We start from the raw sequence: 272,967 nt of genomic DNA, 5'->3' as shown, positions 1-272,967 counted from the left end.
TCTTATTAAAATATTATTTAAACTTTAAATTTGATGCAGTGACACCTTAACTCTGCCTAATTATTTCTTCCTACATTAAACAGTGAAGCTTTTACTGTAAAAGCATCCAGCCAAATCTTGCTCTTTCCAATCACTGGAACAATACAGGAGCTTTCTTGGCAGAAACTCCCCACAGTAATTTAGAAGTGAGCTACAAAGAGATGGGAAAAGTGGTTTTTATCTCACCAGCTGCATCTGCTGACCCGGGACAAGCAGACAGAGCTGGCTGAGCTGAAGAGAAGCTCTGTTTTCCTGTTCTGAGTTCAGACTGAACTCCCTGGGAAGCCAGGCTGCCTCTTCCCTCGCTGTTGGGGCTTCCTCTGTTCATCAGAGGAGGGAGATCTGCAGGATTCCTGCGTGCTCTGCTGCCAGGACCTCCTGGCTGCCCAGGATCCTGGGCACAGGGCAGTTCTGGGGTCAGCACTGAGGGGACAGGCAGGAGGCTGGAGCCCTTGGAGGGCAGCTGGAAGCAGAGCCCACAGCAGCACAGGTCTGAAAGGGAGCCTGAAACCCTGCAGCAGTCCATTGCTGTCAGGCCTAAATCCATGCAGAAAGTCAGGAGAATTTGGGTTGCATTTCCCTGTAGCCCTCGCTCCCACCGTTGACAGCCGTGGCCTAAAAATACACACCCTGGGCTAAAATCAGAGGATTACCGGGCTTTGGAATGCAGTCACGGAGCCAAGGCAGGGCAGCAGCCGGGCCAGACACCTTGGAATGGCAACAGCAGTGGGAAGCAGCTGTGCAGGACACAGGGAGCAGGTTAAACCTTGCTGCTGGAGCAGCCAGGAGCAGCTTTAGGAGTCTCAATGCTCAGCCGAGCCCTGTAAGTGGTACAAGCTCGGTGTCCACACAGCTCCCACACCGCAGCCTGGCGCTCTGTGGGTCCAGGGCTTTGGAAGAGGAGGAAGAAGACTTTGCAGGATGGGCTCTGACAATCCCCAAGCTCTCCAGGCAGCAGGGACACGCCCTGGGTGGTTCCCAGGAAAGCCACCACAGCTGAGAGGTCACCTCAGCCCTTAGCAGGGGAAAGGAGACAAAAGAGAGCTGAGACCAGGGAACCAGTGTGCACAGGGAAGGTTTATTCTCATCAGTAACACCTGGGAAGTGGTTTGGAGGAACAAAGTAATTGTCAGACTGGGAGGAAAAGCAGGTTTTTTTACCTCCCATAAACAAGATGATAGCTGTAAAGGAAACTAAACCACAACAGCTGCTCACAGAGAAGTCCACAGGGTTCCTCCAGCTCCACCCGCGTGCAAAACCAGCTCTTCCCATTAAATATAAGAATAAATTCCTTTTCTCTGGGACTAGAGCCAGACCAAACCCTACTAGCAGCCACTCAAAGGAAAACGAAAAAAAAAAAAAACAAACACAACGAAATACCCAAACAAAATACATCTCAATAAAAAGCATAAACCACTTCAGTTCTTGCAAGCATCTGCTCACAACATCATTCCTGCCCTGCTTCCCCACCCCATACCATGGGGCTCCAGGGAAAAAAAGGACCTCAAGACAGCAGCAATACATGTGTGAAAAGGTGACCAGACAGACTGGGAGGGACCTGCAGACAGACACTGGCAGCCACCCACCCACCAGGGAGGGGAAACGGCCCTGCTGCAGCCTCCAGATGAAACCAGGAGCTTCCCCAAAGCCAGCAGCTCTTTTTCAGGACATCTTCCAGCAAAACGCTGCATGGGACAAGGGCCCCTTCTTCGAGGCAGCATCAACACTGTCAGAACAAAGAGGTAGGGCTGAGCTCAGCCTTTCTGGCAGCTGGAAGGGTTTCCAAGGAATAAACCCCCAGCCCCCATTTGCTATGGCTGCACCATCCAGCACCCAGACAATCACCCAGATCATCCACAGGGATTATTTTGGATTGGCAAAATCCTGCAGGCGGGTGAAGCTCCCCCTCCTGCCCCGAGTGCTGGCACAGTGAGACCACGTGGGGTGCTGGTGACAGGACCAAGCCAGGATACAGCAGCAGGAAGGGGCTGCTCCCCTCCAGCTCCAGCTGGTCTCAGAGCGTGAGGGGAACCTGACAGCTGGGACAGGCAGAGGACACTGGGAGCCAGAGACCAAACATGCTGCACTGGGCTCCCAGCAGACAGAGCTCAACGTGTGGTGTGGCCTCACCCCGGGTTCAGCAGAGCCTCTGAGGCAAAGGCTCCTTCTGCCAATACCCACCTCTGCTCAGGCACGTTTTAATCACACAGGAAACTTTTCTTTTTTCTCTCTCATAAAGTGCAAGAACTTTGCCTCTTACTGACTAGTCAACTAGAAGCATCACAGCCCTCAGAGCAGGGAGCAGCAGGCAGGGGAGCAACACCCCACGTTCAGGAGCTCCCGACACACCGCTCACTTCAGCAGGAGCTCCGGCTCAGATATGGCCCTGTAGAGCACAAAGCCCATCTCATCAATTTCCTCCTCCAACAGCCTGGAGAACAGGTTGATTTTGGGGTTGAAATAGGAAAGCAGGACTCCTTTCTCCAGGGAAGCCACCAGCTCCTCAAGCACCTGCTGGAACCTGTCTGCAAGGCTTTCCTCTGCCCAGTCCGAGGCAGCGTCACTGAGGTGCAGGATGACGTTGGTCACGGGGCTGCCACCCAGTTTGTGCAGGCTGGGCTGGCTCCTGCAGACGCCGTTCAGGATGCGGAGGCAGAGCTGCCGAGCCCCGGAGTCGCCGGCATCCAGCTCCTTCACCCTCGAGACCTCCGCCTTGTAAAAGCTCTCCAGCCAGAGGTTCTCCACCAGTCCTTCAGGAGGAACAGCCAGAAGAACCTTGTCCTCCATCTCCACCACCGGGAAGAGGGTGATGCTCAGCTCAACCTGATCGTGTTTGACTTCCAGCTTCAGCTCCCGGGAGGCCACGACGGGGTGGATGGCACACCCCAGCAGGCCGCCGATGGCAGGCCAGTTGATGGAGGCCACCAGCAGCTTGTGGAGGGTCTCGTTGAGCACGCTGGAGGAGAGGTACCGGCCCACAATGAACCTGTCCCAAGGGCTGCACCCACGAGGGAAATACCCCAGATCGATCCTCTTGATCATCCAGTACTGGGGGTTCCTCACCACGGTGTCCTCTCCCGAGATGAGGCTCCAGAGCCCGGCGTCAAGGACCACCGGGAGCATGAGGTGGATGTGGTCAGCTGCCAGGACCTCGAGGCCATCCAGCAGGGCTCCGCGGAGGAAGAAGCGGCCGAAGGGCAGCTCCGGGCACTTGCTGCGCAGGAAGTTCTGCAGCTGGGTGCAGATGCTCCTGGCCAGCTGTGGGATGAGGGACGCCTGGATCTCGGGCACGGCCAGCTGGCTGCTGTGTGAGAGGAGCTTCTCCTGCAGCGTGAGGCAGCGCAGGGGGCTGGACTGGACCTGAGGAGCCCCCAGAGGGGCAGAGCAGCCCCTGGGATCTGTGAGAAGGGAAAGGAAAAGTCACAGCTCTGAGCACATCATCTGAAACCCTCAACAGCAGAGGGGAAGGCGTGAGTTGGGTGCCCAGGTCTCAGCCCACCCCTCACCAAGGGGCCCTATTGATGTTAACAGCACTTCTCAGGCATGCAGAGCCCAAACCAACCCCAAAACGCGACTGCTCCCAGCCTCACTCCTCAGCCAGAGATGGGAACCAGGCAAGGGACTGGCTGCTAGGGTCAGAGAATCACAGAATATGCTGAGTTGGAAAGGATTCATGAAAATCATCCAGTCCAACTCCTGGCCCTGCACAGACACCCCAACAATCCCATTGTGTCCCTGAGGATGTTGTCCAAATGCCCCTGTAGCTCTGGAAGCCATGGGGCCATGACCGTTCCCTGGGGAAGAACCTTTTCCTAACATCCAGCCCAAACATCCCCTGACACAGCTCCTGCTGTTCCCTCGTGTCCTGTCACTGGTCATCAGAGAGATCAGTGCCTGCCCCTCCACCTCCTCACACGAGGATCCTACAAACAACCCTGCTCTGGGTCCAGTATCTCAGGACATGCCCTGGACCGAGCTGGGCCGGTTTCCCACTTGGACAAACTCCATCTCCATGGGCAGCCGGACAAGGCAGCCTTTGTCTGCAGCACCTTCCTACAGGCAGAGCTGACCCAGAAAACGAGCGCAGCCGACGCCGCTCCAGAGGAAACAAACCCTCGCCCCGCAGCGCTGCCCGGGATACCCCGGCTGTCATCAGAGGCGCTGCTTCCACAGGCATTGCCTAAAAAGGGGCCATGCTCAGGAGCCTCCCAGGAGGGCAGGCTCAGTCGGGTCGGCTTTCTGGACACCGAGCTAAAAATAACACGGAGCTGCTGGGAGCAGCGGCACAGCCAGCCAGAGCAGAGCAAGGTGATCCTCCTGGGCACTGGGAGCCTCACCTGGCACCAGAGGCTGAGCTGGAGAGAGCAGAGGCTGGCTGAGGTCTTCTCTTCTCTGCTTCTTGGGGGGTTTTGGTGTTGTCTTGATCAGTGCCAAGTCCTGCCAGCTCTCCTCCAGGGACTTCTGCTCAGCTTTGGGATCGCCCTCATCCCGAGGGCTGGTGGCTCGGTCGATCAGCTGGAGGGAAGGAAAACCCAAGAGGACAAGTTGTTATCTTTGTTTTCCATGAATTATGGGTGACAGCAGCCCCTCTGGAGCACACACACAGGGGAACAGCCCCACTCAAAGCTTCTGCTCAAAAAACCACCCAGTTTGGGGGGACCACAAATGTGCACATCATCTTCCCGTAGGCTTTACACGGAAAGCAGATACCCAAATACAACTTAAGTCCCAGGTATTTTGGGATGGGATACCGTATCCCAAATGCTCCAGGCAAACTGGAACATGGATACACGGTCCCAAGGGTGGCAGCAGGCAGCTCCTGTGGCATTTGGCATTCGTGCTGTATGCAAGGAACCAGCTCAGGAGCAGACATGGAGGTTTGGGCCCCACCACACTGGGTCCAATCCAGCTCTCCAGGGCATCTTCCCGTGCTCTGATCCCCGCCCCAGCCTTACCCTCTTGACAGCCAGCGTGGCGATGGCCAGCACGGCCGCGCCGCTGACGCCCAGCACCAGCCTGGCGTTGGCCAAGAGCACATCGAACACGCTGCCCAGCCCGTCGATGACACTGCCCAGCCCGCCGTTCTCCTGCCGCCTGCCCCGCTGCTGCCAAAACACCGCCATGGTCGCCCTGCGGAGAACAGGAGCGTCACCCCGGGCTGGGGGATCCGCCACGCCGGGACAGGCGCAGCCGCAGGGCGGGGAGGGTTTGGGGAACAAGGGGCTCCGCTGGCCCGTTCTCCTCCGGGACGAAAGCTGCCGCCGCCGGCGGGACGCCTGGGTGCGGCCAGGGAGCAAGGGTCACCCGGGGAAGCGACGCAGCAGGGAAAGGACACCGCAGGGAAGGGACAGGCATTCCAGGGAAGGAAGGGACACCCCAGGAAAGGACGGGGCATCCCGGAAAAGGAACGGACACGCCGGGGAAGGGTCACCCGCTCCTCAGCCGGCCCTACCGCAAAGCCTCGCGGGGCACCGGCGGCGCTGGGGCGGGACCGCGGCCCGCGGCAAGAGGAACTCCCCGGACCCCACTGACCGAGGGGAGGCGGCACCAGAACCGGGACCGGCACCGGGACCAGCCCGGGCCCGGCGCTGCCCCCGCGCGGCCCCGCCCCGCCCACCCGCGCGCGGAAGTAGCGCCCGGCCCCGCCCCATCCCCGTGCGTCACGGCCGGGGCCCGCAGGGGGCGGGGCCTGGCGGGGGCGGGGCCTGGCGGGGCGCGGCGCCGCCGCAGGGTCCCCCCGCCCTTCCGCCATGGCGGCCACCGGCGTCCTGCCCTTCGTCCGCGGCGTCGATCTCAGCGGCAACGACTTCAAGGTGCGCGGGAGCGGGAGCGGGGGACGGCCCGGCCCGCGGGGCCCCACAGGGCTTGGGCGCCGCGGGGTTGTCAGGCCCGGCTCGGCCCTCGGGGCGGGGGAATCCCGGCCACGCCCGGGGTGGGTGACCCGGGGCAGTCCCGGTCCCGATCCCTGACCCCCATCGAGCCGCTAGCGTTGAGCAAGCCGACCCCCAGCCCACGGGGTCCCAGGGAGATGATTGCCGAGCCTCCAGCTCCCACTCCCATAGGACTGGGCGATCCCGGTTCCCAATCCCATGGGACCGAGTCTCCATGGTCCCCAGCTCCCAGTCCCCTGGGAATGATCGATCCCCGTCTGCCCTCTGCCAGCCCCCTAGGACTGGGTGATCCCAGCCCCCTAGTTCCCGATTGTGTGGGACCGGTTGATCCCAATCCCCACAGCTCCCAGTCCCTTAGGACTGGGCCATCGTGACCCCACAGTTCCCAGTCCCATAGGACTGCTCGACCCCAAACCTCCCATGACTACAGAGCATCAATCAGACTGAGGTCCCCAGATCCTCAGGTGGTTTCCTCACCCTCCTCCTCTCCAGGGCGGATACTTCCCCGAGCATGTGAAGGCGATGACGAGCCTGCGCTGGCTGAAGCTGAACCGCACGGGGCTCTGTTACCTGCCCGAGGAGCTCGCTGCCCTCCAGAAGCTGGTGAGCCCCATGTTTTGGGATGGAATGGGGCTCCCCTGTGCCGCTGGGGCTCTGGGATCCGACAGGAGCCTGTTCCCTGCCAGACTCGTGGCTCAGCAGCAGATGCTCCCATGTCTAATAATAGCACTGAGCTACAATGTGTGGTTGAAATGGGACGCAGGAGCTGTCAGGAGTGGGGCTGGGATGGACTTGCACTCGGTTTCACCTTGTTACCCTAGAAAACCACATTACAAACCATGCTTAGATCCCCTGCCCTTTAGCAGAGGGGAAGGGTGATGGTAACAATGGAGAGGATCAAAGTTTTTGGGGCTTTTTTTCCTTCTCTGTTGCTAAAGTATATAAAGAACAGCAGCTGGCAGCTGCCTGGCTTTGTTTTTCGGGCGACTCAGCCAGGCCCTTGGTGGAGTCGTGGCTCAGCTTGGCTTTGGTGGTGTCCACAGCACATCAGGGACCTCACCGTGTTGGTGTCAGACAAACTCAGTGCTTCAAACGCTGCCAGAAGTCCCTGTCCCTGTGCCAGGTGCAGGGAATCCCTCCGTGCCGCTCGGAGCCGCGCTCCCGCCAGCCCTGCCAGGTGCTCGGGGGCCACAGCAAGACTGAAATCCTGGCACCCCTCCCACAGCCTGGCAGTTCCTTGTGTTCCTGAGCAGGCAACAGCCAGGGCTGGCGATGCTCAGAGGAAAACATTTCCCTGGGGAAATTCCTCCTACCCCAGCAGTGCCCACGTCTGCCGGATCCCAGATCGCCCAGCGAGAGGCGTTTCCAAGGACTGGGGTCTGTTTGCGCGGGGGCCCAGAGCACCCCAAATCCTGCAGCAGGGCTGAGGTGTCCAGCCAGGGCTGCCCCAGGGAATGAGGGATGTGGAGGCAGCGCAGGCACGCTGGGCCAAACGACCAGTTTGGGACTGGGAGTGTCCCAGCAGCCCTGTGTGTGATGGTGCTTCGCAAAGTCCCCGACTCTCCTGGGACGGAGGAGCCTCCACATCAATGTGGGGGCCCAAGCCTTGCTCTGCACAGCCCCAGCTCCTGTGTCTGCTCACCGGGGCTTGTCTGGGGCTTCCCTGCAGGAACACCTCTCCGTGAGTCACAACAGCCTCACCACGCTGCATGGAGAGCTCTCCGGCCTGCCCTGCCTCCGGGTGAGTGTCCCTCTCCTGCCCCAGGGATCCCCAGGCACCCCTGGGATCATCCCTGGGGGCTCAGCAGGGCGGCTGCATTCCCACCTCTCTCGCCTTTGCAGGCAATTGTGGCTCGTGCCAACAGCCTGAAGAACTCCGGAGTCCCCGATGACATCTTCCAGCTGGATGACCTCTCAGTGCTGGTGGGTGCAGAGACTCCTCAGCTGATGCAGGAGCCAGCTCAGACTCCTGGATCCCATTCCTGCGCCTTGGTGGCTCCTTGTGCTCCTTGTGAGCAGCAGTCCCAAGCCCATGGCTGAGCTCCAGGGAAGCTGGCTGTTGGCAGGATGACCCTCTGGCAATGCCTCCTTTAAAGGCTGGCACCATGGATGGGTTCCCTGGGTTCCCTGTGTGCTGCTCCTGCTCCTGCCGTGCCCCTGTGCTCAGGTTCAGGTGGTGGTGGCTGGGTGTGGGGCAGAGGGTGGCAGCTGCTTTGTGCTCCCCTTTTCCCAGGACCTGAGCTACAACCAGCTCACAGAGTGCCCCAGGGAGCTGGAGAATGCCAAGAACATGCTGGTCCTTAACCTTGGCCACAACAGGTGGGTCCAGGCTATGGTGAGCACCTCCCTCTCCAGGTCACACTGTGCTCTGCGTCCTGCTCGCTGCCCCTCCTTGAGGGGGACCCGGGGCTGGTGCAGCTCCTAGGCAATCCTGAATTTCCCCAACTCCCTGCAGCATCGACACCATCCCCAACCAGCTCTTCATCAACCTGACGGACCTGCTCTACCTGGACCTGAGCGACAACAAGCTGGAGAGTCTCCCACCACAGATGAGGCGCCTGGTGCACCTGCAGACCCTCATCCTCAACAACAACCCCCTCCTGCACGCGCAGCTCCGGTACGGCCCCGCTTCCCAGCCCGGCTCCCGGTCTGGCAGGGCTGGGGCTGAGGTTCCTGCTCCACCCTGACGCTCTCTCTGCCCCGTGGCTCTCTCTGGACCGCAGGCAGCTCCCGGCCATGACGGCCCTGCAGACCCTGCACCTCCGCAACACCCAGCGCACGCAGAGCAACCTGCCCACCAGCCTGGAGGGCCTGGTGAACCTGGCGGGTAGGGCCGGGCCATGCAGCCCCACAGAGCCCTCCAGGGACTCTCCCAGCCCCGGTGTTGGTCTGGCTGGTGGTCTCACCCCGTTGTTTCTTTCCTCAGACGTGGACCTGTCCTGCAACGACCTCAGCCGTGTCCCCGAGTGTCTGTACACGCTGGGCAGCCTGCGGCGCCTCAACCTCAGCAGCAACCAGATCACAGAGCTGTCCCTCTGCATCGACCAGTGGACCCAGCTGGAGACCCTCAACCTGTCCCGCAACCAGCTCACCTCCTTACCTGTGCGTCCCTGCCCGTACGCGCCGTCCCCGCCCGCATTTCCGTGGTTCTCCCTCACCCCACCGTCTCCCCCTTCCCCAGTCGGCCATCTGCAAGCTGACCAAGCTGAAGAAGATGTACCTGAACTCCAACAAGCTGGACTTTGACGGGATCCCCTCGGGCATTGGCAAGCTCACCAACCTCGAGGAGTTCATGGCGGCCAACAACAACCTGGAGCTCATCCCTGAGAGCCTGTGCAGGTGAGGAACACACAGCTGGATCTGCCGTGTCACCGGTGGTCACAGGCCACCCCGGGCTGGCCTGTCACCACCATCACTGTCCCACAGGTGCTCCAAGCTGAGGAAGTTGGTGCTGAACAAGAACCGCCTGGTGACGCTGCCGGAGGCCATCCACTTCCTGACGGATGTGGAGGTGGGCGCCCAGTACCTCTCTGCCCTGGGTGGCTCCACCACAGCCCCAGCACCTCCCTGGCATCCCAGGGCTGTGGGGTGGGCTGGATGAGGTGAGGGCAGGCGAGCTCAGGGCCGATACCTGCGATCTGCCGCACGGTTCAGCCCGGGCAGGCTGCGAATTCAGGGCTCCTTCCTCATCCCCTCATCTCACTGAATCCTGGAGCGCTCCAGAGGCCTCTGTCGCCAGACGCATACAAAAAGAACGACACTCACACAGTCAGGTTGTTGGAGTAAAAAGAGTAAAAGAAGGGGTGTTTATTTCTTGACCTCAATTTATATAGATTCTGGACAATGACCAGAGATTGGAGAATGAGGTTGCCACCTCTCCGACCCCACTGGTCAAGCTAGAAGTCCATCAATTGTCCCTCCTCCAAAGAGGAAGCGAAACCGATCGCTTTGTTTATGTTACAATCTGTGGGAAGCTCTACTACAAAAATGCAAAAACATTACAAGGCTAAAAAGAATTGAACAACGGATCTCCATCCCGCGCCACGCTCTCTCAAACGTCCCTGTCAGCACGTGCTTCACCGAGGTCCCCGTGCCCTCCTTGGCAGGTCCTGGACGTGCGCGAGAACCCCAACCTGGTGATGCCCCCGAAGCCGGCGGATCGCTCCTCGGAGTGGTACAACATCGACTTCTCCCTGCAGAACCAGCTCCGCCTGGCCGGAGCCTCCCCCGCCACCGTGGCAGCCGCCGCGGCGGGTACGTCCATGGGGCTGGGGGCACACGGCCCCTGCCTTGGCACGGGCTGGGCGATGAGCCGGGCTCCAGGCTGCCCCGGCTGCCTTCACCCCGTCCCCGTGTCCCCAGGGAGCGGCACCAAGGACCCGCTGGCACGCAAGATGCGGCTCCGGCGGCGCAAGGACTCTGCCCAGGATGACCAGGCCAAGCAGGTGCTGAAGGGGATGTCGGACGTGGCCCAGGAGAAGAATAAGAAGATAGAGGTAGGGTCTGGGGTGGGAGAAGGGCCCTGAGGGCAATGTCCTTGGCTTACCTTGGGTGCCAGCAGGGTCGTGGTTGTCCCTAATTTGACCTGTTCCCATCCCGCAGGAGAGTGGGGAGCTGAAGGCGCCGGACCTGAAGACCCGGCGCTGGGACCAGGGCCTGGAGAAGCCACAGCTGGACTACTCGGAGTTCTTCAGCGAGGACGTGGGGCAGCTGCCCGGCCTCTGCGTCTGGCAGATCGAGAACTTTGTGCCCACGCTGGTGGACGAGGCTTTCCACGGCAAGTTCTACGAAGCCGACTGCTACATCGTGCTCAAGGTACCCAGGGAGGACGGAGGGTCCCCCACATCCCCGTCCCGGAGCTGCAGCCATCCCGTCTCACTCCTTGTCCTTCCTAGACCTTCCTGGATGAGAACGGTTCCCTGAACTGGGAGATCTACTACTGGATCGGGCAGGAGGCCACGCTGGACAAGAAGGCCTGCTCCGCCATCCACGCCGTCAACCTCCGCAACTACCTGGGGGCTGAGTGCCGCAGCATCCGGGAGGAGATGGGGGACGAAAGTGAGGAGTTCCTTCAGGTGAGGCCGAGCCCCAGCTCCCCTGTAGCCCCCGACCCGTCCTGCCCCACCCTCACCCCCTCCCTGCCCCCAGGTCTTCGACAATGACATCTCCTACATCGAGGGTGGCACGGCCAGCGGTTTCTTCACCGTTGAGGACACGCAGTACGTCACCAGGTACAGCTGGGGACAGGGGCTGGGGGGGTGTGTGGGGCAGGCAGCGCCCCGTGTCCCACCACGCCCGTCCCTTCCCCAGGCTCTACCGCGTCTATGGGAAGAAGAACGTCAAGCTGGAGCCGGTGGCACTGAAAGGGACATCGCTGGACCCCCGGTGAGTGGCCGGGGGACAAGAGGGTCCTTGCAGAAGGTTCAGCAGGGTCCATTTGAGGTGTTATAGCTGCAGTTCTGTGGTGCAGATGGGCTGTGCCAGCACCTTTCTATGAGAATTCAAACCCGCCGTGGTGCCCTGCAGGAACCCCCAGGAGGGGGAGGATGCTCAGCACACCCCATTCTCTCCTGACTCCTCTCACCTCTCTCCACCAGGTTTGTTTTCCTCCTGGACCACGGCCTCGAGCTCCTGGTGTGGCGCGGGAGCCAGGCCACGCTGAGCAGCACCACCAAGGCCAGGTAGGGCTGGAGGGGGCCCCGGGGGTGCAGGGAGCCCCAGCTGCCACCTCACCCGCTCCCACTGCAGGCTCTTCGCCGAGAAGATCAACAAGAACGAGCGGAAGGGCAAGGCTGAGATCACGCTGCTCACCCAGGGCCAGGAGACCCCCGAATTCTGGGAGGTGCTGGGGGGGCAGCCCGAGGAGATCCGACCCTGCGTCCCTGATGACTTCCAGCCCCACAAGCCCAAGCTGTACAAGGTGGGGAGCTGCATCCATGGGGCCACCAGCCCTGCTGGGGTCCTGCAGCCTCCGCTTACCTCTGTCCCCATCCCCTCTGCAGGTCGGCCTCGGTCTGGGCTACCTGGAGCTTCCCCAGATCAACTACAAGCTCTCCGTGGAGCACAAGAAGAGGCTGAAGGCTGACCTGATGCCAGAGATGCGCCTGGTAGGGTTGGGGCGGGGAGGATCTCCCAGTCTGACCAGTGAGACTGGTTTCGTGCCCCTTCTGCCTCCAGCTGTGCCCTGGGAGAGGGAGGTTCAGCCAGCAGCGCCTGGCTGGGGAATGCTCCGCCGTGCTGGGAGCAGGCGGGGTGTTTTCCAGCTGGGAACGCCTGCAAGGTGCCTGACCCCCTCTTCTTCAGCTGCAGAGCCTGCTGGACACCAAGAGCGTGTACATCCTGGACTGCTGGTCCGACGTCTTCATCTGGATCGGGAGGAAGTCGTCGCGGCTGGTGCGGGCGGCGGCGCTGAAGCTGAGCCAGGAGCTGTGCACGATGCTGCACCGGCCCAAGCACGCCATGGTCACCAGGAACCTGGAGGGCACCGAGTGCCAGGTAGGGCCTGGACCCCTCAGATGGGTGCTGGGTGCCTGGGAGGGGGCTGTGGCCGAGGGTTTGTCACCGACTCCCGTTCTACACGCCTGGACGTGGCAGCCGGCGCTCTGGTCTGGCTGACGAGGTGGGGATCGGCCACAGGTTGAACTCGATGATCTTGGAGGTGTTTTCAGCCTCAATAATTCTGTGGTGTAGGTGTTCAAGTCCAAGTTCAAGAACTGGGATGACGTCCTGCGCGTGGATTACACGCGGAACGCCGAGACGGTGCTGCAGGACGGCGGCCTGGCCGGCAAGGTCCGCAAGGACGCCGAGAAGAAGGACCAGATGAAGGCCGACCTCACTGCGCTCTTCCTGCCCCGCCAGCCCCCCATGCCCCTCAGCGAGGTAGGGCTTGGGGCCCCCTGAATCCCCCCTGGGGCCGGGGGCTGAGGGAGGAGCTGGGGGCTGACGGAGCTCACGGGGCCGCAGGCGGAGCAGCTGATGGAGGAGTGGAACGAGGACCTGGATGGCATGGAGGGCTTTGTGCTGGAGGGCAAGAAATTCACTCGCCTGCCTGAGGAGGAGTTTGGCCACTTCCACACCCACGACTGCTACGTCTTCCTGTGCAGGTGAGGCCTGGCTTGTCCCCCGCTGGACCACCTTTTCCCAAGCCCCTGCCCAGCCCTCCCATCCCTCACATCACCCCCTGTTCCTGCCCTCAGGTACTGGGTGCCAGTGGAGTACGAGGAGGATGAGGAGAAAAAGAAGAAGGGTGAAGGCAAGGGGGAAGAGGAGGGTGAGGAAGAGGAGGAGGAGAAGCAGCCCGAGGAAGACTCCCAGTGCATCGTCTACTTCTGGCAGGGCCGGGAGGCCTCCAACATGGGTTGGCTCACCTTCACCTTCAGTCTCCAGAAGAAGTTTGAGAGTCACTTCCGCGGCAAGCTGGAGGTGACACGGTCTGGGGGTGACACGGGGGTGCCCCAGCTTCGCCTCTCTTCTTCCCCGCCCCCTCTCTGCCCCTCAGGCTGAGGCAGGGCGCAGCAGCACAGACGGGAGCTGGCAGGGGGGGCTTGGAGCTGTGTTTGTCCCCGTTCCCCTCGTGACACCCAGCCCTGTCCAGGTGGTGCGCATGACCCAGCAGCAGGAGAACCCCAAGTTCCTCTCGCACTTCAAGAGGAGGTTTGTGATCCACCGGGGCAAGCGGAAGGACCGGGTCAGCGCTCCGCAGCCCAGCCTGTACCACATCCGCACCAACGGCGGGGCCCTCTGCACCAGGTCAGCGCCCCGGGGCTGCTCCGTGCCAGGCGGCACCCACGGGTGCCAGATCCAGCTGGGATACCTGCTGGTGGCCACGGCTGCTGGGTCTCCCGCTGATTTGCGCCTCGGGGGGGGCTCCGTCTTCCAGGTGCATCCAGATCAACACGGACGCTGCTCTGCTCAACTCCGAGTTCTGCTTCATCCTCAAGGTACTGCTGGTGGCTGAGCGTCCTCAGGGCTGCCTGGGTGCCCGCCCTGGGCAGCCCTGACTCCAGTGTCCCCCAGGTGCCCTTTGAGAGCACGGACAACCAGGGCATCGTCTACACCTGGGTGGGCCGGGCGGCTGACCCTGACGAGGCCAAGCTGGCCGAGGACATCATGAACCACATGTTTGATGACTCCTACAGCAAACAGGTGAGCGGGGCTCAGTGCCACCTTACCTGGGTGACAGCGACCGCCCAGGCCACGCTCAGCCCTGTTCCTGCCCTTCCAAGGTCATCAACGAGGGAGAAGAACCCGAAAACTTCTTCTGGGTGGGCATTGGGGGCCAGAAGCCCTACGATGAAGATGCCGACTACATGAAGCACTCACGGCTCTTCAGGTGGACGCTTGGCCTGGAGGGGGATGCTCCAGTCTGTGCTGCTTCCCTTCCCCCTTGGGAACCAAGCAGCCAAAACAGCTGCTCCATCCCATCCCAATCCCATCCCAATCCCATCCCATCCCTCTATACGAGCCAAGTCCTAACAGCCTGGTGCTGTCCCTGTCCATCTCCCTGCAGATGCTCCAACGAGAAAGGTTATTTCTCCGTGTCAGAAAAGTGCTCAGATTTCTGCCAGGATGACCTGGCTGATGATGACATCATGCTGCTGGACAACGGGCGGGAGGTGAGCTGGGGGCACGAGGCTGTGCTGGGCCCCCATCTGCCGCTGGCTCTGGGGGCTGAGCCCGCCTGCCGATCTTCTGCAGGTCTACATGTGGGTGGGCACCCAGACCAGCCAGGTGGAGATCAAGCTGAGCCTCAAGGCGTGCCAGGTAAGACCTCCCTCCGTCCTGGGACTGCGCTGGGGAGGATTTGGGCACTTCCATCTCCCTTCGAGGCCCTGATGTGGGTGGTGCAGAGCTCTGGGCTGGAGAACACCATCCCTGGAGGTGGGTGAGGGCCAGGCTCCCCACAGCAGCGCTCCTCCCCAGGTCTACATCCAGCACATGCGCTCCAAGGACCCCACGCATCCCCGCAAGCTCCGGCTGGTGCGGAAAGGCAACGAGCCCTGGCCCTTCACGCGCTGCTTCCACGCCTGGAGCGTGTTCCGCAAGCCGCCCACCTAAGGGCCGGGGGCAGCCGGTGCTCCGGCCACGGCACGGCCGCACCCCGGCGCCCCGCGCTGCCGCCAGCCAACACCGGGCTCGGCCCGGAGCCGCTTCCCCCCGAGCCGGGGCCAGTGGGGATCACTGGGGCCGTCCCTCTGTCCCTCCTCATCCCAGCTCAGCCCCTTCCCCTCCTGCGGGGCACACGGGGTGCTGTGGGCCGCTGTCGCACCCTGCTCGGGGATGCTGCCGCCCCAAACCAGTGCCGAGCTCCCCCCCGGGACTGGGGGACGGGAGTGACTCCCGGTTTGGGTGGGAGGGTGCTTCGCTAAGGAGAGCTGGGGGGAGTGAGGGGCTCTCAGCCCTGGGGCCTTACAGGTGGTCCCTGCTGTCCTGGGGGATGGACCCTCAGCAGGGATCAGCCAGTCTGGATCATATCAATAAAAGCTGTACTTCTCACCTCGACACTGTCCCAGGCTCTGAGTCACTCCCAAGTGGGGTCACCCCCAACCCTGATGGTGCCCCACTGCAGCTCAGGGGAACCCCAGCACTCACCTTGGCTCCAAGACTCAGCAAACACCTGCAGCCCAGGCAGCTGATATTAAATGCTTTATTTTCAATATTAAAAACCAGTATTTTTAATTACTAAACATTGCTAAATTCATCTTACCAAAAAAAAAAAAAAAAAAAAAAAAAAAGAAAAAAGGAAAAAAAAAAAAAAAATGAGGTGGGACTGGGGGACGTTCTACCAGGGACACTACAGCCCCGGCCTCGGCCGGCAGCAACAGAGCCCGAACCCCCCCAGCCACACACGTACCGCAGGAGAGCCCGGGGGGGCCACAGCGCCCCAAAAAGAGAGGGGCAGGGCCAGCTGAGCCCTGTGGTGACAGCCACCGCAGCCCAGGGGACAGAGCTGGCGTCACCACAGCCCCCCGGGAGGACGAGGCCAGGCTCGGAGCCCAGGGGGATTTGGCACAGTGAGACCCCCAGGGTGGGGCAGCCCAGCCTGGGGCGGGGGGGGGCTGGGGCAGCTCCATCTGCCCCCTCCCAGCACCAACGTGGACCAGGACCGGGAGGCGGTGTGTAATTCCACAGCGTGATCCCATCCCAAACCCACCCCGCGGCAGGAATGAAGTGTCAGAAAGGAGCAGCAGGCACAGAGCCCGACCTGGAGAATAGCCCTTGGAGAAGCCACTAAGAGAAAAAGGCCACCTGTGACCCCCCACCGTGCCCCTCCTCGGGCTGCCCAAGGCCTCTGCTGCCCACCTGGGAGCCAGGGCTGGGCTCCCCTGGGGACAGTCCCTGTGTGGCAGCCAGAGCCTCCCGGCAGGCAGGGAACAGGGCTGTAAACTGCAGGGAGCCGGGCATGTAAACACAGACCGGGGTATGGGGGAGCCGTGCCCGGGGGCTTCCTGCCCCCCAACTGCCCCGAGGGACCAAAACCGGGGGACAAGGGAAGGGGGTCCACAAGCCCCAGCCCTCCCCGTGGAGCCGGGGAAGCAGCAGCATCCCCCAGGAAGGGGGCTCTGGAGCAGGGGACAGTGACACTCGACCGTGTATAAAAAAAGGAACTTATCTTCCCCGGGAAGAGTTTGTGCCCCGCGGCCCCGGCTCTTTGGGGGGAGCGGGGCCGGCGGCCGGGCAGGGAGGTGTGCGGGGAGCGCCGGAGCCGGGGCGCGGCTGTTAGAGAGGAGGCGAGTCTACGTTACATGGGGAGGGGGCGCGGGGATCCAGTCGAGTCGCGCATCCCGGGAATCCGAGCGCTGAGATGGGTCAGGGAGGCCGGCGGTGCCTGCGGGTGAGGCGGCTCCTCAGGAGGAGATCCGGTGGGGCTCGGGACAGGCATTGCCCGTGCTCCCCCTCCTCTACAAGCCATCCATCACAGCCCCATCCTCCCATGATGGCACTGCGCTGGGCTCCCAGCTCCAAATCCCACCCCAGGGACCACCAGCCCCTCACAGACCTCACTTGATGAGGATCCCCGTGGGCCGGGCCTCGTCCTCGCTGGCGTTCCTCAGGTTCTGCTCCGCTTCCTCCGAGGACCTGGGGCAGAGCAGGGTGAGAGGCACCGCCACGGCCCCTCGGCACCTCTCACCCCATTCCCAGCCCACTCACGCCAGGAAATCCTTCACTTCCTCCACGGTGATGTCCCCAGTGGTGTCCAGCGGGTTCTCCAGGCTGCTGTTGGGGGAGTCGATGGGGCCGGGCGAGACGGCGGCCTCGGGGGACCCTGGGGAGTGAAGGGACGGGAGGGATTGGGGACAGCCAGGACACGGAGCCAGGCCGGCAGCAGGGCGCTGGGACACGGTGTGCATGCAGGGACGGGGCGGTCACTCACGGTCGCTGTCCGAGGGGGAGTGCTGGCCCTCGGAGCCGCGCGGGACGTGGGTGCCGTTCGCCTGCGGCAGCTTCGGTGTCACCGTCGAGCTGTTGCTGCAAGGAAACAGGGAGGAGTTACGGCCAGAAGCGGCGTCACGGGGTGGGTGCACAGGGGTTCCACCACAGCAAAGCCCCCTCACGCCCCCAAGACAGCCCACCTGAGGCAGGAGGTGTCCTGGAGCCGGGCGACCTCCAGCCGGCACAGCGGCTCCGTGACGTTCCTGGCGCTCAGCGAGAAGCGCTCGAACTCGGACGGTGAAATTAGGTAGAAACCTACAGAGGGGGGGACAACAGCGAGCCTCAGGGATCCCCCAAAGGGGCTGCAGGCGAGGCCATCATCCCACGGACGCAGATGTCACCCGGTGTCCTCACCTTGGCCGTGCTTGGTGAAGACACAGGAGGCAATGCCACTGATGTCCTCCTTACGGATGCAGCTGTAGTGGACCTGGGGCCGCAGGCTGGGCACGGTGAAGATGTGGATGTCCCCCAGGTTGGTGAGACAGGCCAGGCAGTTTTCCAGCCGCTCCTCGGAGCCAACGCTGGCCAGGCTCACCAGGGCCACCTTCCGCACCCGGCAGCCCTCGTGCGCTGTCAGCTTGAACTTGGTCTTGGCACTCACTTTGGGCAGCGTGAACACCTGGAGGGGCGAGAGGAGCCGGGCTCAGGGGAGAACAGGAACCTGCAGGGTTTAGGGGGCACCTTCCCCTCGGATTCAGCGTCCTAAAACAGGCAGAGGAGGAGGAGTGCCCCCAACACGTGACTGGTCACCTCCAGTCCCTGCGTGATGAGGACATGGGACATTTTGTGTCCCATCTCTGCCACAGTGGGACGCTGAGCCCCGCGCTCACCTTGAACTGTTCCTCGGAGGAGATGAGCATGGAGTGGCTGCCCTGCATGTCGGGGGCCTTGGCCAGGTCCCGGGACACCTCGTAGGGCTCGGGCAGGGGGTTCCCCCGCCCGTCCAGCACCGCAATGGCCACCACCGGAGCCCGGTGCATCAGCTGGATCTCCTTCCCCAGCACGGCTTCCACCGCCCGCTCCGAGAACTTCTCCTGCGACGGCACCTCCAGGGCGTAGGCGAACACCGACCCCGAGTTGGTCCCTGCCCACATCGTGGGGCCGTGGTGGGCGGCTGCGGGAGCAGAGCAGCGTCAGAGCCCCCTCCCCATAAATCCAGCCTGGGGGCTTTTCCCGGGGAGGGAGGCGAGGGACGGGGGTCTCACCGTCACGGAGGAAGGTGTCGGCGAAGTAGAGGCACCGCACGACCCCCGAAAGCGAATCATCGGCCGAGCGGGGCTCGATCCGCCGCTGCACCGGCGTCATCTCCACCTCGGGGGGCCCCGCCTGCTCGGCCAGCTGCGCGTTGGCCTCCTGCACCTGCGGAGGGGACACGGCGTCAGGCCCTGCTCGGCGGGGACGGGGAGCCGCCGCGCTGGCCCCCGCTCCCTGCCCACCTTGCTGGAGGGGCTGCTGGCGTTGAGCCTCTTCTTGCCCGACACGCGGCTCTTGCGGATGCGGCGGAAGGACTGACGCAGCGACTTCTTGAGGGACTTCACGCGGGACAGGGGCCCCTCCATGGCCAGCGAGTCGTTGGGGTGCAGCGTACACCTGCGGGCACCGACGCTGCTCAGCGCCCGCCAACGTCGCTCCAGGGAACCCCCGGCAGCGAGGTGCCCCCATACCTGGCCAGCACGGGGTTGCGCCGGTAGTAGTCGAAGAGTCCAAAGCCGTGGCTGGTGCCGAAGGCCACGAGGTTCCACTCGGAGTGGAGGGTGACGGCGGTGACGGCGGCGGGGGGCACGCACTGCACCAGCACGCTGGGCTGGAAGCCGGCGGGGAAGTGCAGGGGCCCGTTCCGGGGGGCCAGCCGGTCGTGGCCCTTCCAGGTGAAGCCCTCACGGTCCTGCAGCAGGTCCACGGTGGCCACGCTGACCGCGTGCTCCGACTTCTCGTCGCTCAGCTCCATCACCAGCACCTGCAGGGACAAGCACAGACGGGGCGACACATTGGAACCCGCACCCCAGACAGCCAGCCTGCTGCACACCGGGGGCTAAACCCAGGACAACCATGGGCGTCTGCAGGGTCCTGAGCCCCCCTCGTGCTGTGGGGGAGCCGAGGGGTGCTCGGCAGCCCCTGCTCTGTCCTCGCCACCCTCACCTGCCCCGCCGTGCCAGCCACCACCATCTTGGCCGTGTACTTGCAGAGCGCGATCTTCTGCACGCCCAGGCGCGGGTCATCGCTGTAGGGATCAAAGCAGCCCACCTGCGGGAGGGGACAGCTGAAGGGACACCCCGCGCACAGCTGTGGGGCGGCCCCCCCTTGCACCCCCACATCCCTCCACCAGCTGCGGCACGTGGCATCACGCCCAGATCAAAAGCCCGTCCCCATGCAGCCCCTGGCTGTTTCCCCCGTGCTGGGGCAGACCCGCGGGACGGGGCGCACGGAACAAGCGTCCCTTGTTGTCCCCGCAGCGCGTCACACGGCAGCTGTGCCCTGAGCCGGGGGACACGTCCCCGGGGCGCAGCCGGGATGGCTCCGGCAGGTGCGTCCCCCGTGCCCGGCTCCGGGTTTGCCCCCTCCAGCGCCGGCAGAGCCCCGAGGCCCGTGGCAGTGCCACCCCGCCCAGGGGAACCTCACCTTGCGGAACGGAGGCCACTCCTCCTCGCCCGCCTGGTTGAGGCTGTCGTTGTGCTCGCAGTCTGTCTGGAAGATGTTGGCGGTGCCCAGCTTGTAGAGGGGCTTCAGGGAGACCCCCGAGGCGTCCCAGAACCGCACGGTGCCGTCCTCGTGCCTGGGCGGGGGGGGTCCTGTCAGCGCGGGGCGCCGACATCTGCCCGGCTAACAAGAGCTGCCTGTGTGCTGGCAGCCGCCGTGCCAGAGCGGGGGACAATGGGGGACAGCGCGGCGGGTGACACGCTCGTGCCTGGCCAGCACGAGAAGGGGCAGCCCACCCGCAAAGAGGGAGTGGATGCCACCACCATCCCGTCCCACTCCCCCACAGCAGGAACGGGTGTGGATGTGGATGTGTCCCCCTCCTCTGCATTTTGGGTTTCCCAGGCTCCCTCCCTGCTGCCAGCACACTCACCCCGTGAGGAGAAGCCCCCTCTGCGTGGGCTCCTGGGCCAGGTTCTTTCCCCCATCAATGGGCCAAGCCTGGAGGGAGGGATGGAGAGGGGATGAGGAAGGGATGAAGGCTGCTGGGCCATGCTGGCAAGGGGTTCAGGAGGACCCCTGCCCACCACCCCCATCACTGACCGCAGAGGACTGCCGGGGGCTCTGCTGCTCGCCCACACTGACGATCCTCTCCCAGAGCTTGAGGGGCACGTTGGAGACATGGCAGGAGCAGGTGATGGCAGAGGAGTGGAGAGGTGCCAGGTACGGGGCAGGGATGGTGGGCCAGCCTGGCGTCTGCAGGTCGATGGCCACCAGCTCCTCCTCCACCAGCACCACGAGGGCTCGGGGGTTCTCAAAGCCTGGGGAGGGGGGAGATGGCTGCTGTGGTCATGTGGAGACCCCCACACCATCACCCGCTCCCCAGGGTAGCCCTGGCAGGACGTACCTCCCTCGGGCACCTCCGCGCTCTGCACGGTGAAGAAGTCAATGACACGGGAGGTGAAGTCCAGCGTGGCCAGGGTCTGGCCCTGCAGCACGCTGACACAGTGCCTGTCACCGTAGCTGGCCCGTGGCATTCCCCCACTGAAGATGATGAAGGCGTTCCTGGGTGGGATGAAGCAGCTGCCATCAGACTCTGGACCCCTCAAATGCCCCCTGTGCCCATGTCCAGCCCACCCCACCTACCCTGACTCGCAGGTTCGCCAGAGGATTTTGCTGATGGCTTTGCAAGGGAACGGCCCTGAAACGAAGACAGCGACAGTGGGGTTGCAGCACTGGGATGGAAGGCATCAGCCCCCAACCCCAGAGCCCCCCCAGACGCCCACCCCGTACCGTAGGGGATCGTGGACATGACGGGCTGCTGGCTCCTCTGGCCGGTGCCGCCCACTGCCCACACCATGTACCCGCCGTCGCTGTGGGAGCTGACGATGCTCTTCCCGCTCTGCTCCCAGGCCAGGCTCTCCAGCTGCTGCACGGGGGGCACACGGGGGGCTCAGCGCTTGCATGGACACACACACACACACACAGAGCCAGCCCCACACCAGCCCCGGTACCTGGTTCCCCAGGAAGAGATGCTGGACAACACGAGTGCTCTGCTCCCACAGGACCACCAGCCCCCGGCTGTAGCCGATGAGGAGCCGGCTGCCGTTGCCTGGCTGCTCCTGGATGGATTCCACGGGCCCCAGCGCCTTCCCGCAGCGGTAATCATCGGGGACGCTGCGGGGGGACGTGCACAGCGGGGTCAGAGGCAGGCTGGGGGTGCTGGGGACGGGGCACGGGGCCTGCGGGGCTCTCACCTCTGCAAGATCTCATCTGGGAAGAGGGTTTTGTCCTCCAGCAGCGTCAGGGTGGGCAGGGTGACAAAGTAGACGGCGCCGCCCTCGGTGCCCAGGCAGACCATGGCAGCAGCAGCCATGGGCAGGACCACCGTCACCCGTGTGATGCCAGGGGAGCAGCTGCGGGGGGAACAGGGGCTGCCTCAGCACCGTGTTGGGTCTGGGGGGGTGTCAAAGAGACCCCAGACCTCCCCTGCTCCAACCCTACATTCCCATCTCCCTGAGTGCAGGAGGACAAGGACACAGGGCTCGGTGCAGACAGCAATTAGAGCCATTAATCACCCTCGGGCCCTGCCAGCACCACGAGAAGTCCAGAGCTGTTCCCTGCACTCAGCATCTCAGCTGGGATCAGAGGAGCATCCCAGTGGGGAAAACACCATCACGGGGAGGACCTTGGCCGCCATCCCACCCGAGCGGGCCGGCGGCTCCCACGCGCCGTTCCCAGCCGGCAGCGGCACCGCTGCGGCCGCAGCCCCGCGGGGGACGCGGCTCCGACCCCCCCAGGAAAGTACTCAGCGCTGCCGGACCCTGGGCGTCCTGGGAGGCCGAAGCTGCGGGTCTCTTCCAGGTGGGAGCAGCCCTCCTTCTGGCACACCTCCCACAGGTGCAGCGTGTTGTCGTCCAGCAGCGAGAGGAGCCAGCCCTGCGGAAGCGGGGATGACAGCGGGGTGTTGTGTGAGGCGCTGGGGGGATGCTGCTGGGTTATCCCACCCCTCCCAGGGACACCCCCGTACCTGGCCGGGAAGGAAGTGCAGCTGGGTGACAGTGGCCGTCTCCTTGTGCAGGCCTGTCAGCTCCACACCTGGTGCGCCATATCTGGGGGGGCCGTCAAAGAAACAACGAGGGTAGAGCCCCCCGCCCCTTCCCTAGCAAACCTCGGGACACTCCGAATTCCCTCAGGTCACAGTTCTGCCTGCAAACACCAGTTCAGCCCCATGACTCCGGGAAAGCCAGGGCACAGCATCCCTGGCTGCACCCCATGCCAGAGCTGGCCTTGGCACCACCATCCCCATCCGGGATCCACCAAGCACCTCCAATTCCAAGCAGGACACTCTGAGCCAGCCTGGGATCTACCAAGCACCTCCAGCTGGAACACCCACGTCAGGCTGGGATCTACCTCTCACCAGGATGTCCCAGGTCAGGCTGGGATCCACCTCTCACCAGGATGTCCCAGGTCAGGCTGGGATCCACCTCTCACCAGGATGTCCCAGGTCAGGCTGGGATCCACCTCTCACCAGGATGTCCCAGGTCAGGCTGGGATCCACCTCCCACCGGGATGTCCCAGGTCAGGCTGCGGCCAACGCTCACAGCCAGGGTGGGTGTGCGGGAGGCGCCGGGAGCCCCGGCAGCAGCGGCAGCGGGGTGGGGTTCGGCATGCGCCGGCACAGCCTCACTCACCCGACTGGTCCCGGCTCCTTCGGCGACGCCGCTCGGCAGGAACCGCGGCAGGACCCCGGCCCGGCATCCCCAGCACCCCCAGACCCCCAGCTGCGCCCCCCAGTCCGGTGTGACCCGTGCAGCCACATCTGGGCACGCCGAGTGCCAGGGGTCCTTGCCCCTGGCCGCCTCCTGGCACCCTCTGGGCACAGGGAAGCAGCCCGGCGGCTCTGCCCAGCCGGACAGGCAGGAGCTGTCTGGCAGTGCTGGGCACAGCCGAGCCGGCAGAGCCGGGTGACAGCCGCGGAGTTTTGGGGAGGGCAGGCCTGGGAATGCAGCAGGGAGCACGCAGAGCGCCCTCGGTGCTACATGGATGAGGGCTGGCACCCATCCTTGCTCATTCTCGGGTCTTCCCCCATCAAAAACAGCACCACAAGCTGAGAGCCCTCAGGGCGAGCGGCTGGGTCACACCAGTGTCACCAGCATGTGGGATGGGGCTCCAGGGACCCCCAGCTGCCCCAGGTGACCCCCCAGGTGCTGGCTGCCCACAAGTGGATCCTCCCAGCCCGGCCGGGGAGCACCCGGGGGTGTCCCCCGCTAACCAGTAACGCCAGTCAGGCCAGCTCCGGCTGCTGCCTCGCCCGGCCCCGGCTTCCCCGGCACCGCCAACCTCCAGAAGCATCTTTTTGGAGGCGGCCGGAGCGGGGCCCTATAGGCACGGGGTACCACGCTGGGTACCGCCCCACAACCATCCCGGCAGAGGATGCTCAGGGCACCGCAGCCCCCCGCAATCCGCATCCCCGCGGTGCCGGGGGAGGGGGGGCTCAGCTGGGACCGGCACCGCGGGCCAGGCGGGCGAGCCGGCGACGTCGCGGCCGGGCTGGCACCCGTGCGGCCCCGGCAGAACAAAACACGCCATCTTTGTGCTCGGGAGGCAGCGAGCCGCCGGCCTGGGGGATGGGGAACGCGGCCGCCCCCCCACACCCCGACCCCGACCCCGCTGCGGGCGCGGCCGCCCCCGCGCCCCCACCCCGCATTCCTGCGGCGCGGGGCCCCCCGAGCACGGGCCGCATCCAGCCCTGGCCGCTCGCCAGCAGCCCTCTGAAGTCTCCCTTGCACGCTTGCCGGCAACAAAGCCCGGCCCGGCCCCGCTCGGCGTCCCCCCGCTTCGGCCCCCCACCCGGGACCGGGCTCCGCGCCCGGCGCAGCCCCTCGCCCCGGCGCTGGGCCGGCAGAGCCCCCGCTGCCCTCCCCGAGGCAAGGACGGACAGGAGCCCCCCCGGGATAAGCGGGGCGACAGCAGGAAGGAGCCCCACTTTGGGATGCCCCGAGCCCCTTTTCCTCCCCCCGGCGTTTTGGGCGAGGTGGGGGTTTCCTCCAGCCGCCCCCTCGCCGCCCGGCCCAGCTGCAGCACAGCTGGACGGACGGAGGGATGGACGGCAGCCGAGTGGGGGCCGCCGGATGGGCCAGAAGCAGCACGGCCACGTCTCCAAGCATTCTCCGGGATGGGGAGAGGCAGAGGAGCGAGCGCAGGAAGGTCCGGGAGGTCCTTACCTCCTGCTCATGTGGGAGGAAAAGGATACAGCTTGACGGCTCCCGCCTTGGTGCCGATGGCCATCACACGCAGGACGGGGTCGTAGGCCAGGGCGCTGGGCTGGCTGGGGAAGCCGTGCTCCACCGTCTGCCGTGGGGACAGGCAGGTCAGAGCGGGACCCCCACACCCCTGACACCCCCCAAACCTCCCACAGCCCCCCCTCACCCCCACAGCTCCGATCCCGCACCAGCCTGAGCATCACTCCTGCGACGGGGCATCGCGAAGATGCCGCTCTGTCCCCCAGTGCCACCAAGGAGGGCCTTGGGGACGGGGGACATCACTCCTCACCCAATTGCCACCCAGCAGCCCAACATCCACGCCACGGGCCGGGGAAGGTCTGACCTTGAACAAGCTGTCCCACCACCCGCCAGCACTTTGGGGATGGGACCCCGCTGCTCTGAACCCCCGAGGTGAGGACACCCCAGCAGAGGGGAGCGGGACCCCCAGTGCGACATCACCGGCCGTCCCCGATGCCGGCCCGGCAGAACCAGGCGAGCGGGACCCGCCAGCGCCAGGGACGTCCCCGCCGGAGCCGCGTGTCGCCCGCGGGCACCTTCCCAAGGAAGTCCCGGCCGTCCGGCGTGCCCGGGCTCGCCGGCTGGGGAGGGGCAGCGGGGGGAAGCGGGGGGCGCCCAGCGCCCCGGCCCGCGGTGAGGGGACCGCAGAGCTCCCGAGGGCGGCTCGGCTGAGCAGCGACGGCGCGATCAAACGATACGGAGGCCGCCGGAGCCAGACTGGCCGGATCCTGACCTGCTCCCTTTGTCTGGGGCATCCGAGAGGCGCAGCGGGGCGGCTTTCCGCACCCGCCGGCGGCAGCCGCCGTCACCCCAGCTCCTGCTCCCCTCCCAAGGGACACCTTCAGCAGCGTGAAAACCTCCCCAGCCCATCCAAGTGGGTCCCAACACGTCCAAGGGGTGAGGAAGTTGGATGCTTGTGGGTGCCGAGCCACGCAGAGTCACGCTGAATCCCCCCGGGATGCACGCTGAGCTGGAGGAGCTGGGACAGCAGCAGCGCAGGGACACCACAGCGATGCTTTAGGCCAGAAACCGACACCACGACACCGGCAGAGGTTCCCCAAAAAGCGCTGTCCCAATTTCCCAGCACTCCCAGCCCCAAAGGGGGACCTGGCTCAGCCCCCACGGGCGCAGCCCCCGCTCCAGCCCGCAGCGGGGCCGCATCCGGCAGGCTGTGCCGGCCGGCCAAGGAGCGCTCCCGGCCAAATTACAGCAAATCCCAGGCAGATCTGGAGCTCGGCAGGAAAAACAACCGTTAATGGGAGGCAGGTGGGCAGCCGGCGGCCCCAGAGCTGGGACGGCTGCAGAGGGGCTCTCCTCAGTCTCCCCCCAGGACATCCCACCGGCACACACCCACCCTGGGCACTCGTTCAGGCAGGATCCGGCCGTGCCCCCCAAAAACAAGAGAGCTCGGGCTGGGCTGAGCCTTGCACCCCGGCCAGACCCTCATCCGTGGCAGTGAGTTGGGGGGCCGGGGCTGTGCTGGGCAGCTGGCTCTGAGCCCTCAGCACTGCACACCCCGACACTGCACAGCCCGGTGCCGCCGTGGGACAGCCCGGGGGTCCCTCCGGTGCACGGCATCGTCCCAGCCATGAGTTGTACCAGCAGTGCCAGGATGCTGCCGAATGCTGGACTGATGGTTTGGGCTCTTCCAAGGGCCACTGCCGGTGGTCTCCTGCCCCGCAGCCAGGGCAGGAGGGTGGTCCCGATGCCAGGGACAAGGTGAACCAAGTACCAGGTGGGCACTCGCTGGCCCAGCGTGATATCCCGAGCGATGGGTCGGGCACCCAGGGCTTGTGGTCACTCCAGAGTTGTTTCATGAGCTTGAGGGTCTCTCCCATCCCAAATGAGGAAAGTGGGAAAACTCGGAGGGAGGAGGGGAGCAAGCACTGATCTCTCACGTCCCCCCAGAGACACATTTTTGGGGTGCCAGGGAACCCCAAGCCCAGGGGTTCATCGCCACAGCCCTTCCTGCTGACACCGGGGGTCCAGCTCCCCAGTACCCCACTCCCGGGGAGACTGGGGTGAGGGGCTGAGCCCCACATGGGGAAACAGCCAGGGATGCTCCAAGGCCAGACAGGGTGCGGGACCACGGGTCACCCCAAAACGCCCGTGAGCGAGGCCTCGGGGAATCCATGGGACACGGGGAGTGCGGGAACTGAGGCGCTCCAGGGAACCCCTCCCAAGAGGGGCTGGGGACAGGGATGTCGCGCTGGTGAGGGGGCCGCATCCTCTCCCGGAGTGCCCCCCGGCCCCCGGTCCGCACCCCGGGGCGCATCCCGCATCCGGGGCTGCCGGTACCCACCCCCGGGGGTGCATCCTCCCGGGGCGGCCCAGCAGCCTGTCCCGGGGGTCCCCCGGCCACGCAGCCCTGCCCTTTCTGCGTGCCCCTTCCCCGGGAGGCGGGGAGGTCCCGGTGCGCGGCTCCCCCGGGGGTTCAGCCGCTCCCGGGGGGCGGTGCCCCGCACGCCGCTCGCCTCGCCGCCGGCAGCATCCCGCCGGGGTACCGGAGCCCCGCGCCACCGGGGAGCTGCCCGCACGCCGCACCCTGCCCGGCACCCCCGGTGCCTCCCGGTGGTCGCCGCGCCCCCCTCGGGATCCACCGCCGCGCCCCCCGTTCGCCCCAGACGCACCTTGCTGAAGGCGAAGAGGTCGTGGCGGAGGCGGTCGCGGTGCGGGTCGGCACCCTGCCGCCGGAACCGAAACTTCATCATGGTTGGGCCGGCGGCGGCGGTGGCGGCGGCGGCGGCGCGGTACCGGGCGGGGCGGGCGCGGCCGGCGGTGCCGGGGCCGGTCCCGGGGCGGCGGCGGCGGTGGCGGGGCCGGGGCGCGGCGCGGGGCGGGGCCGGCAGGGGGCGCGGTGCCGGTGCGGGGTCCCCGGTGCCGGTGCGGGGTCCCGGTGCGCGCGCCCGCCGAGCCCGGGCAGGCACCGCCGCGGCGGGGGCGGGGCGGAACCCTGACGGACAGCTCCGCCCGCCAATCAGCGCGCGGCAACGCGCGCCGCGCGCCGCGGCCCCGCCCACCCGCGCTGCGCCTGCGCCGCCGCCGCCGCGGTCGCCGATGGGACGTGTAGTCGTGCAACTCAACGCCCTCTGCGCTGGATTTATTTGTGTTAATTTTTAAACCCTCTTCTTTCGGTGTTTTTCCTCCCCGTGGGCATGGTGAGGGACAGCGAGGACACCCCAAGCCTGGTCGTCGTGGCCTCAAAGCCCCCCAAAACATGGGGTGTCGTGGATTTAGGGTCTCATCGTGTGCCCCACAGCCATGGGGTGCATCAACATGGCGGCGCCCCGGCTGCTAGGCCGGGAGCATCCTGCCGGCTCCCAGAATTAGCATTCGAGCCTCATTCCCGGCTGGCGACTCATTATTCCCGCCAGGGCACCGGGAATGTTGTTCCCCACTCCCCCCCACGGCATCATGGCAAGGTGGGACAGGGAGCAACCTGCCCTGCACCCAGTTTTGGGGTGAGTCACCCCGGGCAGGGCATGGCTTCCCCTCCCTGCTGACTAACCCCGGCCCCGGGGAGATGCGGCACTGGGGTGACGCAGGGTTTTGGGGCGGAAAACAGCCCGGGGGCGAGCGGGGAGCGATGCCCCGGTGATGAGCTGTGGGCTCATGGATGGATGGAGGGGCCTGAGCCGCAGGCACAGCCCCGGGGACTGAGGGTGGAGAGGCTGGAGCCAGGTGTGGGTCTGCTCTGAGGAGGGAGAAAAGGAGGAAGGAGGAGAACAAAGGGGAGAAAGAAAGGGGTAGCAAAAAGGGGAGAAGAGAGAGAGAGAGAGAGAGAGAGAGACGAGAGGCAGAGAGAGATGTGAAGAAGAGAGGAAAGGAAGAGAGGGAGGAGAGGAAGAGGAGAAACAGGAGGAAGAGGAGAGTAGATGGAGAGAAAAGGGAGGAGAGAAGCAAAGAAAGAAAGAAGAGAGGAGGAAGAAGCGAGGCCACACACGAGACCAGCAGACTCCATCCATCCCCTCTCTGGCACCTCACAGCCACCCCACCATCTCTCTAGAGGGTGAGAGGCCAAAGCACAGGGTGCTGGCAGGAGGAGGAGCAGGAGGAAGGCAGGGATCCCTGTCCCTGCTTTCTAGGACATCACAGGAAGCACAGCCACCACATTTGGCCACCCTGTCCCCAGGGAGCCGGTGACTCCCTTTATTTAGAACCAGTTCCCTGCTCCCAACCACCTCGTTCCTGCCAGGGGGAATCGAGGCACGTCTTGGCCCCCAGTATTACCACACAGTCAGGCCGAGTGATGCTTTCTGCTTTTATTCAATTAATGCAGCAATCTATACAAGAAAAAAAAAAAAAAAAAATGAAACCATGAAATTCCAAACCCTGACAGTGAAGAACCAAATTCTTCCTAAGAATCAACTGGAATTAAAAGATTCCCCCACGTCAGACTGTACATAAAATAATCTCTGCCCCATTTACAGCGTTTCACACAGTACTTCTCGTATCTCAAACTTCAGAACTGTACAACTTTGTTACAAACCATGCTTTTTCCTAGGAAAAGCTTACAGAAAAAAATATTGCCACTTTCTTTTTATTTTTTTTTTTAATTTTTATTTTTATTGGTAACAAAAAAATTAGACTCTTTTAAAAGAACAAAAATTAAAGTCGGCCAGAACTTCTAAGTGTAGGCAGGGGAAGGAGCAGAGGCATTTCTCAGCCGAATGTTTCTCCTCCCAACAGGGAAAGGGAACAATTTTGGCAGGTAAAAGACTCTTTGCTGCTGGTGGGGGTCTAGACCCCAGCTCCCCCAAGCCCTCCTCAAAGCCTGGCAGCTTTTTTAATCCATGGGCTTGGATAATTCCACCACTGGCCCTTCTGGAGATACGGCAACAGTAACAAACCCCAATTCCTCCTGTTCTTTGCAAAAAAAAAAAAAGCAGGGATGAACCCCACCAAAGCAGGGATGAACCCCACCTTCCTCCCCCTTCCTTAGGAAAGACAGTTCTCCTGGTCTGGGCTGTGGGTCTGGGCACGTGGATTGTCACACTGGATGTAGCTCCCGGTTTGGGGCTGAGCACGGACACGCTGTGGGTGGATGGAGAGGTCGGACCAACACACACAGAGCCAGGTCAGACACACCACAAAGCCAACGGGGTCGGGGCTGTGCATGAGCCCAGCCTGGAGGGAAGATGGGAGAAGTTTTGCCTCCAAACTGGAGCTCGCCCCACTCCCTGCTCAGCACCAGCCCCGCGCCACCAGCCTGACCTGATGCCTGTGTGCAGCCCAGCAGAGAAAACCAGGAATTCCGAGCCACAGTTTCAACCAGACAGGTTACAGGAAGGATCCAGACCTCTGGATCCGTGTGAAAAATGTCTTCTAGTTTCGAATCCAGGTTTCACTCCCATGTTGTTCAGTGCAAAAGAGTTAAAAAACCACGTTATCTACACATATACATCCGTGTCTATAGAAAATGTCTGTACAAGTGGGAAGATGGCCCTGCGTGCACGCTGGGGACTCCTCTCCTGAGGGATGCTGCGGGTTCTGCCCGCTTGCATCCTGCTCCCTTCTCTCGCCAAGGTGTCAAGCCCCAACCAGTCGGGTTAAAAACCAAGAGCAGATCGTGGCTGGAGAGGAGCTCCTCGTGTCCCCTCAGCCACAGCTGCCTGCTCTGACCCCTCTGCATGGATGGGAAGAGGGAAGGAGGGAAAAGCTCCCGAGCAGGACATGCAGGAATATCGAAACAAGCTGGGAAAGGAAACCTGCACACACACAGACTGCACAAGGACCGGGATGAGGTGAGGGCTGGGACCAGGCTAGAGGTAAGACCTCAGCATGTCCAGAGACAGAGCCAGCTCCTCATCCCATGGAAGTCCTGCTCTGGGAAGCAGCTGTGGAAAGGCCGGCTGCTCCAGCTTCATTTTGAGTTGACACCAGGGTAGAGTATCCATACTGGAGAGGTAGGGATAGAATTGGGAGCCAGGAGGGGAGAGGGGAGAGCCAAAACCTCTGGGAGTGACCTCTGTCACCGTCTGCACCCACAGCAGAGCCCGGCACCGCAATGGGCACAGGGCATGGCCAGGATGGATCCAGAAAGACAAAGCCATCAGGAGGAGAAAGGATCTCTGCTCCCTGCGTGCGTTTTTGCCATCAGGGGAATGCCAAGCTTTCCAAAACAAGGGCTTTGTAGCCAAGAGCTGGCCTGGATTCGCAGCAGAGAGCTGGGAGGGCGAGGAACATTGCTTCAAATGCTTCGTGTGGTCTGATAACGGCATTTTCAAGGTTTCACAAGCAGCAGAAGCACAAACCTTTGGATCGCTGGACTGACAAGCCACGTTCCTTCAGAGGCTGTGCCTCAGCACGGAGCCAGTGGGGGCTCTCACCAGGGAAACCACTGGATAATCAGAGACAGGCACTGGGGACCTCACCAACACCCCCAGAGACCAGCACTGTGCTGAAGGAGATGGCAGCATCCTCCGGGCTCACGTGACAAGATCCAGCCTGAGCAGAACCCCAACACCGGGTGAAAATCAGACAGTGGCACCCAGATGTCAGCAAATGTCCTCCATCAGCACTGCAGGGAACAACACCTGCGTGGTTGTTTTAGACCAGGAGCCCCTTGAGACAGCAGCAAACGGGTTTCAAAATATATTACATCTTTTTATTGCCAAGCGTGCAGACCATGAAGTGTGTGGGGGACACGACACTAAGAAAAACTACAATTGGAGGGGAGGGCAAAGCAGTAAAAATTTAAAAATAAGACTACTCCTTACAACGGCCAACACTTGGGTTCAAAGAATCAACTGGAGGAAGATTTCCTTAAAAGTACAGCTCTAAATATGGCATTGGGCCCCAAACTTTGCAAACACCAAGGCTTTGGTCTGGGCTAACGCAAACCAGGTGGGAGAAGAGGATGATGATGGCAGATGCTCTAACACAACTCCACAGGGCTGAACTTCTGATTCTTCTCAGCATTTCCTGTAGCAACCAGAAAACTCCCTAGCCCAGGAACAAAGGGCAGGAACAAGCCAGGAGCAAGCAGGCAACTTCAGCGCTGGATGCACTGAACTGGGGCCAAACTCGACCCCTGCAGTGTCCCTGCTCCCAGAGCCAGCCTCGGAGGGGACAGAGCTGCTCAGCTCCCCCAAGGCCACAGCAGCTCCTGCTCCTGCTCTGTGAGAGTGCAGCCAGTCCCTTGGGATGGGACACTGTGCTGGGAATGCTGCACCAGCTCAGCTCTCTCCACCTGGAAGAGGCAGAGAAGGGCTCTTCTCAGGAGTCCCAAGGCACAAGCCCTCACAAGCACAGCGTCTCCTACTCCTCTCTGCTATCCCCAGCTCTGGGAAGCAGCACGTGCTCAGTGTGATCCCTCCACTTGGCAGCCCTGAGATTCCAATATGGATCTCAGGACAACGCTGGGCCACGTTTCCTTCCTCCTCAACCACAGCACGCCCCGTGTCAGACCAGCACTGAGAAACCAGAGCTCTAGTACATTCTTCTCGGAGAGGGCAGCGCAGGGACACGGCGCTGCGAGCCCACGCCGGCTTGGGAAAAGGGTCTGGAAAGGAAACCTACGGCATTTAAAACACTAAAGTGCAACAAAAATGTCCTAAACCCTTTGAAATCGATCGCAGCAAGAGGGGTCTGCAAAGCTTCAAACTTCCAGTTACTGCAGGGCACCCTTAAAACAGACCTGAAAACCACCATGTAAGGAAAGACCAAGGAGCCCTTTGGTGAAACAAGGAATACAAGCCCACCATGGAAATTTCAGCTCCTGGGGTCAAACATCATATTTAGAACATTTGGAAAAGAAAAGGGTTAAAGAAAAAAAAAAAAAAAAAAAAGAAAAAAAAAAAGAAAAAAAAAAAGAAGAAAGAAAAACCAACCGAAAACCAAAACAAAAATACAATTCTTGAATCTCGCGCAATGAAACAGTTAAACTTTTTGGTGTTTTCAAAAGAAATCCCAACAGACAACCTGGCATAACTTTATCTGCTTCCTAAGGGAGAGATGCCCGCTTGACCCGTGACTCAGGACACCACGTGCACTGGACACGTTCCATCCTCACGTATGTTTCAGCATTCCTCCATTCATAAAACCAAATCCTTCCTGTTTACTCTTCAGCCTGAAAGGAAAAACCAAAACTGAAGCTAGATGGAAGATAGCCAGAGGGAGGAGAAAGTTTCCACAGACTGGAGGCCAATCTCATCAGCTCCACGAGCCCGGGAAGTGCAATCCTCAGTGTCGCCTCATTTTAACTTTCCTGGCGGGGCTGCCGTCCTCCTCTTCCTCGTCACAGTCCTCTGTGTACTCGTAGCTCCTTCGCCAATAGTTCTCGGAGCTGAAGTGGCTCCGTCTCCTATGTTTTGGTAAGAGGACCGAGCGCCTGTTCTCCTCCTTATCCATCTCTAGAATCCGTGGCCTGTGGAGAGGGAGGAAACAGAAGTGAGAGCGCAGCAGGACGGGATCCAGGCCCTCCTCCCGGACGCTGCCTGTGGGTTACTTGCCGGGATAGCTCTGCCCGTTTTCCCACTGCTTTACCAGCACCGGGTACTTGGCAGAGCAGGAACAACGTCACCAAGCTGCACCTCCCAAGGGGAGCTGAGAACTTTGCTGTGATGGGACAGTTCTTCCCCTTCCCGAGGCAAGCTCTGGCCTTTACCTCCACCAGAACACTTCCAGTCACCTCTTTTTTTGACCTGCAGCTCGTGGCCCCAAGAAGAATCCCTTGGGCAGAGGGGTCTGTCTCTACTGCAGCAGAATTTAGAGCACAGAGCTGAGCTCCTTATGGTGCAGGATCACAGCGCAGCTCCAAAATCCTTTGTCCTCTCAAATATTAGCACAGTGCCATTGTTATTGCTAGCAGGATCACTTTCTAGCAGGACTGGGTTGGTGGGCTGCACGCACCACTTTATCCAAACGGCTCCTGAGAGATCCCACTATGATAGCCATGAAAACTACCTGTTATGCTCGAGTCTCTGAGGCCACAGAAAGAGAAAAACATGTTTTTCACACCCATCTGCTGCAGGAGGCTATGCAAGCCATCCCCCACAGCCCGATAAGGTCACACCAGGCTGACAAACAGCTCTGACGGATGCGCACATTTGTCCTGCATGATCGCTCCTCTAATCGGACACCGGCCCTCTGCCTGCTCCCAGGGAAGCTGCATCTGCAGCCCGGCTTCAGATCTTCCTCCACCTTCCCGGCCTGCGTCCAGGTGAATGAACACTGCTCACAAACAATCCCTCCCCAGCCTCCTCCCTCCAGGACAGGTTCAAACAGGGCTGGGACCGCACGGCAGCCAAGCCCTGCCACCAAGTCAACTTTTGGGTTGTACCCATTGTGCAGGGAATGCCATCAGGATCCTCAGGGAGCTCTGGAATTGGAATATGCAGGACCCCTGGCAGACTGGCTATCGCTCACAGCCATCAGTGTGCTCACACCAAGGTGTTTAGGGGATGCCTTGCTTGTCTGAAACCTCAGCAAGGAGCTTCCCTGAAGGTCAGGCTTAAGCATCCACACAGTCTGGTTTCTCACACAAAAATACACACAGACAGCTCTGGAATCAAAACAGGCCTGAGAAGCTTTGCAAAAAGTCCTTAACCTTTTCCAGATAGCAAACACTCACGTTCCCTCCCTGGACTGCTTTCATAATATAGTTTAATGCAGCTGCACAGGTTGCTTGGCAATAGAGGTCAGAAATGATTAGCTGCAGGGAAACTATTGTTCTGAATGACTGCATTATCAAAAGCCAGCCAAATCTATTGCTTCTTCATTATGCCACTCACAGGATAAACAATGTAAGCTGCTTACAGCCAGAGCTCAGCCTCCACAAGTCTGGGAGGAACATATAAAGTGCTCATTCTGATAAAACAGATCTGGGCATTGCAGAAAGCACCTGGCAGGTGCAAATCGGAATGGTTTTAAATATGTTCTGAGGGCCAGGAACCTCAGCTATGCACTGATTCAGAAACACCATCCCAAACACTGCTCTGAGGAGAGATGATCCTACCTGTGGGCAGCATCAGGATCCGCTTTGCGATGGGACCGCTTTGGTTTCAGGATCTGGTCCCGGTTGCCTCCCGGCAGGCGGTCAGAGTTATAACCTGGTGGCAACACAGAGCTACTCAGGGATTTTGTTTCCAATCGAGGTGCATCTAGTCTTGTTCTGAAAATATTTAAAAGAGAAGAGAATTTGCAAGGAGTTTCTACAGAATCACTGGCGTCGCAGCAGAACCCTCCACCCCAACCACACGGCTTGGCAGGAGGGGCAGGAATACCACACTCCACAGCACAACAAGCTGCAGTTTTGTGGTGCTAGAAGCTTCACAGAATCACAGAATGGTTTGAGTTGGAAGGGATCTCGAAGATCATCGCATTTCCAACCCCCACCTTCCACAAGACCAGACTGCTCCAAGCCCTGTCCACCCCGGCCTTGGACACTTTCAAGGATGGGGCAGCCACAACTTCTCTGGGCAACCTGTGCTAGGGCCTCAGCAAGCTCACAGGAAAGGATTTCTTTCCTTATATCTAATTTAAACATACCCTCTGTCAGTTTGAAGCCATTCCCCTTTATCTTGCCTTGGCTTAGGGACACACAGTCACGAGGTGAATGCAAAAGGTGCCAGGCTCACTGCAACCCCAGCTCTGGGATAAGGAGCAGCTGTGAAATCCCATGAAATCACTTGGCAATAACTCACAGCTCCAGTTAAGCTACCTGGGTGGGAGATGCCCTGCAAAAGTATCATCACCTGCAAGAGCAATAACTGCTTCCACCTGGAAACTCCCTCCTGCCCACGGATCTCCCGGGGTCAGGCGTTCCTCAGCTTGACTAAGAGGTGCAAAGAGTTGAAGTACGAGTCAGGAGAAGGTGTAGCAAACAGAAGCTGCACCACACATCCCTGCCAGCAGCTCTGCACATGTTCCAGCTATGCTGGAGAGCAAGCACAGCTCACCCCAAAGGAGAACTGTCACAGGACTGCAGTCGTGCACAGGTGGAGGAGGCAGCAAAAATGAAGGGGGAGAACAACTACTTGCTCTCTAGTGCTGAACTTTAGCTCCTGAGGGAGGTTTCCACAGGAGAATCCCAATCTAAACTTCCATTAGGAAGCACATATCCAGTTGCCAAGCTTCTCTCTGCCATCAGGGAGAGCCTCTTCAGCTAATCAGGGTGATGCCAGTCTGGCACAGGCAGAGCTGGGCATGGCAGCCTGAGTTTGCCCAGAGCACGCCAGAAACAAGGAACACTTCCACAGGCAGCTGCCAGGCTGGAGCCTCTGCTAGTCCACGCTGTCACCCTGAGTTGTTCTCAGCTCCAAGGCTGGACCCAGTCCAGCCTGTACATCAAAGGCCTTGCAGATCCTGCCCGTGACAAGCGAGGTGGTTTAAATACCTCTCAAATACAACAGCAAGTGCACGGCTGCCATTCAAACTAACCAACCCCCAACACACTGCGAGGGCAAGGGAACAGCAGCCACGCTCCCTCTGGCCAGGTACAAGGAGAGGTGACACTAAAATGGAGAATAATGTACCAACCTAACTTAAACAGAGAAACTCTATTTATGAGAGTGAAAGCAGAATGGCAGCAAAAACCTCTAAAATTACTTTCAAGACCCGGTTCAATAGGTCACATTTCTATATCCACCTCCCACGTTACCTCTCCCAGCATCTCATAAACTGAGAGCACCATTACTCCTGAGGCTCAAAGCACTCCCAAACCCCGCTGGCTCCCAGCAGCCCTGTGATCCAACACACAGGAAACACCGAGTACTGAAGTGTTTATGACCCGCTTGGTAACGACACCGCTCTGGAGAATCCTGCAAAACCCCACTGCTCCTCCAGCTCCTGCTGCTGGCAGCGAAAACACGCTCAGAGCAGAGGCAAGAGCAGAGCCAGGCTCAAACCTCTGGGACCCAGCGGGCTCTGGCAGAATTCAGAGCCAAATACCCCAGCTCCAGCTGGGATGATCCAACTGATCTGCTCGGGAAAGCTCAGGGCCGATCCTCGCCACGAAAAAGAGGAGTTTTTACGAGGCCGCCGGCTGCTCCCGAGCCTCTGGTGCTCACGGGCCACCGGCGGAAGTTGCTGCTTTCCCGGTTGCATAACAGCCTGTTCCAGGCAAAGTCTCGTGATGCCGGGCCCGGGGAATGGCGCTTGTGCGGCCATCCACGGCGCGGGGACGCGGCGCAGCCGAAGGGGACGCGCAGGGGACGCGGCCGCCCTCGCCGGGGATAAGCAGCAATGAATAAGCTCTGTTTGTTTGGCAGCAATCACAGCGCAGCCCCTGGCAAACGTTGCCACGGATTCGCCGCGGCTGCGGAGGTTACGCAGGAATAATTACCAGGGGGTTTATGCTTTGCTCAAGAGGAAAAATCCCGGGGTGGTTTTCGTCTGGCCTGTCTGTCGGGTCAGCCCCCTCAAAGACAATTCTGCTCTGACACGAAGCAAATCAGGCCCCAAAAATCAGGGTGGATGAGCAAACAAAGCCAGCAGAGCTACAAGCTCTGTTCCTTCAGCAGGAATGCACCAGGTCAGCTGGGCACAACCAACCAGGGGTACAACCTCACTGCTCCTCCCAGGACTTAAAGGGGGCTCATAAAAAACACAAGAGAGCAACTTTTTCCACGGGGAGATGGTCATAAGACAAGAGGGAACAGTTTTAAATGAAAAGAGGGAAGATTTAGATTAGCTATTTATTAGAAATCCTTTACTCAGGGAGCAGTGAAGCACTGGCACAGGTTGCCCAGAGAAGCACAGGCTAGATGGGGCTCTGAGCAACCTGCGCTAGTGGAAGGTGTCCTTGCCCATGGCAGGGGTGAGAACAAGGTGAGGTTTAAGATCCCTTCTTGCCCAGATGCATTTTGAGGGCAGCCAGGCTTGACTGAAACAATCCAACACCCTTGGCTTACCAAGGCTGGAGAAAGCAAGAGGCAGAGCCAGTTTAAACAGGCACATTCAATATCTGCACCAGTTTGGGCAGCTTTAGCTTACTTATCTGAGTCTGTCTTTTCCAGGGAACTGCTCCACAACCTAGGACAGGCAGCTTCTTTTTTCCCCAAAGTCCAAGAAAAGCAGCAACAAAACTTGGAGATGCCTCCTTGTGCTGCTTTTCCCTGGCTGCTCCAACGCCATGAGCACAACAGCTGTAAGTTCCTGTCACAGCCTCAAACCTCACGTGGCCATGCCCAGCTGTGGGGTGGTTTGGCTACAGCCTGCCTTTCATCCCACTCTATCTCCTGCCACATCTCATCCTGCCTCCCTGGGTCTGGGCTGATTTTGCCTGGCTAATGCCTCAGGGCTGCTGTTTTTGCTGCCTTCATTCCATGGGTTTCTCCAACCAGATGTCCAACTCCACTCCACTGGCTTTGTGCCACATCCTCATAATGTTGCCAGACTTGTTTTGAAACCGACTAAGCCATCCAAAAACTCATCCAGTCTGAATCCAGACCGCTTGCCCGCGAGCCTTATGCCAGCCTGGGCCACAACCACAGCCCTGCCACCAATGCCCACGGTTTTGGCGGGGTTTACAGGACTCAAAGTTGCCTGTTTTCATTTACAAAGATCCTTCTTGACAGCAGAATTACTGCTAAGACCTTCCAAGGCACAGTCAGCAGGGGTCAATGTGCGGCAGTCACATTTTTCAGTCTCCTAGTAGAAGGAACTGAGGAGAGGGGACATTTCTAGGCAGAAAAGAAGGTTTTACCGAGGGACTTAGGGGTGGGGTTAGTTTACTTTGTCTCCATTCTCTTAAGAGCTTTAGGAACAAGCACTGATTGATGAAATGCCATCAAGAGTGCTCTTCTAGAACAGGAAGCCCCTTTCTCAAACAGTTTATGGAGCTTGGCTACCAAACAGACTCGAAGGACAAGCTCTGTAATGAGCATTGAACTCTCTACGTGTCTCCCTCCAAAGCCAGTGTCTTCCTCTCCCCACAGCAAACAAAAGCCATCACACCAAGAAAACTTCCTCTGCTACATAGGACATTCTTCATCACAAGCACCAGCCTCAAAAAACCGTCCAGGTAACTCACACATGTGGATATCACACAACCAGACGCCTGAACACACAGCCCAAAACAAGAGAGTTTGATATCCTAAGTGTTGGGAGCTGGGCAGCCAAGGGAAGCCAGTCTGGGCACCAGCAGGGTTTGCAACCCCACACTGCAATGAAGTGCTGCTGCACAGAGCCAAGAAGAGATTAACCCTGCAGGAACAGGTTCCAGCCACTTCCACTTCCAACCCCGAGCGAGCGTCAGAGTGACACCTAATCAAGGTGCGAGATCAAGCCAGCAAATTAACAAGCCAGGCAGTTTTCAAGTGTTTAAGCATCATGACACCACATCCCCGTTTATCTCGCTGTCTGGAGGGCTTCAACACTTACTTTCGGAGGATGATGACAGCTCTCCTCTCCTTGATGTCCTGTGGTCGAATGCAGTGTGTGATTTCGTCGGCCGCATACCCACTGACAACAGAAACAAAAAGCCACCGTCAGGGAGATGCCAGGCAGAAGCAGAAAGTGGTTTCCAGCCTCAACAGCTCAGTTTGGTCAGTATTTCCTAACTTCCACCAGGAATTCCTCCTGCAAACACCACCACCCCAGAGGAGCTAGACTTACAGGAAGGAAAAAAATATCGGGAAAGAATGAGGACGGTCAGGGGGTTTTGGAGGGTTTCATGACTCAATTTTTCAGCATACCCCAGAGGAAACTGCCACCTGCTCCAGCACTGTGAAATAAAACACGTAGCAATGCAGAACTGTAGATTCAGACAATTAATTTACGAAGAAATTAGAAAGCAACAGGGGAAAAAATGAGCACGTTCCTCCAAAGCATCATTGAAAACATGAGAAATGCCTGCCTATGAGAAAAGCCATCTCTCACAGCTCAGATGTGCAGCACACCCAGATTTAAACACGTAACAGACCAAGGAGGTTTTTTAGTCACAGAGGGGTGCAGCTGTGGTAACAGCTGAGCCTCTCAGCCCCTTTCCCTAGGCACAGACATCTCATCACCCTTCCCATCATACGGTACATCCTCAGCCACCATAGGATCATCACCAGCCCTAACCCAATACACATGGGGTAACCTAAATTCAGACCTGCAAACCAAGCTGCACTCCTCTAAAACCTCCCTGTAACAGGGTGGAACAGCTCCCTGGGCTGAGGAAAAGCCCAGGCCCAAGCAGTAGCTGTTGTCAGCAGGAGTGTTTCACTGTGTGACCTGACTCCAGACACTCCACGTTTTCAGCAGGCTGGAGAAAAAGCACGGCCAAGGACAGCCCCAGCTTCCCACAACACGCTGGAACATTTCCTCATGGCTGCTTCTGTTTTCAGCTGGACTCCTGTGCCCAGCACAGCACAGGTGAAATCACGGTGGGTCCGTGCAGAGCGGCCACCACACCTGCTCTGACACACAAACCGTGCTGGGAGCACATCCCATCACTCCAAGGGTGTGAGCCAGCACGTCCCAGCGGTGGGGCCTGCCCTCTACCTGCAGTTTGGAGTGTGTCAGCTCACTGAGAACCTCCTGGAGTCCAGTACAGGGGAAAAAAAGAGAGGCTAAACATCCTCAGAGCTTCCTGAAACACCCAACAAGGGCAGGAACACCTTGGAAAGCACTTGGGTGAAGGCTGCTCAAGCCTGCACACCCAGCCTGAAGCAGAAATCACCAGGCCCAGCATCCCCACAAGGTTTTTCCGTGCCACTGCTGGCACAGCAGGGTCAGGGGCTGGCAGTTTATTCAGGACAACCCAAGCAGAGAACAGAGATCGCACACGCAAGTCTTCTCCAGGGACAGCACCAGGTTTCCTTGATCTGGTTAGATAACCCACCCACTCACCCAGAAACACCTCCTCACACACAGATTTACTGCTAAAGGAGAGCTAAAAATCCAAGCCCTGACCAGTTAAAGCAGGGGTGGTGTCCATCCTCACCGTGCTCCAGGCACTGCAGAACGCGACAGCGCTACGCCAAGGGGCTTCTGATGATGCTCTATTATGTTCCTGGAATCTCTGCGTCAAGCTCCAGTGAATTCATGAATATCACCCACGTTAACATTCAACTCAGCATCCCGAGCACCAGGGAAAGGTCTGCTTCCAGACCCACACTGTCCATCACGAGGTATCAGCCTGGACACTCCTTTCCCAGGCAAAAACGTTCTTTCCAGATCACTTCCAGAGTGGCACCAGGAAGTTTGTGGTCCCAGATACCCAGAGACAGCATCACACAGCCCCACCACTCCGGTGTGAGGCCCTAAGGGGGACACACCACTCTGCCCCAGTGCCAAACCGGTGTGGGAAAACATTATACATATCATATATAATGATGGTGTGCCCTGCACAGGCAGAGAAATGAAAGAAAAGCATTATTTGGTTGTGTCATGCTTGTGCTGCCTTGTGCCAGCATGAACTCCTCACCCACTGCCCAGCCTTGCACGCCCTGAGGATGGGTGAAGGGGCACACCCTGAAGAAAAACACCCATAATGCTATCAAGGGTCTACCCACAGATTTCTTGCCCAGAGAAGGAATCTGAAGTAACCTGGAAAGGAAAATCATACCACAAGAACACTCGAGTGTGACATCTCTATCCCAGAGTGTTTTCCAGAAGAACACGGGGAATTGCTGATGTTTTCCATACACTACCCCAAAACCAAACCCCCAACCCCAACCTAACCTGCCAAACCTTACACCCCCAACGCTTCCCTGACTCTCTTTTTCCATGCAGAAGAGCCTCTGCCGAGCCAGAATTGATTCACACAAGATAAAAGTGGATATTTTTGTGCAAATGTCACCAGAAAGGAAGCCTTGAAGTTCTACAGACTCTAACAAGAAAAGCTCGAACAAATCTCTGCCTCATCACCACCGGCACACGTGGAACTTCCTCTGCACCAACAGCCTGTTCTGAGGGATCAGGCTATTTTGGAGCAGACAGCTGCAGAGATTCCTCCAGCTGGGAAGGAAGGAGGTTCATCCTCCAGCCACTCCGACCTGCTCTGATTATGCTTCCACCAGGCACGCCTCGAGACAACAGCAGGGACACGCATCACAGCGCTCCCCTGCCACGACAAACAGCCAGGAGACGACCTGGAGCACTCTCCAGCTGCAGGAGGGAAGCTTGTACGGCACAGGCTCCCAGAACTCGGGAAATGTTACCTGTGCCTTTCGTTCCTGCAGCTGCACTCTTTCCAACGCTCACACAACATACCTGGCAGTTTCAGCGCTGGGATTTGCTTCCTACGACGGCAGCTGCAGGGCAGGGATCCACCTGGAACCCCCCATCCCAGCTGGCTCCACACATCCCCTGCTCCCTCCCTTTTTCCCAGCCCAAGCATTCTCAAGGCACACGTTCCCCCAATGAAAAGGCAAATTCCTCCATTCCATCCACTGCTTCTATCGATTCGCGCTCACCAAATTATTGTTAAAACAAGAAAAAAGCCACCAGCGTGGTGAGGTCAGCAGCCCCTCCCCAGGGAGCTGATGGGTGACAGGACTGGGATCCAGCAGCACACACTGAGCTGCTGCCTCCTCCTGGCCTGGCTGCCACTGGGACAAACCTGCAGGAGCACCTGCCTCCCAGGGCTGCGGGAAACGAGGGGACTGGAGGAGGCCATCTTCTAGATCCCATAACCTACAAGAGCAAATCTTCTCCGCAGATGTGAAAGAGCCTTGCTGGAGGTGGGAGGGGCTCTTCAGCAGGTCATGGGTGGTTCAGCCTTTGCCTTCTGGCAGAGGGGCACAGCCCAGCCACGTGAGTCTTGTTCCACCTCACCTGTCATTTGAGGTCTGAACACTTTCCAAGGACTCTGAGGCAGGTTCAGTGCTGGCAAACACCACATCCTGCTTCGGGGCAGGCAAACAAAGTCAAGGGAGGGAAACGGGGAAAGCCCCTGTGCAAAATCCCTACTGGGTCGGCAGCTGTGAAATCAGGAGCAGGGACAGGGACAATCTGGGGCCAGCCTCAGAGAGCTGTGGGGTCAAAGAGAGGGATCCAACAGCTTCCTTCAGATCCTCGTGACTTCCACAGCCCCCAAACACACGCGGCTTTCCCGGAAAGGCTGCACGCCAGGAGCAGCCACTGACCCAGCAGGATTTGAATCCCAGACATTACAGGCATGCCACCTCTATCTGTGCCCATTCCCCATCTCCAGGGCAACTGCTTCCAGCAGCTGTTTACCCAGAGGAGAAAACGCCAAGTTTGGGGAGTTGACTTAGTCATGACCAAGGGCTGGATTTGGTGACACACCCCTGAGCACGGCCTGCACCTCTCCTGCTCTTCCTGATTGCTGGGGTTAGACAGGAGACAAAGGAGATCTGCTGTGAGGCAAGGAATTGATTCCAGCCAGGATCCTATCAACACAGAACTTTGGCAGAATCTCTCTTAAGTGAGTGTAAAGTACATGCTAACTGCTGTACCAAATTTGAAATAATCCCTGCTTTAAAGTCTTATTACTTGCTGGAAGGCAGAACATCTGACTGTGATCAAGCTGCAGCGGGTGGGTAGGAAAGCAGCCCTTGGATTTGGAGGGAAAAGCTATCTAAGATATCTTCATTTGGTTTGTAGGATTCAGCCACATTAACAAATTGATTACAGCACCTGAGTGACACTGGCCAACAACCCAAACACCCCTGACAGACACCTGACTCCAATTCCATGAGCCCTGAGATAGCAGCCTCTTCCCAGCAGTTCTGAAGGAAGAGCGAGGGTCTGGAATAAGAAAACATCATTCTTTGGTCCTGGAGCAGAGAAAGCATCTCTCCTTCCTCCCACCATCCTCCACTGCACATCCTCCTCCAGAGTTTCTCAAGAGGCTTTGACTGCAAGACTTGAGGCTGACCCTGCACCAGCAGCTCTACCAGAATGCTTCCAAGCACGACAAAACTTTCACCGTCCTTAAAAAAGGTGGCCTCTGGCTCTAAAAGGAAGGACAACTATTTATCCAGACCTGACGAGGAAAGACAGCAGAGGGGTTTGCATCACCGGCAGGAAAATTAGGGTAGAAAGTTTCCCTCCTGGTATCTCAGAGAAGTCAGGGAACAGAGCAGCTGCCTCACACCCGGCAGACTCCATCCCCAGGGATGGAGTTTGTTCTGCAGTAAAAAGATACAGGGCAGGATGGGCCCCCTTGGGTCCCATTTCACAAAATCACCCTGACCTCTGCCCCCTGAGCCCTGTCAAACCACCAGAGAATGAGAAAATATCCTCAGTGCCGTTCCCAACTCCCTGTGCAGCCTCCCTCTCCCCTGGCTAATCCACACAAGTTACCTAACGCCGGGGTACGGCGAGGATTAGTTAATGTTTGTGCAGCTTTTCCTAGATAAAAGCTACGCGAGATCTCAGCATTTATTATTGATGCACCAGTCAAGGAGGCCGTGTGTTTGCGGGGGGAAAAAAATTCCTTCCCGAACCCTGCGGCGATCAATTTACAAGCCAAAGCGAGGGATTGTGTTACGGCCTGGGAGCCCAGAAAACCGGCCTGGACCTTCACCAGTCCAAAAAAACCACTTCCCAAACGAGGATAGAGCTGGTAGCGCTGCTGGCAGAGTCCCGGTGCTCCCTGCTCCTGGCAGGGAGCACTCTGACCTTCAGGGACACACGGGACTGGCAGTCCTGGGACGCCAGCAGGATCCCTAGGCTCCAGCCCTTCCTGTCCCCTCACCTGTCTGCTCCCTCACCCAGCCCGTACCGGGAGGCAGCGGCATTCGGAAGCAGACGTTTCCCGGGGGCCAGTCCCAGCTTTACTGCCGACCAACTGCGTGACCTTGGGCAGGTCATTCCACCTTCCGCGGCTCTTCCTCAACACACGCCAAGTCCTTTCCTGCGCCTGTGACCCGCTGCACTTCCGAGTGACGATCACGCGGGGCTCTGCGCTCCGGGCTCCCCATCCTCACCGGGCAGGGGAGGCTTCAGCATTCCCGGTTTGCAGATCGGGAAGACGAGGCCACGCACACCTCTTCTCCACGATTAAGGTCAGGTCAGAGAGGCACCGGCCGAGCTAAGAATAGACCCAGGAGCCCCGTTCCTACCAGCTGCTCCGCTCTGACCACTCTTGGGCAAAGGATCCATTTTGTGCCTCAAACGAGTTATTTTAACCGTTTACGGCGACTCAACGGCTTGCTCAGCATTCGCCTCGAGCCCCACGGAGAGGGCACCCACACAAACCCTCCATGGCAGGGACCACCCCCCAAAATCCCCGCTTCACCCCTTCCAGCACAGCGAACCCCTACAGGCGAGGGAGATGGAGCCCGAGGCGCCTCGTGATCCGTGTTACACAACCGGGCCCCGGCTCCTCAGCGGAGCCTCGGCAACGCGGGCGAGTTACCTGAGCACCGTGACGCTGCCCCTCTTCACGGGCAGGAAGAGAACGGGCTCCGAGACCCTGATGGGTTTGAACTGGAATTTACAGCCGAAGCAGAGCGCCGAGTCGCTGAAGAAGGACACGGAGACGATGGGCCTCTCAAAGATGTGGATGGGGTCCACGTGGGAGACAATGCAGCCTCCCGGCTGGTAGTCGTTGATGACGGCACTGTTCACAAAGCCCTCGGGGATCACCCGGTGCTCCACCAGCTTCCTGATCACCAGGTCGTGCACCCACTCGGGGATGGTGTCCACCTCCCCCCGCGGGTACAGGCGCTCCTGGCCGGGTCCCCGGCGCTGCAGCTGAGACCCGTAGGTGTAGCCTTCCCCGAAAAAATACTTGTTCCGCAGCGGCGCCCGATCCACCGTGTGCTCCTTGTAGAGCCCCTTCTCCGCCCGGGACACCACGTCCTCGATGCGCGCCTCGATCTTGGCGCACTCCTCGGCGCTGAAGAGGCGAAGCTGGCGGATGCCGCTCTTGACTTTCCGAGCTTCCTCCTCCTCCTTCTGCTCCTCGTAGTCGCTGGGCTCGGAGCCGGAGTCCTCCTGGTGCCGCCGCTTGCGGTCGTACGGAGGCTCGGGGGGCTCCCGCGGGAGGCCGCCGCCGCCTTTGTGGCCGTCCCGGTAGGGCATCATGGACTTGAGCTTCTCCCGCAGGTCCGTGTAGCCGCTGCCGGCCATGGCGCGTCCGCAGCCCCCGCCTCTATCGATCCCGGCGCTGCAGGCGGCGGCGGGCGGCGGCGGGGGACGCGCAGCTGCTGCTCATGGCACCCGCCGCCCTACCGGGAGAGAGAACCCCGCGGGACGGGGAGGTGAGGACGGCATCCCGGTACCACGGCCAGACCCTCTCCCGCCCCACTTCCACGGGAGATGGGTTCCCCCCCCTCCCGGCGGGCAGAGCTCCCACCCTCTCCCTCCCGGGGCAGGGGCGGCCCGGCGGACGCCACACTCACGGCTCGGCCCGGGGCGGGCGCGGACAACGCTGCCGGTGCCGGTGCTCACGCGGCGGCAGGGCCTGGCACATTCCCAGTGGCGGCCCCGGACGCTCTGCCCGTTCCCACCGCCGCGGCTCTGCTCATGGCGGGGGGCAACCGGAGGAGGTGCTGGGGGTCCCGTGCCGAGCCGGGGGACGGCGGCGGGCGGGGGGGGTCTGGCGCGGCCCTTCCCGCTACGTCACCAGGAGCCGGCCCGACATCCCGGATCGCCGCGGGGCCGCCCCGCGCCCCGCCCCGCCGCGCACGCGCCGCCACCGCCCCCGGCCCCGCCCCTCTCGCGCACGTACGGGCAGAGCGCGCGGCCCGGCCCCGCCCCCTCCCCCCCTCCCTCCCCAGCGCGCGCGCGCGCGCACCCACCGGCGCCGTTAACCGGGAGCCGCGGCCCCGCCCCTCCCCTCCCCGCGCGGCGCTGATTGGCCGGGGGGCGGCCGCGAGCGCGGCGGGCCGGCGGCTGATTGGGCGGTTGGAGCGCGCGCGCGCGCGCGGCGGCGGGAGGGAGGGAGGGGCGCGGAGGCGGCGGAGGGCGCGCGGCACCCGCGCCCCCTGGCGGACGCGGCGAGCGCGACAGAGCGGGCGGGAGGGACCGAGAGGGAGCGCGGGGAAACTGAGGCACGGGCGGGGTAGAGGGGAAACTGAGGCACCGGGATGGGGAAACAGCCACGGAGATCGGCGTGGGGGAAACTGAGGCACTGGGATGGGGAAAAGAGGCACCGGGATGGATGGGGGAAACTGAGGCACGGGAATGAGAAACACACGGTGAGTGATGGGGAATCAGACACGGGGGGCAGCACCCCCCCTGCAGCAGCGAGCGCAACACAAAACCACGGACACCGAGTCATGCCGGGCTCCCGGGCGTGTATAAAGCCCCAAGAACAACAGTGGGTTGGTGACAGGGGGACAGCGGCCACTGGCCAAGCTGGGGACACCCCGGGGTCACTGCACCCTCTGTCCCCTATGCCGGGGTGCCGGGGTGCCCGAGGCCGTGGCGGGCTCAGAGCAGGGTGATCTCGCTGGGCGGCAGCGTCAGCCTCTTCTCCCGGGCGCCCAGCAGCCTCTCCATGTGCGCGGCCACCACGCGGCACAGCTCCAGGCCCTGCAGAGGGACGCACCGGTGGTCGGTGGCCGTGCCACCACTGTGAGAGCCCCAGCAGGGCCCCCCCGATGTCCCCAAGCGTCCCCGACCTGCTCCAGCTGCAGCTGGGTGATGCCCTGAGCCAGGAGGTCTCCCAGTGTGATCTCCACATAGGGATAGCTGGATCCGGCCGTCGGCCGCTGCGTCCGCGTGGACTGGATCTCGTTCAGCGAGAACTTGGCGATGGGTTCCTGGCAGGGGGACAGGGGGGTGGCCAGCGCGCCCTGGGAACCCCTCCAAGGGGAACCCCGGCTTGGACAGGGCTTGGAGCAAACTGGTCTAGTGGAAGGTGTCCCTGCCCATGGCGAGGGGGTGGAACTGGATGAGCTTTAAGGTTTGTTCCAGCCCAAGCCGTTCCGTGATTCCACGTGTCCCACACGGCCCCACACCTACGTGGGTCTCCTTGCTGAGGAAGTTGAGGCCGTTCTGGTTGACGGCCAGGATACAGGGTGAGACGATGGCGTTGTTGCTGCAGCTCTGGATGTAGAAGAAGGACGAGCCGAACATGGGGTAGGCGCTCAGCAGCCCTGCAGGGCACAGGACGGGGTCTCAGCGCCCACTGCCACCCCCATCTGCCCAGTCCCCAGGGTGGCCCACACCCAGGAGCAGCCAAGGGAAATGGGTGTCCCAGGTGGGGCCTGGAAGCAGCCTGTGCTGTCCTGCCCTCCATGTGCAGCACCCCAGGCTCTGTGCAGGGACGAGGGCTGCATCCCATCATCATCATCACCCTCCAGGCAGCATCGCATCCCCAGCAGGGCTGCATCTCCAGCAGCATTACATCCTCATTAGCACTATGTCCTCATTAGCGTGGCATCCTCTCCCTGTGAATGTCTCCTCCCCGTGCCCATCTGCCCATCGCTGTCCCCTCACCCAGGAACTGTGCCCTGGCCTGGTGGGCGCTGAGTGCCTGGGCTTGCTGCACGTGCTGTGTCACCATCTGCAGCCAGGACTGCGGCTTCAGCAGGCGGAAGAGCTGCGGAGGGACGTAGTCCTGCATCTCCCGCCTGTGGGGAGCCCGAGGTCAGGGCCAGCTCTGGCCAGCGGGTCCCAAATCCCAGGGGACACGTGTTTCCCCCCCTCCAGGTGCCCTGTCCCCTGCCGTACGCGGTGGGGAGGTGGTGGCGGTCCTTGGCTCGGTGCTGGAGGGCGGCCAGCTTGGCCACGTGCGGGAAGTGCTGCTCTCCCGGCCTCGCCGGCGGCAGGACGGTGAACAGCCCCTTGAGGTAGTCAGGGAGCACCTGGAGGGGGGACAGAGCACAGGGACACGGCTTGGGGACAGGGCACGCTCTGAGGGAGGCAGGGAGGTGGCCCTGGAGGAGGTTGATGGGGTGGCCCGACCTGGTTGTAGTGGACGGTGACGTAGAGCTCGTTGTCGAACTTGAGGGGCTGGCTCCAGACCACGCGGCGGCACCAGAAGGTGTAGCTGGCGTCCCGGAGCTCCGTCTCGGCAGCCACGTCCAGGACGTATTCCCGGCGGGTCAGTGGCCGCACGCTCTGCCCTGTGCCACCCAGGAGTCAGTGTGCCACCACACCGCCTGCATGGCTGTCCCATCCTGTGCCGTCTGTCCCATCCCTGCCAGCTGCTCACCTCTGTCGGTCACCACGAAGAGGATGTATTCCTCCAAAGCCTCTGGGTTCTGCAGCCCCATCTCACAGCACAGCTCCTCGATCACATCCAGAGCCACCTGGGCACAGGGACAGATGGCTGGGACACTGCCACATCCCCCCTTCGTGCTCTGGGCCACCAACTTGTCCTGCACGGAGGCTCATCCCAGTGATGATCCGCTTTTCCCAGAGGATGAAGTCCCACAGCAGGGACAGCCAAAGGGTGCAGCCCTCCCACATCAGCACCCTCTGGGTGCCCACAACTGAGGTGTCACCATAACCTTGGGGTGCACTGAGCCTCCCGTCCCCTCTGGCTCACCGAGCACGTCTTGATCTTGAGGTGCCTCTCGATGCCGCCGGGCAGGAGGAAGAGCTGGCGCTTGGCGCTGCGTCCGGCCTGCACGGGGGGATACATTGGGGTGCAGGGGGGCCCTTCACGCAGCAAGAACCCACGGGACACCCCAAATCCTGCAGCTATCCCTAAGGAACCATCCCATTGGGATCATCCTGTCTCTTGCCCATCCTATGCAGCTGAACCATCGTGCCCCCATTCCATGTCCAGAGCTCCATCCCCACTGGAGGCTCAGGGTGCCCCCAAAGTGGTGAAGAGCAGACCCTGAGAAGGGCTGTGCTCTCTTGGGAAGATCCTCAGAAAAGATCAGCTGAGTTCCAGGGTGGTGTCTCAGGGAGATCCCAAGCCCATGGGGTGAACCTGATCCCATGTGAGGGGTACCCAGAACTTCTGGGGGTGATCCCAAACTGACACCAGCCCTGTTCCACCCCATGGGCACCCACGAGCCCCTGGCCTCACCACCATGGCCTTGAGCTCCATGCTGCTGGGGAAGAGGCTGCGGCCGCCGAACTGCAGGGTTTTCCTCAGGTTCTGCTCGCAGGCTTTGGCGATGCCTGGCAGGGACATGGACTGGGATGAAGGACGGGGCTGAGCTGCCACGCTGGCTCTGTTAGAGCTGCTCCTGAGCTCTGTGACACCTGGGGTGTCCTTTCCCACCACCCTGGGGTGTGCACGGCCCCTACCGTGGAAAGGCAGCTCCGGGTGCCTGCTGGCATCCTGCAGGAAGGCCAGGAGGAAGGGCTGGAGCACCTCGGAGCACTTGTAGTAGGCAGCGAGGATGTAGAGCAGCCTCCAGCCCCTCTGGCAGCTGTCCCTGTGGGAACAGCCAGGGCTGATCCCCTGAGCAGGGTGCCTGTGGTGGCACCAATCACCCTGGGGAGCAGCACAGCCCTCTGCAAAGATGAGGTCACCCCCCAGGGATGGAGCAGCTCAGCCTGGCCAGGGGTACAAGGGTCCCCGTGCCAGCCTCTGCTGTCCCACATGGGCGTAGGGACTCACGGCTTGGAGCTGGTGTTGTTGGTGATCTGCTTGATGATCTGGCAGTACACTTCATCCCGCAGGACCTCGTGCTCTGCACACAGCTGGGGGACAGGCACAGCTGCCACCTCTCTGCCACCCCCTGCCCCGGCCACCCCCAGGACTCACAGCCGCAGTGATGGATTTACCTTGAGGATGGTGCAGACGACGTCCAGCTCTGTCTGCCCCCGCAGGGGGTGGTCACCCATGAACTTCATCACGGCTGGGGACAACAAAGGCACTCGGTGACACAGCTGAGCATGTCCCTTCCCCAGGGTGGAGACATCCCGGGCACATGGAGCAGTGGGACCAGAACTAAACTCCCCTAGGACACCCCCTCTGCCCATCCCACCCTCCTGCAAGGACAGGCTGGGGACAGGGGCTCGTGCCCCTGCCTACCTTGGAAAGCCTCAGCAGCCAGTTTGTTGAGGCCACCATCCACAAATTCAATGAGTGACTCCTGGATAGGAATCTGGAGCGGGGGGAGAGGGCCAGCTCTGGGACCCTGCTGGGACCTCAAAGGGACCTGCAGGTGACAGCAGGACAAGGGCACCCCAGGACTCCACTTCCCCACACCTTGGTGAACGTCAGCATCTCCAGCACGCTTGGCACCTTCATCCCACGGGAGTCCCTGGCAGAGGGACAAGGGAGCAGGTGGGCACAGGTGTCCCCACTGTGACATGTCCCTGTCCCACCACTGGACACTCACATGGTCCCACGTCGTGCTGCACGGAAATGCCGCTGGGCAAAGACCAGCATGGGACAGGCCCCGGTGACATCCCTGAGCTGCTCGACACCTTCTCCCTCTGGACCCTCCACAAAGGTGGCACTGGCTGGGGACACCTGCAGAGCAGGGCAGTGGGCACCGGGCACAGCCAGCACCAGGGGACAGCCAGAACAGGTCACAGCCAGCACCAGGGGACAGCCAGCACCGGGCACTGCCAGCACCGGGCACAGCCCCAGGCCAGGACCCACCTCGGTTTTCCTGTCCAGCTCCTGGGCAGCCGCAGTGGAGGCCACAGCCACGGCCACGGCCGCCGAAGCCGCCACTCTGCCCTGCTTGTCCCTGGGCTCCTCTCTCCTCTCGGCAGGCAAATGGACGAAGTCGGGCGCCGCGACGGGCTGGACGTACTCGGCAGGGAAGAGCCCTGACCTGCCATGGATGGCCCCAAACTTCCACCCTGCGCCAGACAGATGGTGGGGGTGGCCCCGGGCTGGCAGCCATGGGGTCACCCCTAAAATTCTCTGCCTGCTCCCTCCTGCCTCTGCACCCCCAGCCCTTTTCAGGGATCTGGCCGTGGGAGCAGCTGCAGTTTGGCATCACTCGGAAAAGTACAGACCAGGGGCCACAAAGCCTGTCACCTGAGGGACATGGGTGGCACCAGGGTGGGACCTTCAGGGGAGCATCTCCCTGCATCAGGTCAGTGCCAAAAAGACCCCAAAACATCCTGCTGAGGGGTGACAGAGGCAGGACCCTGCCCCGTGCCCCAGACCCAGGAGGGGACACAGCTCGGGGCACAGCAGGGACACACACACAGGGACAATGTGGCACCCACCAAAATCCTGGGTGCCTGTCTTCAGCTCCTCCAGGTACATCACCTTCTTGCGGACCACGCAGCCATAGTAATGGTCTGCAAGGACACCATGGGGACATGGGGTGTCACAGGATGCAAGGCAAGTGCACAGCCACCTCCAGGGCAGGGCAAGCCGTCAGTCTGCTGCCCCTGTGTCCCCCATCAAAGGCATTTTGGCATGGGGGGTTTTGGGGGTGCCTCACCTCTCTCAGCGTGCTCCAGGGACTGCAGGTGGATGATGTCCCCTTTGTGGAAGCTGAGCTGGCCCCTGTCCTCTGGGCTGTAGTTCCTCACGGCCACCACATACTGGGAGTCCTGGGTACAGGGGGTCTGGCACAGCCCACGCACGTAGGGACACCCACACCCCACCCAGCACAGGGACTTCAAGCACCCACAGCCTCAGGAGCATTCCCCCAAATCCAGCCACGGTCCCATCCGCAGGTTGCCCTCCTCTGCCCACCCCAGCCCCCAAACGCAGGCACACGGGCAGGGTCTGACCCCCGGGACAAACCCACCCTGGCCCCAGGGCACCCCCCCACCTTCCTGAGCTCTGTGATGAAGAGATCGACCATGACCTTGACCTGGGGGGCTTTGGGGGAGAAGAGGATGAGCTTCTCGCTGCGCAGGTTGAACTCCAGCATGTTCCTGGACGGCGTGGTCACAAACAGCACGTCGGGGTAGCTGAGGCAGGGCGAGGGGAGGCTGAAACACGCGACATCTGTGGCACCCACAGTGGCCACCCCACCCTGGCCACCCCTACCTGTATGCCCGCAGCACCCGCAGCTGCTCCCCGGAGACATTGGTGCCCTTCACCACCCGCAGCAGCTTGATGCCAGTGTGGGACACGGCCAGGATCTGCACACCCGTCCCCACGCTGCCCTGTGGGCCAGGACAGCGCCTCAGGCACGGCGGCACGGTGACACGGTGCCCCCCATGACCTGCCCCACAGCTGGAGCCTCACCGTGGCAGGGAAGAGGCGAGAGAAATAAACCTCGCAGCCATCGCGGGCCGCGGCAACGATCTCCCTCTTGACATTCTCGGTGGCCACGGGGCTGAAGGAGTCCAGCTTGTTTTCCGCTGCGGGGAAGGGGAAATACCTCCTGTGAGCAAGCCCTGCCTGGAGAGGATGTGGACAGAATTCCCAGCGAAAGCGGGGATGCTCGTGCCCCTCCCGTGCCTGGCAGGACTGCGCTGCAGAGACAGATGTGCGTCCCCAGGCAGCTGCCTGAGACCTGACAGAGCTTGTGGTGTTGTGGGGCACTAAATTACAGGCAAAACTGCTCAGAGCTTGGAGATACCCAGGAGATGAGGACAGGCACAACTGGAGGGGTGTGAGCCCCCAGGCAGCGAGCAGCGGGACGCAGGGTTACCAAAGAGGGATTTCAAGCGGAGCCGCTCCTCCTGGCTGATCCGGATGCAGGTGTCGGACAGCACATCGTTGAAGATCTGGGGAAGGGGGTGAGGAGCAGTGGGGTTGTGTGGGGAGGAGCGAAAAGCACCCCCAGCCTCTGTTTGCAACAGCCACACGGCAGGGGAAGGCAGGATGGCCGCGGTGGATGAGTAAATCACCACCCCACTGGGGAATACCCCACCTCCCAGGGGATCCCGGGGGCTGCGGGGCCGCCTCGGTGCCTCACCTGCCGGAAGATGAGGTCGAGCAGCAGTGGGTTGTTGATGCTGTCCTTGGGGTAGAAAACCTGCCGGGGGAGAGACCAGGGCTTGGTGTAAACCCTTTTATCCCGGTAGGAGCTTGGCACTAACCTGTCCCCAAGTGTCCCCACATTCTGCACCTCCTTCCGGATGAATATTTTCCAGGGCACGTTGTGGTAGGTGTAGAAGTCCTCGCTGCAGCTGCGGTGCAGCTGGGTCTGGACCTGCTGCGCCTCGGACGGGAGCTCCCGTGAGACAAAGACTGCAAAGGGACAGAAAGCCTTGCAGTCCCCGGGGGGAACCACCAACAAACAGCTGCCTCCACCTGGGGAAACTGAGGCACGGGGAGCAGCTCTCTGGCTGAGCCGGACACAGCAGTTATCCCGCCGGGCATCAGCCGTGCCACTGGGAGGGCAAAGAGCCTCGCTCCACCGTGGTGCCCGCAGTGACAGAGCTCTGCCCGGCAATACCTGGTGGCCGTGTGGCTGCAGGACGTCCTGGGGGTGCCCGCAGCTGGTACCTGGCACTTGGCACCGGCTTCACGGCGGCCACCACCTCCTTGGGCCCCTGCGAGGCGCGGAGGGGCTGTGGTCAGTGCCAGTGACACCCCCAGCCTGGCCGGGGGGACACGGGGGGAGGACACATCCCTACCACAGCTGATGGCACCCGGGCTGCTGAGAGCTGCTCCTTCAGGATCTGCATGGCTTCCTCGTGGGGGTCCAGCTTCTTCCCAAAGAGCTTGCTGCCGAGACAGCATCCCACATCACCTGGACCCCAGCATCAGCTGCACCCCAGCATTCCCTACACCCCGTCATTCCCTGCACCCCATCATTCCCTGCACCCCAGCACATGCAGCCCCAGGCGGGAGAAGCCCGGGGCTCGGCGGGGGCCCCAGCTGTGTACCTGTGGGGCTGGGAGCTGCGCGGGGCTGGCTGGCACTGCCGGATGATGTTGCGGATGTCGTGCGTGGGCCGCGGGAAGTGCTCCGAGTTGAGCCGGGAATGCCGCACCGGCTCTGCCGGCCACCGCCGGCCCACGGCTGCTGCGGAGCCAAGGGCACGGCTCAGGGGCCCTGGCTCAGAGCCACGAGCCCCTGTGGCCACCCCTTTGCACCGGGGGCCACCCCTTACCGGCTTTCTGTGAGTAGGGCCGGGGCTGGGGGACGTGGGCTGGGGTCCCCTCTGCCGCTCTGCCCTGCGAGGGACACGGTGCTGTCAACACCTGGCACCTCCAGCTGCTCCCACCCCCAGGAGCCGCCCCGGAGAGGAACCCTGAAGCACAGAAGGGGCTCGACCCCTCCCCGGCCCCCTGGCACTGACCGAGGGTCCGGGTGGCTGGGTGACATCTGCCCGGCGCTGTGGGGACGGGTCTGGCTCTGTGCCTGCGGCAGCACAGAGGAGAGCTCAGTCAGAGCTGCGGGGCTCTGGGTGCAGGGACGTTGCCCACACCAAGGGAACAGACAGGGAAACTGAGGCAGGGAGCCGGGTGGGGATGTGGCAGTGCTCCAGGCGCTCACCCCTTGGCTCTGCAGCCGCGGGAGGTTTGCTCCGGTTGGCATCAGTGCCACTGTTCCCCCCGCCCACGCCACCTCCTCCCTTCAGCCTCTGCGAGAGGATGGACGGCTTCTCCAGCTCCTGGGGGACAGGTGTCAGGGCACAGCGGCCAGGCCACCTGCGCCCCAAAACGCCTCGGGCAGGGGGACACCCCTCTCACCCCATTGCCGTAGGAGAGCACGGGGTCAAAGAGACTGTCCAGGTAGCGGTCCAGACCCTTCTGGCTGCGTGGCTCCCCAAATTCCCCGTCTGTGAGGGGACAAGGCATGAGGCACTGGCATGGTTCACAACCCTGGGGCACAAGAGTTGGGGGGAACGATGCCCTACCGTGGGGGTGATACGCCTCTAAGGAGGGCAGGGTGGGGGCTTTCACAGCCGGGGGAGGAGGCACTTCGTCCAAATCAAACCCGTGTCCCAGCACCCTGCAGAGAGGGAGGATGGCACTCACCGAGCACCCACTGCGTGCCAGGTTTCTCCTCAGGAGCCCACCCGTCCCTCCCAGCACCCATCCAGCCCGGTGCCGGGGTTCCCCCACCAGCCCCACCGTGGGGCACCCATCCCTGCCCGGGTACCTACGGCCGGCTGTCCCTGCTGTGGCTCTCGGCGCCATCCCATGCGATGAGGAAGCAGGATTTCTGTCTGGGGAAGCCCCGCAGCAGCTCGAGGTCAGAGACAAGGTCCAGGACATAATCGTGTCCAGCCAGCTCAGCCCACTGGGCACCCGCCTTCATAGCCACGGACCAGCCACGCCAGCCCTCCGCCAGCCCTCTGCCAACAGCCAGACACGGCATGGGCACGGGCTCCACAGGGACACCCCGCCCATGAGCTGGGCACTGGGGCTCCCAGATCCTGGGGACACCGAACACCAGGTGACACCGCGACCCGCTGGGTGCCGAGCCAGCACCTACCTGTGCTTCAGGACATCCCCTGCCAGATCCTCGCCCGTGCTCCAGGAGTGGATGGGGCAGGAGAATTGGTCACCTGGGGAGGAACGGGCGGTGAGCGGGTGCCGCCGGTCCCTCCTGCCCTCGAGGGTGGTCACCCGGGGCGCCAGCGCCACGCCGCCCGCACCGTTGAAGCAGTGCAGGTCGAGGGCCATGCTGGCCTGCTGCCGGTTCGCCGTCCACTCCAGCAGCGAGGGGGGGAAGGTGCGGGCGGCGGCGGCGCCCAGCTGCGAGTGCGCCATGGCGTGCATCAGCTTGCGCTGGCACACCGGCTTGTAGCCGGCGAAGGCGTAGTCGGACACGAACCTGTGGGGAAGGGAGGAGAGGAGGCATGGGCAGCATCATGTGTGCCAGGGGGTTAAGAGCATCCCTGCAGGGATCTCGGCAGCGTCCTGGGCACACGTGCCAGGCTGGCCCAGGGCATCTTGGAGGGATCTCAGAGCATCCGCAGTGGGATTTGGCCAGAATCCCTGGGCACACGTGCCAGGTTGGCCCTGGGGAATCTAGAGGGACATGGGCACGTACGGCAGCTTGGCCAGAGGGATCCTGAAGGGATCTCAGGGCATTCTCAACAGAACCTGGCCATGTGTGCCAGGCTGGCCCAAGCAACCATGGAGGAACCAGTTGGGGCAGCAGCCTCAGCCGTAGGCACCAGGAGAGCCCTGAAAAGCCCCAGCTGTGTTCCCAGGCATGAGCACCATCTTCCCAGCCATCCCCATTGCCCACCCCAGAGCCCACCCCCAGCTCACTTGAGCAGGTACTTGTCGAAGGCGGCGGACGGGGGGAAGGCGCTGAGGCAGGTGGCCAGCAGCAGCCAGCCCCGCTCCTCGTTGTTGACGTTGGTGTTCCTCCAGACCTGGTTGGCAGCTTGTGCCAGGAGCTCGTCCCGCAGCCCCGGCACCGAGAGCCCCTTCTGCACGATGTAGTTGCCGAAGAGCGTCTCCTGCGGGCCGCCCAGCCCCGGGTCCCCCATGAACCGCAGGATCTGCCACAGGGACAGCCAGGTCCTCCCTCTGACCGCGGGCACGGAGCGGGCAGGGCTGATGGATCCTGTGCCGTCCCACCTACCAGCTGGAAGAGGCTGAGAGCCTCGGGGCACAGCTCCTCATCCAGCCGGGTGAGGGGGGCTTTCAGCGGGGCTGTCAGCATCCCAAACGCCGGTTCCTGCGGTGACACCCGCACCCATGGCTACCTGGGGACAGCTTCAGGCCGCGAGGGGCTGGCCCCAGGGTGCAGAGCACGGTGTCGATGCTGGCTGGAGCCTGTGGGGCTGCCAAAGGGCTGGGGTGAAGGATGGGGCCAGCAGCCCCACAGGACTGGGGCAGGGAGGAGCTCAGGCTGGGCTGGCAGCGCTGGCACACGTTGCCCAGAAAAGCTGTGGCTGCCCCATCCTTAAAAAACGTTCAAGGCCAGGCTGGACGGGGCTTGGAGCAACCTGGGCTAATGGAAAACGTCCCTGCCCATGGCAGGGGGTGGAGCTGGGTGGTCTGCAGGTCCCTCCCAACCCAAACCATCCTGTGGTTCTACGCCAACACCTCGGCAAGGCTGAGAGCCTTATCCAGCCCCGGTGCTGCAGTTCAGGATGCCGGGGGCTGGGAAACGCGGGGCAAAAATAGGGCTGAGGAAGAGGAATGGGGCGAAGTGGCCGTGGGTGGGGCCGGGGTCCCGGGAGCAAAGCGACCTGGTCTCCCGCCCCAGCGTTCCGGATCCGCCCCGCGTCGGGCGTCCAGGAGGGCTCAGCGGGTCTCTCTCCGATAACCTCAGCGGGGTCCCCCCGGCCTCTGGAGACGACAGGAACCCACGGGGAGGGAGGGAGGTGGCAGCCGGCTCCCCACAGCGCCACAGCCACCCCGGATCCAGCCTCTCTTGCTACCCGCGGTGTCCCCAGGGTGGGAGCCCGGCGGGACAGAGCCCGGGGAGCCACCGCGGGGACCCTGAACCTCACTGCTCCACCGGGACCGGGGTGCCAGGGACTCCCCGGGAGCTGTGTGCCCGTCGGGAAAAGCTCCCCGCTGCCGGGCCGCGGCGCCCACCTTACCTGGAAGTGGCCCCGCACGTACTTGGCCATGGAGTAGTCGTTGATGTCGAGCGGGAGGGTGAGCTGGGGCTCGGGCTGCAGCGCCGGCGGCGGCACCAGCACCACGCAGCCGGCATTCACCTCCCGAGCGGCTGCGGCACAGCGGGAAGATGCGGCACGGCCGTCGGGGGGGGGAACCAGGGGATGGGAGCGGTGGCGGTGCGGGACTCGCTCACCTGCAGCGGCCTCCAGCAGCCCCATCAGCTCGGCCGGGATCTCCAGGTGGGTGACATCCACCACCTCCCTCCGCGTCAGCTCCTGCCGCCGCAGCACACGGATGGATAACCCGGCCTGCCGGTCCCTGCCCCGGCACGCACGGGTGCCGCGGCCAGGAGCGCGGGGATGGCCCGGGATACATCACACGGGTGCTACCTGCTTCATCCTCTCCTTCTCCTCCTCGGCCCGCCGGCGAGCATCCTCCTTCCTCTGCAAAGCAGAGCAACCGTGCTGAGTCCCCCCGGAGGAAGGGAGACCCTGAGGCACCCCGGCACCCTGGGTTGCCATTGACTCCTCCTCAATATCAGCAGGGGTTTCGCCCCGAAAAGGCACTGCCCATACCCAAAGGGACACGGAGGAGGTGGCGGGGTGGCATGTGGCGGGGGGCTCGCAGTCTGGGGGTGCCGCTGTGCCCTCTCCAGAGCCACCACTGAACACGCAGCAGGTGCCCTGCACCCCCCGGGATGTGACAGACCCCGCCTCACCTTGAGGTACCTCCGGCGGTTCACGTAGATGTGCACCAGCGACCTGAACTTGATGAGCGTGTGCCTCATGCGCCGGTACCGCTGCCTGCAGGAGGGCACTGTCACCCTCTGCCACCCAGCAGCGCCCACCCGCCACCCCCAGCGAGCCCCACCTGGCCAGGTATCCCCGCGCCCGGCTCTGCAGGAGGACGATCTTGCGGCGCAGGGAGCGGAAGCGCCGCTTGATGAAGAAGGTGCGAGCGTAGCGCTGGAGCGTGAGCGCGGCCAGGTGATGGGCACGGGCTCGCTTGCTCTCCAGCGCCTGGTACAGCTGCTCCTTCAGGAAGAGCTGGGAGCAGGGGTGAGGCCATGAGCTCCCCGCCTTCCCCGGGGTGTCACGGGAACCGTGCCCCCATCCCGGGACGGTACCTTGGTGACACCGACGTAGTACATGCTGGGGTTAACGGGGCAGAGGCTCCTCAGCATCTCCACGCAGTTGGCTCCGTTGGGAATGACGTTGGACCACATATCAACGAGGCAGCGGTACCTGGGTGAGCCCGTGACACCGTCACCACACAGGACACCAGCCATGGTGTCCCACCACCTGGGACACAGGCACAGACCCTCCCTGTGGTGACCTGGAGATGCAGCTTCTCCCAGAGCTGTGTGTTAACATGAGGGCTTCCACTCTGGGGGAGCCCCAGCCCAAATGCTGCCCCCAAAACCAGCCATGAACTCCGTGGCTGCCGTGGCCTCCCCTCGCCTGCAGCCCCCAGGCACCTGTCGATGAAGACGAGGAAGGGGATGCGAATGGGGAAGCCCTCCTTGCGGATGCGGATGGTCTCCAGGATCCCCGAGTACCGCAGCTGGGTCCGGACAACGTCGGCCTCGAAGAGCCCCGGCTCCTGGGGCGGGGATGGGGAGAAGCATCAGCGGCTGCACGGGCAAACCCCCACCTACCTGTGCCCACGACACTCCCAGTGCCGGCGGGGCAGGCGGCACCGGCACCAGCACAGGCAGGGGAGCCCCAGCTCTCACCTTCTTGTTGTTGGGTTTGATGCAGCGCACAAAGAAGGGGTTGCACCTGTGAAAGAGAGACCCTGTCAGCCACAGGGAACAGGGGACAAAGCCAGCGCAGCCGCCTCGGGTCAGCTCCAGCTCCCAACAGCCCCGTGGATGGCCTGGCTGCCCACCCTGCCCACACTGCCCACCCTGCCCACGCTGACCTCTCCATCTTCTCCACCAGCTCCAGGAGCGACTGCTGGAACCGTGCGGCCACGGTGGGAGCCTTGTACCGCCGTGTCCTGGTGCTGCTCCTCCTGATGAGGCTCCTCTGCCGGGCCAACACCTGGGCGTGGCCGAAGAAGAGGTTGGCCACCACCTTGAGGAGACAGGAAGGGTCAGAGAGGAGGAAGATGGCCGGGAGGGTGCAGCTGTCCCACGTCCTCTTCACAGTCGTTTTTTGCCCAGCCCTGAGCAAGTTGCAACCCCTAATTGTGGCTGGATTGCCTGGATAGGGGTGGGGATGAGGATACGGATAATGCAAAGCACAGGAGCAGCCCATGTGCCTGTTTGTGCCAAATGCTTGAGGGGTCAAAGCCCAGAGGATCCCACCCTCATGGGTGGAGCCAGAGGCATCCTCTGTTTCTGGTCCTCCTGGGCTTCGCCATCCTTGGGGACACGCTTGGGGACATGGAAAGGGATGTATGGAAGGGGGGTATTGCTGCCCAGTGTCACTGCAGAGCCAGCGCCAGGCAGGGCCCTACCTTGGTCCTGCTGCTGAGGAACAGGTCCAGCACATCCTGACGGACCTGGTCATAGTTTTTATCCAAAAACTTGTGAACCTGGCAAATAGCAAAACCTCACAGTGAGGAGCCTGGCAGGATGACAGGGCGAGGCAAGGAGCCCCAGGACCCCAGCCAGACCCCCAGAGATGCCATTTCTCTCCTTGGTGCAGGATCAACCTCCTCTTTAACCTGCCTTAGCATCCCTGCTGGACATCCCAATGTCACACACCTGGTAGGTGACCTTCCCTGCGTAGTGCTTGATGGTGAACTCGGGCAGCGGCATCTTCGGCTTCGTGTACAGCGGGTTTGTCCCGTGGTGGTAGTGACACTTCTGGAGGAACGTGTGGTCAGTGGCCTGGGAAGGGACACAGGAGCGACACAGGAGTGACACACGGCATTTGGCAGCAGGTTGGAACTGGGTGATCTCCAAGGTCCTTTCCAACCCAAACCGTTCTGTGATTCCGTGACGTTTCGATGATTCTTTGGGTTTATCCAGCCTGGAGGATCCCAGAGGATCTCCCAGGTTGTCCAAACCAGGAGAAGAGCAGCCCTGGGCCATGGTGATTCCCCAGCCACAGTGACCCCCCAGCGCTGGCTGCACCTCATCCCCAGGCAGCTCCTCACCTGCGGGAAGCAGCTCTGGTCATCCAGGATCCGGAGGATGCCGTAGGGTTTTTGGGAGATGAGGTCAATGCAGGGCTGGTTGTCGCTGAAGGGGATCTCCTTCCACTCGATCTGCTCCCGGAGATATTCCTCCTGCAGGGTGGGCACCATGTCAGCCCTGTGCCCCCGGCCCCACAGCACCGGGGCAGAGCCCAGCACTGCCCACCTGCTCCTCCTGGAACACAATCCTGTTGAAGAAGAACTGCAGATACTCGTTGGCGTAGTTGATGCACAGCTGCTCAAAGCTGTTGAAGTTGAGGTCCTGCGAGAAGGAAGATCCATGAAGCCTGGGAGGACGGAGCTGGGATTGAGCCAGGATGGAGCTGGGATGAATCCTGCTCACCTCGAAGCCGTAGATGTCCAGGATGGCGATGGAGAGGGCGTCCTGCCGAGGGTACACCAGCTTGTTGATGCGGTCCGTGAGCCAGCCGAAGAGCAGGGAGTAGAGGGTCTTGGCAATGGCATCCCTGGGGAGGGGAGAGACGAGCAGAGTGCTGGAGCTCTGGAACAGCACCGGTGTACCCCACTGCCACAGCCAGCACCCACCACAGCACCAGTGTGAACCACCACACAGTCTAATCCACACTGGGGGACCCGTTCACCCCCTTTCCCAGCTGGCATTTCACTTCCCACGCCATCCCTGGGGGTCAGACCCCCCCTTCCTTCTACCTGGCATCCACGGCACTTTCAACAGTCAGAGGGGTAAAAATCTTCTCCCGCTGCGTTTCCTGGTCGGGAAATGGCATGATGGGGTTTCAGCAACATCAGCCGTGGTCCCCAGAGGCCAGAGACCCCCTCCCAGCCTGTGCCCCCCCTGCACTCACCGTCACCTTGAAGGTGATGGCTTTCTGCAGGCCCTCAGGGGACACCTGCAGCAGCTCAGCCACCGTCCGGATCTCGGTGGCGCTCACCACCGTGGCGACCTCCTGGCAGTCGGTCTGTGGGACACAGCGATGCCACAGGGTGTGGTGACCCCCGTTTGCCACGTCCCAAATGGAGCTCGAGGAGCCCAGCTTGGCTCCCCGTATTTGGGTACCTCGTATTTCTCGAAGTAGACGTTGCCCAGGTGGAGGACGGAGGAGAGGATGCGGAAGATGCTGTTCTGCTCGTCCACGCTGAAGTTCAGCACCTCCATGGTGTTGAGCAGCCGGCGGAAATCCTCAGCGTCGTCCTTGCCAGGAATCTCGCAGTTCCCACCCTGGCACAACCCCCTCAGTGCCTCAGTGGGGTCAGCACCCAGCATGGGGGGCTCACCCTGACCTGAGCATCCTCCTCATCCACACACTGAGGATTCAGGAGCCCCCCAGCACCCTGAGGTCGGGCAGCCCCCCAAAAATCAGGCCTTGAGGGGGGCTGGGGAGGGGACACAGTACCTGGTTCAGGTAGTAGTAGGTCTCGGCGTCCTGCAGGCAGTAGCGCTGCCGCTGCTGGGACGGCAGCCCTGCCAGCATCTCGTAGAAGATGTGGTAGTTGCGCTCGGTCTTGGCCTGGAGAGCAGAGGACAGAGCTGGGGAGGGGGTGGCAGAGGGGGCAGAGCGGGGGGCAGAGCCCGGGACCCCCTCACCACACACCTGGAAGACCACTCGGGACTTCTCCAGCAGGTACTGCGAGGTTATGGCACCGCAGATCAAGCCGCTGCAGGGGCGACAGTGGGCACCTGGCTGGCAACCTCGGCGTGGGCAGGGGCTGTGGTCCCCCCAAGGCACCCACCCACGCCCCAATGCCCCCCCAACAAAATGCTGCTCCCCAGATGCCCCCCACCAGGGATGGGTGTCTGCACCTGGCTCAAGTGCTGCGCCCCAGGGTGATATCGGGCACCCCCCTGTCGGGATCAGTGGGGCCAAGAGAGGATGGGATGGGATACGAGGACAGGGATGGGCACTGGGAATGGTCAAGGTGCCAGTCAGGTCACAGCATCCCTGCCCCTACCCCAGGGACAGCCACCTGTCCTCAGGGGCCATCGCCTTTCCAACGCCAGGTTTGTCCCAAAAACGTCCCCACGTGTCCTCCCAGAGCCAAGGGACAAGGGGCTGGGTGGGGCTGGAGACCCCTGGGGCAGCAGGGGACACAGGGTGGGAGCAGCCACACGCACAGGTGTTACTCAGCATTACTTACTCCTCCAGAAAGATTTCCACAAATTTCCCAAACCTGCTGGAATTGTCATTCCTCACGGTTTTGGCGTTGCCGAAGGATTCCAGCAAAGGGGTCGCCTCCAGGATCTGTTGTGGTGATGGGGAGAGCTGGGGGGGTCAGCCTGGGCACCCAACACATCACAGGACATCTCCAAGGCTAGGACACCCCCTCTGTCACCCTGTCACCCTCCCTGCCACCCCGTGCTCCATGCAGACACCTGCAGGTGCCCAAATTTGAGGTGTGCACCACAGCCAGATGAAATGAGGACGTGAGAGAGCACGAAGGCTCCGTCCGTGCGCCTGCACTGATTTCCTGCTGTCCCTCCTGCCCTTCCCCTGCAGCCGGGGTGCCATGGCCAAGACCCCACCACAATTCTCTGTCCCCCTGAACCATCCCAGCCCTGGTGTCCCCTCGGTACCTCCATCTGCCGTGGTCCAGGTGGAAGCATTGGGACAAGGAGAGAGCAGCAGAGCCATGAGGAGGGATGGAAGAGAGCACTGGGAGGTGAGAGAAGAGGATGGGGACACGGGGATGCAGAGGTGTCCCCAGGGCAGTGCCCTACCTGTGGGGCAACGCTGCGTTTCTGGCTGACGGCTGCCAGGTAGCTCAGGATCAGCTTGGTGGCTTCGGTCTTCCCCGAGCCGCTCTCCCCACTGGAACACAGTGTGGGGCATGGCTGGGTTTGTCACCAGTCAAGCAAGGGGTGCCCACCCCAAAGCTCCCCAAACCAGCACCCCATCCACCGGGGCCAAGCCAGGCTGGTGGCAGAGACCCAGCAATTAGGAGGGTGTTAATTAGGGGCCACCCCAGGGGGAGGTGTGTGGGGACAGCCTGGTACATCACCTGATGATGATACACTGGTTGTGTTTGGCATCCATCACTTTGGAGTAGGCGACGTTCGCGATGGCAAAGAGGTGCCTGGGGCGGGGACAAGCAGGGGGCTGCGGTGCCACAGGGACCCCCGAAGTGCCCCCAGCACCCCCCTGCCCAGACACAGCTGCTCCAGCACTCAGGGGTTCCCCGGGCTCTGCTATGGCACTCTAGGGTGGGGTGACCCCATCCCCTGGGGCACTTGGGGACAGCCTGGTACTCACGGCGGGTTTTCGCCCAGGGCTCTGCCTTCGTACTGCAGCACCTGCTCCTTCCCGTAGATGTTGTAGAGCCGGTACGGGTTCACCGACACCAGGATGCTGCCGATGTAGGTCTGCCAGAGACAGAGGTGTGGGGCTGCGAGCTCCTGGAGGGCGGTGACTCCCCAGAGACCCCACAACTACAGCTTTTGGGGGCTGCTGTGTCCCCCTAAGCTTACGTAGATGAGCTGGCGCTCGAACCGCGTCCGGATGTTGCTCAGCACTGCAGCCTCCTGCAGGTCCCTGGCGTGGGGCAGAGGCTGAATTAGGGGGTGACAGAGGGACAAGGGAGCGCCTGCTGTCCCCAGAGCGTCCTCAGCCTCTCCAGGCCCGGGAGGCTGAAGCAGAGCCCATGTTGAGATGAGATGGGGTGGGACAGCAGAGTCAGGGGTATGAGGTTGGGGGCTGCAGCCCCATTGTCCCCTACAGCCCTGAGTCGTGGCGTAGGGGACAGGGACACTCACTCCAGCTGGGTCATGTCCTCCAGCCCGTCCTCCTCCTGCGGCTCCTGGTACCGCACGATGGGCAGGCTGCACAGCGACTGCATCTGCATGGAGCAACCACATGTGCCAACACCCTCAGATGTCCCACCCAGTCACCACCCCCACCTCAGAACATTGTCTGTGACCCCAGACCAGGGGACACACACTCAGCGATGGCAGGAACCCCAGGAAAACACCCCACAGCCCCAAAACCAGTCCCCCAGCGAGAGCGCTGTGTGTCAGGTGAGAGCAACAGTGCTAGAACGCAGAAACATGAGGCCACCAAGGCCACCTTGGGGCTGGTCCCAGGACAACGTGGTCCTGAAAATCCCGGTCCCGCTCACCGTGGGCATCACCCTGAGTGGAGGTGACGGAAGGGGGCTGAGGCTGCTCCCCCCGGCCACGCGCAGGGGTGACACAGGACAGGCGTCACACGGGAGCGGGCGCTGGCGCCGGGCCAGGCGGTGGGCAGGAAAGCGGACACCCCTCCGTGTCACCGTGCCACCCGCTCCTGTCCCCGCCGGATCGGGTCTCTGCATTTCCATACTCCAGAGTCAAGTGTCCCCAGAAGGGGCCGCTCGTGGGGGGACGCACAACAGCTGATGACCCCCCCCCCCTTTCCATCCCGCTCCCCGCCAGCACCCAGACCCCCCCACAGCCATTTACCCCCCACCCTCTGCGCCGATGCCCGGGAGAGCCGTCAGGCACCTTTAACTCGCCACCCTTCCGCGGGTCCCTCCGGCTGCCAGCCCACCCTGCTCCATCCCCCCGAGGGGGCTCCCCGCGGGCGTTACCTTGCTGCGCCAGGGCTGCTTGGTGCCCAGGTACCCGTCCGCCCAGGGGTGCCTGTCCCGCCAGCCGCCCGCCGGCGAGCGCTGGCACAGGTACCGGGCGATGTCGGCTCCCCACTGGCCCGCCCAGCGCCGGCCGCGCTGGGTGGGCTGCTGGGGCCGGCCCTGCTCGGTCGTCCAAGCGTCGGGCATCTCCCGCACCCTCACGACGTGCTGCGTGGACCAGTGCTGCTTGTACATGCGGGACGCGCGGCGGAAGGAGCCCAGCCTCTGCACCTGCGGCGTCACCACGGCGTAGCGCCCCGCGCCCTCCTCCCCGGCCGCCCCGTCAGCCTCGATGGGCTCCGCCGGCCCCGGGGGACGAGCGCCGTGACGGGGGACGGCCGGAGAGCCGGGGGCTCGCCCGTGGGGTGGAGGGAAAGCGGCGCGACGAGGCGGAGAAGGGCTCCGGTTACCGCGTGGGTTGGAGGGGAGGATGGAGCGCCCGGCGTCCGCCCAGCCCCGGCGGCCCGAGGGTGGGCTCGGGGACCTGCGGGTGCTCCCGTCGCGCCGGGATGGGCGCCGGGGCAAGGAGGGCGAGCGAGCGGAGGGATGGCGGGTGGGGGGCGAGGATGAGGAGGCTTTGGTGGGGGCTATGCTCCTCACGAGCAGCGAAGCCAGGGACTGCGCCACGGAGCGCCCCTTGGAGAGGCTGCGGCCCCCCAGTTCAGCAGGCTGCCTCGGCGGTGGGGAGCGCGGGGCCATCCCGGCGAGGGGCTGCCCGATGCGCTGGATGAAACTTTTGGGCGTGCTGGGAGCGGGGCTGGGCGGGGGGGGCACCCCGGCGGGACCCCGCGGGGCGCCCTGCCAGGGGGGCAGCTCCTCATCCCAGGAGGGGCCGGGGGCGCCGAGGCGGCGGCTGCCGGGGCGGGACGATGGTGGCAGGAAGGGGCTCCTCTGCAGCGGCTTCACCGCCTTGGTGGGGGGCTCGGGGAGCCGCGGCCAGGCCTGGGGGAGCGGCAGCCCGGGGGGGCTGCTCCGGCGCGGTGACAGAGGTCTCCCCGCCGCGGGCCCCCCCAGCCGCCTCCCCCCCGGTCCCGGTGAGCGTGGCGCGGCCGGTGGAGGGGCGGGGGGCTCGGGGCCGAAGCGCCGGAGGCTGGCACCGAGGGAGGGGGATCGCCGGAGCCCCTCGCCCCGAGTGCTGCCGGGGCGCGGACGGACGGGCGGCGGCGACGGGGAGCGGCCGGGGTTGGCGAAGGGGTTACGGAGCGACGGGCGACGCGCAGCCCCCGGCTCCCGGGGAGAGGGCTGCCCCCAGGGCCCCGCCGCTGGGGAAGGGTCCCGGCCCCCCAAACCGGCGCTCTCCATCCCCGCCGACATGCGGCTGGAGCGCCTGTAGGAGGGCTGGGGAGTGCGGGACCCCCGAAATGCCCCGGCACCTCGCGGCGAGCGGCTGGAAGGGATCGAGAGGGATCGCTGGAGGAACTGCCCCAGAGGGCTCCCGCACGCCCGCGCTGGGGAAAGCCGGCGTCCCGGGGATGCCGCGGGACCGGGGGCTGCCGGAGGCGGCGGCGGCTCGTACTCGTCGTAGTCGTCCTCGTCGCGGGCGGCGGGCAGGTGAGGGGACGGCGGGAGGGGCACGTCCAGGCGGTCCCTGCCGAAAAGCTTGACCTGGGGTCGGGGGAAGAGCCTGAATTTCCTGTTGAGGGAGAGCTTGGAGGAGAGCGTCTGCCGCATGCCCCGGAGCGAGGAGGCGCTCAGGATGGAAAAGGGATACTCCTTCTCCTCTTCCTCCTCTTCTTCCCACTCCTCGGGCTCCTCGCCCTCAGCGATCTCCTCCAGGCCCAGGGCGTAGGGGTTGCAGGAGGATTGGGCGTGCGGCGCCCACCCGCCCTCGCTGTACTGGATGCGATGCTCGGGGTACTCGCCCCCAGGGTACCCCCCGGCAAAGGGCTCCCCAAAGTCCTCGTAGGGATCCCCGCTGTAGCCGAAGGGCCCCGCTGCCTCCTCACCGTACTCCGGGTCGCTGCTGTACGGGTCGTAGAGGCCGAGGGGAGACCCACCATCAAAGGGTTCCTCATCCTCGAGTTCTGAGTAGCCGTAGGGATGCCCTGGCTGGTCACCGTCCTCCCAAAAGCTCCCGTGGTAGTCGTACTCCTCCTCCGTCTCATAGTCAGGGTAGTCAGAGTAGGAGGTCGGCCCCGCATCCTCGAAGCCGTACCCCGCTGGGTAGGCTGGGCTCTGCACGTAACCTTCCTCCTCCTCGGAGTAGTTGTGCCGGGGGCTGTAGGCACCATCCTCCTCCTCGCTGTAGCCATGCCACGGGCCATAGGCTCCATCCTCCTCGGCGTAGCCATGGCGGGGGCCGTAAGCTCCATCCTCCTCCTTGGGGTGCCTGCTCCAGGGCCTGTAAGCTCCATCCTCCTTCCTGCCATAGCCCCGGCGGGAGCCGTAGGCTCCATCCTCCTTGCCGTAGCCTCTCTGGCGGCTGTAGGCTCCGTTCTCCTCCTGGGCCCAGCCGTAGCGCGGTGCCGGCGGCTCGGCGGCGGCGCGCCGGGAGCCGCGCCGGGACGGCCTCCTCGCCATGCTGCCTTGCCGCGAAGAGCCGGGCGCCGACAGCCCGACACCGCCAGGGATCCGCTTCATGTTGGCCCGGTGCCTGAGGATCTCGTCTTCCGCGGGGAACGGCAGCTTCTTGGCACCGATTCGGGACAGCCAGGCCGTGTCAGTGGCCCGGCTGCCTCCCACCAGCCGCCCGCGCCGGGAGAGCACCTTCCTGGCCAGCCAGCCCGTGGCGGAGGCCGCCTTGCTCAGCACCTGTGCCCGGGGCTTGAATTTCCTTTCCGGGCGCCGGCGGAAGAGCGAAGCGCCGTCCTCGGGGTCCTGCCCGCCGCGCCGCAGCAGCAGGAAGGATGGCTTCGATGGGGCCTCCTTCTTGGCCTCCTCCTTCCTCTTCTTGCTCACCTGCTTGAAGCGCATCATCAGGTTGGAGGTGGACTTGAGCACCGCTTTGTTCTTCTTCTTCTTCCTCTTCTTGGTGCTGTGCTTGTGCAGCCCCCAGAAGAAGCGGGATGTGTTCTTGAACTGCCCCTTCTTGGGCCGACGCAGCCCCAGGTTCTTGAAGCCCAGGAAGAGTTTTGAGGTGCTGCGGAGGCTCCGCTTTGCCCGGGCCTTCGGAGGTGCTGCCGCCTCCTCCTCGGCTGGGCTGGCTTCCACGGATTCTTTGGGCTGGCCCTTGGCCTCTGCACCCTTGGCCCCTTTCTTCTTCTTGTCTGTTGCCAGCCCCATCACCAGCTTGGAGGTGCCCTTCATGTTCTTCTTGGCTGTTGCAGCACTGCTCTCGCCCTCCTCTCCCTCCGTCTCCTGCTGCGCCTTCTTCCCACGGCCCAGTTTCTTTGCCACTCCTGCCTTGGGCAACCCCTTCTTCTCCTTCCCTTTTCCCTTCTTGGGCTCCTCTGCAGCCACGTCCTCCTCATCTTTCTCCTTTTCCTCCTTTTCTTCCTTTTCCTCCTTTTCCTCCTCCTTTTCTTCCTTTTCTTCCTCCACCACCTCCGTCCCCTCACTCTCCTCTGCCTTCAGCAGCTCTGCATCCGAGGCATCCTCTGACTCGTTGGGATCCTCTTTCTTGCCCTTCTTGCCATCCTTCCCTTTCCCTTTGCCCGCCTTCCCTTTGGGCTCCCCCTTCTTGCCGACCATCCCGGCAGCGGCGGGCGCTCATGCTCCGGCCCCAGCGGGGCTCTGAGAGAGGATGCCCTGCGCGGGCAGGCGCCTGCTCCCGGCACAGCGGCCGCCTCCGGACCCCGCCTGCCCCGGCTGGCTATTTACCTGCGCCCGGGTTTGGCGAGGCACATGCCCGTGCGTGGCTCCCTCGGGCGCCGGTGGCCGCCCGCTCGGCATGGCGCTGGGGCGCTGGGAGCCGGCCCCGGGGCAGCCCGGCCGAGCCGCTCCTGCCTCCCGCGCACCCCGCGAGTCGGCAGCGCCGTGCCGGCGGCTGGGATGCGGCTGTAACCCAACCGCCGGGCTCTCGGCGGCATGAATAATGTAAGGGATGCACCACGCCGGCCCCCGAGACTTTTCCGAAGGAGCAGGGAAGGGATCCTGCTGCTGGGAGCGTCCCTCCGGGGGGACGCTGCGATGGCAGCGCCGTTACCCCCAAAAGGGACCCTGCCACCTCCCCATGCTTCGGGGCTTCCTCTGGCCCAGCCTGAGGAATCAGCCTCTTCCTGCAGTCAGCACGGAGAAGAACACAGCCCAGGGGTCCGTGAAACCAAACGGCGGCACTGAGAGAGAGGTGACAACTCTGCAGAGCCCAAGGCAGCAGTAGGAACACGCCCAAGAGGAGCTATGCAAGGAGGGACCCAACACCAGACCAAATTCCACAGCCCTGCTGGGAAGCTCTGGGGAGCCCAGGGCTCGCAGGGGCACTCCTCATGCCATGCCAGGTGGCAGGTACGTGCAGGGTGCCACACGTGCCCACGCACGGCTGGCAAGAGGGGTTGGTGTGCCACACGTGTGAACTGCGGCAGTGCCAGCAGCGTGTGTGCGCACACACGTGCCCAGGCGCGGGGTGACCGCATCAAATGTTAATGCCAGGCCTGGATTCCTGCGGCTGCAGCTCATCAAAGTTTAAGCAGCAGCGGTGGGAAGTCGCTGTCCCACATGGATCACCTGGTGCAGCACATGGATCACTGCAGGCAGCAGTGGGGCTGGTGTGGGCAGGGGCTGCACCCCCTTACAGGGGATGAGTTTGGGGAGACAGAACATCCACCTGTGCAACAGCTGGCAGAACCACATCAGCTGCTGGACTGTACCCACTGGACTCCACAGGATCAGGAGAGCCCAAGGCTGGCACCTGTATTGTCCCTAGCCTTGTCCCTCCCCGCCACATCTACTGCAGAGGGGCATCTGCCATGATCCCATGGCTTTGCCGAATCCCTGCATTCATTTCTGGGACAGACACATCCTGGTGTGCATGGATGGAGGCAGCTCTGGAGAGCAGGGTGGGCAGAGGGACAGAGTGGGATGAGGGGCACCTGGCAGGCATCAGGAGAGGGCCTGTGACAGAAACACGGGATCGGCAGGAGCCCTGCTCGGCACTGTCACTGTCACAGTCCATGCACAGCTCCGCCATGGCCCACGAGCCATACAGGCCTGCCAGAGCCTGCCCTGCCAGGGGCACAGGTCCTGCCACACTCCACAACCCACTACTCCTCCTGGGCAGAGAGCCTGGGCACCACGATGTGGCAGGGAACCACCCTGAACATGGACACAGCCCTTGTCTCTCTGCTGGCAGACAGCAAAGGGCACCAGCCTGGTGAAAAGCTGGTGCAGGTCACTCCCTGCACCCCACCACTTGTGCACTCCTTGCCACCACCTCGCTGCCCTCCGGGGTCCCTGCCTCTGTCCCTCCCCCAGGCAGAGCTCTCGGTGCCCTGGGCACTGGCACAGCTCCCGTGCTGTTGCCATGGTTGTGCCCGTGGTGCCTCCTTGCCTGTGACAAGGGCTCTCCGAGAGGGGGAATAAAGGGAGAGAGAGGGGGCTTCACCCCACACAGATGCTGCCTCCCACGGTCCCAGCCTCCAGAGCAGACCCCAAGAGCAGCCCCCCATGTTCTACATCCTGGGCACAGCGTTCACCTGCCTTGGCAGAGCTGGACGAGAGGATTCTGTGCCCAGTTGCAGCGGGATGGAAGCGAATGCAGGGAGTCAGAGGGGCACCCACACTTGGTGGCTGTTTCCAGGGTGTCTGGGCACGGCTGCATCCAGCAGCAGGGCACAGGAGGGACCCTGGGTGCAAAATCTGGCAGTGAGGGGTCTCTGCGGTGGCAATGGGCACCGAGGCTCTGGTAGAAGGTACCCAGAGCATCCTTTGGTCAGGTCAGTCCTGAGCGTCTCCAGCCACGTGGGTGAGGCGGGGAAAGCCACCTCACCCCAGGGACACGGCCCGGGGCAGCGCCGGTGCTACCGCCGCAGCCTGCGGCTGTGCCGTGGCTGGATGCAGGGAGGGGATGGAGACTTTGGCCTCGGGGGTTCACCCGCCCCAGCCCGGCAGGACGCGCGGCTGCCCAGGACTGTACCTTTGGAGTGCCGGCATCGGCGGGCAGAGCTCCAGAGGCAGCAGCTCCACGTCTCCAGGCAGGTCTGCGGTCACCAGCCGGCCCCGGGTCCGCTTACAGCCCGTTTCCAGTTACAGCCGGAGCAGGGCTCCGTGCCACCACACCACACCACGCCACGCCGGCCCCGGCGCTGCCGTGCCTCCCGGGAGCTCCGTGCTCCGGCACCACGGAGCCAGCCCAGGAACCTCCTGGCTGCGGCAGCACCTCTCACCACATCCCCTTCCCCGTCTTCAGTTCTGCATCATTGCACGTCCACTTTCAAACACCTGTGAGCAGGTGAGGAAGCCCAGCCGCAGCTCTTGTCACTCCAGTCACAGCTCCAGGGATGCTGGGAGCACGGGGATAAACCGGACCCTTCCAGCAGCGTGACAATGGCACAGCCCTCCAAGCCCCTGAGGCACCGTGGGGTCTTTCCTTTCTCCCCCAAGCAACCCTCACCGCCCCCGACCTGGCTAATTTCCACCTCCTCCAGCTCCTGACTCCAAAATGAGGATGGGGACCCAGCACACGAGCAATGCACGGCAATCCCTGCCTGCCAGCTGCTGCCTGCTCCCCACGAGGGAGGCGTTATGGGAGGAGATGGGCCAGAGCAGATGCTGGAAGCACAGACCAGCTGGGCACGCTGCTGGCGTGCACCCAGGAATACGCTGGCTGGCAGCCCTGGAGCCAGGTCACAGCCCTGTGCCATCACCTCAGTCCCAAACCAAGCCCAGGAGCTTTCCTGGGGCAAAACAACCCCGAGGTAAAAGGAATGTGGGGAAGGGGTGGTAGGAAACACGGGGTAGAGGGTTCCAGGAAAGGAGGGAGTGTTCGGGAGAGGGCAAAGTGGGGCTTTGGAGAAGGTGGGGAGGCAGAAGGCAAGATGAGAGAGGATAAGGACAGCAAGCAGACAGGCAGGGACGGGCAGAGGTGAGGGGACAAGGGGACAACCGCACACCTTGACTGGGAGAACCCGAACAGCAGCAGCTTAGAAACCACCGTCGCACGCCAAGGTCCCTTCCCAGCAAAGCCGCTGCAGCACCTGTGAGCCCAAGGGAGGTGCCACCCCGCTGGGGCACCCACAGACACTCACCTGGGCCCTGCACGGCGTGGGGCTGGCTCGGGGCTCTGCCAGCGCTGTGCTCCAGCCCCGCTCCCCGCCGGGACCATCGCTGCTGCGCCCAGGGACCCGATGCATATTTGATGACTGCTATTATTGTCATCTCCGCTCAGGAGCAGAGGGATGGGAGCTGATCTTCCCTCACACAGCTGGGGAGCAGCAGGGAGGGAGGGGTTGGAGGGGTGAGGGACCCTTCTCTCGTGGTCCCTGTCCCGTGCAGCCCTGGTGACACGGCTGGGCTGTCCCACATCCCTCCCAGGATGCAGGTGAGTCTCAGTGTAGCTCGGATGTGAACAGACGGAAAATGGCCCTGACCCATTCTGCCCCCCAAACCAATGGAAGTTTAGAAGAAATCACAGAACATGGGAGCGAGGAACAAACGCTCACATCCCTCTCCAAAGGTGGGCTGGGACCAACCAGCTGCAGAGGTTGTGGCAGGGATCTAGACACCCATTATCCCAAAAATACCGGAGCAACCTCTCCTCCCTGGACGAGCAGAACGCTCCACCTGCCTTCACAACACTCCATCCTCCCCATTCCAGCATCGGGCTCCCGCATCCCACCGAACTGGGAACCATTTTCCTGCAGCGATGGAGCCTGTGGCTCTGCCAAACGCAGAAGCACAGAGAGCATCCTGCTGCAGCACCCAAGCCGGGAAAACCTCCGCTTCCTTCTCCTCCAGGCAGGCACGTCCCAGCCGTAATGCGGTGGGTATTTATTATGCTGATTCCTCAGAACGCGAGGGCTTAACTGCAAATTACAATCAATAGCCCAAATCCCCTCGGGGCAGGTTCATCATTTAGCAGGCGCAACCAGAGGAATTCAAAACTATTTGCCAGCCATAAATCCTCCTCTCCGCAGCCTCCCCAGTCGGCTCCGCGCCGCTCGCGATGCCTGGTCGGGGTGACCCTTGTCAGCATTTGAGACAATTAAGCTGTCACTGCGGATCGTGACTCTTATCTACGGCCCTGAGCAGCACTTGGAGATGTCACCGTGATGGGGCGAGGGGAGCTGGGTGAGGGGAGATGGCTGAGGCGAGCCCGCCGCAGCAACCATCCCTCATTGAATTAAATGAATATATTTGGAGGCAGAGTCACTCTTTATTACCTTGCAAACGATTCCTGACTAAATTAAATTATAAGGGGAGTGCTCAGCCAATCAAAGCTGCTTGATTGCCTGGAACAGGCATTTTAAGCAGAGCACGCCTCGAGCCCTCGCTGGTTGCGGCGTTAGATGGCTGATGGGCTCTGCGGAAGCTGATCCACCCCGCTCCACACCTGGAGTGCTCAGGCAGGGGAACGACCCCAGGGACGAGGCAGGATGAGCACAGACCCCCGGGAACAGCATGAATGAGAGCCTGGAGGCAGCTGGAAGAGCAAGGGAATGGCGGCACAGAGCAGCAGCAGGGCTGCTGAGGGCTGCTTTCTCTGAGCATCACCCAGACAAGGCTTTCCTCCTACAGCAGAAATGCAGCGTGCTGCTCTTTTGGGGGCAAATCCCCAGCTCCTGCCTGCACCCACCCTCCTGGAGAGCCCTTCTCCCAACACACAAGGAGTTTCTGATGACACTTCCCGCCAGCAGCTTCCCAGTGAGGGGCTCTGGTCAATGCAGAAAATTCCAGGATGGTTTGGGTTGGGAGGGAGCTCAAAGCTCATCTTGTTCCACACCCTTCCACACCTTCCACTATCCCAGGTTGCTCCAAGCCTTGCCCTGGGATACTTCCAGGGATGAGGCAGCCTCAGCTTCTCTGAGCAGCCTGTGCCAGAGTCTCACCACCCTCACGGGGAAGAATTTCCGCCTAACACCCCATCTCTATCTCCCCTTTCAGTTTAAAACCATTCCCACTTTTCCTGTCACCGCGTGCCCTTGTGAAAAGTCCCTCTCCACCGTTTTCATAAGCCCCTTTAAATACTGAAGTGCTGCAAACTCCATAAACCCCAGGAGGCTCCAGGACAACCCTAATGCTGCAGATTTCCCTCTTGCCCTTCGGATCTTTCAGGACTTGGAGATCTCTTGGAGGCAAACTCACTCCAGCACGAACTGCAACGTTTGCTGCTTTTAACATAAGAGCAGAACAATTAGGGAAGCTCCTGGAAGAAGGAATATTGCAATTAAATGGTGCATTTTCAAATGCAGCTATAAACCTGCTGCCAAAAAAGCTACTCTCCCTGAAAAAAGGAAGTTGGCTCCTTCTAGCTTTAACTATTTTTACTTCATCCCCATTCCAATTTTAATCATGTATCTGTTCATTTTGAACAGGCTGAAATGCCCATTTTCCTAAATGAAGCTAATTAGGCAGAGGGGGTTTTAACAACGATGTGCCAGAATCAATTTGAAACCCACGCTGAGGTAGCACCAGCTATTCAAGGACAGGTTTTAGCAGGTAACACTGTGCATTTCAGCCTCACAGCAAGCACCCCCCTGGCTCCCAGCACTACCTGGATGAGGATGAAGCCCTGTCAGCAGTTCTGGCTGCCCAGCTCCGTGCCAAGGCTTGGCAGGCTGCAGGATTTGGACGGAAAAGTCAGAAGCTCAGGGACAAAACGAAACCAAAATTAGTCTTTGTGAGGGCAGCTCTGCCTGTGTGACCTTCATGGGAAATGAGAAGGGTGAGTTAATGTGCTGGAACAGCATCCCACCCAGCTCACACCAGGAAGGGCCAGCTTTCCACTGCCAGACAGGGATAATGTGGATAATTTGGAGCTTGTTCTCCACTCGCTGCCTCCGTGGTCAGGATTTCCTCTGCACTCCAGCTGTGAACAAAGCCAGGAACAGGGAAGGGAACTTACAGAGTTCAAAGTCACCTTCTTAGCTTGGGCATTGTGTATAGTACCTATTTATCTCCCATCACCAGTCTCTTGCAGCCACTTCACCTTCTGTTGCCCCCTACATCTCCTGCGACAGCATCCAGGATTCCTCAGGTGGTAAAAAAGAGTGTTAGGAAACACACCAAGCCACCTACCCACCATTCACATGAAATAACAACTTTTTATTTTCTCAAATAAAATAATCCATCCATTTCTGCTCGATCAGGCTGTGAGGGGTGGGGAGGAGCAGGGAGGAAGGGAGGAACCCGGCTCAGACAGGTGTCACACCTGTCCTCACAGTTCCGCATCCACGTCAGACCGAACCATTTTCCAATGAAAGAAAATAAAAGCTATCGGCAGCTCTTGATCCCAGAAGGCAAGAGCTGTCCTCTGTCAGGCACTCTGAATTGTTTAGCAACAGTATTCAATGGAAAAGCATGATTACAAAAATCCCAGTTTTCTGATGAACAACATCCAGACAAGCAATGTTTAACAGGGCTGGGGTAAAACTCACGGCATGGGGTGGTACCTTGAGCTCCCAAGAGCTGTGACTGGAATTTAGGGGCATGCTTGATGAGACCTCCACCTTTGGGACTAAAGGGCAGGACAACTCCTGCCCAACAAAGGAGGAAGCTCCCAAGGCAGCTCCTCAATGAGTGAGGTGCCAGAAGTGAATCCTCAGCCCAGACTACGGCTCTTGGATCAGACTGGCCAGGCTAATTAACCATTACCAGTTTAACTTCTCATCTCTCAGTACCAGTTGGACCAGGATGTCTTACAAACCCCACTGCAAGGCTATGGAGAGGCACAGAGTGCCAGGTTTTAATGTTAATTGAGGTGGGACCATTAAAAACTGGGGTTGTCTCAGCTGCAGAGACACGTCCAGAGAGCAGGGGAGGGAGAACCCTGATTCCGTTTCAGATCAATGCTTAAATTAAATTAATGGATAAGCAGCAAAGCATCAGCAATGTTCCCTCAGCCCAAAGCACGGGGCCAGATTTTTTTCACACAAACTCAAACAATTCCCACTGGGAATGCACACGGATTCATGTGCAAACCCCACAAGGGGCAGGACACTGCAGGCTGTGGAACTGTGTCCTAGAAAAACTGGCTCCTTTCAAAGTTTTAAGGAACATCCCTTGGCCTGAAATGCTGCATCTTCCCCATCCCCATCAACAAGCACAGTAGCCTCATTTTCTGCCTTTCTCCAAGAGAAGGAGCTTCACAGAAGCTTTCTTGGCTCTGGAACACATCTCCCCTTTTCTTTCTTTCTTTTTTGTTTTTTCTTTTTTTTCTCCTTTTTTTGGTGTGTTTTGTTTTGTTTTGACGTGGTCAGTTCCAATTGCAGTGATTAAAGACAAGGCCAGGCACCAGCAGTTACTTCTTTACGATCTGAATGACATCTTCGTGCTCCATCATATGGGTTAAGCCCACTCTTTGAGGGCTGTACTTTGTGCTTGTCCCCTTTGAAGCAAAAAATGGGGAGAAGGGTTAGAAAACCAGTCAGAGTTACCTGAGGACAGGGATTCCAGTTGCTGCCTAACACTTACCCACACCAAGGCATATTTGAACTGGCTGGCTAATGATCTGTGAATCCGATGGCACTGCAAGACAGACAGGCAGAAGTTGAAGTATTTTCGTGACACCACTTTGCAAACAGCTTTTTCAATACCCAGGAATTAAAAGAAACTCAAGTCTATGCCAGAATTTAAAAGAAAGACTTCAGTAGCCAGTTAACAGCACCTGAAACCACACAGAACAGACAAAGGAGTCACCAGCTCACACAGAGCCCCATTCCATTGCTTCCATGTGCTTTTTCACTGGGCTGCATTAAATAATTACTGCTTAAAGCTTTTATAGCCGCTGTGAAAGAAACCTGGGGCAGATAAAACCGGTAAAGGCAACAAAAGGAGCAGCCCAACCAAACACTGACACGTCCTGAGCTTTACGAAGCACAAATCACAGCAGGTCCAGGAGGAACTGCCTTCTGCACACAGGGAAATGTAAAAGATGAGAAAAATTACCACATGTTCCACAGAGGCCCCTTTCCGTAGAATAATGGCATCTGTAAAGTCTGGTCTCTCTGTGGAGAAGCAGAAGGGGGGGAAAAAGCATTGGATTTCTATCAAGTGTGTTCTAAAATGCTGACACCATCTCACATCACCTTGTGCTTACTACTCCCAAATTCCTCCTTCCTGCTCCCAGACAGAACAGGGATCCAGTACCTAAAAGCATCAAATCAGTTCTCCACTACCCACAAGTGCAATTACCCACTCCACACATCAGCAGCTTCCTCACAACCCACCTGATCTAACCCCATCCCAAACCCTTGACTTAAGAGAGACAAAACCACCCAAGTCAAAACACACCTGCTCAAGGAAGACCAAAATCCCCAAGATTTCAGAGCTTAAAAAGCTCAGAAAATTCCTTGATCTCCTCACACCTACCCAAGTTCAGCTGCTCACAACCAAACAGGGCAAGTTACAGATGTGCCTCCATCATTGGATTATAAAGCAAAAGGAGGATCAAAGGCATGGGAATCACCAGATTTCTTGCAGCAGAAACAGGAAACTTCTTCTGGGTTGTGATGGGCTGAGCAGTTCATCACAGCGTGCATAACAAGGGAAAAAAAGCTGTGAACTTGCAGACTTTATTCCCTTATATCACGCAAAGACTTATGAAAATTCAGCTCTTGTAAAATACAACAGGAAGGCCACGGTGGGATCCACACATGGCAGGATCAGACAAGAGCAGGAAGCATTTCCCAAGAGCTGAAAGATGATTAGGGAGGGTGTAATTCCAGCATTTCCAAGGCACCAGCCCTGCTGGCAGCCTGTTTGCCTTGCATGAGCAGCAGCAGCAGCATTTGTGCCTCTCAAACCTTCTGTTCAGCTCGTGGTCACTTACGTCCCCGTTTCTTGGTGTAGATGCAGGTGAGTGCCAGGTATTCCCAGAGCTTTTCCAGCAAATAATCCAGGTTCAGCTTCATGCCACAGCTGCAAAACACCAGGATTCTCTGTTTAGTGCTGTTTTGATTTAGGGGTCCAGAAGAACAAAGTGATCTAGTGGAGTCCCATGGCAGGGGGTGGAATGAGAAGAGCTTTAGGATCCCTTCCAACCCAAACCATTCCATGATTCCAGAAGGGTGAACAGCTCTGAAGCAGCAAAGCCCCGGCAGATCTATCAGCAATTCTAAGGAAACAAGCCAGACTGACTCTGTCCTGCAGACAGCACGGAGAAGCCAAGCTGCCTCCCTCTCCAGAGGAGGGAAATGAGGGAAATCTGGGAAAAGCCGCACAGCAGCTCTGCTTCTCACCCCAGCGGCCCCGGGAGAAGCTGGAGAAAGGGGTGTGAAATGAACCCCACACCAGGCAGAGCAGCAGGAAAGGGAAAGTGACAGCTCCTACCTGATGACAACACTGTGGGGCCTCCGAGCAAGACGATCCACCTCCTCCATGGATATCTGGTCAATCTTGTTATAAACCTAAACCAAAGGGAAAACAACACAGCCCTTAGAAAGGCAACCCAGCAACGTGCAGAAACAACAAGCACTGAACAGAAACGTGGATCCTCTCAGAAGATAAGCCAAGACTCTCAGTAAAACAAACTATTAAAATTCAGAAGCCTGAATATAAATTCTGGCCTTTTAAAATTCTCCCTTTGGGATGACTTGGAACACGTTCTCCGGTGTCTTTGATTTCATACAGACCCAGTGGCTACAAACAGAGCCCTAAAGGGACCTCTGGCACACAGGGGACCAGATGAGACAAGTTAAGCACGGAGCTGGCAGCAGGGGAGTGGGAGGCTCTGCACGTGGGAGCAAAGCCCCAGCACCAGGATGGGGAAGCTCTGCTGCTTCAGGGCAGCACCAGCCACAAGAGGGCCCAGGGAACACACACAGCACGGCTGCACATCCAAAACCTATAAAAAACTCCCTGTCGAGACGTTTTCCACCTCCTAAACTCCAAATCATTACAGTTTTAGGAGCCAGGAACAAGAACGTGGAGTAACAGGATGAGGGGGAATGGCTTTAAATTGAGAGGGCAGGGTTAGGTGGGAGCCTGGGAAGGAACTCTTCCCTGTGAGGGCAGGGAGGCCCTGGCACAGAGTGCCCAGAGAAGCTGTGGCTGCTCCTGGACCCCTGGAAGTGTCCAAGGCCAGGCTGGACAGGGTTTAGAGCAACCTGGGATAGTGGAAGGTGTCCCTGCCATGGCAGGGGATGGAACTGGATGGGCTTTAAGGTCCCTTCACAACCAAACCATTCCATGATTCTGTGAAGTTCCAACATTTCCTTTGGCACAGAAAAGAGATGCCGGATGTGACAGAAGCCAGGCTGCCCAGGATACTCACATAGAGGCACGGCATGTAGACCCTGTTTCCTACAATCACATCAATGAACTCGTCAGGGGAACAATCCTCTCTGAACAGGACCTCAGCGTTGAAGATTTCTGAGGAGGACACTGTCAAGGCCCAAACGCCAACACACCACACGGGCTGAGCTCCCTGGTGACAGCCCTGTCGCCAACCTGCCAGCACCAAAGTGACACCAAGGCTGTCCCACGGCAGGGAGCACTCGAACCATGAGCTGCTGATGGCTTAAGGCTCGCCCATTTTAGGAAAGGATACTGTATTCGTGGAGGATGAGCTGAACCAGCTTCTCAGAGCACTGAGTCAACGTGACAGTGGAGTTGAAGGAGATGCCTCCACCTTTCTTGGGCTGCAGGAGGCAAAAAAGCAACGTAAGAACATTCTGCAAAACCCAGAGCCCCCTCAGCTGTCCAACACGAGGGACAGCACAGTGAGCTCAGCTTTGAGCAGGCAGGCAGACAGGCTGTGCCTCCAGGAGCTCAGGAAGCCTCACCTTGAAGTAGATATTTGGTTTGCTTTTGTTCAGCCGGATTCCTACAGACTCCAGTTCTTTCTCCAGCAAGGCCCTGCGGGGACACAGCACCTGTGAGACTCAGCACGGCCAGGTGACACCCAGACCTTTCCCTTTTCCACTCTTGTGTTGATACAGCCCTGCCACAAGCTTTCATTACAGCCTAAAACCCTCCTAATGCAGGTCAGAGTCTGTGGTGGAAATCCAGGTTGACATTCACATCTCTGACAGCCGTGCTGAGCGGAGCACCCACTGCAGTCTGCTTCTCATGGAACACAACCCCCATCTCATACTCAGTGATTCAATTCCCCCTTCTCCAGGTGCTCTCCACAACTCCTCAGGGAGCTGGCACGTTTTCTGGGCACAGGGGAAGCCCAGAGCCCAGCCCACCCCTGGTGCCCAGCTCACCCTCACCTCTGCACCTCGCCCTTGGTGGCATCCAGCATCATGATAACGACGTCTGCTGTCCTGGCCACGGCGATCACCTGCCGGCCTCTGCCCTTCCCTGGGGAGACACGAGGTGGATGCACATCAGCAAGAGGAACCAGCTGAGTTCTGTTGCCAGATGGGGACTCCTGCCCCGTGCAGCAGCTTGAGAGCAAGGAAAAAGATCCTGCAGTGCTCTTGTGGCTGCTGGGAGCACAGAGAGCTCAGGGCCAGGAGGTGCCTTAGGAAACACAGGCAGTGTTCTGGTGATCCAAGGGAATGGCTGGAGCTGTGCCAGGGGAGGTTATGTTGGATTTTAGGAAAAGGCTCTTCCCCCAGAGGGTGGATGAGCACTGATCAGGCTCTCCAGGGAATGGGCATGGCCCAGAGGCTGCCAGAGCTCCAGGAGTGTTTGGATAACACCAGGCACAGGCTGAGATTGTTGGGGTGTCCTGTGCAGGGCCAGGAGCTGGACTGGATGATCCCTGTGGGTCCCTTCCCAGATGTTCCATGACTCCCTGATTCCCTAAGCTATTTTCTGACACAACCAGCCAATGAGGACAATGACAACATAGACAGACAAAGCCAACATCTCCTCCCAGAGTCAGGAGTCACGGGAGGACTGGCAGGAACTCAGGGAATTACTCAAACAAGGTTAGTGTTTAGCTGTAATTCCCTCTCCAGCATCTTTCTATAGATTTCCTCAGTACCAGAGAACAGATGAGCCACTTAACACCCAGGCAAGGAGGTGAGAAGTGACGGGCTTGCTTTGGCTCCCACCTCCAGAAAACCATCTCTGTGCTACATATAGAGCCTTCCGTGGGCTCAGGGATAGGAATCGTGCCTCACATAGCATCAAGGACTCAAAAATTTGGGAAGACAATGTAGGAACTCTTGGCCCAGGAAACCTGCGAATACCTGAGACACTCAGGGACACTACTGAGGGCAAATCCCTCCTGCACATGAACACAGACATGAGCCAACCTTGAGCTGCTCCTTCGATGATTCCAGGCAGATCCAGCAGCTGAATATTGGCTCCCTTGTACTGAAATGGAAGGACAGAAAGTTGAAAGCTTTTTGCAGGGCACCTGAGCTGCCCCAAAAGCCCCAAACACGTGCTGGGGGGCCACATCCTGTGGAGAGTGGAACTGGATGGAACTGGCAGGCCAGGGGACTCTGCACAAAGCTCATGGCTCTGTCCTGAGGAAAATTCCAGAGCTATGGGCTGTGTTCAGCAGCACACAGAGCTGTACATTAAATCCTGACTCCCCAAAGCATCCCGTGACTGCAGCTGGACAAAGCACCACAGAATCAGCACAGCAGTATTCCCAGGTTGGGAGAACAAAAAGGAAAAACAACCCTTCTTCTCTTGGTCTAACGAGAAAACTCAGCAATGAACAGATGCCACGTCTCTTACCGTGACATCAAACGATTCAGGTGTGCTGCAGGACTTACAGCACAAGGGAAACCCAGGAGACTCTCATTCCCAGGATTTGCAGGGCACTGGCTCTCTAGCTGCTGTTGCAGCTCACAGCTGTGCTTGAATGTGTCACATTAAAGTCCTTTTCCCATCAATACAGTTACTTCCATTATTTAACTCCCCTTTCCATCCTGACCCAGATTTCCTCATTACTCTTGGACACTTTTCAGTCTGATGCCCTTTATCATTTGTTTTACTGATGGATGCTGAGGTCACCACTAATAAAATCCCTCAAGGACAGGAGTAGCTGCATTTTGTTTTAAAAGTTATCAGAGGCACAGACTGCCTCTACAGAGCTTCATTAAAAACAAATCTGTCAAAATTTGCAGCCAGCTGGTCACTGGCAACGACAATGATTGTACAAAATTCAGTTGAGAATTGCTGTATTGCTCTGGTCAGCCCAAGAGCAGCACAAAAATCCTGGTCAGGAAGCCAAACCCTAAGAGTTCAGGGAAGTGCTACATCAGCACTCAAGAATTTAAAGCAAAAATCAGTTTGGGAGACCTTTGGCTGTCTCTGCTCCTTAGTGGCAGCACAAGTGGTGTTTAGTGGCTGGTGCAAACACACATTTACACAGCTGGAGGAGAATTTCTTACTTCTATGACTCCTGGGATGCAGGTCAGTGTGGTGAACTCGTAGGACGCGGCTTCGCTGGCGGTCGAGGTCATTAAACTCAGGAACGTGGACTGAAAAGGAAGAGATCAGCATCAGCAGGCAGGAAAATGAAAAGGGTCGGCAAAAGAAGCAACACCAAAGCGCTCCTCAGCTGTGGGAGTTGTGTTGTTGCTGTTCCAGGCACAGGGACTGAGGCGGTGACACTGTCAGGGAGCTGAAATAAATCCTGCACTCCTCCCTCTCCTCAGCAGTGCTGGGGCTGGGCAAGAACAAATTTCAGGCTGCTCCCACAGGGCAGAGCAAACAAAATGAAGGAGTGTTTCCCCATCTCCAACCCTCAGCTAGATCACAGAATCATGGGATGGTTTGGGTTGGAAGTGACCTCAAAGCTCATCTCATTCCAGCCCCCTGCCATGGGCAGGGACACGGCCCACCATCCCAGGTTGCTCCAAGCCCTGTCCAGCCTGACCTTGGCGCTTCCAGGGATGGGGCAGCCACAGCTTCTCTGGGCACTCTGTGCCAGGGCCTCCCCACCCTCACAGGGAAGAATTCCTTCCATATCTCTCCCCTAAATTTCCCCTAATTCAGTGTGACCCCACTCCCCCTTTTCCTGCCACTTCAGTTCCTGACAAAGAATCCCTTCCCAGCTTCCCTGTAGCCTTTTCAGGCACCAGAAGGTCTGTGAGGTCTGCACACAAGCTTCTCTTTCCCCAGCCTGTCTCCAGTCCTCCTGCTCCAACAGTTCCATGCCCTCCTCACCTGGAGACACCAGAACTGCGTGCAGGACTCCAGCTGGGACGAGCCTTAAGGTGCCTCCAAACCATCCCACGGCTCTGTGACCCCAAAGCTGCTCTGCAAACCCCACTGTGACCCCACTGCAAAGCACAGAGACACGGCGAGCACAGCCCCTCACTGACCTTCCCCACGGAAGGAAAACCGATCAGTGCCACCCGGGCATCTCCTGATTTCATCACATCGAAGCCCTCGCCCTTGGCAGCCGGGGATTTGGAGGGTTCCAGCAGCTGAGCTCTGTACTTCGCAAGCTTTGCCTTCAGCAGGCCCAGGTGGTACTCGGTGGCTGCAAGGACACAAACCCAAAGGCTGGTTGGCAGAAAGCTGCTGGTGAGTTCCCTTCTGGGAATGAGAATCGTCCTGAAATGAAATGCTTATGGATCTTGGTCAGCGTCTGCCCCCCAGCTGTTCCATCACCTTTTGGAGCCCTGGGCATTGGGTACAAACCTTCCAGGGAGCTGCACAAAGTCAGAGTGGAGGGAAACAGCCAAAAAAACCCCAGGTTAAAGGAGTAAGACAGAGGGAGAGCAGGTGCAGAGACAGAGCACAGGGGGAGCAGCTCCTCTTGGGAACACTCCCTCCTGACACCTGCTCTCATTCAGCACTCCAAAACGACCAGATTTTCCCCTCCTCTTGTCAACTTCTAAAGATACATTTAACCCAGAGCTCACATGTGTGAAAGTCCTTTACTGCCTTGTTCTTAGCAAAACACTTGAATTTACTCCTGAACCAGAATAAAAGTCATATAGTTGTCTCCCATTGTAACAGGTAAGGGCATGAAGCCAGCAGCTTACGTGTTTATTTATGTTATTTACCAGAGCCCCAGCAGCAGCTCTGGCAGAGCCCACGGGGAGCTCCCAGACCACTCCAACACCGGGAGCCTCCTGTGCCAGGAGGACTGGAGATGTTCCCCCTCCCAGCTCTGGCAGGGCTGGGGCTACAGCACAGGGCAGGGAAGAGGGCAGCTCCCACCCTCACACACCCCCCCAGCCCAGCCCCAGGGCTCACCCTGCTCCCCAACCTGCCCCAACTCCCAGCACCCCCGATCCAGCCCTCTGTGTCCACAAAGACCCCCCCAGTTTCACAAACCATCCCCGCCCTGCCTCCCCCACAGCCCAGATCGGCAACTCTGCCCACAGCCCACAGACTCTGTGCCAGCCCCCCATAACTCGCACCCCACCTGGGCGCCAGACTCCCCACAGCCCCCAGTCCCCTCTTCCCTCGGACCCCTCACAGACCGCCTGTGTCCCCCCACAGCCCCTCACACCCCCAGCCCACCTGCTCGCCCTCCTCCCGGACTCTGCCCTCCCGCTGTCCCCGGGTCCCTCAGCCCCCGGCCGCCCTCCGCACCTTTGTTCTTCTGCGTGCGGGCGATCTCCTTCTCGATCTCCGAGATCTTCTCCAGGATTCCCATGGCGGGCCCCGCTCCGCGCCCGCCGGAAGCGCCGCCGGCCCGGCCGTCCGTCCCCGTCACACGTCCGGGCAGCGCCGCGCCGCCAGCTCCGGCCGCGCCCCGAGCCCCGCGCCCTGGGTTCCGCCCGCCGCCACCGCGGGGGCACCGGGAGGGTCCCCAGGGAGGCGACCCCGGGTGCGGGCGAGAGCTGCGGGGACAGGAGGCCAGGGAGGGACAGGCTCAAAGGGAAAGGTCTCGGAAAGCAGGGGAGGTGTTAAGGGGAGCCCCCCACACCGGGACTGCCGGCTCCTGCTCCTCTAATTAAGGCGGGAGCCTGAAAGGACCGTGGAGCTAGGGGGGCATCGGGCTCTTCTCCCAGGCAACCAGGGACGGGACACGAGGAAACAGCCCCAAGGGGGCCAGGGGAGGGTCAGGTTGGGCATCAGGAGGAATTTTTTCTCGGAAAGGGTGATTAGATATCGGAACAGGCTGTCCAGGGAGGTTGGTGGAGTCTCCATTCCTGGAGGTGTTCAGGGAAAACTGGACGTGACATTCAGTGCCACCAAGTGAAAAGGTGGGGATCAGTCACAGGCTGGGCTCGATGCTCTCAGGGGTCTTTTCCAGCTTTAATGATTCTAAGAGCTTGTGAATCAGAAGCTGCTGGGATTCCTGGAGAAGCCCTCAAGGAAGGAGATGAAGCACAGCAAGCCCCTGGGACCAGGAAGTGCTGTGGTGGACAAACACACACAGACACAGACCCCTTCAACAGAGTTCATGTTTAATTTGGATGTTGATCGCTCCACAAAACTCCTCCTCGGCCCCCACATGGACCCTCTGCTCCCACAGACAGCCTGCTGCAGCCAGAGTGGTTCAAGAGACACCACATCCTCTCCCGAGCACAAACACTCCATTTCTCACCTCTGCCCCCCAAATCCTCCCCTGGGCCGTTCTCTCTCAGCGCACCACGACGTACAGAACATCTCTCCTCAACTCAACCAGGTCAAAGAAAATGAAAAATCAAAGCAAAGGCCTTTGAGGAGGGAAAAATCCACACACCAATAGCCCCTGCAAAACCTTCAGCTCCACAACCTGCTCTGCACCTGCCACACATCACATCCTGCCAGTTCTGGATCTAAGCTGAACTTCCCTTCAGGATGGTGGGAAGGCAAGCACAGAGCAGGATGATCTTTCCACATCCTTCTCACAACATATCAAGTCTTAAAAAAATACCAACTTCATTGGTTTAGGGATAGTTACACGTGTTAAATGCCCCCAGGACCATCCTAATGCAGCTTCTGCCAAGGAACAGGGTTAATTCAACTAAACCATACCAGAAATCCAAGTGTCCCACTGGCACTGACAGCCCTGGGGAGCACAGGGACAGCGGTGCCACCACCAGCATTGCACAGACAGCTCCAGAGGGCTGGGAAGAGCTGCTGGAGCTGGATCCCTGCACTCACACAGCACCTGGGAAGGAGGTTTCACCCCTACACTTGGTCACAGTGGAGCAGCACCACTGGTTTTCACCTCTAAAACCAGGACATCTCCCAGCACCATCCGTGAGGAAACCCCTCTCCTCGAAAGGGGCTGAGTTTCTCTGAGAGGAGCAAAATAAAACAGGAACGCGCTTCCCAACTGCTCTGCTCACAGCCCCAAATCACCTCTGCGCTGTCCTTGCACATCCTCCAGACAGCCAAGGCACCAGCACACACTCCCTGGGAAGGGCCAGGTCTCTCCCTTCTCCCCCAGGCATCCTCTCTCCACGTGTGCTGGGGAGAAGGATTGATCCACGGAGAGCAGCACGCGCGAGGCGGGCAAATTCCGCATCATCTCCCAAGACCGGCCCGGCCGCTCGTCCAAGCGCTCAAAATCCCAACTTGGAATAGAGGAAAGGGGCTCTCCAAGCCCTGAATGCTTCCTCCTTAAGGCTTAAACAAGTGGTAACTGCTGCCAAAAACGAAGTTAGTTAAAAAGAAGCAAAATCCAAAGTACCTCGCCCCAGCATGCAGAGGCTTCAATTCCCGCTCCTGGGTGGAAAATCCATCCTCAGCACGAGCTGCACCACACGTCTGCTTGGAGGAAACTGGGTTTTAACACAGCCAGAAAAAAAAGGCAAACAAAACTCTCACAACGCCCTGCAGGTGGGGCTGACAAGGTAAAAACACAAGTGAGGCCAAGTTTGAAAGTGTCTTTAAAAAACCAACCCACACGCGCACACACACACACACTTTGGCACAGGAGCCTTAAGTTATGTCACTTGGAACATTCAGAGTCAGAGGGAGCTAATGGGAAGGGGTTTTTATAACTTTTTTTCTTGTTTTTCCTTGTAAAAAGGTGTCAAGCAGTGGTGGTGAAGCATGAAGGGGGAGTACAAAGGCTGAGCGGTCCCAGGGCGACGCTGCTCAGCGCTTGCGCTCCGGTCACGTTCCCAAAGCTTAGCTGGATACACGGATATAAAAACACAGACATTCCTGGTTTTCAATGTGAAAACTGTAACATGGAATCGAGTACTTGTGCATTTGCCATAGGGTCCTTTGGAAAAGGAACCATAAAAATATATATATATATTTTTTTTAATAAAAGTTTTTTTGGTTTTTTTTTAACTTTTTTTAACCTTTTTTTTCTTTTTTTTTTTTTTTTACCCTTAACTTAAGTAAAGAGCAAATATACACCTACAAGCAGAGTTCAGATCCACTTTACTGAGAGCCTGGAAGTCCGTACATCAAATTAATTCCCAGTGGCGTATCCAGACACCGGAACAGCTCCCAGCTCCAAAGGGCCGGCGTTCCTGAAAGATCTGCAGCTCCAGCTAACCTTGTTAGCCAGCAAAGCCTCACTCCAGCCTTACCTCAGCCAACACTCCCCAACAGACTCCACAGCTGAGCCTCACACCCAGGGCCTGGCTCTGGGAGCATCAGAGCTGGAAATCTGGGCAAGAAACCTGAATCCTGGTGATTTCAACCCACTTTGGGATATAACAAGGAAAACATAAGCCTTGAGCTTACATTTCCTTATTACTCAGAGGCCAGAGCACTGATTCCAGCTACTGAGAAACAGCTTCCAGAGGAGAGCCAGGAGCAACTTCAGTGACAGAGAAACGAGCTGTGCAACAAGAAAGTGCATTAAAGTAGCTTAAAACCAGAGTAAAGATCAAATGGCCACTCGACAGGAGGGAGAATCAAGCTCCAGCAGCTCCTCAGGCTGGGTGAGTTAACATCCAGGCTCTCTCTCTCTCTCTGGAGTCCAAGGGGCAGGAGAGAAGCGTGCATTCCCGTGCTCCCACAGGGACACAGTTCTCCTGGCAGGCCATGCTCTCCTGCCCCGTTTGCTTCTGGGCGCTATCAGATGTGGACAGCTGTCATCGGAACTCGTAGATAGGAGCACTGTGCTCGGGAACGTGCGTTAAATTCAATGACTGATACCTGGCAGAGAAGGGAGACAGGGAGGAGAGGGTTACACGGAGCTCCTGCTTGGCAGACACAGAGCAGACACTGTGCTTCACAATCCCAGAGTGTGCAGGCACCCAACACCCACTTCCCACAGCGCCAAAATCCTGACAGGACTCAGCGTCGTTCCTCATGACTCTACAACTCCCTGACCGGAGCGTGAAGCCAAGTGGGGTCAGGCTCTTTTCCCACACAACTAAGGACAGGACAAAGGGAAATGGCCTCAAGTTGTGCCAGGAGAGGTTCAGGTTGGATATGAGGCAAAAATTCCTTACTGAAAGAGGGGTTTAGACCCGGAATGGCCTGCCCAGGGAAGTGGTGGAGGTACCATCCCTGGAAGTGTTCAGAAATCAAACAGACACTGCATTTAGGGTTGAGTTGGAATGGTGGTATTCGGTCAAAGATTGGACTTGATTTTGGAGGTTTTTTCCAACCTTAACGATCCTGTAATTCCCACTCTGATCCCTCTGAGCCACCTGCAGCGAGGCAGCTTTCCAGGTGGGCTGACTGTGGTGGTTTTTTGGACTCCTTTTGAAGTCCAACAACTTTCAAGTTCAAACAGTGTTTGCCATAAGTGCAAATTACACTCGAGTCTTTCAAAGCTCAGCTTGAGGGAATGTATCTGAAAGCCTCCTGGTTCCTTCCCTCCCCCTGAGAGCTTCCAGCCATCCACCTGCTGCTCATGACAATGATCCAAGGGAAAAGAGCTCTCCACAGCTACTTGTCTCCAAAAAAACCCCACCAATTAACTTTGACTGTTGTCTTAACAGCAACACCCTCGGAATACAAAGCACTGGCCTGACAAGATTTCTGCCTGAAGGGAGCAACAGCCAAGCTGTTCCTTAGGAGAGAGAACTGAGCTCGCTCCCAGCACTTCTCCAGACCCTGTATCATCTTCCCTCCTCCACCCTGCCAGCTAAAATTTCCTCCCCTTTTCTATAAGGGCAGCACTTTACACCACACCAATGGACTGCACCAGCCTGCTCAGGCCAGTCACGGCACACACCCCTCCCTTCTGCCCCAAGGTCCAACCACCAGCCTGAATCTCCTGCCTGGACACTCCCAAGGCTGTGGATAAGCAGGAGAGGAGTCACAGCTTGGTTTAAGTCTTCAGGAGGCTGGGAGGTTCCTTACCATTCTGAACTCCTATGGTAGTAATAGCCCTCTATAGATGCTGCTGACTTCTGGAAGCAGATGTAATAGAAACCAGCAAAGGAAGCACCGCTGATGTCCTTGATGGTGTGATCTGGGACTAGGAACTGCTCCTGAGTGCAAAACACAGGCTGCATTTTAAAATGTTGATCAGATACAGCCCCACCCCAATGTGCCCTCCCAAACCAAATACTGGCACCCACTAACACAAAGACATTCCTGGCCGAGCACTCCCTGCAGGCCAGAGCAGAGACCAGAGTGCCCCTTCACCACCTGCCACCGCAAGCACTTCACAGGGAAGCAGAAAACAGAACAGAATGAGTTTTAAGAGTGCAGGAGATCAGTTTCAGCTCAACATCTGCCCCTGCAGACCAGAAGCCCAGTGTAATACTGGGAGTCAGAGCCTGGGAAGGAAGAGAAGGCTCCAGGGCGATCTCACTGCAGCTTTTCAACACTTATGGGAAGGCCGGACAGGGACTTTGCACAAGGGAGTGGAGTGACAGGAAAAGGGAAAATGGCTTCCCATTGCCAGAGGGCAGGGATAGATGGGATATAGGGAAGAAATTCTTCCCTGTGAGGGTGGGGAAGCCCTGGCACAGAGTGCCCAGAGAAGCTGTGGCTGCCCCATCCCAGGAAGTGTCCAAGGCCAGGCTGGACAGGGCTTGGAGCAACCTCGGAGAGTGGAAGGTGTCCCTGCCCATGATAGGAGGGTGGAACAAGATGAGCTTTAAGGTTCCTTCCAACCCAAACCGGTCTATGGTGACTCTGTGCTGATCCCAGCTGAAGAACAGAGCTGCAGACTGGCCAGTCTGCATCAAACACAGGCCCCACACAGGGACTGGATCCAATTCTCTCATCCTCCGGAGCATCACCAAACAAGATTTTCCTGTTGTGTTCTTAGCCATGACTGCAGCCCTTAAGGACACAATTAGCTGGCTAGACACGAGTCACACTGGAACTTGCAAGAACAGTGGGTTCTGGGGTTGGCAGGGTGAGATCTTTCATGAAACCATCACAGCTGGAGAAGCTCTCAAACACCTCAAGTCTCTGTCAGTGCCTTGCAAGTAGCTCAGCAGAGAAGGAGACAGGCAGGGTTTACCTTCCATCTCATGAAGACGTAGTCCCCATTTTTTAGATCTTCATAATCAAAGTCATCAGAGTTAAATGTTTTTGCATACTGGTAAAAAGCCTGGAACTTTCCCTGAAACAAAAAAAGAAAAGAAAAAAAAAAAAAGCTTATTCCAGGAATAGAACTTCCAGCACCAGCTGCTATTTAGGATGGAAATCTACTGACACTCACAGCAATACCCAGCCTGGCCGGAGAAGCTCCTGCACTTCCACAGAAAGATATTTTGACAGAAATATAACAAACATCAAAGCCTGGCAAACAACAGCCAAGGCAAAGGTGGGGATGTGATCAGGTGGCTGCTGTGGCCTGAAAACACAACAGCAGGCACAGCCTGCCCTGAGCAGGGCCACAGGTACCAAGTGCTCTGCCTATGCTAGTGGGATCCCCTTCCCCTTCTCCATTCCATTTTGCAGTAAGTCTCCAAGAATAAGGAGTGTGTTCCCTTAGGGGGTCCAAGAGATGGGGATTGCTCCTGCTCCCTTCCAACCCCGTGGCCAACAAGTGGAAAACAAGACATCCCCTCCCTCATCACAGATCACATCCTGCTGAAGAGACCTCTATTTGCAAAGATCCCAATGGGAGGAGGGAGACAGCCAGAAAGGAGAGATCTCCAGGCCTCTCTGCCAGCTCTGGCATGGGCACACACTGCACCTCTCCTCCAAAGCAGCAGCCCAGGCCCACCCTCTGCCCCAGATTTATTTACCCAGTGTTTACGATCCACGTCTTCGTCGGCGTCCCACTTGCGCGTTAGGAACGGGTGTTTCTTACTGATTATCTCGCCTTCGAAGAACGTGGTGAGGGTTGGGTACTCCTGGCAGAGGGGAGACAAAGGTGGGGTCACAATTGTCACCTACAGGCACAAACCCAAGAGCAGACAAAGCTCTGTGCACTCAGCAAAAAGCATCTCCCAGGGAGAGTTCTGGGCAATCTGAGGCTGCTGCTCCCACCCCTCTACAAGGCTGACTCTTCCACACCCACAGTGCTCTTATTCCAGCCTTTCTCTGCCTCTTTCCTCCCTTTATGAATCCAGGAGCTGTGGGGAAGAGTTTGGAACACAAGTCTGGCAGGGAGCAGCGCAGGGGGCTGGAGTGGCTCAGCCTGGGAATAAGGACCCTGACTCTCCAAACCCCCTGAGAGGAGGGAGCAGCCAGATTGGGGTCAGGCTCTGCTCCAGGGAACAAATGACAGGACAAGAAATGTCCTCAAATTGCAGCAAGGGAGGTTTACATTGGACATTAGGAACAATTAAAATGAGTGGTTAAACTTTGGAACAGGTTGCCCAAGGAAGTGGTGGACCTGGCTGTGTCCTGGATCAGTTGCTGGACTCAACGATTTTAGAGGGTTTTTCCAAGTTTAAATGACTCCATGAAGCTCCCAGCTGGATGATCACCTGTGGCATTTACAGCCAGCACCATTCCCCAGCTGATGCCCTGTGATCAAATCTACAACGGGCTCAATCCCTCCACTTCCTATTTCTGGCAGCAACTTCTCCCACCCCACCAGGAATAATAATTAAAATAAATAAATAAATAAATTTTTTAAAAAAAAAGCCTTTACACAGTCCCTTTTTGTGTTGCTTTGCAGTTAACACTCACCTCTGTAAGGCCTTTAATCTTCAAGTATCCACAGAGATAGGAGTTTTCCATATCCACATGCTGGAAAAGAGTGCAAAGTCCAACCATAAAAATAGGCATGAAGGTGCCTGCTTGATCCAAAGCAGTTTCTAACCTTTCCAAGGATAATTTCAGCTCCAGCTGGCAGACACTGTGGGAACCACCTGGAAAGATCATTTGCAGGTGCCCAGCTCACCTCTGGCAGCCTCCAGATCCCAGGCCTGCTCCCAAGGCAACACCCTCTGCCCAGAATTCTCCAGCAGGAAGCAAATCCCCTTTCCAGCTGGAAGGGATCTGACTCACAGTATTCTCCGAGAAAAAGCATCCCTGGAAGAATTGCCCACACCCCCAGCATTTTGCAGGAGGCCTTTCTCCTAAATCTAAAGCTTTTATGGCACCTGTATTTTGAGTTATCAGGTTGCATCTCTCTGCTTCTGCTGTGCAGAATCTCAGCAAGGATTTGCCTGCTGCTTTAAAAGTAGGGATTTTCCAAGCTTTTCCCTGACATCTCCAGATCCGCTTTCAAAACACACAGAGAGTTATTCAGGGAAGTGCAAACCTCTGCCATGAGAAGATGGATCTTCTCCACCTGTGATCAAAGGACGGCAACGTTTCCCTGTGCTCAGCACAGGGGGAGCAGGCAGCCCCCTCTCCTCAGCTGACACAAGCAAAACAGCCACGTTTTCGGCACAAAAGCAGCGTTTTTAAGCACAAAAGCACAGCCAGCCCTTGCGAGGTGGCAGCGTGCAGTGGAACTGAGCAGCCATGGGATGTCCCCACCGCAACAAATCCCACCAGGAACGTGCAGAATTGAACATAAAAATACCCCGCCGGCTTGGAATCATCACAGAATCACTGAGGTTGGAAAAGATCCGTGAGATCATCCAGCCCATGCTGCGGCTGATTCACCACCTTGTCAACCAGACCAGAGCACTGAGTGCCACGTCCAGTCTTTCCTTAAACACCTCCAGGGATGGTGACTCCACCACCTCCCTAGGCAGCCCGTACCAATGTTTAATGGCCTTTTCTGTGAAGAAATTTCTCCTAATATCAAGGGATAGGGTGATGCGGGTGCCGGCAGGGTGGGAACAGTCACGGCGGCCTGAGGCGAGCGGGTCCCCCGGTTCCCTCAGGCCTCGGTGGCCGCTGCCGCCCCGCCAGGGCCCGGCTCGCCCCGCCGCCCCCCTCACCTGCATGACGACCTCCACCTCGTAGGCGTTGCCTTTGCTGCGCTGCTGCCCGCGGAATTTGGCCCCGCTGTAGAGCAGCGAAGTGGCCACTCCGGGCTGCGCCGTGTTGATGGGGGGCGGCGGCACCAAGCTGCTGGCGGCCGCTCCGGTAGCGGGGGAGGAGGCCGAGCTCCCCGCCCCTCCAGCGCGGCGCCTCTCGCTCCGAACCGGCATCTCGGGGGGGTCCCCGGGCGCCAGCGTGGCCGGGGCCGGGGCGCGGCCGGGGGACGCCGCCCGCTGCGCTCCGCTCCGCTCCCTCACGCCGCGGCCGCCGCTGGGTCGGGGCCTCCCGGCAGCGCCTCCGCGCGCTCCCATTGGCCCCCGCGCGCAGGCCTGGGGGGCGTCCCTTGATTCTGACTGGGTGCTGGCGCGGCGCCGGGCGCTGATTGGCTGCGCTGCTGCCCGGTGCTGCTGGGAAATGTAGGTTTTTTAGCCAGGCGGCGCGGATTGGTTGCGGCCGCCGGCAAGATGGCGGCGCCCAGGGAACGACGCTGAGCGCGGTCGAGACGAGGTTGCGATGTCGTCTGTCGCGATGTCGTCTGTCGCGATGTGGCGCGGCTGCCGCCGGCTGTGGTGGGCCCGCTCTCCGCCTACTCGGCTCCCCCGACCGCCTCCTGCAGCTGCCGGGAGCTGCCCGGTGGGGCTGTGCGGGCGCCGGGCCTATGCCCCGCCGGCAGGTGAGGGAGCACCGGGCGGCTCCAGCCCCGTTTGGGGAGGGGGATCCTTCCTTGGGGACCCTCATCCCGGGGTCACCCAGGGCAGGGCTGGGATCGGCACGGATTCGCGGGGACCGCGCTCCCCAGGGCTGCTGAGCGGCCCCGGTGGTGGGGCTCCCCCCCGTGCCCTTTCCCTGACGTTTTGTGTGTTTGGAGCGGGCAAGGTTCACTGGCAGCACGGCCGAGCCCTCACTGAACCAGTTTGTTACACTTGTTTCTGTTGGGTTTTAGGAATTTTGAGGGAATGAGACTCAGACGGGGGGTTCAGGTATGTTCTGGTCCACGTATCTCATCCAGAGACTTTGCTGGAATCGCGTGGGTTTGAGAACAGTGAAATTAATCTCCTTCTGTTGGAGGTGAGGCTGCAGTGTCGCGGTGACTCATGGCAAGGTTTTGGGAGGCACTGATGAGCCTTGGGGCTCCTCTGGGGTACACACACTTCAATCTGTTTTTAGAACTGTGCCTGAGGCACTTTCTGAGGCCTCGAAGGTCGAAGAGCCTCAGCAAATCCTTCCATTTCCCCAGCAGGAATGTGCTTTTTTTAGCCTGGAATAGCAGACCTGCAGCCTGACCTGCTTGCTGTGCCCTTCACGAGACAGATTTACGGGTTTGGGATTTACAACCTGGTTGCTGTTGTCAAGGGAATGGCTCATGAGTTCTTCTTGCCTTGTGGGAGGGATGTGATCCTTTGGAATGAGTGTAATCCCTCTCTCACGTGTTAGGAGTGCACGTAGGAGTGCTGGTAGCAAAGGATGCTGCTCCTGAAATGAGACCTGAAGTTTCCTCAGGTTCACCTTGTTGGTGGTGCAGGTATATTCCCAAGCTGGACTGGGATATTTGGGCTGCAGGGAGGAGTGGCCTTCAGGGAATAGTTTGTCCAGTGTGACTGTAGTTGTAGAATCTGGAAAGGGTGATCCTGAAGTAAAACTCCTGAGGAGCGGTAGGACAGGTCTGCTTGGGAAACCACACTCTGGGGCAGCTGAGCCCCCAGCCTGGCAGGAGTGCAGCTGGTTCTCCCTGCTCCCTGACTGTGCACAGCAGCGTTGTGGTTGTCACCAGTTTCCCTGCTGAGTGGAGCTCATTGGAGCTCACATCTTGGAAACTGGGGATGAAGGGCTGGATTTTTGTGGCCAGCCCACCTCGACAGCACTGTATGTTCTGAGCTGTGATGGGGAGCAGGGAAAGGGGCTGAACATTCTCTTTTGCCCTCTGTTTCTGTCCCCAGAGAGGAAGAGGTTCTACCAGAACGTGAGCATCTCGCAGGGGGAAGGTGAGTGCGGCCGCTGAGATGGGATGGAAGGGCTGATCCCTGGGAGAGGTCTCATCACCCCACACATCAGCATGGCACCTGCAGCCCAGGCTGTGCCAGTGGCATTTTGTCACCAGCTGCTGAGCCCCCTCCTCATCTACAGCAAAGCTGCACGGTGGGAAGCAACTTCCAAGACCAGGTGTATCCCAGTGATGGTGGGAAACCTGAGTATTCCTTGTCCCTTGCTCCCACCAGCTCCAGCTCTGAATCTGCTCCCACTGTGGGGTTGTCTGTTGTTCCTTAGTGCCTGCTCCTTTTTGATTCCCCAGGATTTCTACTCTGATTCCCCAGGAGGCTTTGAAATAAACCTGGACCACCGAAAGCTGAAGACACCCCAGGCCAAGCTCTTCACGGTCCCCAGCGAGGCCTTGGCCATTGCAGTGGCAACGGAGTGGGATTCCCAGAAAGACACCATCAAGTTCTACACGATGCACCTGGTGAGCACAGCAGGGTGGAATGCTGAGACCTCCAAATGCAGAGTGTGGAAGCAGCAGGTTGTCGTGCTCCTAATGAGCAGAAAGTTAGGACTTTGTCTAGACTGGCCAGGTGCCTGTCTGTAGGGAATCTGTGTGACCGGGGGAACTTGAGAAGGGGCTGGACAGTGTTATTGGGAATAGTGAGGGGCAGGAGGAAACAGTGAACTCTGGAGTGGTCCATGGCCCTTCTTCCCTGCTGCTTAATGGGCTTTTTCCAGAGATTCTGAAAGATTTGAGAAGACACCTCTCACATGAACCGTTTTGCGGCCCTGCACCCCTCAGTTGTTCATCTGCCACAAATCCTTCTGCTTCTTCTTGGTGTTGTACCATGGAAGCTGCTGCTCTTTCAAGCCTGGACTAACAGCAGTTTCAACTGCCTTTATCCCCAGACCACTCTGTGCAACACGGCGCTGGACAATCCCACGCAGCGAAACAAAACGCAGCTGATCGGAGCAGCTGTGAAGTTCCTGGAGACAGACACAGTCTGGTACGAGATGGGGGCCCAGCTGGATTTTGGAGAGAGGGTTGGGTAAAGTGAGGGAAGACATCTGCTCTCACCCAGTCATGGCATGGCTCTGATCTGTGCTGGTTTTTGCCCAAGGGTTTGAATTAGTTTAGATCGGTCCTGCATGTGCAAACCCGCTTGGAGTCTGTGCACCCAAAGAAGGAGCATTGGATTTGGTTCTCTGTTGAACTCTGTTTTGGACACCTCCATGCTGGGCAAGGGTGAGAGCAGTGGGAAATGAAGATCTTGGAGAAAGCAAAACATCTTTGAAAGGCCTGTGGGGTTCTATCAGCCAGTCCCTGATTTTCCTGTGCCAGCACAGATAGCTCAGACTAATTGTACCAGTCCCAAAATGCCCTTCATTCCTTAAAGTCCCTGTGAGCTGTAGGATCAAGCCTGTTCATGCCCAGGCTCCTGTCCCAGCCTCCAGTGGCAGCTGCACAGTTCTTATGGAGAGAGAGGAACAGGCTTCCCCCACCTGCCCTTGTGGGTTTGGTCAGACTGGGGGGACAGGGGATGCTGAGCTGAGCCACTGGGCAAGGAGAAGCAGGAGTGGTCCCACACAGAGTTGCAGTGGGGTTTGGACCCTCCTCTAACTGCTAAATCTCACTTCAGTCTGTGGCTTGGGGCTGCCTGCAGTTTTCAGTTGGCTGGTTCACTGCTCTGTCTTGTAGTAAGACATGAATTGTCCTTCCTGGAATAACAAAAAGCACTGAATTTGGGGAAGAGCTGTGGGATTGTTCTCTGTCACTGCTGCCTGGGTGGACAGCAGGTCCCTGTTCCACTTGCTGTGCTTCTGGTGGGATCAGTGTCCTTCCCAGAGGTGTGTCCCACCTGGGAGTGACCATCCAGTGTGGTTTTGTTCCATGATGTCCCAGCTATCGTGTGGAGGAGCCTCCAGCCTTGGCAGAGCTACAGAAGAATGAATGGGATCCTGTGGTCACCTGGGCTGAGAAAAGGTGAGAGCTCAAAGAGTTCCTGGCTGCTTAAAGCCCTGCCCTGCCAAGCCCAGGAGCTCTGGTGCTTGTGACTGCCACGGCCACAAGCTCTGTGAGCCCTGGGCCTTTCGCTTGGGTTTTGCTAAGGGTTTGGGTGATTGTTCCAGGTACAACGTGACAATTGGCTCCTCCACCAGCATCCTGGGGCCAAACATTCCAGCCAGCACCAAGGAGACCTTTGTCAGCCACCTGGCATCCTACAACATGTGGGCCCTGCAAGGTGAGTGGGGCTGGGCTGGGAGCTCAGGCTGGGCCGGTGAGGAGGTGGTTCCTCTCCATGGGACAGGAGAGAGACTGTAATGATTTTCTTCTCCTGCTCCAAGTGTGGAGGTTTACGTTTTAAATCTGCAGGCTGAGCCCTGACCTGCTTTTTGTCACAGGCAGGGATTCTCTTCAGTGTCACTGGTGTTCAGGATCTGACTGTGCTGTCCCATGAGCTGCTTGCTCTACCTTAGCACAAATAACTTCTTTAATGCCAAACCTTCTAATGATTTAATCCCTAGCTTTGTTGTTACCAGGAAAAGAAATCAGGCTTAGTACTCCAAAGTGCCCACACTGTGCACTGTCCTCACTTTTTCATCCTTATATCCCACTTAATCTTGCCTGAATCATCTGAATGACACCAAAAGATAAAGAAATGAAGGGAGGTTTGCTTTGCTCCAGACCTGAATGAGCAGCAGGCAGTGGAACCCACAAAAGACGCAGACTGCTCGAGCCTGGATGGATATCTTCCCTTTGCACTGGGGAGGGTTGTGGCAGAATAAAAGGAGGTGGTGTCCAGGGCATGGCCTTTGTCACTGCGGTGGCAGGGCCAGCACAATGCTCTGTGCCTGCTGTTACCCACAGATCTGAGTGCCCGGGTGCACATGGGAGGATCACTGGCCCTCCCTGGGGGGGTACCACAGCCTGCCTGTCTCTTCAGAGCGTGTGAAGATGCTGCTGTAATGCTGCAGGAAACAGCCATGACTCTTGTTTGGTTTGGGTTATTCCCTTCCAGGTATAGAATTTGTAATCACCCAGCTGAAATCGCTGATTCTGTCCATGAGCCTGATTGACAGGCACATTACAGTAGAGAAAGCTGTGCTTCTGTCTCGCCTGGAGGAAGAATACCAGGTAAATTATGTTACAAAACAGCCCTATAATTCAAATAGCAATAATCTCAGCATGACAAATGCATCCCCCACCACAAATAACTGGCAGGGGAAGTGCCTGCTATAGCAGGAGATGTTCCACTCCACCAGTCTCCCTGTCTGAGAGTGTTTTGGAGCGTGCTGCTGCAGAGCAGCACCACGGGCACACCAGCCCAGAGTGCTCCCAGGGCTGCCAGTTTCTTTTCACAGAGCCCAGATGGCTGCTTTTTCCCTCTCTAATCTGAAGTGCAAAGTTGTGGCTGGCTTCTCCTGCTGAGGGTTATCCAGCCTGGAGGTTTTGGTAGACAACGAGATATCAAGCCTGCTGGAAATTAGCCCAGTGTGAAGCTCTCCTTGCCCCAAAAGTGGCTGAAGTTGGGAATCTTTTCATGCTCCCATTAAGAGGCTTTGCCTCAGACCCCAGTACAATGAAGCACATCCTCATCTCGAGATATCCCTGCCTCAGCAGTCAAGGATCATCTCAGTTCCTGCCGGGGGTTCACCTGTTCTTCACAAACATGACAAGGGAAGCTGAGAGTTGCTGAGGTGCTTTGAGTATAATCCACGTTCCTCCTGTCCTTCAGATTCGGCGCTGGGGCAATGTGGAGTGGGCCCATGACTATGACCTGTGCGAGCTGCGTGCTCGCACGGCAGCTGGGACTCTCTTTGTTCACCTCTGCTCAGAGAGCTCCACTGTAAAACACAAGCTGTTGCAGGACTGAGGCAGCTGGGCAGGGCACAGAAAGAAAATATCCAGCTGGGAATTGCTGGCCTGACCCAGTGGATGGTAGCCACCTTCCTGCCATTCCACTTTTCCTGGGATCAGCTTCACGTGCTGTGGTTTTGTGGGCAACTCTTGACTTGGATTGCCTGCTGCAGTGCAGCACACAAGGAGGAAAGGTCAAGGTGAGTTTCCTCTTAATCCCCAAGCCAGTAGCTCCATCCTTTCCTGGTGTCTGTAACTCATCAGAGGAGCTCCCATGGAAGAAGCAGCTTCCTGGGCAGGGCACGGCACAGACATACCCAGCATATGCCACATGTCTTCATAGCTGCCAGCTCCTGACACACACTTGTTATGGAAATCTGAAAACAGACTCTACTGCATCTGTTGTTCATCCCTCGACGTGCCTGTCTGTAACACCAGGGTCTCCGTGTTCCATTAAAGACTCGCCCCTGTGAGGTACCAAAAGCTGCGTGTCTTTGTTTTAGTCACCAAACTGTGGGGTGGGTCCTGAGCTGCCAGGCTGTGGGCAGGTGCTGGGATGGCTCCAGCTATTAAAAATCACAGACCAGAGCAGACACTACTGTGTGAACCACTCCATGCAGCTGAGGTAGCAAGGAGACAACTGTGCAGTCCTGGAGCGAGAGGGGTAAAACCTGGGCTCCAGCCATCTTCAGAAGCACAGGGCACGATGAGCTGAATCTGTGTTCGACAGGCAGCACCAGCCACGGGGTTTTCTGAGTCCTGCGCTGTCCCTGCCGTGCACACACAGCCACCCTCTCATTTAACCTCCCCACCTTCTCCTTGCTGCCTGCCTGGAGCGGCACCGCCCTGGCCTGCACCGTTCCTCAGAAGCTGCCCACAAGCGAGCGTGGCAGCGGCTGTCACCGAGCAAGGAGGGGAATTAATGACTCCTCGCTTGGCTGTCGTGAGCGGCGGCGCGTGAGCTCCTGTGGAACCATTGATTTCCCTTCCTGCTGGCTGGGGGCTGCTCTGCTCACGCTGCAGAAAGCCGCTTGCGAGAAGGGGTGAGAAGATGAGGCTCCCAGGCATAAGGAGCCCCCGCCAGCCTTGTGCTTGCTGAGCTGGAAACCTGCTGTTATCTTGGGGGTGGTTTGATGGAGAGCGCTCCTCTCCCGAGCTGCTGCCTCGTGCCAGCGGCTCACAGGTTCCTGCCACTGAGCTTGCAGGTACCGAAGCTTTCAGGCATGATATGCTACAATGATTTGGTTCAATCAGCTCACAGCTGATCCATAACCCCTTGTGACCGGGTCTGAGCTGTCTGCATGGGCTTTGTGCCAATGTGATGGAAGAGACAGGGCTTTGGATGCTTTTCCAGAGACAAGAAGTAGCTTTTATTTGCAGTTTATGGTAGGATAGAAGAAATATGCATTTGGTCTGAAATGTCCCAGGCAGCTTGGGTGTAGAGAGGCAGCTGTTCCTGCTGGGGCCTGTCCTGTGTGCCCCAGCTGAGGCAGCTGCCCAGCCCTATTCCATAGGCTCCAGGATCACTGTATCACTGTTACCCAGCTCCTTCTTCAGAGTGTTGATTAAGCAAATGATCTTTTTGATACAGGCGCGGTTTCTGTCGCTCTCGGTTTGGAAAGCCTGGACAGATTGAAACCAAGCAGTGAATCTGCGGGCCTGTCCAGCTCCCAGCACAGAGGGCTCCAGAAAAGGTCTGGGAGTGTCTCTCCTCACAGTGTCCCTGCTACTTGGGCCAGACCTGTCCGTGCCCCACCCCCCTGAGTGTGAGGGTCTCTTACCTTCTCTATCACTGAGATCTGCCACTTGTAGATGTTGCAGAGCATGTCGCTCTCTCGCTTATCAACCTTCTGCAGGCGGATGCGGTGGGACATGTTGATGGCGTTGACAATGGTGTTTTTGTCCACGAGGAGCTGGGAGGTAACGAGACCGGATGAGAGGAGGGGGTGAGCACACAATGAACGAGCAGCGCAGCAGTGCTCAGAGGGAGAAGCCCTCTGTCTCAGCCTGGCAAACCCCTACTCGTCAGGCTGAATCCAGGAATCTACCCTTGGCCTTGCTACGGTGTAATGGGGCATTATCCCTAATACAGCTGGGGAAACAGAGGCAGCACCCTTGGCCCCACATGCTGGAACGGGGAGCTCAGTGCAAGCAGGGCTGCCGTGCAGCTGGTGTTGAAGAAAAGCTGTATATGCTCCAGCATGCCTGGAAATGGAAAATCACACTTGGAAGGGATTCCTGCACTGCTGGCACTGGCTGTAAATCTTCATTTTTGGAGAGTCCCAGCTTCTAATGGAAGCGGTGACTTCCCTCGTGGCTCTAAATAGAGGGTGGCTTCGCTAACCCATAATAAGTCTCCTCCTGCAGCCAAGTGCAGCTGTTGGGCAAATGAATTCCCTTCTCCATGGGAATGGATGGCAGTGAAGCGAAATGGGTGCACGGCAGCGGTGCGGAACCGCCACCATCTGCACAGGCCATAAAGCAGCAGCTCCCCCGGGGCCACAGGGGTCTGGTTTGTGTCTGTCAGCTCTCGATTACCTGGAGTGACAGGGGGCTGGGATAATCTGGACAAAGCAAAACCACAGCTAATGCAAATTCAAGTAATTTAGCCACTAAATGAAGGAATAATGGAGGCAAAAAGGGCAGCAGCACTGCTGAGTGGAGCACTGCAACGGTGTTGGTGATTTTGGAAAGGCTCCTGGGATCTTTGCTTGCACAGCAAGACTGAGGGCTCGGTGGAAGGCTCCATTTAAAATGTCATGTCCTGCCCCCAGATCAGCTCATGGACTCCAGAGCTCCAGGAAAGGATTTTGAAATCACTGAGGCAAACAGAGCCCTGGTGCAAGAGCTGTGTTGGGGTTGTGCTGAGGGAGCAGGGAGGGTCTGAACAAAACCAGCTGCAAGGGAGTGCAGCAAAGATGCTGCCTGAGTGCCTGGAAATCAGCCAGAGCAGTGAGTTGTGCTGGAGGCAGGAGAGATTTCCTCAGCACCTCTCCTGGGCTGCTGACACCAGCTCTGGCAGTGCCCAGGGACACCTGCAGTGCGGTTATCCCAGTCCTAGTCAGTGCAGATGTCCGGAGGCACCACAGTTCAGCCAAGCAGCTGGACCCTCTAGGAAGGAGGTTTGGCTGTGGTTCAGTTATGACTCTGGCAACACTGAGCCTCCTGGAGATCCTGTCCCTTCAGAGAAGAGGCTATGACCTCGTTTTCTTGCCTACTCCCTCCCAGAGATTAATTGTTTTGGTGCCCTCACCCTTCGAACATCATCTGGCAAATCATCTTGCAAATCCTCTTCAAACTCCTCCTCCTGCAGTTTCTCCAGGGTGGCGATGACGATCTCCATCAGCTTTTCATGGTGTTCATTTTCCAGGTCCCGGCACTGGCTAAATGTACAGAACAGGGTTAAGGAAAAAGCTGATCACACCACTCATCTGTGGAGATTAAATGATCTCCCATAGCTGGGACTGAGTGTCTGCACAGGGGGATTCTGCAGAAAGGAGCCTGGCTGCTCCCAGAAGCTGCTGTGGGGTCAGGATATCAGGATACACACTTTCAGTTCTTAATCACGCACTGAGTCTCATCTTTACAGCCAAATATGAGAGAGGACTGAGAGAGGACCTAGGATTGTCAGGGAATTGGAAGAGGCCTCCAGGTAAAAGCTAAGCTCTGAATGCAGTGCATTATTTGCACCAGGCCATCAGATTTCTAGATTTAAAGCAGTGTGTCCTGACACTGAAGCACTTCAGTATTCTCATATAACCTTTTTTTCAGCACACATCAAGAAATGCAAAAATGAATACCATTTAAAGAATATTCAACCAGAATCGCAGATATTTCATTGACTGCTATGTCAGGAATGTACCTAGAAACAGTCTAACCAGATCTTCCCTGTGTTTCTCAAAGGAGAAGAAAGGAAGATTCCCAACAGTGTGAAAGCTGCTAAAATCCTGCAGACTTTCAGCACAGTACAATTTAGATCTTCCCGTGCTCTCCAGAGTCTCCACATAAAGAAGATGGGCACCTTAAATGACCATTTCTCAAAGCTGGGAAAAGATATTTTCTGTTGATTAAAATAAAAAAAAATAAAGTTTTTATACTGGTGGCTCATTTTTGGATTTAGAGGTGAGGTGCAGGCACATGACTGGGAGGTCCAGGTTAACATACTGTGAAAAGGATATATCCCTTGAATGGTTTCAATGAATGTTGATGCCATGACATCAATGCTTCTTTTAAAATCCTGTAACAGTTCCTTAACAGAGGGGAAAAAGAGGAAATATCACAATGGAAACTTGCATAAACATAACGGGGAGTCAGGGAGTCTAGGAGGAATCTACAATTTATTGTAATTTGGACTCTGCTGTTATTAGCACTGTCAGAAACTGAACTGCCTCAAGCATTTAAAGTGTTTTCAAAGTGCTGCAAGATTTTCTTCCTTTCGTCAGGGATAGAAAATCAGAATCAGCTTATTGGAGGGAAGCTGACTGAACACTACCTTCACCCTGGAGGAAGCGAGGGGATCCTTTGTTACCTCACCTAAGCAATGCCTGGAGAGGGCTGTATCCCATATTGTGCCATGCTGCAGCCTCCTTGTCCTTGTCTGTATGAAGAACCTCTTCTCAAAAGCACAACCCCTGCCTGGGCTTTACTGCAGCTTTTGGTTTAGACCTCAGGAATTTAAATTGCTGCTGCCTATTCCCTCTCCCAGAAACGGCTGATGGAGAATCTGTGAAGTGTTGCACTTAAATGTCTTGGTAACTGAACCCTGCAAATCCAGCAGGGCACACAGGGAGAAATGTTTCTGCTCATCCCATCAGTGACTGCAGATAGGTGAGGGCCAACCCAGAAAACACTAAAAAGGCACAATCCTGAGGCAGTGAGGATCCATTGTGAGCTGCTGCTTTCTGCCATCCATGCTCACAAAAGTAAACTGCTGCACACAGGCCACAGCTCCTGCTTGCTCATTTTTAAACTGATTACTTAGGGTTTTTTCCTTTGATGAAGATGCACATCAGCAGCCCTGCCTTAGTTTTTGAGGAAAAGTCTGGGGAGGAAAAGGCAGCTATTATGCAAGCAAATGCAGCAAGCTGAGCAGGAATGTGTGTAATCTTATAGCAAAGATCAGCTTCAAAGAATGACACCTCTAGAATTCCAAATGCATACTCCATGCTATGCAGCGACTTGTGCAGACCTATAAAATGATTGCACAACCTCCCTGTCTCCAAAGTGTGGGAAACCAGCTCGGATAGATGTGATGGACATACCCTGCTCTGCTCTGAGAAACAGAAATCTGCTGTAAGGTATCGATGCCCAGGGCCTGATCTCACCCTCAGCAACCATGAGCAGAGAAAGGATGAGATGGGAACAAAACATTTTCCTGAGTGCAAGCCCTGTGCCCCCCTCTTTGTGAGTAAGCTGCTACGCAGCGCTGCAGTGACAAAGTGACCCCACAACGTTGTGGCTGTGAGGTCTCACAGGTGTGAGCCTGGATCTCACCTCCAGGTCATTGGACACCAGCGTTTCCAAGGTCATGAGTGCATCCCACAGCTGATGGATGTCCTCCTTGCCTTGGGTTTGTTCAGACTCAGCAATATCGCCACTCCCAGCCTGATAAAGCTCATCCAGCCTCTAAACACAGAGATATGTGAATTACTTATAGTTTGTGCTCAGCATTCCATCGCAATTTAATTAACTGGTTACACGTGTGAGAAAAGTTCCTGCTGCTGATTAGCTGGAATGAAATGTGATGATTCAGGGAAGTCTCCAGATTTACATAGCGGGCAGTCAACAGTGCTGAGGTTTGCTACTGCAGGGGAATTGGGAAAACTCTTCCTCATCCTCCACTCAGCAGAAGACTTTGCTCCTTCTATGCTTCCAACTTTGTTTCCCCATCATTTCAAGAAAAAAAAAAGAACAATATTTAATTCTTGACATTGTTGGCTGTGAAGAAGAAATGAACAAGTGCTTCAGAGAAAGGAACACAGGCCTAAATTCTGATCCACTTCCTGCCAAGGAGAATCTTGACTAACTTCCAGCAGGGTCAGGATTTAGTATTCTGAATATGGAATACCTATCATTGCCTGCCTTCCTCTTACAGCGAGGATTTATTGCCCTTCAGAATTATGTATTGACGTCACTTTGGTATCAGGCAAGATTTATGTTTTCCTGGATCGAAAAAAACCACCTTCTTGTGCTGAATGTGTTATTTTCAAGTCTGTTTAAAAGCAGTTAACAATCAACTGTTTAAAAAAGGAGGAAAAAAATATATGTTTTATTATGTCTAATCCCCTTCTCCTGAGAGGGAATGGAATGGGGTGAAATAAAGCATTCTGTTAAAAACCCCTGCCAAGGCTTGGGTCTGGAAATGGGGTAGATTACACAAACTTTTCAGGGTTAAAAGGGGGAAGGGGAGAGCAAGGTGTCCTCTTCTCTAATGTAAACAAGTTGGGAGGCTCAAAAGGCTCCAGAGCCACTCAGGCTGCACTTCTGGGAGAAATAACTTCAAAGTTCAAGGCCTTTAATCCTCCGTAACCAACTACAGAGAGCGCCGTGATTTTACAGGTTACCCAAGTTTACATGAAAGGATTACAGACAGACAAACAGCCCTAAGAACAGCTCACAGACTGCAGTCTGCTGGGACCTCTGTGCCTTTTGAAATCCTCCAGCAATTTTAAATGATGGGGAAATGATGGCAAAACACTCTGTTTGGTTTTGATACCAACTCCTCTAATATTTATATGAAAACTGGCATGCTGACCCCTGTGTCCTATTTATAGAGAATCCCAGAATGGTTTGGGTTGAGAAAGACCTCAAAGATTATCCAGTCACACTCCCTGCCATGGGCAGTCACACCTTCCACAAGACCAGGTTGCTTCAAGCCCCATCCAAACTGGCCTTGGATGCTTCCAGGGATCCAGGGGCAGCCACAGCTTCTCTGGAAATCTGTGCCAGGCTCTCCCCACCCTCACAGGGAAGGATTTATTTAAATATCTAATCTAATTTCTTCCTAATATCCCATCTAAGCCTCCCCTCCTTCAGTTTAAGGCCGTTCCCCTTTGTCACCCCTTGCAGCCCAATCCATAGCTGAGCCTGGAGGTCAGACAGAGGTGAAGGGGTAAAATCTGGCCTCAGCTGTGATTCTTTGGGTTTTGTTGTTGTTTCATTGTTTTTGCAGGTTTTGCAGGGTTTGTTTTGCTGGTTTTTATGGAAGATACAGTGAGAATTCAAGCACAAGTTAACCAAATACTCATATCAAACTTCTGGCCGGAACGAGACGATCTTCGCGATCCCTTCCAACCCAAACCATCCTGCAGTTCTGTGACTCTGGTGGTGCTGCCAGCTCCTAGAGCTGCCGGATGCAGATTTCCAAGATGACTCAGCAAGGTTCAAGGCCCCGGGAGCGGATTGACTCAGCAGCCATCAGCCTGTGACAGGCACTGAAATAAAAGTGACCTGGTTTCCAGCGGGAGCCAGCGCTCGTGACTCTGCTGGTGTCACTTGTCAGGGAGTTGCTCTCTCAGCTGACAGTGTTACCAGGCTTTAGCCCTCCCTGCTTTTTTTTTTTTTTTTTTCCCCTGTGGAAACAAAATGATGATCCATCTATTATACATGGTTAGAAAGGGATCCAGCCAGAAGCTACGCCCTGAGCAGCCACAGTGGGTGGCTGTAGTCGAGCAGAATGAAAAGAGAGAGTTTCTGCTTTAAAGGGCTAGAAATACATTAAAATAACGTTCTCTAATATTTTTTGGTTATAGTTCTTTGAGCTGTGGTTGAGAAAATGAACTGAAGCAGAAAATTACTTGAGAATAAACTGAATACCATGCAATTTCCTTCCTTTTCTTCCTGGTTTGTCAATGAAGGAAGAGTTATTGGAGGCTTCCAAAAGAAGGCGAGTAGCAGTAAACATCTATCTATCTTAAAAATCAACTTCATAAAAAAATATTTCTACTAAAAAGAAGGTTGAGAATTTCCATTTTCTTAAATATTGGTGACTTTTCTGGATGGGAAGAAAAAAAGTAAAAAGCTCTACCCTGTTCAGCCACATTTTTCTGTAATCCATTGAAGGATTTTACCTTTATAGATGATAACATTATGACATAATAATTTTGTTCTACACTGAATTTCCAGTATAGATAAAGGCTGTGTTAGCTGGTTTTAGTTTGCTCAAAGGGTAGAAATTTCAATCCCCATTTTTTTTCCCCACATAAAGTATTAAAAAACTTTTCACATTATGTCAATGACATTATATGAGCTAATGAAACTAATTTTTCTTTGAATAAATTTATGCTGTAAGAAACACATAAGGAAATATGGAAAAGCACTGGAAGAAGTTTCCCAGAGAGGCTGTGGAGTCTCCATCCTTGGAGATATCCATAGTCCTGGGCAGCCTGCTGTGGGTGGTCCTCCAGATGACTTCCAGAGATCCCTTCCCCTCTCAACCACTCTGTGATTCTGCCTTTAGGGATCAAGTATTGATTTCCATCACAGCATTGTCAATCCAGAATAATTTTTCTACATTTAATGGAGCTACCCCCATTTTCAGCACAATTAAAAGCTGGTATAGGATGTAGAGAAATCACATATCAAACAAACAAAAGCATAACATTACCCTTTGGTTCTGACTTTCAAAGTCTGAGATTATTCTCTTGCTTTCTTGCTGGTTGGCTGTCAGAATTTCATAGAATCTTTTGTAGAATTTAGAGACTTCAGCTGCTCGTTTTTCATACTCTTCCAGTCCATAGTTGTACAGCTTCTCAGTAACTGAGAGAAACTCCTTCTTGTATGTGACAGCAGAGTCAAGGCTTTTCGCTTGTTCAGTGGAGGAACAGGTTATGTTCCTTCTGCCTCTGCAAATCTGAGCAACAAGAGCTACGAGCTACTTTTATGTAAACTCTGTGGTTCTTGTTTGGGAGCTGCCAAATATTCTGTCTGGGGCAGGACTGGGTCACCCATTCGCGTTTTGTGCATAGGATTTTGCTGCCTTAAGGGTATGGAGAAAGCTGTGGCAACCTGAGGGGGGAACAAAGGCCTTGAGGAAGAGAAGAAAATACATTCACTTGTTTGACTCTTCTGACACAGCAGCAGAAGGAAGCCTACAACCCTATCTGTCTTCACAAGTGTGAATACAGTGCCTGTGTAGTTAATAAATACAGTTCTGGAGCCCACAGCCAGAGCACAGAATAAACTACTGACTTGGTAGCATCACAAAAATAACGTCAATTTTTCTTCTGCTATTATCTTGGCAATGGAATTGTTTCTGGAGTCTATTGTAGTTAAGCTGTGATGCATTTTTCCCCAATAGTGTAATGCAATTTTAAGGAAGGTCAAGTTACTGGCCTTGACAATACTCTATTAATCTGAATGAGAAAAGAAAAAAGAAAAAAAAGTGTCTGCTTTCTGCTCCCCCGTGTAGGAGCAATGATCAGAAAAATGTGCTGGCCTGGAAACTTCCCATTGCCAGTTCTGGCAGGTTGTGAGATACGCGACTTGTACCGTTCTGATTAGTCTGTTCCTATCTCCTACCACTTCAATTTCAACATGATTTTAGTGACTGTGCTCTTACAATCTAACCGACAGAGATTTATCTTCCAGCTCATTTTAAACTTTAAGTGGATTCCAGATTAAGGAAAGCACAAAGTCTTGATTCTTGAAGGGTCAGGAAAGGAGGCTACCAAAATCGTGTTTGATTCCAGGGAAAGAAAAGGAATATGGTAATTACAACAGTGAGAATTTAAAACGCTGGGATCTCATGACCTGTTGGGGGTAGAAACGAGTGGTTTTACAAATGGGATGTTTCAAGCTGGGCTGGCCAGCTTGCCAGTAATATAAACCATTTGTTTGGAGCCCTCATATTTCACAAGATATCAAGCCTTAAAGCTGTCAGTGGTCTCGCAGCCTTGTAGTGTAATTTTTGGTACCATTCCAAAATTGAACACAGACTGTCTCAGATCTTAGATCAATGTAGCTTTCAGCTCTGGACAAAAGCTACAGATGAAGAGTCCCTGTGGATGCACTTCCTTCTTAACTCAAGGCATTACCTTTCAGCTGTAGGTGTTCCAAACCCAGGAAGGATATGCCTGCAGCAGGTCCTCCACTGCAGGGAGGGAGGCCAGTATGGCAGCTTCTCTGTCCTCTGCATACAGGCTGTCAAACAGGAGTGACCCATTCAGGTACTCAACAAAGGCTGTCTTTGAAGAGAAGCAGAGCAAAATAAGTAAAATAAAGATGCCAGCCCGCTGCCAGTCCTCAGGATGTGTCTGTCCTATCAGCACCTCAGCAGCAGCAGGACATTGGTGCAGACACAGTTACATGAACACAGCAGAAACACCAAGTCATGAAAGCACCTTGCAACTGGAGTGAAACCCATCCCAGGGGCTTTGCTGCTACAGCTCTTTAGCCTAAGGATAGAAAACACTCTTTAATCTTGTATCAGATCACGGAATCATAGAATGGTTTGGGTTGGAAGGGACATTAAAGATCATCCAGTCACACCCTCTGCCATGGGCAGAGACACCTTCCGCTCTCCCAGGTTGCTCCAAGCCCCATCCAATCTGGCCTGGGACACTTCAGGGATGGAGCAGCCACAGCTTCTCTGGGCAGTTGCCAGTGTAAGACATCACCACATACAAACATTTATTGCAAGGCTATTTAGCCTTTCAGATAAGGAGTTGGTGAACTTTGGGGAGGGACAAAGGGAAAAGTTGCAGGCATCCTCCCTGGCTCTAAACACTAAACTTAAGCTGCTCTGATCTTCTAGAGGTCTGGAATACAGAGCCAGGCTACAACTGAAAGCACCATTCCACCTGGTCCTGCTTTCAGTCCAGTCACAATGATCTCTGAAAGTCCTGGAGAGTGTAACCATAAAACTAATGAAAAACTTAACTTAGTGTGAAGGAGAAGAAAAAAAGTCACTTCACCATGAAAATGTTAACATTTCCCTCAGACCTGTATTTTTCTTAATCTCACGTCAGGCTGATAAGCTCCCTGGGGATGATTTACTATTTAGTTTTGCAGGGTCTCTGTCTGTAGTCTCATAGTTCAGCCCAAAGAATTATGATCCCCCATGTCACGTGTATTCCACAGCAGTTCCTGTTTCCATCCAAAAGATAAGATTCAGAGATCAGAGATTAATCTGAGCCTTAGTTTTAGCAGAGTCAATGTTAACCTCTCATTAAATCTTCAAGCAGGGAAAAGATGAGTCAGTATGTGTTGTGCTTCTTTCTCCTGAGACAATCCACAACCAGCCAAAGAAAACTTACCTGCTGGTACTCCAGCTCTTTCTGCTCTGCCTCTTCTATCTCCTGCAGAGCAAGGACCTGAGCCTCCTCTTGCTCCAATGGCTTAGTAAGATCTTGATACTTTACAGCTGCAGCTTGTCTCTGAGAAATATAAATAAAATATTTGTATTAGATTATCCAACATTGCTCAATGAGCCTGGGCATAAGCAACTGATCTTTCTAGAATATGCACCAGAGTGGTATCTGCATCTCCATTTCCTCTTGAGCTTTTTATTAAACTACTTATGAAGTTTCTAATCTAATCTGCATCCCATTTTTTTGCTGGCATATTGCTCTGTTTCTGCATTCAATGCATCTGAGATAATTCAGTCCCAGGAAGCTTTCCTCTCTCCATTTTCTCATCTTTGGAGTTGGAGGGTTTTTTCTCCTCTTTTAGCAGGAAGTTCTATTTTGACTTCTAGAATTTGAGCTCCATTTTGATCAGTCAGAGAGGTTAATACATTTTCTAGGGTGGAGAAGGCTCTTTGGAGGAGTGGATGGCAAGGTAGTACCAGGGGCAAGAACCTCATTAGCTTGAAACTGAAGCTTGACAAATTTAAGTACGCAATTCTCTGACGTCCCTGATGAGCAGGGATTGCATTCCATGACCTGGAAAGCCCTTCCAGTCCTACAGTAAGAGCAATGTACATTCCAAGTACAGCTCCTGCTCTGTGCCAAGCAAATTTACAATTAATCATGTTCTTTGGTTACTAAAAAAAAAAAAAAAAAAACCACCACAAAAAACCCCTCCTAAAACCTAAAGAAAACCCTGAATAAAAAATCCTGTCTTTGTTCCTTTGAGCCCTGGGGTGATAAAGCAGTTCCACAGGTTACTGGTGAGGATGAAATGCCTTGTTCTCAGAAATCAAAAGTGGGAAGTGCATCCAGGCACCTGCTTGCCTGGGTTGTCAGTTTGCTACTGAAACAAATCACTCTGTGAGCAGCAGGACCACCAAGGCTCCTTCCCCCTGGATCCGTGTCTCAAGACTGATTTCCTCTGAGATTCTCTAAGAAGACTTGCACTCACACTGCAGCCTCTCTGTGGCAACACGAACCAGGCCCCTCTCCCACACACAGCTGCTGATTTTCACAAAATCTGTGAAGACATCATGCTTCTGACACCTCTACCTCTCTGTCAGATTTGACAGAATTTGGCCTACAGGTTCACAGCTGTTATGTGGAAGCGGAATAAACACTGTGTGTTTCTGTGAGCCTGATTTCTGCAGGGAACCTGCCCCCAGTGCTGGAATATTGCTGGCACACCAACAAAGCAAAGGCTCTGTAAGTTGCTGTTGCCTGATTTCCCAATCAGGGAATGCAGAAATCTCACCGTGGAGCGTCTCACGAGCTTGAAGTCCAAATACAGCAGGCTTGGAAGATGAGCAACAACAAACAGCCTGTAGTGCTCTTTGCTGCAGAAAGGGTTCCCACCGAGGTTCAGTGTCCGTAAGTTTTTCAACCTCCTGAGATAGACAACCTGTGCCAAAGCGAAAGAGCTCTGTATTCCCCAGTGCTGGAGTAACACAGCCTTGGAATTTATTGCTTTTATTACAGTTGAGTTGCAATATGTATTCTGCTCCGCTGCCAAATTCACACGACAGGCAATTAAGAGTTTCTAATGGTTTGGGGAAAGGAAATACTTCAATTCACTTTGGGAATATCCAGACAATGGGTGGAGAGGGAAGACAGATGGGGTGCACAAATCACAGGTCCTAAATTGGTAAGATGCCCACAAAAGAACCCCAAATAAATCCTAGTCTCTCCCCTTTTCTCATATGTAGCCACTTTATCCTCTTCTAGCTTTCACGGGAGCCAGTAGGAATTTTGCCATGGCTGAGAGCAGTCACAGAACTGGGCCCCCATGAGTCAATAATCTAAAAGAAGAATGGTTGCAGTAAGTACTTAACACCAGAGGACCAAGATCATAGCTCAGACTACTTAGAAATCCTAAGGAGAATTTTATCACCTAAGGAGGGGCTTGGACATGATGGCAAATGCCAGTTTTAGAGTATCTGATCCTTCAACCGGGAATATTTGCAAAGCCAGGGAACACTCACATCTTCCAGAACGGTCAGGTTATTCTTCCCTACGGAGAAAATCTGCAGCTCTTGCAATGTGTCCATGTGCTCAATTTTAGATATTCTGTTACTGTAGAGACTGAGGTCCTGGAGTCTGACAAGAGTATCCAAGCCCTCAATTACTTCAATATTGTTGAAGGACAGGTCTGGGGAAGAATTTAGAAATCAAACATTAAATTATTTCTTGGAGAACACCCTGATTCTGCCCTTCAATTCTGGATGTAGCAGTTTATGTACAGATTTTTCTCAGGGGTGGTCCATGTCCCACAGGAAAGGCTCAGCATTAAATCATCCTTTCTTCCCATCTCCTCTTTGCAATTGTCTGTGCAACTTTTAAATGAGAGGAAAAGCTGAAGTTAGACCATGCAGAGTCCACATACACAGCCTGAAAGGGACTTCTGCCTTACGGGGAAACGCAAAACAAGAGGTGGGGAAATGCCCTCAGAGGGGAATTTCTGTGCTAATCTGACACTGTCTTGTTTCTTGCAGACTCTGTCCTGCCACAGCAATGCCAGAGCTGTGGTCACTCCCACAGGACCAATATATGGCAGTTCCATGTCAGTGGAGTTATGCAAAGTCTCACTTTAGCTGCTTCACTTATTGAAATGTTCTCTTCCCCTGCCAGAACATCTCTCCTAACACCTACACTCACCATGACTAAGGGCAGGATTTGCCCTTGGACTAGTACTGAGCAAGCCAAGAGTCCAAAAACAGTTTATGAGGTCTCTTGGGTGGCTGAGACACTTGTGTAGCAGCGGCTGAACCACTGCAGCCCTTGGGCAAACAAAATATGTGAGTGTGCTTCCAAACACTCTGCTTACACTGATCAGTTGGTGATTCACAAGTGCATCAGTCATCTGTGGAGCAGAACAGTGCAGACAACCGGGCGGAAGAATCATTAGACATTTCACAACGTGCTTAAGAGCTGAAGCCCTGCATGCTGAGGATATATTTAGAAATCCAGCCAGCAACGAGGCTGCAGTTCCAGGGAATGCTCTAAGCTGTGCATCTGTGTAGCTGCAAGCGATCACTACAAGGATGGACACTCCTCGGGACAACGATGACATCAAGCCCTTAAGGATATAGGGGTGAAGATGGTGGGTTGTGGGCTCAGGAATGCCTGCAGCAGCTTTGAAAACAGGATTCAGGCTCCTAAATCACAGAGGTGTTTCCATAAATATTCCTGAAAGTCACCCCTAAACACAATATAAGCCTTGGAAACAACCTTGAAACCTCAGCTTCCCGTTCCTGCCACACCAAATGTATTAAACCTAGTTTTTAAACATTTGAAGGATTGTTTTGCAGCTCTGATACTCAGGCATTTTGACATTTGACAGTCAAATAAGGAGACACGCAGACAGCTGACAGCCTTCCCAGGGTAAGCTCCTATCAGTCGTGTTTGAGAAGTGAGGTGACATCCTGGTTTATCACAGATTGCTTTGCACCTGTGAAGACATCCACCCTCCTCTGCCTGTATCTCACCAAGCCATACAAGGTGAACCAGACTCTCCAGACCTTCTATCTTCTCAATGAAGTTGTTGTCCAGCTGCAGCTTAGTCAGATTCTCTAATTGCCACAGATTATCAATCTGCAGGATGCCTAAAGCCACAGGAAAAAAAAGAAAGAAAGAAAGAAAATTGCTTTTCATGTGAGACAGCTTCGTTTTAGCAGACACGCTGCCTTGCACAAGGAAAACACGTCCAGTCTTGCCTCCAAAAGGATTTTCAGCATGTGATGAGTGCCCTGGAGAGCTCAGAGGTGCACAGGCTGGATGAGATTTCAATGAAACAGCCCACTTAACCTCAGTGTCCTGCACCAGCACACGCTGCTCATCAGTGAGGCCAACGAGGCGTGCAGGGGATGCTGACTATGGCCCTGCACTCCAGTGGCTTTATGAATCCACTACTAGGAGGCCTTGACCTTCATTTTCCTCTCCAGCTCCAGGCAGAAGGTTTGGGATGAGACTCTGCTTTTCTCTGCATTTGCAGTCTAGCAGTGCCCAGCTCCTGCTTTTGTAAATGACTCTCCTCCTCCCAGGATTCTCATCACAAGAGAGGATGTTGGAGTCTTCTCTTTCTGTGAAGGCTGCAGTTTAGAACTAATCAATATCCCTGCATTTAGTTTCCGCCAAAAACAGAATCACAAGGGCAGGCCGTTAGTCACCACAGCGAAGTATCAGGACCAAGGTGACAGGAAATACAGAACATTCTCATTCTCATTTCTCTTTCCCCTGCAATTGCTTCCCCGAAGATTTCATCTGCTGTCCTGCTATCCTTATTTAGTGAGGGCACCATAAACCAAGGAATTGCACGCACAAAATATTCACACAGTTCTGGATTTTGTATTTGCAATCCAATCTATGCAGGATCAGGTTAAAGGGAATCTTTTCTAAGAAAATCAACTCATACACACATTATTTTACTGGCGCACACAAAGAATAATCAAGAGTAGATTTTGCTTGTGAAATTACCCCCTGCCCCCAAATACTCAAATATTGAGCCAAATGTTCTTTCTTTTCATTTTTTTGAGTGCAACTTTACGACAGGTTTGACAGTAAGTGCCAAGCCATACTATGGATGACCAGAAAATGCCATCAGATTGGACTGTAATCACCATAATCTCCCAAAGAGCTCTCACATAATCAGCAGCCGTGGCAGGGCCTGCCCAGGTTTGGATTTGGCCACGCACCGAGGGGTCCAACAGGCCTGTGGCCTGTAGGTGTCACCACAATATAAATGTTAAATGAGAACAGCCGTGACAGAAAGAGTGGGAAGCGAAGCAGTTTTGAAGTTACCCCTCAGCAAAGTACCCGGCTCTCTCTGATGAAGCTCCTTTGTACAGGTAGGAGCAAAAGTCCAAGTCCAGATGTTAATTTTCACATAATAAATTCAAACTAATAATGACGGCTTTGTTGCCAGTTACCCACTTATTCTATTACCTTCTAGCAAAGAAGAGGCAAAATATGTATATATTCTGATACTCACTTTTAAAACTAAGTTGTAGCTCTGTCACAACTTTGACGTTAGTATTTTCCTGTCTGGCAAGATCTCCAAGGTCCTCTGGACACTTTTCTTCAGTGGCTTTCTGAACCATTGCATCATCGATAATGTTTGGCTCAACATTGCTGAAAAACTGACTCATTGTGAGATGGAATCAGCCTTAAAGGACAGAAAAGAAAAATAAATTAAATCACTGCCTGGCAACTCTTTCCAGGAGTGGTAGAATCCCAGAATGGTTTGGGTTAGAAGGAACCCTAAAGATCATCTCATTCCACTCTCTGCCATGGGCAGGGACACCTTCCACTCCAAGCCCCATCCAACCTGGCCTTGGACACTTCCAGGGATGGGGAATCCACAACTTCTCTTGTCAGCCTGTTCCAATACTCGAAAACCCTTTCAGTAAAGAAATTTTTCATGGAAATTTAAATATCCCTAATGTTGCCCTGGAGGCAATGACACTATTTGTCTTTTTCTAACTGTGCAGAGTTAACGAATCGCTGTGAAGGACTTGAATCTTCAGACTTTTTCTTGTGTAAGGTGTTTATAATTACGGAGTAAGTTCTGAATTATTTTTGCACGGGACAGCAATGATAAATGTCAGAGTTTAGAGAGTTCTGTTCTCATTTTGGCATTTCATTAACAAACCAAACCTCTCTGTGGCTGTGTGCAGTACAGACGGAGGAGCAGCAGGCTCTGGATTTATCCATCCCTGACCTTTCTCTCTCTCTTTCTTGTACGATCACAGAATGGTTTGGGTTGGGAGGGACGTTAAAGACCATCCTGTTCCACTCCCACCATGGGCAGGGACACCTTCCACTGTCCCAGGTTTTTCCAAGCGCCGTGCAACCCGGCCTTGGACGCTCCCAGGGACGTGCACTTGTCCAGCGTCTCTTTGGTCAATGCCGGTACAACCCCCCCTGCCCGGTGGGTGGGAAGGGGCCGCCGCCTCCCGCTCTCAGGACCCCCGAGGCCCAGATCCCGGCTCATCAGGCCTCTCACCCGCAGGTCCCCTGGGGTCTGGGTCTGCTCCCGGTTCCCGGTTCCCGGTTCCCGGTTCCCGGTTCCCACCCGCCCCTCAGCGCCCGTCGCTAAGGAAGCCCGGGTCCGCTGCTAAGGGCGGCACGTGACCGGCACAGCCACCAATGGGCGTGGAGAGGGTGGGGAGGTCAACAACCAGTCAGAGCTCGAGAAATCCGTGTCAGCCAATCAGCGCCGGGACCGTGCCCTAGGGGCGGAGAGGGCCGGGATGATTGACGTTTCCTTTGTACAATAATGTTACCGATCGTTTCGGCCTCTGCCCAATGGGGAACGGCAGTGGCGGTGTCCCCGCACTCCATCAGGGGGAGGGAGGGGAAAGGGCCGGGACCACGGCGGGGGCGAGCCCCTCACTTGACAGTGATGGACACACCCTTTAACCAATGGTTTTGCTGCGTGTCCAGCAGCTGTCCAATCGAGCGTAGGGAGGCGGGATCATCCCGTCAGAGCGCGCTGTGGTTGGTGCGTGCGGCTGTCCGTCAGGGCGCGGTGAGGGCGGGGTGGGCGCTGGGCCGCTGTTTGTTGTCATCCCAAGATGGAGTTTCTGCTGGGGAACCCGTTCAGCACCCCGGTGGGGCAGAGCCTCGGTACGGCGGCGGAGGGGCCCCGGGGAACCCGGGGAGACAGCGGGGGCTTCGGCCAGCGGGCGGGACGGGAGGCAGCGGGGGGATCTGGGGGTCGGTGTGGGGCTGTGGGGGCTCTGGGGGGTCTGTGAGGGGCTGTGGGAGGGGTGGGTGGAGAGTCTGTGAGAGCCCATGGGGGAAATTTGGGCTCGGTAAGGGGCTCTGGGGCGTAGTGGAAGTGTTTGGGAGATCATTGCGGGTTTGATGGGGGATCTGGGGGTGGTGAGGCAGCTCTGGAGGTGTGGGAGGGTCTCTGGGGAGCAGGGATTCCAGGGGTGGTGGGGGCTTGGAGGTGCTGAAAAGTTTTTGCTTTTGGGGAGTGCTGGAGGCCTCAGTGCAGGACTCTGGGGTTAGTGGGGATCGTGGAGAGATCAGAGGGCGGACAAGGTCTGGGGAACAGGGGGGACTTTGGACAGGCTGATGTCCATGAGAAGAGAGTGACTCCACGTTGAGAGGGATGCAGGAAAGTTCTTGCATCCCTCAACGACTTTTGCATCCCCCTTTTCCTGAAGTTGATTGCTGTTGCATCCCCCTTTTCCTGAAACTGACCACCCTGTCACTGATCCACTTTTTCCCAAAGTACTGGAACCTCCCTATATCCCTGAGTGAGCAGTGGGGTGATGTGGTTTAGAGACACAAATACGTGCTCGGTTTTCAGCCTGGAGGCTGAACTGTGGTTTTGGTAACGCTTTGGTGCCATTAGCAGGTTATTCTGAGCAAGCTTTCACTGCGTGGCCAGTCAAGGCTTCCCTGGGCTGCTGTGGCTACTCCCTCCCTCCCACAGATGTGTTCTTTCATGACTGCTCATGTTTTGGTCTGGGTTGCCATGGCTGAGGCAAAGAAGAGAAAGGAGAAAGCCTGAGCATCCCTGGTGCAGAGTTTGGTAACTCTGAGTTTTCACCTCAGCTGGGTGGGCTCTCAGTGCCTCCTGCTTTCCTCTGTTGGGCCCTGAAGAAATTTAAGCTCTCTGACATTGCGGTGGGAAGGAGCAGGCTGGCTCAGGTTCCCGCAGTGCAGGAGGGCGGGCAGTCCCAAAGCCAAGGTGATGCTCAGTCGAGCATGTCTCCTGCAATGGAAGGCTGGGAGAATTGGGATTCTTCAGCCTGGAAAAGTGAAGGCCTTGGGGTGGGCTAATTGTGGCCTTCCCATACCTGAAGGGACCTGCAGGAAGGATGAGGAGAGACTTATTTACAAGGGTCTGGAGTAACGGGACAAGGGAGAATGGCTTCAAACTGAAAAGAGAGTAGGGTTAGATGGAATATTGGGAAGGAAAAACCCCCACCTGTGAGGGTGGGGAGGCCCTGGCACAGGTTTCCCAGAGAAGCTGTGGCTGCCCAGTGCCCGGGAGTATTCCAGGCCAGGCTGGATGGGGCTTGGAGCAACCTGGGATAGTAGAAGATGTCACTGCCCATGGAAGGGATGGAATGAGATGATCTTTAATGTCCCTTCCAACCCAAACCATTCTGTGATTCTATAACATACAGCTGTGCATAGTCTAGCCTATAGCTATTTGACGTTGATTTATGGAATGATGGAAGTCGTTGAAAATCATAGTGGAGAAAATTTTGCAGAGTATCGGCTCATGGCCTCAAACCTCTTTTCTAGTCCTTTCCTCGTCCCCATGTGCAGGGACAGCCCCTGGTCGAGGTGAAAGGCCCTTGCAGGGGTGAGTCTCACGCTGTGCTTTGAGCATGGCTGAGCTCTCTTTGTCAGCCTATATGGAGCATATGTATAACTTGCTGTTTATCCTCAGCCATCTGGGGTGTTTATTTCTTCTGCTGAGGGAGAGAAATGCTGAGAAATTGGAGGAGAACAATGAGAGCAGCTCAAGTGAAAGGTGACTGTAGAGTGGGTTATCAGAGCAGCCCTGCCAGGACAGCTGCTGCTGGGCCAGGCCTCTGCCGTCAGCCTGGGAAGGGAAAGCAGCAATTTCTCCTCTCGTCACTGGCAGCTTCTTTTAGCATCAGTCAGTGGTTTGAAGGAGCTGAAGAATTGTTGGGGGGCAGGGAGGGAGGAGTGGTAAAATCTGCTTTTTTAGCCTTCTGCCTCTTTGACTCCAGCTCTCGCATCCCTTCGCTCGCTGAACAAGCGGTCGCTGCCAACTTTGAGGCTTTGAACGCTGGGCTGCTTCCATCAGATAAGGTTAGGTGTGCAGCTTCCCTTAACGCAAAATTCAGCTGCGCTCTCAGAATGGTGGTTTGGGTTTTTTTTTCACTCCCAGGGGTAAAGAGATAACTGCAGATTTTATTTTGGAAGACAAATTTTTCTGCTTCTCCTATCGCTGCCAGTTGTCCCTCTCTGAGACAGTAGTAAAACAAAAGCATGCCTTGTTCTCAGACACTGCTATTTGCCCACTGCTTCCACACTTTGTTTTTCCAATGAGCTTGTGGAATATAATTTTCGCTTATGCTTCTCTTCATTCTCTGAAAGAAATGGAATAATTTTGTATTTCTGTTTAAACATATTGTGTTGTACACAGTTGTGATGTTTTCAAGCAAGGCCTAACACTCACCATAAGGGAGAAGTGCAGAAAATCCTGTAGGTCCATCAGCACACCAAGAATGTGTGTTCCCTGCCAGGAAGTAGCAGAGGTTCATGAGAAGATTTAATTAGGGCTCTGCAATAGCTGCAGATAAATGCCAGGTCTGGAAGAAAAAAGATGTCAGAAAAGGTTTGGGGAGAGCTGAGAGAGGTAATACAAGGGATTTTTTTTTTTTTTTTTTTCCTCCTCTTTATCTGGATAATGTCTGAAGCTAGGCAGGCTTTTTATGTTAACTCTTTTGCTTAATGTGGGAAAGTAATGCTAGGATGAGCTCAGAGGATTTGTAATGGAGATGGATAGAGTCTCCTGCATCTGAAGTGCCAGTTGAAATGGCAGCCAGGTTCCTCATGGCTGAAACCTACCTGATTTTTGGGCTGGCTTCTATGGTACCCTCTATTTAATTCCCAGTGGTGACATATTAGAAACAGTATAAGGCATCACCATGCCTGCTAATTACAAACATCACCTAATTTTGCTGTAATGCTTTGATTGACCTGTTGACACTTAGCTGTCCTTGTGTCTCCAACAAACTCCTCTCCTGAGAAGAGTGGTTGGGTTTTGGTGGGGCTGTTGTTTGGAAGGCAGGAAGCTGTACCTGAGAGACTTCTGAACTCAAAAAACCCCATTTTCATTCCACATTGCTTCTTACCTGGAGGTTGCTGTGAAGGGAGCTTATAGCATCATTTTACATATAAACCAAAAATCTCACCTGGGATTTTGTAGCAGAATGCAAAGCTTCCCCAAGGTTTTGTGAGGTGTTTTTCAGAAGCTCTTTGTGAAGGCTGGTGAGAGTCTAGAGGTTGGAATTGGGTGCCATGGGTTTTGTAGGCTGCCAAGTACACTGAAGTTGACAAGATCCTTTGTGGCATTGGGTGCTGGCCCAGTTCTTACCACTGAACTGTTTATTTTTTCCAATCACCACTGTAAATACTGTCTTGAAGAATATCCTGCCCAGTGAGGAGCAGAAGAGCAGGAAGATGTGTAGCAAAGCAGCGCTGACAGAGTGCTTGCTGTGTGGAGAGGGATCGGCCTGGAAAAAAAGCTGCAGTTTACAGTAGTGGGAATTTGCCTTGAGATTCACCATCCTGCCATAAATTGCGTTTTTATCTTTCTTTGTTCAATGGAGCCATCTTTAAAGTGTCACCGCTCTATTCAAGGTTATTAGAACAAATACCCTTGCTGCAGGTTAGCAAAAACATTTTCGATGATTAAAGTTGGTTGAATTACAAGAGTGTGGAGAGCTGGTGACTCTTTTTTTGGCTATTCTGCTTATTTCATAGTGGCCATATGGCTTACAGGGGAGGACAGAGGAAAGCCTGTGCATTTTTTGTTTTGTTTTATTTTGGTTTTTTGTTTTACTCTAGAGACTTTGCAAAGGCTTCAGGAAAGTGCTTATTTGTTTGAATCCAAACCAAATCTTGCTGCTGTCCCCACTCATACAGGTGCAGAGGGCTGACCTGGGGCAGTGAGGTGTGAAATGGGCTCCTCACAGGGTGCTGGGCAGGGGCATCGAGGTCAGTTTTGGTCATGGTCTGGTCAGGGCTGTGTGTGCTGTTGAACTCAGCTCTTCTCACTGCAGCCCCAAATCTGCCTGACCCAGAGCCAGAGACCTCTGGGAGTGAAGTTCAGCACCTGAATTGGGTGCAGCGAGACTTGAAAGTTAATTTTTAACAATACAGTGGAAATGAAGTTACCCTGTGTGGCTGGGAGTGGGGATCAGGTGCTGCTGGCTTACACCCCTGGTCCCTGCAGCAGAAGGGAAGTTTGAATGCACAGTGCCCGTCTGAGCACTTGCCTTGGAGTCTGTTTCTGGAGGAGAAACAGTGTGGTGATTTAATACAGAGTATTGTTTAAGGAGGCTACAAAAACAAGGTTTCAGCAAAAGATACAGAGGCACTTTATTGAAGCAACAGTGAGGCAGACAGCTTTTCAATTGATTTTTATCAAAGCACTTGCAGTTTCCATTCAAGGCTGTTAAATTGATAATATATATGGTGGGTACAGGCTGTTTTCAGAGCTGCTGGTTTTTCCCCCCCTCTTTTTTTTTTTTTTTTTTTAAACGGGAAAATGCTTCAGCTAAGGGAGTTTAAAACACTTTTTTTTTTATTTTCCCTTCTGTAAGAAGCACTTGAGCCTTTTCTTCAGGTTTCTTATATCTTTAAGATTTTTATGATTCTTTGAATAAAAACAGTTCCTAAATGAATGAGTTGATGGCTATATGTAGAAACAGAGAACTGCATTAGAGCCAGCAGCCCACGGTAGTCCTGTGGGAGACATTAATCCAGGCTTTCTTGTGCAAAATTTTCCTAAGTTCCCTTCAGAGTAAACTTACTACTTTGCTGTGCTGTAGGTGAAACATGTTTTTTTAATAGACGAGCCTTTCGCCAATACTAGAAATCAGTGTTTAAAGTGCACACTGTAATCGTAGGATGTGGTACCCGTAAAATATCATTTTTGCAGTGTGCTGTTGAGCCCTGAATCCTCTCTCTCATTATTCATTGCCTTATAATGAAATAAAAAGTCCTTTGCATTTACCCATAACCATGGAAGCATTGTCCCTTATTCTAAGGGAAGCTTTTCTCCATACAAGGTGGCAGTAACTTTTCTTGCTGTGTCAAAAAGACGAATTTTGCCTTTGCCTGCAGTGAAAAGGGCACAAGAAGTTCTCTCCTCAGAGTTGAAGTACTTTCCTAGGTACTCCTGTAGCTGGTCAGCTGTTAGAAATCCAGCCCCCCACTGCTCATTCGGAATTGTGCTTGTCATGCAAAAAGTGCCTGATAAAGTGCTTTTAGTTTTATAAGATTATTTGGATCTGCTTTCACTTCATGACAATGGATTATGTTGTAAGGAAAATCTCCATGAAATACAAAAATGGATAGCTTTGCCTTTAAAGGAGCAAATAAATACCGAGTCGTGAGTCTGGCCACTTGGAGAAACTACATACACGTGTGGAGCTGGGTAATTAGTATAATGCCATTTAATACTGGGTTACTAAGACTGGATTTATTTTATAGGCACAGAAGCAGATTGTAGTTCATGAAGGTATTATAACGTGTATTTTTGGGTAATGCTGTTTTATCTCTTTCAGCAGGGTACGCTTAGATGTATATTCCATATGCTTCTAATAGCCATCTATATGTGAGAGTGAGGACAGCTTGTTCCCAGTTTGTTACTGCTCTGTTCGTGAACTCAGCAGATTTTTTTTAAATTGCATATTTAAAATATGCTTGCCTAAAAACCACAGAAAATCCCTACAAACCCTTCCAACTGATGTAATATTTCATCCAAAACTATTTTCCCCCCCCAAAAAGTACTCTGTGTTTTCCTTAGTGAGGAACAGTTTTAAGGCAGGGAGACTTTCCTGTGATTGCATAAATTATGTTGAGTTTTTAATTAACAATTTTTGAAGTTGCTCAAGGGATCTGTGATATTTTCAGTGACAGTGGTCAGTGGAGGGACAGCAAGAACTCCTGTAGAAGTTTTGGTGAGATGATCCTTCCCTGGGAAGGTGCTGGGGCTCTTCGAGGCTGGCCTGGCAACCTCCTTCCTCATCTGGTGCTTCCTACTTGACTAAAAGTAATTTCATCCTCTGTGTTTGGGTTTAAAATCTGTACAATGGGTGGGTGATAAGAGCATAAATGTTTGAAGAGCACAGGGAGAAAGGGCGTTGTGGGAGCTCTGAGAAGCGAGGAAGTGACATGAAATCCCAGGCTGTGAAACACGGCAATGAGTCTGCACAGATCATCCAGAACTCGTTTTCCTCTTTCCCATTTGCATCTGCCTGGGGATTTCCTGGTTTCCCATGTAAAAGAAACTTGTTGCTGAGCATAAAAATCCTACCAAGGACAGATAAGCCTTATCTTCTGTATTTGTGTAGTTATTCTGCTGATGGTTCTGCCCGATCGTTGCAGTTATTGTCAGTGGCAAAAGGCTCTTTTAAAATTGATGATTCTTCAGCACAAAAGATAGTGGTCTAAAAGCTTTGCCAGAGCTGGGTCTCTCCTCCCTTAGGAGCAGCTCCTTTGCTACAGGTGAAGATGTTTTTACACAGCCCAGGGAGTCAGATCTTCTAGCTATAGGTAACATTTCCCATTGCTTTGAGGAAGGGGAGATGCAAATAAATCCAGCCAGTCTATTATCAGCAGCACTGTCTTTAAATTTAAATATACACTCCACGATTGTTCTCTACATGCCAGCATTATAAGGTGGGCTCCACAATGCAGTAACTCACTTCAAAATCAAAGATTAAGGAAAAAATCCATGCCCTGTCTGTGTTTGAGCATCTCCTGGCATGGCTGTGTGTGAACTGTTTATCCATGCTCCTGTATCTCTTGGTTCACAGCATCTGGCTGCTCGGTGGAGTCTCAGGGAGCTTCAGGAGATCCAAAAATGAGGAGATACTCAGGAGAGGCCTGTTGAATAAGTTGGTTACCTTGTAGGCTGCTTACTCCTTCAGAGTAGGGCAGCCCGTTCCCCAGCTGGACCTCGGAAACCTTGTGGCTTAAATTAGCTTCGGAAGAAATTCTTTGTTCAAATTCAGATTAAGGAAAACAACCACAAAGTGAAGGCACAGATTTGTGTTGTAAGCTGTTCAAACTGTGTTGGAATACCAAGCATTTTTCAGAGCATTTCTTAAGGCAGGAAAGACTTTGTTGCATCCCAAGTGTGGTCAGGAATGTTGAGGATGTTAACTTGAAAATGTTGCATCCTTTTTATTTTCATGGGATACATTTAGTGCAAGAAATATGACTGGTTTCCTATTTGACCCAAATAACAAAAAAATCCCATTTTTTGCCTATCTTAATAAATGCATTAAGTTTCTTTTAAAACTATGGTATTTCCTGACTTTTTTTTTTTTAAAAAAAACTTTTATTTTGTCTCAATTATAGCTTTCTGCATTTATTTTCCTTTTGGAAGGAAGGTGGTGCCTTTCCTTGCCCATAAACACAAAAAGCTACCTTGAGCATATTAAATAAATTGCAAGCTTCAGCAGCTTTGCCAGCAAATTTTGGAAAGTTTTATGATATTCTGAGCCTACAGGTGAGAGACATTTCATACCTTTGTCTTCTGAGACTAATAAATACATCTGTATATTAAATAAAAGCATTTTGCTTAAGATCTGGGAACCAAATACTTACTGAAATACAGATAATTAAAAAAAAAAAAATCTGCAGTGCTTTAATTAGTAGTTTTGTCCAAGAACTCTTGCCTAAGTAGGGTTTTGACAGAAGTGATCCACAGATGAGATGCTATTTTGTAGCTTTTCCTCCAAAACCTCGAAGCAATGGACATCTGTTGGGCTCAACACTTTCCCATCTTTTATATAAGTTGTTGAGGATCTTAACTCCTCAGTTTTCACCAAAAAGCTCTCTGATCAGTTAACAGAGTGTTAGGGAATTTCACCAGTTAATTGGTTCCTAATTTAAGGATTAGGAGAGAAAATATGCAAATTTTATTGGAATATTTCATCTGGAGTGAGTCTTGAAATCCGTCTCTGCACTCTGACCCGAGTTACTTCCTGAGTTCTCTCTGGTATTTTCCTGAGCTGTTGTTATGGGGTATAGGCATGATAATAAGATGATTGATAGTGGGATGTAGAGGTTGGGCTGGATGCAGCCTGTATTTGGGTTTGTGTTACCCTGAGCTCACATTTAAGCTGCTGTAGTAAATAGCTTATTTTTTTTCATTATCTTTGAGCTGCCCTTTCTCTACTGATTTTCGGTGGTTTTAATTAGAAGGGTATTTTGCTGAAAAGAGCGAACTCAGACCTTTGTGAAATTTTCTGCTAGTACAAATAATGGTAAATCTGAAATCATTTATTAGACAAGAAGTTGTTATGGCAACTATAAGATGGCTAATCAGAGAGTGAGATCAGTTTTTATTTACAAGTGTAATGAGCAATTAAGTTTGAGCAGCTGTCAGACTTGGAAAGTGATTAAAGTTCAGCAAACAACCCAAATGGGTCAGTGTTCAGTTCTGATGGTTTTCTGACACTGCAGCTTGATCATCTGTGGGTTTTACCTACTATAATTAAAACTGCCTTTTAAATCCCCATCCGTGCCAATGACTCGGCATAGCCAATGAGTAGAAAAACCCCTTTTTCCTACCAGGTTCCTTAATGGGTGTTGGCCTGGAGTCTCGCTGTGGGTAATGAGGTATTTCACGTGTGGCATTCCTTAAAGCAAAGCTCAGTTTGGATGCAGGATCATCTCCTGGCTGTGGTCATCACCAGGAGGGAGCTGGAGCAGTGCAGCCTTGCTCCTGTGCACCTCTAAAGGCTCCATTTCATTAAAGGCAGCATTACGCAGTCGTTGGTTGCTCAGGGAGCTGCTGCTGGGCTCACAGGAAGGACGTGCACAGTGTACATGAACAATAAACCCAAAGGAAGTGGAGAAAGTCGTGATTCACCCCGAAACAGGAGGGAATGCCCAGGAGAGGCTGACCTTGGCCGGAGCTTTTGAAGCTCTGTCGTTGTGCTGGTCACAGTGAACAGGGCAGGCTGCTCGTCCTCATGGCTTTCCCAAGCAGGAGGAGCTAGTTCTCTGCAGATTCCAAAAGATTGCATGTGTTCACATGGGGAAAGTTACCCTCCCATCCAACCTCTGCGCCAGGTCAGCCTGTTTCATTGCTGGGGTTTGCTTCCCTGCTGCGCGTTAAATAAGCCAAACTGTTTGTAAGCCTTGTTCGAAATCTGAGTTCTAGTTAGAATTTTAACTGTTCAAGTCAGTTAAACCAGCAGAGTTATTTTCCAAAATTACGCTGCAGTCCCCTGCTACATTTACATTTTTATTAATTTTGCCACACTAATGCTATGATGTAATAGAAGCAATTGCAGCGGAACATGAAATGGATTGGGACAGCTCCTGACCTAAGAATTTACAAAGTCGTGTGCCTAGATAACACAAGTTGGTGAATGGGGACTTAAGGGAAAATGAAAATGACAGTCTCCAAAATAGGCATTTGTATACTTGACCTAAACTTCTGGTATTTACATTTTCTATTTATCAGTCTTTTCCAGGCTTATCTACAGCAGTGGCACATGAGAAACAGGGCTGTAAAAATGGAACAGAATTTTTAGTAGGGTTATTAGAGACCAAGAAATCCACATTTCTCAGCCCCCAAGATGGGATTGCACGCATGTATCTTATTATTGCTGTTGCCTGATTTGCACTCGGGTTTCCTGAGGAGATTGCTTGGAAGCGTTTATCTGCTAAGCTTCTGCAGGCATAGCAAGCCTGGCTTCTTGGAATGGGCAGTGGAGCCTTTCAGTGACCAGAGCGTTGGCAAAAGTCGTTCCTGTCACCCAGAGGAAGAGGAGCCTCCTCCCATGGTGAATACTTAGTGTATTCCAGATGCTATTCCTCAAGCCATGGAGACTTTGGAGAATTGGGACGGGGTTGGAGCTTGTTGCCTCTTGCAAAGGACTAGTGTCATACTGTAGAGCAGTGCAAGGGAAAAAAATTGAAAATGCAAACTGAAGCCTTCACACTGGAAAACATAACCCATCAACCCTCAAACCTGCAGACTCCTCTGTCAAGTTCACTTTGTGTGTGGGATAATTTTCCAGAGGACACAGCTCTCACCTTCACAGTTGTAGGAGAGCTGGGGGCGGGAACATGCATGTGGAATAGTTACTGCAAGAGTTGTTGCATTTCATTTGTAACACATTTTAGTTATCACATGTGAACACTTGCTTAAAAATCCCCTGTAGCACGCTGCAGCAAAGGAGTAAACCTGTTCTTGTTACTGCCTCCTTGTAGGAATGGGAGATTTTGCCTATTTTTTCCCCCTTCACTAGATAGTGTTTTCAGTTTATTTTAAGCATGTGAAAATGTGGGCAACTGATTTTAGGAGTAACCTGTAAAAAATAATACAAATAATTCTAATGTAGGAGCATGATGACTCTTTGTGCCTCATAGTTTGTTTGCAGCAAACATGTTACAAGTGAGCAGGTGGGAGGGGGAGTTTGAAATATATGGGGATGGATTTTTAGAGTTTGCAGCTGACGTGGATTAAAAATTCTTAGAACATTTCATCCATGAAAGGCAATTAGTTTTGTTTTATGAATATGAAAAGCACGTAGCTTGTAAGTACTGGAGTGAAGTCCCAAGTGAGTTATTAGAACTTGCTTTACTCATGTAGTACAAAATTGGCCATCAAGAGGAGATAGATTTCAAATATAGCTCACTGACACACTGATCATCCATAACTTTTCATAAAGTCATTTTTTTGGGCTCACCTGTAATTACTGGATGCTGCTGAAGTCGTGAATGGGGCAAGTAGTCACAGATCAGGACACCTCTTTATTCTTGATTATAGCATGTTGTGCTGCTGGGATTGTGATACCTCTGTGCCTGCTTTCCCTACTTTCAGCTGTCCCCTTCTCTGAGATTAGTAAATTAAGGCTGATAAAATGAATGGAGTGTGCTCTTTTTTTTAGCAGGTTTTTTTTTTGGCATTAGGAAAATTAATGCAGTCATTGGTTTTGGATTATTGGGGTTGTCTGTGTGAGTAATTCTCAACTACTAATGGGCGTTTGGAAAATGATGATTTTTTTTCAGCTTCTTTGTTTGTTGGGGTTTTTTGGAGAGCCAAAACTCTTAAGAAATTTGGTATTTCTAGTGTTAAGCAACAGATGTTACTCATCCAGTATGTCAGTGCTTTAATACCTGAGATTCTCAGTTAAGGAACTGGTAGCCCAAGTTAAGGAATGAGGTAGCTCCTCCAATCATCTAAATTCCGCCGAGAAACTAGAACAGGATAAAAACTCTTTGCCAAGTGATCGGCTACAATCTAAGTTCTGGCTATGGAAAAGACTAAATGTTGATGATTTTGTTATAAAACACTGGCTGCTGGACAGTGTTCAAAGGAGGAGGAGATTTGTGTACCCATCCTGATTCATTGACCTGTTTAAACAACACCATGCTGATAAATTCTCCCACACAGAATCATATAGACACGCCGCAGCAGTCGCAGTTAAATTTAGAAAAGGCAAATCTGAAGGAGACCATTTCATCACCCAGGAGATTTTAATTTATGCTTTCGTGCCTCTCATCTAGAGAAGAAAGATGGACACTCAGAGTAGGATGATATTAAACTACTGGAAGTGTTGCCTAATAAATCACAGATGTCTGTGAAGTGGCAAGTCATCATCCCCCCGACGCAACAGGATGGGGGGACGCTGTCACGAGGTGTGACATGTCATAAAAGATCATTGATTTCTTGCTCCCCTACTGTAAATCAAACATCTCCATTCAAATCCATGCAAATCCATTAATAGGGGGCACAGATTTTAAAACGGCTTTGACATTTCTGATTGAAGGCTTGGGCGTATCGATTCCTGACGTGAGCAGGTCCCTGCTTGTCAATCGTGAAGTAGCACCATCATCTGAAAATCGTGGGTTGGCAGCGAGGTGGGAATCTAGCCAAGGTCACTGCTAGAAGAGATGAGGAAACGTGCAGTGAAGGCAGAATTTTGGGGAAGAGTGCCTCTGAATCATGCAAATGGCTTGATGAGCTGGGAGCTGACCTCTCTCTGAAGGACGGCTATTTACAGTACAAGGGTCACCATGTGAGCTCTGATGAGTGTCAGGGCATGGGAGGAAGGTGTTTTTCTGTGCTTTGTTTCTAAAGCTGTGTAGAGTGGAGAAGTCAGATGGATTTCACTGTGTTTTAAAGAAGCAGTAGTGTCTCTCTGCCATCTGTTTTGGAAGAGAGCAACTCGCATACACGTGTCATTCAGTGGAGTTTGCTGTCAGCAGCAACAATTTCTGCTGATGGGGGAACTTCAGGGAGAAGATTCATAACAAAAGTCTTTATTGTATAGAAACACACCGTTCTGCTTGGGATCCAGCTTCCAAATGCTTTTAAGGACTGTGACTAAACTACCATTTATGCCTGAGATGAGAGACATCTGAGTACAGAAGCTGCCTGGACCAGGTTCACCTGCCAGGCCTTTTTTGTGCAATACAATTGCAGATGGGAAGGTCCAGCTGGTTTTACACCCTGCAAATGTATCAAGACCTTTGAGACGTGATAAACTAAGTGAGCCATGCTGATATGCTCCCTTGCCTTCTCTGATACTATTATAAGGCTTTCTGTTTCTGTTTTGTTTTTGTTCAGGTGAAGCTCTGATCTGAGTATGAAAGGAAAAGTTTTCTTTGTTGTACAGCTGTTAATATTTGTTTAATACGTATTAATCCATTCACCTTGCTCTGCTTCTGAAACTGCAGTGCAGCTATGCTCAGTTAATCACCTGGAGTTTCCTGCACCTGAGAGGCTGAATCTGTGGGAGATGGTGGGTGATGTTTTTTCTGCCGCATATCTAAATCACGAGGGTGTTGTAGCATGACTGAGTACCATGAGGTCCTTTAAAAGGCACAGTAATTACGTGCTATATATTCATGATTGCAAGTACGTGTGATCTGGAGAGCAGGTTGGAGGAAGTTTGGCATTTGGGTGGCACCTTCAAAAAGAAGAAAACCTGAAAGTTAATTGGAGAAAATGACAGTTCCCAGTTTACTGCTGTGCCTTCCAACAGCACTCGAGCTAAATACTCGTTAGGATTGCACGTATGCATGTCCACAGTGTCTCGTTATTTTATTTTAACATAGACTCTGCAGCCATTACCAACTATTCATTTACTCAGCACCAGAAACTTTAGCAAAACAATGGATGGAGGATAAATGACTCTATCCCAAAGAGTTTCAGTGTGAGCATAGCTAAAAACCAAGTGAAAAATCACAGTGGTCATGACAAGTGGATGGCCGGTGCTGCAGCAGTCCGACCCAAATCACGTTTTCTGTAGTGCTTTGCCGTTCAGATTGAGCCCGTTTGTTCTAGCTGACTGGCTTTTTCCTCGGAAGTGTGAAGCTCAGCATTTTCAGAACAGTGTGAAATAAGGAATGTAGAAAAAGGACTTGGAGCAGTGAGGTGGCTAATTGAAAAATGCTCTTGGAGCTGCGCGCTCTAACAAAGAAGCTGGCAGGGTTTTATGAGTAAGTCACTCCAGAGCTGAGTTTTGATCTTGAATTTTGAATGAGTCACATTTATATTTTAATAGGAGCGTTTTGATAAAAAGGAACAATCCTCCTGTTGGTTACCATAATGTCTAAGTGGCCGTGACTGTCTTTTTAAAAGCAAACACAGAGAAACAAGAATAGACTGTTGGGTCCAGGACTATCCAAGTGTGTTATTGGAGTGTGTCTGTCTCCCAAGTGAGATGCCTTGAACTCAGCAGCTTTGTGAGTGCTGGGGTTCTTTTGTCTTATCTTCATTTTGCTTGGACAGCTGAAATATGTTTCCATGTCCTCTGTATGGTCTTTCACCAGATCTTATTGATGGTGCTGTTGGGGTCATTGATGAGTTATTGAATCCAAGAGAGACAACTGCAGTCACAAAATGCAATGGTGCTTTAAAGTGTAAAGCAGTTCTATAGGCTGCAGCTCAGAAGCGTCATCGTCCATTTCATTTGAGCAATCTGGTCTGGTTTGCATTTCCTTGCAAAACTCTTGCTATTTTCCTGAAAGCCTAGTCTGTAAGAGCATTTTGCTTTTACCCTCAGCTGATGCCCCTCGCTTCTGAGAGAGCAACGCTGCATTGAAGGGAGGGGAACCAGCAGGATGGAAGCAAAAACCTGCTGATACTGTGGCTCCTTTTGATCCCTATTATACAGAATGAAATATAACATATCTGACTCTTTGATTCACTAATTTCAGTGGTGGGGCACAGCTGGTAGGCAGGTGGACTGTTAAGAGACAAGACAAAGATCTAAGATCCGCAATCTTATGAACTTGCAAGCAAGAAAGAAGAAAGAAAACAACCACAAACCCCAAGATGTTTTGTGCTATTTGAACACCAAACACTGTTGGAGGGAAGGGGAGAAGTTTGGACTTGGAACTTTCTTGGTTTTGGATCTCTTTAACATGATGCACTGGTGTGCATGTTTCTTGCATAAATAGAAGGTGATTTTGTGTATGTAATTTGTCCCAGTTGTATGAATTGAGAGTCTCTGAAGCAACATCAGGGGAAGACCCAAGAGAGAAAACTGTGAGTTCTCTGAACACAAAGATCTGTTCATTCATGAGATTCTGATATTCAAACAGAAAACAGCAGTTGCGCTGTTTCCATTTAATGGTATTTCTAGCAAGTGCCACATTTAACATTCTCTTTGCCTTTTCTCCCAAGACCATTCTACAGCATCATAAAAACTTATTGGTACTTATAGATGGACTTTTGGAGAGATTTTTACCCTGTCATCTTGTCATCATTCAGGCTGGAATAGCTGCTCTCAGTGCTTCCAGCAGTCAGAATTCCAGTCTCAGCTGTTCAAACATGCACGTGGAACAGTAGTATGGATTGAAGAGAGCAGTGAGGAGCTTCTTGAGGACAATCAGTGTTGATGTTTCTCTGTGAGGTCGCTTTTGACCTGATTTCAGGACGGATGACAAAAGCTCCTCTGTTTTCTTCCTGCATTTAGAAGTTAATTCCTGCCCTGCCCTGCACAACCTGTTTGTTACATGGTGATTGTACGGGAATTTCTGACCTGATTTCCTCGTGGTGATATCTCGGGTCGGAGCACGTTGTTTGGGCAGAGGTTGGACTGGGGGTGTGCGCACCGAGACTGTTTGTGCCGGGAACTTTACACTGCTGAACCCTCTGAGCGCTGTAAATTATACAGGATTTCAGTGCGAGCAGGGAAATGCTGATATTGCCATTTGGCAGAGCGTGGAAACGCGGCCACAGGAGTCGGATCTCAGAGGGAAGGTGTGAATGAAAAAAATAGCACAATTTTTTCTCCTTTTCCTCACAGACTGCAGATAAGCTGATGCTGTGTGTGCATATGTGGTGCCCAAGGTCTGCTGTGTGTCAGGCGTGGAGTGCCAGATTGTCTTTCTTCCCCCCCAGAACATTTATGCTTTAATTTGGGACACGTGGTGGGAACTGATAGCATCTTGTTTCAGAGAGAGACTTTCTGATAATCTCACTGGTGGTATCGTGTCTCTGTGTGAGACACAAACCCGGCATTATCCCAGCGCTCGGAGCTGCTCCCGAGTCAGGAGCTGTGCAAGGAGCCCTTGGCACCAGGCTGGGAGCTGCCAGCCCTTCTGTGATGCGATTAAACTCTACCATAAACTCTTCAGTTCAGGGCTGACTCCTCCTCATCACCTTCCCCCTTAACATTTCCAACTGCACCCTGGAATCCTTTGGTCACATTCCAGAGTCTCTGTGTGAATGAACTGGTGCCATTTCAATGCCTTTAATGAGCATGAAAGAGGTCGAGGAACTAATTACTCTGGGTTTTTGCAAGATTTGTGATAGTTCTGTGATCGTTTCCAAAATCTGTTTAATCTTGTCCACCATATCTGGGTGTTATTTGAGGAGGAGCCTTCCAAAATATCCATGAAATACTGGACAGGTTATTGAGTATTTTTAATTAACTGCGTTTTGGCTGTGTTGGGTAGTGATTCTCTTACAGCTGAGTGCAGACAGAGCTGTTTCACGAGAAATCCAGAACTACGACCTGCTGTGTTTTGGTTCTAGAAGAGCTCTGCAGGCTTTCAATTCGTCACAGCACAATACTGCTCTTCAGGCAAATCCCACCCAAAGCTTCTCTGCAGCCACTGAACTCCTTTGTATAGCTGAGAGAGCACTGCAGCAGCAAATCTGGGTCACACACCCTACAAAGGACACACAGCTCTAGATGACAAGTGTTCGTGTGCTCTCTGTTGCTGAAGAAGAGACTAAAATTAGCTTCTGACTCTTACTCGAATTAAAAATTACCCGAGGGAAAAAGAACTAATTCTCAAGAAGGCAACTGTTATGTCTTAAACCCACACAGTCTCAGCTGTGTATGCAGAAATGCAAAAATAAAAAGGTAGTAACCAAGTTGTTTGAGAGAAGGGGATTTTGTTTTCCGTGGAGTATCTCAGAAAGGGAATACGACCGAGGTTATCGGGGACCACAGGTGAACATTCCAGTGCTAACCTCTGTACAGTGCTGCAGCACCATCTCTTCACTCTGCTGTCTCCAAAATATCACAGTTTTTACCTGTGGAGTGCTGCCATATCCACATTTTGTCAAAATAAACCTTAACTCCGTGGATTTTACAAGACCAGCAAGTGAATTGGCTGCCAGCACAACTTTGTGCAGGATCAGCATTTTCCAAAATCATATATAAAAAGTGATTATAGCAGACCAGAGAGTCTGAACATTGCTAAGTTGCTGCCTGATGCCAAGTGCTGTCAAGAACACACAAATTCGTTAATATAATTTAAGATTAAGGAAACAAATCATGCGCCCAGCTTCAGGAATACTCTATTTAAGGCATAATCTCTTATTTTGGAGCATTTGGCTTGTAAATCCTTTGCTGCTCTGAGGATCGCCTTCTCTAGCAGATCAGATGTAGTGATTTTTTTTTTTTTTAATATCTCTGAATGTTAAGGAGTTTCTTCTAATGTTAAATAAAATGTTTTCCTAAGCAGTAAGGACTATATGGAAGTGAAGACAGATCACATTCTATAGAAATAAAACCATATGTAAACTATAAGAAGAAAAAGCAAGTAATAGAAGTGATTCTTACAAGTAGCTTTGCACAAAGATAAATTCCTGTATCCTAGAAAACATTAAACAGCTCTGCCTGCACTGTGAATGGAGTAAATTAAAAATACTCTGTAACCTGTCCAGTATTTATTGGACATTGTGGAAGCTGTGCCTCTCTCAAGCATAAAGAATTTTTATTGACCAAAGTGAACTTTACCACGAGGTGGTGATGGCTGAAAAAGATCCAGCTGGGAGATTTTCAGCCTCCATTCCCTCCTCCATGGGTACCTTGCAGTGCTGCTTCTCAGAATGAGAAGTGAGGTCTCTAACAAATGTTTTCCTGTTCCATAATCTCCTTTTCCATGGTGTCCTCTCCCTTCTGTTCAGCTCTCTCTTCTGGGGTTTTATGTAGCTGTCTGGTTTGTCTCAAACTTCTGTAATTGCTGTCCTTGGTGGAGCTGCTTTAACCACGATTTTGGTGTAGACAAGTCATTGGAAGTTGAATTACCCAGGCACAGTCTTTGTCCAAATAATGTCCCATAATTATGGCCTGTGGGCATCTGTATCCTCAGTCACAGTGATGGAAATATTAATAGGAAAAAACCAGTGCTGATAAACAAAAAGAGATGTGTGAAGGCCTTGGAGCCTGGTCTTTCCAAACAAAATCTGCCTTGTTCTGGGGGACAGAATGGGGTTAGATGTAGACAGAAGGATAGCTGGAGAAGATGCTACCTGTGGTTTTGTTTCTGCTTTCAAGTGTTTAAAAGTGGATTTGCTTACCCTCTTTGCCTTCCAGCATTGGATGCCAGGGGTCTGTAGAAAAATCCAGACTGATTTAGAGAATGCGTTGCTCAAAGGTCCCCTTTTTAGATCTTTTTAGTGAGAAGCTTTATGTTCAACTTGACATTATTCCTGACTGTGGGCAGCAGATAAGATTTGAATGCTGCAAGTGAGGAGTGTGAAAAATTCCAGGGATGTTCAGGCACTGCTAGACAGAACTATATTGATTTAGGAGGAAATCCCAGGGAGGAAATAGTTCTTGTCAACTGATTACTACAAGTTATGGTTATGCTACTCTTGCAGATGTCTATAAATCAAAATGCCAGCAGCTGGCATCTGCCACTGTCACAGTGCTATAGGTCATCCTTCCCTGGGAATTGAGTGATGCCAGAGTGACTTAACCTGCCACAAAAATAGTGAGGGAAGATTTGGGAGGTGTGCACAGAGCCCCAGCATGGAGAGGGACGTAGCATGGGACAGATGTCATGATATCATGACCTGAACTGTTATGTGCTAAATGTTTTCACGTGCTGGTGGGTCTTTTCATGCTGAAATTCCTTGAATTCTGTCTCCAGGTTGTTATCTTTCCTCCCTCAATTCATGTGGAGGTATTATCTGCTGAAACAGGGAGGAGGTCATGTTGGTTTGCAGGGATATTTTCCTAGCTCATAACTTGCCAGCAAATCTGAAGAGTTTAAATTGGAATTAGCTGACATTTTCCTACTCTCCCAGGAATTCAGGAGTCTTTGAAGAACAGCCCACCTATGTGGGCTGAAGGGATAATTGATTCTGTCTGGAAACCTCTATGCTGATCCCTAAAACCAGGATGGAAGGATTGACATTGTTTACTGTCGGCAGGGATTTGTTTTTTTCTGTCTGTTACTGAATAGTTTCAGCTCAGAGTAACTGAAGATGGATTGAGGTGTAGACCTAATCCAGGAAGAGGTAAAAATATTTATTTTTCTTTACTTTACAGAAAAGGCCACAGATGGCTCTTTGCAGAGTGAAGACTGGACTCTTAACATGGAGATCTGTGACATTATCAATGAGACAGAAGAAGGGTATGTGCTATTTCAGCAGACTTTGAAAGGCTTCTGAACACAATCTTCCTCCAGCTGCACTCAGCATGTGAGGAGGTGCAGCGAGGCTGGGGGCAGGTTCATGGTTTGAATGCAGTTTGCAGATCAGTTGCTTGGTTTTCCTGCTCCTTAGACCTCTCCTGCTCTCAGAAAATACTGTATGATGCAGTACCTGTAGGATTCAGGACAAGAGGAAATGGCCTCAAGTTGTGCCAGGAGAGCAACTTATTTAGATGACATATTAGGAAAAAATTCTTCACTGAAAGGGTGATCAGGCTGCCCAGGGAAGTGGTGTACCCACCATTCCTGGAAGCATTCAAAAAACATGTGGATGTGGCATTTTGGGATGTAGTATAGAGGTGGGCTTAGTGCTGAGTTAGTGGTTGGACTCCATCTAAATGGGCCTTTCCAACCCAGATGATTCTGCAATACTCACTGTGGTCATTCTCTGCTTGGGAGGGCTGGCATGAAAAATTTCTTGGAGAGAGTGCCACCTTTGTTTTTCAGCAGGTGGATCTCTTTGCAATGCCTTTAATTTCAGCTTTTCTGACACACCTCCTTCAGGAGCAGAAAGCTTTGCTGCTTGTGTTCTGCAGGAGAACTGATCGCTGCTCTTATTCCCTGGGCTTGTCAGAGTGGCTGTCAGTCTTCCCTGCCTAATCAACAGCCTCGATTTTTGGAGACAGGGCATTCCTCCAGTCTTGCTTTCTGTGATGCCTTGTCTCCTCACATATTTCTCCATGACCCTGGTTTGGTTGTACTCAGCTGATCTGAAGTTAACCCACATGCTTATGTCCAGCTGGAACAGGCCAAGGATTCATTTTCCCACAGCTTATGGGATGTGAAAAGCCTGTCTGAGCTGTCTGTTAAAATGCTGTGTTTCTCCTTCAGGCCCAAGGATGCCATTCGAGCGCTGAAGAAGAGGCTGAATGGAAACAAAAATTACAGAGAGGTCATGCTGGCACTGACGGTGAGTGGGGGCAGGCTGGAATGCCTCAAAGGGCAGAACCCTTTTGTCATTTTCCTCTTCCTGGCACTCTCTTCAATGTGCGCACTATTTCCTTTAACAGCCACTGCTCTGCCCTTTTCTTTTCTCCAATTGCCTCCTCACTTCCTTGGGGAGAGCTGCTGGAAGCTTTGCATAGCAGTCTTCTGACTCAATTGATTTCTGCTTCTTTTTGTGGCTCTTATTCATCCCAAGTACTGACTGAGGAAAGCTAATGTGACTCAAATGGGTCTGTTACTCTTAGAGGTTTTCCTTTCTACTCTCATTTCCCTGTGTCCAACCATTCTTCCACTCCAAGGCAGCAGCTGTGGGCATATCTGCAAGTGAGGATGATGGACTTGCCATATTTTCAGCTTCATAAGTAGCTGATGCACAATTTCCCTTGTGAATGAATCTCCGTAGGAGACAACGCATTAATTTATGCTGATCTAATTTCACTCAATAAAGTGTAAATTATATTCTGTGCATTTAGGCAGCACTGCTAAGGTGTGGGATAATTCAGCAGTGACCTTTCCTGCTGATGGCTTTCGCTGGAGGTTTCCTGGGTAGCGCAGCCCTCCTGAGTGGGGTGCTGGGCTGGCTCTGGCAGTAACTAGATCCAGTTCTCCTGCTGTGGGGAGGTGATCTCTGTGATTCTTTCACAGAGCTCTCGTTGCATCTCCCTGACGAGGCGTAGCCATACTTTCTGTCTTCTTGCCATTTCCCATCCTGGATTGTCATTTTGACAGATTACCAAAGTCCAAACCATGAGATTATCCATTGTGCAGGAAAGAGCAAAATCCATCAGGAATGAGCCCGTGTCATCATGGCTGATGAAAGTAGCTGAAGGAGGAGAGTAATTACAGAGTCCTCGGTGCAGAGTCGCAGTGGTTATTAGGCATGGCTGTAAGGAGAAGTGACGCGTTGGATTTATCTCCATGCTAATCATGTTCTTCAGAGAGAAATCAACAGCTGTTCTTCCGTGGCAGTTGAATGGCAAGTGGAAGGTGCCTCCAGCTAGGTTGCAGGGGGAAAATGTGTCAAAGTGTAACCTGTCAGAGCATTCACAGGGGAGTGTTTTGAATGAGTGAAGATCATTCACCTGAATTCCCAACTCTAAAACATGGCTTATTGCTCGGAGCAACTAGGTCCAGCTGTGTTCCAGGCACATAGAAAATGGTGGAGTGGCACAGCACGGTAATATCTCACTGTGACAGGATGTCCTCTGTCTTACCTGCTCCTGATGTGCTGCCGTGTACTTGGCTGTTCAGCTGCACCGGCTGGAAAGTTCTGCTTTGAAGATGAAGAAACTTTCTATTTCTTTACCTTGAAAACAGGAAAGGTGGATCACCAAAATGCCCAGTATGTTAACAGTGGGTGAGGTACAGCTGAATGTGTGTGTAGAGGAGAAGTTTTTTGGCAAAACTGGGGAAGAAGAGAAGTAGTAAGAACACAAGTATAATCCTCCCTCTATCTTCTCATCCTCCCATTGAAAAACCTAAAACAAATTAAAAGATCAGGTGCTGTCTGTGTGTTCAAGCTTTCCTCCAACAATGAATGTTGGGTTTTTTTGTGTGTGTAGGTGTTGGAGACCTGTGTGAAGAACTGTGGCCATCGCTTCCATGTCTTGGTGGCAAACCGCGACTTCATCGATGGCGTTCTGGTGAAAATCATCTCCCCCAAGAACAACCCCCCCACCATAGTACAGGATAAAGTCCTAGCACTGATCCAGGTACACAGCTTGTCTCTGCCTCCATATGTTGCTGCCTGAAATGAGGGCTGTCTGCTTCGATGCTACGCGTCACTAAACACGCTGTCATCGTTAAAAATGTGGCGAGTTTTTTATATATAAACTCAAACAACATCTCCAGATCGGTGTGAACAAGCAGACGTGTACACACATAGATATTTTATCCAGGGAGAGCTGTCTGGATTCTAGTTAGAAAGGTACCACTTGAAAATTGGATTTAATAAAAGGTAAATGGATGCTTTTGCAATTTAACAGTCATATCTAGAAAGCTGGAGACGTGACAGCGAATGGTTTGTCATCTGAGGCCAGGAGATTTCAGAGGATTGTGCTTTTGGTGTCAGCTGCAGAACACTTGCCTCTCTGTGTCTGTTTCCCTGACTGGAAAATGGAGCTGTTTCCCTCCATTTGAAATCATTCTGCATTCCTTTCAGAGGTGGTTATAGAAAAGTAAATGACCATATAGGAATTAAAATGATTTTGGTGTCTTTTCTCTGGTTATTGTGCAGTAAAAGCGCGCTGTCAGATCCTTGCCTGCAGTGGGAAGTTCAGACATGGGCCTGTCTGCCACTTCTCCTTCTGTGCAGCACAACAATAAACAGCCGTGTTAATTCCACAAACCATTAGCCACACATGAGGAGACATTGGTGCCTGCCTGGAGGAAATCTGACAATTATAGGAAGCTTTATCACTAAGCTTCCACAGGCTACTGCGTACACCAGAGACTAAAAGACACTGCGTATTTAAAATGATATAAACCTGCTGCAGTGTTCCTTGTGGGGAGGTATTTACAAATGCGCAGCATCATTTGCCAGATACACTTCTGATTTTTATGGCAAAGCATGCACTTGGATTTCTACTGCTTTATTTCTTATTTTGGATGCAGGGAGAGGGCATCCTTAGAGCATGACAATGTAAATAAGTGATTTTTGAACAGGAAATAGGTAGGGTGGTGGAATTAGTGGGCATTGTGTCGGGGTCTGTGGGGGTCCCTTTATTTCTGGTATATGATTTTATAGGTTTTTAAAAATAATAGCATAAAAGTAATGAAATTATTAAAAGCAATTCTTGTGCATCTGACTGAGCCCTCAGTCTGCTTTGGTGGGAGAGCGGATGCAAGCAGTGACCAGGAGATGAGGTTAAAAACTATCTCATAAATTCAAACTGGGTGTGTTTCCATGTTGTTTTAGGGAATGTTGGTTTTGCTGGGCTCTGGGTTTAAATGGATTCCCAGTGGTGAATGCAGCTAAGATGGGAGTGCTTGTAACAATAATCAGAAAGCCACAGTCATCGCCTCAGTGTATTAAACAGAGCTTTATCTGAGGAGACTTAATGCAGTAGAGCTAAAAGCCTCACTCTGGGTACTAAATGCCTTTTGATATGAAAAGCCTAAAAATTATGAAGGTTGCCTATGGGTGGGTTCTGTTCATGTCTCTTTAGCTGGAGGTGGTAGGGGACTTTGTTTTCCAGATTGCCTGACAAGTTTGGAAGAGTGATTGCAGTCACTCATCCCAGGTGTCCTATGGACACGCACTCCCAAAATATCCCATGACAGCTTCACTCAGCTTAGGCTGTGATCCCTGGGGTTGGAGTTAACCCTGTCCCAGAGGGATGATCTCAGCTCTGCCCTGCCAACATTGTCTTTATCCCTTTCTATATCCAATTTGATATCGGGGAATTAATAAGAGCAGGAATGAGAGCCCAGACTTGGAAGCATGGAAGAGAGCTGTACAAACAGCATCTTCACCCACACAGCTGTGGTATTCATGGGCCTTTCCATAACAAGGGTAGATAAAGCTGCCATCAATTTCTTATCTAGAGACTTGTTTTGAGACGTTGAGCATCTTGTGTCTCACTTTCTCAACCTATTTCCCAGTGTACATGAATTAGCATATGTTACATATTGCTTATCCTTCCTTCTTCACCTTGCTAGGTGGCCTTGGAAATATTCCTTGTAAGAATATTACTTGCCCCTGGTAAGAGCTCGCCTGTCACCCGGTGTCCAAACCCTGGGATGGTCCCAGATTTAGGGGCTGGATTTACAGTGGTGTTTAAGTGACCTGTTTGGGCACACTGAGGATCCAAGTGGGATTTATCCTGAAGGCCCAAAGCCTTAGAAGCTCTGAATTCATTCTCCCCTCTGTCCTACGTGTGTTTGGACAATGGGCAGGTCTCCTAAGCTCTAGTGTAGCTCCTTATCCATAAAGCAGAGCTAATATTGCAGCTGCCTAGTTGGATTGTAAGCTGTCTGGGGCAGGGATTGTCTTACAATGTGTGTAGACAGCACTTAGGACAATAGTGCCTGTCCTGCTTGTGACCTCTGAGACACACTAATGTAGGCAATGCTCCCAGCTCAGGTGAAGGAGAATACAAATGAAAGTGTCTCCTTTCTCCGGGGAAGAGAATTGCAGAAGAGAGAATATTTTTAAAAGGTGGAGTGCAGCATAAATGAGATAATTTTGCAAAATCCATGGGAAGCCAATGGAAGAGGGGATGCATTAGTACATCCTCCTGGACAAACAAGCTTCATTAAAACCAGGGGCAGAATGCAGCATATTTTTGCCTCTTCAGTTTCTTTTGAGTGACGATTATTAAATAGAACATCCCTTGCCTAACACTTTTCACTTTTGCTTGCAAATAGAGTTGAAGTGGTGAACACCATTATGTAGAAGCATCATTCAGATGGCTTCTGATGTAAATTGAAAAGCCAGTGAAATGGCAAAAGTGGAGTTACTTGTGCAGTCAAAGTCTTCATCAGACTGGGGATGTTTTGGAAGGTCAGTTCCAAGGAAAAAACATCTGTGTGCTGTCAGAGCTGTTTTCTCTGGCTCAAGCAGGGCTGTTTGGACTTGCACTGCATCAGTACAGTTGATGCAGTTAATTTACTCTTGACAAAGCTGAGAAGAAAACCTAGGATTGTCCGCTTGCACCTGCTAATGGATTGTCTCCTGGCCACGGATGGTAGGAAATGCTCTTTCTTAGAATTAGGAAATGCTCAACTCTTAGAATTGACCAGGATAGGAAAGCAAACTAAAAGTTAATATTATTTCTTATCTTACTTTGCTATCTTGGATTTCTGTCCTCTCAAATACAAAGAATGGTCCAAAGAGCTTTTAAAGTAAAAATAGTCAAAGAACTAGTGTAAAAGTGATGAGTAAATGAATTAAGTTCAGAGCCCACACACGCGTCTCGCAGTAGTTCTGGATCCAGCACACTGATACTCTGCTCCACACGTGTGGGGGTTTGTGGAATGCTTCTTTTTTTTTTTTTTTTAATTGAGTCATAATATTTCAGTTTTTCCTTCCTCTACATTTTTAATATTTGGCTAATTTCCAACACAAGTGAAAGGGGTTGAGGCTTTCAGCATACTGTGCTCCCAGCAGCTTCCTAAGTGCAGGAGGCTGGCTAGCCAAGAGAAGCACTTAGTACTCCCACTGAAGGAAGAGCTCAAATGTGAATTGAAGTCTCTTTAGACACCAGAGAATTCATGCAGGAGAGATATTGTGAATGTTCTGGCTGTGGGAATTTCTCTCTTTTAAGCTCGTCCTTTGTGCCACACTGGGGTGTCTGAGTGTTGGATATGCTCTGTCAGAACCCAGGCGTCGTTAGTTCTGCTCGGGGGACTCTCTGTTTCACAAGACAAGAACCTCAGAAAGGACCTTTTTTTTAAACTTAAGTCTGGTCCAAATAAAACACTGAAGACAACTGGATGGCTGTGTTTTTCCTTTGGCCACAAGTGAGGAAGTTTCACAAAGCGAATGGAGATTACTTAAGGTGATCTTACTTTGTCGATTTTGGTTAGATCTGTTGAATTTTTCACACAGACCTTTTCTGGTGGCTCTTTTGCTGTACAAACTGCCAGAAAAGATCAGCATCAATCACTGCTGAGGAGAGGGGATAGGAAGAGACTTTCATGTATGTTCACAAATTTTGATGATGTCAGGGGCTGCCCACAGCTACTTTGCACTGGGTTCCTGACTATTTTACATCTGAATAAAACGTGTAAGTGACTGTCTTAATATTTGCAGGACCTTTTAGACCAGGTCTGATGATTCCAGCTTTCCTTTGAAGCTGAAATCCATGAAAGCTTTTACAGTCGGTGTCTGAGGTCAGGGTGGGGCTGGAGCTTCATTTGGAAAGTTTGTGGATAATCCCTTGTGTTTTCCAGGCTTGGGCTGATGCCTTCCGAAGTAGCCCCGATTTAACTGGAGTAGTGCATATTTATGAAGAACTCAAGAGGAAAGGCATCGAGTTCCCTATGGCAGATCTTGATGCTCTGTCTCCAATTCACACACCACAGAGGGTAAGATGCAGCTTTGCAATTCTGGGAATGTTTTCCTAGGATATCTAAGCAGTTGGATGACTACTCGGTTTTCCCTTCCCATTTCTCTGAATTTGGCTTATTTTCTCACTCCTGGAAAGACATTTTAATAGTGAAAGGGCATGTAAGAGAGGCATAATACAGACTGATAAGCTACCTCCTCCCTTGAGTCAATCATCAATCTGAGAAGAGGGAAAGAGTGTGTAATATTTAATCTTGTACCACAAAACCACCAAACAAATGCAGCTAATTTGTTCAAAGAGAGCCCAGCAGGATTTATGATTGAGATTTACTTCTTTTGCTCAAAAGTGGGGTTGCTTCTATTGGTGATAACCCTGGGCCAAGGTCTGCCTGTCTATTAGGGGTGTACAGAGTCTGGATTTCTCTGATCCCACAGTAATGTGGGAACCTTACACCTCTGGAAAGTTAGGTCTGGAAAGCTGACAGAACTGCTGCTTAGAAGTAACTTAATGATCACAGGAGTTCTGATTATTCACTCTGAAAACTGAAGTAATGAATCTTTGAAGTGGCAAATGCAAGTGATCAAGGACTGAGAGATTACAATTCTTGTTTCAAGGTTAATTAAATTCAGTATCTATGTATCACATCATTTTTTGGAAGCCTGCAACTTAATTCCTAGTTTAAAATCATTTATAATTATTTCTCTTTGGCTCTTGTTTTTATTTTGCTTCTCTCTTTTCTTATAAAAGTAAATGGACTTAAATGCTTGTGGGTTGGATTAAAAGATATGGACATGGAAGATTTTTGGAGCTGCCAGTCTTTTCTAGTAGCTGCACTGACCTTTCCCACAAGGTGCAATTATGTTCTATATTTGAGCCTGTTTGGCCTGAGGTTGCTGACAAAGCAAGTGCTATCCCAGCTCAGCTTTTGAACTCCTGTCTTTCTGATGTGGCAGAGCGTTCCTGAAGTTGATCCTGCAGCAAATATGCACAATTCCCAGTCTCAGCAAAGGATGAGCACCAGTTCTTACTCTTCGTCCTCTCCAACGGCGTATTCTGCTCCTCAGGCCCCAGCCTTGAATGTCACTGGTCCCATCACTGCTAATTCTGAACAGGTATTGGCATGTTGATTCTTTCAAGTGAGACCCTTTGAGCAAATCAAATTAGAAATTAATTTATGGAGGAACTTTCATTTTAACTCTTCGGACTTTGTCTCCTAGGTATGGCTCTGCTTAGTAATCTTTCTCCCTGTTATACTGTAAAATCTGAGCTTTGGATGTGTCTCTGTGGCCTGGTAATGGCAGCACAATCTGCTGGTCCAGCCCGCTCAGCAGTATTTTAGCAGTTACTCCCATCAGCCCCTCTCCTTTCAAGGCACAGAATGTCTTGCAGATGCAGGAAGACAAGCCCTTGCAAATGCCCTAAATACACGATTTTCTTTTCTCCCTGCAAAATTATAACTTCAGAGCCAAAGATCCTACTTAAAATATCTTTCCCCACACTGGAGTGAGGCACCACTGCCAAGGTCTGGCTTTAGGTGCTGTTTGCAATTGCTTCCCTTCCACGCAGACACAGCACATCTGGGTTTGTGATGATAATTCTTTTCTTTTTCCGTTCCTTTTCTCCTGGGTAAACTGTTTATCTTCTTTGGTTTTTTCCTGCTAGAATGTCTGGAGCCTGAGATATCAAGTCAGACAGAACCAGAGATATCTCAAAGTCAGTTCTTGAAAATGAACTGCTTAAACCAAAAGATTATGCAGTGTTTTGCTGTCTTGTTACCCCAATTTAGATTGCCCGGCTGCGCAGTGAGCTGGATATTGTTCGTGGGAATACAAAAGTGATGTCTGAAATGCTGACAGAAATGGTACCTGGACAAGAGGATTCCTCAGACCTTGAGTTACTCCAGGTAAGTTTCCTAGAAAGTACGATTCTTTTCTCTGTGGGGTGTGTTTTGTTGTAGCTCACTTCACAGCCCATGCCGGGATTTATAATGGATGTGAGCTGTGCCTGACCCTGGCAAGTACCATCACTTGATTTTCTTCATTTGTTAAAGCTTCCAGTGATAAGGATTTCCTGACTTCCCTTGAAACTTGTTCCAGTGCTTTCCTCTTTGTGTAGCTAGATGTTTTTCCCAATGTTGAATATCAGGTCTCCTTTACCACTAAGCAGCTTTAGAGTCACAGGTTCTCTAAGCCCTGAGCATTCCTGCTTCTTTTACATCCCCCATCACCACTTGTACAGTGTCAAAACATTCCCAGTCACCATGCAGGAAAAAACACTCCATATTTCCATCTGGACTAAATAATGCTAAGGGTCTGTGGATTCTCTGCCACTTGAAATCTTGTCTATGAATTAACTGTCTTTCCAGAAGATTTCCAGAAGTGTTTTCCTGAAGGTGTGGTGTCTTAAGGCAGGTGCTCAGGTGAAGTTCTGTGGTGTCCAGAGGGCTACACTGGGTAATCAGGAGAGGGTTCTTTGCTGGAAAATCTCAATCCAGTGCAGCACTGTGCATCTCAAGAGGGGAAACAGTATATATCCAGCTCATGTCTCAGGCTTCACACCTATTTCCCAAGGCCAGCAGTCGTGGGGTGGCTTTTTGGCTGAGGAAAGTCACGGTGTCCCACAGATGAGGAGCATTGTGATCTGACATTCCAGCTGCTGCCCTCAACGAGGGATTTGCCTTTCCACAGCTTCAGAAACAGCCTTCTGTTCTGATCCTCCAGCGGGGAGGATGGGCTCCCACAGCAATCCGTTCGGAGGAAGGCAGGGAATTGCTCTCTGTGATACATCAGAGTTTGAAATCCATCCAAAAACTGGTCTCCCGCATGCAGTGGCATTGTCTGTTTGTCTCAGAGCCATCATGGCAGCTGAGGAGAGGCTTTGCAATAAAGAGCCTTTCAGTCACTGCCCATTTGGGTCGAAGTGCTCAAAACAAAAGCAGCTTCCAGGAAACCATGACAGGCCGAAATCGAGCAGTTTGCTTACACCGAGAAACAACCACCAGCATCTTGACAGTGTAACCTTAGAGCACAGCTTAAAGGTGAAAAGAACTTGATCATAAAATGGAGTGACAGCAACGTTTCTTTATTCCAGCTGGTTCCTTTCTGTGACTGATGCAGCCTAAATCTGAATCACAGAGCTGGGGAGAGCCCATTTTTGATCACAAAGGATGGTTAGTCTTTTGAGAGCTGTGAGCTGGGTGCTGCATGCAAGGACTCTTTGCTTTGAGGTTTATATAGCCCTCCTCCTTAAATAATTCCTGACATTTTCTCCAACAATCAAATGTAAACAGCCTGCGAGAGAGCCAGCTCTGAGCAGAATAGATAGGTACTGTCAGCCCTCTCGGAAAGGCAGCAAACAAACCTCTGAAATGTCACAATCTGCTTCGAAAGTGATGGGATCAAAACCGACATTGGAGAACACATTCCTCAAGCTGTTAAGGCAGCTGGATTGCACTAGGTGAAATTTATCCAGAGCTTAGGATGTCAGACCATGCAAGGAAAACAAACACATTTTTGCTTTCATCCTGAAGGTTGTGTACCAACAAGTCATCCTTGTTTAGTGCTGAATTTTTGCTGTGAAGCGGAGCTGGGAGGAGTGGAAGATGACAGAGGGACATGCTTTAGCTGGAATGTCAGTGCTTGTTGAAGTAAAACCGTTGGCCTGATCAGAGGCACCCTGCCATATGTCACATTTCTTCTTGCAGTTCTCCTGAGCAGACCAGTTTGACCTTTGGTCTTGAGGTCTTCCAGGACTACAGAATTCTGCTAAGTAATTGGTGATGGAAGAGATGTCCTGGAAGCATAAGAACTCCTCGTCTAGGCAAACTGAAATCTAAATTTCTTGATGTGAGACTTCTAAAATAAATGCCCTCACTCTGCATTCCTTAAAGTGTTCTTTTGAAACTCCCTTTGTGCAGTCTCTTGTCTGTGCACTTGCTCAGTGGAAGGGGACATTTCTGTGTGTCTCAGTGCTGCAGGGTCTGAGGAACACTCACCTTTTCACGATCCTGCTCCTTGGTTTGTCTTTACCCTCATCGTGTTCTCTGTAGTTGGTAAGTTCTGTGTCACCAACACTTCTCATCCTAGCACACACTTAGTACTTGTGGTAGCCCTGATGAGCCCTTTTTCCCCACATGTTCCACCATCCACATAATTTCATTTTTAAGGATGATACCGCCAAAAAGAGCAGATTGACTTTTCCTTGAAAGCTCTTTTCTGGGGAGCTGTTGTATTAACATGTTTTATTCTTAAAACAGATGACTGAAATAGTGATATTTATTTTCTGAAGTGCTCAGAGTTAAAGAAGAATCAGGAAGTTGAATTGTGAATAGGCTCTCAAGGTTTTGTGCCATCATCTCTTGAAGGGCGTTTGATTAGATGTGCTTTTGGGTGACATTTAATCATGCAAAGATAAACTTGTCTTAGTGTTTCTCAGCTGGGGGATATGTTTGGCTGTGAACAGAGCTCAACTAAATCTACTTATTGCTTGTTGCTTATCAGACTGTGTGTGCACAATGCATTCCTCCTAGGAACTGAACCGAACCTGCAGAGCCATGCAGCAGAGAATTGTGGAGCTTATCTCACGAGTGTCCAATGAAGAAGTCACAGAGGAGCTGCTGCACGTGAATGATGATTTAAATAACGTCTTCCTCCGATATGAAAGGTGGGGCAGCTCTCCCAGCAGCCATTTACATTCATTCAGGGTTTTCACTTAAGAATAAATAGGTCAGTTGGTGAAACTGGGCCTTCTGGGCCAAGGGTCTAACATGACACAGAAAACCAAACCACAGGAACCATTTACACAGTGTTTTATGGCCTTTTATGGTAACATTCCTGTTTCAGTTGATTCTTTTTATACTGTGATTATTTTTTCTTTTGTACTATACGTTGTATTTTTGTGGGGCATATCCATGAAATGCAAAGCAACCTTGGGAAAACGCTCTGAATGCAGAGGCTCGAGTCTGCAAGTCCCTGTTGTGCAGGGCAGTACAGGTGTAGGGACTTGGGACCGAAAATAGCACAGCCACAATCACTAGTTCCCCTGCTAGCCTGGGCTCTGCACAAATCTCTCTGCTGTTTCCTGGCTTAGGGAGGCTCCTTTGAGCTCTCTCTGCCCTCTCATCTCTGAGCTTTCCAGTCCCAGTGCTGGCGCAAGGGGAGCTGCCTGAGGTGGGCGGGATCGTTGCGCAGGCAAAGAGTTTGTTTTTAAGTAACTCTTAAAATCTTGAGACAGAAAAAAAAGCCTGTCTTGTGCAGAGCTAATGTTTTGAAGAGCTGGGGAATCATCCCCAGGGAGAGGACTTGGGGCACAGGACTTTGCACACGTCAGACAAAGGCGCTGTCAGGCACATCTGCTGCAGGAGGCGACACGTGATGCTGCAGTCTTGGGAAAGTTTAATCTTCCCCTTAATGACAGGCCTGGGGAGCAAGGCACTAAAGAGTACCCTTTGTTCCTTGCTCTTAGCACAGGGCTTTGTTTCTCGAGCCTTTAAAAATAAATTAGACTCCAGATCTGTGAATTTGTGCTGTCACGGCAAAGGCTGCAAAGACGACTCGGTGCCCTCGATTTTGCCTTTGATTTCCTCGTTCAGAGGAGATGGGGCAAACTTTGAAAGGAACGCTGGCTTTTTGTGTGAAATGGTGTGTGTTTCATGCACAAGCAGGATTCTACAAGTGGCAGAGTATAGCTATCACTGAGGTTTAGTCTGGTCACCCTTAATATTTTTTCTATTTCCCCCCACCTGCGACTTTGCTGACTGTGGCTGATGTGTTTGTAGTCATTATTCATGAAAGGGGAGCTGAGTGATGTTAGCAAGCCATTTGTGGTGGAATAGCTGCACTGGTCTGAGCATTCAATAAATTCCAGTTCCTCCTCTGCTATTCCAAAAGCTCCACATCCATCATGCTGATTTCTAGCACAGGGACCAAGCTCTGTCAGTGACTCAAGCAGGAGCTCTGGCCTTTGCTGTGAAGCCTTGGGATGTAAATTAACAGAAGCCTTTTGGTGAGAAATGAGGTGGGAGGTGTCTTAGTTTTCCAGCAAAGGGAGTTGGATTCCCAGTAATAGCAAACACCCACAGCTTCCTAAAATTGAAATTTGGGTCTGAATTTGGGTTTTTCTGCCTTTTAAGTCTGCATTTTCCTCTGTTACATTAAGAAAACATTTTCGTTCGCTTGACATTCCCTGTTGTCTTTTGTCCATCTGGGAGAAAACCCGGAGGATTATATGAATATTTGGGCTTTTTGCTGGAAAGAGAGACTGCTCCTGGAACTCCTTTGAAAAATTCAAATCTCCAAGAAATCATGGTGCTTTTCCATGGTAAGGAAGGCGATCAGACTGGCCTCAGACAGGCCATGGGAGCAGGTAGTCTCCCTGCTGGTTTGAGTTCACAGAATCACAGAATGGTTTGGATTGGAAGGGACCTCAAAACTGATCTAATCCACCCCCCTGCCATGGGTGAGGACTAACTAGACTTCTTCTCCTTAGAGGTATGAAGGTTTTATCCAGCATCATTACTTTTGCTTGTTGGAAAGTACCAACCTGTGTTACCATCTTTGAGTCGACTCAGGGTGTTTTTAGCAGTGAATCTGCTGTTCATTGTCCCTCGTGCCACGTGTGCTCGGGTTGGGCTGTGCCACACACATATGGCTCCTCATTTACGTTATTGCAGCAAGAGGGAGCTGGTAAGTGGGAGTGACATGAGCTGTGGTGCTTGGCTTGTTGAGCTGTGAGCATCAATCTTGCTGCAGTTCCTCCTGTCCCTTGGCTCACACAACAGTCTGTCACAAAGCACTTAGTGATTAAAACTGCCCCCGAACCAAAAGACAAACCCTGCAGTATTTTTCAGGCATGTTCGTGCTGTAAGATCAGATTAGTCCAGAAAATCCATCTTTGCCAAGAGTGCAACTTCTCCGCAATCCTCCCTTTGTCCTGGCTTGGAGTTAAAGCTTTCAGGCTTCCCTTTGGAGCCAGGGAAAACTAAGTTCAGTGGCAAGCATGTCATGGCTTAGTTATAAACTCATATTTTTTATTATTTATTGGTGGTTTTGATAATCCATGTTGGTTTTTGGTTTGTTTTTTTCTTTTTCCTAAACAGATTTGAACGATACAGATCGGGACGCTCAACACAGAACGCCAGCAATGGAGTAAGTACCTCACTCCATGGATTTTTTACCTTTTACCTGCCCAGCCCTGTGTCCTGCCTGTACTGGCTAATGGTGGATGCCAGGAGACGTAAGAAAGCCCAAAAGACAACTTTTAGCTCAGGAGGTCACTTCACACTAAAACATCTCTGTGTTTACAATCCTTGATGGATTTTCATTCCTTTATTAACTTTTTTGATTGCTTTTGAGTCCGTGTGGACTTTAGGAGCTCACAGTGTCCTTAAGCAATAAGTTCCGCAGTTTCACTATACATTTTTACATATTTATTTTGCATTTATATATAACAAATATTTTGCTTACATTTGATCTAGTCACTTAATGATTTTCGTTTGCTTCACCTAATTTTTCTTCACTGTGTCTTACAATACCACTGTTCAGGTTCATTTTCTTCATGCCATTCATAATTTTAGGAATCACTCTCATCTCCCATTTAAGCAGCCCCTTTCCAAGCTGAAGAGTTCTAATTATTCTTTAAATGAAAACTCTTTTGTAGTTGTTTTATAGTGTTTTAAGGTCTGAGTTTGTGATAAATCTGTATTTCTATTATATTTTCTATTCTGCATTCAGAACCATTTCCTCTGTTTACTTTGCTTTACCACTTCTGCCGTGTGATGCAAACTTCAGCAAAGACTCTGTATTGACACTTCAGTCACAACAAAGTTTTGTTTCTGAAAACAGTTTATACCTGATGTGGAAAATTGTGATGTTTAATGTTGTACTGCAAGAAGAAATTTCTGGCATGTGTAACTTCTGTGTTTCTTGTCTCCTGACAGGTACTGAATGAGGTGACAGAAGATAATTTAATAGATTTGGGTCCTGGCTCTCCAGCTGTGGTGAGCCCAATGGTCGGAAACTCAGCACCTCCATCTTCACTTTCTTCACAGCTTGCAGGGCTTGGTGAGTGCCTGATTGAGATCAAGCTCCCCACTGCTTGTTAATGTTGCCATGTGGCCTCCCAAAGGTTTGGGTATTTGGCTTAAGGTAGGATTAGAAGGCATTCCCACTCTCCTGCACTGTGACAATCTGCAATTGAGAACCAGCCTGGCACAAAGGGAGGGATTTATTAATCAGAGGGAAGACTGATAGAAAGGGTACAGGTTGTTGTTCATGCAAGAACTTCTACTACTTCTGTTTCTGCTTAGTTATAGTTCTCTGTGAAATCAGCCTGGTGAATGTTCTTTCAAATAATATTTGAAACCTTTGGGTGAAAGGTTTTATGAAACCCTTAGGTGGTTTACATTAAATCAAACCAAAGATTGTGTGAGTGGACCACTGGGTTTGACTGAAGGTTCTCCACGTCTTTCAGCACTGCACCAATATCATATCCCTTTGTTTGAAAGTGATGGTTTCAGAGGCAGTAACTGAGAGAAAGACATTGTGGAGAAAACTACGGTCCATGCCCAAAATTTTGGACTGTGTTAGTGACCAGTAAATATCTCAGGATACTGGGAGCAGGTTCACTCCAATTCCCAAATGCTGGCATTTGTGGAGTGGTGCTTCCAGGATGAATTAGATAATCTCTAAATTTTTCTTTTAAGGGCACATGATTAGCATCCTCCAGCCTTTTTTGAACAAAACTGTCCTCAGTGCTGCATCTGTTAATGATGATGGTGTTTGCACATGGTTTGTTATTTCACTGCTTCAATATTTTTTCTCCTCTGGTTGCAGACTTGGGCACAAACAGTGTCAGTGGCACACTCAGCTCCCTCCAGCACAGTAATCCTCGTGATGACTTTGACATGTTTGCACAGACAAGAGGCAGCTCCTTGGCTGAGCAGCGAAAGAAGTAAGTTGGAGCTTGTCTTTAGCACTGAGTCATGGCACTACTGTTTTAAGGGCATCAATCTTAAACTTCTTAAGGCTGAAGAAGTAGTTTTGGTGTACGTTTTTGTGCTTTTAATCCAATCCCTGTCCTTTTGGTTGTTATTAGTGTGAGCAAGTGGAGAAGTTCCTGCTGCTGGACAGGGCAGACCGACTGGGTTCTGACTATCTTAATTCATGAGCTCTCCGGAAATTTGGAAGTGTGCTTGCCTGTACTTCTGCCTTCTCCTAAAGGCTTGTCATCCCATCCACCCGTGTTTGAGATACAGGAACAGAGGGGTCCTTCACCTCAAGGTCATGGATGTACTTTGGTGACTGAATTACTGTCATCAAAGGCTTGGAAACAGAATTACCATCTAGTTAACTGTGCTTTTGGCCCCAGTCAGACTCTCACAGGCTGTCAAGGCAGTGTAGCTTCCCTGGCTCCATGCTACCCCTAATTTGTTTATATGCATAGGGCTTGCATCTGTAGAGCTGCAAATCTGGCACTTTCAAGGGCATTTAACAGGTCAAATTATTTTAATGTAAAATAAATCTATGCAGTTATTAAGAAACCCTTTGATCCCTGTCAAGTGATATTCAATAAAAGACACACTCAGGTATTTTTCTTTCATATATTATATCTTGCTTCCTGGCTTCAGATTTTAGGGGAAGTAGTGGCTACCAGCAGTCAGAATATCATCAATATCTCGTCTCAAGCTAAGAAATGCTGTTAAATAGTTTAGCAAAAATTTAGAAAACTTGAGCCTACGAATATATTGGGCTCTATTATTTGCAGTTATCAATATTGGTACTGCCTCAGCTGTGGTATCAGTGCTGAGAAGAAATGCTCTAATGTAGAGGGATAAGCCACCACTGGAGATTTTGGGCTGGGAGCCTTAATGTACTGTTAGAAAGGAGATGCATTGCAGGAGAGATCTAATCGAGGTCCCTCTGTCTCTTGTGCTAAATGAAGCACAAAACTACTCTTCCCACACCGTATCTAATGGAACAAGGAGCACGGATCATCCATGATTTCACAAGGGAGGATTGCTCTGTCTTCCTTGGATTGTGCACTGCCTAAAAGGAACAGCAGGGAGGAGGAAAGGCATGAGTGTGACATGCCGTGGTGTGTAGGTGACAGCTCTGGGTGTGCGAGCTCTGGGTGCTGTGCTCACAGCTTGGGAGAAGCCAGCACGAGGAGGAGAGAGGGCTCCCCCTGCTCAGGCTCCTTCCAGGATTTATGGACACGTGTTTGTGTCTGCTGCAGCTCATGGTTCACCACTGTGCTCTCTGAGAGGCTGCTGCTGCCTCTGTCACCTGACTGCTACATGTCCCTTTTGCATTGCAATTCAAGAAGCTTTTAACAGCTCTGTAAATAGTGCATTTCTTTGTCTGCTTCACTGCAGTTGCATAATTTCATCTCTCTTCGAGTCTCGCTCTGCCTCTCTCCCCATGTGCACATCAAGGTCAGGCTTCCAGATGTCATCTCTAAGTCTTTGCTAAACATAATCTGCAATCAGGCCTCTTCTTACAGTCCCCACTTGCTCTTAGACCTTCTTAGGGTGCCTCATGACCTGTTTGCCTGCCTTTCATAATGCTGATCTTAGTCTCTTTGCTTCAAGGTGCTTTCCAAAACTGATGGGTGGCCTTTGTACAAAGCAAGCTCCTCTTCCTGGGGTACAAACAGTACCCTCCAAGTCTTGTTAAGAAAAAGAATGTGCTTTCTGGTTCCCAGAGGAGTAAATCAGGGTATCCAGAGTGTTGTTCTCCTCTGAGGAAAGGCTGGGAGAATTGGGATTGTTCAGCCTGTAAAAGAGAAGGGATTGGGGTGACCTAATTCCAGTACCTGAAGGGAGCCTACAGGAAAGATGAGGAGAGACTATTTACAAGGGTCTGGGGTGACAGGACAAAGGGACCTGGCTTCAAACTGAGAGAGCAGGGTTAGATTGAATATTGGGAAGAAATTCTTCCTTGTGAGGGTGGTAAAGCACAGGTTGCTAGAGAAGCTGTGGCTGCCCCATCCCGGGAAGCGTCCAAGGCCAGATTGGACAGAGTTTGGAGCAGCCTGGGATAATGGAAGGTGTCCCTGCCTATGACATAATTAAAAAATCATGAGATGATTTTTTAACATCCTTTCCAACCCAGGCCTTCCTGTGATTCCATGATTGCTTGTGGGTGATTGCTGGACTTTGTTTCTAGTTCTGTGGTTTGTTCTTTTCTTGCAGCGTGACGTACGAGGATCCACAGGCTGTCAAAGGACTGGCATCCGCCCTGGATGTTCGGAAACAGAACACGGGAGGGGTAGGTCACGGCTCTGGGCTTTATTATCCGTGTGGGATCCAAGCTGGAGGCGGCTGCTTTGACTGAGCTTCTCATTCTGTATTCCAGCAACGTGGTAGTAATGGCTATTTTGAAATTGATATCTGGGAGCGAGTACTTGCTCAGTAATGATCTTTAAAGAGATGCTGTACTCCAGTCTTAAAGACTTCAGAATCATAGTGGGTAAATTCTCCTGTGTCCTTGCAGCTTGTCTGGGGAGTCCAGCTCTTTGGCTGGAATCAGTGCTGAGAAGAATTTAATGGGGAATGTCCTGTGAACACTGATGTGCCTTGGCTTGTTTGGTTTTGCTTATGAAAGTCTTAAACTACTAGACTTTGCTCCAAGTGCATGGATACAACGAGGGAGAGGAATGATGCAGACTTTTACTGCTTCACATTCTTTGCACTAAATGCCCTCACTGGCAGCCTGTTCTGTCTGCCCAGGGCAGGCTCTTGCTCTCTTGTGTGGGCAGAAGAGCCCCATGTGCTGTCACCTCACGGCAGCTGGCACTTGAAACATGGGTGAGAGAGCTTGGGCAGCTTTGTCTGCATCCCTCGGTGAAGGCAGAAGTGAAGGAGCTTTCAGATCATCCCTCGACTCCTTTCTACCGCCCTGCTTTTTAAAACTGTGCTGCTCTTTTGTACGCAGCTGTGTGTAAGTTTTTAGAGGCAGGAGCAAGTTCAGAGCCTTTTCCAGTCCGATTTTGGGCTGTGATGACCACTAGGGAGCACGGCAGAGCCAGCGTAGCGTGGGAGAGCCAATGCAGTGTGCACATGCCTCTCAGCGGGGAGAATTGCCTCCCCATGCCTTGGCTGATCCCAGCCTGGATCTTTCATGACATGAAGTGGGAGTGCTCTGGGCAGCTGGCATGCCTGGCAGCTTGTGCTCCAAGCCAGGGAGAATTTATGTTGGGAGCCAGCTGGGGTCAGATCACAGCTGCCTGCCCGCCCGGGCCATCGTTCAGTGGGAGCAGGGCCTCAGCTCTTACAGAGCATCCCCCACCCCACAAATTACCTGCTTCTTCCTGTCCCTGTCCTGCAGGAAGGGTAATTTATAACCCAGGTCAGCCCCATGACCAGCTGGAGCTCAGCCCCACAAAAACTCAAGGCAGCAGCACTGAGGGAGAAGGGGAAGCATGAGGAGGCAGAGGCAGAAATATTCCTTCACAGGAATTCCTGAATCCAGTGTGACATCCCAAGCCCCTGGTATCACTGAGCTGTTACTGGCAGGACCTGGGGAAGGATTTGAGATTCTATTCTTTGTTCCTGGCTAACCAAATGCAAGAGGCTTGCATTTAGCTGGTCAAGGGGGCTGTATTCCCCCAGTGGCCTCAGGGGCATATCTTTATTTATTAACACTTTTGTTCCCAGCCCGTTCTGTGCGAGGCACCAGCACAACATGTCATTCACACCAGCACAGCTGCTGCTCTGCCCCTAGTGTTGTCAGTTCAAAGGGCTGTGGCTAAGCTCATCTTAGGGTCAAAGTTTTTTGGGGTAAATGCCTTATGAGTTATGGAACTTGGGGCTCTGAGATGTCAAGACTTTCAGCCTCTTTTCAAAGGTCCTGGAGACTGTATCATGTAATCAGAAGAGCTAGTTTTGAAATGCAGCCGCTCAGTAATTGGTAAACACTTTTTCTCAACTGTTGTGAGGTTTGTGGGTGTCTCTTCGTAAAGGAAATAAAAATTAAACTCTCCTAAAGTTACCAGCCCCAGCATGTGTCGCAAAAAACTGGCAGTGCTCCGTAAACGAAAAGACAGGCTTTAATTTGGGTAGAGCTAATTTAAGAACAGCTCTGGGGAGGAGCCAAAAGCTTTGCAACACATTCCTCACACGTGTCTCGTTCCAGCACAGTTGTCCAGTGGTAGAATTCAGCACATCCGACGTTTCTAATGTAGTCATTCTCGGAATGGTCTGCAGAGAGGAGGCTGATCACGTGGCATTAGCTGTCTTTTAATGTGATTTAGCAGCTGGAAACAAGATGAGCTAAAAATACACTGTTTTCTTAATATTGCTTTTCCATGTTGGGAATTGCTTTTGTTGCCACAGAGTTGTTGCGTGATCACAGCTGGGAGGAGAGGTGTCCAAGAAACAATTCTCTGGTGTTGCATAGAGAGTAGATTAAATTGGAATGATTTCCCCTCCACCTTTTTTTTTTTCCTCAGAAAATGAGACATAAAAGAGTGCAGCTGATTCTGCATTACCTGTGTTAATGGGGACTGGAGAGGTGCCCCGTGTGTGCAGGTGTCTGGGTGGATGCACATAACACACCAGTGGCTCTCTGCTGAGCTCACCCACTTCTGGGTCGGAGGCACTGCACTCCGCCCAGCCTGAGAAAGCCCCTCCAGAGCTGGAGATGCCTGTGCATCCTACCCTGGCTCAGGGAGGAGGTGCTGAAGGACACAAAACCATCTCAGAGTGTTTGTGGTGCTGTGCCATGCAGTCTGCAGCCTGCTCAGGGGAGCTGGATGCATCAGCAGTCCTTTAACCTCTGCGCTTTTCAAGAGGGGCAGTTTGAAAGGCTGCCAGGACACTGCAGCAAACTGCCCTGGCTTCCCCTCCACTCAACACCATCACAGAGCTGCTGTGCTGTCTGTGTGGGGCACAGTCTGTCTGCTGGGATCAAGGACATGAGCAGAGTGTGCTGCAACCCACAGCTTCAGAAACAAGGGGGACTCCACAGAGGGTGACTCGAGAGTTGCCAGTGCAGTCTCACTGAATGCAGAAGCTTGTACAGCCTCACTTTTCCTTCTTCTAAGAAGATGACAAGCATCAGCCTCGCTACTAGCCAGTGATTGGTTCATTTTATTATTATTTTTATTTTTAAGGACATCATGGAGGGAGTGCTAAAACGCTGTCAGCTGTCTGTAGGAAGTGCAGAGTTTTGGGTGAGGTCTGTCCCCCCTTGGACAGAGCTGACAGGCAGAGGGGGACACAGCTGCTGCCAGAAGTTACTGTAGGCAACTCTGTGTGTGTGTCTGTGTGTGTGTGTGTGTTTGTGTGTGTGTCTGTGAAGTTTTTAACTGTTTTATTACTTTATCACGGGTTGTTGCTGTGGTTTCTCTCTTTATGGACCTTTCTGTTCCCAACGCAGAGGAGAGGTAAAGGTGGGAACTCAGACATGGAGCCCATAGACAAGTGGCTAATTACACAAGGAATGGTGAGGACTTCACCAGTGAAGCGATTCCTACTGTCCACCCCAGTCCCTGACCCAGAATAACCATCCTCTGTTCACCTCTCGTCCTGCCCTATTGAACCGCTTGAAATCGGACAGTACAAGGAGTTTATTTCCCACCTACATCATGACCTGGGGCAAAGGGAAAGATTTGCACCAATTTCTGGTTTGTCCAGCACAAAGACCTGTAAACAACCGAATCATTTGTAGGATCCCACATCACTTTCAGAAGAGGCCTGGGGATCCAACTGGTTCCTTCTACTGTCTTGATTTATTTATGCAGTATCCACTTTTCGAGGGATAAACACAAGTCTCATGGATCTTATTCATAAAGAAGACGCTTGCTATCTGTCTTTAAAGCAGCTTTTTTCTGATAGTGCTTAGCTTCACTGTCTGGAATAAACATGGGGAAGTTGTAGGATCATATGCAGTCGAATTGAGTAGTGTAGGGATCATTCTTTATGCAAGGAAGGGAATGGGAGAACTGCTGCCCAGGTTGACATCTTCAACCCCACTGGCATTAGGAATCAGACTCCAAAAGGTACAATTGTGTTTTTAGCTTTAAGGATTTAATTCCTGTGTCTGGCGATGCCAGTGCCTTGATAAAATCAGGCTTCTGAAGATCACTGAACCTGTGCACATTCTGACCTTGTTTGAAGTTGTCCTTCATCAATGTGCTTGCAGAGAGAAGTTCAAAGCCTGCTTTAGGTGCAGAAGCCAGAGGAAGGGAAAAACAGCCTCAGCAATGCCTAAAAGCCAAGTTCTAAGACCATTTTTTTGGACAGTGTAATCCAGCATTTTAAGTGTTTGAGACTAGTACCAATAATGTGACCTAACTGTAGAAAATCCTCCCGAGACAGCCGTGGCTGCAGCCGAGTTCAGAGAGGTGCAGGGAGGATTCCCTTTGCTCTGGGGTGAGCTGGCAGTGCAGCATGTGGGGCTGGGCACAGGGAGCCCGTGGAGCAGGGATGTCTCACTTCCAGACTGAGCTGCCCCGTGCTTAAAAAAGAGAAACATCCCAGGAAGTTTAAAGTTCATAAAATCCAGAGTGTGCAGGATCTACTCTGTGAAACATTTGCATTTATTCTGCAGGATTTAGGGCTAGTCCAGATTATTTCTCAGGGCCAGTTTGGAAATTTGGCAGTTGTTTGCATGGCTGTTGCACACACAGCGATGGGACAGGGGTTGTATCTGCCTGCCCAAAAGCAGCTCCATGCCTGCTCACACACGTGGATAAGCCCACTGTGGGTCCCTGAGAGCCAGAGTGTCATTTTGGTGCTGTCAGACACCCACAGCTCACAAGGTGAGAGTGAAAAGCTGTAAAATGAGCAGCAGTATCAGCTTTGCCTCTGATACTGTTGACTGTGGCTCACAGAGGCTCTCGCTGTTCGGTGGCTCTGTTGCAGCCAGGGATGCGCTGTGCCACTGTTAGATGTTCATCCATAATGAATAATCCAGTGATTGAGTTAGTTCCTCTTCTTTGCCTTTCCACTGTTTACAAGAGCGGGGAAGCATGAAATCAGCACCCCTGCTGTTCACACCACTCACACCACTGCTTTATTAAAAAAGCAAACAGCGTATTCCTTCATTGGCTTGTGGTTATTCAGTCTGGAAAAAGGATACTGCAGCATTCATGGAGGCATATGGATTTGGGGAGGGAAGGGGGCTGGCTGTCCAACCAGTCACTGCTCTTACAAACCTGTCACCTTGTTTGTATGCTAAATACAAGAGAGAAATACCTAAAATAAAACTAAACTAATCCTTAACTCCGTTTCTCTCTTAACTGGCTGTAGTTCTTAACAGTATTTATTAATATGACCTGTAGCATTTACAATGCCAGTGGATAACTAGAATCCCAGGTATGAACTTGATGTGCCCACTCTGTGGGGTACTTTTTGTACTTTGATGAGTAGGAAAGGAGTGAGCTGACACTGCTGTTCCCTGTGCCTGTACAACACTGAGACCACTCGAAAGGAATTCTCCACCTGCCAGAGTGGTTCTCATATCCCTCACAATCTGACATTTTTCTGCACAGTGATACATTTTAGCTTTGGGTGAGTCCTTCCCGCTCCATTTCTCTGCTTCCCAGTTCACCACACACCTTTGCAGTCTCTGGCTCTCCTCTCCCAGTGAATTTGGCAGTGTTGTTCTTGTTTCCAGTGAATCTGTGGCTCAGTTCTGCCATCAAGATGATGCCAGAACCATGCAGACAGACACAAGCCACACTTTTATCCATCCCAGCTCTACCTACAGAACTAAAATAGACAAAATGATATTTCTGGATTTTATATGACTGAGGGATGGGAGGTAAGCTGCTGTTGCAGTGACAGATCTGTCTGCAGTGTGAGGTCAGGGTTTTGCCAAGCAGGTCTCACAACGGGATTCATATCAGCAGCAGTTTGGCACAGACCTTACCACAGAGTCATATTTTAGTTCAGGTAGTCTCAGTTCCCTTCTCAGGAGATTGGACAGCTACTGAGATTTGCATTAATATATTCCTTTCTTAGAATAATCTGTCAACCCACTCAAATGCCAAATGGGTTATTTGTTATGAAAGTGAGAAGTAGGTGTTGCTTAAGCCACCGTGTCAGGACATTAATTGGGACAGTGGCAGGGGAAGGATGAAACTGAACCAGAATTCACAGGAAGTGACATGAACACCACTCAGCATTCCATCTTGATTGCCAGCAGCATGCCTAGCTAGAGAGGAGAGCCCTCTTTGCAGGGAAGATAGGTGAGCAAAGATTAAGTGAAACCTCTGTTAATTAGTAACCAAGTGGGATGCCGCTATGTGCCTTCAAGAGAGAGATAGGATCTGAGATGTGGAAATGACTTGGGTAACGTGAGACTGTTGAATAACATCATCTTCTTGGAGACTGAAGTGCTTGAGCTGTGGATAAGCCCAAAAGCAGGCACGTGAAGATCTCATTTCTCCCGTGTGGTGGGACCCCTCTCCCTGTTGAAGGCAAGCAGGTTCTCTCCCTTCCCCGAAGACCACGGGGGTCTCCTTTCCCAGCCCTGGTGTTTTCCAGAGCAAGGACAACCCAATCCCCCGTGCCAGTGAGGGCTGGCACTGTCTGGACAGGTCAGATCCAGGTGGGCTGGCTGTTGTACGGGCACACCAGGCTCTGCTGGGGACCGCGCTGCACCCCGGCTCCCACCGTGCGATGCCCAAACGCGGTTACGAGTAACCAAGGAGTTAATTCAATCCTCACACCTTCTAATATTGAGGCCAAGCAGCTATTTCAAGATCACAACAGCTTTAAATAGATGGTAAGGCTGTAGTAGTAAGCTGGAGTAGCCTGTTAGTGTGCTCCTAGTGCTGCTGTAGGGGTGACAGGGCTTTACTACCGCTAACCAACGAGGGGGAGTGAGCAGCAACTAACCAAGAACTGGTGTCAGCTTTGTTAAACGTCTAGGAAGAAGTGGAATTAACTAAGCTATTACAAGGCAGTAGTCTAGCAACAATTAGCATAAACCTTGTTAAACATTTTAAGAACATTAATGAGCTCACCTAGAGACCTGAATTGTCATTTCATACCTGCTTCTTTTCCAGTGGGATCATTTTTAATAGAAATAAAATGTGATAATAATAACCTCAAACTGTCTTTTTAAGGGTAGAATATTGGATTTGATGACTTCTGAGGAAATATATTGGCAATACTTTTTGGCTTTTGATTGCTAGTGAGAGCATCAACACAATCTAACTTAGATAAGTAAGAACTTGAATTCCAGGTTTCTGTGGGTTTTGTGGGATTGAACACTCACTTTTGTTCTCCCAGCCCTCCTTTTCCATTTCCCTTTCAGGACTGTTGTGATGATCCCATTTGTAGGATTTTCCAAAGACTAAATAAAAAAGGAATTTAAATTATCAGCCCAACTTTTAATTAAAGCCAGTTACTTAAAGTACCCAAAAATATTTTGTGACTTAATTTTCATTTACTTTAAGTATACACTTAAAAAAAAAAATAAAAAATCACAATATCTTTATCCAAACAGCTCTTACAGCCCACACTGACTATCTGGGGAGCTCTCTTGAGAGCTTCCCTGGACCATGGAAGTTTGCATAATCAAAATATCAACAAGACTGTGTCCCATTCCAGAGTTTTTTTCCACGTAGTCTGTGGCTGCCACTGCTGCTTGTTCCCAGAAACTGTTGTCTTTTTTTTTTTTAATGTGTAAACTAGTAAATTTATTTTTACATTGGCTCTGTTGGAATTTAGGGATAAGTTATAACAAAATTCCCCTGCACATTTTTCAGTCAAGTACCCAACTGACTGGCAAAAACTGAGCCTCTCTGTATGGTCAGTTTAAAATGAAAAATAAATGTACAATGTTATCGTTAAAATAATTTAGAACTTCCAGTTGCTCTTTGAGAGTTTCCTCCCTCTTTATTCTCAAACAAATTAAACCTGACACACGTAACCCATGGTTTATGAGGAAACGGAGCTCAGAGTCTGAGGAAAGTAAACTGGAAGTTTGTGCATGGAAGGAGCAATAGATACAAACCCTCAGCACTTCAGTGGTTGTGCTGGGAGACAGGGGAAGCTTTTTAAAAGGTCAGTGCTGAATAGCAAATGGCTGACACACTCAGATGTTTATCTTGCAGCTTTGTCTGCTCCTCTGCAAGAAGTGCTCTTGCACTTCTGAAGGCTTTGTTTGTTTGTTGTAAGTAGCTCTTGCTGAAAGTAGAATTCCTTTTTTTGCTTTTTTTTTCCTTTCTTTTTTTTAAAATTCTTACGAAACACCACAGCACAAACTCTTGTGCTGCTGAGCTGTTCTTCGAGGACTTCTGCAAATTCAGGAGTCCTGTGATTCTCAGGAACTCAGTACTTGATCAGTCATCTGTCGTGTTTGCAGGATAATCAGATTTGAGCTGCTGTTCCTGCTAACACAGGGACACAGTACTGCCACACTTTCTTGAACAGCTGCTCTTTTATTCATAATATAATAAAACTCTGGAATGGTTTGGGTTGGAATAAAAGATCATCTCATTCCAGCCCCCTGCCACAGGCAGGGACACCTTCCACTATCCCAGGTGGCTCCAAGCCCCACCCAACCTGGCCTGGAACACTTCCAGGGATGGGACAGACACAGCTTCTCTGGCAACCTCCCCACCCTCACAGGGAATAATCTCTTCTAATATCTGATCTAAATCCACGTTCTTTCAGCTTGAAGCCATTCCCCCTTGTCCTGTCACTCCAGGTCCTTATGCAAAATCCCTCTCCAGCTCTCTTGGAGCCCCCTGTGTTCCTGCAAATTTTATTCGCAGAAAAACAAAAATAAACCAGGCATTTTCCTCCTCCCTCCCATGCACTTGTTCTTACCCTTAGAGAAACATAAGCACCTTTCTGAGCTGCAAACCAGCCAACAGCTCAGAGGCTGCACCTTCCATGGTGTTACCTACTGCATGCAGGTTAAGCAACACGGGAGAGAGGCAGCAGTGCAACTTCTGCAGGAGGTGTTAGATTGCTGTAGGCTGAATAAACTCATTACTTTATATCTCTGAAGCCAATATTTTATAAAGCTGTTAAACCAAGGAGACAGTTTTACAAGATGCAACTTGTCCTTGGGAAGGAACGTGTTGGAAGGTGCTTGTGGCTGTGTGGGCCAGCTCACAGCAGCTTCAGCTCACACTGTGTGTGCATGGTTCAGGAAATCAGAAAGGGGCAGTTACCCGAAATCCAGCCCATTCCAGAGGAAACTGCACGATTCTATTTTCTGTTTGGGATCTTTATGAATTCTCTGGAAGCAAAATGGTACCTCTGACCCTGGGAACTGTCACTTTGTCCAGCAGCCTCTCAAGTCAGAGCCCAGCCACCTTCCTGGTGCTGCTCTGTGAGGGAGATGCTTTGGATTGAGTTCTGGATTTCCAGTTCTTTGGCACAACCAACCCACTTTAGCACACCTCACCTCAAGCAAGGGCTTAGCTGGCCTCCTCAGTACAAAGGGCCACTTGATTCTGTGAGAAAATTCCTGAGGAGCTTTGCTAAACAGCCTCAGCCTCTGATCCAGCATCTGTCCATCTTCCTCTGCTAAAAGTGCCCCAGAAAACTACATCTCCCAGGAAATGCATCTGCAGGGAATTTTCCAGCTCTTAGTGAACCACAGAGTCATTAAAGTTGGAGAAGACCTCCAAGACTATCAAGTCCAACCAATTAACCCATCACTGCCAAGGCCACAACTCAGCCATGTCCTGTAGCACCACATCCACAGGGATTTTTATCACTTCCAGGGTGGGTGATTCCTGTGAGAGGTGTCAGGCAAAGCTGTGGAGAACCCCTGACACCTTTTCTGCCTAGGAGAGTCGCTCCAACAGTGCCAGGTCTCCTCCCTGCCAGCCCTGCTGCTCAGCTGCTGTGCCCTGGCCTGGAACTCGCATGTCTGACATTGTTTTTCCAACTATTTTTCAGGTTGTCCTTACCAGATCTATTGTGGTGTTTTCCTGTTTACCTCGGCAGGCCTCTGTTGTATTTAAGCAGTGTAGTTAAGTCAGGAAATTCTACACCTAATACTCAGTAATTTCCCTTTGCTGACCCAGTTACCCTGAGCACTGCGTGAAATCGCTGCTTCTGCACTGCCTGTTGCAATCACACCAAGAACGTGAGCAGTTCCACTGCAGGGACAGAATCAAACCATCCGTGCCTGAGTGTTAAAGTGTCCCTGGAGCCTGAGCTGCCCTGCAGAGCCCTGCTGCAGCTCTGGGGCTGTGCTCTCCTCCCCTGCCCCGTCCTCCTCCTCCCTCACCTCTGAGGCTCCGCACTTTGCACTGGCACACGTTGGGCTCTGCTGCCGAGGGTCACCTTTGGCAGAGGAGTGGGATTTGGGAGCTGGGACAGTTTAGCTTTAAATCCTTGTGCCAAGGCTTGCCACAGCTCGGTGGTGTGGTGGGAGGAGGATCTGGGAGGAAGCATGACTGCACCCTGGGCTCTGACTTCTCCACCTGCAGGGAAAACCAAATTGTTTTCATAGGAGCGTTGTCTGAAGACTTTGTGCCCCTCTTTTTTCTAACCCTTCACTGTGGCTAATACCCATTAAAAAAAAAAAAACAAAAAAAAAAACCAACAAAAAGGTGTAAATTTAACATTTCAAAACCTAACTGATATCCAGTATTCTACCCTTAAAAGCATTTCACGATCAAGATTAGAATCATCAGTCCATCTTGATGGTTTTAATATGTGGTCGAGAAGTTACTCATCTTACGCTGGCACCCAGTCACGTCATTCCCCATAATCTTTCTCTTGTTTTTTTTTAGCCTTGTTGTTCATAATTTCCTTTCCAAGTTGTTTCTTTATTTGAAATGCCATTTATATTTTGTTGCCTTTTATTTTTTTTTTTCCAGCACATCTTACATCTTTGTTTTTGTTTTGTTTTTAATCTTATTTCTGGCGTTTTCCATCGCTCTGTGGCCATGATTGTGGATGTGTTTTGGTTTTTGCCTGCCTTGCTGTTCTCTCGCTGCACTCCCTAGATCCCTGTTGCACAGTCCTCTGTCATGGATGACATTGAGGAGTGGCTCAGTACCGACTTGGTGAGACTCTTTATATTTTCATTTTTCACTTGCACGGGTAACTTTCAATGCATTGCTGAGTTCCTGGACCTTCTCATAGCGGGAAGCAGTGAAACTTCCCAAGCAGAGAGTTTGGTTCCCTTTGGAGGGGATATCTAAGCAGGAGGAGTCAGGGTCGTGCTCAGCAATTCAATCAAAACACTTTTTTTCTGGGCTGTTTTATTTTCCCCTTCTCCATGTGAACATCACAGAACTTCACGTGTTCCAGAAAACGTGGGATTCTGATCCTCAAACAGGAAAGCATTAAATATGGGCTGATTTTTTCTGCACCAGACTTAAAGTTCATGTTTAAAGCTGCATTATTCAGACAGGATCTAAGTTCATGCTTATGTTGAGGCATGCTTTTAAGAGATGCTGGATCAGGGCTTAGATTCCTTTCAAATCAAGATGTCTTTGTTAAACTGGCAGGCAATCTTGACATGTTTCATAATAGTAGTAATAAAAATTTATAACAGTCTCTCTTCAATGTTTATAACTTTCTCCTAAATTATTATTGTCTGGTAATTATTAAACAAACAAACAGACAAACAAAAAGCAGAACTAAAAGTAGTTCTGCCTTCACCCTAAAGTTTGTTTTGCAGTAAAGCAGGAAACAACTAGTACACATTTATTCTGTTTTGGTTTTTTTTCAATGTAAGCATATGACTCAAATCAACCTAGTGCATTTTGGGGGGTGGGTTGTGTTCACACTGTTCTTTTAAATATGGTTTTAGTGAACTGAACTTGCAGTCATCATATCCCCAAGGATCATCTCCTCCCATTCTTCCAGCTTCAGGCAGAAAACTCCCAACTCCTTAGGGTCTCCCCCAGCCCCTTGGTGCTGCCAGCTCAGCTCCCAGCTGGGAGCTGTGGGATTCAGCTGGAAGCAGAGCTGCAGGCACGCTCTGGCACGTCAGCCCTGTGCTCTGGCACTGGAGGAGCTGGCTGTATTGAAGGGAAGAAAATTCTCCAGCTCTCCAGAGGTGCCTGAGGTGCTTAAAGAGATTCTGGGTTCAGTGTTTGATCTGGGCAGACTGACTGGCTGTCTCTGAAATGTCACTGGGTTCCAGCTGCAGGTAGGCTTATCGGGCCTCGGTACAGGAGTCGCTTTCAAATTTAATTACAAACTAGCCTCATTTTGTTAAAGAAATACAGTAAATGTAGCATGTCCACTCTGCTTAACCAATAAACTTTTCTCTTTGCCATTTAAATTAACTTAGAGGGAGAGAAGATCTGATGGAGAGATATGGAGGTAGCTCTGTGCATCTGTCATCCTCAGCCAGCACAGATTTGCTCAAAGGGAACAAAGCAGAGAAGTGTCCTGGAAATGCCTGAGCAAGCCTGGGGATGTCCCTGGGTCCCCATCCCAACCCTATGTGGGTGCAGCAGAGAGATGCCTGTGAAAATTTGGACTGGATTTTTGTTTTTCACTCTGGGTCCCCTCCTCCTTGTTTTCTTAACAGCTCATTTCAGTTCTCTACTTCCCAGGAGAGGTTAGGTTAGATAATTGTTGTTTCCTTACCCTTTTTGGGGTACACTGGGACAAACGCAGCTCTGCCTGTGAAGAGGCTGCTGTGTGAACCTTTGGAAACCTCAGTGCAGCAGAAAGCCAGGAGATGCTCAGGCTCTAAATAATGTGAGGCCACTCAGTATGTTCCCACTCCTGGTAGAAAAGCCAAGTATAGACAAATACTTCACTTTTTCAAAGCAGTTTCAACATGAGGTTTTCAACCAGCATTTTTACCCATCTTAAACATCCTGACAGATTGACAAGGGTGCCTGTCCCTGGACTTTTAATTTTATTATTTGAAATGCACATAATGCACAAACCGGTGGAAATGCAGTGACCCTGTGGCAATCCCAGCCTTTGATTCTGACGGACGAACACTAACTGCTGTCAGTGTCCTTCATCCAGCTCACCCTGGTCTTGTCTTTGTACAGCATGGCCACAGGAAAGCTGCTATATTTTTGTATGAAACCTAAAACGAACTCTCACAGGAGGAATGTTGACCCCAAACAGTTTTGCACGTGTCCTTTGTCAGCTAAAAGCGCCTTTTACTTGAAGACACAATGCAAACCACAGTCCTGACTTTTTTAAGGACTATGTGACAGAAAATATGCCATCTGGTACAGCGTGTGTGTGACTCACACAGCTCAGATTTGGACCAGAATTACTGTCTGAAGGGGAAACAGCACTGGACCAACATTCAGATCCAACAGGAAAAGCTTAGCTATCCACCAGCAGTCCTCAGAAGCACCTCAGTGCTCATCCTCCTGCTCTGCAGCACAGTGAAATGGCAGTGTGGGAGCTGTGTGATTCCCCCCAGGTCGCCCTGCTCCGATGGTTAATATGTGGAAACAAGTGGTGGAAACTGTCCAGTTGTATTAAAGGTGGAGGAGATGACAGGGAAGGGGAAGCACTGCCTCTGCTCACGTGCCTTTTTGTTCCCGTTGCAGAAAGGCAACGAACTGGAAGAAGGAGTGACCAGTGAAGGTAAGCAGAGATGCCCGTGGCTATGAGCCATTCTCGGGTTAGTGCTCAGATGGAATTTGCTCTGATCCCTGCTGAGATGCTGCCTTCTCCCAGCCTGATGTTCCCCAGCAAATGCTTCCACGCTCAGAGAGGCGGGAGGAGAGCATTTCACAGCAAAAGGTTCATGTTTATGGTGTGGGGAGCCCTCCTGGCTGTAAGTGCTTCCCTGCCATCTTCCTTGGCTGTGCTCTGTGTTTGTGCCAGCAGGAATGCGTCCCCAGGCTGCTCAGCCCTTTGGAATGATGTTCCCCTGGTTCTGTCACAGCCGGTGGCACAGTGTGGGTTTGATTCCAGCTGCTGCCTGAGCTCGGCTGTCTCCAAGGACGGCTGTACCCTTTCCCGAGGAAGTCAGGCTGTACCGGTATCCGTGCCTGCAAACACAGCCCGACAGGATGCCAGGCCCTGGAATTTCAGCCCCTGCCAACCTCTGTCCCCGGGGCCAAACCCACGGCCCCCGTTCTTACTTGTCTTCCTTCTGTTTTTGCATTGCAGAGTTTGACAAATTTTTAGAAGAGCGAGCCAAAGCGGCGGAGATGGTTCCCAATCTGCCATCCCCTCCCCTGGAAGCCCCCACCCCTCCGACAAATCCTTCCAGCAGGAAAAAGCAGGAGCGCTCGGAGGACGCCCTCTTCGCACTGTGAAGGTGGCGCGGAGCCGCCCGCCCGCCCCTGTGCTCCACCGGCGAATGTCGCCTCACGGCCACTTCGTCCTCCCACAGCCCTTGGCTAACAACGACTCCCGTCCCCTCCATTCCATAGTTTGCTTCTCCTTCCCTCCCTCCCCAAATGATCCACCCCCACAAGCTGACTCTTTCTATTTAAATCCAACACTATTCCTGCCAGACCACGATTCTCTAGCACTCGCTTAATCCCCTCCTTCCTGTCCCAGCTGCACAAAACCAGCTCTTGATGCTGAAAACCCCTTCAGAATGCACGAGTACGTCACACTGGGCTGAAACAAAAGCCCAGGGGGGAGAGAGAGCAGCCTTGCCCTTCAATTTATGTAGGGATCATCCTCTTCTGTAGGCAGGTCCTGCCAAGTAGACGGCTCTGTCAATCAGCATGTAATTGACTGAGCTGGAATGTTCAGGGGGAGTGTGTCTTTATTTTTAGATAAAATGTTAATGTATTGGCTTTCGTGTTGGATTCGACAGCAAGGAACAACTGTTCCCCTTTCAACATGTGCTTCACAAGTTAAAATCCTTTACTCTCCCACTCACACATCTCCTGGTACCATATGGTGGTCGCTTTTCCCCACTTTCTGCGGTGTTTCATTTCTAAATCTCACAGGGTATTTTTTGCCTTGTGTTTTATCTGGGCTTGCTCTAATTTTGAAGCAGTCTGTTTTGGCCATGTCCAGTAGCTCTGGCAGTTGATAAGAATGGAAAATGCTGGGCTAAATGGTTGCTGTAACGATGGTACAGAAAGCACCTTGCTCTTTGGGAGACCATTCTCACACAGGAGTTTTCCTGGCGTGTTTGCCTTTTAAAATAGCTTGGTTATTTTCTCCTTACCTTAGACTCCTTCTCTGGTGGCTGTAGAGCTAGCTCTGCATTTGGTGTAAACTTCCATGCAGAGGGACGGGACTTGCTCATGGATTGGGTGTGAACTGAGCTTCCTGGATTCCCTGCCATGCCTGGTAGGATAGGCATGCTGCTTCTTGGGGGCAGGGATGAGGAAAAGAGGCAAACCTCAGAGGTTTGTGTGGAATGCTGAGGGAGATGGTTACCATGGAGGGATTAGCCGTGCCAGCCTGTACTGGAGGTGAAACTCCTCATTTCCTTCCAGTTTTAGGCCTGAGAAAGTGTTGAAATGATTGTGACCGTGCTATTTGTAATTTTTGGAATGTCCTTTGATCCCCCTGCCCTTCATTAACTCCCGGCTCCTACGGGGTTGCAGTCTCTGTGCAAACAAGCATATTCTCTTGCTTGCCAGAGGCATGGCCAGGATTCCTGCTCCTCTGGGGCTGCCAGAAGGGATTCCAGCCTGTGTGCCTGCCTTGCTGGGCTGACAGGCAGAGCCGGAGCAGGCAGCTCCAGCCATCGCCGCGTCCCCCAGCGTGTTCCTTGGGAGGAAGCCAGTGGCACAGGATTGCAGGATCAAAGAGAGAGCTGAGCAGTGCATGGCAGGAGAATCTCCCATCCTGACAGAGAGGCACTTTATCAGCTAAACGCCCGTGCAGGCAGCAGGCTCCAGCCCCTCTTCCTCAGGGTGTTCCTTGGCTTAGGCAACCTCCTTCTGACCTGACATGTCTGAGCTTCCCAGGATGCTGATGTGTGTCAAGCTCTCTGGAAACTTGTTCTAGGCCAAGCGATAGAAGCTTTTATCTGAGTGTAGCATTTTATCAGCCCATACCATACTCTCTGAGGACCACCCCCTTTGGGACGTTGTGACACACAAAGCCTGCTACCAAATGCCTGATTGCAGCGCTGATGGACTTTGACAGCGGACACATTAATCTTTGAAGGGAAATGTTGTTTGGTGCAGGATTTCCAGGCCGTCCCGGGTCAGGTTTCACTCTGTGCTCTCCCTGCTCATCGTCTCCTCTGTCCTGCCCTGCCTGTAGCCTCTTCCAGGATCCCTCCATATGTAGCTGGGCCCAGGCAGGGCTGTCCTGCCACCCCTCTGCGCTGACGTGACACCTCATCACTGCCGTGTGCGGCACGGCTTACAAATGGACAGGGAAGACCAGTTTAAGGATGGAGATAACTTGGGGATCAAGCTTTTCTCCCCACTTGCTGGCCCTCTCTCCAGCTGAAGCCCTTCTGTGTGGGTCTGCAGAGGCTCTCTCCCATTCCATCTTCTCCGTGGCTAATGGAACGGTCTGCCTTGGCTGCATTGCACACCCCTGCTCTCACCCACTGCCCTCACTGCTCAACACAAGGTGAGCCCAATGCTCAGGGACTGGCACTGCCAGCTTGCTGCAACACGTCAGATGTGCCCACCGGCTTGCAGAAACCTGAGGAAGCTTCTGTGGCAACGCTGATTTGATTTCAGGCGGCGTCTGGTGATCGCCTGAGCAGTCTCGCCAGCACATGAATTGCTGATATTCTTGTCATTGCAGAAAGCTCTGTGGGTGTTTTAAGTGTGTATTTTCTCTTCTAAATCCTTGAAACACATTGACCCTGTAAATGGCTACATCAGGTGATTCTAAGCATGTTAATCCAGCTTCCCTGCCACGCCAGAGGAGATAATTGCATTGCTCAGGCATGGGGACACTGTCAGATGGTGCAGAGTGGCACAGATGTCACTGTCACCAAGCCCCCGCAGCGTCCCACTGCTGCAGCTGTGCTGGCCCTTCATCCCCCAGCCCTCAGCCAAAAGGTGCTGGGGTAATGTGCTTTTAATGCTTTTTTCTTTAGCACTAAACCTGTCCTGGGACCTCCAAGGTGTTGCTTTAGGGAGAATCCGGTCCCTTTCTGGAAGATTCTGCAGAGCTGTCGGTGATTGCTGTCTCCAGCTGGGAGGAAAAGAGGTGGAATGAGAAGGCTGGGACTGGGGGGAAAATACAGAGCGTGTGTTGGCAGAGCTCAGGGGGCTCTTTTGGTGTGTGCAGCCCCAGGCAATCCGTGGTCCCTGCTGACACTCCGCATTATCCTCTGGAAAGCCGTGGCACTGCTTGCAGGGAGTGGCAGGTGCCACCAGCACAAGTGGTGGCTCTGCTGGAAGTAGAGCAGCTCCCAGGAGATGCCTGCCTTGGGAGGAGATGTACTTTTGGAAAGACCCGGGCTGGATCTGGAGCCCAAATCCACCACACTCGGCTCTCAGGGCTGGAAGCACCAAAGGGAACAGAGTGTGGCAGAGCAGGTGGTTTGGTGCAAACCTCCTTTAACAAATACAAGAGCTACGCTAGAGCCTCCCAAATGTCCTGTATCAGGATCTCTCATCTTCCCTGTCCTCTTGTGGTCTGCAGAAAACCGGAGCGGTGGGAACTGTCTGAGGGAAAGGGAAGGGGTTTTCCACTTCAGGAGACCAACTTCTCAATTTATCCTTCCTCCGCTTTCATTCTTAAGTGCTTCCTCTGTGCAAGTGGGCAGAGGACTCGAGTGGCTCCGATGCTTGCGAGAACAGGGATGGAGCTGCAGCCTGATCCACTTTCCATAAAAAAAACAACATCCCAGCGCTTTCGAAGCATATTAGGAATCACAGCTTGACACTCAATGACACTAAATTATTCTTGGGGTCCCTTTGTAAGTTCTAATCGCGCCCTATTCTAGGTTAAAATATTTATTTTATCTATATATTTTCTTTCCGGTGTGTTTTTTAACCTCTTCTGTTAACTCTTCATGTGCTGAGATGTAAGGAATCAATGGTTTCTATTTAAATATATCCTTTGGTTTTGTTTGTTTTTTTTTTTTTTAATTGTTCTGTGTAGATTTCAGCTGCATCTTCAGCAGATGTAATAGATAACAATGTGCTGTACAGACATTTAGGGTGTTTAGGGTGTAGGTAAGGCTCATAGGAGAACTGCTCATAAAAACGTAGCAAGGTGTCTCTTAAAGGGAACAGCATAAACGCTGAGACTGGTCCATACTGGGACCCTCACGTAGCCTCCAACGTACCTTTTCCCTTCTGATTAACACAGCCTCCATCTCTGGGATGTGCTGCTCAAACCAGCTCTGTCATCCCCAGGGCAGGTCTTGCACCTCCAAGCTGAAGGATTTTTTTTTTTTTTAGTGAGGATTTCTCTTTCTTAGACTTCATTCAGCATTTTTTGATGGGGTACATTGGCTGTTTCCGCTTTGAAATGGAGGACAGGCAGCTGGCTGTGGTGGCGAGACGTTTCCCTCCAGTGGTGGAAGAACAGATCCGGGCCGTGGTTTCAGGTGCAGGGCAGGGGTGACGGTCCCTCCATGCGGGAGCTCCCGGCCAGCACAGCCCGGCCCTGCTCCTCTGTTCCCTGCTCTCCCGATGTCACCTACAGGGTTAGGACGTGCAGCCCAGGAGAGCAAACAAGATGGATTTCCAACACTTAGTTTCACCCAGTGAGTTGTTGAGTCTCCTGCAGCTGCTGGGGGCCCTGGAGCGGGAACTGCTTTTGCTATCTCCATCCCCGTCCATCCCCATCCGGCTCCGTCATTGTTTACCTCCTCAGGGCTGACCACAAGCCTTGCGGAGCCTCCCCTGGAAAAAAACAGCTCGGAACAGTTATTTTTATGGAAAGAGTGAAGCAGTGAGTGGATTTAGAGCTGTGTTGGAGGTAACCCTTCCGCTGCCGTGGGCTCCCACCAGCCAAGGAGACGAGGTGCCCACACAGCACCTTCCACCCATCCATCCCAAACTGCAGCCTCCAGCCCCAGGTTCCTCACACCTCCTCCTCCCCTGGAGAGAGGTGAGGCTGTTGTATCACCAAGAGCCAGCTGGCCTTGAGCAGCACCGAGCTCTGGTGCTGGTTCTCTTTAGCCCATGGCAAACCCACTACTCCAAAATTCCCACCCTGCTCCGTGTTTTTATGAGTACGAGCTCCTCATTCCCTCCATGTTCCTATGAGCTGTTGTTAACCCTACAAACGTAACCTGTGTAATAGCTTCTCTGTATATTACAGCTGTAGGCTTTCCAGATAAAAGTGGATAATATTTATTTACTGAAGATACTGGATATTTTTTTGTTTGGGAACGGGGTAGGGGGAGAAAGGGGACATAACTGTTTAAAGAGATCGACTATGAAAAGAGAAACAAAACACACAAAAAGCAGAGAAACCCAACACTAAAACATCGCTGTGTTCAAGTAGAAAGTGTTTCCGTTAAGGACGAGACAACTGTATTAATCTGCCATTGTTTAACTTGCTCCAGAAATCATCTCCTTGGTTCCTGCATGTGAGATACTCCAATAAATACACTGTTAGTGTGAGCTGGGGCTGCTATCGTCTGTCTCTCAGCTGGGGACTCTCTTGGCTCCACTGCCTGGCCTGAGCACAGGGAATGAGTGGGCACAGGGGACATTGTGCAGCCCTTGGGTACCCACGTCAAAACTGGGAGTTCTCGGTCTCCTCCAGGAGACAGCACCTGGGTATTGTATTCCCACTGGGAGAAGGCTTGTCCCCAGCAGATGCTCTTTTTGTCTTTGCATGGCTCGTGCTGTCCTCAGGGCTGTGTTGCCAGTGCTGCTAAATTCGTGTCCCACTAAATCCTGGCACATCTTTTGAGGGTGGCATCAGGCAGACGCACGGGTGACAGCCTGGGTGCTCGGTGGGACACCTGCCCACCTGGCAGTCCTTGGAGGGCAACTGTGGATCACCGCCCTGGTGACCTAGAAAGTGGTGAGTGATGTTCCCAGCCCATCCAGGAGCCACTTTCCTGACTCATCAGCCAGGAATTTGTTCCAACATCCCCTTTATGATGGGCACAGAAGGAAGAGCACCAACTTAGGAACCCCGGAGAAGTGGCATTGGCCAAAACCAAACCACTTTGGCAGAATGGTGCCCTCTGTTCTGCACGTGTAGAGCCACCCTGATTGTTTAAATCTGGGGAAAGGGGGTGTGGAATAGCTGGAAAGATGGGTTTTCCCTCCCTGTAGCCACATATTAGCATTAAACAGCCCTGCCCCAGCTTGTTTACCCCGCACTGATCATGTGCCTGGCTCGATGTCGGATACATTCAGGGAGGCTCCTGGCCTGGATCTGTTGGGAAAGGTGTGGAGCTGCTGCTGCCCTGACAGGGCAGAATCACACAAAGAGCACCGGCTCAGAAATGTCCAGCGCTGTGCAAAGGGGGCTGTGGGAGTGGGGGATTTGGGAACAGGGTCTCTGGTGTGCTCTGTGGGGGTGGGGGATTTGGGAACAGGGGCTGTGAGAGTGGGGGATGTGGGAGTGAGAGGCTGGAGCAGGGGGCTGCTCCTTCACCACACTGTTCTCTGCAGCCCCACGGTTATACTCGTGAGGGAAAGATCCCTCTAACCCCAAATTCTGCCTCCAACCGGAGCCATAGTGGGTACAAAGGGAAGAGCATAAGAGCAGGACAAGCACATGGGGACTTGCTTTTCCCATGTGTGCCGCTCCAGCCGCTGGTGATCCAACTCAGACCCCCAAATTGAGTGTGGCTTCCCCAGGTTTGTGAATCCTGATGGGATTCTCTTCTCCCAGCCTGCTCCCTCAGCAACCGTGCAAACTCCCAGCAAGGGCTGGGGGCTCCCAGACATCACTGCCCTCCACCATGGGCTGCCAAGCCCGGGCACAGAGCACTGCACCGAGCCCCATATGGACAGAGGCTCAGGTGAGCCGAGTGTCACTGCCTCCTGGCATTGGGCAGCAGGTTTGGATGCCAGTGCAAATGGGAAATGACCACAGGTGCATTTACCTTTCCCCATTTAACCCGAGGGTATATAAACCCGGAGCGGGGGCTGCACTGCAGTGACACCAAATCTGGCTGCGCTTCCCCAAGCTCAGGAAGGGACAGTTGGCAAAGCCGACTTACACGCAGTAAATGAGAGAAGAGGCTTTTGAATCAGTTCGCGACGCAAATTAATGATTAACGCCGCGCTCTGCCAGAGCAAAACAACCCCGGGGGCAGGCAGGCTGCCAGAGGCTGGGCACGGAGCGTGGCACGCTGCTTCCAGCGGAGCGCTAAGGCGTGCTGGCAGGTGGGAAACACCCGGGGGCTCGCTTTGGGAGAGCCCGGCTGGCCGAGCGAGGGGACAGCGGGACCGGGGACGTTCCGTTCTGGGGCTGCCGCGTTCGGGCGCAGCGCATCCCGCAGCTGCGGCTGCCGCCGGGGCCGCTCGGGGAGATGCCGCACCGCCGGAGCCCCGCGGAGCCGCACCAGCCTGCCCGGCCGGCTCGGTGGCCAGAGCCCGACCATCCCGGGGCCGGTTTGTTTTCTGTCTCATCCTGCGGTTTCCTCCCAGCCTGAGCTCAGGAAAAACGTCTCAGCGACTCCGGAGCGACCACGTGGCCGCTCCGCCATCCCCGCAGGACTGACATGATGTAATCGCGGGCCCTGAGCCGTGATGTAGAATCACTCCACTCACGGCCGCCGCTCTTATTGGCTGCGTGGCCCTGGTCCTACGGGCGGGGTTTTCCCTGCTCCGCAACCCAACGCAGCCCCCGGGAGCCCCACCCCGCGTGGAATCCATCGCCCGCTGAGCCGGGCCGCGGAGCCGCCGCGCTGCTGGGTCCTTCCCCAGTGCCCGGAGGATGCCGCTGTGTGCTGGGGTGTCCTCCCGACCCCGGAGCGCGGACAGCATCGCGTGTGGGCTCCCGGCGTCCTCGGACCCTCTGGACCGGGATGGGAGAAAGAGCCTGGCCAAATCCAGCTCGTGCAAAAATTGAGCGGTGTTTACGTGTGTTATTTTCCCCCTTCCACGTTTATGTGTGATTTTCCCATTCTGCGTTTGTGTGGTTTCGTCCCTCTACGCCCCTCAGGGAAGGCTGTGCCCCGGATCTTGCATGGGTTATTAAAGGTCTGTGACCCCCGCGCTTGCACAAGGCTGCTCTAAATCCATGGGGGCCGCGGCACTTCCATTTCCCCAGCCCTGGAAATCTGCCCTCTCCTCCCACAGCACACGGACTGCACCAAGGAAAGGGAAACGCCACCGCCACGGAGCCTGGCTTCTCCCCAGTGACCCCAACAAAAACGAGGGTGGAAGCGCACGGCTCCCTCGTGTCCCACGGCAGGTCCTGGCTGTCCCGGCCGTGTGATCGCGGCTCCCTCGGTGATGTTTGCTGTGGGTCAGCGATGTCCGAGCGGCCGGTGCTGCCCCATGTGTGGGTGACGCTGCCCCAGCTGCTGGCACAGAGCTGAGCCAGGATTCCCTGGGCTCGTCCCCAGCTCGGGCACAGGTCAATATCCCCAGATTGAGGAGGCTGGGGTGGGGTGAGGGTGCAGAGGGGACAAGCAGGGCTGTGCAGCCCCAGCTCTGCTGCCCAGCTCTGTCCTGGGGTGCTCCGTGGCACACAGGGGATCCCTCTGTTGCAGAGAGGTGCCTGCTGTGCCACCATGTGAGAGCCAGTGAGGCCGAAGGGGAGTTTCTAAGGTGCAGCCAGGTTTACTGAATTCCCAGGTAACCTCAGAAAGTGCTTGGTGGCACCAAAGAGGAGAGGGCAAACTTCCACAGAGCTGATGTTGCAGCGCATTTTCTTGTCCTAAATGATTTCCCAGCAGCAGGATGGACCATGGAGCTCTGCAGGGCACAGGGCATGGCATTTTCATGGCATGAGACTCCCACATCGAGACCTGGGCAGCAGCCACAGCACTGATCCCAATGGCACCAAGCATTTTTCCTGGATCCCACAACAGATGGCCCCCAGGAGGGTGCACGGTGCTGAGGCTCACAGGGCAGCACTGGTGTGTCCCTCACCAGGGGGGTGAAAGCTTCTCCCACCCTGGACCATGCTGCGGGTGGGCAGCACAGGTGGGACATGCTCTGAACCCTGGAGCTGGGACTGGGAAGGCTCAGGACCCTTGAGAGGGCCGGTTCAGCCCAACCTCGCCCTGGCATGTGGCCTCCACGAGGTGCAGAGGCTTCTGCAGCCACGGCCACCACCTGCCCACATCGGCCCTCCCCCCTGCTCCCTGCGTGCCCGTCTGGGCTGTGAACAGCGCAGGTGTTCAAAGCCCAGCCCAGGGATTTGGTGCCTGTCCCCAGGGATCAATGACTTTTCCGGGGCTCAATTCCCAGGGCTCGGTGCCAATCCCCTGGGGTCAGTGACATCTCCAGGGGTCGGTGACATCCCCAGGGCTTGGTGACATCCCCAAGGGTGGGTGACTTCCCCAGAGGACGGTGTCCTGCTCCAGGGGTAGCAGCCTGGGCTTCTCCTTGCTCAGTTCCTGGTGCACCAGCTCCCTGCCCGGTGTCCCCGAGGGTCCCTGCCCGGTGTCCCCGAGGGTCCCCGCCCGGTGTCCCCGAGGGTCCCTGCCCGGTGTCCCCGAGGGTCCCTGCCCGGTGTCCCCGAGGGTCCCTGCCCGGTGCCCCCGAGGGTCCCCGCCCGGTGCTGCCGGGGGTCCCGGTGCGGCGGGGCGGTGCGGGGAGGCGGCGCGGGGCGGGACGCGGCGGCGGATCCGCCTCCATCCATCCCCCCCGCCCTCCCCGCCCGGTGGCAGCTCCGGGCACGGTTCGCGGGAGCAACTTGGCGGCTCGTCCCCGTGTGCCTGTGCCCGGGCCAGCGCGGCCATGGCGGGCGGGCGGCACCGCCAGCCCTAGAGCCGCCCGAGCTGCCGGAGCCACCGAGAGCCACGGGAGCCACCGAGAGCCACGGGAGCCACCGGAGCCGCCGCGATGAGCGCTCTCGCCTTCGACGACGCGGCCCTGGAGGGGCTGGCACCGTCCCTCGGCCTCTCCGGGGCCAGCGACATCGACACGGCCCTGCTCAGCGACATCGACGGTGCGTCCCGGCGGGGCTTGGGGCATGACCGGGACCGGGCTGGGGGTGTAACCGGGGCTCGGTGCACGCCGCGGCTCTGGGCTCCCTGCAGTCCTGGGGCTCGGAACGTGACCGGGACCGGGCTGGGGAAAAAGCGGGCTCGGTGCGCGGGCGGGGGCTGGGCACGGTGCGGTAGCGGCTCTTGGAGCATGGTCGGGACATGTCTGGGGGTATGACCGGGGCTTGGGGCACAACCGGCACCGGGCTGGGGGTGTAACCGGGCTCAGTGCAAGGTCAGGACAGGGCTGGGGTATAAGCGGGGCTCGGTGCGTGGCCGGTACCGGGCTGGGGGTGTAACCGGGGCTCGGTGAACGGTCGGGCGCGCTCGGTGCACGGCCGCGGCCTGGGGGTCCAGGCTCGGTGCACAGTCAGGGAGCTTGGTAGCGGCATTTGGCCGGGGCAGCGGGATCGGTGCACAACCAGGACTCGGTGCACGGCCGCCGGTCCGGGCTCGGTGCCGGACCCGGCGTGGGGAGAGGGGACACCGAGCTGCGGGAGCGCGGAGCCGCTGCAGAACCGCGCCGGCTCCGTTACCGGGGGCCGGTCCATAGCGGGGGGCTCGGGGTGGGGGAACACAGGACACCGGGACCCCCGGGCTGGAGGTGCCGCTGCCGGGACAGCCCCGACGATTCCCCCCCTACGTTCCCGGTCACAGCATCGTGCAGCCGGTAGCCCCGCCCCCTCCGTGACGTCACCGGCGGGGTTACTCTCGGTCGTTCCCTCCAGGGCGCCGGGGTTCTCCCAACCCATCCAAGCGGGATGTGGTGAGATGTGCCGGCCCTGCTCCAGCCCCGCGGCTGGCACCCGCCAGCGCCCACCTCCAGCACCCACCTCCCCGCCGCTGTGGGCTCCGTGAAATGGGGATGCTCCAAGGGGACCCATTTCCAGAGGGAATCCACTCTCCTAAGGGACTCATTCCTCAAGGGGACCCATTTCCCATTTCCCACCATCTCAGCACCACGTGCGCCGAATTCAGTGTTTCCAAGGCTTTAGCAAAAAAATTGGGGGGATCCCCATAAAATTGAGGATCCCCCCCAAAAAATTGGGGATCCCATAAAACTGAGGATCCCAAAAAATTGGAGATCCCAGCTCTTGGCAAGCCCCTCACCCACCTTGCCACGTGCTCCACCAGCTCTGTGGATCCACGCCATCGGGCACGGCCGGCGGAACACGCGGCAGGGCGGGCACGGCGCTTGAACCTCCCAACACCTGCCCCGCTCTGTGTGCTCCCTGGTGGGCTCTCCTCCGAGATCTGGGGTGGAGATGGCATCTGCAGGTTCATCCCAGTGGCAGTCGGGGTGGATCAAAGCAGATCCAGGTGCCACCTGCTTTTCTTGGCGAGGTTTTGGCGTGGGCAGGGAAGCAGGAGCTGTGCCAGGGCTGAGTGGTGCCGTATGGGATGAGGTTTTCCCACTGTGGGGTTTTGCCACACTCCTTTGTATCACAGCCGCCTCGTGCCCCTCAGTGGGTTTGTCACCGGTCCCCAGTTGGCCACAGCTTGTCCCTCATCCCTGTACCAGCCCTAGGGTGATGTGGCACGTGTGCCATGGGATTTGGGTGCCTTGAACCTGCCAGGACCCACAGACGAGAGGCTCTGCCCCTCAGGTTCCCACGGCGGGGGTGGAGGTGGCACTGGGGGGTGCCCATGTCCTGCTGGTGGCGTGGGTGGCAGCAAGTGCCATGGGATAGAAACACCTGGAAGGTGCCAGGAGGGTGGGACAGCTGTGGGACCCCCAGGCTGGGCACCAGGAAGCTGGGGGGGGCACAGGGGGGGAGCACCCCCTCTCTGTGACCCTACACTTTGCTCTGGACCCCGAGGGAGCCTGGGGGGGTGGGGGAGAGGGTCTCTTGAGTGGAAGGAGGGGCTGGAAGCCCCCCGGAAGGACACCCACCTGCACAGGGCAGCGTGCCGAGGGCTGGATGGTTTTTTTCGAGTGTGATAGTGCTGTGTGCAGACCCCGATCGTTGCGGGGTCACTCCTGGGCAGCGAGTGAGGGGCGGAGGCGGGGGCTCACACCGGGCTGGAGGGGCGGTGGGGCTCTGGCAAAGGGGTTAAGGGAGTGTGACCCCGAGTAACCGCGGGTGGTTCGCGGCGGGTGCCCGCCAGTAACCCGGTGCCGGGCTCACCTTGGGCGCCGGGGGCTGTCCGGGGGCGGCCGGCGGGCGCGCAGGCGGCGATTGGCGGAGTCGCATCACCCCATCGCCGGCCGCGCTCCAGCCCTGGCGCGGGCAGCGCGGGGAGGGCGCCGGGGAGGAGGCGAGAACATGGCTTTAAAATATCCCGGGGCCTCTTCGCTGCCGGGCACGGGGCTGAGCGGGGGCTGCGGGCTCCTCCTGGGGACCCCCCCTCCCGCTCCCACCCGCATGGAGTGCGGCTTTTTGAAGGTACCCCCGCCTCGCCAGCCGCCTCCCACCGTCGCGGTCCCTTCTGGGAGTGCTGCGCCCCGCGGGGAGGGCGGTGTCCGGGGGCTGTGTGGCTCGGTGGGGACATCCCGGGGTTGTGTGCGGGGAGGGGGGGTGCCCTGGGGGTGTCCCGGGGTCTGTGCGTGCAGCTGGGGTGAGTCGGGGGGTGCCGGAGTGTGGGGTATCCTGGGGTGTGTGTGCCCCCGGCGGGCAGCCCTGCGTGGTGGGAGCATCCCGGGACACCTGAGTGGAGGTGTCACAGGGACCCCGATGTGTCCCCAGGTCCCATCGAGTGGGACAGAGCCCCTGCTCAGGCTGGTTTAGCCCTGTGCTTGCCCAGCTGCCCTCCCGAGGGCTGTTATGATCGAACACACCTGGCTCTGCGGTCTGGCACATCCCGATGGTGCCACCCCGCTGTCCCAGGCTGAGCACCCCCTCCCCTTGATACAGGGGCTGATTTGGGGATTGTCGGGGTTCCCAGTACAGAATAAATGAATGAATGAGCCGGCGCAGCCCCCCCCTCAACATCAGAGACACGCTGAGATGTGCCCTGCCACTCCCAGACCAGGCTGGAAAACGCTGACTTGCTGTTGGCCAAGCCCTGACATCCCCGCCGTGCCTCAGTTTCCCCGATGTCAGGATGGGTGGGAAGCTGAGAGGAAGAGGGCACAGCAGATTCATGGCTTCTCAGGGAATTTTGCCCCTGGATTGTGGGGATCTGCCCGCTAAACGCTGCGCTGTGGGGAGGGCAGCACGGGGCCCGCCCCCAAGCCCACCTTGGGATGTGCGGGGCAGCAGCTGACGGCGCAGGGGGGTGTGTTTTACAGACATGCTGCAGCTGATCAACACGCCGGACAATGACTTCTCGGGGTTGTTCGACTCACCGTTCAGTGCCCCTGACAGCGCCGTGCCCTCGGGGCTCCCCTCCCCGCCGGGCACCCTCAACACCTTCCTGGGTCCCGGCAAGCCGCCCCCCGCCGCCCCCACCAGCAGCGCCTACGCGGGGCCCCCCGGGATGGCCGCGTTCACCCCGCCGCCCCCGGCCCCGCTCCTGCCGGCGCCGTCCCTGGGGGTCAAGGAGGAGGCATCCGTGGTGCCCAGCAGCCAGCCCCAGCCCCAGCCTGGCGTCATGCTGGCCCCCAGCTTCGTCCCTGCGTCCCCCAGCCCGTTCAGCCCCCAGCCCTTGGTGGGCTACCAGAACCAGCACGGCTTCTCCGGTGAGGATTTGGGGCTGCCAAAGGTGGAGGTCTTGCAGGATGGGGCCGGTGCCAGGGGTTCTGTTTTTTAACGCTGTCCTCTGCTCCACGCCCAGCTGTGCAGCCTGGGAGTGCGGGGCAGACCCTGGGCAGCCCCCTGCCCGCCCCACAGCCCAGCCAGCCCGTGACACTGCCCGGCCCCGTGCAGAACGTGCCACCCCAGCAGCTCCTGGGCCCTGCCGGCCCCACCACCCAGTCTGTGTCACCGCAGATCCAGCCAGTGCCGGTAAGCCCAGACCCAGGGATGGGGTGTGGGGGGGGTCCCCATAACCCCCCACAGCCCCGCTGACCCCCGCTGCCCCTCAGGTTCTCCTGCAGCCCCATTTCATCAAGGCCGACTCCCTGCTGCTGACGGCCGTCAAGACAGACGCCAGCAGCGCCAAGACTTCCACCATCGCCTCCCTGGCCACCAGTGCCGGCGGCTCTGCCACCCCGCTCCAGGTGCCGGTAGGTGCCACCTCTGGGAGCTGCGCGGTGGGGAGAGGCCTCAGGACCGTCCCTGAGCCCACCCTGCACCCTCGCAGGCGCTGGTGAGCGGAGGCACCATCCTGGCCACGGTGCCGCTGGTGGTGGACGCAGAGAAGCTGCCCATCAACCGGCTGGCGCCCAGCGGGAAGCCGGCGCTGGTGCAGAGCCGGGGCGAGAAGCGCACGGCCCACAACGCCATCGAGAAGCGCTACCGCTCCTCCATCAACGACAAGATCGTGGAGCTCAAGGACCTGGTGGTGGGCGCCGAGGCCAAGGTGGGAGCGGGGGGCGGCGGGGCAGGGCAGGGCCGGGCGGTGCGGAGGCTTTGCCCTGCAGCTGGGCTGAACCGTCCCCGCCCGCCGGCAGCTCAACAAGTCGGCGATCCTGAGGAAGGCGATCGAGTACATCCGCTTCCTGCAGCAGAGCAACCAGAAGCTGAAGCAGGAGAACCTCGCCCTGAAGGTGGCCATGCAGAAGAACCGTGAGTGGAAGGGCAGCTCTTGGGGCGGGGGGCCTCAGCTCCATGCCCCCAGCAGCCAGCAGCTTACTCTGCTTCCTGCAGAGCCCGCGAAGGACCTGGGGACCCAGTGCAGCCGGGGGGCCAAGGCGGAGACCCCCATGGAGGTGGCGAAGGCGGAGGTGATGGAGATGCTGACGCCGCCGCCCTCAGACGTAGGCTCGCCATCCCACAGCAGCCCACTCTCGCTCAGCGGCGGCAGCAGCAACAGCAGCAGCGACTCGGAGCCCGACAGCCCCATCTGTGCCCACGGCAAGGTGAGGGAGGGCTGGGGGGAAACTCCCTGCCCTGAGTGGGGCAGGGCATCTGCTGCCTCACGCAGGAGGTGCCAAGGGCAAGGTGTACCAGGTGGGGAAAGAGCTGAGAGCCCTGGTCTTGTTCTCTGAGGCTGCTCCTCACATGATTTGGGGCTGGCAGTTTTGTTCTACCCTAAAACGTGCTCTGTGCCCCATGCCTGTACCCTGAAATCCATGCCCCTGTATTCCAGCCTGTGCCTCATCACCATGCCCTGTACCCCATGCCCTGTATCGTGCTGCCAATATCCCAGGCCCGTCCCCCATTATCACACCCTGTATTCCATGCCGTGTACCCCATGCTCTGGATGCCGTGCCCTATATCCCCTGCCCTATATCCCATTCCTGTGCCCACCACCCCACGTCCATGCCCGTGTCCCAGGCTCACAGCAGCTCTGCCCGTGCAGGTGAAGCAGGAGTGCCCGCCGCCCTCACCCAGCAGCCAGGGAATGCTGGACCGCTCCCGCATGGCCCTCTGCACCTTCGTCTTCCTCTGCCTCTCCTTCAACCCCCTGGCCTCCCTCCTCCAGGGTTCTGGCTCCCCGGCGCCCCTGGGGAGCCAGGACACCGCTGGTCCTGGCAGGAGCATCATGGCTAAGTCTGGCTCTTTGGGTAAGCCCTGGTGTGGGGTGGGGGACATTGGGATGGAGATTGTTGGGATGGGTGTGGGATGGAGGCCGTCAGGGTGGGCATGGGCTGGAGGCTGTTGAGGTGAAGACCATCAAGGTGCAGGATGTTGGGGTGGGTGTATGGTAGGAGCTGCCTGGCTCGAGGCTGTTTGGGTCAGCATGAGGTGAAGACTTGGGATGGAGGAACATCAGGGTGGTAACCATCACAGTGGAGGTGATCATGGGAGACGTGGGGTGGAGGCTGTCAGGAGGGGGGTCTCGGGGTGGGTCTGCGATGGGAGATGATTGGGGTGGACGTGGGGCAGAGGCTGTTGGGTGAATGCTGCTGGGATGGGCACAGGGTGAAGGCCACCAGAATGGATATCCCGGGATGTGTGTGAGGCAGACCACATTGGGTGGAATCTCTTGGGGTGGGCACAATGGGGTGGAGGCTCTTTGGTGGACATGGGATGAAGGTTTGGATGGACACCCTGAGCTGGGCACAAGGCAGCATTGGCGGGGTGTTGCTGACCCATATCCCTGCACAGAGGACCCGTGGAGCTGGACGCAGTGGCTGTGGCCCACATTGGCCTTCTGGGCACTGAACGTGGCGCTGGTGCTGGGTGCGGTGGTGCGGCTCTTCGTCTGCGGGGAGCCCGTCACTCGCCCCCACTCCGAGCCCTCCATCCTCTTCTGGCGGCACCGCCGGCAGGCCGACCTCGACCTCGACCGGGTACGTCCCGCCCTGCGCCGCGTCCCCCGCCCCACCTGCCCCGGCCCCTTACCCTGTCCTCACCGCCCGTCTCTCCCCGGGGCGCAGGGAGACTTCGCGCAGGGGGCCCAGCACCTGCGGACGGCGCTCGGGGCGCTGGGGCGGCCGCTGCCGGCCTCCCACGGGGACCTGGCCTGCAGCCTGCTCTGGACGCTCCTGCGCCACCTGCTCCAGCGCCTCTGGGTGGGTCGCTGGCTGGCTGCCCGCGCCGGGGGGCTGCGCCCGGACCCCCCGCCGCCAGCCCACGTCCGCCAGAGTGCCCGCGACGCTGCCATGGCTTACCACCGCCTGCACCAGCTCCACCTCGCCGGTACGGCCCCGCGCCACGGGGGCTGAGGGACAGGACCCCTGAGCCCCACGTGTCCCCACCACCCCCCGACCCCACGCCTGAGCCTCCCGTCCCCGTTCCTGTAGGGAAGCAGGCCGGGGGACATCTGCTGGCCATCAACCTGGCACTGAGCGCCGTCAACCTGGCTGAGTGCGCCGGTGACGCCATCTCCGTGGCAGCGCTGGCAGAGATCTACGTGGCGGCTGCCCTGCGGATCAAGGCCAGCCTGCACCGCTGCTTCCACTTCCTGGCGGTGAGCGTGGGGCACTGGGGTGGCCCCTGTGTCCCCTGGGGCTGGGGTCTCAGGTCCTTGCTGACCCCCTGCTCTCCCCGCAGCGCCCCTTCCTCTGCAGCGCCCGGCGCGTGGCCCTGTCCCACGGCGGGGCTGTGCCCCCCGCCATGCAGTGGCTCTGCCACCCCTTGGGCCACCGCTTCTTTGTTGACGGGGACTGGGCAGTGAAGGGCGTCCCCAGGGAAACCATCTACAGCTCCGCCGGCAACCCAGGTGACCCCCGTCTCCCAAACGCCGCACGCCACTCCCCCCTTTTGGGGTGTGGTGTACCTGCTGACCCCATCTCTGTGCCCCAGTGGACCCGCTGGCACAGGTGACCCAGCTCTTCCGTGAGCACCTCCTGGAGAAGGCGCTGTGCTGCGTGGCCGTGCCGGAGCCCGGCCGTCCCACTGCCCAGGGAGAGGGGTGAGTGAGTGCTGGGCTGGGCACCTTCTCCCCCTGCCTGGCGTGGGGTCAGCCCCCTCACAGCCCCCTTCCGCAGGCGGTTCTCCGATGCCCTCGAGTACCTCCAGCTCCTCAACGGCTGCTCGGATGTCGGTGGCACACCTGGCCCCACGCCCTCCATCGCCTCCGGCTTGGCGGATGTCACAGGTGAGGCTGGCGTGTCCCCCGTGGAGGTCACTTCATGTGGGGCGCCGTGGGGGTGGAAACGCCCTGCTCCTGTGTCCCTCCCACCCCGCAGGCACCGACCCCGTGTCCAAGTGGTGGGCATCCTTCATTGGCATCGTTATCCACTGGCTGCACGGAGATGAGGAGGGGGCTGAGCGCCTTTACGCATTGGTGGAGACCATGCCCCGGGCACTGCAGAGCTCTGAGTGAGTGCTGGGGACATCAGGGACAAGGGCGGCACCTCACTGTGTGCCCCCCTCTGCCTTGGACTGGCACGGCCTCTCCTGGAGCACACCTGGTGTGTGTTGAGGAAGGGCGCAGCCGCGCAGGGCGAGGGATCTGCAGTGACCACGTCCCCTCCGCCTCGCAGGAAGCCCCTTCCCCGCGCTGCCCTGCACTCTTTCCGCGCTGTCCGCGCCTTGCTGAGCAAACAGGATGGGAGCCAGGCCACCCTGAGCCACTGTGAGAAGGCCAGCAGCTGCCTGCGGGAGAGCCTGGAGCTGGGCAGCCCCTCCAAGGGCACCATCGACAAGGTGAGCTGGGCTGGGGAAGGGACGAGCTGGCCGCCAGCCCCCAGCCCTGGCGGGAGGTGCCCCCGACCCTCGCGGGGGTGCATTGTAGTTGCATTGCATGTGTCAGACTGGGAGTGCAATGCCCCTGCCATGCAGCCCGGCGGGGGTCCCGCGCAGCAGCGCCTGCCCGCAGCGACCTCCTCGGCGCCCCGTCCGTCCGTCCGAGCCCCTGCTCACCCCCAACCCCTTGTCCCTGCAGGCGGTCCAGCTCCTGCTCTGTGACCTGCTCCTGGTCACCCGCACCAACCTGTGGCAGCAGCAGATGGGGGCCAGCCAGCAGCGCAGCTGCCTCTACCAGGCATCCGCCCTGGAGCTCCGCGGCTTCCAGCAGGACCTGAGCAGCCTGCGGCGCCTGGCACAGACCCTGCGCCCCGCCATGCGCCGGGTGAGCCCCCAGACCTGTCACCTGCTGGGTCCCCTGGTGCCCTGCACCCGGCTGTGCTCACCGTCCCAACCCACCCAGGTGTTCCTGCACGAAGCCACTGCCAGGCTGATGGCCCGGGCCAGCCCCACGCGCACCCACCAGCTGCTGGACCGCAGCCTGCGGAGGAGAGGGGTGCAGGGCAGCAAAACAGGTGGGCACGGGCTGGGAGATGGGGTGGGACACCTCCCTGCTCACCTGCAGCGCCCCAGCAGCCTTGGGTGGTGGGATATGTGGTGGGACAGGGGTGGGACGCACCGCTCTGCGCCCACAGTTCCCCAGCACGTCGGGTGGTGGGACGTGGCCTGGGATACCTTTGTCACCGCCTTGGAGGACGGGAAATGGGGTGGGGCACCCTGCTCCACACCTACAGCAGCCCAGGTGGTGGGACACAGAGTGGAGAACCCCATTCCGCACCCACAGCACCCCACCAACCTCGTGTGATGGGATGTGGGGTGAGACATAGGCTGGGACACCCCGCAGCACTGCAACACCGCAGACGGTGCTCATCGTGGGGAACACCCCCCCCGCAGCACCCCAGATGGTGGCACCAGCTCCAGGGCGGGCGAACAACCCCATCCGCGTGCCGATCCCCCCCCAAATTTATTCAGCGTCTTCCACGGGCGCCCTCGGCACTGAACTCGGCTCTGTCCCCTGCAGCTGGCGAGCCGGAAAGCCACCCCACCCCGCGGGAGCACGCCGAGGCGCTGCTGCTGGCCTGCTGCTACCTCCCTCCCAGCTTCCTGGCGGGCCCGGGCCAGCGCGTGGGGATGCTGGCCGAGGCCGCCCGCACGCTGGACAAGCTGGGCGACCGCCGGACGCTGCACGACTGCCAGCAGATGATCATCAAGCTGGGCAGCGGCACCACCGTCACGTCGGGCTAGGTGGGGAAGGGGCCGCCGGCCCCCTGCCACCCCCGTGGGTGGGGAACGTGAGGCGGCGGGAGGCCGTGCCTCAGTTTCCCCGCGGGATGATGTTAGGGGGTGGTTTCGGAGGTGAAGGGCCGGGTGGGGAGGGGTCGGGCGGTACCTGACGTGGGTGCGGGGTGGAGGTCCCAGCGTGGGGCAGCCACACGTGGGGTGCCCCGGGTGGGCTTCCCCCCTCCCCGGGGCCGTGTCCGTGTCCCCAGCGCGCGTGGGGGACGGGGCGTGGGGACCTCTAGTGACACCGCCGCGGCATTGCAGGGCACCGGCACGCGCGGCAGCGACCCCCGGTGCCACCCGAACCCCCCCCCGGTGCCACCCGCATCCCCCCCTCGGTGTCACCTGCACCCCTCCGTGCACACGGTGGCGGCCCCTCCTGGGGCTCTCTGCCCGGTCCCCCTGGGTCCCACTGCTGCGGGACCCTTCGGGTTTGGGGCTCGGTTTTGGAAGTGCCCCCTCCCCAGCCGTGCCCATGTAGGCAAGAGGGGACCCCCACCCGATCCCCTCCTCCCCAGCACTGATCTCCCCCCCATTAAGAGCTGCCACCGCCCCGGAGCATGGACAGGCTTTGGGAGAAGGGATGGCAGGGCAACACGGGGCTCCTGGGGGGGCTGGTGGGTGCCCCTGTGTCCTTGCTTCACCCCCTCTTGTACATAGACCCCCTCCCCTCGCCTGCCCCCGCTCCCCTTCTCCCTTTTTAAACGGTATTTTCATAGTCGGAGAGTTTTGTACAGACGATTAAAGCTGATTATTTATACTGGCGTGTGCTGGATTGGAGGGGGGCTGACACCAAAAGTGGGGGGGCAAGGGGACCCCCAGAGCTGTAGACATCACAGGGCTGCACGGGAGGGGGGACAGAGGTGGCAGGACGGGGACACTGGGTGCTGAGGGAACCCCCGACACCCCCTCTTTACCCTGTGATGTCCCAGGGGCTGCTGTCCCCCTGTCCTCATAGCACACCCCCTCCAGCGAGACCCTTGGGGACAAAGGAGACCACCCAGGGGCTGTCACAGCCCGAGGGGGGACCCCAGCAGCCCCCCAAGGATAAAGAGAGGCCACGAGCAAGGGCGCCACGTACTTCCAAAACAATCGTTGTATCTTTATTGACGCTCTGAATGCAATGACCTGTTTTTTTACTCTTAAGGAAAATAAACATCTTTTAGAAACAGCTTGTTACACACAATCTTCAGTGTGAAGCAATATACTAATAAGAACACTAGTCTTAACATTTACAGTCTTCATATATATTATATATATGTATATGTATACATATATATACACTATATAATGAGGCAATATATAATACACACGGTTTACCATTTTACAGTCATATGTACAAGATGTCACTAAAAATAGCCGGATTTCAGGCAACACTGCCAAGGACACGGGGACTTTTTTTTTTTTTTTTTTTCCTCTTTAAATTAATTATTATTTTTTTATTATTATTTCTCCCTTTTAAAAAATTTTCTCACCTCCTCTTTTTGTTTTTCGCTCCTGTGTCCGAGGCAGCTGCTGAAACAACAGACATTGTGTGGCCAGCAAACCTTGGGGTGGGTGTGATGGAGGGGACACAAGAGGTGTTGGGGACATGGGGCACTGGCTCTGGGGGGGACACGGATGGGACCAGAGGTGTGCCCCCCTTTGCAGGACGCTGCAGAGGCTGGGGGCAGCCAGTGGCTGTTTTTAGGATGAGATTTGGGGTTGGTTCACCCTGGGCTGGTTGCTACCCGCGTCAGGGTATGGGTGACACAAAGATGGGCTGTGGAGCCTGGGGACGTGGGCAGGGGTCTCCAGAGTGTTGGGCAGTCCCCCAGCTCCACTGAGGTGTCCAGGAAGCAAGAGCCGAGGAAGCTGTGCAAACCCAGGGCAGTGAGGGGTGAGCCAGGCCCATGTGGAGGGGAGGAAGCAAATGCCTCCTCCTCCTCCTCCAGTTCAGCACACAGAGCTGTGGGGTTCAGCACAAGCACAGGGAGCAAAGCCCCTCCCAAGAGGAGCCACAGAAGAGGTGCTGGTGAGGCCAAGCCCAGGGAGGAGGGTGGGTTTCGGGTCCTGGACAGCAGGACCAGGTGTCCCCAGCCCAGCAGTGCCAGCGCCGCGTGGAGTGTGAGGGTGGTGGGTGCAATGAGCCAGGGTTTGGGGTTTGGGAGCGGGGCTGGGGCAGCCTGGTGGGTGCCCACCAGCCTGGCCAAGCACCCTTAGCCCCCTGAACACCCTGGGTGTGAGTGGGGACAAACAGGAGATGGAAGAACGAAACGGAAAAAGCAGAGTGGTGTTTGAAACAGCAGGCCGTTGTTTGCCTTTTTTTTTTTCTCTTTTTTCCCTCATTTTTCTCCCTTTTTTTTTTTTTTTCCCTTTTCTCATTTTTTTTCTTTTTTGTCTTTTTTTTTTTTTTTTTTTTTAAATCCTCTTCTTCGCTGAACTATATACAGACACCATGAGGTTTGCTGAAGGCAACATCTCAGATCAGATCAGTGTGATATTGAGAGCCGGGACCCACGGAGGGTCCGGCGGCTCCACAGTAAGACAACATCGCCGGGACCCCCCCCTCGTACACGGACACCCCCCCGCCCCCCTGTGCAGCCATCGCGGGTGGGGGATCCCGATCCGTCCCCCGCGTGTCCAGGCCGGGTTTTACCGGGACCCGGCGGGAGGGAAAGCCCGGCGCTGGCTCCGCCCGCCCGGAGCGGGCTCGGGGGGGGGTCCGGGGGGCTCACGGGGCGTCCCCGGTACGGCCCGGCCCGGCCCCGCTCTGCTCCAGGCGCTGCCTCCTCTGCCGGCCCCTCGCTGGCGGCGGGGCGGGTGCCCGCGGGCGCTACACCGGCTGCCTCTGCGGGGAGAACGGAGCAGTCAGCCCGGGGATCCCGCTAGAAGCCCTGGGTTGTCCTCATCGCCCTCCCACCGCCAATAATCCAGGCATCCGCCCGGGACGGAGCGCTTTGAGAAGGGGTTCAACCATCATTCGTCACTTTGGCTGTGCTCAGGGAAAGGGAATAAGACCCCTGGGTGTCCCAGACCCAGCAGCACCCAGTCGTCAGCCCACTCGATCCCCCTGGGGATGTGATGCCCACACAGAGCTGAGCATCCAGGATGGGTGTCCCCAGGAATTTGGGGTGTGAAGGCAGGTCCTCCTGCCACAGGGAGCTGCAGAGCATTGCGGGGTGAACAGGGGGCTCCGGGCTTACCTTATGTTTGGGACATCTCAGAGAGAAGCTCTCTTCAGTTAATAAGCAGCCTGTGAGGAGAGGACAAGGATGTGTCAGGGGACACCCTGCACTGCGAGGCAGCTGCCCAAGAGTGGAGGGAATGCAGTGTCCCCCTGGTCCACGGCCACCCACCAGCCACGGTGTTTGTGTGAAGGGCTCAGCTGAGGCTGGGCAAGCTTGTGACACCTGCCAGTGCTGCAGTGGGCACCACCATCCTGGCAAGCCAGCGAGCCACAAGGCCACCCCTAACCCTGGAGCAACGGGCCCCACATTCAACTGGGCCAGAGAGCGCCCAGGACCCCGTGCCCCATCCCCGTGGCCGGGCTCACCTGTGTCGATGGCACACGCGTAGTGGTAGGTGTGGGGACACCCCTTCTGGCAGCAGCCCACGGTGGCTCCCGCTTGCTGGCAGCTCGAGCACTTCTGTACACACACCCGGGAATTCGGAGCAGGGAAGGAGAGATGTGGAGAGACAGAGAGACCCTGTCAAAGCCCAGCACAGGAGAAGAGAACCACGACGGCCCCAGCAGCGAGGGCAATGCAGGCATCCCTGATCCTCTCCTGCCCCTCTTTGCCTCTCTCAGGAAACATCCTCCCTCCTGTGCCAGTGCACTGTGAACCACACCATGCCCATCACTCGGCTGTCTGCAGCCATGCACGAGGTTTCTACCTGCCACACAACTGCCCTGGATGACACCGAGCCCACAGCCATACTCCATGGGGCAGGAGGTGAAGGGACACGGGCAGGGTTGTGCCTGGCCTGCCCCGTCCGCAGCGGGTGCTGCAGGGATGGGAGCACCCGGCTCTGTGGTGTGGACAGCAGCCTCCAGACAGCCATGAAATGAGCACATAGGCTCGGCAATACAGCCAGCCACCAAACCTGGCACCGTGGGACTTGCTGGAACCTCCCTGCACAGCCTCTGATGGGAATCTGTCCCCTTCCTCCCCCCAGCACTAAAAATCCACCTCACAGAATCCCAGAATGGTGTGGAAGGGACCTGAAAAAAACCTCATCTCATTCCAGCCCGCTCCCACAGGCAGGAATACTGGCCACGTTGCTTCAAGCCCCATCCAGCCTTGAACACTGGGCCAGCCACAACTTCTCGTCCCCTTCAGCAACCTCCCTATTCTGCTCACACGATGCGGCCTTGCTCCAGTCTCTGCAGGAGAGGAGCAGGGCAGGATCATCCCCTCCCTTCAGTTCCCCTTCCCCTGCTGCCCATCACGGTGGCATCAGGCTGCGTTGTGCCCATTTTCATCTCCCACCCTGCGGCACCTCTCCTGCGCTGAGCTACCCCGTACAGCACACGACTGGGCCAGGGGATGTGACAATGCCAGTGGGGCCCAGTCGCCTTCCTAAAACATAAACCCATAGATTATTTCAGTGCCTAAAAGGGAGAGTTCAGGCACTATCAAGAGTCGCAGCAGCACAAATCTCGTAAGGAATTCAGCGGGGCTCACGGTGCTCAGCACCCGCCCTGCTCTCCCAGGGCAGAACTATCGATTTTCATCCCGACAGCGGGCGCAGACACGGGAATGACGTTGGCTGAAGGAGGCCAGCTGAAGATGCCGCCTCGGGCGTGCGGCCGAGCTCTTACCAGGTCGGCAGCCGCCTTGACAGCCTCCTGCAGCCCATAGAGCTTCCCCGCCACCAGGAAAACCCCAGCGGTCCATACGGCACAGGCCTCGTGCAGCCAGTGCTCCTGCGTGTCGCCCGCCGGCTCCTGCGGCGGGGACTCGGCCTTGTGACATTCGTGCCGCCGGGGCTTTTCGGCCGCCTCCTCGCCCTCTGTCCTCTCGTCACAGCAGTAGCAGCTCTGCAGCCGACGGAACATTCCCCGCGGGCTGGAGCGCAGCGAGCTCTGCTTGGCCGCCTCGGCGGCCCCCTCGGGCCGCGCCGCCTTCCCGCCGCAGCCGCCCTCAGTCCCGCGGGGCGCCCGCTCGGCCGCGGCGGGCACGGCGGAGTCCTCGCCCGGCCCTTCCGCCCGCGCCTTCTCCTTCAGCCGGGATTTCTTCTTGGGCAGGCAGTCCTCGGGGTAGTAGGGCCCGCAGAGGTCCCCCAGGTCCTTGTAGTTGGCGGGGTTGCGGCAGAGGCAGCAGACCAGGCACGCGGCGCTCAGCGCCTTCGACACCACCGGCCCCATGTGCATGGTGGAGGAGGCGGGCAGGGCCGCCCGCGGCCGCGGCGCCGGCCCGGCCGTTCCCCGCTGCAGCCGCGCCTCGTCGCCGGGCGAGTTGACCACGGTGCAGGTGGTGGTGAACTCTCCGCGCCGCTCCACGCGGACGTAGGGAGCGAAGGGCGGGGCGCGGCTGTCCGCCCGCAGCCGCTTGCAGGAGATGTACTTCAGCCGGATCTCGGGCTCGGCGGGGTGCAGCAGCGGGGCCTGCTGGGGCTGCCGCCGCCGCTTCCCGCGGCTCTTGCACCGCGCCGGCACCGCCTTGGCCTTGCCGTGGCCCAGACGCTTCCGCTGCCGCTTGGAGTAGCCGTTGTAGTTGGAGTGGTTGGCCCGCGGCTTCGGCCCCGCGCCGGCCCGCGGCGGAGCGTCCCTCAGGAGGGCCATCGCCGCTCCCTGCCTCCTTCTCCTCAGTCTTTGGTTTCTTCTCCCGAGGCGCCTCTCCGCACCGCTCGTAGGCCGGCTACACGCTCCCGGGGCAGTGGTGGAGGCAGTGCGGGGCTCAGGGGCGCCTTGGTCATTGCCCAGCGCTGCTGCTTTTGCCCTTACGATTCCTCTTCTTGGGCAGGAGCCCCAGGTTCTTGGCCACCATGTTGGGGCTGGACTGAGTCCCCGGCGTTGAGCCACAAGCCTCCCCCTGGCAGCCGTCGTAGGGCAGCTTCTTCCCACCACCCGGCTTCCCCTTTGGTGTTCGGCCATTGGGGTTCCGGCAGAGCGGCTCAGCCACCGGCACCGTGGGCACCTTCTGTGCTGCCGCCAGCTTGGGCAGCCGCGCGTCGCCCACTGCCACGGCCACCCCACTGTGCTTCACCACCCGCTCTCCCTGCTCTGCCCCAGCCGGGCTCAGGGAGGAGCCATAGGCAGTACCGTGGCTGCCACTGCTGTGGCCGCCGGTTTGCAGGTGAACTTCTTCAGGTTGGGTGAGGTGATCTTCTGGACGATGGCCTCCAGCTTGAGGCCGCGGCCCTTGCGGGGAGGCAGCACTTTGGTCTTGGTGGCCTCCTGGAAGGCCGCCCGGGAGGTGATCTTGATGCAGACATCAGGGGCCTCCTTTGGCAGGGGGGGCTTCAGGATGGCTTCGCCAGAGCTCTTGGGGGGCAGCTTGGCTTTCACCTTCTTGGCCACCGGCATCTTCTTGAAGAGGCTGGGGGGACCCTCTGGCTTCTCCTCCTTCACGCCACCGCTGTTGCTCCGCAGGACCAGGTTCCTCTTCTTGCTGGGGATGGGGGGAGATGAAGGTGGACTTCCTCTTTAGTGAGTGCAGCGGCCGCTCCGACATCTTGCCCCCCATGCCCGGCCCCGCTTTGGGCAGCTTCATCCGGGCACCCACCTTGCCCTCCTTGTGGGGGCTGCCCGGAGCTGGCAGCTTGAAGGCAGGCGGGAGGTGGTTGTTGGATAGGAGCTTTTTGGGCGCCTTGCAGTTCTTCAGCCGGACGTCAGCTGCCCGCTTGCCCCTCTGCCTCTTGGTGTAGAAAACCTCCTGTGTCTTCGTCCGGGAGCGCAGGATCATCGACCGCTGGTCCCTCTCCCCGGCTTCCACCGCGTCCCCCTCCAGCGGTGTCGGCCCCGCCACCTCCTCCGCCGCCACCAAGCCGGGCACCAGGAGGGCGGCATCACCGGCGTTTTGGACCACCCTGGGGGCCGGCCTGGCCGTTGCGCTTCCTGGTTTTGAAAGCCACCCGCTGCTTCACGCCAGCAGCGGGCTTCTTCCCCAGCTTCTCCTGGTGCGCGGGGCCTTCAGTCCCCTCCAGCGGGGCAGGGGCGCGGGGCTCGGCCAGGGCGGTGAAGGAGCGGGTGCACATGCGTGCAGGCAGACCCTCTGCTGGAAACCGGGGTGTTTGGCTCTGGGTGCTCTTGCTAGGTACCTCCGTCTGTCCGTCTGGCCCCAGGCAGGCGCCGGCCACGCTGCTGGCAGCCGGCAGCTGATCGAATGGACTCAGCACGGCGCTGCTGGGGCCGTCCCCCTCCGGCAGCCGGCAGTGGACCCTCTTGTTGCGGAGGCTCTTGCCCCGTGAGATAGGCTCCATCTTCCCCAGCACATTTTCGGGCGTGAGTTGCTGCTTCACCATGACCGATGAGGTGGATTCAGCATCGGTTGCCTCCAGGTGGGACGTCTCTCCTCCACCATTCTCCTCCTCAGGCTGGATGTGGGGCAGGGAGGACTTGAACCAGCTCTTCACCTTGGTCTCCGTGCCCACAGCAGGGCCCAGCAGGATGACAGACTGGCCAGAGAGGCGTGGGGTGAGAGCCGAGCTCTCCTTCTCCACTGTGCTGACAGTCTCCTCGGCAGACACAGGCACCTCGCTGGAGGACAGCACGGCCGGCATCTCCGGGGGCTTGGATGGTGAGGCATCGTACGTCACCGACTTCTGCTCCGAGCCAGCCAGCTCACAGAGTGAGGAGTACTCCTCTGCCTCCAGGTCTGACTCCTTCAGGTCCGGCGAGGAGATGATGGGGATCTCACTGAAGTCCCCAGCTGAGCAGCAGTGCCGGGTGTCCTGCAGCCACCTCTCGCTGTCCGCCTTTGTTGCTTCATCGTAGGTCAGTGTCTCCTCCTCCTCCGCCATCACCTGCTGGGCAAAGTCCTGGACCGGCTCGCTCTTGGCTGGCTGCTCTCCATCGCACAGGTCCAAGCCGCAGGCGTTTTTTTTTCTCCTTGCAGGAGCTCACCAATTTGCTGGGGAACAAGCCCTTGGGGAGGTCTGTGGCTTGGAGATCCTTCCACCGCAGGCAGGCCTCACCCAGGCTCTCCTCCGGCCACTCGAAATGCTCCATGGCATTGTCAGACGCCACCGAGTTGGCGGTGGTGTTTGAGTAGCAGCTGTAGCCGGTGGCTCCCGCACTTGATGTTGCTGCCGGGATGCTGGGCTTGGAGTTGAAGGCCAGTGGGGCAGTGTCCTTCAGCACATCCTTGCTTTCGGTGGCTGTGAACTCCACCTGGGGACCCTCGTACACCTCCTCGCTGAAGTCCTTCCCCGTGCTGGCCCCTGAAGCTTTGTCCATCTTAAGGGGCTCGGTGAGCGTGCTGGAGTCACCCTGGCTGGGCCAGGCGCCCTTCACCATGGAGTCCAGGCTGGGCCGGTGGTTCTCCAGCTGGAACGGGGACTTGGTGGTCTCCTTGCCCAGCATGGGCAAGTTGGCCCAGGCTTTGTCTGCCTTCTCGCTGATGGCATCCTGCAGGACGATGATCTCAGAAGCCAGCTCCTCCTGGGACAGGGCACTGAGGAGCAGTCGGGGGCAGTCCCGTTCATTGCTCACATACTTGGTGAAGGTCTCCAGGGGCAGGGTGGCATGGATACTCTGGAAGGAGTCATCTGATTTGGTGGACATGTCATCTGGGGAGGTCACAGAGCAGGTGGACACTGACTCAGGCTTTGCCTTGGAGTTGCTGTTGACGCGGGCAGGGCTGCGGTTCTGGTTGCAGTACAGGAAACTCCTCTCCAGCTGGTCCTCTGACCCACTGAGATAGTCAGCGTCCTGTGTCTCGGCGTGGACGGACTGGGGGGTGCTCAGCGGGTCGGACAGGGGGGTCCCCACCTGCTCTGCCGAGTAGGTGCTGCTCTCAGGACTGCAGTGCTGCCCCTTGAGCTGCTCGGGGGTCCTCGCTGGGGTCTTGATGCCTTTTTTCTGGGGCACAGCCGTTTTGGAGAGCAGCAGCTGCTGGACGGTGTTGGAGATGTTCTCCACTTGGGAGGTGAGCGCCGTCAGGCTCTGCAGGCTCAGGTCTGACAGCAGGTTTTCGGGCAGCTTCTCCTTCTGCAAGTTTTTGCAGTTCCCGGATTGAGTGTCGGGGCTCGTCCCGTCGGTGGGAGAAGGGTTCAGCAGCGGCATGAAATGGCTGTGGTCAGCAATGCCGGCCGGGAAGGCACCGGCACTCAGCGGCTGCTGGCTGTATTGGAAGTTCTCCAGGTTGGGCATCAGAGGGGAGGGAGTGGAGCTGTAGGACGGGGACCTGCCCACGGAGCGAGCCGGCGAGTGGCTGGCGCTGGGGCTGAACGTCTGGTAGTATTGCTCTGGCGTCCGGACGGGCGGCGCGTCGCCCTGGCAGTAGGTCTGGCCTGGCTGGTTGTAATGTTGGTACTTGGCCAGGTTTTGGTAGTGGAGGGTTTCTGAGGCGTGATGCCGCCCCTGCATGGGCTGCGGGGGCTGCGGGGGCTGCGGTGGCTGCGGGGGCTGCGGCGGCGGCGGCGGCTGCGGGGGCTGCGGCGGCGGCTGCGGGGGCTGCTCGTAGCCGATGCGGTTGGGCTGGTAGCCGTGCAGGTTGGGCACGCGGGGGCCAGGGGCCAGGCTGGCGGCACTGCCCAGAGGCCGCTCCAGCGGCGGCTGCCCCGAGGGCGCCGTGCAGCTCTTGTAGGAGTGGGCAGGCTGGCTGCCCCCAGGGACTGAGGAGTAGGTGGAGGAGGCAGGGAAGGACTGGGAGTGCTGCCCGAAGTGAGGGCTCTGTGAGAAGGGCATGGGTGAGGAGACATCGTTGGGCAGTTTCTGCCGCTGCAGCTTGGGGTAGGGGAGCGCGGGTGGCTGTTGCTGCTGCTGCTGCTGCTGCTGCTGCGGCTGCTGCTGCGGCTGCTGCTGGAAGTGAGTCCGGAAGGGCAGCGAGGTGGCCGCCGGCTCATGGTATGGCCGCCCACCCGCCAACGCCACCGTCTTCTTCATCAGGTTGTCCTCATACTTGGCCACGCCGCCGGGCAGCGCCTGTGGCTGGCCACCCCACGCCTGCAGGCTCTCGTCCCCGGAATACCGGGCCGGATAAGGGCTGTTCTCCTGCACGGTGTAATTGGAAAAGGCCGGCCTGCCCTGCAGCTGCTGCCCTGCTAATTGCTTGTTTCCCCGGTGGTATTTCTCCACGGCGCTGTTCTCATAGCCCGCGTAAGGCAGCTGCTGCTGACTGTAGTACTCCTTCGCCACCAGCCTCTGCCGCTCGCAGTTCGGCCCTGCCTGACTTTGATGCCTGTAATTCTCCAGGCGTGATGTATCTTGTGAAGTCGGCTGGTAGCTCTGCTGGTTGCCATGGAAACCACACCTTTCTCGAAAGGACTGCATGGCGCGGGCTCGTTATCTGCGAAGAGAGAGAGGGGAGAATTCAAATGAAGCGTCGCCGCCGCGGTGGGCCGGGGACCGAGAGGGACAGGGGTCACCTGCACCACCGGGACACCACTGCCTCGCCTCACCTCAGGGACCGGGCATTGCCCCACTGGGCATCGTCTCCCAGCCGCCCTGGACACACAGCACGTGATGCTGCATCACCTCGCGTTGCCCTGCATTGTCTGGCATCACCCCATGGTGCATTGAATTGACTGCATGGCCTTGCACTGCTCTCCAGAACCTCACCTCGTGTTTCACCTCCCTGTGTCATGTTGCCTTGCATCACCCCGAATTGCATCGCCCTGATTTGCCCTGAATTTCATTGCCTCACGCTACCCACCCTTGCTTCATGTTGCCTTGCATTTCATCACCCTGGTTTGAATCGCCCTGCATCACATCGCTTCGCCTCATCCTGCATCACATCACTTTCCATTTTGACTCCCTGCATTTTGTTGCCTTGTGTTGCATCGCCCTGAACTGCGTTGCCTTGCATCGCCTCCTCCTGCCTAACCTCACCTCACCCTGCACCACATCACCTTACGTTTTATCTCCCTGCATCGCATTGGCGTGCACTGCCCTGCATCTCCCTGCCCTGCATGGCATCCCACTGCCCCGCATCCCACCCCTGTGCACTGCACCGCCCCGGATGGCAGCAGCTGGCTCTGTGTCACCTCGCACCGCTCTGCATCGTGCTGTGTCGCCCCGCATCACGTTACCTGGCACTGCATCCCCGCCTTGCAGCGCCCTGCATCCTCCTCTAGCCCATCTCCCTGCATCGCAGCACCGTGCCCACGGGCAGGAGGATGCTGTGGTCTGGTTGCTTCCTCCCTGCCTGCAGTGGGCTCCTGCCCCTGCTGAAGCTGCCCCTCCCTGCTGCCCACCTGGTGCAGTGACCCCTCCACACCATGCCGGGTGCCTGTGCTTTGTGTTTCACACACCCGCCACCCCTCGCATCCGCAAATCACTCCCGCCCTTCTCACACGCCTCCCCAGGGATGCCGGGATCCTGCGAGCGTCTCTGCACACCCCTCTTATCGCCATTCTTTTTAATTATTGGGCTAATTACTGGAAGCAGCAGCGCGGAGGGCCAGAACCGCAGGCTCTGCTGCAACAAAAGTCATTTCAACTTGCTGGCTCTGCCTATCTCTGCCGGCTGCTGCCTCCCGCAGCCCCCCCGGCCCCAGCGATCCCCCTGCCCCGGCGCGATGCCATCTGGAAGCTGTCTGCTCCCGCCAGCAGCCGTCATTACTGAGCACCTCACCACCGTCGTCATTAAAGCTCCCCATTTCCTCACCCCGCTTGCTCTGGGAGCAGGGACACACCTGGGTCACTGGTTTGATCTCTCGCAGCACTCAAGTGCCTTGTGGGGGCTAATGAAGGCCTTGGTGGCAGGGGGATGCATCCTGCCTGTCCCCAGTGCTAGAGAGTTGAATGCACTGGGGTGGACACAAGGCTGTTTTGGATGTGGATTGAGATTTGTCAGCCTGGGTTAGGGCAGCCCCAAGGGTCTGTAGCTGTCCAGGGACATCCCCAGCGCTGCTCCCTTGGCAGTGACACAGTGGTGACACCAGTGCTGTCCCCTCAGCCTCCATCAAAGCAATGAGTATGACAAGAGGACGGGACCGCGTGCTGGCAGTGTTTGTCCAAGCCCATCCCAGCTCCTGGCACACTTCCCTGCGATGCCAGGCAGCCTTGAGCCAGGACACGGGTTGGTGTGTGTCCCCACCTGTCCCTCCATCACCCTCATGCCACCGCCACACCGTGCCAAACACCACATGGTCCCTTTGCTCGCAGTTCTGCCGCAGAAAGCACACTGCTGGTTTGACAGGTCTCGGCTCAGCCCTTTTCCTTGCAGCACCCACCAGTAACACCTCAGCACCTTTTTGGGGTCTACACACACACACACACGGCTTTATTTAGTTCAATTTCCATAAGGAGCAGCTGCTCAGGCATGCACCCATCACACAGTGTCCTCGGGCACCACTGGAGCCAGGCTCAGTGCCACCCACACCAGCCCAGCACCCCATCCCTCTCTGTTCCCCAGCCCCTTTTGGGATGTTTTCCACGTCACTGCCACACATTGCAGCTGCATCTTTGCGGGCTCTGCGGGCAACTGGATGCAGCTAAAGCCTAAATTCCAAGGAAAAGATGGGTCAAAAAAATCGGGAAAGCTGGCACAAAAGCCCCTACCACAGCACGGTGTCCTGTGCTAGCTCTGTGCCAGTGCTGCTGGAACAAAGGCAGGAAAATCAAAGCCAGCCTGTGGGGCAGCCCTGGGCTGTGGTGGGAGAATTAATGGGAGCAAAGAGCCCTTCAAGCTGTGTGGGAGTGGGTTTGAAAAATGAAATCGGCTTGAGAAGACCCTGGGCTGAAGCTTTAGGGGGAGCTTTTCTCCCCTTTCTCCTTTATTATTAATGATCGTGCTTAATTAATTATTGTTATTAATTAATTATTGTTAATTTTCCAAACAGCTGGGACAACGTCGGGATGAGCAAAAGCGCACGGTGGCGAGGGGACGGATCAGTCACCGGCGCGCAGAGGTGGGGACGCGCAGAGGGAACGTGTTCCGGCTGAAATCCCAGAGCCACGGCCCCACGTCCCTGTGGGCCGCCCGGGGCTGTCCCTGGGAGGGGACACGCTCATCACCAGCGGCACCTGGACCCAGAGGCCAGCTCTGCTCTGGGATCTAGCGCAGCGTTGCCGGGGAAGGGCCGTGCCAGATGTTGTTCCTGGTGTAGGCTGTTTCCGAGCAAACGCTTTAATGGCATCAAATCAAGCTGTCGACAGCAGGGAGGTTATGGCCTTCCCCCGGAGAGGGAGGTGGCTGTGGCTGGTCGCAGGGGCCCTGCCCACTCACTGTCCCTGCCAGGTCCCTGCTGGATGTGCTCTCTTGACCCTGAAGAAGTTTCCAGCCACTGCCTCTGAGATGGGAATCGATACGGGGCTGTGGGTGCAGGGTAGCGGCTGGACACCTGCCCCTGGCAAAGCCGTGCTGTGGCCAGGGCTCATGGCGTGGGGAAGGGAAAGGGCAGGGACTTGGGGCCACCATGGTGACCAGCACTGGCACGACCCCGTCCCTGGAACACAAGGAGCACGCTCACTGCTGGCTACATCCACCCCACAGCATCCATCCCCTTGGTCCCAAGGGAGCGTGGGGAGCACAGCACAGCCCGTGTGACTCATGGGGGACACACAAGGACCTGATGCACCTCCCAGAACCGGGGCTATGATGGTGCACGGGGTCATGCTGCCAGTGCAGGGGGCTGCCGTGGCACGGGGCAGATGCCGGGGCACCTGCAGCCTGCCCGCTGCTCGGGAGGGTTTGTGCTGCGTGGCTGCATTCCGTGTTATTTTCCTCCCCACACTCCTCCTTCTTTCCTCCTTCCCTGCCTTCTCACCCTTCCTCTTTTGCCTGGCAGGGACATGGCATGGCCGGATCCGGAGCTCTCTGAAGGCAGCCCTGGACTTCGCCCCTCTCGGTAAGCACCCAAGACCCCCAACGCCTCAGCCCAGGGGGGAAAAGGGCGTCCCCCCGTTTCCCTGCACGCTGGCCTTGCTTCCCAGCTGCTGCTCATCCCGCGGGGCTTGATCCAGCCCTGCTGCTCCTCCGGCTGCTCCCTCGCCTTTGCTGCTGTACCGTCAACAAGGACTCAGCGACTAAAAATAGCAGCGCGCTCTCGCAGGGGGATGCTCCGCCATCAGAGCAGCGCTGGCACTGCGGACACCCCGCTCCCCATCCCAAACCCCTGGAGCAAAGCCGCTCCCAAGCCTCGTCCCACACCCAGGGGTGCAGCCCCATACGGTGAGGTGGGATCGGAGCTGGGAACGAAGGGATTGGACCCCCCCTGGATCCCCCGGCAGCTCTCAGGGAGGGGAATAAGCGCCTATCGAGTAGCGTCAGCCCCGGATTTGTTTAATTGTGAGCTGGTGGAGTTTAAAGAAACCCTTTCTGGCTGGCTGCCACACCGCAAAGTGCTCCGGAGAATTTGATTATTAAGGGAGGAGAGAAAAGGGGAGGCTGCGGGGAGGGGGGGAGCCGGGGTGTGTGGGACAGACCAGGAAAGGGCATCCTGCCTCAGGAGCTGGGAATGAGAGGAACTGGGGGGGTGGAATACAGACAGACCCCCCTCAGCAGTGCGGTGGGGCTCGCCCGGGGTAGGAGCAAACCCTCCACGCAGCTGTGGAGCTGCTGCTGTTTGTCCTTGCACCCCACAGACACCCGGCTGCCAAAGCTTCAATGCCCCCTTCTGTAATGCACCCTCTCCCCAGTGGACCCCCATACTGCAGTGCCCCCCAATAAACCCCTTGAATGCACCCCAATAATGGTCCCCCTTCCCAGTGAACCCCTTCAATGCACCCTCATTAGTGCACCCCTGCCCCAATGCACCCCAATAATGTGCTCACCCTGCGGTGAACCCCTTTAATACACGTCTCCAATCCCTCCCATCGCCACCAGCATCTCGCACCCCGCCCGTGCTCCGTCCCGGCGCAGCGACTGGGGGGTTATGGTACCCCAGGGCAGCCCGCAGCCCCCCGCGCCACCCCAGCCCCGCGTCCCGCCCCATTTCGGCGCTCAGCCGACCGGAGCAGCTGTTCCCTGCACACTTCACTTGCCCGCAGATGATGATAAATGGAGCTGGGGCTGCGCCTCCCATTGCGTGGGGGTGGGCGGATGTGGGTGAGGAGGAGGAGGAGGAAGGATGGGGTCCCCATCTCCTGCAGCCCCCCCAGATCACGCTGCTCCTCCCATCCAGCTGCTGGGGAATTCCCTGGGCAGGTCCCCCCCTTCTCCAAACCGCCCTCCCGGGGGGTTGGAACCTGCCCAGGGAATTCCCGTGGCAATGGGATGCATCCCCAGCCCCAGATCAGTGTCCCATTTAGGGGCCACAGTCCTTCACTGCTGTCCCCCCCCCTCGCCCTCTCCCAGCTCTGCTCCTCCCCAGTGAGGAATTTTCCTTGGGAAAAAATCCACCGCCTGCGAACCGCACTCATGACTCAACGTTTCTGCTGGCCCCGGTTCCTCTGTCGCTTGCCAGGGGAAGCCCGTGGCCGCCCCAACCTCATCCCCTCACATGGAAATCCGGCTCAGCCGCCAGCTCCAGCCTCTCTCCCCTTGGTTTTTCCTCCTTTATTTTGCAAGGAGCTGGGGGGGTTGGGTCCTTGATGTCAGGGATGGGAGGTTTGCGGAGGGGTTGGGCTGGGGAGGATGATGGGAGGTCCTGGGAGTCAGAGTAGTTTGCTGGGGTTTTTTTCTTGGTGGTGAAAAATGTCAGTTGGTAAGGCGGGATTTGGAAAGGAAAGGGGGGAAAAAAGGGGGGGGAAAAGAGGAAGAAAAAAGGGAAAAATAAAAAAGAGGAAGGGAGGAATACAAAATAAAAGGGAAAAGAAAAAAAGGAAAAGAAAAAAGGAAAAAGAACAAAGGAAACGAAAAAGAAAAAAGAAAAAAGAAAAAAGAAAAAGAAAAAGAAAAAAGAAAAAGAAAAAGAAAAAGAAAAAGAAAAAGAAAAAGAAAAAGAAAAAGAAAAAGAAAAAGAAAAGACAAGACAAAAAAGGGAAAAAAAGAGAAAAAGAAGTGGGGAAAAAAAAACGGCTGGAGGCTCACAGCAAAACAGATGCTCAGCCTGAGCCTTCCTGGGCAAACTCCCTCTCCGGAGGTGAACCGTGTTCCACTGCAGAGCAAAATTCATGGCCGGATGTAGCATGGAGTGAGGCTCCACATGATCCTGCTCCCAGCCAGTGGTTGGACATCGACCTTGGGGCTCTGAGGGGAGAGGAAAACCAACCCTGCAGGAGGCTGTAAACACAGCCGAGGTTAGGAGAGATCCAGCAATCCCAGCCTCCAAACCCAAATCCTGGTGCAGACGTGCCTGGAGCCGTCAGCACAATGGTGCCAGGGCACCGATGGGCACAGCCGTGGCCGTGGGGTTGTTGTCACCCCACGGTGACCTTCAGCCATCCCTCCAGCCTCACCCCAAGTGAGCAGCACGGGGCCAGCGTGAAGCGACAGCCAGTTCTCCACATGCTCACGTTTTTCTTCTGTACTCATTTTCTGCCTGACAGGTTGGGATCCTTCTTCCTTCCTCCCTTCCTTCCTCCCTCCCCTCCTGCTCTCGGCCTGACTCACTTCAATTCCAATAACAATTAGCCATTCCAATCATTACTGTGACCGCTAATATTAACCCTCCCTTCTTCTCCCACATCCTGTTTGTCCCCTGCCTCAGTTTCCCCTTGAAGCAGGACAGTAGCTCCGTCCCTGCAAGGAAAGGCGGGGAACCGATGCCATATCCTTGGCACCCTCCTTCCGTGATGCTGATGCCCCAAGGGGTTCACGCTGCTTGCAACAAAAATAAAAGCAAATAAAAGCTCTCCCAAGTATGGGAGAGGGAATGGATCCTCGTCCCAGTCCTGGATCTGGTCTGCACCTGCACTGCTTGCTCATGGATGTGGTTGGATGAGGAAGGCTGCACTCCCTGGGGAATGTCACAGGGATGGCTCAGGGTTCCCCGGCACCTGCTGACCCTTCAGCGCAGCAAACCCACACTGAACCTTGGTGGCAGGACCCGACTGCTGGAAAATCCACAGGGTCAGAGCCAGGACCATGCTCTAGCTGTGTCTCAGTTTCCCCACTGTAGAGTGGTTCAGGTTTGTGCTGGGGTCCAGTGTTGATGCTGGGAAGTGCCAGCCCAGGAGCATGGGAATGGAGCAGGCTCATGTCCCAGCTCCAGGATCCTGGACCTCCTCCCCAGTGTGTCTCTCCACCCCCAACAGAACTGGAGACCCTGAAGGATGACAGGTAGCTGTCAGCCCAGAACATTCCCAGTTCTTCTGAATGTGCCACTGGGTCCAGCCCCTCTGGTTTGTCCCTTGTCACAGACAGTTTTTCTACCAGGAAAACTTTCATCCCAAACCAGGAGGCCTCAGCCGCTGTGGGATGGCTGCTGACAGCAAAGGACAGAGCCTGGCACCATCTCACACCTCCTCCCCTTCCCAAACTCTCTTTGGGATGGAGATAGGGCTTTGTTCCCAGTGTCCCCACCATGTCAGGCACATGGGACATTTAAGCCTGTGTTTCAGACCAGTGCTATTCAACTATCACTGGCGATCCCAGAGAGATCCCCAGTCCCTGTCTCATTGAGACCCCCTCACCGGGATTCATGGTTACGGGGGGCATCACCCTGTCCCCCTTCTTCCTTCCTGTAGCAACTCCTGCCTTCACTTTTGGAGCAGCCAATCTCACCATCCAGCAACCACCAGCTCCCCACTGCCCCCACAGCGAAACCCCTCGGACACGGGCACCCCACAGATGCCACGTTTGAGCATCTGCCCGCAGACAGCTCCACGCACCGGAGCCAATCCCGGCTGTGCCGCTGCCGGGCTCTGCCCTGAGCCATCCCCTGCCGGCAGCAGACAGCTCGGTAATGAAGCGTAATGCTCCGACACTCCCCTGAGTGACAGTGGCCAGCACCGGCTGTGTCCCCACGCCCCAGCACGGCCTCCTCTGCCTGCCAGCGAGGGGATGAGCATCCTCCTGCCACCAGCGGGGCTGGGAGCTGCAGAGTGGGCACCTGCTAGGGGATGCTGAGCTAGAACCCCCTGGGGGAAGGGAAAAATAAGGATAAATTGGCGTTGAAAGAAATCAATCAAGTAAAAAAAAAAAAAAAAATATATATATATATATATATATAAAAGAAAAGAAGTTTGAAAATAATAAATTGAGGTTTGATGCTGCGTGGTAAATTATTTTGGTATTATATATTCCCCAGCTTCAAATCCTGAAGACAAATACTGGGGCAGGTGAAGTGGGAAGCAGATTTCCAAAGGCCTTCTCCTGGCTCCAGGTTATTGACTCTGTCAATCACAGCGGGCGCCGTCCCCACCTTTGGCACCCCGCAAAATCGGTTCCTTTTGTTCCTGCTGAAAAACCGGGGAGGGGGGAAGAGGAGGGGAGAGGAATTTGGGGCAGGGAACTTCCAAAAGAGATGATTAAGGAGTTAATCTGCCTGAAATAGATAAGGAGCTTAGAGCTGCTGGTATTTGACTGTCCAAGTTTGGATTCAGCGTGTCTTAAACACTGGCTGGAATGTACTTAGATATGACCAAAGTACATGTCCCCCCGAGGAATTACCAGGTTGCCAATTAGATTTGCTTCCCAGATTCACTCAAACCTTCACAAGCTTCTTCAGAGCAGGAAAATTGCTGCCTGTCCCTGGGGAGATGGTGGAGCAGCCGCTGCTGCCTGGCCCCGCAGCCAGCACAGCATGGCATGGCACGACACGAGATCCCAGTGGGCAACCCCGGGATTTGCAGGAAGGTGGCACAGCCAGGATGATGGCGAGGCAGGGATGCCTGTGCCAGGGTATGGGGGCACTAGGCATGGCCCGGTGGGTGCTGCTGGGGGAATCTGGGTGGTTTTGGGTGATTGGGGTGGTGGTGTGAGCCTTGCCATGATCACAGCGCCGGTGCACTGGTGGGGCTCTCACCAGAGCAGGCTCAGCATTCCGTGGGGATGCACAGCCAGGGCTCTCCCTACTCCCAGCTGGGCTCACAGTGCTGCCACGCAGCCACATCCAACCTAAAACACCCCAGCCCAACCTCCAGGCAGGGGACACAACACAGAGCAGAGCCATGATGGCACGTGGGGAAGGCCAGCAAACACTGAAATGTGAACAAACCCCAGCGGTGAACACCTGGCTCCTGGTCCCTGTGGGCACCTGGCACACCACAAACTCACCACAACCCAATGCTCAGAGCAGTGAGAACCTGTCCAGGCCAGGCTGAGGATCACCACTCCGAGGCCACAACATCCAGCACCAGGACAAAGTAGAGGTAGGAAAGCAAACACCAACCCCTGAGAAAACCCTTCCCTTTCCATTTATTTTAACCACTCCCTTCCCATCCTTGTTATTTATGGTGCTGCACAACATGATAGTGAAAATAAAGAAGTCTGGGGGGGGCTGCATGACCAACACAGAGGGAGGACCATGATGGGGGATCCCACCACCAGCTCCCACATGCAGGCACCGAGTTCCTATCCAATCCTGGGCTCTATTTACTAAATCTGAGCTGTGCTGGCATCCCAATCCCATTGAAAAGTGTTGGGAGTGGCAGCCAGTCTCACCAGGCCGGTGTTGTCACTGTTGGAGTGGCGGTGGCACCGTGATGGAAAGTTGCTGGAACATCAGCTTTGGATGTGAGTCCTGGTAACAGTTGCTATGTGAAACATTCAGAGGTGGAATTTACTGTCACAGTTAATAATAGATGAAGGTTTTAGAATTTTTGATGCTTTACATTTTAAGCTGTTTGATTTATAATGTCTCAGAAAAGGGTGGGGGGGAGGCAGGAGCTGAACAGCAGCACAAGGTAAACAAAGCAAGTGGGGAGGTGGGCAAAAGGCTCCATCCATCCATGCATCCATCCATCCCCCGCTCATTCCAGAGATGTGCTGAGATCCCCCATGGCCAGCAATGGGATGGGGTCTCCCCACCAACCACCAACACCAGCGATCACCCCATCAGAAAACCGCGGCACGACTGGGACAGAGCCCCTCAATTCCACATCACACTTCATTTTGGGTTGGTTTTTTTTTTTTGCCTGCATCCCTCCTCCCTGTTTTCATTCTGGCGGGTTGCTGGGTTATTTACTTGCTGGCGCTCCTCTCTCCTCTCCTCTCCTCTCTTGCAGGTGTATTTCAAGTAGCTCCGTAAATAGCAGCGCGCGGCGTGCCTGCGGCGGGGCGCGCGGGTCCTGCTGATTGGGAGCGCGCTGCCAAAAGGAAAAAGAAGGGCCTCACTTCCCTGCCAAGCTGTCACCCTGTTTCCACAAAGAGGTGCCAATGTCCTGGCACGTGGGGATGCTCCAGCTGGATCCTGGGGGGCTGATGTGTGCTGTGTCCACTCCTTCCTGGAAAGGAGCAGTGAGCACAGGTGCTGTGTGAAGAACCTCGGTGTCTCATGGTGTCCTTTGGTGTCCTCGATGTCCCATTATGGGCACCAAAGCCCTGTGATGGCTCCAGCTCTGGCACATTCTTCCTGCTTCTTCCAAACTCTCTTCCAGTGCGTATGTGGAGCATCCCAGTGCCTCAGATGTGTGGTCAGGAGGATTTAATCCCAGCTCAGTAGGGCTTCAGGTCATGACACGAGAGGGGACTCCAGACTTCCTCCACCAGTGCTGGGCACGCAGTGACATCTTGACAAAACTGGGGGGTGGGATGGAAGAGAGGGGGTTCCCCTGTACTCCCCCAAACACGGTGCAGACAGGAGACACTTTGCAGTGCTGTTGGGTGAACGTGGAGCCTCCAACACCTCAAGACATTCCTGCCCTAACCAGCTCCATGGCTCCTGCCAAAGCCCTGAGTGCACACAGGGGCTGCCAGACCCCAGGAGGTGGCTGAGGTGCATCCCACACCACCAGCACTCTCCAGCCCTTCAGGAGCCCCTGTTCCCCCCACGACTGGAGACTCCCAGGGGTCCTGGGCTGAGCTGCCCTGTGATGTCTCAATCAGGGCTGTGCATCGCCCCATTTACATACGCACATCCCGGCTGGAGCCGAGCGTAATTTCCTTATAAAGTGGCTTTGACACACGGGGTAGCTCGCCTTAATGAGGAGGGTTATTCCACAAAGATCCGTTACTAATGGGCTTGGGGCAGGCAGAGCCCGTGCATGCTGAATCCTGCTGCCAAACCCAGCCCCACACAGCACCCGGATCTCCCCACGGACACAGCATCCCCACGGGAATTACACCCACGGCTGAGACAGCGCTGGCAGGTGGGATCTCACCCTGATCCCAGTAAGATCCTGTGCCTCTGCCAGCTGCCTCTCTGCCTTGCATCAAAACCCACTTGGAGGTCCAAAAAGGCGACCGTGAGGCACGTCTTGGCATGGAAACCACCCAACCCTTCCCAAAAAGCAGCTCCAGGGAGGGAGATCAAAGTCAGCGCAGCACTGGAGTCCCCCAGCACACACGAAGCATCTGAAACATCCAACCATCCACATCCCTGTCTGCACAGGCACCCACTCTAGGAAAGCACCGCTCTCGCCTGGCACCAGCCCTGACGGCAACCAGCCCATCATTACCAGCACCGCCCAATTAAAAAAAACAGATTAAACCCCGCGACTCCCCGCAAAGAGCAGGTCCCTCCCTGCAGAACCCCGACAAATTCAATGCAGAGGTTGATCCCTGCCATCCCCCCGTTCTCCCCCGGGGACCCCCGATAGCGGCGGTGCCTCGTTAGCCGGCGTTTTGCCGGCGATTGGCTGCGGCTCGTTCGTGGCGTCTGCCCCAGACACCTTCTCCTGCCACCGGAGGAGCGCCACGTCCCAGGGCACTGTCACAATATATTAAGACGCGGCGCTAAAAATAAGCGACGGCAAAAATAAGCAAGGAAAAGAAAAAAAAAAAAATATCGCGGTCCCTGCCTGCCCCGCACCGGCGGAGCTCCCGCTGCCTCACGCGAGCTGGGGAAGCACGTCAGGAACGAGAGGGTTTTATTAAAACGACGTGGGTTTCTTTCGGTTTTTATTTTCCCCTCCCCTCCGCCCCCATCTCCGGGCTCTCCAAGGAGCGAGCCCCGCGGTGACACACAGGACTTGGTGACAAATCATGCCGGGGGTGGGCGGTTTCTCTGCGTGCTGCTGGTTCCGGGCATGGCCACAGCTGCCGTGAGGCCCTGCCCGTCCCTCCGGGGCTGGAGCTCATCCCTGCGCACCCCACACAGCCCGGGGGTCGGGCTCTGCCCCCCCCGCCATGGGGACACCCCAGGAGCCACGGGCGCCGCTCCGTGTGCCCAGCCGTGGCGCGCCACCAAAGCACGGACGGCTTTCGGCCGCCTTAGACGCAACAACAGCCAGGCTGGCTCCCCGTGGCTCTCCCCGCTCCCGGAGCTCCCCAACACCTGCAGACACCCCCATTCTCCCCGCTCGCCGCTAGCCAGGCACACGAGCGCCGGTGCGGCACAGCCCACGGGGTGGGAGCCCGGAGAATCGGAGAATCCTCCACCCGGGAACGCATCTTGGAGCACCTGGGGCAGAGGTGCGGCTCCTCCCCGCTGCCTACACCCCGCGGGGTACCATCCTCCGCGCCGGATTCCTCGGGGCTGTCGGAGGGGGACACAGCCCCTGCTCGTGTCCGTGAGATGCAGGAGCAGCTCCGGGAGCGGGGACGGCTCCGTGCCCGCAGCCCAAAGGCGTGCGGCCGCCCCGCTGCCTCGGCTGCGGCTGGAACGAATGCGTGCACATACCTCTGCCCCGGCACGGCTGTTTGCTCTTCTCTTCCGCGGCTGTGATTGATTAAAGGATCAGGGACATCTGAGAATGGAGGCAGCAGCGGCAGCGGCAGAAGCAGCTCCCTTTGGACTTGGAGAGCTTCCTTGCCTGCTGCTTGCTGCTGCCGTTGCCTGTCAGGCAGCTTTTAATCAAGGTTTGCTTATATCTGCAAAGGCCTTTCCCAGAGGGATGAAGGGAGGAAAAGAGGGGGGGAGAGTATATTAACATGCCAGCCACCCTCCCTCTCCCTCTCCTTTGTTTATGGAGAGGGTCAGTGCTTGGAAACGGCTGGCGGGGACCGGGAAAGGCGCTTTGGGGGTGCTGGATTGTGGCGCAGCTCTCGGCATGTCCGGGTCTCGTGGCAGAGCCAGGGGTAGGGAGGGCATCATACTCAGCTGGGATGTGCTCAGTAAGAGCACCAGTGTTGTGGAGGGAGCAGCACCTGGGGGCCAGGGCTTGGTGGCTTCCTCCGGGTGGCCCTGGATGCCTGGCATGTCCCCACAGGCATGGCAGGGCCTGTACGCCCCCAAATCGGGGTCTCAGCCCAGAGACACCAACACCAACCCTGTGCTGAGACCAGCACTGCCCCTCCATCAAGACCACTGAGGCAGAAGGAGCCCAGGCCCCTCCACCCCACCCCTGGCCTCATGGAAGGTCAGGGTCTCCATCCTCATCCTGCAGCTCACTGGGACTGCAGTTGGGACGGCCACATCACAAGATCCCATCTCCCTTCTGCAAGGTGGGCTCTGGCAGCGAAACCAGGGCTCAGAGGGACCGACACCAGCCCCACACCTACCCCAGGGCTGGGTTTGCCTCATGGCACTGGGATTTCAGCACTGCACAGGCTGGGAGCACCCACCACAGCACCATCACCCACCACAGCCACCAGCAGAGCCGTGCACACCATGCAAGCCACGTGGGAGGACAGGTGACCCCAAGCCCCGTGCCCCCTCATCAAGCACTTGTCTCTGCCTCCACTGCCATTCCTGCACATCACTTTGGCTCTCCACGTTATCTTATTGCTCAGCTAATGACCTGCTAAAAGTATTATGTGAAAAACCGTGCTCTTAGCCAGACATTAGACTGGTTAGGACCAGCGGGTCATGCTTTATTGCTTTAATAACGGAGTTTATGAAAGGTCGTCTCATAACTGATAACATGCATAATTTTTGTAACTTAATTAATGCTGCTAATATACTGGAGTCTCCATCAGCTGCTGGTGCAACTGATGCACAGTTTGCATCCTGAGCAGGGCTGGGAAGGGTATCCCAGGCCAGGCTCTGCCCGCTGTCCTTGCCAAACAGCACCCACAGCTGGAACACAGCTCGGATCCACACCAAAACCTCACCGTGCCACTTCTCCACACCGGAGCATCCCGTTCAGAAGTGCTCCAGCAGAGACACGGAGTGCTCTGAGTGGGCAGAGGGAAATGGGAACAGATCCAGTTCCCAACCCCACAAGCCTGAAGGGATTTCTTTGCTTACGCTCTGCCCAGCCCATGGAGAAGACAAGGCATTAAGTGGGACCTGCAGTCAGGGAGAGTTTTACCTGTGGAAGAACCAAAAACCTCCGAGGGATGGGAGGTGCTCCAGCAATCCCATCCATCTCTGCCCAAAGTTACAACTGAGCAAAGGAGTTTTGCCTTGACTGGGGATTTGTGGCTGTGGCCCAAGAGGGTTCCCCTGGGAACCCCCAGGCAGACCCTGCTCCTCTGGCAATGCTAAGGGCAGCCAGGCTGGCATGGGGCAGGATCCTGCTGGAACTGCTGCCTTTCTTCCCACCACTGTTTTTTTAAGGACAAGCTCCTTGACAACAATTTTTAACAGTATTTTTTGAGAATTTCCTTTAAGAACACCCTCCTGTGAGGGTGGGGAGGCCCTGGCACATGTGCCCAGAGAAACTGTGAATGCTCCATCCCTGGAAGCATCCAAGACCAGGCTGGACAGGGCTTGGAGCAACCTGGGATAACAAAAAATGTCCCTGCCCATGGCAGAGGGCAGAAGTGCATGGTCGTTAAATCCCTTCCAACCCAAACCATCCTATGATTCTGTGACAAGTACGCATTTTTCTCATTAAAAGGGAAAAAAAATACAAAAGCAAATAACTTCTCCCCACTATCCGAGTGCACACCTGGGGGGCTGAGTGCTCACGGGGGAAGCTGGGAATCAGACGCATTTTCCAGGCAGCAAAAACAAGCCCTTCCCTTGGAAAAAAAAAAAAAAAAAAAAGAAAAAAGAAGGAAAGAAAAGAAAAAAAAAAAATCATGTAAATAGGAGCCCAGGTGCATGCGGTGTGCGAGTCCCTGATATGCTGCCACCAGCAAATCTGGTGAGCTGTGAATCCGCGGCAGCGCGCATCCAACGCTGCAAATCCGAGCTGCTCCAGTCGCCTGCTTAGTTTTGCAAATTCTTTCCTGCTGGCTGAGAAAAGCCAATATGTCTGCTGCTCCCACTCCAGCGCAATAATTGTTCAGCGCTGGTTATCATCCTGCCAGAAAGGCACGAGCTACCGCTGGGGCACTCTGCTTGCTGTAAATGCAGCGAGATGATTTCCTAGCAAATGCAAGTTTTCCAAGGAAGTGGGTGGAATCTGCTTGTCTCTGATTAGACAGCTTGGGTTTTTGTTTTCCTGGTGCTTTGGAGAGAGAGAGAGAGAGAGGGAGAGAGAGGGAGAGAGAGAGGGGAGGGGGGAAAGAAATAAAAAATAAAAAAGGCATAAAATATGTGGCTTTGCATCCCCTCTGCCCTGAATCGCAGGCTCACATGCATCCAGGCGATGGTCCCCTCGGGACTCGCAGCTTTGCCCACACTCTGAGCAATGATCCCGTGGAATGAGGCTATGATCTTTCATCAATCATCGCCGAGCGCTTCTCCCCTCCCGCGCCCGCTCCCCGGGCTGTGCCCGCTGCGAGTGCACAGCCCCACAGCTCTGCTTCCCCTTCGTGCCTCCAAGGATCCAGGGGTGCAGGATTGGCCCCCCAAGTGCCTGGGGGGGGGTCAGGACTCTGCTTGGGGGCCAGGGGCACAGGGCAGCACCTCTTTCAGCTTCCCAGCTCAGCACCGTCAAGAGACCCTTGAGGGGTATGCAGGATGATGGAGCTTGCAGGACCGGAGGGTAAATCCCGAATTCTGGCGTAGCAACCGGAATAACCAGGATGCTGCAAGGGAGGTGGGATCAGGACAAGCCCTGAGGCTGTGGAGAGACAGGTCTGCCTCCCCGCCCTTGCCAGGGGAGGAAAAATGACTTGAAATTAAGATTTCCTGATGTTTGGGGGCTTGGAGACCTTGACACCCCCTGCGTCCATCTGGCTCTTCCCCTCTTGTGGCAGCTCACTCCTGCGTTCCTGTCTACCCGTGAATACCAATTATGGTTTAGGAGAATGTATATCTGAGATGTGCAAATACAAAAGGCAGGAAATAAAAGTCATCTCTTACTGAAGAGGAGAGGTAACCATGACTACCTGGGACCTCATTTAAAACTGTGCCGGCCGCAGGCTAAAAGGCAACGCTTCCTATTGTTACACACGTTTAGGGAAAGCTTTGAAAACCCGTTTTCACCCCCAAAACCAGCTGGGAAGTAAGAATGAAAACGAGAATTGGAGACGGGGGGGTGTGGAGGATATAGAGGATATTTATCGGTGTTTGAGGGCTGGTTTTGCATCCCACCTGCACGAAAACAGCCGGCGAGCTGAAACTTCAAATGAGCAACTCGGAAGGAGACGGAGCGGCAGCGGCTGCGGCATCGTGGCTCCGGCGCCACGTGGCAGCCTGCATGGCACAGACAGAGCTGCGGCTCCAGAGGGAAGCGGGGTGCCAGGGAGCCTGTGAGGGCTCTCCACGCTGCAAACCCCGCCAGGATGAGCTCAGGCTGTGCGGGGAGCTGCGAGGAGATGGTGGCTCTCGGCGCCGGCCCCAGCTGGCACCCGCACGTGCTTTGCCCGCTGTCAGAGCCTGTGGTTGGGTGGATTTTGGGAGTGCCCGGGGCTTGCTGAGATCTCTAGCTGCTGTTTGCATGCCAGATCCTGCAGCCTGCAGGAGGGATCCCCGGGATGGGGGATAACTGGGAATTGCCGGCTGCCCAGCTGAACCTTTCCAGATCTGCAATGCCAGCGCAGAGCCAGGGGACACCGGCTCCTTGTCCTCGCTCAGCAAAGACACCCCATTGCTCCAACACGTGTAATCACAACCTGCCCCAGCCACATCAAAGACCAGGAAAGCTGTCTGCCAGCCACCAGCCTCGTCAGGACCTCACATCGCTCTCGAGCTCACGGTTACACGGCCAGTGACCAGGCAATTAAACTGATTTTTGGTTCAAAGACTGTCTCAGCTGGCACACTCAGACAGCAGGAGCCACCTCAAAACCAGATGCTGCTTTCTCAGGGACCTGTGCTGGGCACCAAGAGGCATCACTGTGGATGCAGACAAATCTGGTGGTCACCTTCACCCCCGTCATTCCTGGGCACCTGCCATGTGCACCCACCAGCAAAGCTCTCCCCTGCCCACTGCTGGCACAGCCGTGGCCCTGAGGGTCCCCTGCCAGCACTCTGGACCCACACCTGGGACCACACAACGGGGCTGCAAGCAGGAGCCCGAGCCAGGAATTATGGTCTGTACAAAAGACAATGACAGTGAATCTTGTTACTGGCTTTTCAGCAAACGTAATTCCTTTTTATTAGAAAATTAAAGGGTATGAAAAGCTTTCCAAGGCTGAAGAGCTGAAATGTGCTTTCATAAAATATGCGGCGTCTGATAAAACGGATTTGCTTGTCTGCCTGCCCCGGCCCCCTCCCCCTCCCGGCTATTATTCCTACTGGCAAGGTGATGCCTTTTGCCAAAACACCGATCCCAGTGTGGCCACTGGAGATTTCCCGGGGACCGCTGCTGCTCCCCAGCATCCCGGTCATCCCACCACGAGGCACCCCACAGCCTGCACCTGTTTGAGGTCGGGTTGGGTTTTTTTTAGCTAAATAAAACTCTCGGGGGCAGTTTTTCCCCTGCAGGGGTGCAGGTGAAGGCTGCCAACAACCCAAGCCATCACCCCAAACGCAGCCGTGAGGACGCATCAGGTGCCGGCAGGAGAAGGTGAAGCCAGACAGAAGGCAGTGCATTCCCCCAGACATCACACCAACAGCAGCTATTAGAATCTTCCTGGGAAGTTCCCTCCTGAGGAGAAAGCCACGTGCCCTCCCGTGCCCCGGCACCGAGCTGCACGTGAGAGGTGCCGAGGCCCTGCGAGGTGCTGCTATCAGGCAGCGGGCAGCTAAGGTAACGCGAGGAATCTCCATTTCTTCCCTTTAATCGCTCCCTCTCCCTGTCTCTTTCATCTTTCTGATGGTCTGAGTCAAACCTTCCATGTTTGTGAGGTTAAAGATTCTTGCTATCTCCCTTTTGTGGCTGCGGGGCCGGCACAGGCCAGGGACCACGGCACCGCAGAGCGATGCTGGCAGATCGTGCTGCCTCTTCCATCTTCTGTGGGCAGAATGCCCCTTGCCAGCCCTCCACCGAGACCACAACCTCGGGCCTCGCCTCAACCCTCCAAGTTTTCTATTTCCATTCCGTTACCAGGTCAGTTTTGCCTCTGCAAAGTCCCTGGGGATGAATGGCAACGGGATGCATCCATCCCCACACGGAGATCCCCACAGGGACGGCACAAAGGGACCTCGCTGTGGCCACTGCATGCACAGGGCTGGCACCCTCTGATGGTTTGTGACCCTTGGCACGGCTGAAACAGGGGAAATGAACATCCCTGAGTGCCCTCAGGGAGCTGACACCTCAGCTGGGAAACGACCTGGCAGCCCTGGCCACTGTCCCCAAATGACTCCAGCCCTGGCGATGTGACACAGGGGCAGGAGGCAAGGACACCAGCAGCACCACTGGCATGCACCCGCTGCAGTGTGCAGGAGGAGCCGCTGGACACGGAGTCATGGGGCTGGTGGGGACAGGGACAGGCAGATCCAGCTGTGTTTCTGCCACTCCGGCAGCCACACCGTGTCCCCACGTGCCCCCTCAGTTCTCCTGCAAGCAAATGCGCCACGACCCAGCTACAGCCATCTCCTTCCCAGCCCATCCGCCACAGCAGCCGTGGGCTCCCCGTGCCACCGCGGACTCCGGCGGCGGCGCCGTGTGAGCGCTGCCCGGCCGGCTATTACCACAGGAAAAGCTGTAACACTACAGCAAACCTCCCTGCTCAGCCCTGCTACAAATCAGGGTCAGGCGGCAGCGCTGTTAGACAGAGCCTGCCGCTACGTGCTCCTGCTCCTAATGTCCTCCTGCCACACGCTTAATGGGGACGCACAGGAGAGCGGCACGACGAGGCTGAGCCTCGGCCCCGCTGCCCACCTGGGGGTCCCTGCCCCCAGAGCCGGCTGCCCACCACCGGCAGAGCCGAGGGTTAGCACCAGGGAGGCACGGCCAGGGATGTTTTCTTCCCCGGGGGCCGCGCCGGCTTTACCTTTAACATCTGCAAATGTGGTTAAAAGTTTGCCGAGCCTATTTTTAGAGCCTCTCAGCACATGCGATTTCTCCGCCGTGAGACAGGAAACGCTGATGAGGTTGCTCGCCACGGAGCTGCTTTCTCCTCCCTGGATGGCCTCCGAGCTCCTCTGGCCTGTGCGGTGCTGCCACGGCCACTGGTGCCCCTGGGCCCCAACTCCCAGGGCGTCCCACAGTGGCAGCTCTGGCAAACCCAAGAGCTGAGGGTGCCAAACTGCCGGAGGGTGCCAAACTGCCGGAGGGTGCTGGCCCTGCAGCGGTCACACCGAGGTCCCCATCCGGGGTCCCTAGACAGTGCGGGGACAAACGTGTCCCAATACCACTCACAGACTTGAAAGCAAAACTGACCCTGGCAACGCAAACACAAAACCTCGAGGGGGAAACCAGGCCGCAGCATTATGGACCTTGTCCACCATCTTGCCCCGTGCCTCAGTTTCCCCAAAGGAACAGCATTTTGCTTGGCTGCCCTGCAGCAGTGCTAAGGGCCTTGACCAGGGGATGCATCAGCAAAGAGACCCTGGCAGGGATGTCCACTACTCCCCCTCACTGCCCCAGCACAGGCAGCTCAGTGCGTGCCCACCATCACGGTCAACACAAAAATCTGCTGGCACGTGGATCCTTGCTCATTCTTCCCTCATTCTCATCCATCCTCATGATGGAGGAGCCTTTTGTGCCTAGGTCAGCGTCCCACCTCTGCCTTCTCCCAGGCTTTGCATCTCCCACAGCTCTCTGGGGCAGGACCGTGGGGATCTTGGTCCCAGCGCTCCTGCTTTGGAGCCAAGGCAGACCCGGCTGCCCCGTCGTGCTCCGGCCCTGGATCGGCAGCACGCAGGCGCGGCTGCGGCCGGGCGGCGCGGGCACCTGCTGTTTGAATGTCAACACCTCATTTATACATCTTGATTGGCTCTCATCAGCCATGCTGCGCTACACCTGATTGCTCCGAGCCGACGCGGGGTGCCAGGCTGCAGCGCCTAATTCCAGTTAATTGGCCCTTCATCCGAAGCAAAACAGAAATACGGGGATAAGGAAACAATAAAGCATCCTCCCCCGCTACCAAAAAAAAAAAAAAAAGAAATTAAAATCTTGGAGCTCTGGGGGTCGGTTTTATTTCGCAACCGTGAGCAAGACATGCTGTGGGCTATGGGAATTCCTTCCCCTGGAGTGCTGGACTCGGCGTGAGCTGGGAGATGCTTTGCCACCCCACAGGCTCAGCTCGCTCCGGCTCTCCCTCACCCCACAACGAGCCCTGCGTTGGTGTCACGCTCGCCCGTGCTCCTGCTCCCGCCCGCTCTCGCGAACCACTGAGGCTGAAATTTCAATTAAGAACGAGAAATAATTACCCGCCGCTCCACATTTCCTCTAAAATGGTAGCCAATGCCGGCAAGCCGAGTCACCGCCTCCTGCCACGTCCTGGCGCTCACCGGCGGGCTGGCATTCGCGTGACATTTCCAGGATAATGCCGGCCCAGCTGCCGCACGCCAGTGGCTGCCCCCACAGCCACACGCCGGCAGGACGATGCTGGTGGACGCTTGGAAGAGATGCTCCCTTCCTTAGTGGGAGCGAGGCTGCTGCGAGCCCCTGCTGCCCTGGCTCAGCCTTCGAGCCCTCTGCCCGCTCCCAGCCGTGCCCTGGGCCGGGATGCTGGTTCCCTGCTCTCCACCTGGCAGAAGTGATCCGTGATAATGGCTTGGCTCGTCTCCTCGCAAGCAGCACGTCATGGGGAACCACCACGGTGCTGTCCCCAGCAGCCACCGTGCGCAGGGATGGGGCACACGGGGATGCTCCCCTCACTCTAGGGAAGTGCTGGAGTGCTGGAGCGCGTCCAGGAAAAGGCAGCGGAGCTGGGGAAGGATCTGGAGCACAAGGAGCGGTTGAGGGAGCTGGGGCGGGGGAGTTCAGCCTGGAGAGAAGGAGGCTCAGGGGAAAAATTCTCACTCTCCACAACTCCCTGAGAGAGAGGTGCAGCCAGGTGGGGTCAGGCTCTGCTCCAGGTAACAGGCGAGAGGACAAGAGGAAATGGCCTCAAGTTGAGCCAGGGGCAGCTGAAGTTGGGTATTAGGAAAAATGCCTTCACCAAAAGGGTGGTCAGGCATCAGAACAGGCTTCCCAGGGTACTGGGGGAGTGTTCATCCGTCCTGGAAGCGTTCAAAAAATGTGTGGATGTGGCACCTGGGGACACGGTTCAGGGGTGGGCTTGGCAGTGCTGGACTCGATGGTCTTAGAGGGGTTTCCCAACCTTAATGATTCTGTGATTCAATGATTCCACGCAGCAGGGCAGGAACAAGAGGACGGGCAGCACTGGGGCAGGCAGCACCTCTAGCTGTGGAACAGCATTGGGAAAGGGCAGATGGAGCCAGTCGGAGGACATGTCCCCACATGTCCCCACAGCAGTGTGGCTGTGTCAGCCTCCCCCCTGGTGCTACTCCGGGCAGATGCTCCACTGGGGTTGGAAAGGGCACACACCCCAATGAGAGGACCATCTGGCACAATGCAAGTGCTCCTGCAGCTTTCCCTGTCGAGACAGCCTGTCCTGGCTCCAGCACATGCCCCGTTGGGGTGACACAACCCTGTCACAGTGACACAACCCCACTGCAGATCACCACAGTCCTGCCCAGAGAGCTGCGGGAGAAGGCAGAGATGGGACACTGACCTAGGCACAAAAGGCTCCTCCATCACGAGGATGGATGAGAATGAGGGAAGAATGAACAAGGATCCACATTCCAGCAGAACAAGCTGGTGTGGAAGACGTGCCGTGTCCTCAAAACCAGACCCTCTGCCATCAACGTGGATGGTGTCTTATTTCCCTTGGATGTTTCCCCATTCCTCTTCCCATAACCCAGAGCTGGAGGGGCCACTGCAAAGCCTGCAAGTCCCGTGACTCCAGTGGCAGGAGATGCAGGAGCCCTGGGCAGCGATCACAAGGACGGGGAAAGCAGCAACCTCAGGTTGCAGATTAGCTTCATTTTACAGCCAGGGAGGCAGAAACCTCCCGTGGTTCAACAACTTGCTGGAGACCACACAGGGAGCCTGGGGAAAGCCAGGGAGAGGTCGCAGGTCTCTGCGGGGTGAAAGCATCCTCTCTCCAGGGAGGGAGGGAGGGAGCTCAGAGCCAGTAGGACCCCACAGTGACCCCAAACCTCACCCAGGGCCACATGCTGCACCCCTTCCCCCTCTGACCCCAAACGCTGGGGGCTGCAGAGACCAGTTTGGCAAAGAGAGAGAGGCTCTTTACCCGAGTTTAAATGCACTTCCCTTGACTCAGTTCCCAGTTCAGCGTAGAGGAGACCCGGCTTGGCCGGCAGCCACGGCGCTCAGCTCTGCACGTCCCCGCCGAGAGACACATTCCTCAGCACTGCAGCTAAGTGCAGCACAGCCTTTGAGGCCTTCACCCCTCCTTCAATGATAATTTATGCCCTCTGACCCAACTCCCCCTTTTAAATCAGGCTGATCAATAGAGAAATCAGACAATCCTTTTAAGAAACTATCTCATCTGATCCTGCCAGCTAATGATCTCTGCTCTCCTTACAGCTGTTTGCAGATCTGTAGCCTAGGCTGCTGGGGGAAGCAGGAGGGAAAAAAGCCACTGGGCCAAATTCCTCCTTCCTCTGTCCAAGCAGGAGCAACAACAACGCTGACGATTTGTAAGGAAGCAAAACAGGAGATGCCAACTCCTGTCTTTTGGAAAACAAGCCGAGCATCATGCTGCAGGAAAACAGTAGCTCCCAGAATTTGCTCCCTCGTCCATCTCCCCACCAAACATGCTCTTCTCCCATTCTGGGAGCCCTGACAAGACATCCTCACTCTTTTACAGGCTCGAGCTTCCAGGCTTTCCAATGCCTCCCCTCCAAAAAGCCAGCAACACAAAGCAACAACCCCAAATCTGGTTCCTGGATGAGCCATAGTCATCTACACCCTGTTCTGTGGCTCCAAGGGGATGCTGTGAGCACCAGGATCTCCATCACTTGGCTGGAAAACCCTCACCCCTCACAGGGATCTGCCTCCTGCCCATGGAGGAGCTAAACCAGATCGATGGGAGAGGGACCAGTGTCCAGCACAGCGCTGGCAGCGGTGTGGCAACATCCATGGAACAGCCTCCAGAAAAGGCTTTATTGATGGCAGCTGCATTTCTGTTTAACTGGCAAAGGAACGGGGCTAACCAGCGAAGAGGGAAGCATCAGAGAACCCTTTAAGCCCTCAAAGTAAATCAGCTCCTGGAACAAACACACTCAGTAGCCAAATGCCCCCTCCTCCTTTGTGTGCACAGAGATATTGACGTTTATCACGATGCCCAAACCACCCAGAGGAAGGAAGGACGCTTTCCCTGCATCCAAGGGCCGTTCCTCACCCTGGCACACTCACAGGGCCTGCCAAAGCAGGGCTTGTCCCCCAGCACTCCCTCCTTCAAACCACCCAGGAGGCAGGATGGGACCGTGTCCCAGGGATACTCAGCACCTTCCCAGGCCCACCAGCAGCCAGAGGACCAGGCTCCAAGCCCAGAACACCTCCCAAGTCCCCTCACCATACGTCCCCTCCCCGCCAGCCCTTGCTCTGAAGCCCAAGAGCAGATGCAAAAGCCAAGGGGTCTGAAGGGCTGCGGCAGCGCAGCACGGTGCAGGTCCTGCCACAGCAGTCACACTGAATTACAAGGTATTAGAGCCCCGCGCTGCCGTGGCTCTGTGCAGCAGCAGTCACGGTGAAGGACATGCTATGATAGGACTAGAGTCTCCTCTGGAGAATCCAGTCAGCGGCCCGGTGGAAGGCAGTGCTACGAGAGGCCAGCCCTGTTCTATAGATCATGTAGAGACAGGCACGTGAAGGACACGCTATTACAGGACGAGGCGGGCTGAGAGCCGTGGGGTTTGGGGAGGGGGGGATGGCTGTGCCTCGCCGGATCACCGAGCGCCCACGCTTTGCGAGCCGGCGGCCGTGAACGTTTTTAATTATGCTCTCCTACTTTATCGAGCATCTCGTTTCCATTTACGCGCCGGTCAATTCCACCTGAGAACGTGGCCGCTGCTGCTCCTTTCCAGCACCGCTCCCATATCCCTGGAGGGACCCAGCGGAGCTGGAGCTCCATCCTCAGCTCAGGGGACCCATTTGGTGACCCACCCGCCCTGCAGCTCCCCACATCGACGCCAAGGACCGTGAGGGAGCTGGGCAGAGCCTCCCTGCTGCTCCGTGTCCCTCCCCGTCGGAGCAGCCAATTTTAGCGGCTGCCATAAATGCAGCAGGAGCGGTGTCCTCTGGTGAGGCATCGAGCGGTGACTAAGAGCGGAGATGACAATAAAGCGGAGGAAGCAAGGTCTGACTGCAAAGCAGCAAACCACCCCCCTCGAATGCTGCTCGGAGGCACTGACTGATGATGCCCCCCCAAAACCCGAGCCTGAGCCCAGTGAAGGAGGGCTGGGCTCTCTGGGGCTCGGGCTGGGTTTGGGTGGAAATCCCATAAACAGGAGGGGAGAAAGGCTTCCCCCATCAGGACGCCGGGATGGAGTTCAAGCCTCTTAGCAAAGCACACAGGGAGACTTGTGTGCAGCCCCTGCAGATAAATCTACCCCCTTAAAGCGTTCTCAGTGGTAAATGCAGTAGGAACTGTGCAGGACTTGACAGCTCGAGGTGTATTTATGGCGCTTTGGCACCGGGGATACGACCAGTTGGGATTTTTGCTCGGCTCTACCACTTGGGCATAGCACAGCCACAACAAACCCATTTGAATACCTCTTGTTTCAACCAAGGCAGAGATCCAGCCTATTCCCTGCGGAGCGAGCGCCAGACCTGGGGCCAAATTAATCTCCGATGGATCTCCATCAACTTCATGGAGTTACAACTACAATTTGGCCCATGCCTGACACGTAAATCTGCTCATTTTTCTCCCAAATCGCCCAAATACCGCAGCATTTGTTAGCGCAGGAGAGGGGACGCATCCTCCGGGAGAGATCTCTTTGGATACCGCGCCAGCCCTTTCTTTTTTTTTTTTATTTCCTTTGCTGCCTGGGATAAAAGGCAAGCGAGACAGACCGTGGTACGTGTCTGAGCTGTTTGGGAAAGAAATAGGAATCTCCTCCTGCCATTCCCAGTCTTTTGATAGGCAGGTGGGATGCGAGCAGGAATAACTCAATCAAGACAGAGCAATTTTTAATTAATTTGTGGATCCCTTCACCGGCTGATTGCCTTGGAGACAAAAGGGAAGCCTCTCCTTTAACACTTGTGTGTGCCTGGTACTCCGAGCCTCCCCTTTTCACCGGCACATCTTTGGTCTTGAAAGCTGCACAAAAGGAAGAATTCCTTGATCTTTTGCCTCGGCTTTTGCTAAGACTTAGACACACATGAGGGAGAGCTGGGTTGGGGGTTTTTTGGGGGGTTTCTTTTATATATTGGGGGGATTATTAAAGCCCAAAATGCACACAGAGAGAGGTGGGGAAGGGGAAAAAAAAAAAAAAAAGAAAAAAAGAAAAAGAAGGAAAGGGGAATAAAAACCCTCAAAGCTAAGAAAGGAGAGAATTTTCCGTCAACACCTTCTGCCCAGCCCGCTCCATCCCCAAGGGGAGGGAGTTGAAAGGTTCAAGCTACATCAAGTGGTGAGTAATGCAGCGGGAGGCTCCTGCTCGGGGCTGGGCTCTTGCCCTCCGCCATCCTCCCTGCCCCGTGCCCGGTGCTGAGCCCTGCTCTCAGCCTCCCCTTCTCCCCCCACCCAGCGACCGTGGGGATGCGGGAACTTCCAAGGCAGTGAGTGACACCGCAATTATCGATTGCCGGCTGCAAAGGCTTGCTCTCGCCTCCCCCCCCTCTTCTCACTTGTCTTCTTCTGTGCAGCAGTGCCAGCCTTCAGAGACTGCTGCTGTAAAAGGCTCGGATTGACGGGGTGTCAAGATATCCGCTGCCCCTGGCTTTTAACGTTCCCTTGCAGGGGGGAGCGGGAAGAGCCCCTGCACCGGTGAGGGGAGCTTGGATAGCTCCAAAAGAAAAGGAGGAATGAAAAGCCTCCCTCTCTCCTCCATCGAGGAGATGCTCTTGAACCACAAGCAGCTTTTTCAGCCTCGGCTTGGCTGCGTGCGTCTCGGAAATCTCAAGATGCTGGGAAGGAGGAGAGGCGATGTGCCAGCCGGCCCCCGCCAGTGCCGGCGTCCTGCCCGAAATCAAGGCACCCAAGAAAGCCACCACGCTGCCCAGCGGGTCTCTGTGGGGTGACACACACGCCTCATCACCCAGCAGGTTTGGCAGGGGCCATTTTAGAGGTGGGGAAGGCAAGACACATCCAGGCCAGGTGAGGTCACCCAGAAGAGGCTGCAAAAGGATGGGGACACCCCAGCTTGACCCTCTGCTGTTCGACCGACGGCACGAGGGAACCAGATCAGAAGGTCTTCCTAGCAAAGACCGGCAAAGCAGGAACTCCAGGCGATCCCTGAATCCCTCACCAAAGGCTGTGGTGTCACCCTGCCCAAAGGCCCCGTGATGGTCCCCTGCCAGCCCTGTCCCCAGCTCAGCTGGCTGCTCAGAGCAAGGGCCACAAAATGGGGACGGTCACCTGCCTGTGGAGGTGTTTGTTTGCAAAGCCTGGTGGCACCTTGGGACCGTGGCTAAGTGTTACGTGCTGGAGCCAGAGGCCTGAAATTAAAGCTGGCTCCACGACTGTCGGTGTCGACACCTGGTGATGGGAGGAGAGGGATCGATGATGGAGAGTCTGTCGCTCCTGATGCATCGCTGTCAGGGTCAATACACAATTCCCGGGGAGATCACATGTCCAGGTTAACTGCTTTGCCTCCCTGCTAAGCCAATGGGCTGGCAGAGCCCCATCCTGCTCACACATCCTCTTCCCCAGCCACACTCACCCCACAGCCACCAAGTGCCACCGACAGCGGCCCTGGGGCTTGTGGCTCTTGTTTTCATCCATGCAGAGCTCAAGTGTAGTTCACATGGGTGCCCAAGGCCGGGAAAGGGACACAGGGACAACAAGGACCTGCCTCCCAGGAGCTTTTGGCTGCATCAGATCAGCCCATGGGACCTCGTGGGGACACAGGACTTGGGGACAGCCACCGCCTCCTCTGGCCACCCAAGGGGGCTGGGAGGGGAAGTGAGGGTGATGAGACCCCTGAAGGGGAGAGCTGCATCCACCAGTCTCCCTTTGCAACAGAATTCCTGAGCAACAGAAAAGGCAGGAGAGGAGGGAAACTCGCCCAGCACAGGTCCTGTGGGCTCAGTGGCTGTGTCCTGCTCCTCTCCCCGGGTGGGCAGAGCATCCTTGTCCCCTCCAGGTGACACCACAGACCCCCGTGGGACAGGAGAGCTGTGACAGCAGGGCTGCACCGTGCCCTCTGCACCAAGCCGGCTTGTGGCACTCCATGGCACCCCGAAATCACTGCAATGAGCACAGGAAGAAGCAGAGGCCCTGCTCTGCTCCCACTCCCATGTGCCACGCTGGGCAGGATCCATCCCCTGTCCCAGGGGCTCCTGTGAGGACGAGAGCCACCCGCAGCCGGGCTGCAGCGTCTCACCCCGACAGCTCCCGGGGGGGTTTCAGCCGCTCATCTCCTCCTCCAGCACAGCACAACCTACCCGGGGGAGCCCGGTGTGACCCCCTGAGGAGGGGACCAGCGGCTGCTGCCTGCCATCAGCCTGGGGGGGACACAGCATCACACCCGGCGCAGCCAGACTTGCACCAGAACCCCCCACCCCAAAAAAAAAAAAAAAAATCCCAAGAAAACAGAGCGCGGCACGAATAACAAAAGCAGCGATCAGTAAAGACTCTCCCAAGAGGCTGCAAGTTCTTCAATTAGAGCTCGCATTATAGGAATGAGAAACTCCACGCCGTCTTCCGTACGGATAACACTTTTTTTTCTCCCCCCCTCTCTTTTAAAGAATAAAGCGAGGGAGGGAGGGAGAGGAAGGGCTGCATCTCTAATGCAACAGACAGGTCTGCTGAGATTCACTTTGGCTCTTATTTTGACTTTCATCTAAAAGAGCTGCCCTGGGAATCCATTAAGTCCAATTTAAATCGGCTCTCCGCCCTCCCGGCTTCTCCCCGCCTTCGCGGCACCCCCCCAGCTCCCTTCTCCCCCCTCCTCGGAAGCAAACAAACACAAAAGCGAGGCCGGGCAGGGCAGGCGGAGAAGGGCAGGCGGAGAAGGGCAGCACCGGCGCGGTTTGGGAGCCCTTCCCCGGGGGATTACAGCCTCCCCCGGGGCAGTTGCTCCATCTTTATTTCCGCCCAAATAAACACAATCCGGCCACGTTTGGACACCGCCTCGGTATCCCCCAGCTCGGCGGTGATCTTAGGGGGAGCCGGTGGGGTTCCGGGACCTGCTTCTGCTCCCCGCACATCTCCCCCCATCCACACACGGGCGTGTTTCCCCCGCCCTGCTCCGGTTCTATTATTTTCGAGGACAATTATCTCCATTAACGCCGCAACCGGCAAAGTTGGACGGGATATATAATCACATACTTCAGGTTTGTTGGGGTTCTTTTTTTTTGTTGTTGTGTTCTTTTTTTTTTTTTTTCCCCCAGTGAGCTTCCCCACCTCGATATCATTCCTCTGCCTTTGGGAATCGCCCCCTCCTCGCAGCCCCGCAGCCGGGCGAGGGACGGACCCCTCGCCTTTCATCTCACCACACTCATTCAAGCCCTGCTTCTGTCGTCTAAGCAGTTTTCCAGCTCTTCCCCCCCCCCCGCCTCCCGCCCCGTAACACACCCGGCTCTGCATTGCATCCTATTCATATGTTTTCAATCATCGCCGTTTCGTTATTTAAAACAAAAGCACGCGGTTTCCCCCAGCCCCGGGCAGCACTCCGAGCCCCCTCACCGGGCTCCACGGCTATTCCCCGGGTTGTTTGTTTATTAATGTCAACGGAGGATTTCGGAGGCAAAATTTGCCGTGGGAGAAAGGGAGCGGGAGGTGAAAGTCCCACCGAGGGGCTTTCCAAAGGCGCAGCCAGATGTGCAAACCCCACGATTCCTCGGGTTATCTGCTAGATCCATTTTTTTTTTTTTTCTTTTTTTTTTTTTCCCCCTGCCCCGCCAGCCACCGAATAAAAGAAAGAAAATCCATCAAGTCAGCGTTCTCACGTGCAGACAACGGCAAGGAGAGCCAGGCGCCCGCCCGCGGCACCGCCGCAACTTTTGGAACTATAAAACCATGCACATCCATAACTCCTCAATTTAAATAAGCCTCCCCGGGAAGACTTCCCTCTGCAGAGGCTTTCGCAGCCCCGTGCCCATTATTATTTCAACTTTGCAAAAGTAGGGAGTCAGGACAAGCAAAACGGAATCCAGCCCTTTGCACGCACGAACATTTCCAAGTCTCGGCTGTATCTTTGTTCAGGCACCCATCAATCGGCAAGTCAGGAGGGGTTTTGGACCGGTTGCAAATTTCTTTATTACTTCCAGAAAAAGCAAAACAACCCCCCCCCCCACACCCGCCCCCCGGCTCCTCCGTTGCTGCTGCAAATAGGACACACACACACACACACATATAACACACACACAACACACAACACACACGTATAATCCCCCCTCCCTCCCCAAACTCCGCGATGCCGGCGCCGTGCATCCATTCAATCGCAGCAGCACACGAGTTGCACGAGAGAAAAAATAAATCCGGAAAAAGCTCTGTCCGCACACCCTCACCCACCGCCTTCCCCCCCACCCCCCTACCACGCCCCCCCTCCCTTCCAATTCTGCTGAGGCTTCGGGAAAAAACAAAAATAAAAAAAAAATTAAAAAAGGGGAAAAAAAAAAAGGGGGGGTGGGGGGGGAAGCACAAAGATGTAGCTTGCAACAATACCTGCGATGGTCCTCGCTCTCTCCTCTCTCTCCTGCTGGCTCGCTCTCCTCCTCTTCCAGAGCACAGTAGCCAGATTAGATCCTTAGAAAAAAAAATGTGAGAAATAGCACAATTCTCCCTTTTTTTTTTTTTTTTCTTTTTTTTCTTTTTTTTTTTTTTTTTTTTTTTTTGCTTCCCTTCTCAGCAGCCCTTCTGAGCTCCTTCACTAACCATTATTCATAGACCACTAGGGGATATAAGGTAATTAGAAACGGCCCTATAGCATCCAGCCTGAAAATGTAATGCCAGCGGTAGGAGTGGTGGAGGGCTCTGGCTGCGGGCGGCTCCGGCAGAAAGTGCTCGCTGGAGCTGGGGACCGAGGTGAGAAGTGGGGTGGAGGAGAGGGCGAGCGGCAGCGGGTGCTGGCAGCTCTCCCGACAGAGACCAGGGTGGCCAGGGACACCGAGCGGCACCGGTTTGGGTTGGGGTTTGGTTTTTTATTTTTTTTCCTTTTTTTTTTTTTTTTTTTTTTTTTGTATTTTGGAGGGCTCGCCGTGCCCGTGTGAGCCGTGCTGGGGCTGCGTGTGTGTGTGTGTGTGCGTGTGTGTGTGTGTGTGTGTTTGTGCCAGGAATAGCAATCAGCAGAGGCAGCACACAGAGCGCAAAAATGCCATCATGCAGGGTCAACAGAAAGCTGCAGACATTTTTTTTCTCTCCCACACACATTTTTTATTTCTTTCTTTTTTTTTTTTTTTTTTGGTAGGCTTAATCCTCTGGAGCGGGGGAGAGGGAAAAGGAGGAGGCTGCTGCCTTCTTTATAGTTTTGATTTTTCTTTTTTCTTTTTTTTTTTTTTTTTTTCCTCCCCTCTTCCAACCTCGTAGGATCAGATTAACCCCCCCCTTCCCCTCCCCTCCCCGCACACACACACAGACTCTCTCCGGCCCCAGCCATCCCAACCCTCCGCCAGCACTGCACCGGGGAGATGCCGGAGTCGGCGCAGGGTGGGATGCGGGTCTGGCCGCCGCGATGAGCTGGGTGGGATGAGCTCGGTGGGCTCGGCAGGGAAGCAGAGCAGGAGGGAGGCAGCGCGGGGGGGGGAAAGGAAAGGAGGGGGAGAGGTGGAGGCAAATGAACAAATCACACCTGCAGCTTTCTGCGTGCCGGAGCCAGCTGCAGCCCAGGCAGCGACCGGCAGGAAAAATCCAGGCTCCCAGCACCGTCATCATCTGCGGGGATTTTGGGGTGCACGGTGAGCCGATGGCAACTCATCGCTGGGAGAGATTGATTTTTGGGGAGGTTTATTATCTATTATTAGCAGGAGGGGCGGGGAGGGGGGGGGGGGAAGGGAGGTGATAACAAAGAGCATCCCTTCCACACGCACACCGATATTTCCAAATAAAACCCCGTCGCAGAGGCGAGGAGGGGGAGCTGGTGCCCCCCCCCCAAGGGACGCAGAGCCGGGGTGGCCCTGGCATCACCGGCGAGGCCGGGATCGCTGCCGGGATCGCTGCCGGGATCGCTGCCGGGATCGCTGCCGGGATCGCTGCCGTGCAGCTCCGTGCCCCGGCTGCTGCCCGAAGGGCGCAATCGCCCAGCCCTGCCTCCTCCCACGACTCCGCTCTGAGCCTCTCGTTAATTGAACTAAAGCTGTTCACCTTGATAACGCAGCACGGCAGCAAGTTTCCGAGCCGTACGCGGGGGGCTGGAGAGCTATTTGATCCACTTCCAAGGCGCTGCCTTTCAATTCAACCCCTTGCTCTTGAAGGATGGATAACCAGGCCCTCTCTCTTCCCTGTTAATTACTCGAGATAGGAAGCGTCAAGCCGCAAACCAGACCAAACCTCGCAAGGGGACACAGCACCTGCAAAAGCAGGCTGCTTGTTCTCATCTCCCCTTTTTCCTCCTCATCCCCATCCCCACGGCAGACCCAGCCGGGCTTTTTGTAGGTAACACACCACAATGTGCTCCCACCAACCTCCAGCTCTGCACATGCCTCTCTGCAGGACGGTAAATCAAGCTGGGACCTCACGGTTCTCCAGGGACTTGGTGTTATTCCCTGTAATCGCCAATCTGCCCTGCCCTTCACATGGAAGAGCCTGGCACTCTTTGGCAGCACAAGCCACCCCAGTAAAGCCAAGGTGGGATGGACCCAAAGGATGTCACCCCCAGCTTCTCCTCTGGGATTGACAGAAGACTAAAGGATTTGTTATTTTTACACTACAATCCAATAAATTCAACAATCTGGTCCATCCATGTTATTTCCCAGCTCTGGTATGTTCGAAATCCCCACCTCCAGGAGTCCTGCGATTTCAGGGAGACCTCAGCCCCGCTCTCCTCCAACCCTGACCTCACCGTGGTGGGGAGAAGGGTTGAAGCCACAAGCCCCAGAGAGCCCCATATGCAAATTAAATCACCACCAAACACTTTGGTTATTAAACGCTGTTATTTTCCTGGAACCTTTACAGTTCTGCGCCTACGATTTACGGGTTCAAAAAGGCTGATTTCATGACTTCTCAGCATTTCTGAGGTGTCAACACCCACATCACCTCTGTTTGCATGACACGGTCACGTCTATCTAAGCCCAACCACTGCCTGGGTGGGAGACCACCACCTATAACACCAATTAACTTCCCTCATTAAAACCTCCAAGCTCACACAGGAGGATGTTGCTCAGTTGTGCAGATGGAAAAGTTGCCATCCCCTTGATAAAATCCGGATCCAGAGCATCCTGGAGCAAGCAGATCTCACCCTGAGCTACCACAAAACAGCAGGACCAGCATCAAAAAGCCTCTTCCCATCTTCCCTGCCACGACAGCAGGTCTCACCTTGCTGATCAAAGCTGGAGGCTTCCCTGGACATAACCCCGCACCTCCTGCCCCGGAGAGGCTAAAAAATAGTGACTCATAGCAAAGTTATTTCTGGAGCTGCTAAAACAAAGGCTCCCTTGGCTCCCCCGGTGTCTCACCGCTTCGACCTAAATGATAGAGGCATCCTGAGAAAACAGAGCTTTTCCCCACCAGCCCTGACACGAGTGGCCAACCCAGGGTCCAAGAACCTCCCCAGCACTGACACGGGGTGCTCTAAGCCGGCTCTTTATCATTCATCTCTTTTTTGTCCCTCTTTCTGGCAGATTTTCCCTCAGCCCCACTCCTGACCATCCCAATGGATTGCTTTCTTCCCCTGGCCCCGGTGCCACCTCGCAGCGGGCGCCACAAACCCCGCACGTGCGGCGGCTCCTGGCAGGCAGGGAGCAGCAGCCCTGCCCCAGCTCTCATCAAGCTCCGCGCATCGGCTCCGAGCGGATCCGATGGATTTTCATTTCCTAACTTTGCCCTTCGGGCTATTTCTAACGAGCTTCCTCACGCTTTAAAAAAAAAAAACTAAAAAAAAAACCCCAAAAAACCACCAAATAAAATCCTTCATCTTGCAGCGCGGTGTAAGAACAGCAACGCTCCGGATGACTGTGCCTGCGAGGAGGCTGGAAATTAATTATATCACAGTGGCTTTAGGTAGGGATCCATCCACTGACCTCCTCGTCCGGCTCCCTCCTGGCACCCAGGGAACAGCCAGAAATCCCTTCCCGGAGCAAACAGGCTTTTTTTGGCCTTGAAAAATGTATTTTCGTGGTGTGGTGTTTGGTCTGTGCAGCACAGCCGTGGGTGTGGAGCCACCACTGTCCTCCTGTGACCCCGTGCCCTGCCCACACCCCACGTCCCCAACCTCCAGCCCCCTCCTGTAGCCTCTTCCTGCAGCACCGGGTCCATCCACCCTCCTGGACTCATCCCTCCCACTGGGAGGGAGGAATCAGTCCCGGGCTCCTTAATTTCCACTAATCAGATGTTTTAATGAGTTTCCCAGCGCCCAGCACATCCCACTTCCCACCAGTACCCCCGCCGAGGCCGGCCCCGCTCCCGCGCCGTGCCGAGGCCCCCTGACATCTCGAAGGTTTTCCTTGGTGGGAGAGCAGCGATTATTTCTCTCAAAAGGTCTCTTATAATGGAAACCATCTCTGCAACCCTCCTTGGTCTCCTCCTGCCGTGACCCAGGCTCCGTCGAGAGGAGCTCTGCTCCGAGGCAGCGCCGTGTTTCCATGGAAAGAGTGAATAGCAGAGTCTTCCCAGTGGTTTATTAGAATTCCTTTTACTTCGATGGAGAGTTTTAGAGCAAAGTAGAAAGGCTTTAATGTGGGGCTAATGGAGCCCCTGGGAAGTCCAGGAAGGAAATCTCCCCTGGAGAAGAGGAGGCGTGAGGAGAGGGAGGGCAACTTTCAAGACAAATTCCTGGACAGGTTGAAATTTTTTTGCAGGAGCTATCTCAGGCAGTGAGAAATGGAAATGAATGTTTGTTTTATTTTTAACAGATGTTACAAAAGACCTGCCAGTAATTCAGCGAACGATGCAAAACCTAGATCCCACTCACTTTTCCCGGCATGTCTTCCATCCCCTCCCTCTCCTCCTCGGTACAAATGCTTATTTGCATTTAGCATATCATATTTAAAAAAAAAAATAAAAATATTAAGCAATAAAATAACAATCGTACGCCACTTCATTTCCTCCCTCCCCAAGGGTTTGGTTTCAGGTTAAATCCTTGGTTGGAGCAGCTGTTAATTGTTTTTAATAAATTCTTCTGTCTCTTCAGATTTCTCAAACCTATATTCTACTCCCCCACTTTGGGGGGTGCCCTCTTGCCCAGGCCCTCATCCCTCTCTCTCCCTGCTGGTCCCTCAAGAAACAGCTCTTGACTCTGCAAAGTGTTTGGAGCCCCGGTGTGAAACACAGACTGCAGCCTCTTCTTTGGGAAGAAATACAGGGATTTGCAGTTAAGAGATGGAAAGATGAAAAGGGGAGAAGGGACAACGAGGGGTTCCTAAAACCATCCAGCCAGGGGCTGGAAAAGCAGCAAGAGTGTGGCTCTCCAAAAAACAAGGTGCAGCAGGTGATCCACGAACACACACCACAGCACTTGGCCAGCCCACAGGGGAACTCTGAAGCTGATCTGAAACCCACCATGATGTCAGAGGGGTATCTGGGGTGAGATACAGCATCTGTGAGTGACACACACGAAACCCAGACCTGGGAGGCCAGTGACAGTCATGGAATCCCAGAATGGTTTGGGTTGGAAGGGACCTTAAAGCCCAACTCATCCCAATCCCCTGCCATGGGCACAGACACCTTCCACCAGACCAGGCTGCTCCAAGCCCTTTCTAACCTGGTGCTGAACACTTCAAGGGATGGGGCATCCACAGTTTCTCTGTGCCAGGGCCTCACCACCCTCACAAGGAAGAAATTCTTCCTAATACCCAATCTATCCCTGCCCACTGTCGATGTGAAGCCGTTCCCCCTTGGGCTGTTACTCCATGCCCTTGGAAAGAGTCCCTCTCCAGCTTTTGTAGTCCTGGCCAGAGGAGCCCTGAATCCCACGGATACCAGATTTCCTGAAAATGAGCAACTTTGGCAGCTCCTGGTTTAACTCTTGCCTGCATAACCCAAGCTGCAATGGTTCCCCTTTTCATGCCTAACTGTGAAATACCACTTCAGCTCTGGATACCCAGCTTTCCAAAGAACAAGATGCCAGGAAAACCTGGAGTGGGCAAATGCAGGGTGATTTTCTGCCTCGTTTCCTGCTAGCACCCCTGCATGCACAGCGCCGAGTGGGGCTCAGTCCATCGCCCACAATCCCACACACCAGCTGGATTCACACCCCATCCATTGCTTGTGGGATTGTTTGTGGGATCCCAAGCAGGAAAGGAGGTGACGGGCTCCGGGGAGCAGCTACAGGTCAGTACTGACACAAACAGGGTGTCCCTGCACCCATTATAAATCCTAAAATCTGCCTGATTTCCAGGCAGAAAATGGCATCTGCGTGCATTTCCAGGTGACGGAGGAAAAGTGGCTGTTTTCACTGAGCTTTCTCCTCTTCCCGTTACAATCCCGCACCTGGTTAGCAACTGTCGGAAAGAGGTTAATCACAGTCCTTAAATCAGGAACCTTGTTGTGGTATGCTCGGGATGCACATCTGTGCTCTCCATGGCTCATCCCCGGCGGCATTCGGGAGAAGGCAATATGCCAAAAAAACCCCACCCCCAAATAAACCACCCAACCCCCCCCCCCCAAAATGAGCGACAAGCATCCCAGGGTGCAGATCCTGCTGATTCCTGGAGCCCGTTCTGCAGCGCACGTGAGAGGCTCACGATTCCCCCACGGCCGTGGGTTAAAGGCATCTCGGATAACGAACGCGCTGTTGGCACAGCTGTTATGGGGCAGGAAAGGCTTCTGTGGGTTTGGGGTTTCGCTCGCTGGCCAGCCTTGTGATGGAGGGGAGGAGACATCACCTGGAAACGCTTTGGGAGCAAGCCATGGGGACCAGGGGTGGCCTCACACGCCAAGCCCGAGCTCAGCCCTTGGCAGGGCAAAGGCTGGGAGCTCCAGCAACTGCCAGCTGCCCAGCTTGGCTCCTGAATTCCAAGCACTGCAAAGCCTGGCCTGGCCTTGCTATTTCTAGGCCTGTCCCAGGGGATCACCCTGCCCTCCCTGTTTTGGGAAAAAGAAACATTTCGGAGCGTCAGAGCCCCGGTGCTGAGCCGGGCCCCGGGCTGCCGGAGCGCTCCACGCACACACACGTGCACGGCCCGGAAAATGGAGAGGAATTGATCCCGGAGGCAAATCTCTTTTGTTCCAACCCCGCTGCTGTAACTGGATCTCCCCGGGTTCTCGGCTCAAGGAGCCGCGGCGGATCACATCGCTTTCATGCCTTCTCCCGGTGCCAAGCTCGTCACATTCCCCCGGCGGCGGGGAGGGGACGGGTGGGAAGGGGAGGCATCGCTCCCAGCGCTTGTTTTACCTCACCACCGAGCACGAGGGGGTTTAGGGCGGTAATGAGCAAAAACCCGGAGGGGGAGCCCATTGCGGAGCCGCGGCGTGAGACCGCCCCAACTCACAGGCTGCCCCTTCTTAACGAGGTCCCCTCCATCCTCCTCCCCGCCAGGCTCCCCGTGCCCTGACATCCTCCTGCCTTTCCCCGCTGTCTCCTTCCGACTGCAGAAATGCTGATTCACAGAGCCCGGCGCAGGAAGCGTTTTGGGAGGCAGACAGAGAGCAGCACAACGCCGCCCCGAATGCACCCGACCTCCCCGGGCGCCTTCACACCGGCGACTGCCGGCAGCGGAGTCGCTGCAGATTAATCCGCCCTGCGCTCATTCCAGCACCTCTTTCCCGGCGACTCCCTCGCCTCTCAGCAAGGTGAATCCATCCCCTCCGCTTCCCGGGAGAGCTCGCATGCGAATCCGCCTCCCCTTTCTGCGCAGGGGGGAAAAAGCAAGGTGAAAGATTTCACTCCGTGCCACGCCGCGAGATGCCAGGACAGCGGCATGGGGTGGATGGCGCTTCCCCAGGGAAGCACTCTGCTTTTCCGAGAGATAGGGCCAAGAGAACAGCACCCTGACCTGCTGCCAGGCGCGTGTCAGAGCTCACTCTTGGATGCTCTGATGCGTCCATCACCGGCAATCCAGACCCCGTCTCCTCCTTCCAGGGAGGAGCGCCGTGCCCAGCGCCCGGCGGCGGGGTCCGCGCCCCGGCCGGCTCCTGGCATCCACCGGCACGTCAAGGGCGCTGCGCTGTGACAGCAGCCGGCACGAACCGAGCTGCCCGCCCTGCCTCACCTCCCCTCTCCTCCCCTCTCCTCTCCTGCCAGCGCGGTGCAGCTGGTGCAGCAGCAGGGCTGAAATCCGAGACGGCACAAGGATGGGGTTTTTTTGGAGCAGGCTGTAAGGAAGGGTGTCCCCAGCAGCGCAGGGCAGGCAAATGGCTGCAAAAGCAGGGGATGGCTGTCCAAGCATTTCGCTTCTCCCAAGTTCAGATCCTTTCCCTCTGGGGCAGCCACAACACACTGCAGGAGAGCTCAGGTGAATGGATCCATCCTGTTCTACTCCATCTTGCATTCCGTGACACCACTCACTTCTCCCCCCTGAGGCCACTTCATCCCAAAGTCACCTGTGGTGCCACAAGGGATGCAGACACCTGGGAACACTGAACAGCAGGATGTGACACAGACTTTCCTGTCACCCTCACATTCCTCCCTGCACCGTGTCCCTCTGGACCAGCTCAGCGCCGCTTGGATCAGGTGGGAACCATTCCAGAGCAGAGCATGCAGAAGATAACCCAGTAAGCCCAATAAGGGAAGCCAAAATTGAATCCAGCTCTGCATGGGAATGCTCTGGATGTGTCTGGGGACACCAGGGCATCAGGACACCCCTTGCCACCACCACACTCCTGCATCTGCAACCCCGAGGCTCAAATCCACCTTTTACTTCAATCCTTCCACGGTTTTTTGCAAGGTGTATCAAAGCTGTGCTGCTCCACTCTGCATGGGTGACCGCCTGCCCACAGCCAGTGGCCAAGCTGGGCTGCTCATCTGGCTCCCCAAAAAGCCATTGTGCATCTGAATCGATTTCCACCATGCAACAGTAAAGGCCCCAGTGGGTTTGAATAGGAGCCCCTTGAGGTATTATCTCAGCAGCGCCTCGAGGCAACCACCTAAATCCTGCCGTGACTGCTGCACAAAACTGGAATGTCTCCAGCAGCGGGGGATTATGGACAGACCTTGCAGAGGAGCCCCCAGACCACCACAGCACCGCCAGCACCATCAGCTCTCAGATGCTCCCACGTGCGGCCAATCCTCAAAAAACAAGGCACAGTGATGCTAAGAAGACCAAAGCCCAGATGCCAAGGCAGGAAACCAAGCTGAAGTTTTCACATTAATCATATCGAGCTCTATTCTTTTTCATCTATTTCAAGGAAAGTCAAAAAGAGGTTCACACTCTCCCCTGGCAAACCACAGAGGATGACGTGAGCCTGTCTCTTGCATTGCAAGTAGAGTGTGTCAAGCAATTAGCAAGTCATCAGGAATTCAGATAGGGTGGGCAGGATACGATCCCTCAAAGCTCTGGCAGGAGCATTACCCACCCTGGAGTTTCCCATCAGGCATGGAAGGCAGCAGAGGGAGCAGGGGCTGTTGGTGAGCTCTCAGGAGCAGAGCAGACACCGTGTGCCAGCAGAGTCTGATGCCACAAACCACCTCACATTTAGCCTGTGCTGTAGCTCAGAGGTCCTGGGCATTCAACACAGATTTTTCCTCGCTCATTCCCAACCTCAGCAAAGAGCCCAGGGCAATTCCAAGAACCCTCAGGCATCCTGCAGGCCTGCTGGGTCAACCTGAACACCCCACACAGACCCATCCCTGGGCATTTCAGCATCGCATCAACTCTTGCAGCTCCCACCAATTTCACTCCCTGCAGCTCTGATCACGCTGGTCTCCACTCAGCATCCTCCCAGCAGCCCAAAACCCTGCTCTCCTGGAAGTTAGTGGCCAAACCCACGCAGGAGCAAGAGCAATCCTTCCACACTCTCACTGGGATGAGATCTGCACTTTGGTCCCCCGGTGCTGCTAAACCTGCACCACACCGAGGCCCTGCACAGCACAAAAGTGGAGTGGGACCATCTCACCAAGAGCACCTCGGAGGGGAACTCAGTGCCTTGCAGCCTTCCCAGACACCTGGCTGGTCCCCATCAACACCCAACCAGCCCCGAAAGAAAAGAGGGGAGGATTATCCCGAGGTGTGAGCACACAAGTTGGGCGCGCAGGGATCCGGCGTGCCGGGCGGGTGGCACAGGCGACGCCTAATCTGCCACCCGCCCTTTCTCCCCTCCATTGCCAAGGTAGCAGCAGACAATGCTATCTGCTGGGTTGTCAGCCAGCCCTCCTCCCGCCGTCTCTTTAGCCAGAAAACTCTCCATCTGTCTCCAGATGGGGTGTTTCTACCACTCCAGTCAAACCGATTCAGAGTGGAACAATGATGCTTTGTTAACAAAACAATTTTTGTATGTCAAGCCCTCCTTCTTGCGGGTTTTTTCTCCACCCCCCCACCCCCCCCAGTCCCCAGTGGGTCAGCTTTGTGTGGCGTCCTACATTTTGTTGTTTCTTTCACATTTTAAAGGCTCCGTATTTTAGTACAAAAGGTGCCTGCGGAGCAGCTTTTATCTGCGAGGCAAGATTTGACACATACGCAGATCACAATTGCGACAGGAGGTTCGTGATGTGGTGGTTAAGGGTGGTGTCAGGACCTTCAGAGTGATGAAGCATTATTTCCAGTGATTTTTGCCTCCAGGATAAAAATTAGAGCTGGTCCGACGCTGCACGCGCGGCTTCTGTGAGCTGGAATCCCCCAAGGGCTCATGGAGGGGGCAGAGAGAGGAAGTTCGAGCTGGCTTTGGTGCAGAGCTGGCATCACCTGTGTCCAGCCACCCTCCTGTGCAGGACAAGCCACCTCTGTCACTTGTGAGTGGAAGGGATGGGTACATGGAGCAAATCTGTGTGCCTGTGAGTAAAGTACAACCCCAGCACAATCCCTGTGGTGGCCAGGAAGATCAAACCTCAGCTCTCCCGTGGCCAGAGTCTGACTGAAGATCCTGGGGAGTGTTTGACTCCTCCCCAGATACCCGGGGCTGGATCATCCCCCCTCACCCAGCAGCTGGAAGGAGAGCTCTCTTTCCTCTTCCAAACACATCTCCACCACACAGGCCTCCAAGAAAACCAGCTCTTCCTTTATTTTTCTTTTTTTTTCTGCCCTGAAGCAACAAGCACACAAACCACCTTCCGCTCTGCCCAAAACCAGCAATTCCCAGCAAACAACCAACCCGCTGGCTCCAGAGCAAACAGCTCCGTGTTCCTAAGCAGGCTGGAAATTTCTGCACAAGGGGGATTTTTTCTCCCAGCTCCCTCCACACTTGCAGGGAAGGTCCCTCCTCCTTCCTGTCCCCAGGTAACAGCATCTTCATGGAAACACCAATATTTTTATGAGTCATCCCCCTTCTTCCCCTCTCCTGCTCTGTGGCCAACACCCCTCTGCTTTCAAGATCAAAGCCGAAGGGGACCAGCTGTGTCGAGTCCTTTCCTTTCCAGCCCTTTCCACCTCCATTTTCAGCCGTCGCCAGCGCGAGTCCCCGCTGCTCTGACGGCACTTTGTGCCGCCCATCCTGCACCGCAGCTCCGTGCCCAACCTCTGCTCCCCCTCCACCCCTCTCCCGCCTTCCCAGCTCCTGCTCCAGCCACCCTGGGAACACAGGGAACCCTCCCAGGCTCTGGGCTCAGTCCCTCTGGCATGCATGGGAGCTGCCCCAGCTGCCCTGCCTGTCATGTGCTGATTCAGAGGCAGAAATGCGCTCAGAGAGAAACGGGATAATCTGCTTCCACACTGAAATCCCATCCTAATTCCCCGTGTTTGGTAACTCCTCCGCAGACCAGAGCATGGGACTGCATCCCCTTTCCAAACAAGCAGCTCCATGGGGACCTTCGCTCCAGGCTCCTTTCAGCAGAGGTACAACCTTGGCTGGGAAAGTCCAGCTCCTGCCGTGAAAGCGGCTGAGGGAACAGGAATCTCCCTCCCTATCCAAAAGGCTGAACATCTCACACGGCCCCCGGTGCTGCAGCAGGGATTTGCAATGTGATGGGATAATTAGAGTCAGGGATGTGCTTCTTGTGCTTCTTAACTGCCAGAGGGCAGGGTTAGATTAGATATTAGGAAGAAATTCCTCCCCGTGAGGGTGGGCAGGCCCTGGCACAGGTTGCTCAGAGAAGCTGTGGCTGCTCCTGGATCCCTGGAAGCGTCCAAGGAGAGGTTGGACAAGGCTTGGAGTTACCTGGGATAGTGGAAAGTGTGCCTGCCATGGCAGGGGGGGTGGAATGAGACAGTCTTTAAGGTCCCTTCCAACCCAAACCATCCTGTGATTCTAGGATTCTTGACACATCCAGGAAAATCCGACCATTTTTGGTCTCCCAAAACTCACTCACTCACTCCCAGCGAGTGTCATTTGTGCACATTTGATGGAAGCCACTTCCATGTGCAGTGACTCCCAGGTGTGACAGGTCCCTCTTAGGGTCATACAACCCATCCTTCCTGACACCTCACCTTACACCTCCTGGGTGCTGCCATCACAGGTTGTGCACTGATACAATCCCTGCTTCCCAACACCTCGCTGTAACTCAGCCCAGACCCAGCTTGGACCTGTCTCACCTACAAAGACTTCGAAGAGAGCACTGCACAGAATTAAGTCTAAGTGCTTTTTAGATGTAAAACACCGAATTTAGCTGCTAATGGCAACTCCCAGCAGAAAAGGATGGATCGTAGTGGTGGGTGTATTATTTATAAATTCTTTCTAAGCAAATGCCGTGAAGTGGGAAATGTATCGGTCCTCCTGGAAAGCTCCCCGGGTTGCTGGTGCAGGCACCTAAAAGCAAAGTTTCACCGTGGCTTTTTTGAGTTTTGTGCTCTGCTAGACATATCCCCCTCAAATATCCTCTCTCAGGAATGCTTTCCCAGGCACTCTCCCGTGGCCGCGCGTGTGTCACCGTGACCTGCCCGTCTCCGTGAGGGCAGCACCATCTCCGTCCTTCTCCAGCCACTCCACTGACTTGCCAGTAAATAAAAGTCAGGGGATCTACTTGACTGGTCTCCTTAGCTGCTCTCTCCAAAGGGCTGACTTATAAAATACCCACGTCCTGGATTTCTGGGAGGTTTTCACTGAGAGCACATTGTTTTTCCCCAGCAAAGCCAGAAAAGAATTTACAGTCGGTCCACACAGTGAGACTGCTCTGCTTTCTCTTTCCTGGGACAGGAACTCAGTTTGAAACAGATTGCTAGCAGCTAAAAGCAAGTTCCTTAGCAGCTTCCAGAGTGAAAATATTCCCTCTCCAGATCTCCTTTTATGTCCACAACACATTATTCCGGTGGAGGGCTCTCTTGCTAAGAAAAGCTCTCGTAACTCCCAGCCTTGTCTCCAAAGTGGTTTAGGTGTGGGAGCCAGCTCCCCTGCAAGCATCCCTTGGTCCTGCTGCCCAGCTGAGATGTCCTTAATTCCTCCATCTGTCCCCTCCAGGCTCTGGCTGGCTCGGCTCTCAGACAGTGAATACATACAGCAGGCTGCAAGGCTGCTTGTCCTAAATATACACTTTTCCCACAGCTCCAGGAGAAACGATGTCTTCTAAGTCCCCCAGCCCACTCCTTGGGGTGCTTCTGGGGCTTTCCGTGCGAAGCTGCCTTTGTCCCACACACTGCATGCAGACAGACAGGAGGTTCACACCAAAACCCACCTCTCCTCTCCGCCTTTAACGGAACCAAAACAAAAAACAGATGGAAAATCAAATGCTGGCAGTGTGAAGCACGTGGGCTGCACTTGCATCAGCCCTCCTGGAGCTGCAGAGTGTATTCCCTCCTGCTCCGGGGTCCCAGGGCAAAGCCAGACCTCCCCAAAAGGGTTGTTGGTGGGGGAGATCCTGCCAAGCAGCATGGAGGTGGGACAGAGGGAAGGAAGAAAAAGAGGCAAGAGCAGGCTCAGCATTTTAGGAAGTCCAGCAGGAACAATTTCAACCTCCAAGCAGGATTTGCACAAGGCACAGCAAACGAGGCACTGGGGCTGCTGACAGAATACTGGGGGGACAGTCACAAACTGGACACTGAGCCGCTCTGAACCAAGCTCCACCCGTCCCACACACTCCCTGAGGCAGAGACACTGCGGAGGAAACACCTTGAGACCAGAGTTAAGGCTGTTCCCTAACAAATGCGCGGCGTTCCACGGCCATAAGCCGCTCAGATGTCCTTAATTCTGGGATTTCTTACACGCTCCGTGCCTGACTTTGTAACCTCCATCGTGTATTTTTTAGTGCTGCTCTTGTGCACACGTGAGCTTATCTCCTTTTACTGCAGGGCTCTTCTTTTCACTCCCTTGTTAGGATAAACAACACCCATGACTCTTGCACGTCCCTCCCTTGGAGTGCACCAGCGTCCCTAAACTCCCCTGAACTCTCCCCGGTTCTGCAGAACGAGCTGTTCAGGCTCAGCTCCGGTTCCTGCTGGAGCCTCAGTGACCCCTGGATGCTCGGAGGTCGCTCCCATGTGTGGATGAGCATCCAAATCACCCCCGTGCCACGGCGCAGGAAGAGCAGGAGCAGAGGGAGCCCGCGGTGGGGGCAGGGAGCAGCAGCTCCCTGTGTTTGTGGAGTAACGCTCAAACTGCCGTAACGGATTGCCTTGTTTACACTGGGCCCAGGGAAAATCACTCCAGGGATGGAGAAGCATCCAGAAGCCTCGGAGAGCAGGAGAAGCTCTTCAGACTCTCTGCCTCTTACTTTTGGTTACAAAATCATCCCCCCCTCCTCGCCTCCTGCATCACTGTCAAGGGGCGGAAGCTTTAAAATCACTGTAGTAAGCAGGGGAGGGATGAGGAAAGGAAAGGAGAAGTATTATCGGATGGGAATGTGGCTTTTCCACTCCTCCTTGCCAGGAGGAGCCCTCAGCACCCAAGGATGCACCAAAAAGGGCTTCTGGGTCACAGGGTGCAGCGAGAATTGCTGGGAGAGCGAAAGGAATAAATAGGAACCACCTTAAGGGAGGGGAGCCACCAGCAGAACAGTTAAAATGACTAAATACTTTCCCAATATCACTCCTCCACGTAAGCATTGCTGTAATTGCCCTTGGGATGTTGCACAACGGCGAAAGGGAGGGGCAGGTGCTGGCAGGGAGGGAGCGAAGGCGTGCAAACCTCCAAATCTCCGTCCCAGGCGCTGCTGTCATCGAGGAGAGACGCTCAGGACGTCTCTGCCACCTCGGGCCCCGCTGCTGGATTTATCCCCCGAGGGGCCATTCCTCACACTAGCTGGAGGACTCCCGGGAGGACTCACTCCTCATGCCTCTGAGACACAGCGGGCTGCCCCAGGGAGCAAGAGCAAAAGGCGAGGAGGAACAGAGCCCACGCTGCACCGTGTGGCAAAAAAAAAAAAAAAGAAGGAAAAAAAAAAAAAAAAAAGAAGAGAGAGAGAGAGAGATATAAGGGCTTCATTCAAGCGCTCTCGCTCTCTGGAAGTCTCACGCAGAGCAGCTGGTCTTTAAGGCTGTTGCAAGCACGCCATGCAAGCACAGAGCCCTTCCATTCCTGGGTGCTTTCATTAGTGACACTCAGACAGGGGCAGCCACTCGACCCCCACGAGATGGGAAAAGGCTGACTCATTCCTCCAGCAACGCTTGAGAGCAGGACACGGTGCTCGTGCTCTGGAGCAGCAGCTTGGGTCCTCTCCTGCTTCCTAAGCCAGATCACCGGATCTGGGCTCGGATGCCACACACACACACACGCACACACACCAGCTAATCCGCAGATGTGCTGGGTCCCTGCATAGAGCATCCGCAGCCTTTGCTTGCAAAAGCTGCCTGCTGATGCTCCAGTCGAAAGGGAAACCTCTGAGAGATGCAGCCTTGAGGTTTGAAACATCTGTGGGCCATCAGCCATTAAATGGGACGCTATGCTGGTGTGCTGCTCTCGGGTCTCACGCCAGGTTCATCGCCGTGCCGGCTGGGTACCGTCCAGCAATGCATTAAGTGATGTGACTATTTCTGTTCTCATCACATGTTTGCACTCATCCTCTCCAGGGTGTGTGCGGGGTGAAAAAAAAACCAACACACATTCATTATGGAGCGTCACATTTTGGTAAGGCTTTTCGTTTCTCTGCGCAACACCGGGCTCTCGGCAGAGGAGAAGGGGGATTTTGTTTTCCTAACATCCATGTACTCAGGTATTTCTGTTAGAGGAGGCAAAGTCAAAGAAATGCTAATCAAATATCCAGGAGTGCACAGTGCTGACATCCGCACCTCGCTACTATATGGCCTTTCATTAGCATTACCTAAATGTACGACCGTACAAAGAGCAGATTTCCTTAGCAACAGGGCTGCCTTCATATTTCCTCCCCACTACCCCCTGCCCTTAGAAGAAAAATGACTTCAGCTCTTTCCCTGAGCCCTGCTCTGCTCTGCAGCAGTGCTCTACGCCGCTGCCAGGCTTTGCTATACGCTGCATCTGGGACGCCTGCCTCTCCACGCTGGGATCCACGAGCCATAAAGCAACCTCTTGACTTAGCTCTTCTGTACAGCCACAATAAAACTCCTCTTTTCCTAACGGAGCATATGCAAAACAGCCTTGTAACGGCAGAGGGGGGATCCTCTCCTCCAGATGACTTACAGCTCCCATCGCCGAGGGAGGATGTCCAGCACGCTCGGCAGAGCCGGCATCGCTGCCTGGCGACTCCTTTGCTCCCTGCCACCTGGTTGAAGGGTGACAACCGCCCTCGTCCCCAAATGGCACCGTAAGCCACCTATGCCTCGGGCAGGGAGCTGCCAACCCCTCCTCTCCCCGGATCTGGGCCAGGAAGACGGAACACTTCATCCTCCGCGCTCTCCCCCGGTGCCACAGCCTGGTGCGCCGGGCTATTTTAAGAGCTCGTCTGGGAGACTGGCACACGCACCGCGCTGCCGGGAACTCCCTGCTTCTGTTTCAAAAAAGCTGGAGGCTGGGAGCCTGCTGGGACTCACCCCTGTGATTCCCAAGGTCTGACCCTCCTCTCGCTGGGACCGGCGCAACGCTGCTGAGTCAAACGGAATTAGTCCCAATTAGCGCCGGTGAAACGGGAGGAGAATCGTGCTCTGCCCGGCATTTCCACCCCCCCGGCCGGAGGCTGGGACCACTGAGCCTCCCCCTGCAGCCGTGCCCTTGCTCTTCATCTCCCCGCTCTCCGACCTGCTCGTTCCGTGTCGCCATTCCCTGCCTTCTCCACGTGGATACTCTCTCCCTTTCCCATTATGATAGGGTCTTTGATTGCGCGATCGCGTAACTATAATGAGACAAATATTTATTTTGCAGATATGGGTTAATCAGACCGAAGGTATAGAAATATTTCATGCGCTAATCAGAGTACCTTCAGCAATCAGTATAGTAAATAACTCAGGTAAATTAACATAGGAGAGTTCCCTTATCAGGTTTTAGTCTAAGATATATGTGCATTAAGGACTAATTTGCTCTCCCCCCTCAGATTTGGGCTGGAGCCCAAGATGAGGTTGAGACCAAGGGTCCCTCCCATCAGCTTTCACAGGAGCTGTGCAGGCTTTGCTCCCGGCAGGATCAGACGCCAGGATGAATATTCAGCAGCTTAAATGCCTTTGTTTTCTGTGCTCTGCACCTTTAAATTTCCAAGGGCTCCGCTGTTTTCAGCTCAGACAGCCTTTTTGCATTCAGTTCGCTGCGAGCTGACACAGAAGACGCGATGGAGCAGGTTGTGTCTCCTGCTCTGAGCCCTTCACGCCACTCTGGCGGCGTTCAGGGGCCATATTAAGAGCTGTGAGTAATTAGTGAATTCCTCCTGCCCCAGTGCAGCGCAGAGCAGCCGTACAGGGCATCTCCTGGCAGGCTGGCAGTGGCCAGCGGGCGTACGTGGTGCCAAGAGCATAGGTGGGGACACTGTGCTCCGTGAGAGCCCAGAGGGGCCAAGAACAGGATGAGCCAAGTGAGAGCCCAAGAAGGGCTCCCGGGTTCAACAGGCTTCCCCAGGGCACTCACCCAGGCTCCTGCAAATTAGCAGTCCCAGGAGACACCTTATAGAATCATTAAGGTTGGAAAAGGCCACCAAGAGCTGCCCAGACCCTTCAGGTTCGGTGTCCCTCATTCCAAAAACCAGGAGCGGCTGCGCTCCCTCCCCAAAGCAGCTCCCACAGCTGCATTTTCCTTGCTTTGCTCTGAAAAACCTCCCGCGGAGGAAACACAGAGGATCTGCCCTCGCCTCTGTCATGTTTTGGGATCCCAGAGAACAAAAAGCACCGGAGGAATGGCAGGCATTATAGTAACGATGGTGACAAATTTAATTAGAGCAGGAAGCTCTGGAGTGGATTTCAAATGGCAACACGGCATTTTGTGTGAAAGCATTGCCTCGCTCCCTCCCTCCCCGCGCTCCCTCCCTGCCTCCACCACGGCTCCATCCAAACCCACCCCACCCTGCTGGATGCATCCCTCTAATTTTCCCACATGTTGTCCCCTTCATCCTTCCCCCCCTCTCCCCTACACTCCTGAACCAACACATTCCCGCGGTCTGGAAAATGCAACCGTAGAGCAATTCAATAATACAGCAGCCAGATGTGCAACAGTATATCCAACATGTCACTCAAAGGAGCCCTTCAGTGGAGCCGAGACATGCTATCCCGCAATCTTAACTAATACATCCTGAGGCCCTGGAGGAGTTGATGGATGTATACAATTCCCTCTCCTACAGCTGTGGTCCCTTTTAGAGGGGGGCATCCAGACTCAACAATAGCCCCGCTGTTGCTTTCAAGACAGAACCTCTTCAGACAACCCGGGTTTAAATCCTGAGCCCGGTTACGCCCGCCCGGGCTCTGCCGAGGCCGGTGGCGTTTGGGAGCGGGATGCAGCCTCATGGAGACGCTGCCTTCTGTTCCACCTCGTGCCACGGGCTCTGAGAAACCTTGGTAACTGGTTGGAATAGAACCACCTTGGGGAAAAGGCAAGCGGAGAGGAGCAGGTAATAAGATTTCTAACTGGTGCTGGTAGAAAGAAGGAAGTAATAAAACAGTTTAATTAATCTATGCCTATTAGCGTTATTAAAGAAAACAGGGAGCTATTGGAGATTTACCTCGGAGACTATCATCAAATGGGGACCTTCTGCGGGGAATTTTATGTCTCCGTGCCCAATTTATAACCAGCACGGAGGTGTGGTGTTAGTGACAGCCAGTGCTGAAATGTCACAGCGCTTAGAAGTCATTAGCCGGGGACACAGGGAGAGAGAAAGAGAGGATGGAGGAGGGGACAAGGGAGAAATGGGGAAGGAAGGAAAAGGAATTAATTTAATTAAAAATATCTTTAGAGCCTGTCTCTTGATTTGTGTGGTTTTGGGGCTTGGCAGAGCTGCTGAGAACGGTGTGGAAGGAAAATCAAGGTTGCTGGGGCTTTTTGAAGCTGATAAAAAAAAAATAAGCACACTTTTCATGTTCAGGAAGATAAATCCCCATTTTCTCAGTCTCAAGACAATCCAGTTATTTACTGACAGTTTTACTGTGAAATAAAAAGGGCTTTAAGCTTCTTTCTACTTGATGTCTCCATAGCCTGAATATTATTAGATCCCAGCCTGGTGCAGCTGGAGTTTTGGTTAATAAATTTAACGTCATTAGACAGAAAAGCCTTCCACTGAATGTTGCAACTCTTCCCCCCCCCACCTTTAATTTTTTTTTTTTTTTTTTTTTTCTGTTGCAGTCAGACTGTATGTAGGTGGTAAGAATCAAAAGAAAGGAAGTACGCTTGGCAAATAGGGGAGTGCTAAAAAAAGGTTTTGCTCAGGCTGGGGGTTCAGTGCGAGGGTGTTTCGCCCACGGACGAGGCAAGGCTGAACCCCCCCCGCAGGGGATGCACCCTGACGTGGCGCCGGTTTCGCGGCATCTCTCAGGAGAGCAAAAACACTCCTGATTTCACAGCGATGGAGTGTCTCAGGGTGCTTGTCCCACTCACACGGGTGGCACTGTGGGTGGCCATGCCACTGCCACCGCAGCGAGGTCTCGGCCAGACCCTGGCGGCAGCAAGACCACGATGCTCAGGGGCTGCCTCGGTGCCACCACCATGGAGCTGTGCTCAAAGTGGCTTTTCTGAGAAGAAATGCCTGCCTTTCCACCCAAAATCTGCCTCCAGGCCACTGCAAGGCCAAGTGATGGCGCAGCAAAATGCCTTAGTGAGACAATGGGGGAACAGGCAGCTTGGAGTGGGAGAGGAGAGGGCAGATGGCGGTGGAGCCGCTTGTTCCTCTCGTGAGGAGCCAGGCAGTCCCAGCCCCTCAGAGCAGGGCTAGCTCGCATGGAGGGAGAGCTCCCACCAAAATCCAGGCAGGTCCCTGCTCTCCTCCTCAAGGCTGCCTCCATCTCGTGCCTCCCTCTGCCACCCCCTCTCCTCAGCGGCTGCCCCTGCCATGGCCGAGCATTCTGCCACCACGAAATGTGCCCACTGGGAGAAAGGAAGACACCACAGCACTCCAATTCCCCACCACACACCTCACCTGCCTCTTCCCAGCTCCTGCCCTGCCGCCTTCCCACCCCGTGCCAGCGGCGGCCATGGCCAGGCCTTCCCTTCCCTGCTGAGCCTGAAACATGGCGGCCTTGGGGGGATACTTCATTTCGGGGAGCTGGCGTTGGCTTGCTGGCTAAAAACACGCCCCACACGCTGGGTTTCTAACCCCGAAACCCCGCAGGTGTTGTGGACACCGAGAGGAAACTTCTATGGCGGAAGGGGGACGCTGAGAGATCCCCTCACCCGGCAGCTCCGCCATCGGCTCCACTCCAGGAGAAACAGTCTCCAAATCCTTCCACAAAATAAACAGCGGTGGCTGGAAGGAGAGGAGCAGGAGAGGGGCATCGGGGAGATAGCGAGGGGCCGGCGCTGGCAGGGATGGCTGTGGAGCTGGGGTGCCGGGACGGGAAGGAAGCGGTTGTTGTGGGAGTAACGTCAGGAAGAGCCTCGGCTGGGGCCCGGGCGGGCAGGGAGAGGGGAGAGCTGAGAGTTCACGGGACGGCTACGGGGAGGAAGCGCCCGAGGGAGAGGAGCCAAGGGAAGAGTCCAGTGTGGGGACGGGAGGGGACTGGTGTGGAGAATGGCCTGGTGTGGGGATGGGAATGGTCTGGTGTGGGGACAGGGAATGGTCTGGTGTGGGGATGGGAATGGTCTGGTGTGGGGATGGGAATGGTCTGGTGTGGGGATGGGGAATGGTCTGGTGTGGGGAATGGTCTGGTGTGGGGATGGGAAAGGTCTGGTGTGGGGACAGGGAATGGTCTGGTGTGGGGAATGGTCTGGTGTGGGGAATGGTCTGGTGTGGGGATGGGAATGGTCTGGTGTGGGGATGAGGAATGGTCTGGTGTGGGGACAGGGAATGGCCTGGTGTGGGGATGGGAATGGTCTGGTGTGGGGATGGGGAATGGTCTGGTGTGGGGACAGGGAATGGTCTGGTGTAGGGACAGGGAATGGTCTGGTGTGGGGATGGGAATGGTCTGGTGTGGGGACAGGGAATGGTCTGGTGTAGGGACAGGGAATGGTCTGGTGTGGGGATGAGGAATGGTCTGGTGTGGGGATGGGAATGGTCTGGTGTGGGGATGGGAATGGTCTGGTGTGGGGACAGGGAATGGTCTGGTGTAGGGACAGGGAATGGTCTGGTGTGGGGACAGGGAATGGTCTGGTGTAGGGACAGGGAATGGTCCAGTGTGGGGAATGGTTCAGTGTGGGGATGGGGAATGGTCTGGTGTGGGGACAGGGAATGGTCAGGTGTGAGGATGGGGAAGAGTCCATTGTGGGGATGGAGAAGGGTCCAGTGAGAGGACAGGGAATGGTCAGGTGTGAGGATGGGGAAGGTCTGGTGTGCACATGAGGAAGGGCCCAGTGTGGGGACAGCGAAGAGTCCAGTGTGGGGATGGGGAAGGTGTGAGCATCCACTTGAGCAAGGATGTGCTGGGAGACGCCTATCCTGAAAGAACAACCAACCACAAAATCCAGCAGGATTCAGTTTACTCCCCTGCCATAATAAAGGTTGGGTTTTTTAATTTATTTATTTATTTAAATCCCCCCTCTGGTGAATAAAACCACAACAAATAACCCCAAGCAGCGAGGCTGGGTGATGAACAGCAGATGGCTGGAGGTAACAGGTACCTCCATACCTGTGCACCTGTAACCCACAGCCTTCCCACTCGCAGCTCCCAGCCGTGGGTCTCGCCAACCCAGCAATCCCAGCCCAGCTAGGGGATATGGGAGTGCAGACAGCAGCGAGCTGCTTTAGGGAAATCCAGTTTGGAGCCAAGTCAATGCATGCAGAGTCATTAATCTAGGTCTGGTGCCAATAGGGATGGCTTTGCATTAGCTGGGCCCCTTTGTAGTTCAGACAATCAGTTGCATTCAACCAGCGCAAGATAACGCTGCAGAAAGCTGAGACCATTGCAGCTCATTCCTCCTGTAAGGGGCGGGGGGAGAGGATTTACAGGCAAAATAGCATTGCATTAATGGGACTGCTCAGTATTCTGCACAGACGCTGGCGGATAATGTCTTTGCAAACTAACTGCAATAAATTAATTAAATTAATCTACTATGCCGTGCTTGTCCCCACCCAACATCAAATTCAAGGATGATCAGGGCTTGCCTTATCCTCCATAGCCTAGGAAAGAATCTGATCTCACTTGCTCTAGAGTTTCTGAGGCACTGAATTGCAAAGTACCACCTGCCTCACTAAACTAATCACCAGCCTGGTGGTTTAGATCACATCAGTTTTACATGTAATTAAGACTGTCCAGGAGGGCATGCAGCTGCTTACATGGTCGTTCCCTCTTATACAGCAACGTGCCTCCTGCTCAGATAGGTGCAATTAAACAAGCCTGTTCACAGTCATTAAGCATTAATGCACCTCATTAGCATAAGAACTGGAAGAAGCTTTGATGCAGGGAACCCCGCAGGAGAAGGAGATAGAGAGAGATGTACATACAGACAGGAAGGCGAAGGGCTGGGCCACCACCTTCTCGTGGCCCCGACCAACCATTCCAGCTCCATTTCTCCAAAGCAATGAGCCATGCCGTGCCCTCCTCCCCAGAAATGGGTCTGGGTTATCTTTCTCTCCCCCTCCCCCTCTTTCTAAATTATGCCGGTGGAAAAAAAAAAACAACAAAAAACCCATAAAAAAACCCCACACCACACCAAACTGTTGGGATATTAACCTAGCGAATCCATTAATAAGCTGAACTCTCTGTTGGCTTTGACACAGCACACTAAAGCTTTAAAGAGACAGGGCCCCAGACACTGGAGATAGGGGCAGAGACAACAGCGCTAACAAAGAGCCACTGTTGCCACGGCCGTGGCCATCTCGGGTAGGTCCAGCTGTCTTTGGTGTTCTGTTTTCCAGACACAAAGAGCAGACTGAACCGTTTTGGTCTGAATGGCTTTCATTTGATGGTAGAGAAAATGAGAGGGAAGAAAGAAGCTAAGTAAAGTGTCCAGGAGAGAGAGAGAGAGAAAAAAAAAAAAAAAAAAAAAAAAAAAAAGACAGGAGAGGAAAAAAAGAGCATGGTGTGCTGCAGGTCTCCAGTGAGAAAAGCTGCATCTCCCCCCAAGCACAAAATGGGGCTGTCTCAGAGAGCAAAGGGAAGGCGACAGGATGGAAGTGAGGATCCGTGGGCGAGCGGGATGCACGCTCCAGGGGAGGCAGGATGGATGCTGCCTGTGTCTCACCTGCTCGCCCAACGCTTTGCACGGCAGTGTACTCAGCACTGCCAGACCACAGGCTGCAAACAGCTCATCTAGCTGGGTTTTAATCTCAAGGGAACGACCTGTGTTTGTACAGGCCCTGGCCCCTCTGGGCTCCGAGCCCGTTAGGAGCCTCGAGGCTGGACCAGGCGCGTTATCACGCAGAGCCTCAGCCAGCTTCGCCGTCACCATGGCAAGAAACGGGCTCGCACGAGGACGTGAATCAGCTGGAAAAAGTGAATCTCCAAGTGAAATGTCTTCAAGGAACCACCACATGCTACCATGGAGCCGCTCCAAACCCACACCTCAGCCCAAACTGGATCCCAAGGCACAAATAACCCTCTTGCTGCAGCCTCAAGATGCCCACGTCATGCCCTCGCATCTCTACCAGAGGCCAAACCTGCATCCCATAAGCTTGAAAAACAGGCCTGAAACGTCCATTCCAGGTTCCCCTACTATAAAGCACAGCTCTGAAAGCCAGAAATGGAAGCTGAGACCGGATAAATCAGTACCTACCCACCGGAGAGCCACACAGGCTCGTCCCTACAATGCGCTCTCTGGCCTCCATCTAGTCCAGCTCGTAAGTGATAAAAGCGTCCACGACTGCAGCTCTCATCTGGGAAGAAGAACAAACAACCCAAGTAGATCTTACCACTGGGAAATGGTCTCTAAGGGTCTCCAGAGATATCCTCTTTCCTACGCTCATTCCATTAGTGCTGTGCATGCTCCATTGTCCCAGTCTCTCCCTCCTTAGTGGTTACATCCTACAAACACAAACAGATTTCGAATCCCCCGTAGCTCTTTGGCCCATGATGATAATAATTTTCCCTCCTTGAGCACCTTTTATCTAGAGATCTGGAAGCATCTCTCTGGCATTAATAGCTATTAGCTTCTCCACCGTCGTGCAACACAGGGTGAGCACCGTTACATCTCACAGCCGAGGGGAACTCGGGCACATCACAATTAGGAATTCACTCCTGCCAAGTGGTGCATCCTCTTGTGCTCTATCAGTGGCACAGGGACGGTGGTGTTCGGTCCCTGGATGAATCTGGCTAAATCCTAAAAGATTTGCCAACAGCGTCAGCAAGAGGAAGAGATCCCAGGTTTGTGCCTGAGTCACCGAACCCTCTGTTTTCCCTTCTGTGCCTAGAGAAGTCAACGGAAACTCTCCCATGGATGGTAATGGGAAATTCAGGCTTTTTGAGCCAGTAAACAGCTTTTTTTTTCGAGGTGGGGGGAGGTTTGGGCAAAGAGGCTTTTCCTGCACAGTCATTTTGATAAACCAAGGAGCCGAGCTTTTACCCAGCAACAGGCTGGGAGAATGACTGATGGAGACCATGACCCCAGTGAACCACAGCCTTGCTCCCTCAGTCCCTTCCCATTTGCCTTTTGTGATTACAATTAGTAGTGGGGGCTGGCAGGTGGGGGAAAAATGAAATAAAATAAACTAGAAGCCCCCCCCTGCCCCGCTGCCAGCCCCTCATTGTCTGCAGAGGCTGGCTGGGGCTCTGCACACTGCAGTCCTCTGCCCATTGTACTGCTGAGAACATGCGAACAGACGCTCTCGGGCGATGGGTTTTATTGAACGCAACTTCAATGGCAAATGGAGAGAGAAAGGGGAGGGGGGGAGAGGAAAGAGCAAAAAGAAAAAAAAAAGAAAAAAGAAAAAAAAAAAGCCTTGAAAATCCATGCCAAAAAAAAGAGGTGGGGAGGGTGTTTTTTAATGCAATCAATGGCTTCTTCCTATAACTCTGCCTGTTGTGAGGAAATTTCTTTCCAGTAGCAGCCAGCAGCAGTCCCAAGGCTGTGACATTGCTGTAACGCTTGGAGCTCAGCTCTCTATCTCTGGCAGCAGCCCCGTCTTTTTGTCATTATTGGCTGTGATTGCAGGGGGTGCACGCCAGCTCGCCGAGTGCTGAGATATTGCTGCCTTCCCCTCCCTCTGGACAACCTGCCCTCAGAGAGGAGTTTGGGGAGGGGATGAGGGTGAAACAGGGAGCTGAATTCTCTCTGCCTCCCCTGAGTACGCTCTGATCCAAGCCCACATGGATAGGTAGAGGTCCCCAAGGCCCTTTTCGGAAAGCTCATTAGGAAAGTAGTGACAGATGCATTAGCTATTAAAAAAAGGCGGGGGGAGAAGCTATCATAGAACTTTTAAAAAAAAAAAAAAAAAAAAAAAAAGCAGCAGCCGCCCGACAGTTTTATTGCTGTCAGATCCTTTTTTTTTTTTTTTTTTTTTTTTTTTTGTGGGCACGTTGCAAAGCAGGAGAGGTTTGGGTAAATATCTGACGCACGCACGCACTTCCCATGCTCCGGGCTGTCTGTCAATAATCCAGCCGGGGTATTTCTCACACCCTCAGGAGGCAGCTGCCAGCTCTGCCCATTGCCACTGCAGCTACTCACCCTTCCTTTCCACCCCCAGCACCTCCTGGAGAGGAGATTCTGGAGCAGGCATGTCTGGCTGCATGCAAAGCTGCGGGAAGAACCTGCCAGAATGCCACAGGGGGTGAAAAAAAAAATGGGCGTCAGCTGCTGCCATCTCTGACTCTGAGCTGCAGTCTGGGGAGGACAGGTCTTGGCATGAGATGTTCCCTCCTGATCTAAGCAGAGGCTGCTGAGATGGAGATCGAGTCCTGCATGCCGGGACCTGCCGTCCCTGCAAGCTCCAGCAGCGCTCTCCACGAAAGGACACAACAGGTCACACTGTGCAACTGCACCGGGCGCTCAGGCCTCTGCCCACGTCACACGCCCCAGCCCAGAGCCCTCAGGGAACAGGTGCACACACATCAGCGTATCCCACATCAGTGGGAGGAGCTGCTTCCCTGCACCCAGGATGAGTGACGCATCTGGCAGCAGCTGGAAGCCGCAAAGCCCCACGTAGGGACCAGGCGTGAGGATGGAGGGAAGTGCTGGACGCTGGGTGAAGATGCTCTGGATGGGCTGGAGAGCTGTGGTGGGCAGAGGGGCAGATGATGGGGAGGATGAGGCAGGATGATGGCATGGGTTTCGTCCCTCCCCATGCTATGAACCGAAAAGGCCACCACTGCTCTTTACAGCTGAGTGAAGAGCAGAGCCCAGGTAGTAACAGAAGAACAACAGATGTTGCACCTGCATGACGGCTCCCGAACGGCGCCAGACGAGCTGGAATTCACATCTGAGCCACAACGGCAAAGCTCTTCCCACAGACAGCAGTGGGAAGCAGGGATCAAAACACCACTTCCACAGACACGCTCCCAATGCCAGGTCCTGCCTCCACACACCGCATCTTCCACAGACCATCCTCATCCCTACGAGACAGCCAAGCCAAACGTGTCCCCTCCAAGACCTCAGCATCCCAGAAAAAGGGGGCACAGCTATTTCAAAAGGAACTACGGGGGTACCAGAGGCAGCCATCAGTCTGTGCTGCCCAACCTCACCTCCTGCCACCTCCCAGCCACAGTCAGGAGGCAGAAAAGGCAGGAACCTCGCTGCAGGAAAACAGCAGCAGCAGCAAACATCCCCCTCGGTCGGGTTTTAAATGGCTCTCAGATCCCTTCAAACAAATCTAAATGCACCGATCCTATTGTGTGCATAAATCTTTGCACCGGGGCCTGCACGCCTCCACACTATTGATAAAGAGAAACGAGTCTTAAATATTTAATGAGCGAATAAACCCGTTAAGAGGATATGATTAACTGCACGCCACGGCTCTGCATTTAAGGTGTCCCTGCTGTACCTTTAGAGGGGTTTTATTTTTAAGGGAAATCGGCAGCAGCAGCTGGTGGAAGCGAGCAGCCGGGCTGCGCGGGTGCTGCACGGACGGGAACGCCGGCACAACGCTCCACTCCGGAGACATAAATATGCCAGCGCTGCTCAGGGGGGCTCTGCTGAGCCAGCCCCAGGGCAGGGAGGGCAGAAAGCACAGCCAAGGAGGTTTGGGGTTTTAGGGGAGATGGCAGGAGCCAGGCAGCGGGTTAGAGAAGACACGTGAACTCTGCACCTTGCCATCTCGCCCGGCAGCCAGGGGGCTGCTGGGGGGATCGGGAGACCTTGGAGCTATTTCCAGCTGAACCACGGAGCAGGAGTGTGACCTTGGGCGAGTCACTTACGGTCACCTCCTGCCTGGAGTCGAGCTCTGTGCGAGGCAACTGGAGTCTTGCCTGCTGAGGGTGCAGATCAAGGCAGTGTGGGATGCCAGGATGGTTGAACCTTGCTTTTCTCCACCTCCACCGAGCTGGCAGCAGCCTCAGCACGGGGTTGGAGCACTGAGGGCCAGGGTACAACACAGCAGCCAGCCCACAGGATGTTTCTCAGGCACACAGAGAGCAGCTGATGGAAGAGTTTATGAAACCAAGTGCTATAAATGTCCCCTTGCTCTGTGACTTTTTATGTTTCTAAATTATTTTGATCATTATTTTTACCAGAGCGAGGCGAATAATACACAACAAACCACCGTGAATCATCACTCCAGTTTTTAGATATGTTAAATTTAGCTGTTTTGGTGCCACCTTTTTGTTTATATTCTCCAAGTGCTTCTTGCCAACAAGTTACCGGCAGGGATTTTTGGCCAGGAAGGGGAAGAAGAAAAAAAAAAAAAAGTGAGACAGACTGTTAATTTCTGTTAACTTTAACCATCAACGAAAGACATTGGAAGAAAGTGAATTTCAAATTCTTAATTGCAACAGTTTCCCTCCCCAAACCTCAAGTCTAAAAATTAAGCCCGCCCAATCGGAAAGCCAAAACCCATCATGTGATGTGAGATCCCAATTAAAACAACTCTCATTCTTGAGACCGAGTATTCACAAAAGAGCAAAGACCGCGAATTATTTGCAGAAATTATCTGGAGAACAATTTTGAATAATGAATACGATGGGGGAAATCGCAGTCACTCGGAATACTTAATGCAACTACCAGAAAAAAAAAAAAAACAACACCAAAAAAACCCCCACACCAACAATTTGCGAACAGAAAAGAGGTGAAACGCACGGAATAGATCATTTCCAGCGACTATTCCAAACGACCAGGGCCCCTGCCTGGCTGTAAATGCTGCAGGAATTAGAGAGAGAGACTGATGGACAGATGGAAGTCATGCTTGGAGATACACCTAATCAAAGAGGCTGTGCCACCACAGCCAACGCGCCCGTGACCTGGTAAAATCAGGGGGAAATAACTCTGGAAACAGGATGTTGGAAGCAGCCCCGGGCAGGAGGAAGGGATGCTCCGGGTGACGCGGCCGAGCGGAGAGCAGCTGGAGAGGAAGAGGAGCCCTGACACACGCTGGCCAAATCCCAAGAGGCACGAGCACAGAGGAGCACCAAGGACGAGCTTTTCTGTGTGACTGTGGCTGGTGGAAGTGGTGGGAGATGCCCAGGGAAAGGAGAGGTTGCAGGTAGGTCTGGATCAAACACGGGTGGATGCTGCATCACCAAATGCTGGCTCTGCCATGGGGAGTATCACCCCATAAGCCAGGGACTGTGAGCATCCAGGTATCCCCAGGGCCTGAAGCTGAGAGATGGGGCTCCAGCAGAACCCACTCTGCTTCTGCCACCTCCCTTCAAGTGCTGGGCTGAGCCAAACTCCGGCCCCACGCTGAGAGCTGCTCCCATGGCCGTGATCGGAGCACGCAGGACCAGAGACGGAGGAATCTGCCCAAAACTCAATGGCCTTGCTTGCCCAGGAGGCAAAATCTGCCTCTTTGTTAGATTTACTTCATCACAGCACAAGCTTTGCGTTTCACCTACCAGCAAGGAGCATGGAAGCCAAAACCTCACCACTGCCTGTAGAGTCCAGCTCTCAGGATCTAAGGATCTGAAGGGAGAAGGGAGGGAGAGTTTGGAGGGCAGGAGCAGGAAAAGGAGAAAGGGTTTTGGAGGACCTTGGAGGACCACAGCAGGACGCGGAGGAGATGGGGACCTCGTGGGGCCAGGCAAAGTCTGAAAGCACTGCTCAGGTGGGGAGATCCTTCCCTGCCCCAATACTGAGTGAGGAAGAGCAGCGAAGGTCTGGTAGAGATTTTCTGGAGCTTTTTCACATCCAGCCTGGTCAGCTGACATTTATCAGGGTAACAAAAGGATACAGCCTGATCACAAGACAGGCTGACAGTGCATCTTCCCCTTCTGGGGAGGAAAGTCAAGAGCAAAAGTTGTAAAAAGTAGTCCAGTCATCTTTGGTATCTTCTCTTTCCTGCAGTTTGACACGTGCAGGGATACTTCCTCTCCTCCTTCGAAATGAAAGACGAAAGAAAAATGCCGAAAATTCTGCATTTTAGGCGCAGGAATTAAAAATAAATCAAATTCTTCCAATGTCTTCAATGTTTCAGAACAAATATTCCCCAAAGCTTCTGTTCTGGCAATCTAAGAATGTAGAGGCTGGATCCCTTAAATTCCCTTGAATTCAGGATGTTTCTCTAAATCTGCAGCAGTATTTCAACAAGCCTGGCTGAAGATGCTCAGGACAGCCTGGTTTTTATACGCCTGGACTGCGGCAACCAGAGAACCACTCAGGAACTGAGAGACTCATTATTTGTTATTAACTCACCTGGAATCTCTGCTTTCTTACATGCTATTTTGCTACTTGGCTGCAGAGTGAAACAGCTCCTCAAAAAATTAGAAAAAGGAAAAAGTGAACCACCCACCAGTGGATGATCATCTTTCCAGTGGCTTCCAGCAGGTCACCAGCAACTGCATCAAAAGAGTGTCCTGGGGGCTTCAGTGTTTGCTTCCTGTGCCCCTTTATTTACTGTTGATTCCCTCTGTGGCAGCGCTGCCAGCCCCTGCAGAGATTGCCCTGTTCCAGCCTCTGCTTTTCCAGGTTCAGGCACCGGGTATTTATTGCATTTGGCTGTTTTCAGAGCGTGGGTGTTTGCTTCACACGTCCCCATGGAGCAGAGTCCCCTCGGAAAACTGTTCCAGGCAGGAAACTGCTGCTGCTCCTGGTCAGGGAATCGCATGGGAAAAATCAGCTTCTTTTTCAAAAAATCCTCCAAGTGAGGAGTTTGTTCCGGAGAGATGGAGAACGGAGGATCCCACGGGCTCTGCTCCTGCCTGTCTGATGGATTCCCCCCAGCACCAATCTGGCTGGCACAGCGCTTGCTGTAATGAATTTTTAGGGATAACAATTTGTTGGGATAATGACTTTAGGTGCACAGGGCACTTCTACGCCCCAGCTCTCCCTCCAGCATCTGCGTGTTACCTTGCTGACCTTGCAGACAGAGAAACTGAGGCACAGGGCTGGCTCTGGAGAAGGACAAGGCTCCAGCAGCACCTCCAACTGCAGCACTGGGGTGCTCCGTGGATGCTGTGGTATCAGCATCACCCCCAACCTGGCTGAATTTCCCAAGGTCCCCCGACAAGAGATGTCCTGTGTCCCCTCTGTCCCCAGCTCAGCTGCTGCCCCTGGTCTCTCTCTCCCCAGCACGCACTGCCTGCATCTCCACCGTGGCTGGGGACAGCAGGGAGGACAATGACATTTGCTGCAGGAGCCTGACATTGAACCCAGCCAGTCAGAACGGCGGGTGTTTTGCTGGCAAGGGTAGAGGCTCTGCTCTGACACCGTCAGCGAGGGGACAGGAGAGGGAGGGGAAAGGAAAAAAAGCCGAAGCAGCAGCCAGACAGCTGCCTCTTCCTCCTCCTCCTTTTGTGCAGAAATGTGGTTTTGTTTGTCAGTCAAACAGATTGTTTTCTCCTTCTTTGCAGGCCAATTGTTTCTGCTCCTGCAAGATAAGGGATTGAAAAGGGCTATATTTTTATGGCACTGAATCTAGGCCCTCGGAATTGGAGGGGAGACATCAAGTGGGAGACAGATGCCGGTTCAAACCAACACTCCTCTCCCCGGCTCCACTCTCCAATCCCATTTCCACCCCCATTTTCCTTTTTTCTCCTTCCTTCTCCCGCCTGGAGCTGCCTCTCGGCCCTCTCACTATTTAATCTCCGTCTCTCCAGTGCACTCAGGAGGTTTACACAGCTTCATCCTCTTTGCACCATCTGCTGAAAAGAATCCGCCTTTCCTCTGCTGCTCTGTCCAGCGGCTCCTCCCGCCGCCCTCCCCCCAAAAACGGGGAAAGCAGAGCCAGTGCCACCGCACGTGACGTCGAGGAGAACAAAACCCAGGAGGGGGATTTCCTTCCCTGAGGAGGATTTGCCCAGAAAGCACCTTGGAGAGCCAGACCCCAGCGCGTGGCAGGAGCAGGATGCAGAGACGAGGGAAGAAAATGATCAATAAGAGCAAGCCCAGGCCAAGGTAAGACAGCAGGATCCTCTCCAGGCTTCTGCAGTGGGTTCAAGGAGCCTGTGTCCAGCCTTCCTCTTCTTTCCTGTTGAAATCCCCCAAATCCACAGTCCAGATGGGATGCCGTGACTCACAGAGATGGAAACGCTGGAGCGATGACCTCTGAATGACCGCCAGCATCCCCAGGCCAAAGGACCTGGAGAAGGTCCTTGCTCCAGGGACCACCAGGGATGGAGCCATCCTCGCCCTCGCTGTATCCCAAGCACGAATCCTTTGCTCCCAGGCGCCGATCTCATCGCACACCGAGGACCTGAGGGAGGATTTGCCTCTCCTCCTTGGGGGATGAGAGCCTGGAAGGGGGCAGAGTGGTTCATATCCAACTCATAAGCCTCTCAGAGCTCAGGCTTGAGGACTGAGATTCACTCAATTAATTTTGCTTTGGCAAAAAGTCCATTTTTATTGCTATTTCATGCCTTCAGTATAGATTTTCCCTGCTCGTCTCAAAGGGATAATAAAACCCGACTCGTTCTTTTTATAAAAGTCTCACACTCCCTCTCTCACCAGGCTCTGTGTTCCCCAGCTAGAGATGTAAATTTAAAGGGGAAATGCTGTCATTTAAAACAAAACAAAACCAAAAAAAGCAACTCAGAAAGCCCAGCTTTGAGCATATTCCAGCTCTGGAAACTAGGCCGTGCAACCAAAGCAGAAACCAAGCTGCCACCTTCCCGCGGTGAAGCGGCATTCCCGCAGCCATCCCAACCTCCCACGGGGGGATCGGGGGTGACTGCCAGCGCCAGGGAGCCACTCTCCACTCTGCAGGGCTGGTGGTGGCCCTCTGCTCGCTGGGACGTGTAGTTCCTGCCAGCTGGGTGCTGGTGGGCGCAGGTGGTGAGCGAGCTCTTTGTGCTTGGATGTGACGCTGGAACCCCAGCACCTGCACCTGCCTCCCGCCTCCTCCTCCTCCTCCTCCTCCTCCTCCTCCTCCTCCGCACCAGGTGAAAGCTTTCGCTGCTGCCGGCCTCAAGCAGCTGGACCGATCCTCCTGGGGGAAAATCCCAAACCCACGCAATCCCAAGCAGGTGGATTTTGAGCGCGTTTTCCAGCAGGCAATGGGACGGGATGGTGGCAGGACAATACACGGCTCTGCCTGCTCCACCCCAGCTGGGATTGCATCCTGCCTGCTCTTCGCAAGGGCTGTAGCTGTGGAGGATCCCTCTGAGAGGTGAAGAAGGAAAAGGGAAACTGCCTTTCCTCTGCCTTGTGCCCTGCTGCCATGACCTTCTGGGGGGGATAGGATGCGAGCAGCGGAAGCCAAGTGGAAGTCCTGTCATCAGTGGGTGGCAGCAGTCGCCTGGGGACAGGGCGGGGTCCCCAGCACCATCAGGATTTAGGAGCAGCTTAGACCCAGGTGCGCGCCTGGCACGGCTGCTGCAGCCCAGAGCTAGCACAGACTGCAGCCGGTGCCTCCTGCCTCGGCTGCGTGTCTGATTCGGTGACGTGCGTAAATCCACCAGCACCGGGACTCTCCTGCCTGAGCAGGAACCAGGAGCAAATCCAAAACAGAGCGAATCCAAAGCGGAGCGAAGCCGCGCGAGGCAAGAGAAGACACACAGGTGCCCGCACTGTGCCAACCCGGCGCGGCACCAGACCGGGCCAAGAGGTGACAGCCAAACCCTTCGTATCCAAAATGTTTCTCCTTCTCCCCATCCTGTACCCTTTTCCTGCCAGGCTGCCTGCACGCCCTGGCTGCCAGGAACTCGGGGCAGGGCAGGCAGCGCCCACGGCGAGAGGAAACGCACAGCTCGCGCTGCTCCTGCAGGTGTGCCTCCAGCAGAAAAAAGTTGTAGGGCAGCTACCAAGGACGGGCAGGAGAGGAAAGACAAGGAAGCCCCTGGTGATATCACACTCCCTGGCTAACTGATGGTCCAGCACCTCCAGGCTCACCTCTGGTGCTCCCAGCGAGGCTGTGGCACAGCTCCATCAGTTAGACCAAAGCTGTGCCATTTTCTCTGATGGCAGAATAAACGGTTCTTCCCCCCTCGTGAGCTGCAAAGCCTGAGGGATGCTACAAGAAAGGAATTCTGCACCTCCCCCGTTTCGGGGGAAAAATCAGTTGGAGTCGCTAGATTTTCCTGCAGAGCCCTCACAGGACTCGACCCTCCAGGCTGGAAAATCCTTAGTGCGCTCTGACAACCTCTGCAGCTCAGGCAGAGGCAAGAGATGATTAAGACTGGCTGAAATCTCCCAGGACTCTGACATCTGAGAGGCCCCATGCAAGGCAGAGAACCACCCCGGGCTGCTGCTCGCAACCTGCAACTCCCCTCACCTTAGCACGGAGCTGAAGGGAGAGCAGGGACCCAGCGGGGCCAGGAACCAGGTCAGCGCTGCTGGTTTCCAGGCAGCAAAGGTTTGGAAGAGCAGAGGATCATTTAGCAGAGCGACAGTGAAGGTTCAGAGCAGAGCCTTCAAATTACACGCTACAGAGCACTTTTCCTGCCTAAAAGGTCTCTGAAATGACTGTGGCGGCTCTGAAACGAAGCACTCTGTATGCAATTGTTCCCTGGGGCTTGCAGCGGAGACAGAGCCGGGAGAGGAGAGGTGGGTCTGCGGTCCCTGGCACGGGCAGCTCCTCATCAGATGAGGATACACACTTCTTCAAGGCTCCACAGCACAGCACTGCCGCTTCCCTAAATCTCCCTGGTGGTTTCTACCAGCCGTGGTTTTTTTCTTTTTTTAATTTTTTTTTTTTATTTTTCTCACTTCCTGCCTTGAACTTCACACAGCTCCTGGCCTGGGCTGCAGAGCTGCTGCTCAGGGTGTGGGTGCCCCCAGCCCCGTGCACAGATTCACAATGAACCCCTCAGCACCATCACTCTCGCCACGCCTCGAGGGACACCTCGATCCCACGGGGAACGGGGAGGGAAGAGCACTCAGGGGGAACGTGTCCTTTTCTCCATCTCACTTGGCTTCTTCCCATCTTTCTCCACTCCATCTCCCTGCAGCTCGAGGTCCATTTTCATCAGGCAGTGACAGTCACCGGGAGAAGCAGCCTCAGCACCGGCGGGCACCACGCACAGCTGGCCTGTGCCTCGCCCGCCGCGGGTGCCCCCACCCTCTGTCACCAGCACGCAGGTGACAGCACCCACATCCGCACTGCTCACCCACCTGGGGCGCACACGCTGCCACCCCGGGAAAGGCAGCCGTGGGGCAGGAGCGCTCCATAAAAACCCGGCACGCAGGAGGGGAACATTTCTGCACCATCCAGGAGGCTCTGGTGATGCCCAGGAGCTGGGGCTCAGCTGGGAGAGCCCCTGGAAGGTGGTGGCACCGCCGGCGATGCCCTCCCTCGGCTGGCACAGGGCCCTTGGAGCACTCTCCCATGCAAAACCCCAACTGTTGGGTTTGTTCCTACCCACCATCACTTTGGGAGGTCACCTGAGGGCAGCCAGCACGGGCACCCCACGGGCTGGCAGCCAAGGGGAAAGCGGGCAGGGGCCAGCGGCCACGAGAGCTTTCAGCACGCCAAAATCTGCTCACATCTAAGGGATGTGAACTCTCATCGCTCTCCACTCCAAGGCAGTGGGGAACAAACACACACCCCCAACAGCAATCCACTCTGATGTCAGTGAGAACCCCCGGCAGGTCTGCAACGTCAGCCAGGACGCTTCCACCGACCGCAGAACCCTCGGGATGCCGACCCCCGGGGCAGCTCGGCACCTCCACTGGGATCCCACCCCAGGATCAAGGTGCTGCCCCAGCTGCACATTTCCAGGGAGAGTGGGGATGGGGACGCGCGCGCACACACACACACACACACACACACAGACACAGGAATTTAAATGGAATTTCACAGCTGCAGCAAAAGGGCGCAGGGGGGGCTCAGGGCGATCTATCCGAGACGCACCGCGTCCCCGTTCGCATTTCGGCACCAGCGGCCGGGAGCACCGCGGCCACCCGCACCCGCGGGGCCGGGGGGGCCGGGGAGCCCCTCCCGGACGTCACCGAGCCAGGGACAGGCTCGCCTTTTGGGGGGATCGAGGCGGCTTTGGGGGCGGAATTGGGGGGGGCCCGGAACGGGCTAGGGTTGGAAATACGAGTGCGGCGCGGTGGGAGCGCGGGCGGAAGGGAAGGGAAGGGAAGGGAAGGGAAGGGAAGGGAAAGGAAAAGGAAGAGAAAGGGATGTGGCGGCGGGCTGGCGGTGCCACCGCCGCTCCAGCGGCAGCAAAAGCGCAGCGGGCCCGGCGGGAGCCGCGGTCGCGGCCGCAGCTGCGACGCGAAGCCCCGGGGGGGTAACGGGGCGGCGGGCAAGGCTCCCCCCCGCCTCCGGCAGCGCCCCGCTCGCCCGGCCCGTCCTCTCCCCTCGCTCCCCCCGCCGGCCCCTACCACCCGCCGCCCTCCCCGGGCCCTCCCCGGGCTCGGAGGCCCGCCCGGTCCGCCCGGAGCCGCGGCCGGAGCTTTCCTTACCTGGCGGGCCGAGCCCCGCTGCCTCTCAGCGGCGGCGCTGGGCGGGGGCGGCCCCGGCGGCCATGCCCGGGCGGCCGCGCCGCTCTCCCGCGCCGTGCGAGCCGCCTCGGCGGTGTCAGCGGGCGGGAGCCCCGCGCGGCGCCGGGAGCGAGGGGAGGGACGGCGGGGGCATGACCGAGCGCCGTCGGAAGTGCACGCGCGCCCGCCGCCTGCCCGCGACCGCGGCGACACCTGCCGGCAGCGCCGCCGGTGGCACCGGGAACGGCGGCGGGGCGGCGGCGGCGAGGGCTGCGCGCAGCGGGGGCAGCGGGGCGGGCGGTGGGCAGGGCACAGCGGGCAGCGGGGCGGCGGCGCACGGGCAGAGGGGAGCGATGGGGAGGGAGATGGGGAGGGCACACCGGGCACCCGGGGCAACGGGGAGGGCACACCGGGCACCGGGGGCAACGGGGAGGGCGATGGGGAGGGCACACCGGGCACCGGGGGCAACGGGGAGGGTGATGGGCAGGGCACACCGGGCACCGGGGGCAATGGGGAGGGTGATGGGTAGGGCACGCCGGGCACCGGGGGCAATGGGGAGGGCACACCGGGCACCGGGGGCAACGGGGAGGGTACACCGGGCACCGGGGGCAACGGGGAGGGCGATGGGGAGGGCACACCGGGCACCCGGGGCAACGGGGAGGGCACACCGGGCAACGGGGAGGGCGATGGGGAGGGCACACCGGGCACCGGGGGCAACGGGGAGGGCGATGGGGAGGGCACACCGGGCACCGGGGGCAATGGGGAGGGCGATGGGGAGGGCACACGAGGCACCGGCGGCAATGGGGAGGGCACACCGGGCACCGGGGGAAACGGGGAGGGCGCACCGGGGGAAACGGGGAGGGCACACCAGGCACCGGGGGCAATGAGGAGGGTGATGGGCACGGCACAGCGGGAATCGGGACGTGGCACAGCAGGCACCGGGCACAGGGGCAGGCCCTGGACATGGCGCCCTGGGAGCTGGGGCACGGCGCAGAGAGCACCGGGGTGCTCCACACAGGGCAGTGGATGCTGGGCGCCAGCAGCAGGAACCGTGTGGCAGCTCCTGAGCTGGGAGTGGAGGGTGGAAATGGTGTTGGGTACCGGGCACCCTGATGGGTGCAGGCACTTGGCATCGGGGAACAGTGAAGAGAGTGGCGCCGGTGCTGGGTGCGGGGAACCCGCCAGATAGCAACTGCCAGGTGTTGGCACAGGGCACTGGAAGGTGACACCGGTGCTGGGTGCAGGGCATCCCACTGGGCAGCATCTAACAGGTGCTGGCACTGGGCAGGATGAGATCCCTGCAGACACACACCAGACCCGGGGTCCGGGTTTGCAGCTGGAGCTGCCTCTGGGCTTGAATCCACATTTGGATCAGGACTGCACCACACGTGGGGCTGCACTTGGGTCTGTGTCTGGATTTAGATCAGGATTTGGAACTGGGTTCTTCTGATCCACATCTGGATTTGCATTTGGAGCTGAATTTGGATCCACATCTGGACTTGCCTTTGGAGCTGGATTCAGATCCTCATCTGGATCAGAGTCTGGCACACGCAACTTCCACAAAGGATGGATGCAGCCTTTTCCACCCCCTGCTCTCCGAGCATTCCATGGGTGCATAAAACACCCCACGATGTGATCATCACTGCCCACTTGCCCTGCTCTGGTCAGCCTGGGGACCTTCAGGGGGAAGCTGGGGTCTGCAGCAGTGTGACAGGAGCCCTGAGCAGGGAGCAGAGGGGAAGGACGAAATGGCAGCGGTCCCGCTGGCCTTGGCTGTGCTCAGCGGTGCGTCTGGGGCTGAACGTGCTCCAAGGAGGAGCCGAGGTCAGGGAGGGGGGTGAGTGCAGGAAACATATTAAGTGAGGAAAATTGGCTGCAGCCAGCAGCGCTGCCTGATGTTTGCCTGGGATTTTCCTCTCCATCAGGTATCCGGTGTAAGCCCTCGCTGCTGGGCGGTGGCAGCTGGTTATTCATGAGCATCCTGGATGTGCCACCGGCCACCAGCACCTGCTGTGCGCCGAGAGGGGTGGCACCCAGGGCCCCCTCCGTGCTTGTGTCCCCAGTGCTGACACCCAGCTCTGGCCAAGGCGACGTGCGCAGATATTTTAAGAGGAAGATTCTGTGCTCTCACAGCTTGACTGCTAATTTATAATCCTGTTTTCCCATTAAAATAAAAGCTTCTCTCTTATTCCCGAACGTGAGAGCCAAAGCGGAGCTCTGAGGAAGTGCCCTGTTTGCAGAACACACTGAAACGCACAAAGGAAACGAGGCAAAACCGGCGTTCTGCACGTTTTTTGAGCCTCATTTTAGCTGGGGACTTGGAACAGCAGAAGGGAAATCTTTTCCAGCAGGATGTGCACAGCGGGGGTGTGCGTGGAGCCGCCGGTGTCCCTTTGGAGCGGGGCCACCTGCTTGCCGAGGGACAGCGGGCGCTGCGGGTGCCTGTTTGTCCCCGAGGGGTGGCGGATCCCTCGGGGATCCCCAGGGATGAGAGATGGAGCGGCACGTCCCCCGTGGGGCCGGCCAGGCGGGGATGGCAGGCGATGGCAGGAAATACCTGCTGCTCCGCCGCTTCCCGGCCGGAGCGAACAAGAGGGAGAGTGTTCGGAGGGCAGGAGGGGCCTCCGAGGGACACACAGGCCATTGTTCCTCGAGGATGTGGGGCGGAAATTTGGACGGACCCGTTGCGTGCCACGCTCCCAGCGTTGCCGGGGGCTGATCCCACGCCGAGTGGGACCCGGGATCCGCTGAAGTGGGTCGGGGTGGGAATTCATCAAACGCCGTGTCTCGTGGAGGGGTCACTGATGTTGGTGCTGGGAAAGCCCCAGTGGAACAACCCCCTTGAGAGGGCTCTCGTGCCCAGGGGCTTTCAGGCTTTCCAGAGCTCGTACTGGAATTTGTTGTGGCCCTGCAGCAGCTCTGCTGTCTGCCTGTTCCACCCGCACCCCACCAGCCTTGCAGCAACCTGGAAAAGACATTTAATACAGGCTGGGTTTGATCTGCACTTTGACATTCCTTCAAGTGTTCCCTGGTGTTTTCCTGTCGCTTGCGCAGCGCCTTTTCCCACCAACGCTCCCTCGTTGCTGTAAAAAAGGAAGAAAAAGGCTTGCAGAGTGTGCCCAGCCTTGCAAATCCCTAATTACCCACCGCTCATCCTGGCAAACGGGCTTCCCTTTGAGCTGTCGGCAGGGATGGGGTGCAGGCTCTCCCCAGGGTGAGGATGATGATGCTGGTCCTCCCATTGCCCCTGCAGAGACAGCAGAGGGGTTTGTCTGCCTGCTCCCACCTGGCTCAGCTCTCCTTCCCCCAGCACCCATCCCTGCACCGGCTTCCAGATCCAAAGAGGTTTTTAAGGAGGGAGGCTAGAAAAAGGGGGAGAGAAGAGAACGTGCCGCTCTCCTTCCGTGCTTCTCCCTTCCTCAGGAACTGGCCAGATTGTTTCCATTAGGAAAAGCTGAGGATCCAAGTATTTGTCAATGACCAGGAGAAGATTTGCTGATGGAAGCTGCCGTTCCCTAGAATAATGTTGAGCGAGGTGCTTGGCGTGGACCCATCCTTTTATGGTAAAATTAGGGCTAAACGCTGTGGGGATTTGCATTTGAAGTTGATTGATACATGGCATTAGTGCGTGCGTAGATAATTTCGTATTTTGAGATCGCTGAGCAAGGAATAATTTTTATTTTGGGTCAAAGATAAGGGCATTGTGCTGAGATGAAATATGAAGGGGTGCTGATCTGTGTCACGGACACTGCGTTTCTCTTGGCTGGGTAAGGGGATGGCAGACCTGCGTTACCCATTCCTGCCCTTGCTTTTAAGTGCTTTGGGTCTGTGCCCGATGCAAGGAGCCATCCCCTGCTGTCACTTAATGCCAGGACACAGTTCCAACTTTACAAGCTCTGGAGTTTCCCATTATTAAAAAAAAAAAACCCAAAACCAAACCAAACCAAACCAAAACCAAAACCAAAACCAAAACCAAAACCAAAAACAAAAACAAAAACAAACAAACAAAAAAAACCAGAAGAAACCTCTGTTTTATTTTATTTACTTCTTTTAGTAGCTGAATGCTGTGCCACTGAGAAACATTAATTAAACAGAGCGGTGTAGCTTGATCATTAAGGGGAAAGGTGTGGAGAGAGCACTGCCAAGCTGGCAGTGCCTTCCAAACACACCTCTGGCAACCTGGACTGATGCTGTCAGCAGCACCTTGGCCCTCCCAGCTGCTCAGTGCCAGTCCCTGCCCTTGCACTTGTCTTGCAGCGCATCCCAGGGCAGGTGGCACGGCTGCTGTCACACCAGGATGTGCAGCTGCTCCCTTGGCAGTGAGGACAAGGGTTCAGCACTGTTGGGGACTCAGGAGTGGAGGAGAGGGGCTTCTCTTCGGGTTCCCAATCCACAAGGGCTGAAGAGGGGGTGGTTGCTTTGCTAAATGCGTCAGCACAGGGCAACTCCAGACACGAGAAGTCATCCATCGCTCCCTCCCCCTCTCATCCATTCATGGAATCATTGAATCCTGGAATTGTTTGGGTGGGAAGGCACCTCAAAGCCCATCCAGTTCATCCCCTGCCAGGGGCAGGGACACCTTCCACTATCCCAGGTTGCTCCAAGCCTCATCTGACCTGGCCATGAACAATTCCCAGGGATGGGGCAGCCACAGCTTCTCTGGCAACCAAGAATTCCTTCCCAATATCCCATCAAACCCTGCCCTCTAACAGTAGAGGTCCTGTCCGTCTATGTCCTTGTCCAAAGTCCCTCTCCAGTATCTCCATCCATCCATCCATCCATCCATCCATCATCCATCCATCCATCCATCCATCCATCCATCCATCCATCCATCCATCCATCCATCCATCCCTCCAGCTCCCAGCACGAGCACGTGGACTGTTTTGGCAGGGCCAGGTGGCAGGAGCTGTGTGGTTCATGGGGTAAAGGGAGCTGTAAGGAGAGGGAACTGCAAACATTAATTAGGCAGTCGGTGAGATCCTCGGGTGCTGATAACTCAGCAGAAGCACCGGGCCATTTGCATGCAGGAGATGTTCCAGAGATAAGAAATTATCCCCCCACCCCGGTGTCCCTCCTTGCTCCTTTGGTCGGCTTCCAGGGCCACCACAGCTGGCAGAGCAGGGTGACAAACCCCCTCCTCCTCCACCAAAGCAGGTGGAGGGAGATAAAAAGGAAGGGGAAGGAGGAGGGAGCAGAGCTGAGGAGCAGAATCAGCTGCACTACAAAACGCCCCGAGCAGTCACTTGTGCTTGAGGCCATCCCTGCTGTGTGGCCGAGTGGCTTTTTCCCGGCCTGGCAGGAGAAGCCTGGAGGGGTGGGAAGGGGGACTGGGATAAGGGAAGGAGGAAGACGGCCCCAGTTCGAGCTTCAACAGCTCTCAGAGGCATTTTGGGGATGAAAGCTGCCCTGGGGCCCCTCCCAGCGAGCAGCATTGCTGTGGGTACGCTGCGAGCATCGCGTTTGGCTGGCTGGCGGCTTCCTTGGTGTGCTGAAAATGGAATTAAAAAAAAAAAAAAAAATAAAAAAAGCAAAACCTACAACAACAACAATATAGCATCAGCCCCCCCACACTCCCCCCCCCCCCCCCCCCCCCCCCCCCCCGTCTCCACCACCCAACAACAACCAAGAAAGGCAAAATCTTTCACAAGCCCGGAAGATGTCACCATAGAAACAGAAATCAGACCCACTCCACGGATCCTGCCGCCTGGGAAGGTGATAAAATGTTTTCTATCGATTGCTGTCGGGAAAGTCACTGCTGATAAGCCATCCGAGGAGAAATGGAGCGGGGACGCGGGGACGTGGGAGCTCTTCAAATGAGGCTCCAGATGGTCCCTGGGCTGCCCCTGTGCAGCGGGCGGGCACCGAGGGGCCGAGGGCTGGCCGGGGGTGGCTGCTGTGCCCCGGGCTGGTGCCAGCGTGTGCCCAGAGAGGTGCGAGCGTGCCGTGCCCTTGGCTGCTGCGAGCAGCGAGTGGAAAGCTCGGTGTCTGCTTCCCTGCTCGCTTCTGCAGTGCAGCAGCTGTTCCCGGTTTAAGCTGAAAGAGAGGAGGTTTAGATCGGATATGAGCGAGGAATTCTTCCCTGAGAGGGTGGTGAGGCACTGGCACAGATGCCCAGAGATGCTGAGGATGCCGCATGCCTGGAAGCGTTCAAAGCCAGGTTGGATGGGGCTGGGAGCAACCTGGGATAGTGGAAGGATTCCCTGCCCATGGCAGGGGGTGGAATGAGATGAGATTTAGGGTCCCTTCTAACCCAAAGCGTTCTATGATTCTATGGAAAACACGCCACGTGGGGACAGAGGAACCTTCCCCTGGCTCCCCATGTGGCATCACCAGCATTCCACCTCCTCTTGCCTGGCCTTGCTGGGTATCCCTGTGATAATCCCCGTGGTGCTTTCCAGCACTGTGCCCTCCCAGGATCCAGATTCCCAGTCCCCATTTGCACGCCGGCGGCTGCTGTGCAGCTGGGAGCATCCCCGTGGCTGCGGCGCCGCCTGGGAGGTGTGGGATCTTCCCAGCGGCTCTTCCCAGGGCTCCACGCAGTGCCGGGGCCTGGCTCGAGCGCCCTTTGAAGAGATGGAAAATCCTATTATCTGCTCATTCTTCTCGCAGTGTGAAGCCTCGGAGCATTCAGCAGCAGCCGAGTGTGGTCTGCTCCTGCAGCCCGGCGCTGCCTCCGCTCCCACCCACGCAGGAAGCTCTGGGTCACCAGGGATGGGCATCGCATTCCCATCCCCTGACCCGTGCATTTCCCAACCCCTGATCCGTGCCAGAGCTCGGGGACGCAGCTGTCCCCGCAATACCCTGTGCAGCTTCCAGCGGTGGGGCGCAGAGGACATGTAGGGAAGCAGCGTGGGGGTCTGTGTGCTGATCCCCCCGCTCCGTGGGGAGCCGAGGTTGCTGCTCCAGCCTGCAAATCCTCACGTCATTAAGGCCGGGAAGGTGTAACCCATCTCACATCCTTCCATCCCCGAGGCAGCTTTGCTGCCAGTAATTGGCAGCAATAAAAGAGGCGGTTAATCCAGGGCAGCGTGGGATGCAGGCAGAGGGATGTCTGCAGTGAAAGGCACCCTGGCAAGGAGGAGCTGAGGAGGAATACGCTCCTGGGCACAATTTGCAGCCCTGGAGAGCTGGTTGGATGCCACGGGGAGCATTTGCTGGGGATTTTGTTAATGATGTAGGCGCAGCCTTCGCAGCTTGGCCTGAGCTAAAGCCCTGGCTCGCGCAAGCTGAGGCTCTTTGGCTTGAACTTCGACCAGCTGCTTTCCACTGGCTGGTGGATTTTTGTCTTGTTACTGGGTGGTTCCATGCGGGAGATGAACAAAGGAGCAGTTAGTGGGTGATTTCACCTTGGGGGATTGGTTTTTTTGGAGGAGGAGAAGGGAAGGGTTAAACAGTGCCTTGTTACTGAGTTATTTTAGGATGGTAGCGCTGAAGGGACTGCGAGAGGATTTGTCTGCACATGGGAAGATGGAATTTAATCAATATTGACAAGAGCCATTCACCAAAACAGGCTCATTCGCTAATGAAAGCCAGACCTGGTGTGTCCCTGGGGAAGGACAGCTTTGGGAAAGAGGGGAAGGAGGCGCTGGAAAGACACAGCTCCCACTCCCATGCTCCTGGTTCTTATGAAACCAGGCTGCATTTGGGATTGATTTTCCCTGCACAGAAAGACTTTGGCTTCTTTGCCTTGTGGCTGCAGGATGCCCCAGGACCAGCCCCTGGGGCTGCAAAGCAACATTCCCATCCCTGCCCGAGGATCTGGGTCCATGTCACCCCCAGGCACAGAGCCAGGCAGAGGCCGGGGGGTGTGTGTGGTGGCAGCAGAGCCAGTCCCACACAGACAGCTCGGGATACATCGGGCCAGGATGGGGTTGCAGGGTTTTGCCCTCTGGCTCAGATCACAGCCAGGAAGCGAAGTCTCCTTCCATGAGTGGAGGCGATTCCGTCCAAGCCATGAAATTGTTGGGTTTTCTGTCACCTGTTTACCTCAAAACACCCACCGAGGCAGTGGGAGAAGACTGGTTTTGTCGGAGTCGTGTGTTTTCCCCTCTACCCTTGCACTTACAAGCAGGAAGCAGCCAAGACACCCTCTGTGACCAGCCCCTCCCAGCAATGTACCGCACGGAGAAAAAAACCTAATTTCTGTGGTTGGCAGCTGATATTTCCCGTCACTGCCAGCTCTGTATCCTGGAGCTGGGCTGAGCTCATTATCCCACAGTGGACAAAAAGTCCTGCCATTTCCACCCCCCCTCCACCCGTGCATCCCCAGATTCCTGGAAAGCCGTGGAAGACAGCGATCATCCCGCTCCATCACAGCATCCGTGCGGAGCAGCCGCCGGTCTCTGCTGTGTGGAGGACTCGACTTAATTTGTTGGGAATTTTTTTTTCCCCCCTCCCTCTAAAAGGCAGCCCCGTATCCCCCAACCTTCTGGTGCAGCCGCGGGGCTGTTCCCGGAGCGTGGGGGCCGAGCGGGATGCGATTGGAGAAAAGGAAGGTTTTGGTCCCCCGCCAAGCCCGCACAATCCCATCCAAGTTCACACTGGCAGATAATGAGCTTTAATGAGCGGGCCACACTAATTGGTAAGTGATCCCAGAACCGTCTGTGGCAGAGGCGAGGGAAGAGCAGTGGCAGCTCAGGGTGAGGAGGGGGCCAGGGCTGAGCGGTCCCCGGTGCTCTGGAGGGCAGGAGCTGCCAGGGATGGGGCTACTGACAGCGAGGCTCTGCTTGCCCCCGTGGGGGGCTTCCTGCTGGACTGCTGGGGGGGCTGCAAGCAGGGCTGTGAGAGGGATTGCAGCATCTGTTCCTGGGGGTGCAGCAGCAGCAGTGTGGTCAGCAGGTCAAGGGAGGAAACCCCCACCTGCAGAGCTGCCTCCAGTTCTGGGGCCTCCAGCGTCAGAAGGATGTGGAGCTGCTGGAGCAAGTCCAGAGGAGGCCAAGGGCTGGAGCATCTCTGCTCTGGAGACAGGATGAGAGAGCTGGGGGTGTTCAGCCTGGAGAAGAGAAACCTCCAGGGAGACCTGAGAGACCTTCCAGGGCCCAAAGGGGCTCCAAGAGAGCTGGAGAGGGACTGGGGACAAGGGATGGAGGGACAGGACAAGGGGGAATGGCTTCCTGCTGACAGAGGACAGGTTTACATGGGATAATGGGGAGAAATTCCTCCCTGTGTGGGTGCTGAGGCTCTGGCACAGGGTGCCCAGAGAAGCTTTTGCTCCGTGG

The 272,967-nt window shown here is 55.4% G+C and overlaps 13 protein-coding genes across 18 annotated transcripts in view; 5 read left to right on the top strand and 8 right to left on the bottom strand.

The window, feature by feature from the left end:
• TOP3A (DNA topoisomerase III alpha) overlaps positions 1-29 on the top strand; it is an 11,115-nt gene extending 11,086 nt beyond the window's left edge. For all 3 annotated transcript variants that reach the window (XM_040079376.1, XM_040079377.1, XM_040079375.2), the window contains exon 20: positions 1-29. This exon is cut by the window's left edge and continues 856 nt beyond it. The gene's annotated coding sequence lies outside the window, so the exon portion shown is untranslated.
• Positions 30-1,095: 1,066 nt separating this feature from the next.
• MIEF2 (mitochondrial elongation factor 2) lies at positions 1,096-5,637 on the bottom strand. The gene is made up of 4 exons (XM_040079501.1): positions 5,492-5,637; positions 4,995-5,169; positions 4,377-4,554; positions 1,096-3,437 (listed from the first exon to the last, which is right to left on the bottom strand). Exons 2-4 carry the CDS (start codon positions 5,160-5,162, stop codon positions 2,392-2,394), a joined length of 1,392 nt encoding a protein of 463 aa, XP_039935435.1. The 5' UTR covers positions 5,163-5,169; positions 5,492-5,637; the 3' UTR covers positions 1,096-2,391.
• Positions 5,638-5,737: 100 nt separating this feature from the next.
• Positions 5,738-15,431, top strand: FLII (FLII actin remodeling protein). The gene is made up of 30 exons (XM_040078733.2): positions 5,738-5,852; positions 6,423-6,533; positions 7,600-7,671; positions 7,773-7,853; positions 8,164-8,249; positions 8,386-8,547; positions 8,654-8,757; positions 8,857-9,032; positions 9,112-9,269; positions 9,357-9,441; positions 10,037-10,184; positions 10,293-10,426; positions 10,533-10,745; positions 10,826-11,005; positions 11,079-11,161; positions 11,241-11,315; positions 11,528-11,611; positions 11,679-11,850; positions 11,933-12,037; positions 12,234-12,425; positions 12,621-12,809; positions 12,894-13,033; positions 13,127-13,352; positions 13,525-13,679; positions 13,810-13,870; positions 13,947-14,075; positions 14,156-14,262; positions 14,440-14,545; positions 14,628-14,693; positions 14,853-15,431. Exons 1-30 carry the CDS (start codon positions 5,790-5,792, stop codon positions 14,985-14,987), a joined length of 3,798 nt encoding a protein of 1,265 aa, XP_039934667.1. The 5' UTR covers positions 5,738-5,789; the 3' UTR covers positions 14,988-15,431.
• A 222-nt stretch (positions 15,432-15,653) lies between these two features.
• On the bottom strand, positions 15,654-27,557 carry LLGL1 (LLGL scribble cell polarity complex component 1). Of its 2 annotated transcripts, none has more exons than XM_058422557.1 (23): positions 25,515-25,535; positions 24,754-24,851; positions 22,528-22,609; positions 22,321-22,436; positions 21,755-21,913; positions 21,512-21,674; positions 21,291-21,426; positions 21,144-21,198; positions 20,905-21,062; positions 20,601-20,818; positions 20,431-20,498; positions 19,983-20,136; positions 19,503-19,607; positions 19,028-19,320; positions 18,800-18,953; positions 18,569-18,722; positions 18,194-18,477; positions 17,718-17,982; positions 17,504-17,618; positions 17,305-17,399; positions 17,082-17,196; positions 16,930-17,009; positions 15,654-16,758 (listed from the first exon to the last, which is right to left on the bottom strand). In XM_058422557.1, exons 2-22 carry the CDS (start codon positions 24,786-24,788, stop codon positions 16,931-16,933), a joined length of 3,003 nt encoding a protein of 1,000 aa, XP_058278540.1. In that variant the 5' UTR covers positions 24,789-24,851; positions 25,515-25,535; the 3' UTR covers positions 15,654-16,758; position 16,930. The 2 variants fall into 2 exon arrangements, with proteins under 2 accessions (XP_058278540.1, XP_039934668.1); XM_040078734.2 differs by lacking the exon at positions 25,515-25,535 and adding an exon at positions 27,412-27,557 and having other exon boundaries at positions 15,655-16,758.
• Positions 27,558-29,028: 1,471 nt separating this feature from the next.
• On the bottom strand, positions 29,029-45,826 carry ALKBH5 (alkB homolog 5, RNA demethylase). Its single transcript, XM_040079086.2, has 4 exons — positions 45,042-45,826; positions 39,107-39,187; positions 34,740-34,895; positions 29,029-33,149 (listed from the first exon to the last, which is right to left on the bottom strand). Exons 1-4 carry the CDS (start codon positions 45,755-45,757, stop codon positions 32,966-32,968), a joined length of 1,137 nt encoding a protein of 378 aa, XP_039935020.1. The 5' UTR covers positions 45,758-45,826; the 3' UTR covers positions 29,029-32,965.
• A 1,092-nt stretch (positions 45,827-46,918) lies between these two features.
• On the bottom strand, positions 46,919-68,617 carry MYO15A (myosin XVA). The gene is made up of 64 exons (XM_040079156.2): positions 65,645-68,617; positions 64,833-64,915; positions 64,548-64,611; positions 64,333-64,442; positions 64,082-64,156; positions 63,801-63,891; positions 63,657-63,662; positions 63,221-63,324; positions 62,677-62,740; positions 62,479-62,592; positions 62,142-62,303; positions 61,930-62,043; positions 61,775-61,833; positions 61,449-61,572; positions 61,272-61,367; positions 61,067-61,198; positions 60,672-60,797; positions 60,422-60,499; positions 59,882-60,036; positions 59,694-59,739; positions 59,436-59,560; positions 59,085-59,202; positions 58,829-59,004; positions 58,677-58,761; positions 58,348-58,401; positions 58,152-58,233; positions 57,937-58,067; positions 56,967-57,062; positions 56,648-56,883; positions 56,026-56,204; positions 55,863-55,935; positions 55,534-55,722; positions 55,282-55,397; positions 55,115-55,203; positions 54,918-55,035; positions 54,721-54,782; positions 54,532-54,595; positions 54,305-54,443; positions 54,053-54,143; positions 53,872-53,968; positions 53,542-53,663; positions 53,389-53,448; positions 53,122-53,197; positions 52,713-52,828; positions 52,512-52,630; positions 52,291-52,432; positions 51,955-52,066; positions 51,734-51,808; positions 51,153-51,358; positions 50,887-51,020; positions 50,754-50,808; positions 50,577-50,649; positions 50,327-50,400; positions 50,160-50,242; positions 49,844-49,974; positions 49,620-49,714; positions 49,128-49,205; positions 48,792-48,888; positions 48,542-48,702; positions 48,308-48,441; positions 48,074-48,207; positions 47,597-47,730; positions 47,254-47,394; positions 46,919-47,164 (listed from the first exon to the last, which is right to left on the bottom strand). The coding sequence occupies exons 1-64, from the start codon at positions 68,600-68,602 to the stop codon at positions 47,063-47,065; spliced, it is 9,735 nt and encodes a 3,244-aa protein (XP_039935090.2). The 5' UTR covers positions 68,603-68,617; the 3' UTR covers positions 46,919-47,062.
• A 7,185-nt stretch (positions 68,618-75,802) lies between these two features.
• DRG2 (developmentally regulated GTP binding protein 2) lies at positions 75,803-85,307 on the bottom strand. The gene is made up of 13 exons (XM_040079158.1): positions 85,184-85,307; positions 83,959-84,119; positions 83,023-83,112; positions 81,931-81,991; positions 80,935-81,025; positions 80,503-80,575; positions 80,268-80,358; positions 79,992-80,089; positions 79,049-79,125; positions 78,549-78,637; positions 77,666-77,724; positions 77,192-77,245; positions 75,803-77,105 (listed from the first exon to the last, which is right to left on the bottom strand). Exons 1-13 carry the CDS (start codon positions 85,245-85,247, stop codon positions 77,019-77,021), a joined length of 1,095 nt encoding a protein of 364 aa, XP_039935092.1. The 5' UTR covers positions 85,248-85,307; the 3' UTR covers positions 75,803-77,018.
• A 680-nt stretch (positions 85,308-85,987) lies between these two features.
• On the bottom strand, positions 85,988-94,053 carry GID4 (GID complex subunit 4 homolog). The gene is made up of 6 exons (XM_040079543.1): positions 93,757-94,053; positions 92,549-92,608; positions 91,657-91,764; positions 90,924-91,025; positions 89,807-89,937; positions 85,988-88,648 (listed from the first exon to the last, which is right to left on the bottom strand). Exons 1-6 carry the CDS (start codon positions 93,967-93,969, stop codon positions 88,585-88,587), a joined length of 678 nt encoding a protein of 225 aa, XP_039935477.1. The 5' UTR covers positions 93,970-94,053; the 3' UTR covers positions 85,988-88,584.
• A 205-nt stretch (positions 94,054-94,258) lies between these two features.
• On the top strand, positions 94,259-100,118 carry ATPAF2 (ATP synthase mitochondrial F1 complex assembly factor 2). Its single transcript, XM_040079477.1, has 8 exons — positions 94,259-94,472; positions 95,737-95,781; positions 96,112-96,257; positions 96,686-96,783; positions 97,680-97,760; positions 97,907-98,019; positions 98,797-98,912; positions 99,514-100,118. Exons 1-8 carry the CDS (start codon positions 94,313-94,315, stop codon positions 99,649-99,651), a joined length of 897 nt encoding a protein of 298 aa, XP_039935411.1. The 5' UTR covers positions 94,259-94,312; the 3' UTR covers positions 99,652-100,118.
• Positions 100,119-101,076: 958 nt separating this feature from the next.
• On the bottom strand, positions 101,077-117,037 carry DRC3 (dynein regulatory complex subunit 3). Its single transcript, XM_040079478.2, has 13 exons — positions 116,985-117,037; positions 115,971-116,144; positions 114,469-114,585; positions 112,966-113,132; positions 112,239-112,385; positions 110,891-111,010; positions 109,707-109,819; positions 108,241-108,415; positions 105,129-105,260; positions 103,814-103,884; positions 102,889-103,024; positions 101,417-101,548; positions 101,077-101,258 (listed from the first exon to the last, which is right to left on the bottom strand). The coding sequence occupies exons 2-13, from the start codon at positions 116,125-116,127 to the stop codon at positions 101,139-101,141; spliced, it is 1,587 nt and encodes a 528-aa protein (XP_039935412.1). The 5' UTR covers positions 116,128-116,144; positions 116,985-117,037; the 3' UTR covers positions 101,077-101,138.
• A 477-nt stretch (positions 117,038-117,514) lies between these two features.
• TOM1L2 (target of myb1 like 2 membrane trafficking protein) lies at positions 117,515-173,991 on the top strand. Of its 3 annotated transcripts, XM_040079474.1 has the most exons (16): positions 117,515-117,607; positions 136,483-136,567; positions 137,477-137,555; positions 139,153-139,302; positions 143,486-143,620; positions 144,555-144,713; positions 145,388-145,504; positions 148,130-148,263; positions 150,698-150,746; positions 151,538-151,661; positions 152,433-152,550; positions 154,793-154,868; positions 157,980-158,045; positions 165,532-165,591; positions 168,067-168,103; positions 168,635-173,991. In XM_040079474.1, exons 1-16 carry the CDS (start codon positions 117,556-117,558, stop codon positions 168,781-168,783), a joined length of 1,590 nt encoding a protein of 529 aa, XP_039935408.1. In that variant the 5' UTR covers positions 117,515-117,555; the 3' UTR covers positions 168,784-173,991. The 3 variants fall into 3 exon arrangements, with proteins under 3 accessions (XP_039935408.1, XP_039935409.1, XP_039935410.1); XM_040079475.1 differs by lacking the exon at positions 157,980-158,045; XM_040079476.2 differs by lacking the exons at positions 157,980-158,045; positions 165,532-165,591.
• A 4,205-nt stretch (positions 173,992-178,196) lies between these two features.
• SREBF1 (sterol regulatory element binding transcription factor 1) lies at positions 178,197-189,143 on the top strand. Its single transcript, XM_040079471.2, has 19 exons — positions 178,197-178,459; positions 181,729-182,118; positions 182,214-182,383; positions 182,464-182,604; positions 182,682-182,900; positions 182,992-183,106; positions 183,188-183,399; positions 183,843-184,047; positions 184,592-184,776; positions 184,864-185,125; positions 185,230-185,396; positions 185,480-185,648; positions 185,732-185,840; positions 185,917-186,026; positions 186,118-186,250; positions 186,415-186,577; positions 186,816-187,001; positions 187,080-187,191; positions 187,698-189,143. The coding sequence occupies exons 1-19, from the start codon at positions 178,354-178,356 to the stop codon at positions 187,919-187,921; spliced, it is 3,378 nt and encodes a 1,125-aa protein (XP_039935405.1). The 5' UTR covers positions 178,197-178,353; the 3' UTR covers positions 187,922-189,143.
• A 1,524-nt stretch (positions 189,144-190,667) lies between these two features.
• On the bottom strand, positions 190,668-263,806 carry RAI1 (retinoic acid induced 1). Its single transcript, XM_040079370.2, is given in 13 exon segments — positions 190,668-190,787; positions 191,143-191,192; positions 191,493-191,586; positions 192,762-193,679; positions 193,681-193,794; positions 193,796-193,858; positions 193,861-194,202; positions 194,205-194,564; positions 194,566-194,982; positions 194,984-195,988; positions 195,990-198,393; positions 227,948-228,028; positions 263,732-263,806. Coding segments are annotated over 11 exon segments (5,766 nt in total). The 5' UTR covers positions 198,378-198,393; positions 227,948-228,028; positions 263,732-263,806; the 3' UTR covers positions 190,668-190,772.
• Between the last annotated feature and the right edge of the window lie 9,161 nt (positions 263,807-272,967).

The sequence above is a fragment of the Hirundo rustica genome, chromosome 15 (genome assembly GCF_015227805.2).
Source record: "Hirundo rustica isolate bHirRus1 chromosome 15, bHirRus1.pri.v3, whole genome shotgun sequence".
NCBI lineage: Eukaryota > Metazoa > Chordata > Aves > Passeriformes > Hirundinidae > Hirundo > Hirundo rustica.
Note: the sequence above shows the minus strand (reverse complement) of the source record. Positions and strands in the feature narration are given on the sequence as shown.

What these genes read in the sequence shown, in the direction of transcription:
- MIEF2 (XM_040079501.1), bottom strand. Translation starts at nt 5,162, where the DNA reads ATGGCGGTGTTTTGGCAGCAGCGGGGCAGGCGGCAGGAGAACGGCGGG. An exon ending in CCACGCTGGCTGTCAAGAGG is followed by an intron (nt 4,555 to 4,994) that starts GTAAGGCTGGGG and finishes CCTTCCCTCCAG; the next exon opens with CTGATCGACCGAGCCACCAG. An exon ending in AGCTCAGCCTCTGGTGCCAG is followed by an intron (nt 3,438 to 4,376) that starts GTGAGGCTCCCA and finishes CCCTTCTCACAG; the next exon opens with ATCCCAGGGGCTGCTCTGCC.
- FLII (XM_040078733.2), top strand. Translation starts at nt 5,790, where the DNA reads ATGGCGGCCACCGGCGTCCTGCCCTTCGTCCGCGGCGTCGATCTCAGC. An exon ending in TCGCTGCCCTCCAGAAGCTG is followed by an intron (nt 6,534 to 7,599) that starts GTGAGCCCCATG and finishes GCTTCCCTGCAG; the next exon opens with GAACACCTCTCCGTGAGTCA. An exon ending in CTCCTGCACGCGCAGCTCCG is followed by an intron (nt 8,548 to 8,653) that starts GTACGGCCCCGC and finishes TCTGGACCGCAG; the next exon opens with GCAGCTCCCGGCCATGACGG.
- LLGL1 (XM_040078734.2), bottom strand. Translation starts at nt 27,492, where the DNA reads ATGATGAAGTTTCGGTTCCGGCGGCAGGGTGCCGACCCGCACCGCGAC. An exon ending in ACCTCTTCGCCTTCAGCAAG is followed by an intron (nt 24,852 to 27,411) that starts GTGCGTCTGGGG and finishes TCCCCACGGCAG; the next exon opens with ACGGTGGAGCACGGCTTCCC. An exon ending in AAGGCGGGAGCCGTCAAGCT is followed by an intron (nt 22,610 to 24,753) that starts GTATCCTTTTCC and finishes CGGCCCCCCCAG; the next exon opens with ATATGGCGCACCAGGTGTGG.
- ALKBH5 (XM_040079086.2), bottom strand. Translation starts at nt 45,757, where the DNA reads ATGGCCGGCAGCGGCTACACGGACCTGCGGGAGAAGCTCAAGTCCATG. An exon ending in GGCAGCGTCACGGTGCTCAG is followed by an intron (nt 39,188 to 45,041) that starts GTAACTCGCCCG and finishes TTCTGTTGTCAG; the next exon opens with TGGGTATGCGGCCGACGAAA. An exon ending in GATCCTGATGCTGCCCACAG is followed by an intron (nt 33,150 to 34,739) that starts GTAGGATCATCT and finishes CCCTCTCCACAG; the next exon opens with GCCACGGATTCTAGAGATGG.
- MYO15A (XM_040079156.2), bottom strand. Translation starts at nt 68,602, where the DNA reads ATGATGCGCTTCAAGCAGGTGAGCAAGAAGAGGAAGGAGGAGGCCAAG. An exon ending in TCTACTTCGAGAAATACGAG is followed by an intron (nt 62,044 to 62,141) that starts GTACCCAAATAC and finishes TGTGTCCCACAG; the next exon opens with ACCGACTGCCAGGAGGTCGC. An exon ending in TTCGACAAGTACCTGCTCAA is followed by an intron (nt 56,205 to 56,647) that starts GTGAGCTGGGGG and finishes CCTTCCCCACAG; the next exon opens with GTTCGTGTCCGACTACGCCT.
- DRG2 (XM_040079158.1), bottom strand. Translation starts at nt 85,247, where the DNA reads ATGGGAATCCTGGAGAAGATCTCGGAGATCGAGAAGGAGATCGCCCGC. An exon ending in GTTTTCCTTCCGTGGGGAAG is followed by an intron (nt 83,113 to 83,958) that starts GTCAGTGAGGGG and finishes CTTCCTTTTCAG; the next exon opens with TCCACGTTCCTGAGTTTAAT. An exon ending in ACCAAGGGCGAGGTGCAGAG is followed by an intron (nt 80,576 to 80,934) that starts GTGAGGGTGAGC and finishes GTGTCCCCGCAG; the next exon opens with GGCCTTGCTGGAGAAAGAAC.
- GID4 (XM_040079543.1), bottom strand. Translation starts at nt 93,969, where the DNA reads ATGCCGGTTCGGAGCGAGAGGCGCCGCGCTGGAGGGGCGGGGAGCTCG. An exon ending in AGGTGGAGGTCGTCATGCAG is followed by an intron (nt 92,609 to 93,756) that starts GTGAGGGGGGCG and finishes ACTCTTTTCCAG; the next exon opens with CATGTGGATATGGAAAACTC. An exon ending in TACCATAGGAGTTCAGAATG is followed by an intron (nt 88,649 to 89,806) that starts GTAAGGAACCTC and finishes CTTCTCTGCCAG; the next exon opens with GTATCAGTCATTGAATTTAA.
- ATPAF2 (XM_040079477.1), top strand. Translation starts at nt 94,313, where the DNA reads ATGTCGTCTGTCGCGATGTCGTCTGTCGCGATGTGGCGCGGCTGCCGC. An exon ending in GGCCTATGCCCCGCCGGCAG is followed by an intron (nt 94,473 to 95,736) that starts GTGAGGGAGCAC and finishes TTCTGTCCCCAG; the next exon opens with AGAGGAAGAGGTTCTACCAG. An exon ending in AGTTCTACACGATGCACCTG is followed by an intron (nt 96,258 to 96,685) that starts GTGAGCACAGCA and finishes CTTTATCCCCAG; the next exon opens with ACCACTCTGTGCAACACGGC.
- DRC3 (XM_040079478.2), bottom strand. Translation starts at nt 116,127, where the DNA reads ATGAGTCAGTTTTTCAGCAATGTTGAGCCAAACATTATCGATGATGCA. An exon ending in AGCTCGTGAGACGCTCCACG is followed by an intron (nt 111,011 to 112,238) that starts GTGAGATTTCTG and finishes TATATTTCTCAG; the next exon opens with AGACAAGCTGCAGCTGTAAA. An exon ending in ATTGAAACCATTCAAGGGAT is followed by an intron (nt 103,025 to 103,813) that starts ATATCCTTTTCA and finishes CCTGTTCTGTAC; the next exon opens with ATTTAGCCAGTGCCGGGACC.
- TOM1L2 (XM_040079474.1), top strand. Translation starts at nt 117,556, where the DNA reads ATGGAGTTTCTGCTGGGGAACCCGTTCAGCACCCCGGTGGGGCAGAGC. An exon ending in CCCGGTGGGGCAGAGCCTCG is followed by an intron (nt 117,608 to 136,482) that starts GTACGGCGGCGG and finishes TTTACTTTACAG; the next exon opens with AAAAGGCCACAGATGGCTCT. An exon ending in AGAAGGAGTGACCAGTGAAG is followed by an intron (nt 168,104 to 168,634) that starts GTAAGCAGAGAT and finishes TTTGCATTGCAG; the next exon opens with AGTTTGACAAATTTTTAGAA.
- SREBF1 (XM_040079471.2), top strand. Translation starts at nt 178,354, where the DNA reads ATGAGCGCTCTCGCCTTCGACGACGCGGCCCTGGAGGGGCTGGCACCG. An exon ending in TGGTGGGCGCCGAGGCCAAG is followed by an intron (nt 182,901 to 182,991) that starts GTGGGAGCGGGG and finishes GCCCGCCGGCAG; the next exon opens with CTCAACAAGTCGGCGATCCT. An exon ending in CCAAGGGCACCATCGACAAG is followed by an intron (nt 186,578 to 186,815) that starts GTGAGCTGGGCT and finishes TTGTCCCTGCAG; the next exon opens with GCGGTCCAGCTCCTGCTCTG.